At 37.5% G+C, this 288,358-nt stretch overlaps 3 protein-coding genes and 1 long non-coding RNA gene across 7 annotated transcripts; 2 read left to right on the top strand and 2 right to left on the bottom strand.

Annotated features, from left to right (window-relative positions):
- Window positions 1–58,139: 58,139 nt before the first annotated feature.
- Window positions 58,140–64,488, top strand: LOC131698906 (uncharacterized). Its single transcript, XR_009307900.1, has 2 exons — window positions 58,140–58,386; window positions 62,062–64,488. It is a non-coding gene; the product is annotated as an uncharacterized LOC131698906 (long non-coding RNA).
- A 17,403-nt stretch (window positions 64,489–81,891) lies between these two features.
- On the bottom strand, window positions 81,892–84,321 carry LOC117425372 (CCAAT/enhancer-binding protein alpha-like). The gene has a single exon (XM_034042255.3). The coding sequence runs from the start codon at window positions 84,057–84,059 to the stop codon at window positions 83,154–83,156; it is 906 nt and encodes a 301-aa protein (XP_033898146.3). The 5' UTR covers window positions 84,060–84,321; the 3' UTR covers window positions 81,892–83,153.
- Window positions 84,322–89,815: 5,494 nt separating this feature from the next.
- Window positions 89,816–102,498, top strand: LOC117425020 (CCAAT/enhancer-binding protein gamma-like). Of its 4 annotated transcripts, XM_034041632.3 has the most exons (3): window positions 89,816–90,035; window positions 92,172–92,789; window positions 99,015–102,498. In XM_034041632.3, exon 2 carries the CDS (start codon window positions 92,319–92,321, stop codon window positions 92,769–92,771), a length of 453 nt encoding a protein of 150 aa, XP_033897523.2. In that variant the 5' UTR covers window positions 89,816–90,035; window positions 92,172–92,318; the 3' UTR covers window positions 92,772–92,789; window positions 99,015–102,498. The 4 variants fall into 4 exon arrangements, with proteins under 4 accessions (XP_033897523.2, XP_033897524.2, XP_034760583.2 ...); XM_034041633.3 differs by lacking the exon at window positions 99,015–102,498 and having other exon boundaries at window positions 89,817–90,035; window positions 92,175–94,318; XM_034904692.2 differs by lacking the exon at window positions 99,015–102,498 and having other exon boundaries at window positions 89,817–90,035; window positions 92,172–94,318.
- Window positions 102,499–105,514: 3,016 nt separating this feature from the next.
- On the bottom strand, window positions 105,515–234,613 carry pepd (peptidase D). The gene is made up of 15 exons (XM_034904669.2): window positions 234,460–234,613; window positions 232,729–232,912; window positions 228,789–228,916; window positions 222,292–222,355; window positions 214,594–214,641; window positions 213,841–213,902; window positions 210,485–210,529; window positions 200,194–200,269; window positions 189,150–189,196; window positions 155,705–155,773; window positions 152,742–152,819; window positions 134,810–134,958; window positions 112,922–113,106; window positions 108,606–108,797; window positions 105,515–106,082 (listed from the first exon to the last, which is right to left on the bottom strand). Exons 1-15 carry the CDS (start codon window positions 234,519–234,521, stop codon window positions 105,933–105,935), a joined length of 1,539 nt encoding a protein of 512 aa, XP_034760560.2. The 5' UTR covers window positions 234,522–234,613; the 3' UTR covers window positions 105,515–105,932.
- Between the last annotated feature and the right edge of the window lie 53,745 nt (window positions 234,614–288,358).

The raw sequence follows: 288,358 nt of genomic DNA, 5'->3' as shown, positions 1-288,358 counted from the left end.
ACTGCTATATTCAGAAAAGAATGAATGAATTAACAGCACTTTATTGAATTATACAACAGTGCAATTGACTGCCCCACTTACTTCCTATGATACAGAGACTCAGTACAGAATATATCCTGCAGTAAACCAAGGCTTTATTTTTTAAACCTCAGCATAGCCTCTTGTCACTGAATTTTGATTAAACTGACCTACTGCTGCACCTTTAACATAGCTCTCTATATAAGTTTCAAATAATAATATTAATAATAATAAAAGATTTGACATTTATCTACGCTTGCTGGGGGAAAGAAAACAATCCTTGGTGTCTTACATTGACATAAATCACATCAACAAAATGGACTTTTTATATTGAAAGCACTTGTTGCATAATTGCTATATCTCTTTAATGCTGGTTTTTGTGTAACACTAGTATAGTATAAGCATGTGGTTTACTATATATTGTATTCTACAAAAGCAACAGTATGAATATTATTGTATGTGCCTTTCGGTTCTGTTTTATTTTTAAGTGTATTTTTAACTGTTAGACATTCCAAGAACCCTTTTATACGTCTTCCAAGAATGTATAAATAGTCAACAGGCCTGGTTCTAGGCATCTATATTCTACAATCTACAAAGACACTGACCAGGATCCAAAGAGTTAACAATAAAGTTTTGTATTTTTTTCCCCACAACTGTACTAGAAATGCACTTATCTGAATGCGTGTCAATGCATATTATTAATGTTGCATTTTGTAAATGCTAGTAAACATTAAGTCCTGTATTTTCCACTATGCGCAACTTGCAGGCAAATTACCCATTCTATACAAATGTATAAAATGGGCAATTTGCCCACAGTGAAAGATCTGGCCCCAGGGCTCCAAAATGTTATTATTATTAGAAATTCTTCTTCTTGGCATCCTGACAGAATCTCCCTCAAACCTTCTAACCGTGGTATAACATTGTAATAGCATAGCAATGTTTAGTACAGCACAGACAAAGTATGGTATAGCAGGTGCAATCATTCCTGAGAAAAACCAGCCCTGGTTAATAGAACTGTTGATCAGGGCTATTGAAGTGATGTGGACTGTCCCAGCAGCAATCTGAGCAATCAGTCTTGTTGAATCTCCTCTAGATTGACTATGGTTGTCACAGGAGTTAAACCAGCAACAATGCCCATGCTAAACCCCTCCCTGGTTACCTCAATGTTCTTGCATCAGGGTTTAGGGTTCTCCAGACAAGCTCAAAGCCAGGTACAGGCAGATTTAGAGAGAAATTATAGTAACTCAATATTGGAGCAATATAACCCAGAACCACTGAGAATGATTGAACGCACCATAAAATAGTAATAGTAAAAAAAAAAAAAAAAAAAAAGCTTCTTGCTGTCCAAGACATTTCACATATTTGGAAATGGTACCTATGAGTCTGTAGCAATAATTGTGTAAAAACTACAGGCCTTTCTGTTTAATCCATCTTTTTTTTTTTTTTTGCACTGTATATTATTTTGCAATAGTCAGTCCTGTCCTCATTTTAATTTTCAACCATTATGTGCGTTTTACAGAACAGGAAAGACACCACCAATGAGACTGTATACAGTAATGTATCTGATCTTTAGATTTTTTAGGACTGGCTAAAACATTACAAAATAAACATCAAAAAACGCTGGCAGAATTTACTCTGAGAGCAAGAGCCTTGTTCCCAAATGTTGTTATTTTGGTCATCAAATCGAAACCGCTGTTGCTACCACTTCTGCTATGTGGGACAGAGAGCGTTGATTTGTCAGGGCCAAACACTGACTATCTCTCAACACCCTGACATCCGGCTGACCACAGGGACGGATGCTGCTGCCGAACAGGTGCAGCTGATCCCAGTGTGCGATTATCAGTCACAGGCCCTGTTAGAGTCCTGCTTCCAGAGACACGCTTCAGATCGAGGAGATAAGAGCCCGCCACTTCTCTTATTATCTTCTTCATTTATCTGTGCCAAGTGTGCAATAAAAAAAACTAAAAAAGAAAAGAAATGGTGTTGGATCATTTGTTGTGTTGTGACACACATTTTGTATTTTGTTTGTCTTGGATAAAAGAAGTAAATACATTTTTCGACAAGTTGTCTTTTTGTGTGTTGGTTTTGAAGACTTTTTGAAAATTGATCGGTCCGTTCCACTGTTGTATAACATAGTTCTACTTCTGAATGTATAGTATGGTTCAGTGTTTAAAGTTAAGGATGTTTCTGGTTATCCTCCAATGAGACTTGTGTTTGAATGAGGGTTTTTTTTTTACATTTATTTACAGTGTGGCAATTTGCAAAATGTCATAATTGTATCATAATATTATAGGTATCAGTACACTGACAACAGGTTTAATTTATTTTCTGTAATAACTAGAGCACTTAGAAAAACATTATTGTTACACAACCTTACTGGTCTGCATCTGTTCCTGTATACCAGGTTTCTCAACATACCAATCCATAATCTAGAAGCACAGAACAGTCTTACTTGTGTTACCTGCTCTCTGTATACACAATACTGAAGGCTACTTTTCCAATTATAAGGCTATAGTTGGTCCCCATTTCAACCAATATCTATTCTTCTCACAGCAGTACCTCAGTATAAACACACCTCTCAAGAATGTGCAATGGTTGGCTCAGACTGAATTTGGTTCAAATCACAAGAGAAAGGGAGTCTCAGATTGGAGCACAGTATACATCACAAAACCAGCAGACACTTTGGCACAGTCAGAAGTCTCTAATTGGGGGGTGAATGGCAGGAGTTCCTCGGGTCATTGAGGTGCATGCGGATCGGGGAGCCGATGTTACAAAATACAAATTATTTATGATATTTCCCCTTAAAAAAATTCCCCTCCCACATTAAATATTTATTTCCCCCTAAATAAACCATCCCCCTTCCTAACGTGTGTTTTTATAAAACATGTTTTTTTTTATTTTTATTTTTTTTTATATTTGATGATACATTTTAATAGGATCAGGTGGATGTGCAATAACAACTTGATATTAAATGTTTTTTTTTTCTTTTTCTTTTTAATAAATATTAGGTTGTCGGAATATTTTTTTGGGGGGGGGGGAGTATTTTGTTGGAACTTACAAAACGTAGTTTCCAACGGTAGATTTATTTAAAATACATGTCAGTATTTTGTAGATGGAGTACAGGGGAGACAGGTTTTTTTTTTTTTTTTTTATAACAATTTACTGTAGCCAGTGACCTTGTCCTTACTTTTCATGCGTGCTAAATTCACATGCAAAAAAAAAAAAAAAATTGTAAATTAACCAAACTAATAGAAATGGTTAGCTCCCAAGAGAGACAGCGTTGTATGTGAAAAATAAACTCTGCTAATGGTGTTTATTTGAATTGTTTCAATCTGATATGACAGATTGTGAAACCTGAATTAACCAGTCACCAGAGGGACTGGGCATTTGTTTAACTAAGGCTTCAAAAGATTTTCTTTATCTTTTGCGAAGATATTTCAGTTTAAACTTGTTCTGTTTTTTGTGTGTTTTTTGTATGTCACATGCTCAGATTGCAGGTGGATCACTGGCATAGGACTGCCCAACTAGCACAGGAATTGATGAGGTACCAGATTTTTACCCTATAAATCTGCATACACTCAAACTTTTTTAATATCGGGTCAAAGGGACTGACCAAAAACTATGACAATAAGCAGAGTTGATTTATCAAAAGGTCACCAATAACCTGCCAAAATAAGAAGTGATGATAGACTGGCTTTGATGTGGAACTAGAAATATAGCTAGTCCATTGATCACAATAGTATTCATTAAAATGGTTTAGTTTGTAGTCTTCTATACTGCAACACAATGTTATAATTAAATACATAAAAGCTGTACATACACAGCTCTGGATGTTATATTATGCTACTTATTTGTTGGGACATTTGGAATAAAGGGCAGCAGTGTGGAGTAGTGGTTAGGGCTCTGGACTCTTGACTGGAGTGTCATGGGTTCAATCCCAGGTGGGGGACACTGCTGCTGTACCCTTGAGCAAGGTACTTTACCTCAATTACTCCAGTAAAAACCCAACTGTATAATGTGTAATTGTATGTAAAAATAATGTGATATCTTGTAAGAATTGTAAGTCACCCTAGATAAGGGCATCTGCTAAGAAATAAATAATAATAATATAGAAACTTAAATGCATGTAAATATAATATCTTATAACCTGCTGCTTTTTTGGGGAGGAAATCCATTTGATAAATGTGAGTCATATTAGTGTGATGAAATAAGGGATTATTTTCAGGTAATAAGCAGAGGGTAAAATGTATAGAAGTTCAGACAGGGAACTCATGCGATAATATTTAAATATTTATTACAGATTAGACATGATAACACATTTATGCATATTATATGTTCTTAGATAACACGAGGCCTTTGGCCTTGCCTCAGGGAACCGCTACCCATACATTTTTCCACTGATATGTGGAGAGGCTGACTGTAGGAAAGCCATGGGCTGGGGTCAGAATAGCTGCCCTCCCCTAAGACAAAGCCAAAAAACATGTGGAGGCTGGCGAGGAGGATGCAAACTCTAACTTGCAGCAGGGAGGTAATGGATCAGGTAAGATTTAAATCCTTTCCTTGACAATCATTGGACAAGTAATTACATTGTTAGCAATAAGATACTGCTATTTCGATTGACAATTGCCTGGTTATTGACAGTTAATAAGCTTGATTTGATTGACTGATTAAAAGTGAGTTCCCTGCTTGAACCACTGCTTTGCTTCATTTCTATTAAGCATGTTTGACTTTATTTGTATTTATGTCAAAGAAAGGAAAGATATTACATATCTTAAGCACAAGAACCAGGGGAGGGTAGAGATAATATTGCTTTGTAAATAAGATAGCACTCCTTTTTGTTCAGGCTTACCTCTAGATGCCATTAAAAAAGTAAAATAAAATAAAGTAAGTCATTTTGCAACTAGATCGAGAATATTGGAAAGGAGATTACTTCAGTTGGGTTTCACAAAAGAGTGTCAAAGTGCAGGTCCGTTATTAATCGGATTGCACAAAGTAACAGCCTTGCAAAGTGAGCAAAGAATACAAGCCGAGCTTGGGGTCAGACAGATTAAGCACTTAAAAGTATATGGCCTTAGTTACTAAAGATATAAACAAACACACAAAAGGGACACAGATATTCCCTTTGGAATGGTCAGACTTGCCAAACCCCTCCACAGAGCCAAATTCATGGCATGAAAAATGTGACACGTCAAACCAATTCACAGCTAGGATAATGGATCCATTGGGTCGAATGTTACTGTGGACCAGATGCTCTCTTAGATTTTTGTCTCTTCTGTATGACATTAGAGGAGGGTTATTGAAAATAGGAGCTGTAGATGGATCATCTTGAAGAATAAGAGTAATATTCGACCCAATCTGGACAGTCTTAAGGGTACGTTTCCATGCAATATGTCACGTTGTGCAATTTGTAAATACATTCACAGCAACACAGTAGTTAAGGGAGCAAAATCCTCATTTACTATCCATGATACTTTTACTTGCATTAGTAAAGGAATAGTATATTGCATTGGCTGCATCAAATGTAACAAGCTATATATTGGTGAAACAAAACGATGCTTGGCTGATCGCTTTGTGGAACATCTGAGAAGTATACGAATTAACACCTCTACCTTTCCTGTCGCCAGACATTTTAACAGAAATAACCACACTATAGAAGACATCACAATTTGTGGGATGGTTCAATGCTATGGAACTAATGCTGTCAGGAAACAAAAGGAATGTTAACTTATTTTCAAACTAGGCACTTTGGAGCCATTTGGAATGAACATTCTATTCTGAGGTCATCATCATCATCATCGTCGTCATCATCGTCATCATCATCATCATCATCAACATTCTGGAATTTTGTTCAAAGACTACTTGTTTGTTTTTTATCAGCTTCTTAAAGCACTGTTTTTTTGTATTCAGCCGATGAAGGACTTGTAGTCTGAAACGTCCTGATAATTGATTTGTAATCAATTATTCTATCTTTTTAAGTACCTGAAATATCCTTTTCTTTTTTTTTTTCTTATTGATCATTTTAGTACACAGCAGTTTTCCTTTTTTTCAAACTTTTTATATATATATATATATATATATATATATATATACAGTATATATATACAGACGTGCTCAAATTTGTTGGTACCCTTACAGCTCATTGAAATAATGCTTCATTCCTCCTGAAAAGTGATGAAATTAAAAGCTATTTTATCATGTATACTTGCATACCTTTGGTATGTCATAGAATAAAGCAAAGAAGCTGTGCAAAGAGATGAATTATTGCTTATTCTACAAATATATTCTAAAATGGCCTGGACACATTTGTTGGTACCCCTTAGAAAAGATAATAAATAATTGGATTATAGTGATATTTCAAACTAACTAGTTTCTTTAATTAGTATCACACATGTCTCCAATCTTGTAATCAGTCATTCAGCCTATTTAAATGGAGAAAAGTAGTCACTGTGCTGTTTGGTATCATTGTGTGCACCACACTGAACATGGACCAGAGAAAGCAAAGGAGAGAGTTGTCTGAGGAGATCAGAAAGAAAATAATAGACAAGCATGGTAAAGGTAAAGGCTACAAGACCATCTCCAAGCAGCTTGATGTTCCTGTGACAACAGTTGCAAATATTATTAAGAAGTTTAAGGTCCATGGAACTGTAGCCAGCCTCCCTGGGCGCGGCCGCAAGAAGAAAATCGACCCCAGATTGAACAGAAGGATAGTGCGAATGGTAGTAAAAGAACCAAGGATAACTGCCAAAGAGATACAAGCTGAACTCCAAGGTGAAGGTACGTCAGTTTCTGATCGCACCATCTGTCGCTTTTTGAGGGAAAGTGGGCTCCATGGAAGAAGACCCAGGAGGACTCCACTTTTGAAAGAAAAACATAAAAAAGCCAGACTGGAATTTGCTAAAATGCATATTGACAAGCCACAATCCTTCTGGGAGAATGTCCTTTGGACAGATGAGTCAAAACTGGAGCTTTTTGGCAAGTCACATCAGCTCTATGTTCACAGACGAAAAAATGAAGCTTTCAAAGAAAAGAACACCATACCTACAGTGAAACATGGAGGAGGCTCGGTTATGTTTTGGGGCTGCTTTGCTGCGCCTGGCACAGGGTGCCTTGAATCTGTGCAGGGCACAATGAAATCTCAAGACTATCAAGGCATTCTGGAGCGAAACGTACTGCCCAGTGTCAGAAAGCTCTGTCTCAGTCGCTGGTCATGGGTCCTCCAACAGAATAATGACCCAAAACACACAGCTAAAAGCACCCAAGAATGGAAAAGAACAAAACATTGGACTATTCTGAAGTGGCCTTCTATGAGTCCTGATCTGAATCCTATCGAACATCTATGGAAAGAGCTGAAACTTGCAGTCTGGAGAATGCACCCATCAAACCTGAGACAGCTGGAGCAGTTTGCTCAGGAAGAGTGGGCCAAACTACCTGTTAACAGGTGCAGAAGTCTCATTGAGAGCTACAGAAAACGTTTGATTGCAGTGATTGCCTCTAAAGGTTGTGCAACAAAATATTAGGTTTGCGGTCCCATCATTTTTGTCCATACCATTTTCATTTGTTTTCTTATTTACAATATTATGTTGAATAAAAAATCAAAAGCAAAGTCTGATTTCTATTAAATATGGAATAAACAATGGTGGATGCCAATTACTTTTGTCAGTTTCAAGTTATTTCAGAGAAAATTGTGCATTCTTCGTTTTCTGTGGAGGGGTACCAACAAATTTGAGCACGTCTGTATATATATATATATATATATATATATATATATATATATATATATATATATATATATGTGGCTGAATGCAGATATGTAAAACTTTACATGTTTTCATATATCTGGAAAACCGCTTATTAAACGATATTAAACTTGATATTAGCATTATTTAGCATGTGAATATGATACTGTGGAATATATGGAGGTGTCTCTCTGTACATCCATCTGCAGGTCACTCATATCTATTAAACACTCAGTAGTGCTACATTTAGAAAATACTCAAAGAAACGTAATAAATTCAATCGCAAACATTTATACTAAAAGTCTTTCTCAATGTCTTCAATTGAATTAAGTATGTTTCTATTAGTACATTTTTATTAGGAGGCAGGAATCAAAAAACAGAAAATAGTACTTGATGGAGTCCTGATCCATCAGTTGACCATAAAAACAGATCACTTGTTTGTACTTCAAGTTAAAGTAAACTACCATATAAATGACTGCCTCTTAAAAAGATGCTCCCCTTTTTATTCCTGTTGACATTTTTTCTAATATTTGCAATGAGTCTATTCGTTATTCACAGATTGAGCATAGCCTTGATTCAAGATGCAGGCATACATTTAGTAACACATGTCAACAAGGTCATTCAAAAATAGATTTTTGCATCCCTAAAAGTAATTCATTCTAACAATCAATTATATGTAGAGATATGAGACAAGTTCGGTATGTTTTAGAATTTAGACTTCATGCATAATGTTTTAAAAGAGATAACTTGATAGACAAGCACCAAAATATTTCATTTTACAGTCAACATGGATTCATTAGCAAGAAGCATTCTTTGGCAAAATAAATTTTATATTTGAAGGAGATTCTTTTACCATTATATTTCACCAGTCATTTTGTATTATAAATACATTCAATTACTGTTCAGTCTTTCATGCAATCATTTTGCATGTTAAAATAACTCTTTGGCACCCATTTCCAATCTGATTTTAATACACAAAATTAAGTCTGACAGAGTGCTTTATATGATGTAATAGCAATTTACTGTTAACCTCGAAGAAGCCAAGTGACTGAAAAACAATATGAATCAGCAGCTAGACTATTGCGGGCTACTGGAAACTTCCACGAGATTGTGAACCTTGATATGTACAGTGGCTATTCAATCAAACCCAGCATCTTTCTAATCTAGCACGTACAGTAATACAGATAAGATGCCTTCTGTCATGTCATGCTATTGTCAACACTCTATCTTTGTGATCTCATTTTTTTAATGACCTTTAAAAGAACATGTCCAATTATAATCTTATTTATCAGCAGCTCTAACAAAACAAGTGACAAACAAGCATTATAGATGACTGTGGCACTGTAGTGAAATTGCTGAGGAGAGAGATAACCTTTTAGTGCCTTTTGAGTAAATGGAAAGATGTGTCACAGTAAGAGTCGAATTGCTACATTGTTCTATTAAGGGCTCATTCACAGCATAGTTATCTAACAGTACATGAATTCACATGGATAATTATGCACTTTTTTTCTGTCTTGGCACACCCCTATTTTTTCAGTTTATGTAAATGTATGTACACAAAAGAGTCCTTGCTTGTTGTCATGAGTAAACTTGCTTTCTAGAATCCTGCTGGAAAATGACATTGTAGTGTGTTCGAGATTGTATAATACAATCTTTTTTTTACCCCAAACCGGGACCGAACACAGGCTGAATCCGAGACAAAACAAGGGAATAAAAATCCCCTTTAAAGGCATTTTTACAATCAAACAATGTTCAAATATTAATCTAAATCTAATCTATCAAAATGTCAATTAGACAAACATTTTCAGCTAACACATGGATGAAGGCATAATACAAAATGTTTGTCTACTTAGTTTCTTACAAGTTTTACCTCACATTGCAAGAACATTGTCTTTTTCTGGTCATGTAGGATCCTGTTTTGATCTTGTTAGTACAATAACTATAATCTTGTTAGACATCAGTGGTTCTCACTAAAAAGCAACAAAACCGTTGAGCACAGGAGAACACTACTAAATTCCACAAATATTTGAAAAGCAAGTAGCTTCAAATTACATTATTAACATTGTTCCCCTCCCCCCGCCTTTTTACTATATTTGCAATCGTTTTGCGTTGTATCTGATTGTTGTTTCTAAAATATGTATGGGAAAGTGCTTTGAACTGTTTTCAGAAGCCCAGCAACGTATTGAAGTTGCCTGAACTCCTATTTTCTCTTGCACCTCCCCACGTTCTAGTGTATTTCCTTGGCTACCTGTAGTGCCCCATGACCTCTCAGTGAGGTTGCTCTAAAAATCCCAAACAAGCATATTCTGATCAACAAATACAACCTGGACTGGAAAGTACATTTTATTGTATGAACGTAGTGTTATGATAAGACTAATTCAACTGAAATAAACCTGCAGTTAAAAACTGCAGAAGTACAACTTGACGTTAACATATTACAGAAATGATCTTTTCTACAATATCGTTTATTTTATAGTTATCTGTAAGCGAAAACAAGTACAATTTATGAAATACACTCCATTTGAGACATCCTGTCATAAATCTATGTTATATATTTGTTGAATCATAAGACTTTGTGGTACAATTATGGTATGTCATTTTATTGGCTTCCTTAATTTTTTTGTCGAAGGAAAATTAACTGTTATCTTAAACTACTAACAAAGTTGTATTTTCCATTCACAAAAAAACATTGTAAAGACCTTTTGGGAAAGGAAACACACAGGCAATTTTATAATAACTGGTTACATTTTGTAACAGAGGCGTTTTTCTTCTATATGAACGGCACCTGATAACATTTGACATTTTAACATCGTAATTGCAATCGTAAAGTGAAAAGCATGGCATTTCAATACAGCGTGCAGTAATTCTCACATCTCAGCTGTGGCGTTGCATGGATTTGCTGGTGTGGGGTGCAAGACCCCATAACTTTTGCACAAGTGGGTTTTGTAACGTGGTTACTCCTTTTCCATACAACTCAATCCAAGTACATTCATGATGTCTGTGATGGTTGTGCAACCGTCAAATGCCCAAAGTTGTGCAAAAATGCCCCATAAGACAAATGTGCAATTACAGCTTTAACAATTGATCAGAACTAGAGAACACAGTCTCCATTTTAAAACAAAGTCACCATTTTAAAACTGCTATGCATATTAGGAATAACATCAAGCTTTTTAAGGAGGCATGATAGCAATTACACACACAATTTTAATTTGGTTTAATAAGGAACCTTGCACCACCTTAAGTCTATACTGTGCAATTGTGAAGCAAATGTGCAGATGTCATCCTAATAGCAGTTAATGTTGCTCTTTTTAAAGCAATTTGGTTTACTGTAATCTTTCCTTGTTTTATTGTATTGACCCTCAACCAGCTTCCATGAATTCAACACATTGATTCATTTATGTCCCTCATATGTTTCAGGTACTGTATTTTTAAATTTGAATTTGTATTATTAGTAAGGGGCTTTGTGATAGGCATGCAATGGGGTGGCAAGATGGCGGCAGATGTTTAAAAGATTAGTTAAAAGACCTAGCAGCTGAAGCAATCAACTCAGATAAGATTACCATTTGCAGACAGTGAAGAAATCAGTTACGGTATCATTAACAATTTACAGAAAACACAGGTAGTAGACAATCTGAACAACAATAACAGTGTGCAATGCTGTGCATTAGCCTACAAAAATGATTGAAATTATTTATTTGTAATATTTGAAGGGGGGGGGGGGCACACAAACCCACACAGTTTAAAAAAAATTAACCAGAAAGAATGTATCTACAATTAAATACAAACACAAAGGCGTCATGGGTTGCAAAAGCATGTTGGCCCATGTTTGTTTTCAATACACCTAATATAATAATACTACAGTATATAAAGAAGCCCAATGCTAACACAGGGAGTTCAAAACAAACACTGAAACGTGTATTACTGTTGTGTAACAGTATGTAGTGATTGCTGTAACACAGATTTGCCGGTGAGTGCCAGCTAAAGGGAACCTTCACTCCAGGCACATACTGAAAGGATGTGAATGTTATACAACAAACAGCAATGCAGAAGTTAAAGCTAGTTGGCTTTTTTTGAGCAGAAAAAGAGTTAGGAAATATCACCCGTCTCATCTTTCCTGTTATGCTAAGTAACTGATGCTTTGCTCAGGAGCGCTCTCAGAGTTTGTAACCTGCCCAGAAAGCTTCAGGACCAAACCACTTTGCCACCACCGCGCTGTAGCTGCAGGAGCGTTATGTAAGATGGGAAGACTATTTTCCTACAATGTGCTGCTGGAAGGTGATTTCACAAAAAAAGAGGAAGTCGTGTCTGTTTATCTCGCTCGATCCCCAAGCCCTAAGTTTCCTGTGGCCAGATCTGCAGTGGAAGCAAATGATTAGCCGCGTCTCTGTGGTCGTTTTGTACCTATCAGCAAAACAAAACACAAGCCTGTGACAAGAGGAAACAAAAATGACAATTTATTATGAAACCCACTCCTGTCGCCCCTTATCTCGTTACTTAATTAGAAGTAGCCGGGGTTAAATAACAGAACCCACCACCGTGTCCACCTGGTTATCTCGCTTCACATCTGCTAATCTTATCCTTAAAGAATAGGAATCTCCAGCAGCTTTTTTTGTGTGATGTATGCTCTACCACCACTATTTAGCAGTATTACCCAGATATAAACTGCAGCTGGTTTTCCATACATGACTTTCTGAACTGGGTAGAGAGTTTAACCCATCGGTCTGTCACCTGATAGAAAGAAAGTCAATGACAGTCCGGGTAAAAATAATAGAATAAACTTTTACATACTCTGTGCTCTCAGAGTCTCTCTTATGTCAATTGATAACTCTGAATTGTAATGTAATTTTACATTTTGTAATAAGTAGTTAGTTGAATGTCACAAGAGGAAATGTGCTCGTGTCCAAAAAAAACCCTGCAATACAGGTTTCATATTAATGATGACATGATTACATGCTTGTCCAGGGGTTTAATTGATCCATTTTATTAATTCAGGACATAGTCAGAACAAAGACTTGACTGGAAGTAACAACTTTGCCTACATCTAATATAACCAGTGGCAAATCCAAATACAGCTGCCATAAAATGTATGAAACTGCTCTTTCACAAACCGTCCTTTTACTTTGTTTGCTGGATCATTGCAATGTATGCCAACTTTATACTGTAGGCAAATACATTAAGAGCAAATGATCTTCTAACAATAAATTATACATCACGTTTAATCACAACTAGTCACAATATGGATTCAAATTTCAATACAGTACCTCTGTATACACACCCCGTACATAGAATGCTCTCGCACACAAGTTAAATAGCAAGTTCCTCTTTGATAATGAGTTAATACATTGTGTGTAGGGTTTATTTTACCGTTTAACATATGTCATTTCGCACAGTCTGAATTTCCAAAACATTGCATGTTTACAATAATATACACCCTTTACCAAAATGCATTTTGACGTATTAAAATGAAGGTAAACTTGCAATGTTTTCTAACGTTTTCCATGCATTTACTGTGAGTTGTTACTATGCTCACCAAGTGCTCAGTGATTGCATAAGTGTTACAGTGCTTCACTATGCTTTGCCATGGTTTTACTGTGGTGCACCGCAATGTATTATTTTAAGGGATGCAACTGTTAACAACAGTTATTTCTTAAGGTTTGCTTTTTTTTGGTTTGTCTTTTGTGCTTCATGCTTTGAAACTGAAACAAATAATAGGCTTCACCCGAGTAGGAGTGCAGATATAAAAGACGAGGCACAGTGTGATGATGATGTGAAGTAGGGACTTTTTCTTTCACCCTTTCATGCATGCAAGACCTCATATGGAGACGGATAAAAAAAACAACTCTTCTAGTCTTTATATGGAGACAGTATGGAAGACGCAAATGCATGATGACCTCATATGAGGATGCCAATTTTCCCCATAAATAAAATTGAAAAAAAAATCAATGCCAATACTTAACTATTGAAAGATTTATTTTTTAATATTTCATGCATGAAAGGGTTAAGCACTATTACCCCATAAAATTCAGTGCAGAGCCAACGGTTTGGAGAACAAAACAAAACACGACAGACTGTTTCTTTCTGTAAATAACTGAAAAGCGGATCTGATTCTGTCAAGAATTGTCCTACAGTATTTGTGTTACTGTTTGAATGACCTCTGTTACACAAAAATGCCACTACAAGAACAGACATAAATAGCAAAGACATTTAAGGGAGAAGCTACCAAACCTTTTTTAATTTTTGAGAGGCATACAGATGACCAGGGAGTACATAAAGAACCATACAAAAAATATATTCACGTTATATTACTAATGAAAGAAGACAATGTCTGCAACATGAAATGAGTTCAGTTAATAAAACTACATAAAACAGCTGTATATACCACATAGTAGCAAATACATTTAAAAATACATTTAAGAAAAGAGAGAGAGAAAACCATATCAGGTTTAACCAGAATGAAAAAGACACAGCTTTAGTATGTTTGTGCTCCATAAACATGTGACATGTTCAAACACATTTATTTATTTTCATTTTGAATGAACTTGAAGACTATCAATTGCACTTCATATATATATATATATATATATATATATATATATATATATATATATATATATATATATATATATAATTCAATCTGTTAACATAACATTATTCAGCAGGTTTCATTTGACTTTATGAAACAAAATTAGTTAAATCTATAGGGTGATGCAAAACTGTTGGCCAGAGCTGTACACATTCTGCAATAGGCTCCCAATGGCTCTAGATTCTTCCCTTAATGCCAGTCTTTCAGAAGTTTATCCAAAGGGGTTACAAGGATCCTAATTCAACTGATGATCTATGTTGTTATGAGATGGTTACTGGACTTCTCCACAGCAGACCATTAAATATTGTGTTTATACCACAATAACATAAAACCCTGTAATTATTGCATTATTGGCCTAATGTATAATCCTCATATTACGACTAGAAGTTTGTGTATGCTTTTGCAGCAAGCCGCAGCATGTTTGACGACATCTCTGTGGTGTTCTGGAATACTGTATTTACAACTGAGTTCCAAGAACCAAATATGCTCCCCTACAACATGTATTGGAACAGATGTACAATGCTTGAATCACTAGGGGAGGATGGGGCATTTGTCTTCTTTTACATATGGGCTTGGTCACACTATTTGGGCTACATGGGTCCAAATATGTAAGTGTTCAGAAAGCCTTTGTTCTAAATGATGCTATTTGAAATTCCCATCAGTCCAATGTTGTAATCCAAAGTAGAAAAATAGTTTAACCAAAACACACTTGTCTGTTATTTATCAGTCATGTTTTATATTTAAGTTGGCTTCATTGAAGACATCCAGTATATGAGTTTTCTTGAAATGGTAGGGGAAAAAAAAAAAAAAACCTATAAAAAGATTAGAGCAATAATTTGTTTGTTTAGATATTATAGTTAAGAAATTGATTTGAACGTAAAGTTGCAATTATATTAGGTTTGCAAACACATACGCTGATTTTGAAAAAAGGAATCCAACTAAAACAGACATTCAACTGAACTCTGCAGAACATGTCTGTTATTTCATATTTCAGTATAAGACACTAAAACTATGCCATTTATCATAGGGTATTCTTTCTGTCAAGTCAGTTCGTACTGAAATGGCTGGTTTCAAAGACCCTGGTTAGCCATAATCATGGACTAACTTACTTAAGTTAGCATTAGGCAGCACAAGATTAGTGCTTATCAGGGTCTGCGAAACCATCCAAAAAGTTATTCTTTTGTAAACAATGATTTAAGGTGGATTTGCTGTTAAATTACACTTTTCTTCTGTTAACATTATGGTCTGAGGAAGAAATATTATAATGCCCTTGACCTTATGAGAAATTCACCCCAACACTAGGGAAACACTAAATTAAAAGCAATGCTGCCACAACGGTATGACTGGTGGTGCCCCTCGTGACCAAATGTGACACTGACAGGATTTAACTTTCCACGTTGACCTTCTTATAACCTGCACGTTGTAAAGATACAGTATGTTTTTCACATACAGTAATATATATTTCATATATAGCAGACTATATCGTTTGCGGTTTATTTCAGAAATATTTATTTTTCAATATGGTATATGCACTGCTTAAAATAGGTGCAAAATTACCGAACTAAAGCAGAACTGAAAAGCTTTTCAGGCTCATTGACTGAAACAGTTTAACCTCATAAACTACCCTATGTGTTTACTTAATTATAATATCAAGAACAAAAGTTCAGAGTTTGTCACTGCAATCAAGGTTTTCCAGGTCCAGTTACTTGAGATGGTAACAGTAATTACATCCTAGAAAGTGGAAATATTTAGCATTCAAAGGGAACCATATAAATTTCACAGTGCTGTCAAAGAAACGAGGAAGTGGAGAGCACACAAAATGAAGCAGGGACAGTTTGCACTGAAACATTCTAAAAATAAAGACTTGAGGGTTCTTGAAGCAGCTTTGTAAATTGATTTTGGAAAGACTTGTTAGCAGGCAAGGTACATTAATCTTAGCCTTGTGTAAGTGTAATGATGGACACGTTTGTTAAAGGTGAATTAACCAAGGCACCAAAAACATTACCTTAGCACTGATGACAAATAAGTGACAGTAATTCATAACAACTTACTTATTTCAGGATATAATCTTAGTTACTCATATTATATTAGTGATATTTTGAACTATATGGCTATTTGAACTATCATTGTATTTATCTTGCTCTTATTGTATTATTACTTGTACTGTAACACTTAAAATGTATTTGCTTACGTTTGTAAGTCGCCCTGGATAAGGGCGTCTGCTAAGAAATAAATAATAATAATAATAATAATACTCTTTATAGATTAGTGGTAGTGTTAAGGTTAGGTACAATATGAATTATTGTATTTTTCATTTGCATTTGATAGTAAACCATGTGATTTTTCATACAGTCCCTTATTTCAATCAGGAAATAAAAATATAATTGTTTTTCTTTTTTTTTCTGTTACAATACGTTAATTTAATTTGTGTAAATAACCCCTTTGAGAGATAAAACCTCCTGTGAGATAAAGAAAGGGGAGGTGGCAGGAGAGACTAAGTGAGACAACAGGGGGGGTGGCAGGCAAGAACAAATAGAGTGTGTTGTTATGTGGTTGTAACGTAATATAGTTTCTTTTTGAAAAATAGCAATATACATTTTTTTTCTGCTTTTTTAATAGTGGGGTATATTAAATTGATCTACCGTAAATGCCAGCAGTTTCTAAAAACCTCCATCACTTTGATCATTAAATTAGGACCCTCCCCGATTTCGTACATATACATTGAAGACACTTGCATGAAGCATAATATTTGATTTTTAAAAAAAGATCCAAAATACAACACAAGAAGGGGGAGGGAGGGTTTGTAAATATTGATACATTGATATTGTTGATAACATGTATTTTACAACCTTGGGTACCGTATCTTTTAACACATACTGTACCGTATCTAGATTACTTTTAGTAAAACGTTTCATTGGTAAATCTTACTATGAGATGTTACATATTGTATATGTTTCATTTATTTTCTTTATATGCAAAATGTTGAAATACTTAGCAAACAGTATTGATCTGTAATAACACAAGTATAATCGAAATAAATTGAAAGTTAAGACTCTTTTACACATTCTTACTGTCAGGCAGAAATCTTGGCAAACGACAGAGAAATATATCAAGATAGATAACTAATTCCAGCTAGAATGAATGCTGCCAGGCTTCCTTTAGAAGTTAAATCCTGTACTTAAAAATATTCTATTCGGTTCTTATATCCTGCTTGTTGTCAGCTGCCAACATCTAATCCTATCCACAATTAAACAATAGTGTTAAGTGTTTTCTCAAATTGTGCCGGTACTCTGATCCCTAAATTATTCCCTTTACAATAGACTCTATCTTGTATTACCTAGTGTGAAGACGTCAGATTTAATAAACTAGGTTCCAGCAAAAAATACAACTGTGTCTATTCAGTCGATCTAAAATTTGTTCCATCCCCTCACCACTGTGTTGATAATTGAACAGGGATTCGTGTGTACCAAGATTATGTCAATCAAACTTCTTACAGTACAGTGTATTTGTAAAAAAAAAAAAAAGTGCCAGGAAGGGTATTACTTTAATGGTTTAAATGCCAGTGGTATTTATATCTGTCACTGTTGATAGATAAATGGATTAGACTGCAATAAGTGCATGTTGTGGAAAACTATTTAAAAATGGTGATGGTGCAGCTATTAATTTAGAAAGTCATGTCTGTCTGCTTCACAAATGCAGCCCGTCTTTTGAGGCAAGGCAACATCATGTTGGTTCAATCATCAGTCACAGCAGTACCTTTGAAACTGTATTAAAGACACTGTACCTCTCCAGCAGTTCCTTACACAGTGGACACACTATCTCCGGTGTGCATGAAGAGATGCCACACAACAAAGTGAACCAACCATGTCAAAATACTACGATTTTACTCACTTTTGTTTTTTAATTATTTATTTTATGAGTTAAAGAATCGATAACCAGTGCTTTAAAATACACATGGCTAGATTCTGAAAGATATTTAGTCAAAACCAATTACTTTCTGAGAGGAAAAAACACAAATTACAATTGTGAAATGAATAAGAGACAATCATTTAGGGACCTAGTCTTACACTGACTCTTGTTCGTTTTAGAATTTTATTTGGTGTTTTGGGTGTTTTAAAAAGATTAAGAGACAATGTCAGATTACATCCCTAAATAATATGTTTAGATTGTGCATTTCTGGTTCTGCACCTTTATTGGGAGTGTTTTACCTTTCTGAAACAATTGTGCTGATGATGATTTGGAGTAAATAGCTTTGAGACTCGAACCCATTCTTTTACTTTTCTTACTTATTATCTATCCACTGCTGGAGATGTATACCGGCATTCACAGCAACACAGTTTTGCAGATATCTACAGTACCGCTTGTCCTGTAATGAAACTTGATATGATCAAACCTTTTTAAAAATATACACCATTAACGGCCTACAGTATATCAGCTTTTAAAACTACCCTTCCCAGTTATCAGAAACTAGTTAGGGATTTTCACATGCCTACAATGGGTGAGTAACCTGAACACTCAGTGATGATGGAACTTTTCTTCTTACTTTTAAAGAACCACCACCAACCCCCAGACCTCACCTACTGTGCCTGTCTATCAGCTCTGAGAAACTTACTCAGGTCTGAAATGTTGGCCTAATTTTTATGTGTTGTTATATAATGAAGGACCTGAAATATTTCCATTAAACAGTACCGGTAGTTCCAGAGATCTTTAAAATATGTATTTCAAATGTATAATATTATATCAGGTCTGATTTCAAACTACAAAGGTTGCCTTCATTTTTCTCTCTGAAAGGAAACACTATTATGTATGAAAAGGACAAGGGTGTATAACATGGGAGAAGTTTGCCTGGAGGTGACTTCCAAAAGTTGTTTCACCTTTAATGGAACAGCCATCAGGGTATATTTGCAGAAATTAATACATTTAAACAATATCCTGTTTTAATATTTATCATGTCTCATAATGCTTTATAAGATACTGAAGACTAAAGTTGTTTAAAGATGGGCGTGTTACCTACACAGGACTCAATACACATGGACAAAAATAATAATGAGATACTAGACAAGTTAATTTCTGCAAATGGTAGTTCCATTAAAGGTGAAATACCTTCCATAGTAAATGTTTCTGGGTTGTTATTCCATAAAAAATAACACGAGAGGAAAGGCCTTTTCCTTGTAAAGCTCCTAAATTATGGAATGTTCTGACAGGGAAGCTGGGGCTCTACTGTTTTTAAATCATGATTGGAAAAGTTTTTTTAATCTTAGTTTTCTAATCAAAACTGCATTTTCTTTTTGTCTTTTTTTAATTCCAATTTTATTAATGTTTTTATATTAGACTGTTTTTACTTGTTATATTTTTACAAAGTAGCTTTTTATTTTAGTTTTTCTAATTGTGAAGGCAGATGATGCTGAAAACGAATAGCCAAGTACTATAGCTGAGGGGGAGAATGAGATTTGTTTGGGAGAAGGGATGCACATTAGAAAATTAGATAACAGAAATATTTGGATGGGGTATTGTCTCAGTGCCCTTTCCAAGGCTTAAAGATAATGTAATAAATATTGTTCTCCCACAGCTAGACTGACATTCCACACATAACGATAGACAGATGTAGTCTCACACTCAAGATGCAATATAAATATCACTCTGTTTTGTGTGAACTCAGGTTAGTCCAATGCTGGCACTTAAGAAATCAAATAAAAGAACAGAAACTGTACATGACAGTTTCCTAACGGCAGGGTATTCAGTTGTGTTATTGACTTTGCAAGATAGCAAAGATAAACAGTGATTGTGTAAAGCTTGTCCCATTTAGGAGAAACACTCCAAACAATGTGTATGTGAGTTGGCTTGCTATTAAATGACTGTTTACAGTTGTGTTCTGAGAAACCTATTCACTTGTATTGTTTCCCATTCTTAACAATGTGCTCATGGCATTACAAAGGTTGTGCCCCTTTGTGACAAAGTGGCTGAGTGGGAACAGGTGCAGAAGTGATGCAGTGCGGTAATTAATCAGACAGAGCCTTGTAATCCAGTTTGGAAAGTGCACTTTCTTTTTATCCAGGTCTGGTGACCAATAAACAATAATCCCCCGGCAATACACAGCAATGTGTACTGCACGGGGTAGACAATAATGGGCTTCTGGATCCTAAACAATAAACAATACGTAACTGCCCCACAATAATACCGACACGGTCACCAGTCCTGGGTGTGTGCAGTAGTGCTCGTGGTGGGTGATACAGTTTATTTTGTGATAGTAGTGCAGTGTTGTTCCGGCTAGTGCTGGCCCTCAGCAACAGCTCTGGAATTGTGTTAGCTGTCTAGTGATTTACAAACAAAGACAAACAAACAAAACACTCACAATACTGAAACAGTGGTTACAGTGTCTCTCACAGTCCTTCTCGGTTCACAAACCAAAACAAAAGAACAGATTACGATTCTCCGTCCCCTTTTGTGCTGTCACACATGACCCCTTGGTAAACGAGTGCAACCGCCTCTCCAATCTGCGGCTACCACATCGTTTCCCTTCCGGGTCAATGCATTATTGCAACAGAGTCTCGCCCCCTTCCTGGCCAAGGAACTCTGTTCTCGCTGCTTAGCGCCCTCACAGGTCGGGAGGGAGATTTACAACAAAAAATCATTGTATTTCTGTCACAACCTTTCACACAGCGTTAACTCTTGAGCTTAGGCTGTTATGAAAAAGGTTTGGTATCCGTGAATGATATATTCTAAGTTGTTATAAAACAAACCAACAGCAGTCTTTAAACCATCAGAAGAGACATTAAAAAAGCTTTAAATAACTCCTGAGTTTGGTAAAAGGCTTGTTCATTTATTCAGTCCAGATACTCATTTTATGGCTTAAAAAAAACAAAAACAGAGTTGCTATGGGATTTTGTAGATGTTGTTATTGGCAACATGAATGAGTCAATATATCCATTACACTATAGATTCACTTCCTGTGCAGCAGGTATCTGGACCCCAACGGGGCTTTACACTCATTTACTGTACCAATTCATGCTGCACATGAACTGAATTGATAGTGTGGTACATGGATAAATATACATTACCTGACTACAAAAATATGATACAGGATCTGGGATAAGTTCTTATGCAAGTGAATAAAAAGTTTTACTTGTAAGGGCTTTATGTCAACCTTCAAACCGTGTTCATTGCCAATCATAATCAAGCCAAGAACATGTAAAGCTAGCTCTCTTTCCAGTCAGCGGTGTGCTTTGTTTACCTGCTCTTCCCCAAACCTCAACCTCATTTCTGACTGAGTCAAAATGCTTGCTGTTGTGATATCCATCAAAATTTCAAGGGAGGAACATTTTCCCCGAAAGGAAAGGCAGAGTGCCAAGACCAAGTCATGATACTGTGATACATTCTCCTGTCAACTGTTTTTATTCTCTTATCAAAATGTTGTTTTAAATTGTAAGAGTTGTCTTGACTGAATAAGCATTTCTGGCAGCCAGCAATACAATAAAACAAAAGAAGCATTTATAAGAAGCTGCAAACAAACCCATTTCAGGGTTGGACCATTGTACAACTTATGCCTATTAGAGATAGAGTTAGTGCTGTATTATTTCCCACAATTTCACTGGTTCCTCCGAGATATAAGTTAAAGTTTGAGTAACTGAGCTATATATATAGACTTATTGTATTTTGCGATGGGTACTTCTTAGTGTTTCAGGATAATTGCCCCTATTTAAAAAGTCTTTGCAGTAGTGGTAGAAGTACACCCTAGGTGGGAGGCTGTATTGTATTATTGATGACACATACATTCACATTCACAGATATTTCCCAGGTTGGGCCCGTGCCTCAAGAGTTTGATAGCTTTGGAACATTCATTGGTTAGCTTTGACAAGTCAAAAAAGCTTTCTGTTACAATCCATCCCGGTTTATAAATTCAGTAAATATAAAGAGACAACTGGCTAGCAGAGCATTTTTAGGACTTCAGTCCTACTTTGAATTGGGCAAATTTTAAATAAATAAATAAAAACAACGGGCTCTAATACCCTGTGTTATGTATAGATTATAATTAAAAAGTCATTATTCTTTGTGGCATTTCTTACTGATGTGTTTCTTACATCCACTAGGGGCAGTGTTTCAGGGGGTGTACCAGTTACTTGGTGAAATGTTTCAGAGCCCTTTTAAAGACATTGAGAAAGACTTCCAGTGCAAATGTTTGTCATTAAATGCATTAAGTTTCTTTTATTATTTCTAAATGTAGCACTAATGCGTGTTTAATAGCGATGGATGACAAATTGAAGCTAAACACGGAGAGAAAGAAATTGCTTAAGATAACTGCGATATTTTAAACCCCTATCAAGTTGCTAATTCTCTCAAATCCCTAATTAAAACGGTGGGAACTAATTGATAAGCACTTGCTGTTTTCAACACAGAGACAAATCCTTCAGTGAGGTGAACAATGATCCTGTATTTACAAGGATAAGACACTGTCTGTCTAGCTATGATACATGCCTTAAACACTCTTTGGTCCTTTATTGATGATTCTACAGGGACACATTCTGATTTACTTAGAAAACAGGTTTCTAATGCTCCTACAATCTATTTCAGGTTATTTATTATTGAACTCTGATCAGGTATTGTTTTATAAAATGGGATTGTCCTTAATTTCTTAGAAATATGAAAAGACATCTTATCCTATAGACAAAGCTGAAAGAATCACAATTTTATTGAGCAATGAGCATCATTCTTGTAAAGACATTGTAAATAATATAAAACATTGACCAGGTATGCTGTCTGTCCCATGGATGCGTTTTAACGTGGATGCATTTGTGATTCTGATTAGTTTCTAACTGCAATAAATGAGACTGAATCATCATGCCAGAAAATTGCATTTGTGTGTGTGTGCGTGTGTGTGTGCGTGCGTGCGTGCGCGTGTGTGCGTGTGCGTGTTTGTGTGTATTTTTTAATATATGTGGGGTTTTTTGATTTTTTTTGCTGGGTGGGTCTTAATCTTCTCATTACATTGAGAGTGGGTCTGTTTCTACCCTGATGGCTAGACAAACGCACATATTTATACAACAGAGACACTCCTTCCACAGATTTTGACATAACAATTACTACAGGTAGTTACACAAGCAAGCAATCTACACACATGTGGACACCAACCTTGTTACAGTGCTTCCATAAGCACTTAAGACCATGGTCCAGTGCTTTAAAATAACAGGCCAAAAAAGTGTCTATAAAAGAGAAAGGATTAAACACAAAAGGAACAGTTTGTGACCTGGAAACGTTGAGTGAGTTAAATATTACCTCTAAATGGGACACTCGCCAGCACCAATAGCATTGGGAGGCTCATACCTGCAGACCAACATGCTGACAATGGTTGCTCTAAAGCATGTTTACTCAATGACTGACCCATGGGAGCCAGTTAGTGGATCCATGTGATTACACTGACACAGAATAGTATTGTGTATGTGGTAATGCTGTCTATTTTAGCTGTATTTTCTGAAAGGAGAAAATTCAATAATAAAAAACTTACTTGCACTGAAATTAACCTTCTGTGATTGTTATTTCTAGTATTGACAGAATGAACGTATGGTTTTTGATAACTTTGATAAATACCTTAAAAATGCCCAATCTGCCTGTGACAGAAATACAATGAGTCCAGGGCTCTGGACTCTTGACCGAAGGGTCGTGGGTTCAATCCCAGGTGGGTGACACTGCTGCTGTACCCTTGAGCAAGGTACTTTACCTAGATTGCTCCAGTAAAAACCCAACTGTATAAATGGGTAACTGTATGTAAAAATAATGTGATATCTTGTAACAATTGTAAGTCGCCCTGGATAAGGGCATCTGCTAAGAAATAAATAATAATAATAATAATAATAATGAAGTATTAGTGAATGGCCACTCTTGTACCACATGACTACAGGTAAGAAACATTTTGAAAGGGTTGGCTAATTGCCTAGAAACACACTGTGTAACTGTTGTTTGCTGATGCCATATTAAAAAAAAGGTAGAAAATAAGTAGCGTGATGTCTCACTATACCTGACACCTGACAGGGTGTGTTTTTCGCTTGGTATGTATGACATTAGTCAAGAATACAGCCAACCTACATCTCTGAACATTGGAGAAATGTATCATGGACACCCAACCGGCTCTCTATAAATGTTGTATTATTAGTCTAAATTGGCCAAAGATACTCGCTGTGCATATATATAAATGAGTTTAAACAAAAAATATACTACCCCTTTCATTTGTATTAAAAAAATGCACTTCTTATTTACTTTGTGGGTTCTCCGACACAAACCCACAGTGACAAAGAAAATTGCCAGTTTGTGTGGGTTTTAGTTGCACAATAAATCTGCCAAAAATAATTCTCTGTGTATTGCACGGTTGAGGACGGTAGATTGACACACAGCTAAATATCAAAAGCTCTACAGAGTTTGAAATGTGCCTGACCAAGATTAGAAACATTTAGCTATTTTTTAAATAGCTTTAATTGTTAGAATAGGTTTAATTGTGGGTTTTAGGTTATGAGCCATATGCACCAGCAAAAGGTGTTACAGAAGGAGAAATATATCATCGCCTACAAACTCTTATACAAGTTATTATTATTTATTTCTTAACAGACGCCCTTATCCAGGCCGACTTACAATTGTTACAAGATATCACATTAATTTTACATACAATTACCCATTTACACAGTTGGGTTTTTACTGGAACAATCTAGGTAAAGTACCTTGCTCAAGGGTACAACAGCAGTGTCGCCAGCAGGGATTGAACCCACAATCCTCCAGTCAAGAGTCCAGAGCCCCAACCACTACTCCACTCTGCTGCCTGTACAAGTGTACTATGGTAACATCTTTCACAAGCCTTTCCCAGTCATTTACCCTGTGCCTTGCTGCATTTGCTTTATCACACTTTGCTCTGCTTCTACTACGCTAAACTTTACTAAAGAAACTGCCTTTGCAGATCAAACTGACATTCCTCTGTGGCAGTCAGTGCTAAGGCCTGTCAAACCATTACAGATGATCTCCCAGAAACACCCAAACGTGACCACTCTGGAGCTGCAATCAGGCCAGAGGACCACAGAAAGTGATTCGATACCAGGAAGAAATGGAAGAAACAGTCTTGCACTTGAAAAATCTTTATATAGTAAGTATAACGACTGCACAAGGTTGATAGTAGTGATACCTAGGCTTAAAAAGGCCCAAGGCTCATGAATGAACCCACTACACCACCTCTCATTATGCGTATCTGATATGCAGGAGTAGTACCTTAAGCCTATTGTTATTTCACTTTGCTTAATAATACAGTACAAGTCTGCTGTACCTGTCCTTCCTCCCTATGCACACCTCCAGTTCAAGACACTGATTTACACGATGATTGGCTTAAGAATCCAAAACTGCGCAATTAAAGGCTTTCCACTATGTCATCTTGAAAAGAAATGAAAGATTTTAGGCTCATTGTCATTACGGCTTGCACTGTCTTTCTTTTGTACTCTGTGTTTATGTTGGGTCTTGTTGTGCAGGGTTTTTCATCTTTCATCTGACAGATGCAACACAAAGTGTCTTTGGGATTAGGGCCCTGCACATTAATATTCCAGAGGAGGGGGGGAAATATGTCACGCGTTATCTAGAGAACAGCTCATCCAACTGTGATACTACAGCTAGAATTTTAGGATTGAGACATCATTTTAAAAAAAAAACTATATGAAGAAAATGTAGATCTTTTATTTAACATCATGTAATCAAAAAAATTACTAAATGATATTGCAAAAAGTGCACCGGATGCTATAATAGTATTACACTAGTATTTCATGTTGGATTTTGAAATGTCACATTTTTAATTTTTTGTCATTTTTTTTTTACGTTAAGTATAGGGAAAACTACAAAGCGGTATATAATTCAATATGTTAACGTAACATTATTCATCTGTGTTTCATTCGACTTTATGAAGCAAAATGAGTTAATTTTATAGGGTGATGCAAAACAGGCGAGAATTAGAAACGGTGAACTATATTTAAATGCATATCAACATTATTTCTATAGCACTGGAAACAAATAAGCTCAGTAAAGGGATTCAATGTTTAAATAACTTTCAATGACATTTCCACAAGTCCACAATAATATATATATATATATATATATATATATATATATATATATATATATATATATATATATATATATATATATATATATATATACAGTGCCTTGCGAAAGTATTCGGCCCCCTTGAACTTTGCGACCTTTTGCCACATTTCAGGCTTCAAACATAAAGATATGAAACTGTAATTTTTTGTGAAGAATCAACAACAAGTGGGACACAATCATGAAGTGGAACGAAATTTATTGGATATTTCAAACTTTTTTAACAAATAAAAAACTGAAAAATTGGGCGTGCAAAATTATTCAGCCCCTTTACTTTCAGTGCAGCAAACTCTCTCCAGAAGTTCAGTGAGGATCTCTGAATGATCCAATGTTGACCTAAATGACTAATGATGATAAATAGAATCCACCTGTGTGTAATCAAGTCTCCGTATAAATGCACCTGCACTGTGATAGTCTCAGAGGTCCGTTTAAAGCGCAGAGAGCATCATGAAGAACAAGGAACACACCAGGCAGGTCCGAGATACTGTTGTGGAGAAGTTTAAAGCCGGATTTGGATACAAAAAGATTTCCCAAGCTTTAAACATCCCAAGGAGCACTGTGCAAGCGATAATATTGAAATGGAAGGAGTATCAGACCACTGCAAATCTACCAAGACCTGGCCGTCCCTCTAAACTTTCAGCTCATACAAGGAGAAGACTGATCAGAGATGCAGCCAAGAGGCCCATGATCACTCTGGATGAACTGCAGAGATCTACAGCTGAGGTGGGAGACTCTGTCCATAGGACAACAATCAGTCGTATACTGCACAAATCTGGCCTTTATGGAAGAGTGGCAAGAAGAAAGCCATTTCTTAAAGATATCCATAAAAAGTGTAGTTTACAGTTTGCCACAAGCCACCAAACATGTGGAAGAAGGTGCTCTGGTCAGATGAAACCAAATCGAACTTTTTGGCAACAATGCAAAACGTTATGTTTGGCGTAAAAGCAACACAGCTCATCACCCTGAACACACCATCCCCACTGTCAAACATGGTGGTGGCAGCATCATGGTTTGGGCCTGCTTTTCTTCAGCAGGGACAGGGAAGATGGTTAAAATTGATGGGAAGATGGATGGAGCCAAATACAGGACCATTCTGGAAGAAAACCTGCAAAAGACCTGAGACTGGGACGGAGATTTGTCTTCCAACAAGACAATGATCCAAAACATAAAGCAAAATCTACAATGGAATGGTTCACAAATAAACATATCCAGGTGTTAGAATGGCCAAGTCAAAGTCCAGACCTGAATCCAATCGAGAATCTGTGGAAAGAACTGAAAACTGCTGTTCACAAATGCTCTCCATCCAACCTCACTGAGCTCGAGCTGTTTTGCAAGGAGGAATGGGCAAAAATTTCAGTCTCTCGATGTGCAAAACTGATAGAGACATACCCCAAGCGACTTACAGCTGTAATCGCAGCAAAAGGTGGCGCTACAAAGTATTAACTTAAGGGGGCTGAATAATTTTGCACGCCCAATTTTTCAGTTTTTTATTTGTTAAAAAAGTTTGAAATATCCAATAAATTTCGTTCCACTTCATGATTGTGTCCCACTTGTTGTTGATTCTTCACAAAAAATTACAGTTTCATATCTTTATGTTTGAAGCCTGAAATGTGGCAAAAGGTCGCAAAGTTCAAGGGGGCCGAATACTTTCGCAAGGCACTATATATATATATTTTTTTTCCTAAAGAAAATTCTTACGTGTATCTTTATTAACATTTGTGCGTGGCGGAATATCAGCTTGAGTAGAAGTGAACAGACTGAGGCTGTGAAGCAGTGGTCTGCTTAAGTGCTATGGGCGTCGATATAATTGTGATGTCACTGTTTTCAATGGTCTTGTATGGAATTCTGAGGTGCCTTAGGTATTTTTTTTTTAAAGCAAAGCAAGTGACGTCAGCCTTGCTAATATGGAGTATACAGCATGGTAAAAACTAAAAGTGGCATGCTTGATGTCATGAATAGGGTTTCTCTGTGATGTGTCGTGGAATACATAAGGTGATGTCTACGCTCTGTTTGTATGAAAGATTCTGAGCATTCTGTCATGTATATTATTGCAGCAGTGTCAACTGCTCTGCTTCTTTGGTTAGTTAAGATTATGTCATATTATTGTATTTGTAACATACATGCTTATTTACAGTGAACACGAATATCTTAAGCAGCATTTCTTCATTGCTGAAAGTGAGTAATATTAATGTATGTGAGCATAATGATATTGAGTTACACAATGCTGGACCCAATACAACATTAATAGGAAGCAGAGATAGAGTGTTTGCCAGCATGTGTGGGTGATCTTGAGGTCATGCCCTGGCTTTGTGAGATGGGGGGGGGGAAAGGCAGGCTACTGCAGTTAGCTAAAAGACTATTTTTAATGTTGAATTGTTTAAATGTATAAAGGGAGTTAATCTACTATAGTATATGTCTGCAAAATAATAATAATAATAATAATAATAATAATAATAATAATAATAATAATAATAATACACATTTGCAAAAACAAGTTGGTAACTGTTTATGTGAGATCGTAATAATAAAAGCATTGCTGTGTATACAGTATTAGCCCTTAAATATTGAAAGGTTTAGTGCTATGTTTGAGTGGTAAAGCAGTCTAAGCAACTGCATTCAGCATTCGGGCAGTCCAGACTCACTTTCACCTTCTCCTTCTGCATTTATGTAAAACTTCTGCACTGAGACATGAATCAGGTGTAAATGCTAATATACAGAGACATGTCAAAGCTTGCATTCCTGTATTATGATTTTGTAATTTTTTTTTTTTTTTTTAAATTATTATTATTGATAGGATTAATGGGCTATCTGGAATTATCAAAATCACTGTGCAACCCAATGGTGTAATGAATCAATGTTATAGTGTGGAGTCTGTTGAGTATTCCCTTCTAACAAGATTTGTAATGGGTTTGAAAAGACTGTAATGATAATGTGCAGTCCTTGCTAAAAGCAAGTAATGTGCAAAAGCAGAATATTGATATTTAAACTAAAGAGCACAAAACTACTGTTGCAGTATCTCAGTGTAGTTGCTACTATGTAGTCAGCTTTTCAGTAAACTAAAGTTTTATTTATTTTTATTATTATTTGTGATTATTTTTGTTGTTGTTGTTGGTAATCATTAATCACACATCCCAAATAATGTGTTGGTCTGATTATCTAACCCTCAACACTAACTGTTATACAGCAATATAGGCATTTCTGATTTTATTTAGTGTGAAAACGAGTGGTATAGTGCAGTATTGCCAGAGCAACAGTAACGATTCCCCTAACGAGTTACTTGTGCATTGTGGGGTTTACTGTGCTTGTCTTGAAGATGCTGTGTTGTTCTCCTCCTCTCCACTTCAGCCTGCCATCCCGCCCCTTCTGCCTTTCTTACAGTCTACTTCCTGTTTTTAGGACAGCTGTGGCAGAATGATAGCATCTTCAGGCTGCTGGACTTCCTCCTCTTATCTTTCATCTTGTATGGTTACAAGATGCAACCAGTCTTACAGTTAATGACCACACCAGCCAGATACAGGCAGCTGGTGTGCAGCTACTGTATTTATACTGAACTTAATACACCCACTGGAAAAAAAAAACATAATATATGATAATAGGAATAAATGCCTTAAAAGAATATATATCAATAATCAATAATATTTGACATGAATATATATTGAATTATTATATATAACACAAAAATGAAGATTATTCTTGCTACTGAAAAATACACGTTTTTTTTTTTAACACAGATGCTGTTTGACATAAAGATTATATATAAAATATACATATTAAAAAGTTTCTTGTTTACTACAACAGACTTACCTTTGAAATGAGCGGTTCCATTAAACATATATCACCTAATTACAATCGTCTGTGATTAAGTTTGCCATTTGTTGCTTAATTGGAGCAGGTGTTTGCACCCACTTTCATAATCTGTTTGCTGTCAAAAACATATTATAATTATACAATATGTACAGACTTGAAACTAAAATAATGATTTTTGGTCTGAAATGGCAGCCCTTTTGGATCATGTTTGTGCGTGTGTGTTTTGTTATTACTTTTTATATTTTAAATCATATTATTAGCTGAAATCTGTTCACAATTCTGTTGGAATTGTTTTGGCATATTGAACAACAGTTCAAGTTCAATAAAACTTATGAACTGTCACTTTTTAGAACAAAACAGTTCTTTTGTTTTCAGAATTTAAACTGATTACCATGCATGCTATATAAAAAGCAGCATTGTTTTTGTTTGAATCTGGTTAATTTTTAAGTGAAATAAACTCTGTTGTCTGTAGCAAATAGTTTTTTTTAATGTTTTGTATTGAGTAGCCTTTATACTTCTTAACCAATCAAAGATGTTATGACCAACTATAACTTTATTTTTCTCAGAATGATTCCAGAACCATGTAGTGAAAATTAAAAAATTAAAAAAATCCAACTGCAAAAACATTTATTGAACCACATCTTCGCACGTGCTGCCTTTTAGCTGCACTATAATTTGTATATTGATTTACTTAAAAAAAATGTACTTAATGTATTTTGTATTTAATTGTTTTTTAGAATATTTTATTGCATATTCCAAAATATCTGTAATAGTGTGATGAAAACCAACTACAGGTTGGGATACCAAGCTTTGATGTAGTTTTCACCATTTTGAAGAACTAGAGGCACTTTTAAAATCCTTAAATTAACTATTCTGAACTACTTTTGTAACTTAAATGTATCTCTTTCGGAAAGAAAATGTGGAAAATAAACTTTTTTTCTGTAAAAAGTTGCTGCCTTGGTATGTCATCAAATCCCACAATGCAAAACTAATCCTTGACTGAAACAGAGAATGTTTTTGCTTGCCCGTCAGTTTTCTTTCTTTTTTTTTAAATCTTAATTGCCCCCCGTTTGAGGTTTGTTCCTGATTGTGGTTGATTTCACAAGTATTATCCTTTGTGCACTTAGTTCTTCTTTACACTACTACTGCAAAGCTGTCCATAACCTTTGGCTAAACAGTAAATACTAGCTTTAGACATTGCTCCAATATTTTTGTTTCTTTTAAGACTTTTACAAGTTTAGTACTAAATCTATTTCATGGACTGTTATTAACTGTTAGCAGCTGTTAAAACATGGGTAACACTTTAGTTTAGGTGTCTGTTACAAGTGACTGTCCCACTGGTGATGTGTCTGCATTGTTTGCTCAACTTGATTTGCTCTGGTGTAGGCACAAAGCACTGTGGGAAAAGTGAGTATATGATTGAACCTTAAAGAGAACAAACAAGTTACTTAATGATGATTTTATTTTCAAACTATTGTAGCTTTTGCAGGAAAATGAAGGAGGCTCACACAGGATTTGCAGGTTCTCGAATTCACGATTTATTAAGCCGGGACTCTACACTGGGAAGGTAAAAGCATGCTGCTTTACCAGCCAGTGGTACACTTACAGCTGAGCTGAGTAGTGCTACTCCGACTGTGACAAATAAGAAAAGAAAAGAAAAGAAAGTCCAAAAACACACTGTTTCGGCCTTGTGCTACAGCCACTAAGTGCAGTCTCCAGTTCCTTGTTTCTGTAGTCCCGCTTCTCTTCTGCTCTCCTTGGCTGTTTCTATTGTGCTCTTTCTCTTACTCCAGCTTGTCTCTCCATTTCAGCAGCAGCAGCAGCAGCAGCAGCAGCAGCAGCAGCAGCCTGCTACATATCCCCGTGTCCAGGGCATGCCCACGGTGCACCAGCCACCAATCCCAAGCAGACACTGCTTCCCGCTCTCAATCCCCTGATGGTTGCAACATCTCATCTCTTGATTTTGCCAACAATGTTGCAACTTGGTACCACTGGCACAGCAAGCCGAGCCCCTGATTGGTGGCGATTCTCCCGTCTCTGACGTACCCGAACACCTGCTGCATTGCACTGGATTTTGTACAGTTAGGCCTTGTCCATGTGCAGAAAGGCATTAGTGCTGTGGTTGCTAGGCGATTGTGGTAGTGTTTCTAGTTGAGGGATATCATGCCTATTTGCTTTGGGAGCAGTGTAGGTCAATTTCTGATAGAAAAATCATTCAAATATAATTTAATTGAAAATGTCAGTGTTCTCCTGTTGTGCCATAAGGATTGATTGTTTGTGGTCCACATGGATTAAATCTAAATTATGACGGCATCATAGCCATTATAAAGTATAGCTATGGTGCTGCCATTATCTTTCATTTAATCCAGGTCATTATCATTATTGGCTTGACTGGAGTAAAATGGTGTATAGAAAAGGAAGTTATAGCAGGACTATGCATACTACCGATCAGATGCAGTATCTGGGAAATTCCATTTACTATTCTTTATGCAACTAAAACAATAACATTCACTAGTGCACAATGCTACGATTGAGAATGAATGTTATAAGCCTGCATTTTGGGTTTACAGCTAGAGAGCATTTCGGTGCATTCTTTGGCATGATAAGCATTCATTAATCACAGTGTACTAGGAATGTCTGCTGTCAGTGGCATTCTCGTTTACAGTAAAAACACTGGATTATCACGGCAGCACAGCTGGATAGTCGGGACAGGCCTGGTTTTGATTTGTCAATAAACTTACGAAAATTAATTTTACTCTCTTCTTTGTGTCTGCTTCTTTCATTTGCTGGGGTAGCTATTAAAATGTACTTGGGGGTTTTCCATATTTCCCCACCCTTTGGACAAGACGGTCTAACAAAGGTATTTCTAAAATGGGTTCAGCAAAAGCTGTAAAGCTGCAAACCTAATTAACATTTAAACTGCACACTACAGGAGTGGTTCTTCTGGTGGACTTTGTATTATTGAGAATTGGTTTGAGATCATTTTGATCAGAATTTAACCAACTCTTCAAGGCTGCATTTAAAAAATATTTACTGTCAGCACAGTTTGAAAATATATTGCATTGTGGATCTTTAAAAGTTGATCAGTAACCCGACTGTAAAAGAATCCTGGCGCAAACATGCTATTATACACTTTGTTTAAAGCTTGCTTGGATAAATACTACTTGAAGAGAGTTCATGTTTAGACTTTGGCCTGCCTTGGACGGCTGCTAATGAATGCATTTGTTACATAAATGGGGCATAAACTATGTACAGTATAAATAGAGGCTTTGTATTGAAATCAGCTTTTATATTGTTACATAATTCTTGCAGCTGGGAAAAAAAGACCAGGATTATAGGCAAGGCGTAGAATTTTAATATTATATATGATAGGGCAACTAACTACTATGCCACTGCCCCATTCTAGAACAGCAGAATTGAAACCTAACTTGCCTTGTTTGTATCAAATATGGTTGAGGTGTTCTAGGATGTTGTTGGCTTAGTCTGTGCTGTGGATTAATGGGCGCCTTTGTGATGTTTGTTTATTGAAACTGTACTGTGTCCTGTTATTGGTCATCACTAGTCCCTACCCCATGCAGTATATAATGTAAAGGACTGTGTTCCTGCACTGTGATGATCTGATAAATAAAATAAAAGTAAATTACTGTCATACTTTATTTTAAGGGACACTTTTTTTAGTTTATTAACTGCTTACAACTAGCTTACTAACATGTTCACAAATGTAGTTTTGTTACTGGTTAAACTATAAAAAAGGCAACTGTTCAGCAAACATCATATCCCTACACGATTATATAATTGAAAGAGAGTTACATATGTCTGAAGGTACGTTGAAAGAGGTTACTGTAGTAACATTTAGCAAATGAGACCAGGTGTTATTTTATTATATATATATATTTGTATTACTTTATAAATAGGTTAATGAATTTAAAAATGAACAGCATTTTGAGTGTGTTGGCAAGCTGGCTGTTAACAGTTAATAAACTTTAAAAGAACATTAAAATAAAGCAAGACCCCAGTTTGTCCTGCCATAGCAATAGAAGTTACTGGTAATGTAATCTGCGGCTATACTATGGAGAGCCCTGAAAATGTGTTCTAAGGACGTTTTACATACCGGTAAACAGTGATTCCAACAGCATCTACAACTGCCTGCCCACACTGCCAACAAAGGCTGGGCCAGTCATGTGACAATTTAGTCAGTATAATATTGTTTGCCTTGTAGGTAAACCCTGCAGTAAACCATTGAAGCATTATGTTAAGTGTCCTGCAAATACACAGTTTAACACCTGTCAGGTGAAGTATTCTGCTTAATGAGTGATCCTTTTTTATTATATAGACACCTTTGTATTTGAATAACAAAAAATTGAAATTTAAAAATGATGTTTTTTTTTTTTTTTTTGAGCATCATATTGCTTGTAGAGATATTGCAAATCAAACCCCAAATCCAAACAGCCACTTTCATATTTCACTCTAAAATAAACTGAGGCATTGTACACTACAATGCCCTGGTGAACAGTGTTGGAGAGTAACGCTTTACATGTAACACATTACTGTAATCTGATTACAATTTTTAGTAACTTGTAACTGTAATGATTCCTTTTTTCAGACAGATAACAAAATGTGGTAACGGATTACATTGTATCTGAAACAATTAGTTACTTTTAGATGCAAAAAAGGACTATAGCTAATGCATAACTTGGCAATCAAAAAGTGCTACATTTGTGTTAAAGTAATGTTACTGTAACTAGTTAGTTTTATTCATGGACCTGATACCTGAACTAGAAATGGCCATTGCAGGAGAGAGTTCAGGTAAGAGCAGCAGTGTGGAGTAGTGGTTAGGGCTCTGGCTCTGGGTTGTGGGTTCAATCCCAGGTGGGGGACACTGCTGCTGTACCCTTGAGCAAGGTACTTTACCTAGATTGCTCCAGTAAAAACCCAACTGTATAAATGGGTAATTGTATGTAAAAATAATGTGATATCTTGTAACAGTTGTAAGTCGCCCTGGATAAGAGCATCTGCTACGAAATAAATAATAATAATAAGAGCACCAACCCACATGGAAGTGAAATATATTGTATTATATTGCATCCTTTCAAAATATGTATGTATTCCTTCAAGCATACAATATATTTACAAAATATATTTCTGAATGTTATCACAATATATTAAAATAATTAGAATGCATATTTTAAAATATTTTTTAATATTATTATTAAAATGTATGTCAAAATATTTCTCATTTATTTAGAAATATATTTTGCATTACATAAATAACACATGTCCTGTGATAGCAGAAACATAGAAGGGCTGTGTTCAGTCTTTTACATTTAGACAGCTTTCAGCATCATACACGTACTACCTTCCATATAGAGCAGATATACTGAATTGTACCTTCCTCTCTTAAAAGTGAGCATTTTAATGATTGCTTTTGGCCCTCTAAAGCAACAAGGGCAGGAGTACCAGTACGACTGGTATAAAATATGGCTTGTGCAAACAAGCCTGGTTCTTTTGTGCAATGGTTAAGATACTGGACTGGGAAGAATTAGGATTGTAAAACAATACCTGTGAAAAGTCTCATGTCTGAGTTTGTAGTGAATAAAGCAAAATATAAAATATGTGCGTTTCATATACTGCAGACCACATGTTCTGCATTCCTGGGCCTTGCATTTTTAGGGCCTGGGGCTAAAGTTATTTTTACAGCCTACACATTACACTAGATCATAAAAAATGAAGGCGTGGCGACATTCAGCCTTGCTAATTGATGAATATGAAGAAGAACATATTGCTCCGACAACAGGCACCCACTGCTCTGAAAAAGATGCACTTGACTGAACTGTTTAAAAGCTCTTTAGTGTGGTTATGAAAAAAAAAACAATGTCTTCCCCTTTACTGAGAAGTATTTGGCAGGTAAGTGCCCAAATCTTTGTCAGAACGTATAGATTTTAAAAGATTAAGTACAGGACTCTGTCGCGTATCCGACTGCAGTGGGACACATAAGGGTGGATATGTTAAAAGTCAGATAAATGAATCCTGTTTTAAATACAATTATACACAGCTGTAACAATTACTATATTCACACAATTATTGTTTTGAGATTGAGCTTTTATTAGGGAGCTCCCCTAAAGCTCTTGTTTAGAAAGATACAGGGTATTAATGCTTATGACAGAGTAGCCGTGTGGGTGTGTGCATTCGCTGCCGAGTGACAGGCAGGAGATCGAGACGGAGGTTGAAGCTGATGCGCCCTGCAGGTGAACAGGATTTATTTACATATCAAGTCAACACACTGAACAGCTCACATGACACTACCAGCAATGGCAGCGCACAGAGTTCATACAACACAGTGTACAAAAACTTGGGTGGGATCTACAATCTCTATCTAGAATCTCTGAACTAATCTTCTCTGTTCAATAATAAACTAACATTGCTGAAGAGCTTGATTATGGCAGATAAACAGTTAGGCCGGATACGTGTTGGATTTTTGTAGCTTAAAATGTATTTATTTCATTTTGTACTACCCTTTTTATAATGTTGCAGCCATTCTCAGTGGTTTTATAATCAAATGTTGTTTTTTTGTCTGTTTTAAGATGCTTCCACCTGAATTCAGAAACTGCTTTTCAGTTATAATGGCCTGCTACAAATAGCCAAAGTGCCTTTATTGACGTAAGAGCCAATACCGCCTAGTGATCTTCCACATTTTTTTTTCGTTTTATTACTAGTTCTTATTCCACATTAACCCACCAAAATAATTGATTTGTTTATGTATTGCCATTATATGGGCCTGCATATTCATAAACCTCTGAACCTGTGCCAGAGCAAGTAGGTAGGATCCTGGCAAAGATGATGGACAGATGAATCAAAATGCTGAGCTTTGTGATAGGAGCCAGTGACTAATAAAATATTTCTGGCTGAACAAGTTGGATTCAAACAGCCGATGTTGTGAATTCAGAAGTCATTTTGACAGGAAGACCCAATGCAAAACCGATATAAAACGACAATAACAACTAAAAACTGATTTATAACCAGGGATATGTTAATGAAAATATCAAAACAATCGTGTTTATGTTGAAAAAGATATTGCAGGAATATGTACAACAAAGCAGAAAGTTGGGGAAAGTAATGAGTTGGGTTTTAAACCTGACAGCCTGTTCAGTAACTCTTTAAGATTGGGATGCAGGTAGCTGGGTATTGTTCAGAACAAGCATCTGCTTTCATTGGGATGGTTGCTAGCTGCACCTTATTGACCAGTAAAACCTCCTCTGAGGTCATCTAAAGTAAAGAGGGGAGTGGTGATAGACCAGCTGGTCAATTCCCATTTGAGATACTTGATTCTGCTGCTATAAATATATAGCCTTATCAATAGAAAGAGGTATTAATCATTGAAGACTGTAGGTCTGTGGGATCACACTGCATTAATAGCGCAGAATGTTTTTCTTATAGACTTACCTGCAAATGTACAGTTTGATAGCAGGTCTAAAGTTTTGGATTCATTAACAACAAGCAAGCTGCATGTGCTATGTGGTTTGCTCTGGGCAAGAATACGTGCCATTTTTAAAAGCCATTGACAGTTTAAAGTTTTTCTGTTAAGTAAATGTTTCAAGACTTTTTTGATTTTGTAATATTAGTAAAATGGACTTGCCAAACTCCTGACAGGCACAATATACTTAGTCTGTAAAGAGAATGGCCACAAAACAAGAATAATACCACGCCTGGACCTTTTCAGTGCTTGCAATTACTAATTTGAATAGCTGAGGTAAAAATGTCACCACTTTAAAAAATGTTTTAATAAAGATGACAGCTTTGTCTTATATATTCCCACTTACAACACATGTAAATGCAAATGCACAGAAACAAATCTAAATCAAAAGTGACAAAAAAAAAATATATGGTCTTAGCACACATTAAACACAAAGCACATGAGCAAATTAGAGGAACCTGACTGGAACTAGCAGTTAGAAAAACAGCTTCCAGTTGAGGAAGGGTTGAGGTAATAGACTGAAACATCCTGAAAGAAATGTCCAGATGAGCAATGAAGAAACAGAAAGAATACTCAAGAGCCAGTCATACAGCTACGGCGATTGATAGATAGATAGATAGATAGATAGATAGATAGATAGATAGATAGATAGATAGATAGATAATATACAATGGTACCCACAAACACTGGCACGCAATTAATTATTGTACATGTTTATTTCATGAAAAACTTTATTCATACAAAAAAACAATACTAATTCTATGCAGTGTTTGTAATGATTTAATCATGTATCTGCAATACAAGAACAATATGTAAATTACGTGGACATTTAACACAGTGTTTTTGTTTTGTTGACTTTACTTCTGATCTTGGTTACAGAGATATGCCTAAGATGCATGGTGTGAGTCATCTAAAGGTCATTATCCTTTTGGAGACTGGACAAATAGATAAATTACTAATACTGCAACATACACTACCTTCTAACATTGGAACAGATGTCAGACCCCTTGGTATCCCTGAATAGATAATGGGCTCCTCTTGAAGTGAATGAAATAGCTTTTAATGAGCAAGTCATATAACCCCCCCCAAAGATACCCCTTTTCTAGGAATGCAGAATGATTAGGACATTTGTTGCACATTTCACCCCTTTCTTATTAAATAATTTGATACTCCAGAAAAGATAACTGTCAATTTCATGCAAAGATTATAATGAGCAATTTATCATAATAGTACCCCAAATAAAGAATAACATGGACATGCTGGGCAATCATTTAATTCATTCAGACATTGTTATTTCAGAACAATTATTCAAAATTCGTGAGGTGTGCTTGAATGCTGGCCATCTTATTGTATGTGTTACAGGCAGTGTTCATGTATTGTAATGCAGTGAGATGAGGCTAAAGAGACCCCTATTTAGTCATTTTTTGACAACATTTTTTAGGGGGTTTGCTGTGTTGGTTTTCAGAAATGCAACAGTGGGTTATAAATACAGTAATATCATCTGATTAAATGTCGAATGCAATGCTTTATACAGTACTGTGGGGTTAAACTCTTTCTGACTCTGCACTCTGTGAGTTACTGCCGCTTGCTGAGGGTGTTCAGAATTGCTCCACAAGGAACAGAAAAGAGGACTTTGCTTGGACACAGGCTTATAATTTGGAAAATGTTATCTTGTATGCTATTTCAACTCTGTCGTTCTGTGCTCTTTGTGGGGTAATGTGGGACTGTGTCTTTAACAACTTTCTCAGCAGACAAGGAGTGGTATGTGTGGAGAACTCGTCAAACCTGTGTTTCTTTATGAGTGTAAAAGAATGCCTCATTGTTTAATATGCTCTATAACATGTGGCCACTTGCCAAGTAAATAGTACACTACATAGATACCACAAGTTAGCATTCGTAATAGGACAGAAACACACCTTTCATTATGAATCACTGTTGAAGAGAGAAAAAGATTAGTGTTTTGAATCACACAGCTACAGTAATACCTTCCATGGCAAGTCCCATTCTGGGTTGCAAATATTATCAGAGAGCACATTTTTAAAAGTACTGAATTGTTATACAGTTCGTCTTAAACAATACACATTAGACATTTACAGTACCGTGGTAAATAAATACAGTCATTTTGTAGTTTGTTGTACTTATAATATGCTTTCACCAAACTTTTCTGTGTATTATTACTAACAGAAAATGGTGTATTACCTTGTTTGTCTGGGTTTTCCTGCAGGAAAACTTTTATAACATGAACATTTATAGTACAGTGTTATCTTAAAGAAAAAGTAGCTTCAAATGTAAGTGTATTCGTTTGTTCACCTGCATCCTGTCTTTAATTGGAGAAATCTGCACAGACTTCCTTTGCATTCAATTGCATTCATTGCATTCAAATCATATGACAAAGTGGCTTTCCAGTTTGGCTGGTCCCACCTACTCATCCTCTATGTGTATAGGTTGGGTCAGCAGAGCTGCAATGTGAATGGAATGGGTGAGTCTGTTCAGTGCAGAATTCTCTAGATAAGCTCAAAGCATGTTCAAAACCAGGTAAAGAAGGGTGAGCAGAAAAAGCAAAACAACTGTGTATCGAAGCATCAACACGCTGAAACACATCATTGCAAACACCACAAAGGTGAAGGGTGACCCATCTAAATAAAAGCTATATGATCTTTAATTATCCAGAATTTAACTTTACGAGTGCCTCTGTTATCTGAACATCCGCCTGATACTCTGCCCTGTTGGGTGGGATGATCGCTTGCCCCGTTGCAACAGAGAGGCTATTTCTGATATTGACAGCGCAGTTAAATTCTACACATAGTGGTTGTATTGTAGATATTAGGAAAGTGATTAACGTTTTTGCAGTAATAATATGGTTGGTTCAGATCCTCCCCAATGTTAGTAACATATCCATTTGGTATCCCCAATTTACTCATTTTAGAACAAAACATAATTGTTGCTTTATGGATAGATGCTAGGTGTGACAAATTAACTAACTTAAAATAAAAAAAACACCACTTTCCAATTATATAGTGCATGAAATAACATGATCTGAATGTGTCAACCAAGTAAGATGGCTAAAAACTTGTATTTTTGCAATTAAAATTTAGTGAAATAAAATGTTTGTATGATCCATTGGTTGTTTACTATAAATGAGTACAGTCCATTACATTCCTAGAATTTTTACTATTATCCCATCTGACACTGGAAAGCAATGACTTAATGACACACCAATAATCAACTTTGAAGGTACATTCCTGGTTACCATTCAATTACAAATGTTTATATCCATCCCATAACAAGCAACACAACAATACCTTGGAACTTCAGAGCGGTGAACAGCTTTTTTAAATGTGTGTCAATGTAAAGACTGCTAATTGTGATGAATTATGTGGTGGTTTAGCGTTGTGGACTACGCTTCATTTGGGGCTAATCTGTGATGCAGGTTGGCGATTCAGCAAGTACTAAATGCCCCAGAACATTCACACTCTGAATTGCACCTGTTGCATAGGGAATATTATGTCAGTTGTCCTGCTTGGTGACGGAATAGCAATTTAGCAATGTGATAGTGACTTTAAAGTGTTACAGCACACACTGCAGTGTTTACATGAAATGCAGTATGTTATATTTGTAAACATAATGCCGACTCTTTTGAGGTTTTTAATCACACTTCATGGGTCATAAATCAGGTAGGTAATACACTGTCACTCGGGGGCGTTCGCCAATAGAAAGAGAACTTCTCTTATAGGAATCGCCGATCATCCAGATCATGCTCCATCCTCCAGCAATGCTGGTTTTCTGTTCCCACAATACACCGATCGTTTCAACCAGAGCACCAGCATTGTTGCAGGAGGGAGCATTACAGTGTAAAAGTTGAAAATAGTAAAGGAATTCCCTAGTTGATTTACCTATGATGTGTGAATAAAAATATCAGAAAACATATTTTGCTGCAAAGGTAAAGTAATGTGTTTCTTGTAAATACTACAGGAGGTTTTGTAACACTATACAATATGATAGGAAGATTTTGGGGGGAAATTGGGATATAAGGATAGGATTTGGTTTATGTGTAGATGGAGCATGTGTCTCTGGAAGAAGCGACGATCTGCTGTTGAGATCCGCAAACTTCAATTTGACCCGAGCCGTTTCATTCAAGTTCACCCAAAGTTCAAATGATTGATTTAAACCATTTTTTCCCCACTAATCAGATGATCTAATATGACGTAGCTCTACCATGCACAGGCCAACACGATCTAACTCATACACACAGTAATAATATTCGGAACAAGAGCTGGTGGGGGAGGGGTGTAATACATCTTCATTGCCTCCCATTTGAGTTTAAAAGGACATGCTATAATACAAACAAACTGGATATATGTTATTATATATTACAATAGAGCACATAGGGTTTTAACTCACTTCTAATTTAAAATCCTGTTGAAAACTAAACCACAGGATTGTAAATGATTCCCTGCGGAGAGCATTGTTCTACTTAGCATTTAATTCTTTTTGGAAAGCTCAACATCTCCTTGGCTAACTTTGAAAGAAAATGTTAACAAACCAGATTAGGGATGTTTGGACTGCTCAAAAGGGGCAGCGTGGGCGACCAGCAGAGCATAGCTCCCCTGTCACAAGGCGTCAGATACTCAGGAGCAAGCAGTGCTGAGCTGCAAGTTTGTAATCTCAAGACATAATACTATTAAAAGTTATTTGCTGAGGTGCTTTCTGCCAGTTCTGTAGTTCTGTAGAGTGAGGGTAATGTTTTTCAAGTTTCAATAAGCTTCTTAGCCTCTACAGTGTACTAGCCCTTATAAAAGTGTATTTTAGTATATCAAGGCATATTACAAACCTCATGCCTCAAGGTGTGCTGTGATCTATGAGGCGAAATCAAGTGCCTTCAACTGCTTGTGAAGTGTCATATCCCACTGTGACACACCCTGGAGTGCCATATTAAGATTATACAATGGCTCTGACAACTAACACATATGGATTTAAAGAGTACTGTGGCAATGTCCTGAGATATTGTCAAGGTTATGACATCACACAGCCCATTGAAATGAATAGGAGGACAATCTATGCCATTGTTATTATTATTATTATTATTATTATTATTATTATTATTATTATTATTATTATTATTATTATTATTGTTTAATTTGCCTTTCGGTTTGGGACACCTTACTGTAGTTGCGGTCAGTTGCATAGCAGGTAATGACTCATTTGACAACGAATGCAGGTTAAGCCCAGGCAACCTTTGTATTTAAATGTAAATGAAAGTTTTGACATGTTAGTTACAGAGAATAGTAAGAGCGTAAGAGCACATTGGATCTAAAATGTACAGATTTGTAGTTTTCACAACATACTACCAAATTTAAAATGCCCATATGTACTAAAGAGTATCATCCATAATTCCACATATAAAGTTCCACTTGCATTACCATAAAGTCATATCATAAGTGTGTATTGTAAAAAATAAATAACTAAATAAATCAACAAATAAAGGCTAAATGGCAAGTTTATGCATGTTGATGGTGAGATATTCTCCTATCCAGCGTAGCAAGTTTCCTATCTTCTTGGTTGCGTGTATATAGCTCTCAATTACTGCTATTGTATTATAAATATATGTTTAGTGTTCTTTGTTCTAAATGTATGTTAACAGAAAAAAAACACATACAAATATTTAGCAACCCATTTTTTTGCAGCACAAACTAATGACCTGCTTTGTAGGCAATAGCACTATTTCAGCCAGTTGGACTGCAAGTTGCAATCTAATGATTTAATAATAAATTACAGTACTTTGTCCATTACCATAGAATACTATAGCATTTTAACCCCATTTAATTAAAACATTATATATATATATAACCTGTGTCCCAAAAATGTCCCAATACTGTATTGGAGTTTGTCTTATTATACAGGCTGAATTTCAATGGAGCTGTATTGCTGGTGGTACTTGTCTTTTCAGTAGCAGGATCTATGAGTCTTTGGTCTAACATGCCACTTTCACCAAGTTAACCAGGCTGATGTCAGAGTGACTCAGCCTAGAGATGAACCCATGACCTTCTGAAGTGGTGCCAGTGCTAACCATGGACTGTGCTTAGGTTGGTGACTCTTAAACAATAATTTCTGGCTCACATCAATTGAGGAAGCTTGGCAGCTGAGGGAAGGGTGGCAGGGTGGAGCCCAATACAGGGTGTTTTCTCAATACTGCTGAATACATTGCAGGGAACAACAAGTGCTCTAGGGTTGTCTTTTTTAAAATTAATTTTAATGATTCGGTTTAATTTAGCACTAGGATGGATATGTGTTTTTTTCCTTTGACTACGTCCTTTGTTACAGGCAATAGGACCCTCCCTGAGCTGCATTATATAGTACAATTTAATATGTCTTGTGTGGAGTGCCTCGTATTGTTTTAAGAGATTTTGTGTAGTTTGGGCAAGAGGACCACGAAACGAAGCCGAGCTGCTCAAACTGAGATTTTATAATAAGGGACACCCTACACACAACATATTAACCTATTATAAATAACAAAAAAGGGATATTGTATTCAGGATTTCCATTACATGAGAGTAGATGTTAAAACTTCATGCTGATTTGAACTCAGCTCTAGCCAAGATAAGCACCAACTAAGATGTAGCTTTACAGTAAACTAATGTGATCCATCTGCCTCTCCATCCATTTGCGTTTCTTTCCATCTGATTATGTAGATATCCTTCTGCCTGGTGTTGATAGCTGAAGTGTAATCCTGGCTCCGAGGATCAGCTTATTTTAACTCCCCAGCGCATCAGCACACACAACTGTTGCAATGCTGGCTCCGGGGATCAACCAGTGCGGTCTACCCAGCGCATCAGCCTGACAATTGTCTGGATTGAGCTAAGAAGGGTACATCTGGGATCGACTAGCCCACAACACCTCAAGAGGGCTCGACAGTGATTCTGGCGTCCCAGCATCACCCCGCACTCAAATCAGCCCAGCCTACTTACCCGTACATCAGCGTTGCTTTCTTTCTATTGTGCTTGAGATCCCCAGCCAGAATCTTTCCGTCTCAACCACAGCCAGTTGCTGCTCCTTTCTGCTGCTTCAGATAAGTTCTTCACTGTGTGACGCAACTCTTGGCCACTGAACCCGACATCTCTGAGAAACCGGGTTGTAGAGTGTGCCACAAATCCTCGACAACCCACCTCCACTGGGTAAACCCAGACTCTCCATCTTCGCTGTTCCGCATCAGCAGCTAGTTGAGTTTCTTCCTCTCATACGCCTCATCCGCAACATCCTCCCATGGCACTGTTAACTCTACCAGATGAACAAAGCGTGCTGATCGAGACCACAAGGCAATGTCTGGTCAAAGGTTAGTGGTGGCAATCTCAGGTGGAAAAATAAGCCATTGACCAACATCTGCCAGCATTTTCCAGTCTCTAGCAGCTTCCAGTTGTCCTGGGCAAGGCTTGATTTTAACACCTTTTCTTGGTGGCTGCTCTCCTGGGTGGAGGAATGTTGTCTTTTGTGTGTAATGTTTTGATGGAACAGGTGACAACTTATTGGTCATGTTACGCTTGTCTTCCAATGCTAAGGCCAAACATCGCAGTACCTGGTCATGGCGCCAAGTAAACCGTCCTTGGCTAAGAGCCACCTTACGTCCTGTCAAAATGTGCCTTAATGTTGCAGGTGATGAACACAAAGGACATGAGGGATCCTCTCCTACCCAGAGGTTTAGGTTCTGTGGTGATGGGAGAACATCATATGTTGACCTGATGAGGAAACTGATCCTGCTCTGTTCCATTGACCATAGGTCTTGCCAGCCAATCTTGCGTTGTTCCACACTCTCCCATCTCATCCATTCTCCCTGCTTGGCCTGGGAAATGGCCTTTATACACCTCATCCTCTCCTCCTGCTTTTGCACCTTGTTGACAACCAGCTTCCTCCTTTGAGCTGGGGCTGCCTTGTGCCATGTAGGAGGAGCTGAACTGAAACCAAGACCCCCTCTTCCATGCTGAACTTGCCCCATGATATCACCAATTCGAAGGGCAGCCTTTGCATCTTCCACAGCTTTTTTTGCTGCCCACTTTCAGTTTTGCTTCCCTTACGCATTTGTCACGTGAATCTACTAATGTCATTTCCAGTCTGACCTTGGCGCACTTAAACTCCTCGGTTAGAGCAGAGACTGGTAGCTGCAGTATTCCTTTACCATAAAGTCTGACTCTACTGAGGCAGCGTGGAACTCCCAAACATTTCCGGACATATGAACTGATTAAAGCTTCCAGCTTCTCAACTGTTGTCAAAGAAACCTTGTACACAGTCAGTGACCACAGCAGCCTTGGCAGTAGACCAAACTGAAAGCACCAGAGTTTCAGTTTGCCCGGTAAAGCGTTGCTGTCTATGCTCTTCAACTGCGTGTTGCCTAACTTCTCCCACATGAACTGTGTCCTTTAGATCCCCGTCGTACCATCTCCCAAGACTTTTCACTGGCTTCTCAGACACTGTTGGTATTGCCTCACCATTAATGTAGAGCCTTTTATCTACTACTTTACCTTTAATAATAGAGATGCTCCTTGATTTAGTGGGCTTGAATTGCATTCGTGCCCATTCGATGTTATTGATTAATTTGCCCAATAACTGATTAGTGCAGGCTACTGTTGTAGTCATGGTTGTCATGTCATCCATGTATGGTCGAATTGGTGGCAGACACATTCCAGAAGCCAAGCGTTTTCCTTCCACTAGCCATTTTGATGCCCTAATGATTACTTCCATTGCCATGGTAAAAGCCAGTGGAGAAATGGTGCATCCTGCCATTATTCCAACTTCTAGGCACTGCCATGGAGTCCTGAATTCTGAAGTTGAAAAACAAAATTGCAAATCTCCAAAGTAGGCTTTCACTAAATTTGTTATTGTCATTGATACACTGAGAAAATCAAATGCTGCCCAAAGAGGTTCATGTGGAACTGAACCATATGCATTAACCAAATCCAGGAATGTCACATGGAGCTCCTTCCTCTCCTTTTTAGCTGATTGAATTTGTTGCCAGATCACGCTGATGTGTTCTAAGCATCCTGGGAAACCTGGAATGCCTGCTTTTTGTACTGAAGTGTCAACGAAGCAATTATTTAATAGGTAAGTTGACAATCTCTGAGCAACAATACTGAAGAAAATATTGCCTTCTACGTTTAATAGGGAAATAGAGTGAAACTGACTGATGCTTGTAGAATATTTTTCTTTTGGTATAAAGACTCCACTTGCACGACGCCATGCTCTTGGTACAACCTATTTTTCCCATGCTACTTTCATCAATTTCCACAGGATTCATCGAACTCCAGAAGCACTCTTGTATACTCTGTACGGAACTCCATTAGTCCCTGGAGATGATGACGCCCTTGCTTTTTTCACAGCTTCCTCTACTTCTTTCTACTAGGTGCACAGTCCTCCATTTGGTATTCTAGTGGATTGATAGGTGGTCTGAAGGAATTGACATAGGCTCTTGCCTTTTTGAATCTGTATGTGTTTCCTCCAAATATCTCTCCAGCTCAAGCTTAGATGATTTTAGTCTGCCATTTTTCTCACTGGTGAATAACTTCTTTACAAATTTGAATGGATCTTTATAAAACTTAGTTCTTACACCCAACTTCTTTTTGTAGCATTTCCATAGGTGCTCAGCTCTGCACAATTTTGCAAGCTTATCTTTTATGACCCTTTGTAACAGATTGAGTCCTCCTTCTGACTTTCTTCTGCTTTTCTCCATTGCTTCCTCAGCTGCCTTCTTTTTCTAACTAAGCGTTCAATCTCCTGCTGCCGTCTAGACTTTCCAGGAATAGTTTGTACTTTTTCCTTCCTTTTTTCAACCCAAACATCTTGCTTCCATATGCATAGATGATGTCCCCAAATTTATTCAGCTTATTTCCAACTGTTCCACTTAACCTTTCCTACGCAAAACAGAAATCTGTGTTTACTGTGTCCCACGCAGTTTTCTCACAAGCTCTTGGCCATTTAACTCCAGGCTTGTGCCCGTTGGGGTTCTTTTCTCTCTTAGGCTGGTTTGTCTGACCAGGTTCGCAAGGATCATTAGGTTCATGACTAGTTGTATCCATGCAAGTCCCCCTCTCGCTTATGACAGTGGTGCTGAAATCCTTTGAACTGTGGTTTGCTTCCTGTCGCTGGATTTAATTTGACTGATTTGACTGACTTTGTAAGAAGTACTGATCAATGCAAGGCCCTTGTCCCTTCTCCCTCAAGCAATTCAATCTCCCTTGATGAATCTTCAAACCCCTGACCGTTGTCGTCTTGCTCCAGCTTGGGCGGGTGTCTCCAGCATCCTGTTTACCTTTGAAAACACAGAGCTGGATACTGCCGACAAGGGTAGCCAAAGCTTGCCAGCCCCAATGGGGTCTCTTTCCTCCTGTCAGCTGTCTCTCCATGCTGTCACAAGGTCTTTCCCTTGTTGCCAGCTGCACTATTCACATCAGTCACTGGACCTATCCAGGAATTACTATTAAAAAAAAAAAATCCTCAATGGTGCTTGATTCCTCATACGTGATTTAATAATTGCTTTTTATGCAGCACATATGAAAATGGTTTAGGATCAGATGGGGGAAGTGAATGAGGCAGAATAAAGAGGCTTCACCTGAGTCAAAAACTAAAGTCTGGAAAACAAAAAGAGCAACAGTAAAACAGTGTGATAGGAATGTTTTATTACTAAGAGGCAATATACCTATAAGGTACTCCTGTTCAAATGGGAAACATTGTTTTATGTACATACCTTATCATTTAAAAGTGCTCTCTGTTGTTATTTATTGTATTGCTTACAGACAATAAAATGCCTGAGTATTTTTTTGTTTAACACCACCATGGTGCTCTATGGGGGAAAGGCTCCTCTGCACACTATCATTATACGCAATTAGAGGCTGATTTGGAGCACATTGTGTTCTACCACCAAACTGTAACTATTGTTTCAACAAAACTACTATTGCATCAGTCTGTTTTCATTAACATCTCATTGCATGAACACAGGCACTGCGGACAGACTGCTCACGTTTGTTGCCTAATTAAATGCAGTGGTAGGTTGTTCTTTATATAATGTATAATTGACCGCACATTTGATGATTTAGAAATAACACATCTCTATGTAAGGAGCCCTGCAGGATCTTTGACATGAAAGGTTTATAGAAATTATTCTGTGTACAAATTTCATCTTGTGTGCAGATACATGTGTACTTACACATAATTACAGTGTTATTCTGAATAGTTACAATGTACTTAATGTGTAACTCTTTTTGCACAATATAACCCTAACCCTATCCCTAACACTTTTGATACAATTGTGTAATTACATATATATTGCAAAGAGATTTACACATTAATTAACTTCACATGTATCTACTAACTACTAGTAATTAGAGAAGCTTAATGTCATGTTGTGAGATGTCGTAGCCAATCAAGTTAAATGGAGGTTTAAAATACAGCTGTCCAACATAACTACATTGACTCATCTAAAGATTATTTTCCAGCAAACAGTACCTAAACCATATATAGAGTCTAAACATGTATAAATCCATTCGTATAAACCATACATTAGAATCTACCTTTCTTTAAATTAAATTAGTGTTAAACAGTAAGTGTTGAGATATCTAGAATCAACTTTTTCATATTCGGTGGTCTGGAGTGAATATTTTTCTTACTGGATCTCAGAATGCTCCATGAACGTTCATGGAGTGCTGTGGTTATTTCACTCATGAGGATAGCTGTAAACAATGCCCTCAACTCCTTCGGGGGCTTGTGGTCTATTTGGCTTTCCTCACTATGGTTTCTGAAACTGATTCAGCTTTCTCATTTGCCATCCTAATATATGTTATACTGCAATGGAGTATTTTCTTTAAAAGCAAATTCACAATTACATGTTGTGTGTTTGTAATAAAATATTGTAAAAGTGCCATTTGTTTTTCCCATGGCACTGCAGGGACACACACATTCTATTGGCATGGCAGTCAAAAGGTTAAATAACATTTGTTATAATATAATACGTATATATTTTCTGAAACAAACCAACCAAAGCCAGTCTTATTTAACTGCTACTCATGAATTGGAGAAAGCCTCAGACTAGTATGTTGTATGATATTGAAGGATTTGCTATGAAACTTCATTATTACACAAAGAGCTGTTCTCATTGATAGAATGATTATTGGTTGCATACATATCCCCAAGCACTGCAGACAGTGTGACAGCAGAAGGACAATAAATCACGATAGTGCTAAGAGGCACCTAACCCAGCTCCAGGAGTAAACAACTATGCAGGGAGCAATATATCTGGCACGCTAAACATGAATTGTCAGATTAAAAAAGGTTTTGGGCCTCATCCAGTTTGAACATTTAAACATACTCAAATCTTATAATGTTTGACCCTCCCAATTATATTAAATGTTCAGCAATACCAGCTTATGTACACAGAGATTTTTGTTTTTTTTATGCAACAAGGCTACAGATATTATACCAGTATTATACCAGTGTTATACACACACTATCCATCCCCTTTCGTTTGTATAGTGTACACATTTTCAAGGTTTATTTCCAGGACACACTCTGACATACTTAAGATGTTTAAAGGCCATGGGGCATTGTTAGTCTGTTACATATGTGGTGATGTCAACATCACATATCAAAACAGTACATGGCTTAAAGGACTTTCAAAGCATGCACTATAATTTTATGCACCATTTTTTGTAAAAAGGATAAACAAATTACTGTGACAGAACTAGCAAACTAAGGTGCATGTAACATAGTAGCTCTTAAATAACCCTGAGTTTTTAGAAGAAAAAGTATGTTTTTATTTAAATATTTCAGAACAAGATAGCCCCTATGAGATTCAAGACCTTGTTTCCAAGGGGTTCCTTAGGTTATTTCAGCAGTTGCTGTACTTACACATACCTTGCAGTAATTCAACAGATCATGCAGGCAACACTGTCATCAACCATGCACCTCCACATAGTTACAAAAGGTACAATATGAACAAAGAAAGGTCTTGAACTCTGCTCCAAGTTAGCCAGGACTGTACCTTTTTCCAACTTATAGGTGGTGAATGCCCTTCTGAGAATGTCCTTTTATTAAATGGTACTAGTAGGTTGTTTCATAAGAACATAAGAAAGTTTACAAACGAGAGGAGGCCATTCGGCCCATCTTGCTCGTTTGGTTGTTAGTAGGTTATTGATCTCAGAATCTCATCAAGCAGCTTCTTGAAGGATGCCAGGATGTCAGCTTGTGGTATTATCTCATAGTTGTAAACAGCGTCTTGGATCTTTATAGGGAGATAGGGTGGAAGGTTAGCTCTTATACATATATAGAAAAGGAGAGGCCATAAATTATCATCTATGTGTCAAGATGATAGTTAAAACTGAATTTGTGATACATCATCCAGTCAGTCGAGAAGACAACTGTTTTGACCAGCGTTTCGGTTTCCTATAAGTTTTACCTTGTGTGTATGGATGTAAAGTATTTATTATTAACACAGTGTTTGCTTGAGTCAATAGCACTCAAATAAACATGATTTATTTCCTTTTTATGGACAGCACAATGCTAATGGCATGAGTCAGAGACTTTTTGGCGGCTCTGGTTTACTTGAGTCATCAGTCACTGGCAGACAGGAATGGCAGAGACCTGAAAAACACCACGTGCATGCTTAGGCACGAAGTAAAGGTGCCGTGGTGACCTAACTCTGGGATGCTCCCTCTGACACTCCTTAGTCCTGTGCGATTTCATACTGGTGTGCAATGATTCATATTCTTGTAAGACTAAGGGTTCAAGGAAGTGCAGTCCATCCGTGGGTGTTGTGGAATTTCACAGTCATTGTTGAGCAGAATGCTAGTTGTTTGTGTTTCCATTCGACATCACGCATTGCTGAAACTGATCATCTTTTGAATGTTTAATACGCTGTCAAAATATATTGAAACATATGGGTTTTTAAACAACTAATCAAATCAATGATTTATCGATGAATCACAGATCTTTAAAACCCCACATAAAACTGTAGTAATGTTAACCTTATATAAAGTCAAGTAAACAAATGTTTCTCCCCAGTTAAATTCCCCAGATTGTGCAGATAAGTTTGTTTTATATGTTAATTAAAATATGTTTTGTGTGCACACATTAATTGTGTGCCAAACCATTTTTATATATATATATATATGTGTGTGTGTGTGTGTGAATTATTTTCAAAGTGAATCCAGTCTTGTAGCTTTGTACTATGTGTGACAGGGAGTAGGCTGAGCATGAATCAGCGACTTTGCACTCTGCAAGTGAGTGTCTTTGCAAAAGAACAGGGTATAGCACAGTGGAATGAATCTACACATACTATAAAGACAATATTATTATTATTTATTTCTCAGCAGACACCCTTATCCAGGGCGACTTACAATTGTTATAAGATATCACATTATACATTATTTCACATTATACAGATATCACATTATTTTTACATACAATTACCCATTTATACAGTTGGGTTTTTACTGGAGCAATCTAGGTAAAGTACCTTGCTCAAGGGTACAACAGCAGTGTCCCCCACTGGGGATTGAACCCACAACCCTCTGGTCAAGAGTCCAGAGCCCTAACCACTACTCCACACTGCTGCTTGTTGCTGATGTAACTACATTAGCTGCTTCAAGGAATTCATTTTCTAAAGTGTTCAGAGCTGTGGTTGATTGAAGTGAATTTGGATAGCGTGTAAACTGGACCAGCTCTAGACATGCAGTCAGTTCTAAGTTGAGCCGTCCAAGGGCCACACGTCCAAGGGCAGTCTGAGCTGTGGCAGTCCGAACGAGGACAGGTAGAGCGAGGACCTTTTCCAAATCTCTCCCAGTGGAGGCCTCATTGCAACTTTTCATATTAGCTGTGTTGTTTTAATTAGGTGATCTACTGTTTGTGATTAGTACCAGGTGAGTGTGGTTAAATTGAATAGAGGTTGATTTGCAATTTGATTGGTTTCCACTCAGTGTTTTGTAGTTGTGTGATCCCATTGAAGTGCATCGAAACTACTGTATTGCTTAAGTATTGTCTTTAGCGCAGTTTAGTATAATAGACAGCTAGCCTATTTGTGCGGCAGCCAACCGAACAGCCTCTCTACCAAAGAGCTGGGAGTCTAGCTGTGGGAGTCCAGCGAGGAGAGACCTGTGAGGAGAGGCTGTTGGAGAAAATCCGAACCTAGCAGCGCTCTGGAAGATGCCAACTACTAGACAGGTCTGTACCCTCCCCCCACCGCTCCTGCTCCCACTACTACTGTACCTATCTGTCTCACCTGTCCTGCTATGACTGTCTCTCACATCCCTGTTATTCTGTTCTCTCACTCCTGTCCTGTATTTTGTTTCTTGCTCTTAATTGTACTGTAATTCTTGTTATGTATTTTTTGCATACGACTGTAAGTTGCCCTGGTTAAGGGCGTCTGCCAAGAAATAAATAATAATAATAATATCAGAACCACTGTGCAGTATTGTCCCCACAAACTTCTCCAGTCATGCGCCTCACCCCTGCCCTGGGGGAACCCTCCTCTCTGAGGAGGAAATTACACACTGCAGCCACCATGCCCTTCAATCACGAGCTGCTTTGAGAGACAAACTGCCAGCGAAGGTGCCTATTAGTGGCCATTGTGAAGTTCCTTTTAATTGTGATGCAGACGCCTGTCCTCTGGAAACATGACTGCATTAAATCATTACAACTCATTTAAACCCTGTTGTACAACAACAAACCTTATAAGAAAACGTTTTTATTGACTAGGGATGAGATAGTGACAGCAATATACAAGGGGGATTGCATCATACCCCACAGCATTACATTTCACTACTGTGTTCATCTGGATCATGAAAGCTTTTTCAGTAGCGTCAGTGTGACACAAACACTTTCTCACGGTTTGATCTGAACATGAACTCCGTCCCCAAACTCATATGCCAAACCCTCTTCTCCTAAGCATGCCTACCCCCCCCCCCTCTTCTCAGACCTATTATTATTGTCCTTGCAACACAGACATTTGCTCCAGCCAATTAAATTTACTGTCAACTAACTAACTTAGATTCAGTACATTCACAAAATACTGTTTAAATCCATTTTGCTTACTTTTTTAGACCATCTGCATAGTTTTAGATGGCCATAAAGTTAATAGTTGATAATTTGTCGTGGAGTAAATAATATTAAATATTTTCATTGTATTCTGAAAATTGTTATAAATAAACAGAGGCTTGAAAAAGTAGGATTCATTTTGAATGTAGAGTACTGGAGATTAGCAGATCCTCCATTCTCGCTGTCAAAGGTTTCTTTTCACCTCAGCCTGTTACTGAACTCTGGAGGTGAGGCCTGGCCTGGCTAGTCTCCGGAGTGCCTAACCAGTTGCGTGACAGATACGTGAAACAACAAACTACAATATACGCAGACAATATTCCCTCCCCTGTGACAGGGAGGACCTTGTCGCTGTTTTGTTTTCTTTATTAAATCCGACGATAGGATTAACATCGCTGGTACCCAAGCGTCGGGTCCTGTTTTGTTATGTAAGTTCTCAGCCAAGATCAGCAACTCACCCTGCACTCTGAGCAACAGTGCCTTTACTCAGAAAGCTGTGGGCCCAAGCCTAAGAATTTTAGATACAGAGCTGTAATTTGAACAAGCATATCTTATTTTAGTAACAAAACAAATCAGTAAGCAGTAAGTGACTCTATTTTACTGTTATTCACCGCAAAAAGAAATGTTGAGGAATACCTCTAAGGAGGCAGTGTGGTCCAGTGGTTAAAGTCCAGGGCTTGTAACCAGAAGGTCACCTGTTCAAAAATCCCACCCCTGCCACTGACTGACTCACTGTGTGACCCTGAGCAAGTCACTTAACCTCCTTGTGCTTCATCCCTCGGATGAGATGTTAAATCAATGTCCTATTGTAAGTGACTCTGCATATAATGCACAATTCACAGCCTACCTCTGTAAAGTGCTTTGCGATGGTTGGTCCACTATGAAAGGCGCTATATAAAATAAAGATATTATTATCTCTCAGTTATGTTGACGTCACTTGATTTTTTATACAAACCTTTCTGTTTATCATGTTTTGCTCTTTCATGACACTCATTATTTTTAGGCTAGTAGTTTTGGTTCCAGTAATAGCAACCTTTTAAGTAAACACACAAAACCACTTCTTCTGTGCCAGAAGTAATGTGCCCCAAGACAACTTGGCTTTAGGCCACATTTAAGACTGAAGAGTTGGTTTAAAGCTTAAATATGGTTGGTCAGTTGTAGCAATGTTAGCCTGGCTTGTGCTACTGTATGCATGTGGCTAAGTGTACAGTTCTGAAACTCAGGAAAGGGCAGTAATAAATTCTGCTCCCAGAATGTACTATAGATGACACTGATATCATGTATTTTTATATGTGTTTGGTGACTACCGCTAATCAAGTTGAGAGTGCATTTCTCACTCACAGTTTGCTGTGTCTGTCATACAAAGTGTGCAAAAGAAAATACACTCAACCAAAACAAACAAAAAAAAAACGCTCAAGCATTTTGGAAAGTAACCAAAAACACTAATTTCATACAGTATATCAAAAACGAAAGCCCCGAAAAAAAACCAATTTACATAAAACTCGAAAATAGCTAAAAATAAACACCGAAAAATACAATTAATAAAACCTGAAAAACAGAAGCCCTAAGTATAAGTCATCAAATCTAAACACAAAGCAGACAAAAAACTGATATTAATGTATCTAATCTGTTTATGTAAATTCTGTTGTGGTTTAAACGTGAGCGGTCATTGTCCCACAGGTAGACACCCTCTAAAAGCTAATGGGACTTTGGAATCTTGAAACAGGTCAGACTGTTGAAAGACATTAACTGTTGTGTCAATTGGGTATTAAATAATTATATTTTGATAGAGTTTAGTTTAGTGCATGGTACATTATGCTTCACCATGCTTTCAAAATAAACCATTCCTAGCTACCTCCAATGTCCTGAAGTTTGTAATGGAAGTGTAGCATACTACCTACAAACACAGTTTTGACCTTAAGTGCGGCGTGCATTCAAAACAACTCACTTCCTGGCTCTCTGTGGCTTGCAAAGGCTGGGAATGACCAAAATCATGTGAAGTAGATGCTCTGTCAGCCTTCCAATAAAGGGTTATGTATCATTCCTGTAGCTAAGTATCATACGATCAGACCACACGCTGAGGTCTGCTGTTTGCTCCCATATGGTTGCTGCTGTTTCCTCTTACTGTGTTTTAGCTAAAAAGAGTAACAACATATTTTCAGTACATTCTCAAAACTATATTGAATTGCAGTCATTTTTCTTTTTTGTAAATTTCCCCTCTGCATAAATAACTGCTTTTTTTATTTTAATAAACCAATCCAACTGAACAGAATTTATTTCTTTGAATACATAAGCATACACAAAAGGAAATGCATATTAACATAAATTATTTTTAAAACAGACACTTTTAAACAGTATCTGAAGTGTTTTAATGGCAGTGTTCCTGAACCCCCTGCAGTGTTTACAAGAAACAACATTACCATTTCTATATTCGGTATTGTCCATATTGCAGCAATTTTTTTCAACATACATTTTTTACTTAATTTTTTTAATTCATATTTTTTTATGCACACATCATAGGTAAATCAATTAGGGAATATTTTTTTTCAACTTTTACTCGGGAACATATTTTTTTTCAACTTTTACTCAGGAACATTCGCCAGGATAAAGATATATTTTTGTTTTCCTCAGCATTGTAGTGTGTCCAATTCATGCTCCCTCCTGCAACAATGCTGGTGCTCTTATTGGAATGAGTGGTGCATTGTGGGGACAGAAAACCAGCATTGTTGCAGGAGGGAACGTGATCTGGATGCACTGTGATCCACTTTATAGCAAATTACAGTAACATGGAATCCCTACCTTTGAAAAAATAGGAGTTAATTAAAGACTAGAGTATACCCTATCAAAATGTGTCCCTAAAATGTTTCTGCAATATGGGCAGAGTAAACCATGAAACTTACAGTGATCTGTTTTAATGATCTAAACAGCTCTAGATCTTAATGAAGCCACTCTAACATTAAAAAAAACACTGTGTTTTTATTGTATGTAGTAATGTTATTAACTGGTTCTATAAATTAACCCCAGTGGAAAATCCCAACTGCATTAACATAGAAGTAGGTCAAAAAACCAAAAGATCAGCAGCAATCAACGAATGAACTGCTGTTATGCTGCATTCTAAAGCCTTGTTTTTTTCACAACCTTCAACTATTAGTAACCAAGTGCCTCTCATTGTTTGTTTAGCCTGTATCTTGCAATAGGATAATCACCCCTAAATCTAATCCACCACAACCTAGAAGCAGGCTTACAGAAAAAACCTTTTCGAGCAATTTATTTACCTTGGTATTAACCTTATCTGCTCCCTCACCTTTTCAAACTGCTCCCACACAAGTGTCTTACAGCCACTTGCTCAAGTTGCTTCATTGCAAGTAGCCACTGAAAGGGCTTATATTGTGGGCTGCTTTCTGTGTAAATGCATTAGAATAATACTGAAATTGTTGAAAGCCGTCCTCATTGTAGTCAAAGGTAGGGTAAATGAGGAAAAGAAGGGGATACAATACAGTGTTCATATGTAAACCAACTGCAAGGGCCAAAATTGATGTAGAAATAAATATGTATTAAAATGCTATAGTTTCCTTCCTATATTATTTAAGAGTTACTGCAGGAGTTTACTCTCAAATAACTGTTTATAAACATTCTCTTAGGCCAAACAGTCATTTTTAAAAAACTCCTTAAAGTTCTGTGAAGAGAACCCTTTTGTTTTTTGGACCACTGTGCAGTATTTTTTAATATGGGTCTGACTTGATGCTGTATATCAGAAACAACTTTATAATTTAAGAATAATAAAACATTTCATAGGATTTATGCACAAATGAAGTCTGATATTTTGTTGTTTCTTTTCGTATCTGGTAGTATGAGATAATCAGAGGTTACTTCTGGCCAAACAATACAGCTTGTAAATGAATAACAATTACAATAGATTATTTCTGTATCGCAGTGTGCTGACTGGATTACCAGAGATGTTGATGTGCTGACTTTGGTCTTTGCTAAATAAACACAGACACAGATATTGACATTTTTGACTTGCATGAATATTTTGATTTGCTTAAGAAACCATGTATAGTACAGTGATAATTCCTAACTAAAGCCGCTTTCACACTGGCATGCTCTACCCGGGTCAGGCCCTACCTGGGCCATGACCTGGTGCCATGCGGGTTAGCTACGCGATTTCACACTGATTTTTGAAGAAGCAGGGTCAACCTGGGTGCAGAAGCAAATACACAACACGCGTAGCAATGCCCTGGAAGCAGCGTGTTATGAACACGCCCATCCAAGCTTCTCTGGATTGAACCATCGACCCATGTTGATTAGAGCAAATGTTTCTTCATCCCTGCTGCAAGCTGGCTCATGGTGTGTCTCAATCACCAAACATATGGCTAATCAGAATAAACAGAAATGTTCCTTGCGGAAGTGAAACCTTCACGCAGGCGTGCCTGTTTGTTACTTCGTCGGCTTACGAACGGTCATCATGCATTTTGTCTCACTTGATCGGTCAAAGCGTGTCGACCCACATCCTGAGGTCAACCGAAGTATGTGGTTTAACACTACATGTGATTGTGACCTTGGTAGCCACAACCCGGGTCGGGACTCAGGTAGGAGCACCAGTGTGAAAGGGGCTTAAGATATACAGGCGGGGTGGGTGGGGTTGTGCAGGGTTTTTTTTTATTATTTTAAAACAATAGATAGTACTACAGAAGGTAAAAGAAAGTTCTCAGTTTGTTTTTCTTGCTTTCTGTTACACTTGCACTTCTTACCTCAGCAGTGTCTTCGGGGTCAAGCAGTATAGTACAAGAGAAACATAGTGAGCTCACGTACACACATGGAAACAGGCAAGTCTTTAATTGTCTAAATGCGTTTACTCATATAAAGGTTTACTGCGGCCTACCATGATAAATGCTTGACCAAGTGTAGTAAAGCAGAGTAAAAGCATAGTGAATAAATGGTAATACATTGTAAATGCATAAGCATGGACACCTGTTCAATAGTAAAAAAAATATATATATATATATGAAGGACAGGCCATTCATTCTAGTACTTGTTCAGGACAGCACCTGTCTAGATGTTGTAGTATATAAAGTAGCCCTGCAAAGAGGTCGTTATCAGTTTTGGCTGAGTCAGGCTTCTACAGTACATATCAGACAAGTCAACATTGCACCAGTGCTTTTATGTACACTATTCACCACTGAAGGTATTATATAATAAACAGAGGCTGAAGTGGGAGCCTGGGAAATGAACATATATGCCAGACTTCAACAAGTAGAGCAACTGGAGGTGTTTTACCCACTCAGACTCTTGTTACACTTTACTACTATTATGATGATGTTATTATGATGAATTATTGTATTATTTTATTGCAATTGGAGTTGCTTGTATCGCATGTTGTGCAGTTGATAATTGTTATTATTGCTTGATGTGGAGTTGTGGAGTTGAGCATAGTAAATAATAGCACTGTTATTTTCCTTATGCGTGTGTACTTTTAAAGGTTCAGCCTCAAAAACAAAGTAGATTTCCAAAAACACATGTACAAGTGCTGGCCTGTTATTGAAACCAGCGTTGATCTGAACTGCAATGTACACTAATCCCGAAACATCTTATTGGAATCTCATAGCATCACTTCTAACCACTGTGGGTTTCTGCAAACCTCTAATAACCATTTCTTTTAAAAAAGGATTAATATCTATACATGTTGTATAGTAGCGTTCTTGGTGTTCACAAGTAACCTCTTTCTCTGTCTAATCTCTACGGGCTGCAGGTGGTTCGATCCGTCAAGTTAGTCCACTTCGCTCTGTACAGCTTAGTAATCACACCCCAAGGGAATTCCCCCGGCGCACTGTAAAGAGTATGCCCCCTACTGGGCAGCAGTGTGGAGTAGTGTGGGCAGCAGTGTGGAGTAGTGGTTAGGGCTCTGGACTCTTGACCAGAGGGTTGTGGGTTCAATCCCCAGTGGGGGACACTGCTGTTGTACCCTTGAGCAAGGTACTTTACCTAGATTGCTCCAGTAAAAACCCAACTGTATAAATGGGTAATTGTATGTAAAAATAAATAAATAATGTGATATCTGTATAATGTGAAATAATGTATAATGTGATATCTTGTAACAATTGTAAGTCGCCCTGGATAAGGGCGTCTGCTAAGAAATAAATAATAATAATAATACTGGAGGTGTAGATATTCAGATTGCTGTAACACTGGGGGTTGCTTTGGGAAACTGATTATTTTCTGCACCAAAAAAAAAAATCTGAAGATCAAAAAATACAAACAGCATTCCTGTGTCGCCAAGTACTGCTATTAACTTTATTGAGAGGTTTGCAGATGGTCCACAAGTTTGCAGATGGTCCAGAAAAGTATAAGCCTGTTTTACTAGGCTTGCAGAACATACACTTAATAGTGCTACCTTTAGAAATACTAAAAAACCTAAAGTGTCCAAACAAACATTTCAGCTTGAAGTTTGTTTAAATGTCTTCAGTGTTGAAAAAAATGGGAAAGGTATATGCTGCTAGTTCTTTATCAAGTTGGACACTTCACAAATAAATTGCCTACTACCCTTTTGGTCAGTGTTCCACATTCCAGTGCGTTGTAAAAGTACACTATGTTGCGTTAAGGAATTCTCTTGGGTTGCAAGGCTTGCTGGTAATTGTAATGCACACCTCTGGTCAAAGTTAGTAATTGACTGGATCAGAGGCTGTGTGAATATTCCACCCATATTTCCATGAATCACAAATGCTAAATAAGCCTAGATTTTCACTAATTATCAGTTATGCATTATTTAGTGCATGTATCACCAAATAGGGATTTGGGGTCTTTTAAATGAGGTGTGATTTGCCCCATTAGGTGTACAGGAGATCCCAGCGCCATAGTAACAGCTTGTTTATGTATAGTTGTACATAAGATAATGTACAATATAGAAGAATAAAGGAAATCCATGGATGAATAGACTCAATATCATGAGCCTGAAGGTTTAAATAGAAAGAAATAGTAGATTGTTACATCATGTGATAAATGACATCACAAGCACAATAGATTTAAATAGAATTAAAAGCCTATAAGTACCTCCACTGTTTGTTTTCAACACACTTTCCCTTGACAAAAGCATATATATATATATATATATATATATATATATATATATATATATATACACTTTTATGTCTAAAAGTTTTTTGCTCAAAAGAGTCAACTTCCCAATCTTTCGGTATATATTACAGTTAGGCAATTATACAGATGTTCCTAGGAGCTAGAGAAAAATCTATTTGCCATTTAAAATGCCTTTTGTTTGCTTGTCCTTGATCTTCTAATAAGGTTGGGTCGCTCCCACCAAACTGTGATTTGAGTGCATTTAATGGGGATGTAGCGAGCAAAATACTTCCATAAATATTGCTTGTCGAGCACTTCCATTCACTATATAGGTCTCAAATAAGCAGTTATGAGAGAAAAAAAAACATTTTCAGTGTAAATAATTATATCTGGTATACTAGGTTAAATTCTGTTTGCAAGACTTCCTGAAAGAGTGCACATTTGCACCATAAAGTAGATTTCCTGGATTTTTTTGTCAGCTAGAACCACTTTGCTAAGAGAATTAAGTCTAGCCCAGGTATTTCTGGCTGGATTGTTGTTCTGTTGTCTTCCTTCCACACCAGACTCTCTGACTTTAGCACCTTTTACAACTGCTTTGATATATATATTTATAATTAAGAGCATTTCGAGACATTGAGCAATGCCCTCCCCACAATTGAGTATTGAATAAATTAAATACAGCACAACTTGGATCGGACGTATGGTCTCAGCAGTCACTAATGCAGAATTTTTTTTTTATTGGGTAAAATGAACATATGCCCCACCAGTCTTTCTGCATTCATTTACTGATAATACATTAACATAGTTTGAGATAGCACTGCACTGGAGAGAGGGATTGCTCATTAAAGTATTTTCCATGTATTGGAAGAGGGGGTTATTAATCTATTCCTGAAAACCTACACATTTTGTGAAAAGGAGTTTGGAAATACAGGGTGATATTTTACTGAGGTTTTTAATGGGCCATATTTATCCATGAGGTTAATAAAAAGCACAAACAATGAATGTCTATGTGAAGCAGAGTGCACTATAGGCTAAATATTAGAAGAGTGTAGTAAACCAGACATGACTGTGGGGCAATGCAGCATTAGGATAAATTAAATAAACAGCACCTTTATTAAAGTCAGATGAGTCAGTGTATTTATTGAATCACATGCTACATTTTTAACCTTTCTCTTTTGTTTTTGTACCTGCAGCTAATCTTTCAGGATTGACCTGCTGATATTGAAATTTGCAAAGACAATGGCTCACCTGTAGGTCTGGTCACATTTCTGAACCTGCTCACAGTAGATATGCACAATCCATTGTCTAAGCTTTTGTGTTTCAATGTATTCATTGCAGAACATTAACCCTCTGTGTTTGCCAGTGCTGTGTTTAGTCTGTGTGAGTTTAGAATGCATTTTTCACATGTTAAGCAAGCAAGTAGTTTCAAATGACATTTGAACAGAGTTATGCCTTATCTTTTTATGATATTTGCAACCGTTGCTCAAATAACTGAGTTTCATTGATTTTTAAAAAAATAAAATATAACCTGGGAAATGGTTCTGAAGGGTTTGTGCTTTCCAACATGAACTAATAAATCAGATTAACAAATACACCTATTAAATGTCCTATTCAGAGATTCAATGTAAAAATAACAATTGGGAATTGCTTATACAGTGGTGGCCATAAGCACTGGCACCCTCAACTCTATTGAGAAGTTTTAAAAAAATTTGAGAAGAGTGACAAAAGATGTCTCCCAGAATTGTGCAAGAGCTATAGGCTATGACAAGCTGTGATGAATCCATATACAGTAATCTGTCACATATAGGACTGCGGTGGGACCAGAGTAAGGGTAGATATGTAAAAAGTCGGATGAATGAATCCTGTTTTAAATACCATTATACACAGCTGTAACAATTACTATATTCACACAATTATTGTTTTGAGATTGAGCTTTTATTAGGGAGCTCCCCTAAAGCTCTTGTTTAGAAAGAAACAGGATATTAATGCTTGTGACAGGGTAGCCGTCTGCCGTGTGGGTGCGTGCATTCGCTGCTGAGTGACAGGCAGGAGATCGAGACGGGTGTGGAAGTTGATACGCCCTGAACAGCTCACGTGACACTACCAGCAATGGCAGTGCACTGATCACATAAAACATAGTGTAAGAAAATTTTGGTAGGATCTAAAATATTTGAACTAATCTTCTCTGTTCAATAATAAACTAACGTTGCTGAGAGGTTGATCATGGCGGATAAGTGGCTAGGGTGTATATGTGACGGGCGGATACGCGACGGATTACTGTAGGTCGTATCAAATAAAGATACACCGAATAGGCCAGTATTATTTATCAAGATTTATCCTGACTAATAAATTATTTAATTAACTAGTAAAAGCACAATAAGACTTCTAAATATAAATCGGAATCACTGCATATCATGGGAGCTAATTGTTTTTTTGGAGCATAGGGTGAAACTGAACCAACAAAGAAGAGAATGCAAGTGACTGTAAATATCCTGAGAATTGGGTCCCTGAGTGGTGTGCAGGGAGAGTCGTACAATCAAGGGAGCCCAGGTTCATTTGTCGATCTTCGCTGAGGATTTCACATGGAGCGTTAGATTGACTCTGGCGCGTTAGGGAGTCAGCATCTTCAAGGACTGAGTCACCTCACCGCTCTACAGCACACCCTACTGGCCAGACACCCGGTGAGCTCAAGAAGACACCTGTTGGGTTGTACTTTGTTCTTCAGAGGCTGGCAGCTCCTTGGCATCTGCTCTTTGAGCTCCTGGGTGTGAAGAGATAAGTGGCTTGGCTGTGGATTGGAGGACCTCTGACCCTGCATTCTCCTGAGCTGTGTTTGTAGAATTGCAGTGCTAAGATAATTGGGCAATAGATGCTATTTATAGTACAGGTTAGTGCGTTATAGAGGCGTACATGTTTATACTGCACTCTTTATTTGTTTCCCCCAGGCATAAATGATAAGTTCATTCACAGCTTGTGATATGCGGAGTCAAACTAAATATTGAACTTTATAAAATGTACTATGTGAAGTATGCTTTTGCATTATAGAGATATACAATCAATAGACAAAGTATGCTTATACTATTTAGTACCATTATAAAAGGAACAGCTGTCTGAAAGTCTTTTAACTCAGACTAATGACTTCCCATGATTTTAAAAAAAAATTACGCTGTCCCACTATCATGTTTGATTTTACTCTAATGTATGATTCCTGTGTTAATTTTTATTTAAAAATATTGTTGCCCTGTTGTGATCCTTGTTGGGCATTTGAACATAGTAGACTCTATTAATCAGAAGTATCTGCTGATCTTGTCTGTCATTTAAGGATTAAAGGATTCGCTACCCATGTTCTTGGGTGTGAAGCTGGGATTTAAAAACATTATTGAAAATAACCATGTACTGTATAATGTTCTAAGCCATAAAATCTGAGAATGTTTACAATGTAATTAACATGGCTAATATCCAATGTTTAACCCTGGATCTCTCAGACAGACAATGACTAATTGGACATACTGTAGGAAGCACGGCTAACAATATTACAGGTAACTATGTTATCATAATAGCTGGGAGTAAATCCCCATCTTTTTCAATCCATAATTATAAAATAATTATTGACTCACAAAGATGTGTACTGTATTATGTATCTTAAAATAGTTACATACATTTTCTCTGCCATGAACATCCATTCATTATATAGGTCTCAAATGTCCAGTTTTGAAAGAAATACATGTTTTAGCAAACATGTATTTTCACCTGGAGGGTAAATTGTCCCCCTTCACTGACTTCTTTCCTGTCAATAACCAATCAGCTGCTTCCCCTATTGACTGACACACTTTCAGCCAGTAATATGCTTCGACCCAGAAGACACTGCTGGGGTGAAATTAACAAGGAAGTAAAGCAGTAATATACTTCCTGGAAGGCCAGGCAAGCAAACTGTGCACTTCCTTTAACATCGTGTAGTACTATTTTAAAATGAAAATGCATATTTGCTAAAACGTGTTTCTTTAAAAACTGAACATATGAGACCAATGTAGCCAATGGAAATGCAGCATAAGCACGATTCGTGGAATTATTTTGTTAGCTCTAATTACTTTAAATCCTGTTTTATTTTATATTGCGTTATTTTATAATTGCCAGGAACACTGCTGGGAAGGTATGTCATTGCCTTTTAAAAAAAAGAAACATGAGGATTAAACCAAAGTCGTTTATTTGCAGAGCCACATTACCTCAGGCAGATTGAACTGTTTTTAACAATGGAAATATCGTGGTTTAAAACTATACCTTGTAGGCCTGTCTGACTGCTTTATTTGGGACCACTTCCTCCTAATGTTAGGTTGGCCTGCCTTTTTTCAGAATGGTGGCCAGTGGTTGTCGTGTGGGATTGTAACCTGTTTCTCCAGGAGTGTGGGGGGCAGCAGGCTAAAACAGTAGTAGGCAGAGGATGACACAAATGACTGTTTTCCCGTATACCGCAGTGAATGTCAACAATCCAACAAACTGGATCCCTGACCATACAACTCAGCATTATGCAAAAATGATAGATGTCTACATTGATTCTGTAGACATCCAGCAATCTTTCTCCTGTCTTCAGTGGAAGACTTCTAGTTGAAACGTTTGTCATGACATTTTTTAAGTTTCTTTCAGTATTTCTAAATTATAGTTATGGGTGACATTCACCAGTGCTTTCAAGTTCATCCTATTGATGATCTTTAGGATTGAGATGCAGGGACTGTGCTGATCAAGGAAGATGATTGAAGTCTGCATCATCCTCAACCCATTCATGGACAATACTAGCTCAGTGCCTTGTACTGTTGTCAGCTCAGTAGCCAGTAATCTAAGAAACTACAAAATGGTAAGGTGATGCAAAACCTTTGGCCATATCCATGAACCAAATGATTTTGCTTCTGAAAACAATTAGAAGACCTTGTGTTCCCCCCTCCTGTATATGGAAGACAATCACAGAGAATAACAGAGAGTCGCAGAGAGCCAACATAAGAGTTGAGTGGAGACCCAAAACAATGATCCTAGAGTTGAAAGTTAGGTTAACAGTAACATTTGGCAGGGGTAGTTGGGCGGGGGATCCTCATAACTGTGGCTGGCTTTGTGCAAATTCCTCTTTAAACTCAGAGGCCTTCTAAAGGGTCCATTTCTACAGAGGATAGCTTTTTTCATGTTTAACACTCAATATTTATGTTCTCGAGTGAGGAAACTGGGAAGGAGCCCAAAACATTGAAAATTGGACACTGTCAATCAACCACAGAATGTTTTCCAACCAGGGAATTTGTGGCATAAAAGAAGTCACCCATCCCTAGCCAGGGTTTAAATATTTAATAATTCCTTTCTTAATTGTCGTATAAAAATAAACAGCACAGTGGTGGGGTCATATGTTTTATATCTGTTGTTTCCATTTAATTACACAAAGGAGATTCAGTATTACTATGTACACTGGTGAAGTGAGAGAATCCCTTTGCTAAAAGCTTGAAAGAAATGCTTCAGTGAAGATTTGTCAAGCGCTAAAACATTTGCAACATGGCGTGGGGAATCAATTAAAAACAAAATATGATTTCTCAATTGTGTACTCAATTTGATTTACCATAAATATGGTATGTAGTCTCTCGCTAATTCAAACCTTGTCATAATGAAATGCATGAAGATGACAGTTGCAGAAATCAAACTTCAATGACAGTATAAAAACATGTACAGCTGTCCCAGTATGTTTATTACTGAAACAAAGAATACAACAAAGGCTGTACAAGGCATTTTTAGTATGGCAGAGATTACAAACAGTCACTAATCTGAATAACAAATCACTAATCTTAACAGTACTGTACCTTACAAATGGATGACGTATCAGGAGTGTGTTTAATGTGTCCTCCTATTGAAATGACAGGGTTCTATAAGATGGGAATTTTGCCTCAAAGTCACAGCCAAAAAATAAACATTTACTGTGGAAGTTGTTTCAACTTTAATGGAACTACCATAGGGTACATTTGCAGAACTATGAACTACATTTTTTAACATGTGTACTATTAGCAAAATTGCACATGTGGGTCTACGTAAGATTTGCTACACAAGGGAAAAATAAGTTTATTTCTGCAAATATACCCAATAGTCGTTCCATTAAAGACAACTTCCATAGTAAATATTGAATTTCACTTGAATGGCAAAATTCCCCTCTTTAGACCCATGCCCTATGATCAAATCGTGCCATTTCAAAGGGAAATATGGCTCAGCTGAATTTTTTGATTGAATCCATTCTTAAAATTAGCTTGTCCATTGTGACCTACTGCAAGTATTATATTATGACCACCGACGCTGTGAGAGTTATTTGGTGAACAAAATCCTTGTTTGAACAAATAAATATTGAAAATAAATGTGGTTCTTTTAACCAAGTATGACCACAAGTTGAATTATCATATATATATATATATATATATATATATATATATATATATATATATATATATATATATATATATACAGTATATACAGTACTGTGAAAAAGTTTTAGGCAGGTGTGAAAAAATGCTGTAAAGTAAGAATGCTTTCAAAAATAGACATGTTAATAGATTATATTTATCAATTAACTAAATGCAAAGTGAGTGAACAGAAGAAAAATCTAAATCAAATCCATATTTGGTGTGACCACCCTTTGCCTTCAAAACAGCATCAATTCTTCTAGGTACACTTGCACAAAGTCAGGGATTTTGTAGGCATATAGTCAGGTGTATGATTAAACAATTATACCAAACAGGTGCTAATGATCATCAATTCAATATGTAAGTTGAAACACAATCATTAACTGAAACAGAAACAGCTGTGTAGGAGGAATAAAACTGGGTGAGGAACAGCCAAACTCAGCTAACAAGGTGAGGTTGCTGAAGACAGTTTACTGTCATAGACCATGGCAAGACTGAGCACAGCAACAAGACACAAGGTAGTTATACTGCATCAGCAAGGTCTCTCCCAGGCAGAAATTTCAAGGCAGACAGGGGTTTCCAGATGTGCTGTCCAAGCTCTTTTGAGAAGCACAAAGAAACGGGCAACGTTGAGGACTGTAGATGCAGTGGTCGGCCAAGGAAACTTACTGCAGCAGATGAAAGACACATCATGCTTACTTCCCTTCGCAATCGGAAGATGTCCAGCAGTGCCATCAGCTCAGAATTGGCAGAAAACAGTGGGACCCTGGTACACCCATCTACTGTCCGGAGAAGTCTGGTCAGAAGTGGCCTTCATGGAAGACTCGCGGCCAAAAAGCCATACCTCCGATGTTTGGGCCAATCTACCTGCCGAGTTCCTTCAAAAACTGTGTGCAAGTGTACCTAGAAGAATTGATGCTGTTTTGAAGGCAAAGGGTGGTCACACCAAATATTGATTTGATGTAGATTTTTCTTCTGTTCACTCACTTTGCATTTTGTTATGATAAATATAAACTATTAACATGTCTATTTTTGAAAGTATTCTTACTTTACAGCATTTTTTCACACCTGCCTAAAACTTTTGCACAGTACTGTGTATATATATATATATATATATATATATATATATATATATATATATATATATATATACACATACATACATATATATATATTCTGCCATGGCTCGTTTGTGTATGGAAAAATCCTTGGATCACACACTGTAACTGTGGTAGGTTAAGCCAAGCCCATAACTTCTCTATGGGAACCAGGCCCTCTGTGTTTAACTGTTGTTTGGAATACTCACAGAAAGAGAGTGAACTAAGCTTTGGCTCACAATTTATTTGGAAGTCATTCAAGCACCCCCTTAATACAGAGTTTTCAAATATTTTACATGTCAACAATAGAATAATACTGATTAAGCAACATTTGCGAAGGACATTTACAAATATTTTAACATGTTTAATGATAACTGCAAAGAAAACATTCATAGTCATAAGCATGCTGTCTCTTGAGATGCCTTCGATTTCTTAATTTTTTTTTTCCTTGATAGTGCTTGCCAGGAGCTAAAACACACTTGGGCTCTTCCTGTCCTAAAGCAACACCATCAATCATATCTAATGGACATGCTAAAATATATATTTTTTATCCCAAAAAACACAATACTAGCATTTTTGAAAACCTTTAAATACTTCCTCAAGTAATCATGCTAGTAGGACCATGATAGAATAATGGTACAGTAAAATGTATGAAATGTTTTGGCTACAGCTGGTTTCCAAGGCTGCCTGACAGTATCATACCAGCCATCAAGGAAACGGTAGTAAACTCTCCGAAAGCTGAATGAGTTGAGTAATATAAAGTGTGTTCTACAAATGGAGCCTGGCTCTTTTGACACAGCGCGCTGGTTGCTGAACCTCAGTCATGTTATTTACCCTAACGTTCCAGTGGTTCCGGCTTGTTACTTTGGGGCCTTTCCTGCTGGAAGAGTCCATATATAGTATAGACCAGAGGTGGGCAAAGTTTCAGTCCAAGCCATTGCTCAAACCATGTTCTAAATGGTTTAATTGGTTCAATTGTAACAACCATGATTGGTCCCCCCAATTCTGTACCACATTTCTACCGCCTGGGAAGGTTATTTCCTTTCCTAATGTTATATATGTAACTCCTAGCTGGGGGGTTGCTGAGAATAAGCCTGTACAGGGTCTGTTGTGTTATTACCTGTTGTGTATATAGAATATTCATTTTGCTTGTCTCTCATCTGCTTGCTTTAAGGAGTGAAGCCGGCTGTATATCCTAGAGCAGCATTGAAAAGAATGACCTTTAAATGTTCAAGCTTGTCTCTTACAACAGAACAACATCTTCCATTTCTGTGATAGCTGTTACCAGCTTTCTTTTTAATATGCCTTGTGCTAAGATAGTTTAAGTGATGTATAAGGTCATGGTGTGAGATAAGGTATGTATATTAGAGGATCTTGAAGGTGTAGGAACAAAAGCTTTGAAATCCATTTCCCCACCCTTTGCTACAGTAGCCTTTCACCTCCCTTCTTATAATTGGGTACCAACAGATCAGAGCTTTTATTATCATGGCCTACAGTCAGGGGCGAAATTCTGTCAGTACTCACCCAGTAGCAGGACTTATTTTAATGTTGGAAATGGGTATCGGGACTTATTTAATCTGCTTTCCATCCAACTCGCATGCAGTTTGTTCACTCACACAGTCCACTAGTGCAACATTTCTCAAACACACTTTCATTCAGCACAGTTCATGCTGCTTGCATTCTGTTTCCTCATACTGCTACTGCGTCTGTTAGCTGCTATTGGCCACCATTAACATCAGTATAATCACTGCATGGTGACTGGCCAAGCTTTCATTCTGATGAGATTACATTTTGGCATGTGTCACAAATCTCTGACCATTTCGCTTTGTGTCAGTGATCATTGGTTGATCAATGAGAGAAGACTTTAGCAGTGTGACATGAAAACAGCGGCATTGAGTAATTATTATTTTCTTTGAGTGCAGAAAAACTATCTGAATATTTGAACGAACATTGTTGCACGTGAATTTGAAGGCAAAAATCCACATCAGTGTCTGCCACAAATTACATAGTTGATAAATATAATAAATAATCACAGCGCGTTTTGCCTTGCAACGATTTCCTTGCCAGAGTTTGCGTAAAAATTTCTAAAATGGAAAGTGATGTGTGGGACAGTAGGGATTAACATAAAAAAACAGGAGCAACAAAGCGCTGCTTTAGATTTGGCAAGTGAGACAGAATCGTAATACAGATGTAGGTGTGGATTATGTTTTCTAAACACTTGCAAGGTAAAAGTTTATTTAAGTGAAATGTGAGTTTTCACTTGCATGTACATCTAAAAAAAACGTCATATGTAAACCACAGTAAGGAATTACTTTATGAAAATGTGTCTTTTGCCACTTTAATTATATGTAGGTAACCACAATGCCAGGGATTTTAAAAAGAAATGTGCCTGAAATACACTCATCTTTTTCTGGAATAGATCGTGGTAATTAATCTACACATTAACACAACAGAGAAGCACATAGAATATATTATTGTAGGGTAAGTAATAAATAAAAAAAAGAAATGGCCAAATCAAGTACATACTTGTTTTAAGAGTAGTGTCTGGTACATAAAAATGTGAGGTGTATTTTAACCCCTATGTGCATTGTTTAACTTTTTGTATCATTTTTTCATAGCACAGTTGTTATTTTTTATACAACCATCCCTTTTAGTTTTGAAACAAAACTCCCTCTCTGCAACAGTTACTGCATAGTGTAATATTTCCTAATACTTATTATTTAAGATATTACAGGCAGTTTTTACTAGGTTGTTAAGCTCAGCCACTGTAAAGAAATTATTCAGGGTAGATCTCCAGGCATGGGACTCTACACAAGGTGGATAGAGCACCAGCAATGTTAGAATTGTATTATGTAAAAAAAAAAAAAAAAAATGTGTTTGTTGTTGGTAAAAATCTGATTTGTGTAACATACCAACCTAATTACCATTGTTGGTATCGCAGATACTTTGTGATATGTAATTATACCGTGCTAGGCCTCCCAGTGGTTTAGTGTATTACAGTTTGTAATTGTATAAATAAATGCAAAGTGCCACCAGCGTTTTAAGTACAACCTGCTGTTTCTGTGGACACTTTTACAATCCCGTTCATTTCTGTATGAAGAAAAAAAAAAAACTACATCAGCAACATGACATACACAATGTCCTTAATACCTACTGTAAAAGCAATGTTCACAGGGTGATAGTTGCCTAATTAACGGATCACATTTTTTTTTTCAAGACATCTCGCACAATCATTAATGAAAATGTGGAATGTAAATATTTCCTTTTGAGAAACTCACTGAGCTGCCCAATCTATGTGGGAAAGAACAAAACCAAGTCATACCTAGAGGCATGTGCAGCCATTGTATTCAGCTTTCCTCCACCAGGTATTAGTTATGCAGACATCATGCCCCTCATTCCAGTACTCATATTATGAAAACCACCAGCTTCCTCATAGATATGGGATTTCTTGACTATTTTCTCAATAATGGGAGCTATAGTATAGATTTTTGTTTGGGCTTTTTGTGTGTGTGACAGAGCACAAACAAAGCTCTCAATTTAGATTCCAAAATTATATATTTATATATATATATATATATTTATATATATATATATATATATATATATATATATATATATATATATATATATATAGTGTATTTTATTGAAAATTTCTCTCGAGAGTTACTTATGTTTGTATTTTTTAATTAAAAGCGGACACACATTCTTCATTTGGTATGGATCAAATATTTGATTTTAACTTTTTACTACTTATGCTTAATAAATACCTCCCCCTTTCTCTTTTGGCTGCAATAACACATATTCAGCTGCTTTTAAACACTAAAAGCTGTATTTGTGTTAAAAGACAACACGGTTTGTAATACAACGATAAACAAGGAATAAAACAAATCTAACGTTAGCAAATTACAAGGAAAGCTGCCTGTGGTCGCAAGAAGTACAAGTTAAATTGTCAGATTTGTTAAAATAATTGTATTTCCATTGTTAAAATAATTGTATTTCCATTGTTATACTATGCATTTACCATAATTTATTGTGGTTTGCCATGTTTTTAATATACTTTACCTTTCCCCTATGTGCTTTACAAGTATTTAAAAAAGTAGATGTGGGGTTAAAGATACTTTCACAGTAAAACAAGTAAATGCTTTCTTTCTTTTTGTTGGCATCTCATTCTCTGCAAACACCAGAATTATACAGTTGTAAATTTGAATGATAATATAATAAACATTTGCAGCATTTAAATTACATGAAGTGAAGTTTACAAACAGTGTTTATACTGATTTTAAGTGCCCATTACATAACAAAAAGACCAGCAGTTTATTTTTTTTCTGAAGGGCTTAACATTGAAACTTTTTTTATGTTTGTATTGATCTGCCAATGTTTTACAAATATTATATAGAATTCTAACATGGGGTTGTGAGCCTTAATAAAACCCTAACCTCTATTTAAAGCTGCAGTATTCTATAAGCAATATTACACCCCCCCCCCCCCCCCCCAAAATACAACATTATTCCTTAGCCTTCTGTGAACTATGTTTCATCAGAAACAAAACATTGGCTTTCCAGTTTGTTTACATTGCCTAAAGTAGAAGAAAAACATCATATTTGACAGGAACCAGCTATAAAGCTAATATAAGTTAATATGTACAGTTGACCATGTCTCTTTTATCAGTTAATATGTACAGTTGACTGTGTCTCTTATATCAGTTAATATGTACAGTTGACCCTGTCCCTTATGGTATAATAGTGTCTTCTTGTGAGAACTGTGGGTGGGCAAGAGGACAGCAAAGAGGACTGTAAAGACTGGAAATGACAAGACACTTTTATACCATAAAAGACAGGGTCAACTGTACATATTAACTTATTATAGATTGTGTTTTAATTACAAAAATAAGACATAGTACATAGTTAATGTAACTTGAGACAACACTTATAATAAAATAAGTTGCACTGAATTGTGGCATTTTGATTGGCTGAAAATGGCTTAATGATTTAAAATATAGGAACATACCTGGAATCAATGAAGATATGGCGTATAGCGGGGGGGGGGTTTTTAAATCTATGTTAGGCTTAATGCTCTTCCCCTGATGGAGATTCTTATTTAAAAAATTAATAATTAAAAATAAAAAAATAGAATATTACTCTATATGGTAGTGATATTGTTTTTAACTTCTGTTTTGTAGACACCTTGCCAGTTTTAGAACCATTTACTAGACGTATTCTCTGGACTGCGACATCCCCAAAATCACCACATTTATGATGGTCTTTACAGTCTGCAGGTTTTCTGACTTGCTGAGTGCGCTCTCTTCCACTTTCAAACTAATAATTGAAGACACCTATCAGCATGGACTATGATCTGGACCATCCACGGCACTCTTATCTCCCTGCAGATATGCAGTCAATAGCCTCTGCTGTGATAACAAGGGATAACATGAGAGATACAGACCCCAGACTAACTCTTTGAAACTAGAACTGGCAGCATAGTTCAGGCGAAGCATAGCACAGATCACTGTAGGTAGATATTATCTACACCAGGGTTAACAATTGTCTTCTTTGTACACTAGAGACAAGATCCTTAGTACTTACTGTAGCTAGTAAAAAGAGCTAACAAAACCACTTATCAGATTGTTCCTTTATGAAAGACACACCCATTATTTTAATTTTAGACCAATTTATAAACCTTCCTTGGTTACCCTTTTAAAAGTTTACCACAGTAAATTTGCAAGGTCATTTTGCAGTTTCCCCACGCTTTTCCCATGGTCATACTATACATTTAGCAGCATAGCTTGCTTTCTTTGAGCTTTGCTTTCACTATGTTTTATTACACTTTGCTATGCTTTTACTATGAAACATTTTTATATGGGTACACAGATGGTTACCCCCCCCCCCCCACTTATTTTCTAATCACCCCATTAACCCCTTTGAATGCTGAGTGAAATAAATTAATACTTTTGCAAATGTTAATGAGATACCTCCTATACAAACTGCAGTTTTGTAATCAAAGTTGTTTACCTATGAGTTTGGTGCTATAATATCATAATTTGGAAATTGTGTGTGAATGCTAAGCCAGATATTAGTCTAATAGTCCAAGACTTGGGATACCTGTAATAACCTTAACATTAGCCCTGCTGTATTGGTAACGCAAACTCTAGAAGACTACAGAGTTTAAGTACATGGTCTGTGCTTCCAACCTCAAAGCATCTCTTAGGATGATGTGTTGTTCTTATTTACTTTACCACAAACTAGGCATGGTTCTCAAAATTAAAACAAAAAAACACAGTAATAATGACTGCCACTTGTGGTCCTACCCTCTGCGAAGAAGACTAATCTGAGAGTTAAGTGTTAGGCTTGTGAAATAAATCGTGAATCACTTGTTATTAACTTGAATGGTGTATATTGTGGGGGTGTGATGTTCTGTTAGATAATTAAGGCTTAATAATTATCCTCCCACAAAGACAAAATAATTGCCAATTTGCTTTTTAATACTATTTTCACTTCAGACATCTGCAAACACAGACCTTTCCAGTATCAGTGGTTAGCAAGGCAACCAACATAAAATTAGTCTTGTCTACCGATCCTCAGAAAAGAAGGTGTCTGGAAATACTGCACACATGTTAGCCAGTGTGTGGCAAAGGTTACAGGCTTGTCAGGAAGTCTTTCTGTTTGGGATCATGAGTGGTATCCATGGTGATGATGCTAGCTTTGGCCTTTAGTGCCTAAGCTAATCCTGGTATCAACAGTGCAAAGCACCAGTCCTTGTCTGTGATAACTCTTTAGTGCAAGCTGTTAAGAACTACAGTACATAGAGTCTAAATTCTACAATAACTCATTTCAGTGTCAACCAGTGTCTAGATATAAGAGACATACACATAAGGCATTGGCCCATTCTCCATTGTTTACAAGATACTTTATGCTGTACTTGATTCTGAGATGACCACTGTTTTAGGGCCTGGATTTGGCATTTCCCTGGCGTGGGGCATGTTCTCCTGGTATATCCTGGGTCCCTTGATTATTCTGGAAGGCTGAATGAATGCTGTAGTTCACTTTAGCATTGCTGCCGATCAAGTCTACCCAACAATGTCGCACTTGTACCCTGATGTCAATGCCACTTTCAAGACGATAATGCAACCATATGGTCAGAATAACGTGTGAGTGGTTTGAGGCGCATGACAGAGATTTCAGTCATCTTCCATGGCCGCCACAGTCTGTGGATCTCAATCCAATTGAGAATGTTTGGAATGAACTTGAACGACCCGTTCATCATCACGATTCTCTGACTAGATCCGGAAATGTAATTTAATATTCTCATGGAAAAGGAAAATGTCGTATTTAAATGTATTAAATTCTGTGTGTTCATTTTTTTTTTAAATTTCTGCAGACAAAGGTATTTCTGCAGCCGCACATTCTGTCTGGATTTACTTAGTTATAAGTTATGAAGTCATGAAACCCAAGACCCTTGGCGTTGGGTTCAAAAGTTTTGTAACCCCAAGATAAATACCAATTGTGGTGCTTTTTTGAAGGGTGGGGGGGAAAAGAGTGTTGAACAATATTTCTCTTGGCTGCTTTATGTTAGTTTTCCACCGTCATGTCACACTGTTTGCTTAATAGTGTACCTGTTTGCTATTATTTAGTTTCTCATTTGACTTGCACTTCAGTGCTTTTATACAGATTTCATTACCAAGGCTTGTAACCACACTTAATGTTCTCTGCTGCTGGTCTCCAATAATGTCAAACACTCTTCAGGATAATCATATCTAATGAGGGAAATCAAAAACGGTTGTTTAGACACACTAGGCCTGTCCGTCCCCATGGAGTTTTGCATAGGCCCAAGTAAATTCCATGTTTTTCTCTAAGCCCTGGGTGGTATCGTTCTTTGACTAGAGCAGCCCACAATTGTTGAACTGTGTTTCTTGGCCCACCCCTTTCCCCTTTTGGACTTTTTGCTCTCAGTAATTTTAACACCAGGTGGTACAGTAAAGACAAGGTTACACACTGTTGAGTTCTTGTTCTTTGGGCAACATGTATAATATAAATGGCAGTTTCATTATTATATATCCAGCGTTTGGGAGTAACGTCTCAAACAATTCTGCTAAACACTCGCCTTTGTCTGTGAATTGACTGATCTCCTTTTCTCAGATGACCGTTACAAAATACAAATACAAGGAAATAAGAGAACCAAGGTGCAATGTGTGGTTTAGGACAACCATAGGCGACTACACTTTACCAAGGTACCACAAACAAATATATACTTTAACAGTACCTTTCCGTGGTCTAGTGTACTCCTACTGTGGTTTCTCACACACTGACATAGGGACAGTGGCACTGGCTACAGTCAGGCACAGCGCTGGCTTCCCCTCACAGCTCTCAGAGCCAGCCAGCACGCCTCAATCCTGACCTGAAGATGCCCTCTGCCATTCAGTCTCAATACAGGCAGAGACCGCCAACTGTGCCAAATTGAGTTGTTGTTTGACTAGTTTGAGACACCAACTTTATTGCAAAACCAGATATTAAAATCAGCAGCATTTTCACATATGCCCAAAACAACTGTCTAGTGCCCAGGGAACACTTGTCACATCATGTGATCAACCTAATTTTGTGTCTCTAATTCAGGGCGATGCTGAATCTAATCGGTTAGACAGGACCTCATAACGTGGCCAGGCAGTGGAACCACTCTATTTCCATGTAATGGTCTATTTCGGCAAACCAATCTTTCCTCTAATTTCTAGTGACTCAAATCAAACCAAACACCACAAGACCTCTGTTCAGTTTTTCTTTTAGTTTCCTTTTTTTTAAACCAATATAATCCCTCTAGATGAAAGGGTCACAATGCTCTTTAAAGTCATGCGTCTTGTTAAAAAACAGACATCTGATGCTACAAATATACAGTGACATGTATCATTAAAATATCATGATCTGCAAAATAGGGGTAATTAACCTTAAATCTAAAATTTTACATGATTGCAAATTAGTAGTCCTTTAATATCGTATTAAATGTTTAATTAGCAATATTGTTGTGGGATTAATGAAAGTCTATAGCAGGGTATTCATTCAGATTGCAACTGTTAATTACATTTGAATTCCAAAGACTTTTTCAGAAACCCACAAGGAAGTAATAACTTTTTTTATGTGATCATAATTGTTTGCTGTTCGTTGATACTACTGTAGTTTTAAAGCTGAACACATCTAAATGCTTTGGCTGATGGTGCCTTTTTTCAGAGGCAATGTTTATTCAAAAATATATATTTTGAAGCAGCATAAATGATCAGTTATTTCATCAAATACAATGTATATAAATAGTAATGACCAAGAATAAGTTGTGGCATGTTCCAATAGAATGGGCGAGATAAAGTGCTGGAATATAACTATGCTAAAATATAGCCACCTGTTAATAAATCTCCTGAGCGTAGTGCATCACCTGAATTCCATTGATAAAAATACATGTGGCGATATTTAAAGTTACCACATGTGTCCTGTAATTGTTTTAATCTCCAAATCCTGTAATGTGTTGAATTTTTGCATAAGTTTGTGTTTGCTACCAAATATTATGGTAGCTGCTGCTAACTGCAGTTTTAAAGAGGAAATGTATTGGAGTCACAGAGTTGATATACTGTGTAGAGATTCACAAGATATGGTACAAAACAAATCCCATTGGCATATCATTATAATACCGCAGTGGTCATTACCTGTAGATAATTAACTTTATCTTTCACTAAGTTCTCTCGCTGTGTCACAATTATTGAGCAGTTAATGACCACAGCGTCAGGCAATAATGCTTAAATATATTGGGATTCATGCAGAATCCATTTCTGGTAATCAGTGTACTCGGAATGCATGCTTTAAATTTCATGTAGGAGCGAAAGGAACACAGTAGCGTTTTAGCATTCATTTTTGACCTAACTAAATAAAACAGGCTGTACTTTATCATTACAGCCCAGTGGAAAAAAGGGTCTATTGTCATCATAATGTTGCCTGTGTCCCCGAGCAGTGTGAAGAGTCTTATAGTTTTACAACATACAGTACTTGATTTAGCAAAATGTGGGCCTTGTTTTTATAACCTCTTACTGACTGTTTTTATGACTCTCAAATTGCAGGCCCTCGTAGTTTACAAACATGTATTTGCTGTTTTATTGTTTTGAATATACAGTCAAACTCTTTTTTCGCCATTGTGTAAATCAGCACGTTGTAATTACCATCAGGGCTGTAAATGCTAATCAATGTCTTAATTGCGTTTCATCTTGATGCATTGATTTCCCTGGAACCATGGCAGAAATTATTTTGTCTGCTAAGCAGGCAACCTAGACAAAGTGAATGAAATATGAAATACTTGTTGTTGGATAATGTATATACATTAATTTCATCAGTCTTGTTTATTTTGCATAAACGGCTAAATGCTTTTCTCATTGGTTACAAACATTATCAATATGTTAAAGTCTGAGCATTTAAACATGCTTAATCCTACATTTTAAACATCTAGATAATTAAACAGAGACAACCATAGTGGACAATGTACTCAGTCCTATGCGGATGCGGACGCTTGTTTTTTAGAATAAGACTGTTTGATGTCATAAAGCATCTAAAAAAAACAAAACTCTTTTGTACTTCCAAGGTGATGTGGTCACAGGTCATCCCACCTCCCATGTTTCCTCCCTGCACCAGGCTTGTGGATCAACCACCTGCCCTGCCCTGCCCTGCCTGTTGGCATAAATGTATGTCATAATGTGACACTTTGACCTTTCAATGTTGGCCCCTGGTAGAAGGAGGCGGGACACAACAGAGTAGAAAGGTCAGAGGGTCTCATGCAGAAAGACACATTTCATTCTCAGATACAATATAGATGTACTTTATCCAGCACCTTTCACAGAAACCAAGCCAGATCAGTGAACAATGAACATTACAATCCTTGGAATTGCCAACATTTTTTGGGGGGTGATTAAGTTGTGCATTTGTTGTAAATGGATAATATTTGTGGTACTACTGCACCTGTGCAATAGATTTTTATTAAAAGTTTTTGCATGTTTTTGATGGAAAGATCTATTCAAGGATACCAAGATATGTAGTATTATTTAGCCTCATACCCAGTCATTCTGCAAAGATGAATCTGTATAAGAGGGCAGTGTACTTCTTTCTTTATTTGGCAAGTCTGTCTCACACTATTGAGGGTACTAACTAAATTGTTTGACTTAGTTAATTATATATTTTACACTGCCTTCTAATTTAAACTTGCTCCGCAAAGCTTTAAAAAGCTGGATTTGCAGACAACCAACCATAATAACTCTTTATGTGACTTTTTGTTTCACATGAAAAACATGCAAAATTGATATGAATTATATTTTCCAGGTATTTAATGACTAAGCAGCTTTACTCAGCAAATCTCTTGTTCCAAGAATATTAAATTGCGATAAGAGACAAGATTCAGTAATCAGTAGGTTGCCAAAATCCAAATGAAACATAATTACCTAATAAAAAGCTAACCAAGGCACCAAAATAATTCTGATCCTATATATTTATCAAGGCGGTAGCCAGCTATGAGGGACCGAGGCACGGGCCTCAATTAAAATCATACTAATAATTATTCATTTAGGCTCTTTTACACATTGCTTTGCTGCAAAATAAAATGCATTTCATCCCTCATTATAGCATACATTAAAAGTCAATGCATACTCTATCCAAGGCATTTGAATGGGGGGGGGGGATACTTAACAGGAGTTATATTAAACAGGTTTGATTATTGAATAGAAGGTAAATACCAGATGCTTTAGAAAGGTGAACTCTCTACATGGGATTCAACATAAAACACAATAGCAAACACGAATGTCAAACGCAGATAAGAAGCTGACAAAGGTAAATATGTGCAACACGAAAATGTGAATTCTGTAAAAAGTTGAATGTTAAATCTCTATAAAATGATAGTGCATTGTTGAAATGGCAGTTACCTGCTGACATTCCCACAATATAACCTCACTCAATATAGACGTAATGCTGATTCAACATGACTGGATCCACAGGGATGGAAAGGTCTAGTTACATTTGATCAAAGTCAAATATAAAAAAGAATGATATTTCAACAGTGCAAACATTAAAATGGACAGTGCTCTGTGGAAATTGCTACTATTCCTACCATACTCTGCGTTTGACCGCAAACATCAGGGGCCCCATTTATAAAATAAGACTTTGAGGAAGTTGTACATCGCTATTGTTATTCCCCTGAGCAGCTTGCAATCAATGTTGGTGAAAGGTTTAAACATTGGGTTGAAAACATCCAGGTTCTTGGTCCATAGCCCAGGTCAGAATTCAATCAAGCTCTGCTGGTTTGAGTGGAAAAGGTTAGTATAGGAAATGAGGTTGACTAGGAATTAAATGTTCAATTATTGAATATCAAATAAAAACTGTATGAACAATCTTAAATCCTGTTTTAACTGTCTCACTAGTTTGTAGTGCTTCCTTCAGTATCTCACAAGTTTCTTCTTTTTTTCGGTCTGCTTTTCACTTGTTGGCTTTTTAAAACAAAGCCATACTGTTGTTCTCTCTCATAATAGAGAAGACTGATTCAGTTCCAATGAAACGTCTAAATATGTTTTTGGTGGTGGCACTTAACACACACCCTTTTAGCTTTTGATGACTGTCAGATTGTCTGAGATTGTACAATGAATAATAAAGACTAAACAAATTATCTATAATATCCCAGTTACCAATCATTGCTCCAACCCCAATAGATGATCTTTCTTTTGTGTAGTTGGTACAAGCTATGACAAGCTGTCTAGATTAGGCTGTGATAAAACTAACGGAAGGCCAACTTTAATACAGAAACGCTAAACTGGTGCTAGTATGAACCGTATGATGAAAAGTTATGTGATTGCTAGTAACAGTAAATTCAGGCAGCTAAATTATGTATTGAAAATTATGTATTTTATTTCACATAGCCAGTGGTGTAGGAACAAACAGGGATCAAGAGGGGGAAGCTTGCACACACAGCCAATATTGGCATTTGAGTAAAGTGGTTCATTATAGATATTTATAAGCAAAACCATCATGTTAAAATAATTCTGTCTGGTAGAATGTTGTTGTTCAAATTCTAATTGAATGTAGAACTGGATTAATGATGCCTTTTTACTGAAAAAAAAAACGTAATTTAATTGGCTTACAGAACGTGGTAGGTTCATACTGATTACTGCTGTACAAGCGCCCCCTACCTATTCAAATGTGCATTGCATATTGTATATGTGTCACAATATCTTAGAAAGATATGTGATGTTGCATATTTAATTTTTTTTATACAAAAGCTTAGTATAAAAAGCTTAGTGTGTGTATATATAGATATATACTTGTAGCCAATTTATTTTCCATAAAGTTATGCAAATCCATCTCCTTGCATAATTTATATTATTTTAAACTAATTTTAAACATATATGCTATATATAAAATGATAACCCATAGAAAGTTAAATTGTGCATTAGAATTTAGCATTCTACAAAATTATGAAATATGAATATGCAAAAGGAAACATGACAACAATATTTACCATAAGATTTACATTTATTAACTTTCAATAATTTTTTGTTATATATCAAGAACTTTCGTTTACAAATTAAACGTATTTGAGACATATTTCGTACATTGGCAAAACGGCATTAATAAAAGTGCTTGCGTTTATTTATTTTCTTGTTTTTTAATGTCAAACATCCTGTAAAATGTAATGAATACAAACGTCTGCAAGAGTTTAAATACAGTGTATACAACTTACAAACGCAGACAGCAGGCTGTTCCAAATAAGTATCCAACCACTGACAAAAACAAAATAACAAACACTTTTATATGGAACCATATTTGAGATATCGGTCGACATATATTTTATAAAATGTACGCTTCACGTTACGAAATGTACTGTACATCATATATATATATATATATATATATATATATATATATATATATATATATATATATATATATATATATATATATATATATATAATTTGGATAAATGCACTGAGATAGCTGTATAGGGTAATACCCGCATCTTTGTGTGTTTAAAAAAATACAATGTGCTGTATTTGTCGTATTTTTAGACATATAGTGCATATATAGTTATTATTAACTGTCTATTTTAAGCAGATTACCACAGTATTGCAGCTACGTTTCTGCCCTGTACTTGGGCACATTATTAAACCCTATATTTCTGACCAGGACAAATTGCTTCTACAAAAAACAACAGTAAATTCAGTGAAAGAATCTCAAACTGTCCAGCTTTAAAAATATACTTCCTAAGACGGGACGTCTGTAAAAATGAAAGGATCGCGTCTTTTAAGCATGGCGAGGAATCATTATCGTCTTTTATAAAAAAAAAATATATATATACATTTTATTGCTGTTAACAAAAGACAACAGCACAAGTTGAAGTCGGTGGACATCAATATGTTAATAAAAAAAGTAACATACAGACTTGCAATGTTTAAAATGCACAGCGCATATTTTTTTTGTGATGGTACGTTTAAATGCAAAACAAACACAATATAACTATGCTGCACAAGCTAAGAACACACATTGCGCGTTTTTACATTTGTATAAGGCACGCAGCATTTATACCTCCAATTCAACACTTACGTGTTAAAAATAAGCTTATTTTTGTACAAAAGGCACAGATATTTATACCTCAGCTGCCTGGCTCTTTCTTTTAAATAAAGATTCTGTCAGAGCTTTAGTTTAGTACTAAGACCCAGCAGAAAACATTGTACCAGCTAATTCTGAGTCCCAGAGTTGTTGTTTTTTAGTCCTTTTTTTACGCACAGTTCCCCATGGCTTTGACCAAGGAACTGTCAGGAAGCTGCCTGAAGATCCCCCTCAATGTATCCAGTTCTCTGGTGAGGTGTTCTACCCTCTTGCGCAGTCTTTCGTTATCAGTTGCGAGCTCCATTACTTTGTGCTGGGTTTCCACGTTCCTTATCTTCGCCTTGTCCCGGCTCTTCCTCACAGCAATGTTGTTTCGCTCTCTCCTAAGGCGATACTCGCCGCTGCTCTTGTCAACGTGTTTTTTGCCTTTGCCCCTGTCTCCACCGCCCATCATCTTTATCGACCCCCCAGGCAGGTGATTCTGTTGGTGTTGAGGACTCGGCACAGGGGTCGGTGGAGGCGTCGGGTGGCCAGGTTGAAGATGCATAGTGGTCTGTGCGCAATGCGCTACCTGGTATTGGAGATGCGGTAGATGCTGTTGGTTGTGAGGGTGGTGGTGGTGGTGATGGTGTGGGTATGAAGGCGGCATTGAAGCTTGGCTGGCATCTTCATCTTCCCCGGGCTCCCGTTTGATTGCCACAGGTCGCATTCTGGAAGGGTGGTCATAGATGGGCTCCAGCTTAGAGGAGTCCATGTAGCTAGCCATGCAGCCAAACGCTTGCTGATGACCGCCTGGGGCACTGGTATTGGCCCCGTTGGGGTACTCAAACTCTCCGCTCGCCAGCTTGGATTTGTCTTGCTTGGAGCTGTTGTGGAATAAGTCAGCCAAAAACTCGTCGTTAAAGGCTGCAGGGTCAATGTAGGCGCTAATGTCTATCGAACTTTCGTTCTCGCAGATTTCGTTGAGATCTCCAGCTGCAGGATTCTCTTTGTAGCCGTAAGTACTTTGCTGGTTATGGGTTAGGCTTGTCATCAGGGGCCTCGGGTCGACCTCGTAGAAATTGGGTTGCTCCATGGAGTATCTAAAACCCGCCACACATGGTGAAGAGCTCCGGGAATCCAGCTTGTTAAAACTACCGGAGAATGCCGTGTTGGCTGAAGAAACAGGCTCAGTCTAAGCTTATTTGCTTAAAAGTGCTACTCTTCAAGACAGTTCAAATGTGGACTGTCGCAGGAGAGATGTAGTCCTTTAAGGCAATGAAACGCTTCCCAGTCCCTAATCTGTATTGCCTTGATTAAGCTCTCCTAGAAGCTCAAATAGCGCAACTGATTTACTCTCCAAACTGTGATAGCATTTATACTTACTGGAGAGGGTTGGCTTTGACTATCTGGGTCCTAGTGCGCATAAGTTCCGGACTGTAGCGCAGTACGAATTACACGATTGGTACATGCATGATTGTACTATACAATCATGCATGTACCACGATCGCTTAAAAAAAAAAAAAAAAAAAAAAAAACATAATGGAAAAATGTTAAATTCTTAATTATATTTATACACTCTAAACAAATAAGTGTTTAAATAAAACAAGTGTTGCTCATTTGAAGTTCAAAGGGAATTCTAGATGGGATACAATTATTTTAACAAATCTAACAATTTAACCGCTACTCCTTGCGACCACAGGCAGCTTTCCTTGTAATTTGCTAACGTTAAATTTGTTTTATTCCTTGTTTGTCGTCGTATTACAAACCGTGTTGTCTTTCAACACAAATACAGCTTTTAGTGTACAAAAGCAGCCGAATGTATGTTGTTGCAGCCAAAAGAGAAAGGGGGAGGTATTTATTCAGTGGCACAAAGTTAAAATCAAATATTTTTCCATACCAAATGAGGAAAGTGTGTCTGCTTTTAATTAAAAAAATAATAAACATATGTAAATCTCGAGATAAATTTAATAAAATACACACTATATATGTATTTTTATTATTTAATTGTCTTTTTTTGTCTTTTTTATTTTATTACATTTATTTCTGAATATATATATATATATATATATATATATATATATATATAGTTTTCTCGAAAACTATGTGTGTGTGTGTGTAAAACCATTAAACTAAACCAATTACTGTTTATTTTAACTGCCTATGTTTGTATTTATTTTTCTTGCATGCACCCATATAAAAACAATGTGTCTTACAAATCTATAATTTATTTGGTTATATTTCTCATTAAATTACTTTACTTTGTCCCTGCATGATTCAACGAATATATTCCTCAATCATATTTTCCATATATATCAATATGTATTTATTAAAAATCAATATTGAAAAAATGTCAATATATAGCATATGTAAACACAATCAAAATATCCGACCATTTACTTGATTATATTATTAATGAATTTTCCTTTTGCCGTAATATAAAGTATGGAAATGCCAGTTTTAGCACTGCCAAAGCATACAGGGTATTAGGACCTGACATCTTACTTGTCGGCAAGTTGCCAGGAAGCCTAAAGGGGTGGAGTTACGCTGCAGAATCTCACCTACAGCTGCCCTTACAAAAAGTACCTGCCAAAAAGTATTGGCACACCTACAAGTCGAATAGTCTCGAAAACGACATAATTACATATACCAGTTTTTTTTTACTATGCTGAACTCAAGTGAAAACTGGAATTACAGAATTTAAAAATCAGAATATATTGCATTTTAAGGATTGCATTTTAAGGACGTTTATCGTTGACTGAAATAAATCCTATATATAAATAAAAAGGGGTATTGTTTTTATTTTGTTTGTGCCTGTGGGGGGTTGCATTAAACGCTGGGTTTAAATTACATTAATACAATCCAACAGAAGTCGTTGAATTCATAACGTTCATGTTTTGTAAAATATAAAAGTGATATAAGAAGTAAACAACCAGTAAACAACCAAAAGACCGTCTATTCTTATAAATAGCGTATTTGTTGCAACGCGCCGTAACTCGTGAGTGTGAGCGCGGGATAAAGACAGGAAGTGATAAATTTCATCGACTCGCGTTATTTCAGGTGTTTGCCTTTCCCCGTTGGTACATTTCCCCTTTCTTCGCATGCAGCTGGTCTTACCTGAGATATCTTCTCACGCTGAGACCAGCAGAGGCGAGCTCCTCACGACTTAAACGTGACTTCTGAGGTGTACTTGGTGTTCCATTTCAGCTCTGAATTACTTCTGATTAGATAAGCGACTGCTGGCAGCATTCAATAGTGTACCTGCGGTTCTTTATCTGACACGGAACAAACCTAAAATAAAATTGCGACATAAAAAATGATAATACAAAAAACATAATGTTATATGTTCCAGTATAGTAAATGATACAATTAGCATTATGACCTACAGCTATGACCAAAAGTTTTGCATCACCTAGAATTTTAGGATTGAGACACAATATATATATATATATATATATATATATATATATATATATATATATATATATATATATATATATAAACATATAGAACATCATTTAGATATGTTATATAACATGTAATCAAACAAACTATGAAATGATATTGCAAAAGTCACAGTATCTTTTAACGCAGGTTCATTGGCTTGTAGGAAGACAAGTAAAAAAAAAAACAAAAAAAAAAACCTGTAGGGTTTAGTACAATTTCATGTATATTTCTCCTTTTATATTTAGCTAAACACTAGTAATATATTATTTATAGAACAGGGTTCTGTACACTACAAGCTGATGTTCTCTCCGAGAGAGGTCAGAGAGGGCTGAGTTTGGAATCAGCTTGATTTTATGATATATAGTTAAAGACTCACACCAATACCAATACTAATACTCTCACAGCATCCTAAAGTATATTTTGTATAATATATAATTTAAATAAGAATAATTTAAAAAATATAGCTTGGGTGTGTTTAGATTATTTGTAAAATCCGTAAAATATATAATTGTGGCAAGATGTTTTAGATAAATTAAAGTGTTAGGAACATATAGCCAAATATATGGCATCATTGAAGTAAGACCAGCTCAATCTGGATCCGTGAGAGAACGTCTTATCTTTGTAATACAGCGACTAGCCTACACAATGCGCAGTGGGGTGCATGGGTCTATTTGGAATGCAGTAAGTGGGAAGGTGTGTTGAAATGCAGCCTGAGCCCTGCCACAGCCTCCTGTCTAATCCTGCCCTATCACTGATCTCTAAGGAACTGGATGGAAAGGTGAAATCCTGGAAACCACAGGCTTGAGCGCTTGGTGCAATACCTGCAGGAAGCCTGGCATGAATGTGAAGTGGACTGATTGGATTAGTCTTTGTCTCTTATCTCAGAGGGCACTAAGCTGTTCTTCCTTCATTTTACATACGGTCCCCAAAAGTAACAGCGAGCAAAGAATTAGCCAAAACGATGGTCTACTTGAGTAAGGGGAATATATAACCAGTTTTAATTCACTTTTTTAAAAAGCGACATGTACCTGTTCATTTTCCAAAGTAATAACTAAGTATTAGAATACAGGCTCACTATAGCAGTTAATTCAAGAATGGTATACATGCTTTGCAAATGTGCCTAATAGTTTCTTATATAAAGTTTTAACTCAGAATGTATGACTGAATGTTTTAAAATAATGGATTCATTCCCTCAGTTTCTTCTTTTATAGGGGCTGAAGTATACTTGTTTATTACATCTTCAAGGCAGTTTAGCATATTATGTACTAATCTTTTGCACTAAGGGTCCAATTTGGTCGTTTATCTATTTCAATTGCTCAGTACTTGACATATGTATTGAAAAACTAACTGATGTTTCCACCCAGTACAAACCTTGTACCCATATTAAGGCATCCACGTTTATTGATATGAGTAAACACGTTGCATAACTTAATTAAATAGCTTTGAGTGAAGATTATTATTTTTGTTTCCATTCATCTTTTCATCAATTGTTTCTGAGAAGTGCATTTTTTTAAAGACTAAAAATGTAGCAAAACAAACCACAAAAAACATCAACAACAAAACCTGCCTACCACGAAAGCAACAACTCGTTGGCACAAGCCCTTTTAGCTAAATATTTCTGTGTTGTGATGACATTTTGCTCAATTGGTTCAGATTGGGAGTCTCTGTTGTTTTACAAGGCATTTTATAGAGCTTAAGGAAGTTATTTCTTCACTTATGAATGAGCTGGAGTCTAACTTAATTAACTTTGCAGATGGAGGGACTGTCAGAGGAAATGATGCAGTCCTGCAATAAACACAGTAACAAGGAGCCATATTGTTGGCATTCAATTATCAAACTGATGAAAACAGTAGGTACAGAGCCATGCTCCACCTTTCAAATGCCAGGCAACGTGAATCGGAGCATGTGGTTGTTTACTGAAGGAACATTGTACATGCTTCATTTAAACAGCAACTTGATCTGTGTTTGGGAATATCAGAGTTATATTCTTCTTTATCCTTTTCTGTTTCAGTCATCGCATCTAAGTGATTTTTTAAAACTCTCTACAGAGCTTTCAGAATCACGTCAGGTCTCCAAGTACAGCTGGTACACCATTAAACTCCTGCAACACTGTGGAACTCTTATTAATTCCTAATTTATTTTTTTTAATTTATAATTTAGAAATCTTCTTATGAAAATGGCTTTGTGAATTCCCCCAACCCTGTGGTGGTTTTTTAAAAAAAAAAAAAAATATATATAAGAAACAACAAAAAAAACAAATGTGTTTTTTTTTTCACATCTCTTGACTGCATAGTGTTGCAGGGGTACAGGTTTATGGTTACACTTTGGTAAACCGGTTTTATTTATAGGTTAGACATGAGTCTGAGAGCTCTGTTGAGGCCACAGAATCTCAGATGAAAAGTTCCTCCTAGCCCCATAGTTCAGCACATTTGACAGCCCCTGATTGAGTGACAGTTTGTCTAATTTCATGTAGTGCTTTTTTTTATTTAGTAGTCACCAATTATTTTTATCATTTTCTCCCAACTTAGAATATCTAATTATTTTTAGGCTCAGATCACCACTACCACCACCCGCATACTGGCTCGGGAGGGTGAAGACGAACACACGCTGTCCTCCGATGAAGCTACAGCGTCGGAGGACAATGCAGCTCTGGGCAGCTTACAGGCAAGCCCGCAGGCGCCTGGCCAGACTACAGAGGTCGCTGTGCGATGTGAGCCGAGGACACCCTGGCCGACCCTGGAATCCACATTGGAGTTTTTTTTTTTCTTCCTATTGCAACATTTGTTCATAAAAGGCTGAAGGTATTTCTTTCAGATTTTGTGAGCGATGACCCATTCATTTAAAGGTGTGCTGATCACCCAACTGTATGTTCAACTGATTTCTGGAATAATAAAGTGCTGTTCTTTTAAATACTTTGTGATTTTATATTTACATATTTATTCAAAATTAGGAAAACATACATTACAACAAAAACTGCTGTTGGGGAATGTAAACAATGTGTCCTGTCAACAAGGTGTGCTGATAATAAAAGCTGAGTGCAAACAAACAAAAAAAAAAGGCCAAATACAAATTAATTAGAATTATGTGTAAAACTGAACCCGGATCAGAAGACGCGGGCGCCAACGACAACATTAACAAGTATAACGTTATTAATCTTGAACCAGTGAATACAGTGTTGCACTAGATATGGAAATATTGGGACGGTAAAAGATTCCCCACACCGCAATACCGGTGTGGAAGCCGTTTAAATTAAACGGAGCATTGGTAATTAATGTAAAGTGCAGTAAACAAGAGTGGTATCGATTAAACAAACCTGCCCTGTACCATTCCCAGCACTTCCGCACGTACTGTTGATACTGTGGTTGAATTATATTTGTGTGCTGGATCATTCTCTCAGTTGGTTTCAGCTGTGCTGTAGGATTGGCTGCCTCAGCTGCTACTCACACACTGCATTGCATCATCCGGATTGACACGCTCTGCTCATTGGTCCAACTGGTAGAGTTCCCCTATGTTGAGATTTCGCAATACTTAGTGCTCCACTACCAAACAACAGAAACTGGCATTTAAAGAAAATACAATTGTTTCAGCTTCGATTTAAATTGAATTCCATTGACTAATTTATCAGGTAAGGAGTGTAATTATCATTTTTATAAATGGTTCCTTCTGTTGTTGTATATAATACGGCGGTGGTAGAAATGGGAAGTCTGGTTTAGTCACACAGTACAGTTTTCTCGGAATTTAGGAGACTGCGTAAGTGATGTATATTTATATTTAAGTATAGTTAGATGATTAGGATACTATTGTTTATAAATCGGCAAATATCTTTGTTATTTCATTTTCATTTTATATGACATTTTGAATAAAGTTTAGCGAAGGCCGGACGAATCCTACCAGTGGGCGTATCCAAAACAAAGTGGCATTCACTGCTATTCACAAAGTAATTCCTTTTTTAACAGTAAAAAAAAAAAAAAAACACGTATATTTTACTTTTAAAAAAGTACTCTAGAAGTGTATAAGTATGGCCATTCATACTGTGAGAGACTTTCTGCATGTTCACCTATTAATATTTGTTTAAAACATACGGTAGTTTCTCGTTTACTCTACCGCTGTGAAAATGGTGCGGTGTGCAGGGAAAAATGCATGATGCAATCACAAGCAACAGATTAAAAATAGCACACAAGCAGACTGTCTAATGTCCGTGTCACACAATACCCGTGGGCTAGGAACACGCTTCAACTCACGTGGGGTGGGGGCTATATATTATGTGTGGGTGTTTTTTTAAACATTTTTAAATGTTTTATATTTTTATTTTTGGCGTTACGTGTAGTACTAGGTTTCTTGTAATTAAAAAAAAAAAAAAACAACATAAAACGTCACTGTTACACAATGACAAGAACTAGTGCCATTAAGAAGCGGTTGTTGATAGTTCAGACCCATTTCAATTTAGTGTTGGACTGCATTTTGCAAGGGAGAGAAACCGTATTTTAAAAGTACAAGTCAAATATTTCAACTAAAACAGAGAATCTGCTGCCAAAATGACTCCCATTTTTATTTTTTTTATTTATTTTAGCGGGTGTGTAATAAAATTATATTTCTGTTAAGTGTAATGATCTGAAGTAAATCGATCGTTTAGGGCAGTACTGTGATACGAAATATAAAACCCATAAACAACAGGGCGTAGGTTATCAACTCGCAGAGGATAGTGTGGTTCATTTTGCAAGCATACTTGGCGCACCTGGGACCTGATTGCATGAACAGAGTAGCTTTCCAGGTAACGAGTTGCCTCATGATTGAGACCAACTGAATGAGATTTAATAATGACTGTAAAGGAACATTATAATCCATTAGGCCTAATTTAGCAGGATATTATCATACTTGATTTTTGCATATAGATCTAAGAACATATTTCTTCCCTCCCATGTGAAATAGACAAGTGCAGTACAGAATTCAGAATGTCCTAGTTTACTGTACCAGTAATAGGTCAGCCTTTGTAATTGATTAAAGGCTTCAACAGCTTCAAAGTGGTTTCTGAAACCTTTTCTAGTTTGGATTTTCTTTAGTTGGACTTGACACCAACTATTGAAAATACATATAAATAGGGAATTGGTCTTAGGAATAATAAAGAAAAAACACATATAGCAAGCAGCCTTTGATCTGACAGAGTTTCAAAATGCAATGTCTACTTGCTATAAAAACGCCCTAGCCATTATGAAGAATAGGTCTGGTTGTGACGTGGTAGTTTTGGGACCATAATACTTAACTGCAGATTAGGCTACTTCATGGGTTAGTTTCACAGTAAAGCAATCCGGGATCATTGCTAATCAGGGTCTGTCAAACTAGCCTTACAGTATATGTTTAGGCTATATGTTTTCATAAAATCACATTTATTCTGACATTTGTCTTTGATACATTTAACATCCAATTTCCCCATAACTTTCTATGTGAGTAATATGTTGCTTGAAAGTCAAGTTCTTTGCATGGAAGCCAACAATTATTGAAACCAGTTTGACCGGTCATTCTTATCCCTGCCACAAATTTGTATGCACTGCTTAGAGTATACTTTTTTCATCTCATGTTTTTATTATGATCACAAAATGGAAAGCAAATATATACCTACCAGCAATGCTTTACAAAAGGTTCAGTTGTAGTTTCAGTTTTATGAAACAGAGTCTAGTAAACTTGCAGCAAATCAATCATTAAAGGCTGGCCTTGTCTATTCAATTCAATAAAACTTTTTTTATTTTTGTTTGGACTTTCTCAGCAGGTATAACACAATATCTATATGTTGAAAGGAAGCATTGCCAAAAGGTTCTTGGATTCATCAACAAATATATTCAGCATCTTCAGTCCTTCCAAAATAAAGTAAGATAGATAACAACTAGGTGGTGGAAGCAGACATTTAGCCCAAATGAGCAAGCCGTCACAGCAGAAAACTACTAAAGACCAAAACGGAGTGAGCGTCATCCAGACCCAGGCTCATACAAGTGGTTTGCAGCAAGTCCCCCAGCTGGTGCCAGTCAGTCCTGGTGGAGGTGGCAAAGCCATGGCCCCCAGCAAGTCGAAAAAGTCTGCGGATAAGGAAAGCGATGAATACCGCCAGCGTCGGGAGCGCAACAACCTTGCTGTGAAGAAGAGCCGCATGAGAAGCAAGCAGAAAGCTCAGGATACCCAAGCGAGGGTAAACGAACTGAAGGAAGAAAACGAGCGTTTGGAATCTAAGATTAAGCTCCTCAGCAAAGAGCTCAGTGTCCTGAAGGATTTGTTTCTTGAGCATGCTCACAACCTTGCAGATAATGTACAGCCGCAAAGCAACGATGGCACCAAGACAGGGCAGAACAACAACAGCAACACTGGACAGTAGTCAACAAGAAAGTTCACGGTATTCATCAAAGTCTTTTGAGAATATTTTATTCTATAATCTTTATTTTTAAGATATCTTTAAGTGGATTTGGCTAAGGGGAGTGTTATTTTTATGTTTTTCTACTAAATCGTGCCTCAGTCGATTGACCAGCTGTATGTTTAGGCTACTGTATATAATAATTTCTGACTTTCCCAATAATGCATACAAATGTTTCTAATGTATACTTGCATTTATAAACACAATATGCATAAACTGCTCGCTGTTTTAATTGGAAAGCATGTCCATTGTATATACTGCACTTTCAGTGATGTTGCTGTGATTAACTGTCTGGGTAAAGTAAAGACCAAGTAAATACAAATTTTCCCTTGAGTTACCTCTAGGTTCGATGCCAGTGTCATTCAAACATTTGAATCAATTAAAGCATCTGAGTCTAAGTAACCAACTACATACATTTAAGGACGATGGGTGCAGAAATCACACAATTTGCCAGGACAGTTCCATCTGTTTGTTTTTACTTGTACATTCATTTGTATTATTTTTTGTTCTAGAATATTTCATGCATAGATTGAACCTTCAGGACTGACATGTTGATGCTCCAGTCAGCCCTGTCACGTTTACATTTGCACCTTTATCTTGAGTGTGGACTCAAGTTGTTACGTGACCAAAAAAAAAAAGCTTTAGAGTCACAGTTCATGGAGGTCAGATGTGACTCAGACTTCAGAATGAATTCAGAACGAGTGCCAACATCATAAATGCTTTGGTCAGATTAAAATAATTAAATATTTTAACATATATAAAAACATTTCTTTATCACTATGTGACTGATTTTTGGGGCTTTGAAACTAGTCACACAATATTACATTAATATTTAATACTTTTGGCAGAAGGCAGAAATGTAAACCTTGATTTGAAAACGATTACCAATGTATTCACTTGCCGACTGCATAATTATGAAGTTCAAGTTGGAAGTGATGAGTCACATGTCAATATTGCAGATCTGGGATTCCATTGAAATTCAGATAGGCGAGACTGTTGGGTCTTCCTGTTGATCAGATATGAGATTTCATATGTTTCATTCTGTGAAATGTTTCATATGTGAGCTTTTATCAAAAGTTAATTGTTACAAAAGCAAAGGTTTCCTTGAAGTATTGGGACAATATTGGTTCACAGTGGGTGGTTAATCTAAATAGTTACGGATTAAATGCTGCCATTGTTTAAATCATTAAAATAGGTTCTACATAGTTTAACAGACAGAAATACACTAAAGAGACTTGCATGTACTGTTAGATATTTGATTTCCTTTACCTAGACAACTGTATAATTTATATAAAGTTTCTGAACAGTGGTGGCATTTTAATCCTCCACTGTTTAGACTACCGTAATTGAGTAGAGACCAGAGTGTGTTTGTATATACTAGATTTTACAAGCAATCTACTCCATTATCAAAAAACGGAATAAAACCCCACCAATTCTAAAACAAAAAAAGAAACAACGTAAGACTACTTACAAGCCACTAAATTAAATAAAAGTTACATATGGTTTGTAAACTTTATTGTGTATGATTGTTGTTGTCTCTTTCTAATGACAGTTAAAATAATAGCTTTCAAAATCTAGTACCTCAATGGGTAGTGTAATATCTGTGAGCCATTGATCACTTATTATATGTATATTTTTCATACATAATGCAAGCACTGTTCCTAATTTTTACAAAGGTGAGACACTGTCCAATGGAATAAATGTGAGACACATTCTTCATTGCTCCAGCTGATTCCAGTGCATACATTTAACATTTAGTTTACTAAACCGTCATTGATGTTTTGTACTATTAAAGCACACTGGTGAAGCATACATTTTGTATTTACAGTTTTGGCTGGGGCTGTATTGCGACCAACAGGCTTGTTAAATATACGTGTATATATTTTTTAATGTATTTAACTTTTAACCTAATGTCTAGTCCCGTCCTTGAGTTTTGCATGCCTCATATTTACTGTGGACGACCCTACACACACTATAGTATAAATGAAGCCATGTGCAGTGTGATTACACATACTGTAAAGTGTTTCCCATGCCCAGGGGCAATGTATGTGTATTCTTGACATTTCTGTTTTGGGATTTAATTTGCTTATCTAATTGACATTTTTTAAAGGCTTGGACTAGGTTACACAAAGTATTTTTTTGATCCACATAATTAGCATTATGTTTGATTAGTATTTTTCTTTTCTATCCCTGGAAAAATCCCTTTTTGTGTTTTTTTGTTTTGAAACTTCATGTTCGTTTACAGCATATAGGTTTTGAAATTACAATTTGGAAGCACCATCTTGATTTCTTAGTTGTAAGAAATGTTTAACCCAGATGGCATCATATACCAGTAACATATAAAATTAATTATTTGTTAATTGGCCAATTTCTTTAGTTTTTCTGTAAAAGGTGTTGATTATCCAAATCCATTTACTCATACATTTGTATTTTCCTATCAATGTTGCTGGGCAGCATTTGTGTGTAAGTCTGCTTTTTCTTACTAGAAAAGTAGGTTAAGGTGCACTGTAAATTAAAAAGTTTTTTGATTGAAGAACCGGTTTTGGTTTGTCTTGACTAGTCGGTTCTTTTAAAACCTGTTTACCATCTTTCAACCCCCACCCCCTCCTTACTAGGCCTTAAGACTGACAGAACAGTCTGCCAAATTTTATTTATTTATTTAAGTGTGTGTCCAATCGAAACCAAAAAACTCAATTTACAATTGTGTATATCTATCTATCTATCTATCTATCTGTCTATCTATCTGTCTATATATATATCACACACTACCGGTCAAAAGTTTTAGAACACCTCCATTTTTCCAGTTTTTATTGAAATTTACGCAGTTTAATGTCTCAATGTACTCTGAAATTAAAGCATAGAACAAATAAACAATTGGAGATAAAAAAGAAATCATGGAATTGTGTTGTTTAACAGAATTTTTGACTCATCAAAGTAGCCACCTTTTGCAGATATAACAGCCGAACACACTCGTGGCATTCTTTCTACAATGGAAATCAAATATTGTTCGGAAAGTTCTTCCCAACACTGTTGCAGAAGTTCCCACAAATGTGTTGTACTTGTAGGTTGCTTTGCTTTCACCCTTCTGTCCAGTTCATCCCGAACCAGCTCGATGGGGTTTAAGTCTGGAGACTGTGCTGGCCATTCCATGATTTGAAGCCTACCGTCTTGTTCTTTTCTTCTAAGGTAGTTCTGACATAGCCTGGAGGTATGTTTTGGGTCATTATCTTGCTGTAGGATGAACCCCTGACCAACTAGGCGTATACCAGAGGGTATTGCATGGCGCTGCAAAATGCTGTGGTAGCAGTTTTGGTTCAGGGTGCCACTCACTCTGTGCAAGTCGCCAACTCTGGATCCAGCAAAAGAGCCCCAGACCATCACGCTTCCTCCTCCATGTTTGACAGTTGGTGTCACACACCGAGGAACCATCCTTTCGCCTACTCAACGGCGTACAAAAACCCTGCGTGATGAACCGAAGATTTCAAATTTTGATTCATTGGTCCATAAGACCTTCTTCCAGTCTTCAGTAGTCCACTGGCGGTGCTTCATGGCCCAGGCAAGCCTTTTTCTTATTTTGCCATCTTAGCAATGGCTTTCTTACTGCCACTCGACCTGTCAAACCTGCAGCTCGAAGTCTTCTCTTCACAGTTGAAACTGAGACTTGCTTACTTCGACCAGTGTTAAGCTGTGCTTGAAGCTGTTGTCCTGTGAGCCGCCTATCACGCAAGCTGTTGACTCTCAGAAACTTGTCTTCTGATTCTGTTGTGGCTTTGGGTCTGCCAGACCTCTTCCTGTCAGAGTTTCCTCCAGTTTCCAAGTGCCTTTTGATGGTGTTGGAAACTGTACTCACTGACACCATGGCTTTCTTTGCAATTTCTCTAAAGGAAAGACTTACACTTTTAAGGGTTGTAATGGTCTGTCTGTCTTTCTTTGTTAATTGCCTTTTTCTCGCCATTATGAGAGCAATATACTACTTCCTGCAGTACAATACTGTCCAAATAATGCTTAAGAGGGTGTAGTAACACAGTCTGTTCCAACACTGCTTTTATACAGACAGAGGGTTTGTAAGTAATCAACAAAAGTTTGGACACCTGTAGGAATTGTTAGCATCAACTTTCAAGGCTTAATTTACTTCCATTGCTGCAGAACAGTGGTAAGTTGTTAACCCATTACTTGTTTCCTGAAAAAGGCCTTTTTGTATAACTCTGAAATGTACATTATTTTTCAGTTTTTGGTAACCTAAACTTATTTTTTTTAACCTCTGGCAGTTTACCGCTTACCTTTGTACCATTTCAGGTTATTCACTGGACTTGAACTGCTTAAATTTCAATAAAAACTGGAAAAATGGGGGTGTTCTAAAACTTTTGACCAGTAGTGTATATATATATATATCAATTTAATAATACTGGCTTTTTTAGCATGTCTCTCTGGCTGGGTTTACATGATTACAAAATCAACTCTACAGTCATGACTGTGTGACGTCGTCACGCGAATACATCGTGAAACAGCAAAAGGACGTCCTTTTGGCATCGTGATTTTAAGAGCAGGGTCAATCGCTTTCTCACGATAAAAATAGCTGTAAAACCCCATGTAAACCGGAGCAGGAATCGTGCTTGTGGCTCATGAGATTTCAGCAGTCAAGATCCAGTTCTTCTGACTTAATCTCATGTAATCTCCAGCAGAAAGGCCGTACAAAACACACACACAATGTACATTTATGGACTACTTTAACACTAGAAACGCCGCGGTTATACTCATACCTACAACCACCGATGGCAGTCATTATCACGGTACAGTTTAAACATCGTCAATATTAAAATGAAAAACAAACTATCGGATACAACTCAAAAGTTTTATTGAAGTACATCATATCAAACATCTGCACAGCCAAAACACCGTATTTAAATGAACAATTAAACATAAAGGGGTTTATTTTCTAATTTACCACATATAAAGCACTACTTCAAAAAATGAGAAACTATAATATAATGAACATTTCAAAAGAAACTAGTGTATAAACAGGTTTATGAATTTACAAAACTGTAAAAACAAAAGTAGTTTTTAATCTAAAACAAAAGTAACATGATTTATCCTGCGTGTGTGTCACTCACAGCATGGAATCCAGGTTGAGCTGCTGCACCCTGCAGCATTGCAGTTTTCGGATCAAAATTTTTCTGCTGAAGCGCTGTGGCTAACTTCAAGATGAAATTTCTCCTGCTGATATTTTCCCTGGTGCATTCCTTGTACAAACGAAGGAATTGATGGCTGCCAGGTCCAGTAGAGATAACGACAGGCTTGTATATTAAAAAAAATAGAATATTTTCGGCAGAATTCAGGGGGGGCGGGGGGGCGTGCCGGTACCCTTAATTGCTGCCTGTCATTACCAATCTCCTATTTAAACCCTAATAACACACACCTTCCCTGTCTAGCATTTTTTGTTTTGTAGCAAACGCTCAGACTCCATCATTCATGCTTCAGCTTAACGTTTTCTCCTTTCACTGCAGGTCACTTCTCCGCACAGCGCTACTAAGATATTATCAACTATTTTCCTACCTACTCAGGTGATGTTTATCATTCAGTTTCTCTATTCTGCTGCAGGAGCTCCAATGTTAGTCTTTCCTGCTCTACCCAGTATCCAGACCAGCAACAGTGTCGTTCAAAGCGCAGCTCCATTAACTTTATCCACGTCTTCATTAGTCATGGCTCATCAGAAAATCGTTAGCATGCCCGGAGTAGGGGCTACCTGACCGCCGGGGCTACTAGAGGTTTTTCCCCTTCTAGAAGGGGTCGTTTTCCTCTCCACTGAGCGGCAGCTGAACACATAAACCATTACACTCTAACCCTTCTAACCCCTCTCTGTTTGTCTTATATGTCTTTTCATCCTCGAATTTATGTTATGCATTGGCACGTGCTCTGTTGTATCTCACTGTGAGGTTCTGCGGGGAGCCGGGGGTCCATTCTTTGGGGGGGAATGTGAGCCTCACTTCCCTGACCTTAGGCAAGCTGCGCTTCCTCAACCTTATTTAAGGGAGGTTCTCACCGCGTGAGTCAGGGGACCCCCAGCTACACTATCCTTTCGCAGCTCATGCGCTTTTCTTGCCTCATCGCAGTGAGGCGCTATCCTATATTTAACATTTCGGGACGTGGCCCGCTTTAAACTCTCAGTGCTCGAGTCCCAACTAACCCACCTATTCTTGTTCTTTACAGGTTCCCTGCGGGACGCTCTGCTCTTGGCTTCGGAGACCGCAGTCTCACCTCATCCAAGGGCAGCACCACATCGGTCAGGGAACCCCTTTTACTATTACTTCCTTTCAGGTCTCCGCGAGACCTATCCTCGCCCCGTAAGGCAGCTCTGCCACCACACGGAGCCTGAGTAATCTGGTTTTAAGGTGTTTTGCTACAATCAAAATGCTTAATTTTTAGTATTTTATTTTAAATAACTACTGCTGTATTTAACTCAGTCATCACACAATCATTCATCCCAGGAGTGCTGCAATGCAAGCCTAGTATGCTTCCCTAATATATACATATTTCTTACAAAAACAAACCCAACACAAGTTCCTTGAATGAATATCGTTAATGTAATTAGTTATTACAATACTATAAATGTGTGAAAAATTAAGGCTACATGTTCACATATTGAAAGCTGGAATTAACTAGCCTTAGATTTGGAGCTATTGATTTACCTTCATTAGGGCAGCAGTGTGTAGTAGTGGTTAGGGCTCTGGACTCTTGACCGGAGGGTTGTGGGTTCAATCCTAGGTGGGGGACACTGCTGCTGTACCCTTGAGCAAGGTACTTTACCTAGAGTGCTCCAGTAAAAACCCAACTGTATAAATGGGTAATTGTATGTAAAAATAATGGGATATCTTGTAACAATTGTAAGTTGCCCTGGAAAAGGGCGTCTGCTGAAAAATAAATAAATAAAAATAATGACATCACTGGCATAAGAATCCAATCACATTCTATTTTTAAATCTACTAGCTGACAGTGCACTGTAAATTAATGTAGCATATTTAAACATGTTGAGCAAACAGTACTTTATGAAAAAGGTAAGGTAATTTGTAAGTGGTAAAGGGCTTTAAAACCAGGCGACAGGAAAGTAAACAAGTGCCTCTTAACTAGTTGATAAAGCCCTGCAACCTTAACATAATACATTTTGCAGTTTAAACATAATGGGGGGCGGATTAAAGTGATAAGTGTGGTATTAAAACTGTCAAATACTTTATACTGTGGTATAAAAACACATTCATTCAAATGTAATTTGTTAGCTACAGTAAGGCAGGTTTAAATAACAAACTTCAAGTAACATGTTTAAAAACAGTAGCAAAACATAGAAATTATATATATATAATTGCCATATTATATAATTAGCTAGAGCGCAAGATACCAAACCCAACTACATAATGTACTGAATAATTATATATATACAGACGTGCTCAAATTTGTTGGTACCCTTACAGCTCATTGAAATAATGCTTCATTCCTCCTGAAAAGTGATGAAATTAAAAGCTATTTTATCATGTATACTTGCATGCCTTTGGTATGTCATAGAATAAAGCAAAGAAGCTGTGAAAAGATATGAATTATTGCTTATTCTACAAAGATATTCTAAAATGGCCTGGACACATTTGTTGGTACCCCTTAGAAAAGATAATAAATAATTGGATTATAGTGATATTTCAAACTAATTAGTTTCTTTAATTAGTATCACACATGTCTCCAATCTTGTAATCAGTCATTCAGCCTATTTAAATGGAGAAAAGTAGTCACTGTGCTGTTTGGTATCATTGTGTGCACCACACTGAACATGGACCAGAGAAAGCAAAGGAGATCAGAAAGAAAATAATAGACAAGCATGGTAAAGGTAAAGGCTACAGACCATCTCCAAGCAGCTTGATGTTCCTGTGACAACAGTTGCAAATATTATTAAGAAGTTTAAGGTCCATGGAACTGTAGCCAACCTCCCTGGGCGCGGCCGCAAGAGGAAAATCGACCCCAGAGTGAACAGAAGGATAGTGCGAATGGTAGAAAAAGAACCAAGGATAACTGCCAAAGAGATACAAGCTGAACTCCAAGGTGAAGGTACGTCAGTTTCTGATTGCGCCATCCGTCGCTTTTTGAGCGAAAGTGGGCTCCATGGAAGAAGACCCAGGAGGACTCCACTTTTGAAAGAAAAACATAAAAAAGCCAGACTGGAATTTGCTAAAATGCATATTGATAAGCCACAATCCTTCTGGGAGAATGTCCTTTGGACAGATGAGTCAAAACTGGAGCTTTTTGGCAAGTCACATCAGCTCTATGTTCACGGACGAAAAAATGAAGCTTTCAAAGAAAAGAACACCATACCTACAGTGAAACATGGAGGAGGCTCGGTTATGTTTTGGGGCTGCTTTGCTGCGCCTGGCACAGGGTGCCTTGAATCTGTGCAGGGCACAATGAAATCTCAAGACTATCAAGGCATTCTGGAGCGAAACATACTGCCCAGTGTCAGAAAGCTCTGTCTCAGTCGCAGGTCATGGGTCCTCCAACAGGATAATGACCCAAAACACACAGCTAAAAGCACCCAAGAATGGAAAAGAACAAAACATTGGACTATTCTGAAGTGGCCTTCTATGAGCCCTGATCTGAATCCTATCGAACATCTATGGAAAGAGCTGAAACTTGCAGTCTGGAGAAGGCACCCATCAAACCTGAGACAGCTGGAGCAGTTTGCTCAGGAAGAGTGGGCCAAACTACCTGTTAACAGGTGCAGAAGTCTCATTGAGAGCTACAGAAAACGTTTGATTGCAGTGATTGCCTCTAAAGGTTGTGCAACAAAATATTAGGTTAGCGGTCCCATCATTTTTGTCCATGCCATTTTCATTTGTTTTCTTATTTACAATATTATGTTGAATAAAAAATCAAAAGCAAAGTCTGATTTCTATTAAATATGGAATAAACTATGGTGGATGCCAATTACTTTTGTCAGTTTCAAGTCATTTCAGAGAAAATGGTGCATTCTTCGTTTTTTGTGAAGGGGTACCAACAAATTTGAGCACGTCTGTATATATATATATATATATATATATATATATATATATAATTGTGAATTTGAATTAATACAGGTGAATAATTGCCTTCTATTGGGCCTTGTAACAGGGCGAGGTGCCCTGTACATTGTCTTGTTTATTTATTTTTAGATCGGGGTCTCCCCCTCCACCCCTGTGCAGATTGTTTTGTGTTTGTTTATTTTTATGTCGGCGCCGTATGTTTTGTTATTGTTTTGTTTAAATTACGGTGTAGCCGATTGTTTATTTTATCTGTTTAGTAACGTGGATGGGAAGCCCCATCCACATGGTATTTAAAAAAAAACTTGTGCAGAAGGTGGCCATCTCCCGAATTAATTAGGTGATTTAATTTGTTGCTAATCGGGAGATGGTCACCTGTTATAAAAGCCTGCAGCTCTCGGCACTCGGGGTGGGTGTTTTAGGAGCGGAGAGAGCGAGAGTGGAGAGAACTGAGAGAGAGAAACTTAAATAACATAGGAACAGTGAAGGCAATCTGCCCAGCCTGACCTGTGTTTTATTTATTTTGTGTTCGTGATTTGTTTTATTTACCCTTTTAGTTTGCTCTGTGAGCACAGTGTGTTTTTGTTGAAATATTTTATTTATTTTTGTTTTGCTTAATAAAAACGACGGCACAGCCTTTACCTGCAGTACTCCCTGGTGTCAGTGTTTTCCCGTCCCTGCTTCTGCCCTGACGTCACCACCCAGTCACCCTGTCACAGGCCTTAACACAGGAACTTTTAATACTTGAATATTCAATAAAGAAATACGAATCAGAAAAATACACCCTTTCTTCTAGTTAAATAAAATGTTGTCTGAGGGATGGAAATTGCAACTTCACTTCACTTCCCACCCACCCATCTGTAGTGCATCTCCCCTCCCATTTTGCAGTGCCCTAATTGTCTGGAATCTTTTTTTTTTGATACTGTGTATTAGATAGCACAAACAGAAAATCTGCCTTTTTCTCACAGCTTCTCAGATCACACATGTTGCCTAACATTTAGATTTAACTTGCTCCTGAGTTCTGGTTAATCCTTCTTATAATTTTTTTTTTTTTTATATATATATATATAGTTCAATAATTATATTTTCTTCCAAGCCAGCCTAAAAAGCCATATTATTATTACAGCCAAGCTGGATCTGTTAATATTTTATAGCTATGTACCAAGTTTTGAAAAAAATCACACACAGTTATTGCTGGTTTCTTGCAATGGCTGCTGGGACTTCTTTCCCAGTCGCTATGTCTCCTGTGAGTCAGCTGATTATGGGACATTCGAAGGATTCCAGCAACCAGTAATTAATGCTGGAACAGAATGGATACACTTATTGATTTCAACAACTGACCAAGGTAAGATTTACTACTGAATTAATGTAAAAGCTTTGTCCGTCACAGTAGTTTGTAGTGATTCTGTTTTTCAGTATTACACCTGCAATGCAATATTCAATATTCTTTAAAGCCCACAGTTGGAAATATAACACCAAGCCTGACTAACAAATTGCAATTTTAGTTATCTGTTGTGGGTTGTTTTTTCTACCATAAAGCAGAAGAAAATCCTTTTTCCTGTGTCGTGTTAAAATGTATTTTAATTGTACTGTCAGTTACAAATATGTCCCACTTCCTTCCACATAAAGATTGGTTTATAAAGTACCACATAAATGACTTTGTTCAATGGCAGTATTGTGTCTTACGGCACTACAAGTTGGCAGTGTAGAGAAATGTTTTTCAATTCAATTTTATTATTTTTTTTATTTTTTTGTATCTATCAAACAATTGCACACTTTGGTCATTTTGCTAGGACAAGGGTTTTTAAGATAGGAATTTTGCTTACATGTAACAGACAAAAATGTAACTTTCATAGGGTATATTTTCAGAAATGAACTGGTATATTGCCCCATTGTTTATTTCCAGGTGTATTAAATCCTATCTAGGCTCACCTGTGCAGTTTTGCTTGTTTTAAGGTATGCTTTTTGTCCTTTCAGTTTTCATTATGTTACGTTTAGCATTTTGATATGTGATTAATATTAAACCATCACTCTATTTAAAACAATTATCTTTATTAGCAAAGTTCTACAACCGGGCCTACATAGGATTTGATACTCATTACTTCAACCAGTTTGTTTCTTTAAATATACTATACCTTATGGCAGTTCCATTAAAGGTGAAACAACTTCCATAGTAAATATTTCGTTTTTAGATGTAGGCAAAATTCCCATCTTACAGACCCTTGTTTAATTTGGCTATCGTGAGGAATACCCAAGACAGGTGCCATGAGCGCTCCTTCTCAGAGGTCTGCAAGCAAGCGCACACCCAACTATCCCAGCAAAGGACAGACCACCTGTGTGGGTGTTTTGTGTATGATGTGGACTAATGTCAACTCGGGGTTAAGCGAGACCACCAGTCTGATTTCACTTTTGATCTGAGTGGAACCCAGGTCTTCAGAAGGGCACGGCAGGATAAGGTGTGCCACCCAACCCCTCATTGTGTAGTCATTTTAAACTATTGCCATTGTGACCATTTGTCACAGATATTACATTGACACATGCTTTAGATAAAGGATGTCAATAAAAAAATTAAAAAAACCTGTGTAAATAAAAGAAAAAGTAGGACAAAATGTTATAAATGGGCCAGCACATTCCACAGAATCACCTGGTTTACGGTTCATTACGGAAGCACTAAAGCACTGCGAATGATTGAACCTGCCGTGGCTCGGGTTTCAAAGGGTTTGCCAAGCCCTTAGTAACAGACATTGAACCTGTGGGCGTGTTCCCAGCCCGGTGTAAATGTGCAATGGACTTTGGACTGAGAACGGAGTGCAGACTGATAAGCATCTGCGAGGTGACGTGTGCACAGCACAGCATATGCTGCTTAGAGACAGTGGAATATACTAGACCAGAGCTGCTGATACCAGTTTTAGTATTAAAACTAACCACTGTCCTTGAGTCACGTTCCCCTAGAAATTATATACTGTATATTACGATTAAAAAGTCACATGTGCAAGTTCTTTTTGGGGATACCTTTTAATAGGGTCAGGTAAACATGGTGAAGGTAATTGTCAAGGTCAGTTATAATGTCATGGGAAATATGTCCAGTTAGGTGGTACCTGTCAAATGTGTACTGCAGGAATGGGCCACCCCTCAATCTGTTATTTTAACTTCATAAGGTAACCTTTTAAAATATTGCCTGCAAATTTTCTTGCAGGAGTTGGACCAAAAAAACAAACAGGCTACATCTTCCCGAAAGATTACCACCACACAATTCCTTCTGACAGAGAAGCACACATCTCCAGCAGGAAGATAGAGTACAGTTAAGGGATTTAATATATATATATGATGTCATTTCATATTATTTAACCAAGGTTATCCTGTAAGGTGTGGTGTGATAGAACATTTTAGATCTATTGCTACACCATGTATTATTTTATTTAATAATGCCACACTTAGGGGATATTACAGAATTCTTAAAGAAATAAATACTATTATCGCAAAGATCAGACTTCTATTTTGCATTTTTGTTTCTTTTTAAGGGGGAGGTTTTTACTTTTGGAGACCTGAATGGGGGATTTATTTCACAACTGAGAATGATTGTGAGCATCAGAATTTTAAAACCAGGTTTAATAACGCAACACAAATGTGGTGGCATAAACACAAGCAAACATCAACTTATTGTTCAAAGAGTTTATTAGTCAATACTGTGAAATGCAGCAAGAATTGTATGATTTAAAAAAGATTCTTCAATACATCTGTAAACACCATTTTACATGGTTGCAATTAACATTCAATTTATTAAATAACTGCAATAAAAATGACATAATAAATTGCACGATATTGTACTTTACTTGTGGCTAAAACAAATCAGTTGTACTCAAAGACATTTAGTTAAGCTGAATTTGTAAAATGATGCATTAGTGTAATATTTTGCAATGTAATCTGTATGCAGCAATCACCATTCTTGAAGAAGGCTATGCATCCAATAATCTGGATTTCTATTCTATTTTCTACTCCAGCATGATGCAGAATGAATCTAGTTAATTATGCAATGCAAGGCAGTAGAAATCAGCTGATTAAGGCACTTCAGGTTTTAGAGCTTTTGGCTGGCCTGATGGTCGAAAGCCTTGCAGGAATTGTGCGCCTCGGCCATGAAGGTCTCGATTTGGTCTGCGGTGCGCGGGACACAGGTGAGCAACTCCATCCCGCTGGCTGTCACAGCGATGTCATCCTCGATACGCACCTGAAAGACAGCAAACACTAGGTAAGGAAGTATCGCTCTTTGATTGCCAATATAACAAACGCAGTGACATGGAATGCCTAATATGGTAATGAATGAAGGAATATTAGAAGTTACATAATATCAATTAAAAACTTGTACCAAATTCAAATCCTGTTTGCATTCATTGTTATTTCTGGATTTATTCTTACAACCACATTTCGGCATCCATTTCATTTCCAGATTGAATTCTTAAATTGAAGTAATTTAGAATGAATGCGATAAAATGTCTCGATTTCACCCATGCACTACTGTTACTATACTTTACAGAGCGATCTTGACTTTTAGAACTAAAAATAAATCTAGCTACATCATCAGGTTCCAGTTGACCTGAGGTATGCTTTGTCATTGAATCCCCTGATGATTCATGTATTTGTATTAAGAAAAGTGGTTTGTTTTTGGCTTATCAAAGTTCTTACAACTTCGATAAGTCTGTGTAAACGGTAACATTAATAGCCCTGCTGATAGTGCAAGACAGATAGAGCATGGAGTAAGATTGTATTCATTTTTTTTCTTGATCAGTTAATCTGTTCTTTTTCATTTATAAACTATAACACAGGAAAGAACAGCATTAAGCATATTACTTATTTTTGTATTTACAATAACTGGACTTGGATAATACTAGAGTACAACAAGCTTATAGGCCAGAAATCACTTAACAATAACCAGGTATCGGCTTCTATTTTAATGATCTAGATAGCGACGGTCCCTTAACCCTTCTGTTATGCTTCGGTCTACCTAACACGTACCATATATTTTACAATTATCACCACATGTTAGAACATTTCATTACTTTGGTTATGACACAATGTATAAATATAACTGAGTCATGTTTGGTATTTTCTTGGATTATGTATACAAATATTTATACTATAGGTTATCTAAAGAAAATCTAAGGGTGGTTGTGGCAGAGCAGGGCTCTGCCCTTGTAAATATTGGCAGGGATGGAGTTAAATTCACCTCCCTGCCCAGGTTTATTGTGTCAAGTGGGAATAATTAGCAATCAATTAACACCCAGTCACCTGACATAAAAGGAGGCCTCAGCTCCTCAGTAGAAAATAGGTAGCTGAGGAAGCAAAGGTGTTTTTTTCTTTGTGTGCTGTTTTTGTTAATTTTGCAATCCAGTGAAGGCAAAGCTCAGCCTGGAAGCCTTATTTCTGTAAGTTTTTCCTTTGTGTTTATTGTTTGTGTTTAAGAACCTTTTTGTTTGGCCCTCGTGCCTGTTTATTTTGTGTTTTTTATTTAATAAAAGTATTTTGTTTGAACTGCAGTCTGTCTCTGGGCCTCATCCCTTGTGCCATCCTGTCACAGTGGGTTTCTCCAAAGACAGCTGAAATGACAAAATGCACTTACACATTTTTTTAAACTATGTTTGAATATAAAAAAATAGGCAATGTTAACCCTTTGCGGTCCTATGTCGGACCAGGTCCGACATTACAAATTTTCCCTTTCCGGTCCAATCATCAAAAAGATGTAAAACACAGGTCTCTAGTCGTTTTTTCTCCGGAAAAAGCTGGGAAAACCATTCAATGGCCGAGTGAGACCGATAAGAGCTGAGAAAAGCAGGGGAAAAAAAAGGGGCGGATCTGAGCAATACACATATCCCCGGCACCACAGAGATAACACAGCCATAAACAAACAAGATAGCTGCTTCTGCATCCAGCGCTCAAAGAATATCACAGACATTTGCAGAGCTTTTTGAGATGTTACAGTAATAAAATAATGACTTGGATCGCATTGTTGAGGAGTTTGGTGATAAAACGAGTGATCAGGAGATGATTTATCAGTATTAACACCCTGACAACTTTTTACACTTATAACTTAAGTCTGTTTCAAAGCTCTAGTGCACTGGGGTTTGAGATGTGTCCTCTGAATCACTGCAAGAGGGATTAAAAAACAAACAAACAACCTAACAAATGATCTGGCTTTTCTGTTCCGTACCACATCATGGATCGTTATTGCTGTGTTACCTGTTTGACAATGTGCGCCATAATCCGTACACTAGAGTGGCCATTTTGAAAAGAGTTTTGAAACAGACTTTAAAGTTCTAAGTGTAAAAAGTTGTCAGGATGTTAACAATGAAAAGATAAAATTACAGGTACGTTATTTAAACAGTTGCAGCAACACCTGGGGAGGTGCAACATTATATTTTTCGGAACTCTGCTACTTATTCTTTAAGGTGAGGCTTGTGTTCATTTACTTAACTTAGGAATTCTAGCTATGCAACTTCACAACATCCTACATTTACACAAATATCTAATTCAGGTAAATTAAACTCATCTCAAGTTCTACAGTAACTATAATCTTTCACTTGTGTATGCGGCGTGTGTGTGTGGGGGGGGATCACAGAAATGTTTTTCCACTAAAATAGACATCACATGGATTATTACTGGTAATAAGGGGAGAGAAAAGCAGACATGTTGACTCCCACTTGTGAGTGCAAGTCTGCAGACAGCCCCGAGGGGAGGTTCAGCCCTGATGACTTACTCCTCCGAAGCCTCTGAAACGCTGCAGAGTCTCGTTGTTAATGAAGCAGCGCTGAGCAGGGTCTGCCAGCGCCTGGTCCAGGAGGTGATCGATGAAGTAAATGCCAGGCTCAATCGTCAGCACCATCCGCTCCTGCAGCAAACGGGCGGTCCGCAGACTTTTCAGACCCGGTGCGTCGATCCTATCGACTCCCTGAAACAGGAAAACACAGCTTTCCAAACACATGCATTCACTGAAAACTGTTAAAGTCTAATAATTGATTTACATTATTATTTTTAATTGAAGTAAACTGTTTTTGTATCATATATATTTTGAAACTTGAGTCTCAGAGGTCAATATCTTTTATTATCAATATGGTCAGAATATTTGGATACAGCACATTGTGTGGGGTTTGTATAAATATCTTTTGCAGTTTGTGCTGTGATCAAATTTACCAGGCTTACTAAAACAAAAGAAATCCCAGTTTATGTTACACAGGATATGAGGAGGTGCCAAGCAGGGGTGTGCAGATACTCATATTGTCCAAGTAATTCCCTTCAAGTTTTTTTGTTGCCAGCTAATAAGTAAAGCCAAACAAGTCTATTAATTATTGTGTTCATTTCACAACAATCAAGTCAATCAATCAATGACAATTCACTTTTGCATTGAGTGATTTAAAGCCCATTGGAAGCAATTTTATCTTCTCTTTCATTATTAACATCAATAGGGAAGTACTTTATTATGTGTTTAATTATTTAAATCAAATGCAATAACCCATTTAATAAGCATGCAATAGATATCCAATAGGCGTGCATGTGCGTATCCACTATTAGACTGCCATTACAATGTTGAATTGACTTTCCATATATGCTAGGATTGGTAGTTTCCTGCTGCAACATATGTAAGACAGCTATGTAAACTACTTAGGTCTCTCTTTGTATTAGTGCTGGACTATTGATATGTACCTTTGCTGGCCCTGTGGGCACAAAATGAATGAACTACACCGAACTGATATGTAGACATTTTCAGATGGTTGCATTTTCTCATTGCAGTTCTATTGTTTATTATCATATAACCAAACTTCATTAAAACGCATAATTGCATAGCTATTAAATTCTTAATCATGTCACGCAAAGTGTTACCAAGCTAAACTTTTTTTTATTTTTTTTTATTTTTTTTTATTTTTTAAAGAAGACGGGCCTTTTTGAAATGTTTGTAAAGTACAAACTCAAAGCCAAGCTACATTTGTTTAAAGTAAACCTCCTCAAAAGTTTTGGCTAACAATTTCGTAGAGCAGCACATCTGGAAAACATGTTTAATCCTTTTTATTACTGTTATTCTTTTCAAATAGAAATCCCCTAATGGCATTGATAATTGAGCCTACAGTTTGAAACTTCAATAATCTTTCATTCATGTAGCCTTGCTCTTAAAGCGCATTTGTGCATTGCTGTCAGTGGTGACAGAGTATCCTTACCTTACATGCCAAGAACATTGAGTTTCAATTAAGCGGTTCAGATAAGGCAACACACAGAGGTGTACTTTGGAAGCCATTGCCTTCCAAGGACCAGAGCACTATCTATCGTTCCAAAAAAATACTGTTAATGCATTACTTTCTGGAAGGAAGACATACTTCTTTCAATATCATAAACAACTTCAAAGTCTATAGAACAAGGTTGTCCTTTCATATTTCATAGATGAGAACGTATACCTCAGCGATCCCACCAAACTCATTTAACTTGGGCCCGGATTTTAACCCACGGATCCACAGGTGAAAGGAATTAAGGACTAGTGAATTCGCCTGCTCTGTCCACTAGCTCCCTAAACATTTTAAACATAAGATCGCAATCCATATTCTTCGTTTAATACGGTAAAGACTTTAGCCATTGCAATTAAATACTGTATGTTAAAATAAATACAATGTTTACAGATGTTAAACCCAGAGCCAAGGCTAACTCTCCAACAGGACTGAGCTGTCACTTCCACTAAAAGCACTCACGCATGGTTCATTTAGAAGATTATCTTTGCTGACTGCCAACAATTTGAAGTTTGTGTGAACAAAGCTCTGGCTATTAGATAAACTAAACTGCCACATTTTGAGATAGCAGTTACTCATCTCAATCCTCCCTCATCTTTGTGCTGCAATGTTATAGCTGAAAATACAGCACGACTTTGGTATTTTCACCAGTTAGTCCAACAGGTAACAAAACAAAAGCCTCCGGTAAAACAACATTCCACAACTGTTTTATAGCATATTAGGATTAACTATATACTGCTAGACCATCTCACCTAATTAAAGGCAACATTTAAGGTATAACCCTACAATAACCACAGATTAGTCTTACCTTAAACCAATTTTTGCACATACAACATTAAAGAAGTTGATGCAATTCTTTAAAATACTTTGAATTAAAAATAAATAATTCTGTATGACATTTTAATTGAAGACTAAATTGGTTATTTAATTTGATATCTACAGATATCTGCGAAGCACTACCAATGCACAGTCCAGAAGCATATTTCTAACCCATCAACTGCCCAAATCTACATAAGTCAAGAATATTGCTTTTGGGTATTCTATTTCATTTTTCTTTAGTAAAAAACTAAATAAATAGCTGTTTTTTAAGACTTGTTTAGGCATTGTTCCAAAAATACAACACAAAACAGCATTTTATTGCTTCTTGGAGTAAAACGATATACAGAGACTCATATTTTTGGCTAGCATGAGCCTACATTTACATGAAAAATGACTGCACTGGGTATTTGTCATCCGAAATAATTGCGCACGTCCAAAGATTGTTACCCAGGAGTGAAATACGGAAATATATAAATAGAATGGTGCCAATTGAAAAATCTTTTGTTTTGTAGCATTTTGGACACCGGACAATAGCTAATCAAAGAGTGCTACCCAGGCCTGGAAACAATTGTATTTTAACCCCAAGACTGCTAAAAGCCTGTAACTTAAAACTTCAATCTGCAATGTCACACAATCACTTTCAATTTCACTTGTTATAAAAAAGGTCTTCATTAACAACAGCGTTTATATAGTGTCTTTCACGACACTGAAATTATATTTTAGTAGTAGTATATTTTTTAAAAAGATACTACACTTTTGGTCAAACGTTTAGAATGTTAGGATTAAAAAAAACAACAAAAAAACTATATAGATGTAACATCAAAGTATGTCGTGTTGGATTTTGAAATGTCACATTTTTCAGTTGTTGTCAGTTTTTCATTATGTATATGGAAAACTACATAGCGGTATGTAATTCAATATGTTAACATAACATTATTCAGCAGGTTTCACTCGACTTTATGAAGCTAATTCTATAGGGTGATTAGCTGTACATCAGAGCCCCTCACAGAGTGTCGTTAACAGTTCCAGTACGCCCTGTGTTGCATGTATCTCAGTGATAGGTTCAACATAATCATGTTTGTTTGATATTTTATTTTGTATTTATTTTTAGTTTTGTTGCAAGAGGGAGCATTGAAACCTCTCCATAGACAATGCTTTTTTTGTACCGTCATTAACAGCTGGTATCTTTTATTTAGCTGAATAAAGTCGATCTGGGCCAACAAAAAGTACAACAAATGGTGGAGTCCTTCTAAAACATATTACTTAAATTCATCAGCTTGACATTTATTTGTGAACTGCATTCCAAACACATTCCTTTATTAACAGTATTTCATAGAAGCTAAACATTCTGACCCAAAGACAAAAGGGAATTAAAAATGGCCACTGGTCTTAAAAATAGGCTAACTTTTGTCATCCAAAGTATTGTTCCCATAATGCAGTCTAAAAAAAAAATAAAAACATCAGACCCACTACCTCTCAGTAATAAAGGAAGTACAGTAATATGAAATACTGAAATAAGAACAAACGAAGCAGCAATTTGTAAAAGATGGCTTGTAGTTTACAACACAAATGCAGATTCATTATTAAAGACAAATTATTGGCATTATAACTGGTCCCCCTTTTGTTGTACTGAAGATATTTTGGCTTGCTTATTTTATTTGGATATGTGCAGATTTTTTCAGTAGTCTAGCTGCAATTAGACCACGTGACCTACTGCACAGAAAGTGATTCAGCACCAGGGAGCAGCAGTATTATTTATTTTAAATCTATAGCGTTGTACATACAAAATCTGTATGTCCCAAATCCAGATTTTTAGTGTGGAATAAACCTTCCTTTACTATTTACAAGGAATGCAGTAATTGAACTCCACAGGTAGCAGCAGTAAAGGGAAAGCAAACACAAATCTGTTCAAATTGGCACCTGAAGCTTTGCTGCTATCCTAAGGGTTAATGTACAATATTAGCAAAGCTGTCCTGGCACTGACCTCTGGGTATCCTCCAACGTCGTGCACGTCGATTCCAAGAAGATGTCCCAGGCCATGCGGCATGAACACTGCCCCCAAGTGAACCTTCACCATGTCGTCCACACTGCCTTGCAGGATGCCAATTCTCGTCAGCTCCTCCAGATGGACTCTATCAGCCAGACGGTGCATGTCCGGCCAAGCGACCCCTTGGAGTGCAAACAACAAGCAGCCACATCAGAAACCGACAATGAAACTAAACAACGCTTTACAAGGGACCCGACGAGTGCGCTGAACTATCAACCACATATATTTACACAGATCTGATTGGGGAGTAGGGGGGGAGAAACAAAAACGCAGGTCCTTTGTGTCCTAGTATTTCTAAATGTGCACAAAAGCATACAGTTTGAACAGAGAACAGGCCAATACTTTTCTTTAAAGTGTATTTCATCATCTTCTGTATCTTCCAGGGCATATTCCCTTAAGTTGTTGTCTCTTTAGCACTTTACAGCTGTCCTTTGAGTCTTTGAAGTTACGGATTAACTGCCAAATCTTCTAATACTAGCCACTACTACCCGAGCAGAGATTTTTAAATATTGTATGGTAGGGATGGAAATTTTAAACATATAAGCTCTAAAGAAGTGTTAAAATGTTTAATAATATGCTAGATGTATAACCGGTCACTTTACAAATGTCACCAAACGCATTTTTTTTTATGTATTAATTTTAGCAATTTATCATCAGTAATCTGTCGCGTATGAGACTGCTCTAGTGCCACAGTAAGGGCGGATATTATAAAAATGATGGGGTTTCTAATTGGTGCAACAGAAAGATTGACACTGGGGCAGGTTTTATTCTCAGTCGATCTGGCGTTTCATTGGTGCACTGTGTGTGTTTATGCCTGTAGTAGGTGTGGTATGACATCAATTCCACGGCGGGGTTAAATAACATTAATGACCAGTGTTTTTTTTTTTTTATTTGGTTCTATAATTAAAATGGCATCTCTAAACAAAAAAGCCAAGCGTTTTTTTTCTGAGTTTGTTCTATATTTAAAGTGGCATCTCTAAACAAAGGAAGCCACGTTTGGAAGTATTTTGAGGAACCGGATGAGAAAACCGTGGTATGTAAATAATTATGCCAAACAAATTGCTGTACCACAAAAACACAAGTTCAGTGCTTCACAGTATGAAATTAAAACATTCATAATTATTGTGGATGGAGTTACTGATGGCAATAAAAAGCAAACATCCACAACAACATTTGCTATAAATTTGGCCGAACATTGGGCGTGATCACGTTATCCCCTATGAGGACAGTGTGTGTGAATTGTGAATGCAGCAGTTTTGAAATCGATGTAAGATTATCCAAATACTGTGCCGACCCTAAAACAATAACAGCGTGGCTGGAAAAACTTAAAGAAGACCGTGTTGCAGCTGTTCATACAAAACTTTCAAAGGGAGAAAAAAGTTGCGATTACCAGAGACTCGTGGACCCCATTCCCCAATCTTCCCATAGGTGGAAGGCTTTTTTCACTTGAAATTGTTCTGTAAGCTTTTGGACCAAACGGCCGTTTATGTTTAGTAGAGTTTTTATTTCCATATTGGAACTACTGCACTAAAGTGGATTCGTGAATTTGAATACTTTACATTATTTAGTAATACTTGACCATATACAATTAACTGCACAAGAAGGCAAACATTATATTAAGTACTTAATATATTATTTGATTGTGTGTTAATTTAGCATTTAAAAAAGGACTTGTGGCAATGTTTGAGAGGTTTATGTACACTAGTACAGTATGTAGAGGAGAGTTGCGATTGATTTGAGTATTTGGAAATTGTAATGCTCAAGTACTCGTCTCGAGCAAATGGATTTCAAAAGTACCACCGCTACTATCAAAGACCGCAAACTTTTAAATCTCTGAGGCAGACTTTTTAATATCAGTCACAGTGCTCTTTAAAATTCCCTTTCACGCTGTACAGTGGGTGATATTCGTCTCTTTTTAATTTTTTTTTAAAACCATATAATTTGGGGCAAAGCTACTTATAACAACAAAAAAAAACAACTACAAAAAACCGTAATAGGTTCCTGTTTTGTTGTTGTTAAACGAACCTTTAAGAAACACACTATTTTAAAAACATTATATTATCTGTAAATGTGTTCAATATGTACAGTATATACACCATAAAGTTATATCTTCACTAGCAACTTTAATTACAAGCCTAAATATAAACATTTCAATATTATTATTATTATTATTTATTTCTTCGCAGACACCCTTATCCAGGGCGACTTACAATTGTTACAAGATGTCACGTTATGTTTTACATACAATTACCCATTTATACAGTTGGGTTTTTACTGGAGCAATCTAGGTAAAGTACCTTGCTCAAGGGTACAGCAGCAGTGTCCTCCACCTGGGATTGAACCCACGACCCTCCGGTCAAAAGTCCAAAGCCCTAACCACTACTCCACACTGCTGCCCAATATATACTTTGATGTGTACGTGTTTACTTATTTATTTATTTTAATTTGAAGTTAAGTCTTTGCAATTTTAAAATGTTATTTGCTTAATTATGGTTTATTTGCTTAGAAAATACTAACCAGAGCTGTCAGTATCAGAATGTCATATAAAGAGTTTGTGTGTGTGTAGATATGGTTTAAACGCTGACATTGCAAAGAGTTTAAATGTTCATAAAAACCTACCAAAAGCACATCCCTGCTGTATAGATTATCAATGCCTAATGTTGTTCTTAAGAGATCTGTTTTTAGACTTTTTACAGTGAAACCTGAATTAACTGTTCATCAAAGGGAGTGAACTTCTGGCTGCTTGTCTCCTTACGCTTGTTAATTTCATATTGGTATGCCCCTCACATATTCAGTTTGTTAAAACATATGTACAGCTCCTAATGCCTTGGTTTGCTTCCATGAATATGAGCCGTTTGCCTCTTTCTCAAATTCTACTAGAAAACAACGAAAGTTCACCTCTAACTATGTGCATAACACATTTGAGAGAGAGGGGTGCTAATCTAGATAAAAACAAGATGGTATTAACTCTATTTAAGGGAATTAAATGAGATGAAACGAGTTGGTGTGATCACGTCATTTGGCAAACATTGTGAGAGCTCAAGGTCACAGATATTAGATACCTGCAATACTGAAATCAGAACATGTCAATGGCTGAAACAATTACAGGCAAGCACAGATTTCACCTATTTTATTTGCAGTCTGAAATGTTATGCACTTTGAATTATATTAAATAAATTATATTAATAATATTAATTTGAAAAGCCCAATGTATTAATGTGTACTTTGTGCCAAACCTATGGGAAGAAAGCATATGTTATCCTTAGAAAAAAAAAGATTTATAGCACCCACTTTGGTGCAATCAGGGTTTCCTACACATGACTCGTTAATCTGTTATCCAAGAGACTGCACCCATTACTCACATCTCCGTCCTAGCTGACAGGATGTACTAATATATTACAACGACAGTATATTAAAATATAATACAGTATCCGCCATTTCAGGCAGCTGTTTATATACACTAATGTAGCCTGCCTGTACTGTGCATTTCTTCACTTTCATTACTTTTTTTGCACTTTTTATTACATTTATAGGTTTTAATAAAAACATTTCTTAGTGTAATGTGTGTCTTAATAAAGATTTTTAACCACATACACGCTGTGGCAAACCTAAGGGCTGCCTATGCCTCCAAGGGTTTATTGTTTACGTTGCACCCTTGTTTTAAAAACGCAGGGTGTAGGCATAGTTGTCCGTCATTTGTTGGCTAACACAGTGGAGACCACTGAATTCAAACCAAAAGCCAAGAACAAACTGAAAAAGTTACCTGTCTGGAGTCTGAACAAATACAAAGAAAGAGGAGCACTTTAATGCAAACAAGACAGCCTTAATTAATTGTTTTGTTTCATCTGGTCGACGCTGCAACTTAATATTTTGTTTTGTTTAATTAGAACTCTGTGGAGCTAGCTTGTTTGCGTTTGGTGATTTTAAGAATTATATCGGTTTTGAAATTATTATTATTATTTGAAGTAAATTAAAAATAAAAGAAATGAGGTGCTATGATGACCTATGTTTAACTAACTATTAACAAAATTAGTTCTCATTTGGGGTACTGATCAGCACCCACTTTCGATAAGATGGGATATATCTATTTTGTTTTGTTTGCTTGTTTTTTTCTGTGTATGTGTGCATGGGGCTGGCGTGGCTACTTTCCAGTGTCTGGGATTAGGGTACTGTTCTGTAGGAACCGCCCAACCATCAAAACGCTTGTTTGTTTTAATTGTACTGGGGACATTTTGAATGTCAGGCTATTGTGTGGGAGTTTATATCGTCCATCGCTTACTGCGGGTGAACCAAGTTAACACAAATGCGCCTGTATTAAGTGGTGGCGACAGTACCTCTAATTTAAAAAAATATATATATATAATCAAATAGCTGCATTTGCAATGAATACTCATTGCAAATGCAGCTATGGGATTTAGTTTGTTTTAGACAAGCTGTCTACTTTTTTGGACTTCAAGAAATACATTTACAGCAGAGTAAAATTCAACCAGATTTCAACCATAGTACTGGGATACACTAGGGACTGATTCCAGGTAATCTTCTGCAGATCGAAGCACAGGTATGGGTTCACCTAAGGACAGCTCTTTATTCCTAATTACCTCATAGAGGAAATTGTTAACTGCTCTCCTACAGTCCTGAGTTCAAGCTACAAGGGAAAGCACATGATTTGGAACAGGCACAATTAAGCTTCTGACACAAACATTTCACAATTTTCACCAGGGAGTGGCCTTTGACTGCTGAAGCTTAACATGCCTTCTCTAGATCCCCCGACTGCCTCGTATTCCAATAACCATTAAACACAGTCTGCATGGAACCGCAAGGCAGTAAGGAGAGTGTCCACCTGGCATACCTACAGTACAACCCATTGCTTTGTGCATGCCTTTGTGTATGTGTTTCTTGGTTTGCTTGTGCAAATGCTTTCCACACAGACATGTCATGGTTTTTCATTACTCCTCTTTGTTCCACAGTTGGCTGCACTTTCTGTGCATGTTCTCAATGGTCCTGTTTAGATTTGTTTCCGTAAATAGTCAGAAGCGAGAATGTCATTCCAATTCGATTTTATATAAGCAGTACACATTTTTGTATTCTCTACTCAAAACTAGTAAACATGTTAGTAAAATACATCTCCCGTTACGGCTGTAAAAAGCAATTGAGAGGTATTAGTATCAAGTAAATCCCCATGTCAAAATTTAAGTATGTATACTGTTGGTTCCACCATATAGCCTCAGATTCTAGTACAAATACTGACGTTACTACACCTCCACTATATCACTTTCATTGGAAATATGCATCCCCAGATTCCGATTCTCTCCATAACCTGTGCTAACGAATGTCCTAAATAAATTTAAAATATATTGTTATTTTAGTCATGAGGTTTTTACTTCTCTTAAATGCCTATTTGTTGTTGTTTTATGCACTTGTATAATAACTACCAACCACTTACCAAACATATTAAATATATATATATATATATATATATATATATATATATATATATATATATATATATATATATATATATATATATATATATATATATAAAAACAATGTTTTATATATTGTGCAATATAATGAACAATATATTGGCATGTATTGTAGAATACATTTTGTAACCTTCAATATATTGAAATACATTAATCAATATATGACATTATATTTCTCAATATATGTAAAGATATTTTTTCTGTAAGGGCCATCATTCCCATGGGTGGATTCAAAGCCCAACTTCACCTCATTTCTTCAGCATACCTAAAAACACATGCACACGTAGCACAAAAGCACAATGTATGGGGAAATGTCCTAATCTCGTATATTTGAGATTTATGGTCTGTTTTCTGGATATCTTTGGTATAGAAATTACAGTAATGGGATAAAGGGACTTGCCCTTCACCTTGTACTGAAATCATTCCAGACAGAGTTACACATCGACAATCTATGTATTCAAATATAATACATGGATCAGACTGTTACAACTTGCTGACAAGTTTACAGTTTGTTACTAAAATACAAACTTCATCAAAAAATGATAAAGCTCTGCAATTCACTGCAGCATATCCATATGTATATACTTCCTTTGCACTCAGGTGTATATACTATAGGAAGAGGTAGACCTAAAGCCAAACAGAGATATCCAAAAATATATAAATATACAAGTCGGGCAAAAAGAGTTTGGTGGTCTCAACATACACCCAATTGGACATTATTCAAAATCACAAAGCCAACATGAAATTCTGGACCATTTGTTACAACTGACCCTGTCTGTCTGATCAGGATTGAGGTACACTGACAAGATTACACAACTGTGAGGGGAGGCTCTTGTGGCCAGTGCATTTGTTCCTCATATTTCATGAGCACTAAATCCAGATTAAAGATATGTTTTAATTAATTACAGCACTGTGTTGATGACTACAGGGCATTAACTGAAGCTAACGTTAACACTGTCCATCTGGATGATATCTGAAACTGTCCATGAGGAAATGTTTAAAATACGTTACAAGTCAGGCTCCACTACTTTTCCATCTAGTGAAAGATCTACTCTAGTTGCCAATACATGTTTTTTTTATGTAAAGAAAGGTCACACCATTCATGTTCAAGGGACCAGTGTATAAACTGGTTCCACAATGGTGACAGCCCCAGTATAGAAGGCTACACTGCAGTGTCCTTGGACTTTGGACACCAGTCCTTCGGAAAGTCTGTGCCCAGGAAAATCTGCTGATGAGGTGTCTGTTTCATTCTCACAGCCCTGCCAAGTGAGAGACTGAGCATGAGAGGCCAGGCAGCCAATCAGAACACAAGCCAAGAGAGCATAGTAACTGAGCACTACTCGTCTGTCATTGGTCAGCTGATGCAGAGAGTGGGCCAGCCAGTGTGAAACAAGGCAACCATGAAAGATAAGCATCTATGACTGCAGTAGAAGCAGGTAAAACCATGTTTGCTGAGAAGCACAGATGTTCACAGAAACAGGTCAATTATCTCAGGTCGCCAACTATGCAATATTCCTGTTTGTGAGATTTTCACAAAGCAGACATACAGTTATCTCCTCAAATGCTTGTTCATCTTTTTCTAGAAGATTTGATTCAGGAGCACAGGTTCGGGTTGGAATCACAATTTCCTAAAAGATTTTAGCTGCTCAAGTAGTGAAAGTGGTGGCTTAAAAACATGAACAATGCTTATATTGGATGCTGCATACAACACTAAGGTGCGGATTCAATCAAAAAATACTGTGCCACACTGCGACCTATGTTTTTTCCCTGCCTTAAAGTGCTGTTCAATTAAACTTCAAGACTGAAGTGACTATCCCCCAAACCACCGCCAAACTGCTGAAGTTGTATGCTTACTTTAAATTCATTAATACTGTGCCACTGAAAAGTCTGAATGAATCCCAGGATAGAACAATGACATAACAAGGACACAGTATTTCCACAGACCTATTTTATTATGCACTGTTACCTTAATAACCTGGGTCAGAATATTTCATAATTCAGCAAAATCATTGTATAAATGCATAAGGACTGGCAGGATTGCAGCCTGGCACTCGAGCAATCCTCCAGCGCCAGGCAGAGGCATTTATATGTACAGTAGAGCCTATTGTATCCGATCCTGTAAGATACGCTACCCTCTATTAAAATGGCATATCAACAATAATACCCTCAAAATCACAACATAACATAATTATCTATCTCAATATAAAGTGTGGTCAGTCAAATTACTAAGTCAAGTTGGCACAGATTCTTTATCAGTGTGTTACAATAATCACATTTACTACTATTACTTAATCATTGTACAGTATGATACGGCTGTATATGCTAGGACCTTTTCATTATTTTCACTCCCATTTTATCCTTTCAGTTCCTAGGTGATGTCACTATATCAGCAAGAATTCCACATCAAGAACAACAGGACTGGCAGCTTTTTCAATGACAGTACAGAAATGCTGGCTGTCATTTACAACTTCCTTTTGACCCAGCTTCAATTCCAGCACCACTGTACTGTATGTATTTTTCTAGCATATGTGTAGTATTATTATTACATCCTGCCTTGTTTTAATTTATGTTTAGTTTCAATAGATGATACCGGTATGTGGCTAATACAACTTCTATTGAAATGAAGCAAAGAATTCGGAAAGGAGACATTTCGCATATACTGCATAAATCTGTTTGATCTTAAAGCCTTTTAAGACTAGTAATTCAGTAAGCTTTTCAGTTAGGAGACCATTTTCATTTGATGAAAGTCCACCGTTTTCTTTTATAATCAATAGATATAATAACGCTTTGATACTTATTTAACAGACATCTGCACATTTCATATTTTGTTAAACCCTCCCCCTCCCCATGAGTGCAGATGGATTCACCATTCTTCTAGAAAGTAGGGTTTTGTCTTTTATACGAGTCAGGTCATCGAGTTTTAAAAGAGCATTCAAACCCACTGAACCCATGCTACTGATAGACCTTGACTCAGGAATAAAGATACTAAGGTTATGTTGTGCTTGAAAACCCAAAGTTTACAGGTACAGCTCAGAGGCCCATATTCCCCAAACATTGCCACTGAGTGCACAGACTTTAACAGTTTTAATCACACATGCAGATACTGCAGAACACAAGGACAGCACATTCAATACACAAACCAAACAGACCCCGATAACACATGCTGCACATTAACAGCTGGGACGCAAAGACTTTATATGCATTGTATTGTACTGTTCTGCAAAGGCAGTTTCATTATTATTTATTTTTTAGCAGACTCCCTTTTCTCAAAAAGTTAATTCTACAGGCTGGTGCCATATCTGTAGAATAGCTTCCTTTCCATGCATTTGTGAATTATATCAGTTTTTGTTTTAAAAAAAGAAGAAGAAAAAAAATGCAGTATAATTTACATTAATTTGTATTGATAGTGTCATTGCAGTGAAAATATGTCCCTTAGACTTTGGACAGAGGCTAATTGCTGGAAAAAACATATAATATATAAATATTATTCTCAAACACAATACCTCTGTATTACCACTTAGCTGTCACAAGTTCCCAAGGCCATAGAGTACACTGAATTCTTGGTCAAAATTTGGAAGGAGGTTATGCTGTGACTATAAGGAGGGTTATCTAGGTGGCACAGTTCACTAGCTACACATTTCATGAGTTTGAGGGTCACCTTGACCCTAATTGACTACAAAGTTAGACCAAATGGGAGGTGGATAGCTTGGTAAGTTTTAGAAGAATTATAAAGAATAACAATCGTCACCAGGTTCTTGGTATTCAGAGTTTTTCCTTGTCATAGCAGACTGTGTTTGGAAGGAAGAAGGGGGTTGCTAAGCAGCATCGCAAAAAGTCTTGTCATGTGATCACTAGCAGATTGGCGTGGGTGAAGTGATGGCCTGGCACATTTCTCATATAGCTGTAACATTGGTTTATATATTTGATTAAAAAAAATGTTACTGTTGAAAAAGCAGAGAATTACCATTAGGGAGCATCGTTTGACTGCAAATGCAAAAACTGCATTTGAAGTTTTTAATGCTTCAATACAGTGAAAATGACCTCCAATTTTCCAAACGGGGGAAAAATAAAAAGACAGCATTAATGCAAATAATACAAGATGTTCTCCTTGTTCAATGCTGGGTATTTTTTCTAAAGCATCCATCTGTTCTATCCCCACTGCTTATGGGAACTGCATATTTCAAAAGGCACTAGAAATCTCTCTGGTTAATATAAAAATAAAAATAAGATATGTAGAAGTCAGTAGAGGAAAAATAAAAAGATGAAATAAGCAAACATGTCCTAATTCACATTTTAAAATGTGGTTCAGCTCTCTTCCTTTCCCCATCCAAGGGATTCGACCAAGTAATATGTATAGAGAATCCACCAACACCACATTCATCTGGGACACTGAAATCTGGATCGCTGTATCCAAGCTTGCTTAAAGGTAGAATTACCCAATGTATGTCAGGAAAACTCAGCAATTTAGTTTAGTAAAGAATAAAGTCAGTTGACATAAGTATGTATTGCAGCTTTTTGACTTGTTTGGTTTTGGTGCACACTCTTACCTTTCGGGGGTGCAAGGGCTGAGATAAGCAGGGAGGCAGTTAGACAACCCAAGAAGGTAAAGCTGAAAAAGTTTGGGGAAGAAAACTCAAAGTACTGCACAAACTTCAAAAAGAGGGAGGTTTAAATGTACCTGGCTTGAATACTATTGGTAGCTGCCACTGAATGATGGCAATGAAACATCCATTTTTTTCAGGTGTATTTAGAGTTTCCTGCCTTTGTATGGCTTAACATTGGCTTGGTTTACATGCATTTGAAAAGTGACTCTACAGTCATGACTGAGTGACGACGTCACACGAATACATTGTGAAACAGCAAAAGCCTCCTTTTGACAGCACGTCTTTAAGGGAAGGGTCAATCGCTTTCTCACGATAAAAATAGCTGTAAAACCCCATGTAAACCGGAGGAGGAATCGTGCTTGTGGCTCATGAGATTTCAGCAGTCAAGATCCAGTTCTTCTGACTTAATCTCACGTAATCTCCAGCAGAAAGGCCGTACAAAACATAGACCCCCCCCGCAGTTATACTCATACCTACAACCTACAATTGTAGGTTATATTCAAAATAAAAACATGTATTGTAAAAGGTGGTTCTAGTATTAATGAAATGTAACTTTTAGATGTTCCGTAAATGCAAATTCTAAGTAGGAAAACCTGTAGAAATTATATTTTATATAATTTTGTGTGTGCGTGTGTGTGTGTGTTGGAAAGGTAACCAGACAAACAAGTAGCTAATGCGCGGCAAATGTGCGCGACAACACGTGAATTCATTTCTCTTGTTACATGTTATTATCTTCATGGCAACGCATGAAGCGCTCCTCATGATATTCAGAGTCATTCATTTCCTACTTAGTAAGCAGACACGGACATTTAAACATCCCCTCCTCGAAATGACTATGAATTGAGGTCGTGAGGAAAACTGTCATGACTTGTGCATGTAAACACCACCATTGTTAACACCTCGTTTGACGATAAGAATCATAAATCCTTTACCAGGCAAATTATGTTTTAGGAAAAGTCCAGCAAAATTGCATCAACAGTGAAAGGGGTCACTACTTTGTAAAACATATTTATAGTACAATAAAAAAAGATGTGAATAAAAAAAGGTATTGTCACAACTTTAGCATAGTACAACAAAACTTGTTTTTATTATTGTTTTGCCATAAGGGAATCTTAAGGGAAACATATAACAAAAAATGCCATTTAACCAAAAGCTATGATGACAAGCAGCACACTTCAGTTACATGGATTTTAAAGCCAGGTGGCCACAATTAGGTAAGCAAAAGGAAGTGAATTTAGAGTACAATGGCAGCTAACTGTCTTCGCCTGAGTCGAAATGAAAATAAATATGGATGTATTAATACTGTACAACTCAGGGACTGACAGCCAGGATAGATTTTTGGAGTTAGCTACCGTATTTTGCAACCAGAATTACTTTCCATCTCCCCAGGAGATGCAGCTTTGGAAATCTGAATAACTTTTAATTTAAAAATCAGCAATGTGTTCTATAGACTTCTGAAATGCTTTCATTTTTCACGAACTGAAAACATACAGACGTGCTCAAATTTGTTGGTACCCTTACAGCTCATTGAAATAATGCTTCATTCCTCCTGAAAAGTGATGAAATTAAAAGCTATTTTATCATGTATACTTGCATGCCTTTGGTATGTCATAGAATAAAGCAAAGAAACTGTGAAAAGAGATGAATTATTGCTTATTCTACAAAGATATTCTAAAATGGCCTGGACACATTTGTTGGTACCCCTTAGAAAAGATAATAAATAATTGGATTATAGTGATATTTCAAACTAATTAGTTTCTTTAATTAGTATCACACATGTCTCCAATCTTGTAATCAGTTATTCAGCCTATTTAAATGGAGAAAAGTAGTCACTGTGCTGTTTGGTGTCATTGTGTGCACCACACTGAACATGGACAAGAGAAAGCAAAAGAGAGAGTTGTCTGAGGAGATCAGAAAGAAAATAATAGACAAGCATGGTAAAGGTAAAGGCTACAAGACCATCTCCAAGCAGCTTGATGTACCTGTGACAACAGTTGCAAATATTATTAAGAAGTTTAAGGTCCATGGAACTGTAGCCAACCTCCCTGGGCGCGGCCGCAAGAGGAAAATCGACCCCAGATTGAACAGAAGGATAGTGCAAATGGTAGAAAAAGAACCAAGGATAACTGCCAAAGAGATACAAGCTGAACTCCAAGGTGAAGGTACGTCAGTTTCTGATTGCACCATCCGTCGCTTTTTGAGCGAAAGTGGGCTCCATGGAAGAAGACCCAGGAGGACTCCACTTTTGAAAGAAAAACATAAAAAAGCCAGACTAGAATTTGCTAAAATGCATATTGACAAGCCACAATCCTTCTGAGAGAATGTCCTTTGGACAGATGAGTCAAAACTGGAGCTTTTTGGCAAGTCACATCAGCTCTATGTTCACGGATGAAAAAATGAAGCTTTCAAAGAAAAGAACACCATACCTACAGTGAAACATGGAGGAGGCTCGGTTATGTTTTGGGGCTGCTTCGCTGCGCCTGGCACAGGGTGCCTTGAATCTGTGCAGGGCACAATGAAATCTCAAGACTATCAAGGCATTCTGGAGCGAAACGTACTGCCCAGTGTCAGAAAGCTCTGTCTCAGTCGCAGGTCATGGGTCCTCCAACAGGATAATGACCCAAAACACACAGCTAAAAGCACCCAAGAATGGATAAGAACAAAACATTGGACTATTCTGAAGTGGCCTTCTATGAGTCCTGATCTGAATCCTATCGAACATCTATGGAAAGTGCTGAAACTTGCAGTCTGGAGAAGGCACCCATCAAACCTGAGACAGCTGGAGCAGTTTGCTCAGGAAGAGTGGGCCAAACTACCTGTTAACAGGTGCAGAAGTCTCATTGAGAGCTACAGAAAACGTTTGATTGCAGTGATTGTCTCTAAAGGTTGTGCAACAAAATATTAGGTTAGCGGTCCCATCATTTTTGTCCATACCATTTTCATTTGTTTTCTTATTTACAATATTATGTTGAATAAAAAATCAAAAGCAAAGTCTGATTTCCATTAAATATGGAATAAACAATGGTGGATGCCAATTACTTTTGTCAGTTTCAAGTTATTTCAGAGAAAATTGTGCATTCTTTGTTTTTTGTGGAGGGGTACCAACAAATTTGAGCACGTCTGTATATGAATGTCTCAGTATATTAAACCTTATACTCACCAAATGACTGTAAGGAACATAGGAGAGAAACACTCAATGGTATTTCAGCCATCAATAAATACATTTCAGATTAAATTACATGTTAGAGAGGCTTCATTGAGTTTAAGAGTTATTATTCCTCCGCCAAGGATGCAGTGGAAGTGGGTTTAGGTACGTATGTCACACCTGACACTACAGAACCACTTGTCCAATTGTCATGTAACGAAGATTCTTCAGAATAAGCAATATAGGGTGTGTGGAGACTATTTGTCTGTCTGTCTCAAGTGATTTTCCAGTTTTGCATATAGCTATAGAATTGCTTGTCTGATTGTGATGAAATCTTGGGGTATATGCTGTAAGTCCAAATGTACTTCCTAGTTTGTCTGTCTGTCTGTATGTCACACTTAAATTTTAATGTATGTCTAATGACCCTCATATCCAATCATGAAGAAACTTGAAAATGACATTCTTAAACACAAACTGTTAAAAGTATCAGATCCTGGGTGCATATGAGGGCATCCTGTTGGTCTGCGTCTCTACATTAATCTCATACAGTAATCGAATTGGAATTTATAACCGTCATGTTTGTAATACTTTTTGGAATACCAATGTATGTAAATGACCTTTGCAACTACATGCAAATTTGAACATGGTCATTTGTGCCACATTTCAAGAAATTATTGTATTAAACTATTGATCCATGGCACTACGAAGCAGGCTCCCCAAGAACGACCCTTGACAACTGTTCAGTGCAGCTGTGCACAGCTGTGTACTACAGGGAGAGTGTTTGCGTGCTGTAGCAGCTTCACTGAGGGACAAGGTTAAGAGAGCTCTATCTACAGGAAATATGGGAGCCCCAGTCTACATAAGAGATAACACTGACACATTCATGCTTGAAAAATACGAGCCAAAGAATCCTTTCCTCTAAATCACTCTATTCCTGCAACAATTACAAAAAAAAAAAAAAGCAGGCCAACAATTTCAACAAATGGGAAAACAAATGTTTGTAAAAGAAAAAAAACAAAACTGATTTGTGATTCTCTGGCAACCATCTCTAAAGAGAGGCAACATCACACCCCCCTGGCTCTCCAGCTATGTCTGAGTCTAATGCCAATCGGGTCTGTTTCGAACGATAAGCATTTCAGCCAGGTCAGACACTGAAACACATTAAGAATGAGTGCAAATGTCTGCCAGTCTGGCCAACTGAGGCTGTATCCAGGGAGCTCTCCTATAAACTGGTGGAGAGGTTACTAGAATAAGGCAAACGCAGATTTCTGGAATAAAGTCCAATGGCTTTTCTAGCAAGCTTCATCTGAATTGCTTAAGAGTTATATTTTTAATTGTAAGGTTGTTTCAGATTTGGGGATCTCTTTTGCAATGTCTATACGTAGTCCATCATTCATCGTACTAATGTGCCACCTGGGTGCTGAATCTGTCAGGCTACAATACTGACTAAGACTGTGGAGGGCAGTGGTCTAGTCCATTTGTTTTTAAATTGGAATTTCATACTGGGCCTCTCTCAAGCAAAGACTGTCAACTGGGTGGTGTTTTTGTGATGTGGCTCACTATTGCCTACAGGGGGTTAAGTTGAGAACACCAAACTCAAGCCGAAATTTGAACACAGACATATAGCGCCTTTCATAGCTCTTATTATTATATTAAGTATAATGTAAAAGTAGATCACTCTGACCTATTATGTCAATTGACTATCTTTCCACAGTATTACACGTCTCTTAAACGATCTCCATGGAATGTGCTTTCATATCTGAACCACCATGTTTCAGAAAGCTTAAGATATTTTAGTTCTATCATCTGTTACATTTTGGAGAGATTACAAATGCTGCTAAGCCTGTGTATTTATACTGCTTACAATCTTGTAAACTGCCATTGATAAAATAAAGCCAGATTACAATAGGTTTTAGATGAGAGTATCCAACTGTGCAGGAAGTGATATTTGTTTTTACCAGTGATGCGGGAGCCATAAGGAATGTTCCTGAAGTACTGTGTGGCAACTCAAATAGCTAGCCTATTAGTTACCAGGATTGTGAAAAAAATAGGTCTCATTGAAGTATATTGAAATGTATACTGAGCATCAAAAGAAACGTATCACTTATATTTGAGCATCAAAAGAAATGTATCACTTATATTTGGATAAAATTCACTAGATGTGATCGAAAAATGACAAACTCTGTTTTAGAGCAGGTGCAGTGACTTCTTATTGTGCTGATTAACAATTGACATCACGAAGATGCTGCAAAATGATCTGTCGATCTTGGGGAGGTGTTGTGACTCTTGGTCTCCCAGTTCGTGGCCTGTCATTGACAGAGTGTGTCTGGTTATACCGTCTCGCCAGGTTTGAAATTGCTGGCTGTGAGCATCCAAGATGGCGAGCCACAGTACGCTGCCCTAGTCCAGCCTCCAACATGCCGACTGCACGAAGATGCTGCTCTCTTGACAGACGTGGCATATTGTTTTTTTTCTGTGATTTTCTTTGTTTTTATTCAAGCTTGCAATTCAACAGCTGAAATCACTCCATATCCAGTGTCCAATCAACTGTCTCACTAATTAGGTGATTAAGTGCATATGCTTTAGTCATAGTCACTCAAGCGTGTCATGGTCAAGGATGAATGATCGAGTGATTAAAAAGAAACCAAAAACATTTTGTCAATGTCCATCATTTATATACCTTATTTTTTTCAAAAATAAATGTGTTATAATAGTGATAAGTTTCTTTTGATGCTCGGTAGAGAGTAATTTCTTGCATGGAAGCTGTTCACCTAATCAGGCAGTAATGCCCATATTTCTTCTCCACAATTCACCAGGGATCCCTTATGAGGGATTATAAGTATAACAAAGGGAAAACAATACAATAGAAGTGGAAAAGACAAGGAGTTTAATATCCCATGAAAGAAAAGCCAGGAGAAAACATTACTTTTGTCAAGAAAGCCAGAAAATTACAGGGAACATAAAATGTTACTGAAAAACTGGTGAAGCATAATTGGAGAGATGGGGATAGTGAGAGGTACAGTGAAAGAAGGCCAAATTTCAGTGTTATTTTAACAGAAAATTTAACTGGGACTGAAACTAGCTCAATTATTGCTATTCATAAATCAAATTCATAAAGTTCCACCAATTCCCTGACAGTATAATATACTCACAGCCTTCATTTTCAGCCTATGTATTTTTCTTCTAAAAGTCAACTAAAACACCCACCTATTGTGTCCTTCGTATTGGATAACTTCCATCATCAGCGCGAGTTGGGGATCAAGTTCTGCCAGCTGGGGCTGATAGAATCCCAACTGAAAACGATTTTATATTAATCTGCTGCTGATGGAAATGAACAAGTCTGATTTCAAATCACTTTCAAGTCAATCGCAGTGACAGATAAACGTGGCTTTAGAAAACCCGAAAAATAAACAATTTTACTGTTTACATGCAAAATACTTGCATGTTCATTCTGATTCAAACCCTGCATTAGAAGGAGGAAGATACTGAATGCAGTGCAGCACTCCCTGTCATCCACATAGCATTAACGCTGGTGGAACAGAGCAACTAGGAATGCACTGCAGTCATTCCAACAGGCTCATAAAGGGCACACACACAAAATAAAAAAAACACCTTTCTGGCTTTGTCTGTTTTTTCTATTTAAAACAAATCAAAAACAAGACACACTGTGCAATCACTCACACCCAGTTTCTTGTGCTCTCTGACTTATTTTTTGTGCAAACTAAATTAAATTAATTTTCTCTAAAGTGGACCAGGAAAACCCTAAAAACACTTAAAAGTACTGAGGCTATAACGAAGGTAGAGGTTTACTTTGGTTTAGGCTTTCCACTATGTTTAAAATGCCTCATTCACTTAAATGAAATATCCCAGTCTAAGGGACATGCAACATTTAAATAAATGTTATTTATGAGTAAAGGAAATACAATAAAGAACCCATCCACCAAATCACAATTGAGCGCAAATATACTGTAGTTTTAGGCGCATTAATGAGACCAGATATCTTCCATGGCCACCACAAGCCTGATTAAATACACTTTTTAAAATAAAAATAAAATGTTTAACGCCAATAAAGTAAGAAATAAAACCTCAAAATCAGATCCCTGCTTAAGATGCCAAAAACATTTTGCGATTCAATTATCACTTCCCCTCTGACTTGTACCGAAACGCATTATTAAAACCTCTTTTACTGTAGGATATTCTGCTGGGAGCACACACATTAACTTTTGCATGGAAAACTTTGAGAAACTTGATCTGCTCAAAGTTCAGCAATCACGGTCAGTTTAACGCTCAGTATAACTCCTTGGTGTCTGTTCAGTGTATTCTCTTATTGTTTTTTATTCTGTGCTCTCCACTGTGTCAGGCATGAAGCGCTTGTTGACAGACCACATTGTTTACCTTCTCCAAAAAATGCATTTATTTGTATTATTATTATTATTATAATTTAATGTGCCAAATTATTTTGCCTCCAATTTTCTCCCCAGTTTGGAATGTCAAATGTTTTTTTCACCTCCCCGCTGCAATTCCATACACAGCTCAGGAGAACTGATGGCTCAGTGTGCGTCCTCCGATCCCACGACCGAGCCAGCTTCCTCTTTTACACCCAATAACTCGAGAGCGGATGTCAGCGAGCTCCTGACCTCTGGAGGACAAAGGCCAGCCCTGCAGGTGTCCGTCTGAGCTCTCTAGGTGCCTGGACAGCAGGGTTCGCTGTAGCACCATGAGGAGAAACATTCCCTGTCGCTTTTGCCTCCCTAACTCACGGGAGCGCCAGAGCTAATGTGACGCAGCAGCAGGGTGTTATAAATGTCATGCTCTTTGTAGCTCGGGAAGTGAAAGACATTGTTTATTGATTGAGCTAATGGAAAAGTATAGAGCTAGTTTCTCCTGGCTTGTTTCGCTCTGAGGCAAAAGCACTGTCTGAATTTTTGGCCAAAGTGCTTTTTCTATCTCAGCATGTAGCTATTGTCAGGGTGGGGAGGCCCAGCAGCAGCTGAGTGTTCAAGGCAGGTTGGGGGGAGTTACAGAAGCCAGAGGGAAGACACTGTTACAGAGGAGAAGGCAATAGGCAAGGCTCTTCCAAGAGTTTAACACTCTGCACAATGGACCCCCATGAATGTTTGACACCATATTTAAATTTGAAGTCAATCTTGTTACAGATTGTTAAATTTCCTTACGTTGAGCAACAAATGTGGTAATGCAATGAAGAAGAATCTATAAGGACAAAATTAAATATTTACTGTGGAAATTGTTGGATGTTCAATGGACGCACCATAGGGTATATTTGCAGAAATGTACTTTTATATTTGCAGAATTTAACCACATTCTTATTTTTTCCATATTGAATCCTGTGCAATATTGTTTAAAATTGCACAGGTGGGCCTACATTGGATTTGATACACATGGTGGAAAAAAAGAATGTGCCAATAGACATGTTAATTTCTGCAATAAAGCAGAAGTAATGTGATGTCTAATAAAAAGTATTAGACATCACATCCCTTATCAAAGTTTGCCGTGGTATTTATGCACAGCATTTATGCAGTTTTTCCCATGGTTATGCTATGTATTTATCATAGTTTACCCTGGTTTGCCTTGTTTATCAATATGCTTTACCATACTGTGCTAGTCTTAACAATGCTTACATATGCTTTCACTGTGCTTTATTACACTTTGCTATGCTTTTACAATTAGAAACCTTTGTAAGGGTTGTAGGCAAAATTCCCTTGTACTTTGGCAACGCAATTATTTTTCATTTTATCATTATATTATTCCACTTGGGGGTAAAAGCAATGAAAGCTAGCGCATACTAGATCAGGACTGCATACAGTCGTGCTCAAATTTGTTGGTACCCCTCCACAAAAAACGAAGAATGCACAATTTACTCTGAAATAACTTGAAACTGACAAAAGTAATTGGCATCCACCATTGTTTATTCCATATTTAATAGAAATCAGACTTTGCTTTTGATTTTTTATCCAACATAATACTGTAAATAATAAAACAAATGAAAATGGCATGGACAAAAATGATGGGACCGCTAACCTAATATTTTGTTGCACAACCTTTAGAGGCAATCACTGCACTCAAATGTTTTCTGTAGCTCTCAATGAGACTTCTGCACCTGTCAACAGGTAGTTTGGCCCACTCTTCCTGAGCAAACTGCTCCAGCTGCCTCAGGTTTGATGGGTGCCTTCTCCAGACTGCAAGTTTCAGCTCTTTCCATAGATGTTCGATAGGATTCAGATCAGGACTCATAGAAGGCCACTTCAGAATAGTCCAATGTTTTGTTCTTATCCATTCTCGGGTGCTTTTAGCTGTGTGTTTTGGGTCATTATCCTGTTGGAGGACCCATGACCTGCGACTGAGACAGAGCTTTCTGACACTGGGCAGTACGTTTCGCTCCAGAATGCCTTGATAGTCTTGAGATTTCATTGTGCCCTGCACAGATTCAAGGCACCCTGTGCCAGGCGCAGCAAAGCAGCCCCAAAACATAACCGAGCCTCCTCCATGTTTCACTGTAGGTATGGTGTTCTTTTCTTTGAAAGCTTCATTTTTTCGTCTGTGAACATAGAGCTGATGTGACTTGCCAAAAAGCTCCAGTTTTGACTCATCTGTCCAAAGGACATTCTCCCAGAAGGATTGTCAATATGCATTTTAGCAAATTCCAGTCTGGTTTTTTTATGTTTTTCTTTCAAAAGTGGAGTCCTCCTGGGTCTTCTTCCATGGAGCCCACTTTCGCTCAAAAAGCGACGGATGGTGCGATCAGAAACTGACGTACCTTCACCTTGGAGTTCAGCTTGTATCTCTTTGGCAGTTATCCTTGGTTCTTTTTCTACCATTCGCACTATCCTTCTGTTCAATCTGGGGTCGATTTTCCTCTTGCGGCCGCGCCCAGGGAGGTTGGCTACAGTTCCATGGACCTTAAACTTCTTAATAATATTTGCAACTGTTGTCACAGGAACATCAAGCTGCTTGGAGATGGTCTTGTAGCCTTTACCTTTACCATGCTTGTCTATTATTTTCTTTCTGATCTCCTCAGACAACTCTCTCCTTTGCTTTCTCTGGTCCATGTTCAGTGTGGTGCACACAATGATAGCAAACAGCACAGTGACTACTTTTCTCCATTTAAATAGGCTGAATGACTGATTACAAGATTGGAGACATGTGTGATACTAATCAAAGAAACTAATTAGTTTGAAATATCACTATAATCCAATTATTTATTATCTTTTCTAAGGGGTACCAACAAATGTGTCCAGGCCATTTTAGAATATCTTTGTAGAATAAGCAATAATTCATCTCTTTTCACAGCTTCTTTGCTTTATTCTATGACATACCAAAGGCATGCAAGTATACATGATAAAATAGCTTTTAATTTCATCACTTTTCAGGAGGAATGAAGCATTATTTCAATGAGCTGTAAGGGTACCAACAAATTTGAGCACGTCTGTATGTCAGATTATACAAGATTCTTGGAGAGGAAACTGTCCCCCCAGAACACTGCCAATCTTTCAATAAAAAACAAAAGTGATGAACTTCATTACACACTGGCAAGTACAATTGCATCAGGAAATCAAGTGAACTGATGCTGTGACATAGCTGAGAAATTTAAGGAATTTCAGGTTATCAGAAACCAACTGGGAGGGTAGAACAAAAGTAAGCCGACCAAAATCATTACAATCAAACCAGTGACACAACACCATGCTGGTTAAGGATAGTCCGTGATGTTTTAATACAACATGCAACGAAAAAAACAAAAGATCGTCCTGCTTCTTCAAAACTTTGGAGCAACTCAAGATGGCAACAGTCAAAGCAACAGTAAGTGTTTTAAATGGAAATAGATGGGCTTGAAAGAATCATTTTCGGCATGGCTAAGGTCATTCAGTTCATTTTCCTGTACGGTGCATAACCCCCAGCCCATAGTATAACTTAGATAAAAGCTTATCTATATGAATACTGAATAGCAAATACCAAAATTCAATGACTTTATCCCACAATTGACCTTTCAACCCAAAATAATCATTCACAGCTGTTACTGTAGTGTACACACCAAACAGGGTCAATACTGCTTTTGCATTCAAAATGAATTTTGTAATTTATGGATTCATTCATTATAATTTCATTTTTTGGTCTTTAAATCAGTGATATAGAAACAATAGGCACTTGTGTGAAAATGTTAAACCACTTAATGCTTTAATTATGCATCTTAAACAACTTCTAAAAAGTCTCATGCATTTTACCATTTGTGGCTTTGTGTTTCGTTTCTCTAGCTATTTTAAATGAATTGCATGTGTGGCCTATTAGTCATCCATTAAATTAGACACTAATTTGCCTATTTTGACAATTTTCCAAGATTTTCAGTTACAGTGGTTTTATTTCATATGCACAACCAATCAAAACTACAAAAACAATGGGGTGTTCGAATACATGTGCACACAACTACCTCCGAGCATATTTGTTTTAGCATGCTTTTACTGTATGCCAGAATCGGTGAGTTATCATTAGAAGTGCATTTATTAAACAATCACTTATTCTTATGAAGGCTTTACGTTCTTTGGCTTGCCTATTCAATGTAAAAAAGGAAAAGGCTTGTTACCTGGTTTGACTGCAGCCATGACTGCGCGGGATGATTTCAGCACAGCGTCATAGATGGCCCGCTGGTCAGCAGTGAACTTGCCATTAGCAGGGAAGGAGCAGGTAATGTCGGATGAATAGCAGTAATACTCTCCGCCCATATCAAAGAGGCTACAAATAAAAACAACACTTTGTTAGTTATACATTTGGCAAAGTTTACCTAGGCTAGTTAACTGTCGTTTGCTATTCTTGTTCAATAAATTATATACACAAATAAAAAATGCCAATGGTCTGTCAAGGATATGTTAGCAGTTGGCTATGTAGTTTATCTTTTAGGGGCCCACAAACTTGTAATAAAATGAGTCCAAAGTGATTTTCAATGAATAGAGGGAAAAGGTGGCTCCAGAGAATACTATGTCTAAGGTAGTTGCCTGTTTGTGATGTCACCATTTTTCTGAGAGGTGTGTCAGGTATGATTTTTTAAAGCAGGTGACATCAACAGCACCGGTATTGAGACTAAAGTACACTAAAAACCCAATATGGTATGGCTGATGTCATGAATTGGCGAAACATGCGTTCTGATTGGCTGAAAGATACTCAGCAGTCTATAAGATAGCAATGGATAAAATATTGTTTTTATCATTCCATTAGGAACTGAAAAAAACAGAAAAAGTCATACAATATGTCAGGTCCCACAGACCTTAATATAGTGGTGCTCAAAGCTGTCCCCCCAGGGCAAATTTGTGCCCACAAGACCAGTGCTGTGCCCATAACGGCATCTGACATAATCTGCAATGGTGTAGCAGTAATACAGTAGTATCAGAGGAACTACAATTATTACAATGTACTACCCTGTGCTCTTAATCATGCCATTTGATAAGCATGCATTTTTTCATCATCATATTTTGCATTTTGGAATAAAGTACTGTATTTAAATGTCAAGTGAGAGAAATGATCATGCCCTCATCAACCTTATGAGAAAAACAAATGTGCCCATGGCCAAAATACTTTTTTGGACCAGAGCCCTAATACCATTAAGCATGGTAAAATAATAGAATAATATTTCTGTAACATGTAATATGAAGATACTTGTCTGCTAACAGTTTAAACATTATGCAAACAATATATATATTTCAAATTGTGTCTAAACATTATCAGAATTATGCAAGTAAAACAGATGTTGGCCTTATACAGTAGTAACTATACAGTGGTTATTTAATACCCAATATTTATTTACTGTACACATATAGTCCTATACATATTATTATTGTAGTCACTTATTTTATATGTGTTTAATCTTAATGTTTTAACAGTGAGGAAATACATGGAATCTAACACTCCTAGTGACAACTACAATACAATAAAGTTGCATTAACTGCTTTATTTGTCTGGAGACAATATTCTGGTACTTTCAGATATTACCTTACACAGACAATGCTACTGTAGTACCTTCATTGTGTGCAAAGGAACTATTTAAAATCAATAGGAACCAAGTTCAAAATTGTATCTAAATCAGATTTTCAGTTCTACTTTGCAAAAGGCAAAGAGCGAGGTATTTAATGTCTGTCATAGGAACCAAGCTTGTAACCATATTGGAGCATCTGTTTTGCTACTATCATAAAAGACTGAAATCTGAGGATTGGCCTCGTACTGAATTGTCAAAGGTTTCTCATCAGCCCTGCGCATCACCTTTCAAGCCTGTGTGACAATGGCCTCCACGACCTATTGTGACAGACAGACAGAAAGCATTACACTACACGTTTCCGCCAGCCTTCTAGAGGCTGCAGTAATGGGGTCCATTCAGCAGGGGTGGATCTAAATACCTCCATCAGAGCTCACCAACCTTTTCTGGACAATTCAGCATGTTAGCTCTCATTAAAATATGTGTCATGTTTGAACACAGCATCAGTTGATTTGCATTTTGATTGTACTTGCTTCTACCAAAGACTACCGAATGACCTTCTCAAACCCATTAAGAGCCTTGAATGGGACACTCCACTTCTAAACCAGAAAGAGTCATATTGGGGAGCTCAGTGAGCCATATATGACTCCAGAGCTATCGATTGGACAGGCCCGATTAAAATCAGAACAATATTTGTCAGACATAAATTTCCAAGAGACACACATGAACTATTAGATGTTTGGTAACCTACAGTAGGCACAAAAAGCCCAATATTGTACTGTATTTCCCTTAACCATGTGATCAGGAGATAGGGCTGCAACGAAGGGTACATTTTGACCTTCCAAGGTTCCGAACACATTACCGAAGGAAGGTTCGAACCTTCAACGGTACTCATTTGCATAATTTATTGGTGACGTCACCATAGCTACTTGTTTATATTTGATTGAAAATCCTATTATTTTACAGGTAATCCATATAAATGGAATAAAACACACATGTATTTTAAAAATAAGTTATATAGAACAGTAATCATGTTTTTATAATTTAAATACAAATAAAAATACACAATGTTTATTTACACATAACTGAGCCTTTCCAACCATTCACACATTGTCAAACAGTTTCTGTTAACAGGAAAAAAAAATAAATAACAGTGCGTGAACCCGTCTGACGAACCTTTGAAGGTTTAAAACAATCTTCGAATCCCTGGCTAGCGAACAAACCTTTCGAATCTTCGGTCACAGCCCTAGATATTTCAAATAGGAATACTGGTATTCTGTTCATTGCCATGTTGTATTTGATCAAGATAGCCACCATTCTTTTATTTTAATTATCCTTCTGTGACAATTGTATCTTATTCCAACACTGAGTACAGACATTATGAAATCCGATAACTTGCTATATACAGACGTACTCAAATTTGTTGGTACCCTTACAGCTCATTGAAATAATGCTTAATTCCTCCTGAAAAGTGATGAAATTAAAAGCTATTTTATCATGTATACTTGCATGCCTTTGGTATGTCATAGAATAAAGCAAAGAAGCTGTGAAAAGAGATGAATTATTGCTTATTCTACAAAGATATTCTAAAATGGCCTGGACACATTTGTTGGTACCCCTTAGAAAAGATCATAAATAATTGGATTATAGTGATATTTCAAACTAATTAGTTTCTTTAATTAGTATCACACATGTCTCCAATCTTGTAATCAGTCATTCAGCCTATTTAAATGGAGAAAAGTAGTCACTGTGCTGTTTGGTATCATTGTGTGCACCACACTGAACATGGACCAGAGAAAGCAAAGGAGAGAGTTGTCTGAGGAGATCAGAAAGAAAATAATAGACAAGCATGGTAAAGGTAAAGGCTACAAGACCATCTCCAAGCAGCTTGATGTTCCTGTGACAACAGTTGCAAATATTATTAAGAAGTTTAAGGTCCATGGAACTGTAGCCAACCTCCCTGGGCGCGGCCGCAAGAGGAAAATCGACCCCAGAGTGAACAGAAGGATAGTGCGAATGGTAGAAAAAGAACCAAGGATAACTGCCAAAGAGATACAAGCTGAACTCCAAGGTGAAGGTATGTTAGTTTCTGATCTCACCATCCGTCGCTTTTTGAGCGAAAGTGGGCTCCATGGAAGAAGACCCAGGAGGACTCCACTTTTGAAAGAAAAACATAAAAAAGCCAGACTGGAATTTGCTAAAATGCATATTGACAAGCCACAATCCTTCTGGGAGAACGTCCTTTGGACAGATGAGTCACAAACTGGAGCTTTTTGGCAAGTCACATCAGCTCTATGTTCACAGACGAAAAAATGAAGCTTTCAAAGAAAAGAACACCATACCTACAGTGAAACATGGAGGAGGCTCGGTTATGTTTTGGGGCTGCTTTGCTGCGCCTGGCACAGGGTGCCTTGAATCTGTGCAGAGCACAATGAAATCTCAAGACTATCAGGAGCGAAACATACTGCCCAGTGTCAGAAAGCTCTGTCTCAGTCGCAGGTCATGGGTCCTCCAACAGGATAATGACCCAAAACACACAGCTAAAAGCACCCAAGAATGGATAAGAACAAAACATTGGACTATTCTGAAGTGGCCTTTTATGAGTCCTGATCTGAATCCTATCGAACATCTATGGAAAGAGCTGAAACTTGCAGTCTGGAGAAGGCACCCATCAAACCTGAGACAGCTGGAGCAGTTTGCTCATGAAGAGTGGGCTAAACTACCTGTTAACAGGTGCAGAAGTCTCATTGAGAGCTACAGAAAACGTTTGATTGCAGTGATTGTCTCTAAAGGTTGTGCAACAAAATATTAGGTTAGCGGTCCCATCATTTTTGTCCATGCCATTTTCATTTGTTTTATTATTTACAATATTATGTTGAACAAAAAATCAAAAGCAAAGTCTGATTTCTATTAAATATGGAATAAACAATGGTGGATGGCAATTACTTTTGTCAGTTTCAAGTTATTTCAGAGAAAATTGTGCATTCTTCGTTTTTTGTGGGGGGGTACCAACAAATTTGAGCACGTCTGTATTTTGTAAGCTAACAGAACGTACATTGCGTCCTATCTTTTTTCTTTTGTACAACAAAAAAATGCTGGTTGGCAATATCGCAATGCATTTTGCACATGTCTAGCTTCCAAAGGGGTCAGTGAGTGCATCCCTTATTCAGTGGGGCCTTGGAGCAGCAGGGTTGACATCACAATGTAAAGTTACTAGGTAAATAAAATCAGGGCAAAGTCTACAACCAGCAAGGCATATGGCTGATGTCAATATCTTGTACTGTGTTTGAATCATGTGAACAAACCTTTTAGGTTTGCTGCTAAAAATAGTTTATGAATACCTTCAATGATCAATATAACAGACTTGTATATGTACATTAAAAGGGAATTTAGACCAAAGTTCATCACTGCACTGCTCTGTCTATCATTCAAGTATTAAGTAACAAGTATTGCAGAATTGCACAGTGTGTAATTATGGATTCTGCATTGACAATTAACAAGACTGGTACTACATTTAATGTAGTCTTTGCAGAAACACCTTTTCTGGGGGTAAACTGAAGGACAAATATGTTCAGCATTCGTTAGTAAATGGTCAACATTTGGGGTGTTACTGCACATGTGGGGAAACTAGTTAGTTACATTGTTTTTCCTATAAATTAGGCCCATCTATTCAGGGATACAGAGATATTTAGTAAACAAGCGGCCGTTCATCATTACTAGAAAATGGATAACATTTTGGAGTACCACTGCTCGTTAAAATCATTTGCATATATTTGAAGAATGACCAATATTTTATTCAGGGATACCAAGATTTTTTTTTTTATAAAGAAAGACTTGAGAGAGATTCCCAGGACTGAATCATGCAAGCCAAATGAGCATTTAGAGATATCTCACATTCATTTTTAGCTATCTCTAAATATTTAAAGCTCCAAATCATTTTAAGATATAAAAAATAGAAATATATTGACTTGTTTTCCAGATATCTTAAAATAGATGGATAAAGAAGGTATCTCTAATTAATTTTCAGATATCTAAAAATGAAACAGATATTTCAAATTGATTTACAGCTATCTTTAAACCAATCTGTGCCAGCAAAATCCACCTGGTTTACAGATACCAACATATTATTTAATTCAAAGATATCTATAATTCAATTTGAGATATCTTAAAATGTTTTACAAATATCTTTAAGATTTTAAGATATCTTAAATTGCATTTTAAGATATCTCTAAATGATAATTTGGCTTGCCATACGGAATGGCAGGCTGGGAGGTTCAGGTTAGGATTGAGGCACACTATCGCTTGAAGCGCCCTATTGTCATTTCATTAGAACTAAATTAACGAGCATCATTTTTGTCTCTGGTCCTTAAAATGTTTTATCTTATAATTTGTTTTCTTACCTATATCAAAGCATTTACATAGCAATAAAGTAACCTTGGCAAGCCTTTTTTATAATATTTGTTTCCACTTTTCAGTAACTTAATTACATGCCATCTTTATTAACAGGTACCATGCTGCAATTTAACACGCAGTACTGCAATTGCTGTCATCTGGAAAGGAATGTATTCCTTTATAAAAAGGGACTCCTAAGGTTAATTTAATTATTATTATTATTATTATTATTATTATTATTATTACTATTATTTATTAGCAGACACCCTTAATGTATCTAGTATTAAAGATTAAACTGTATTTATCAGCTAGTCCGTGTGTGCATATGTACACAGAACAAACACAGCCGATGACCAAAGTAGGTGAAAGGTCACTCAGACGTATTCCTTACTGTGCATTTACACAGTGCCAGTAACCCTCAGTATCGCAAAGGTTAACATGACTCAGGGTCAGAAGGGATCACGGTCCTCCATTAGCTCAAACCTCAGATGATCTTTAGGGCACACTTTAAACTACACAGCTGGTAAGAGTTATGCTATTTGAACAAAAGTAAGCATTCCTTTGTAATTAGTTATCTTTGGTGTGTACACACATCCTACATTTAGGTACGTGTTTTATATTGCAGTAGGCTATATTTGTGGCATTCATAAACTTAAATCATAAATGGAAAAGCACTGATTAGACAAGACAGTGGGGAGCTCACATATATTTCAGAATCAGAGCTATAAGTATGACGAACAAGTTGATGACTATAACGTATGCCAACAGTATTTACAGAACAGTGTAGCACAGGAAATGGCAATGAATTGTTTAATTCAAATTGGATAAGGGGTATTTTAGACCTAGATGTCTTTAGGTAAGCAAATGTTAGTATCTTGGTAAAGTATATAAAAATGATTTACAGTATGGAATAACTCTTTAGGGTCCGCCTAATGTTAAAAATCCCGCCGGCGACCTGGCCCTTTAAATCTTTTTACTCAGGCACTGTAAGAGACAGCCTTGCTGGAAGAGCACTGTTCGACAGAGCAGCCAGAGCTTAAAAACGAGGTCCTATTCGTGTATTTCCAGCATTGGACTATGTCAGGAGAGAGCCATGAATGAGAGTGTTTGCAATAAATATATATTTGTTTTTTGTGTTTGTGGATCAGATGCACGAGACATGTAATCTGTTAGGGTTAGGTTGCCATGGTTGCCACTGCGCAGGGCTTTAAGCCACAGTAAATAGCTCTATCTTGCACCACACGATCAGGGTCCCTGGGACGAACAATTTGAATGCATGTTTTTTTTTTTCTTTTGCACATTTTTCAGTTCAGTTTTTTGTCGTCCCTTTTTAAATATAGCCATAATTCCTTTATTTATTATCCAATTTGTTCAAAACATGTTTTCCATGTTCCCTACACATTGAAGTTTCACTGCACACTGAGCTGGCCATGCTAAAAGAAAATTTATAAACAATAATGTTTTTTTTCTAAAAAGTGTCTTTTTCTGTGTTTTTTTGTTTTTTTAACTGTACTAAACAAAGCAAGAGTCTCAGTCTATTTTACTTTTTTTTATGGAAGCTTAGTGTGTGCACATTCATTTCAGTATGACATGTACTTGTAACCTTGTGACAGGGTAGCGTCGTGGGCCCAGATGGTATTCGGCAGGCAGAGAGACTCAGAGACAAGGAACTGCAGTTAACGCACTTCTGCGCAGTTTAATAAACAAAAAGAAATCAAAAAGTTGCACAAAACACTGCTCACCGAGCAAAAATAAAACAGTTAAACAAAACAGAACTTTCACAGTAAAACAATCACAAAATAACTGGCGCAAGGGCCAAAACAAAAGGTTTAAACAAAATACAAAAAAGGTAGGCTGGGCATTAGCCTTCACTACACTTCTTTTTTTTTCCAAAAATATACACAGAGACCAAACAAACACTCACCCAAAACACCTCTCCCAAACAAAGGATTTTCCCCTTTTTTTATAGCATGTGGCTGGAGCCTAATTATCAATGATTCAATTAGCTCCAGCCACATTCTCACATGTATTTTGGCAGGCATAGGAAATTAACCCCATCCCTGCCAACCACCACCAAATCACCACACATCAACAATATTTACAGGCAGGGCCCTGCCCTGCTACATTTCCCCCCCCTTGTGCGCAGCACACATGGCCCCACGGCCACCTCCCCCCCCCCTTTGAAAGCCATCCACCCTCCCTCAAGTCCCCTATTGTCTTTCCTCTCCCATCCTTGAGGGAGGGTTAGTCCATAGTCCGGCGCCTTCCTGGCGGGACCGAGACCCGGCGACAGGGGACCCAGGCGTAGTGGATGGGGCGTCAGGAGCGCAGGCAGGCGAGCAGTCGGCTGCAGCCCCAGGCAGAGGTGTGAGCCCAGGCGACTGTGGAGCGACGTCTGGGCAACCAGGGGGAGAGGAGCAGGAGACCAGGCGACCTCCTGTGCCTGGTGGTGCTGCGACCTGGGAGTCAGGCCCAGCGACCAGAGGTCCAGACATGCAGCCTGGGTGTCTGGGAGCCCAGGTTGAGGGAACCAACCCCCAGGCGCCGGGCTATGGCACAGGGGTGGTGGTCGGGGCTGTGGTGGAGGTGGTCTCCTCACCTCCCCCCCCTTCTTCGTAGCCGGTAGCTCCTCTTTGTGCGGTTCCGGCCACAGTATTCCCTGCTGCCATGAAGGGCTGGCAGCGACCCCAAGCAAAGCTAAGCCTGTAGTGACCACAGGCAACGGTGGCAGCGGACCCTCGGGAGGCAACAGCGGCGGCAGCGGACCCTCGGGAGGCGGCGGCAGCGGACCCTCGGGAGGCGACAGCAGCGGACCCTCGGGAGGCGGCGGCAGCGGACCCTCGGGAGGCGGCGGCGGGAGGGGAGCCCCTGGCCATGAAGGCGGCCGCAGGAGCTCCACTTCTCCCTCGTCCCCTGTATCCTGTGGGAAACAAAAGGCAGCCCCAGGCGATGCAGAACAGCCCTCCCCAGGCAAGGGCGACGGTGGGAGGGGAGCCCCTGGCCATGAAGGCGACAGCAGGAGCTCCACTTCTCCCAATGGTGGTGGTGGTGGAGGTAGAGGTAGCTCCTGCTCCTCTCCTCCTGACAGCCAAGGCGGCAGGGGCTCCTCCTCTTTTAGCGGCCAAGGCGGCAGGGGCTCCTCCCCTTCTGGCGGCAAAGGCGGCTCCTCCCCTTCTGGCTGCACAGGCGGCTCCTCCCCTTCTGGCTGCACAGGCGGCTCCTCCCCTTCTGGCTGCACAGGCGGCTCCTCCCCTTCTGGCTGCGAAGGCGGCAGGGGCTCCTCCCCTTCTGGCTGCGAAGGCGGCAGGGGCTCCTCCCCTTCTGGCTGCGAAGGCGGCAGGGGCTCCTCCCCTTCTGGCTGCGAAGGCGGCAGGGGCTCCTCCCCTTCTGGCTGCGAAGGCGGCAGGGGCTCCTCCCCTTCTGGCTGCGAAGGCGGCAGGGGCTCCTCCCCTTCAGGCGGCAGAGCTTCCTCCCCTTCAGGCTGCGAAGGCGGCAGGGCTTCCTCCCCTTCCGGCTGCGAAGGCGGCAGGGCTTCCTCCCCTTCAGGCTGCGAAGGCGGCAGGGCTTCCTCCCCTTCTGGCTGCGAAGGCGGCAGGGGCTCCTCCTCTTCTGGCTGCGAAGGCGGCAGGGCTTCCTCCCCTTCTGGCTGCGAAGGCGGCAGGGCTTCCTCCCCTTCTGGCTGCGAAGGTGGCAGGGGCTCCTCCCCTTCTGGCTGCAGCAGTGGGACCAGCAGGCATCCTCCCTCTGCTGGCGGAGGCGGGACCAGCGGGCTCTCTCCCTCTGCTGGTGGCAGTGGTGGATGCAGAGGCAGCAGGCATTCTTCTGGTGGGAGGGGGCAGTTAGCTGGGAAATGGCCCCACTCCCCACAGATGCAGCAACAATATTGTACGCCCATGCTGTGGAGGAGGGCTTCCCAGCCATCCTCCTCCTGTGGCTGTGGCTCTGGTTCCACCTCTTCTTCCTGAGGTGGGGAGTGGTAGTAGTCGGGCGACACGTGCCCAACCTCGCCAACTTCAAAACACCACTCCTCCCCCCTCAAGCAGGTCATGCAGACGTCCACCTTGCCAGATGCGCTGTGGGGCTTGCGACCAGCCCCGTGCTGCTGCTTCTGCCGCTGCTTCTTTCCCATTTTTTTTTTTTTTTTTTTTTTTAAAACTACAGTCCCGCTCCGAGTCTCTAGGGGGCGCTATCCCACTCTGACACCATATGTGACAGGGTAGCGTCGTGGGCCCAGATGGTATTCGGCAGGCAGAGAGACTCAGAGACAAGGAACTGCAGTTAACGCACTTCTGCGCAGTTTAATAAACAAAAAGAAATCAAAAAGTTGCACAAAACACTGCTCACCGAGCAAAAATAAAACAGTTAAACAAAACAGAACTTTCACAGTAAAACAATCACAAAATAACTGGCGCAAGGGCCAAAACAAAAGGTTTAAACAAAATACAAAAAAGGTAGGCTGGGCATTAGCCTTCACTACACTTCTTTTTTTTTCCAAAAATATACACAGAGACCAAACAAACACTCACCCAAAACACCTCTCCCAAACAAAGGATTTTCCCCTTTTTTTATAGCATGTGGCTGGAGCCTAATTATCAATTATTCAATTAGCTCCAGCCACATTCTCACATGTATTTTGGCAGGGATAGGAAATTAACCCCATCCCTGCCAACCACCACCAAATCACCACACATCAACAATATTTACAGGCAGGGTCCTGCCCTGCTACAAACCTTTATAGTTAAAACAGCCAAAAATAGCTTGGGCCTTTAAGGGATAACTACTTGTGTTCTCAAGAACTGTAAGTGTGACATACAAACAGACACCTCCATTTATCCACAGAATATAATATTCTCAATAATGTATGTGTGGCAGGGCAGAAGCTCTGCACGGGTAAATAAATGTATATGTGTAAATATTATATGAAAAAGTTTTTGTTGGATATGGCAGGGCTGGAAGTTAAGATTCCAGCCCTGGTTGTTTTGGGTGTATTTGTGGTGGTGGTTGGCAGGGATAGGGTTAATTGCTACCCCTGCCAGATACATGTGAAAATGGGGTGTTGATTGAATGATTAATTGTCAATCAACCCTGGCCACATGGTATATAAGGGAGCTACACAGCTCCATGAGAGGAAATTGCCTGGGAGAGGGGAGACCACATTTGTTTTCTTAAGATAGTGAAGGCGAATGGTTTTTGTATTTTGTTTAAACCTTTTGTTTTGGCCCTTGAGCTGGTTATTTTGTTTCTGTTTATTGTGTTCGTGACTTGTTTTGTTAAACCTTTTTATTTTGTGTTTATTAAAAATGTGCAGCAGTGCTTAAACTGCAGTTTTACTGTCTCCGAGTCTCTGTCCACCCAGCCATCCTGTCACAGTATGATAAATCACAACTGGATAAGAGGCTTTCCATACATATGGAAAAACATAAAGTTTATCATATGCATCTGTATGACCGACCCCACTATATCCCCTTTGCCAGGGATTTTATCCCCTGCAGGGGATAAATTAGGGATATGAAGACATGCAGTATCTTTAATGAGTTTAAACTGATCAGAATATCACTTCCTATATCAGACTCGCTCTAATCGTCCACCAGACTGTAAAGGTTAATTGGCGACAGGCCAGGCCATAAAGCTGCCCTTTGGAACAGGAAGTAGCAGTTGTACTTGTATTACATTATAGCACTTCTGATAAAGGTTGGTAATGCAAATAAGAGGTTTGAAAATGTAATTTAAAGCCTCGGTTATCACTTATTTGACCTATTCTGTAGCTACAACTCAACACTGAAACTAGATGAGTGGTCATCATAACTGAAGAAAAAAAAAAAAAGAAAGAAAATTCAAATCCACAATTACCTGAAGAACTGGTTGGGAGAATGTAGAATGGGGGGGGGGGTTCTTCTGGCCTGTCACAGCATGTGATCAATCATTTGGAAGACCCCCCTACTCAGAGCACAACAAATACAGGTATTACTAGTTGTCTTTTTTTAAGTTGGTGGTGTTGAACAAGCAAGCGATTCACAAAGTTTTATTTTGACATCACTGTGTCACCACCCCTCACCCGCTGTGCTGTCATATAATATGAAATAGTTTAACTATTATTAACAACACATGAAAAATTAGACAGAACAGCAATATTTATTCATGTACTTCTCTCTACTTCCTAAGCAGTCATAAACATTTTGCTTGCACCACATAGAGTTCAGCAAAAAAAAAAAAAACCTTTTGTTACAGATTATTGACACTCTCAATATGTCGTGGCTACTGTGAGTCTCAGCACAGTACAGGAGAAAGGCGAGTTTACATAGAAGTAATTACTTCAACTTTTCCATCCTCACTTTAAGAATAAAGTGATACTGACATATTTAATATTGTTGTACTGCTGAAATCGACACCGTCTCTAAAGCTTTGTCCAAAAGCATATTGCTTTATTCCATCCAGATAGGTATGTAGCCAGCAGCCAGGCTGCAGGAGGTCTCGGTTGTAATGGCTCTTGTTTGTGTTTCTGTGGTTGCTTTTTGACGCAATAACGCCCCCATGTGGCCAGAAAACAGACCAGTATGCACTGCAGTTCACAGTCAGAACAATGCTGCAATCACCAGACCAGATGCTCCGATCCAAGCCATGAAGTGGCTCACATTAAAAGATAATATACTGAAAGCACCACAGCCAATTAGATAAGTCAACGAAGATGTTTGCGATAATAAATCTATCACGGCAAGCTCCCCAGGATGTTATTTTGCGCGCTCTGTGTTTACAAAACAAAACTGAATAGAGTTTGCAGTTATTGTTGACTCAAGTTTCCAAATGCAACCTTTAAACCAGGAACACATTTATTATGATAATTTTAAATGTACACATACCAACTTTATCTAGGAAAAAAAGGGTTTTAGGAAAATGTACATCATGCAATATATGCAATATAAAGCACATTTTTTATTTGGATTCAACATCAATGATGTGGTAATTCAAATCAAAATAGAAATTGCTCCATATTTGTGTTGTATGCATTTATTCAAGCTGTTAAACCCTACATCCACGCTATGAAGACATAACCAACTTGGGTAACCAACTGGTATCCCTGAAAAGATAATCATGTGTTCTTCTAATTTATTGAATTGTAATGAGCAATACAGTGAATGGGTATCTTGCTCACTAAGTATCTCAGTAGCCTTAAATACTGTAGATAAATCCTGCATGTGCAAATGTGTTTTAAATACCAATCTGCCTCACAAGGGGCGTATAACCCCACATATTATCAATTTACTAGGAATGCAAAATGATAGGGTAGCTAGATCCATTTTCATGGTTTGGCCAAAGTGTCTCCATGAGAGCGTGAGACCAAAAGTAAGCAAGTCAGGATTGGTATAGGAAAGGGGGTGCTATGCGTTAGTATCTGAAACCATCTGGGATACAGACTTCATATTTGTAGTTTATGGAAACTCCTCAGACAGGGAGACTTTATCAGTTCCTCCAAGGAATTGACAAAGTTAACCACAGATCAGGACCAGAGGACACAGCTGGAAAGTGGGAGGAGACACTGAGGTCAAAGGGTAGAACACACTGTATAAAAAGTGGCGAGTGTATAGAATAGGTTACCAAACCATGTTGTTGCTATCGAGTCTACTAAGTACCAGGGGCATTGTTGGCATACTGAACAACTTGTTACAAAAATAAAATAAAAAGATAAAAACATCTCCTAAAGGTCTTCTTAAAGAAATCCTTCTTATTTCCCCTTTTGAAAACCTTACTATTACAATATCAACACAAGCCATCTTATCACTGCTCCTTCTAATTGTGATCAAAATGGCAGCTTCCTAATCATGGTGTTGTATATCACCTGGTCTGATTACAGCTAAACCTCAGGATTTCCTACAGCACAGAAAGTGATTAGGTACAGGAAGCAGTTGTAACATTTAATGTATAGCATTGTATTCCTGCAGATCAAGAAAGAAAGAAAAGAAAAATGCCACTTGATTTCCAACATAGAAAAAGAGTGATAATGTTACTAGTGCTAAAATTGATTTTAAAGCCTTGGTTAACACTCATTTAATACTTTCATAAAACAATTAAAATAGGCTTTTTGCATTTATTTTGAATTCAAACATTTGGTCTAAATGTAAAAAGGATAAGCTTGTCTCATCTGAGATGCAGGATAAAGTTTGGTCATTTTGCTTTTGTCGGCATTTAACCACAAAAACCAAAGCATATTAAACTATTCATATGCATAAAACTCAATGTATTCTCCCATACATCTGTCATGTTTTAATCAGTGCAAACCATAAAAACTATGATCATCTGAATTTTAAGATCCATTAGTTACAAACAAAATTTTTAAGCGCTTACCTTATATAACAGAAAAAGAAAATTAGTCAACATTATGGAATGCATTTTAAAAGATGTGGTTTTATTTTAATTTGGAAACCACTGTCGGTTGTTTGGTGTCATGTCTTACCGATGCTGGTTTGAAAACCTTGCTTGTCAAATGCAAATTGCACTGTGGAACAGTATGTGCAGTTTTCAAACAGTTTGATGTACTGTATGGTTAAAATCAGTATGTAGTCGGTTAAAAAAAAAAAAAAAACAATGCACTTCCAAGGACTAGGATACGTCAAAGGCAAGACTCCAGAATCCGGAGATCAATTGTCACCAGGTGGGTGGAAAAGTATATAAACAATTCAAGACTCGTTCATCAGTCTAATGCTAGTCTTCTTGTTTCAACATGCTTAAGTTTTCAATGAACAAAACAATATTAAAATAAATGAGCTGGATAAGGCAGATATAACCACTGCAAGAGAAAGATTTCTACTGAAAAGAGTAGAAAACTGATGATAAAAATCAAGAAAAACATGCTCTTCCACAAAACACCACTAGATAGGTATCCATTACAAGGGTTAATTATACCGTAACGTGGGGTCACAAGTAACACAGCTTTCTTTAGTGAGCTTAGTTTATAACTTCCTACAGTCATTATCGTTACAACTAGGCAAGCAGGTTTACTGTTTCCTGCTCCCTGTCTGTGTCCTGGGCACTGTTGCACATTTACTTTTAAACGCACTATAATATTTCATAATCCGTGTCCTATGCCATGTGAAGAAAGTCTTTTCACTCCCCACCACTTGTATATGTGCGAAGAACGTCTTTGGACATCACATAATATGGCAAAGGACTGACTGCCAGTGGCTGGTATGGTCAGGACTGAGCTGTGTGCTGTTGCCAGTTATCTGTTGTGACAGAACTACATTCACAAATTAAAAGACATCTGCCACAGCTCAACTTAAAAGGGATGCATGAAACTGTGCGAAAATCTTCCAAACTATAACTGAAGACACTTGGAGACAGTGACCTTGTGACTGAAGTTATATTTGAATAATAAAACTGGAAATAATGACTAAGAATCATAACTTCCAGCCAGAGGTGACTCCTTTTAAGCTGACCCAATTAGTTTTGATCCCAAATGCTACGCTTGCCAAGACTGTATATGTTTTGTATTACCATTAAAGTAGAAAACTGCAAACACAAGATCAAATAAAATCTACTACATTGCCATAGCACATTAGCCTCAAAATTAAAGCTCTATCAAGTATGTGCATACATTAAATTGATGCATTGATTGCAATTAAAATTCACATCAAGACAGTAGATAACCATGACTTGAATCCACTGCATATACATTAGTATGTATAACATATGTATCGTACATATGAATGGAAGGACAGATGGACAAGAAAGATTCCTCCATTTCTCACCAACAGGTATTCCCCTCGCTCCCATGGGCCCAGCTCTACAAAAACAAGGTCTGTCTTCCAGGATTCAATTCCAAGGTCTGATGAGACTAAAATAAACATGTTCAGTGGCTCCAATGGGAAGGTTTATTGGGTTGCCTCAAACAACAGTTGCACCACTTCCATCTTTATAACAAAGAACTCATAACCAAGGTACAAGAGGTCTGGCAAATTCTATCCCCACCAGTGACAACTAGCTTAAGCTGGTTCATTCCATGCCTCATCATTTACAAGCTGTCAAAAAGGCCCAGCCAAGTACTAAGGAGACATTAAATGCTGATGATTCTCTAGGGTGTGAATACTTCTTGAGCATCAAAAAGGACAAGAAAACATTTAGAGCAGAATAGATTTTTTTTTTGTTTTTAATTTACGTGTTGTTTTACTGAAAAGAAAAATAAATAAACTTGTAATGACCAGTAAACATATATAAAAAGATTTGAACCCTAACCAGTCATACTTTCACTCCAACTACATAACCGCTACACTACACAGATTCACATCTTAACCCTTTCAACAGACTAGGCTACTATTTACATTTACCCTATCCAAATGGCAATACATTGCCTCAATATAGGCTGAACAATTTTGCTATTCCCGTAATATGTGTGTGTGTGTGTGTGTGTGTGTTATAAGTGTAAAAAGAAGTGATATCTAAAACAAAAACACATTGGAAATGTGAAAAAATGCCAGGTTATCAAAAGTGCCCGGCCATTTAAAGTGGAGATATCAAAAACACAGCGAAGTTTCAAGAAACCATTGGGGCAGCCTTGCACAGCACAAAGCAAATAGGCACAAATGTAAAAGCGGTGGGGGTCAAGGTTGCCCCAATTGTTTCTACTAACTTGGCTTGTGTTTTTCAGGCACAATAAAAGTGGATCGAACTTGCATGTAAAACACAAGCCAAATGTGTCCTGTAAATAATTCATCAGCAGTACCACAAAGTGGCCACTAGATGGTGACACCATGCAAGTGAAGTAATCCTGCATTGAGTTTAAATACTAGAAGGGATTGATAGACAGGTAACTGAAATACGTAAACCAAAGCATAACCTACAAACAATGAGGCACTTCATTCTACACTAGTGCAAAATATCAATATTTCATTAGTAACAGAACGTGGTCACATTAAATATGATGATGATGTCTCAGAGGCTGTGAGTGATATTTAATGTGCATGGCTATCAGGAATACTAGTCACTAATATTTACAGACAGTATCCCATATGGACTGGTCCTCCACTGGCTAAAAAAAAAAAAAAGTCTGAAAATGAGGTATTAATAAATATATCTAAATTGCTGCCGCTTCCCAGTATGACATCACTTCCTGTGCTGCAGCTCAGTTTCGCCCCAATGGTCCAGTTGCATTCAGGCAGGTGACTTATCACACTGCAAGTGATATGGTTTTAAAACCTTTACACCTGTGACAGCATACAATTAAAAAAAAAAAAGGATATATTTAAAACTTCTTTAAGGGGTTTGCAAGTTCAGGTTGCAGAATGTAATTGAGATTTCTAATTGGCTCACACACTTGCCTTTCTTACCGTTTTTGTATATTGTTATATAGAAGGCATTGATAAAAAGGAAGATACCTCTACCACAACAGTATATTTGTCTTGCAACAACATTTTAAAAAGGCATTTCCAACAAGAATACAAAAAAAGTGATTTCCACTTTAAATGTTGCTTTTTCTTGAGAAATATTTATGTGTTAATGTTACAATTGTTTTTTGATGGGCCTTACTGACAGATCGCTATTTTATAAGCTAATTACCTGTCTTCATAAAATACCTGCAGTCTGCTCTAATGAGGCAATTTTGTTTAATTCCTGTCTCCAAATCAAAGACGAACAATTAACAACATTAATCAGAGTTGTAAGTGCGCACTCTGTTATCTGAACACCTCTTACGACACACAGTTTGTTCTGATAGCCAGATGTTTAATCAAGGTCTAATACTTAGAATGTATCCAGAAGCTGATAGAAACCTGAATTGTTAATGCATTGACTCCAGTAGATGGTTAGATATCCTGGCTAACGTCATTATTTGGTTAGCATTAATAGCATCTCACACAATTTGTTCACTTTTCCCGGCTGATCTATTAGCAGTTGGTTGTTTTATTTTTCTTACTGTTATAGTATCTACAGTATCTGATATTGACATTTTTATAATGATTTTAGGTAACTTAATTAACAATATTTTCTTCTAAAGAAATGCAGGGTTTCAGATACAGATGTAAAATGACCACCACAGCATGTCTAGGATATGAATCTAGTCCTTGTTGTACTTGAGCACTTTCCACCCCAGGTTAAACCTTTCATTGAGAGTTAGAACTCATTGATAACTTCTCAATTCACTTTCATCAACTGTAGTTAATAGCATACTCACCACATGTCACCATCTTCAATAGTCTTATCATTGGGAGCCGCAGCATGACCGTAATGCAGAACGGATGAGTTGTTCCCACTAAAAACGAACAGACAATACAATTAGTATCAAGGATCCTCTGTCTTTATGTGCTGTATGTACACGGGGTGTGTGATTTCACTTAGAAAGACCCGATGGATCAAATAAATAACGAATAAATACATTGTGTAGTTATTTTGTAAAGATTAGGAATAGCATCCAAGGTGTTGGAATTCATAGGCCATTATTTTAAAAGTGTTATCAAATTGTCTCTAGCAAAGCTTAAACATAATTCAAGATGCACATGTGTCCACCGCTTGTTAGATATGTCTGAAAGTCACTGACTGACACAAACAATGCCAGGGAAAAATCTTTACTTGTTTGTGCAAAGCTGAGAGGCCTGAAGTCTGAATATATAATAGGATAAAAAAAGATTTCATTCTCACTGTGCTGCAAATGGAAGAACAGCGAGAAAACTTAACAAGGTCGAGGAAAACAAGCAGCCGTCCACACAATGCTCAATTCAAAGAGACAGAGCTGCTGCCTGCTGAACAGCTTAACAACTGTGAAGTTTTATCATCTCAAGGCTGGGTACACAAGCGCATGCACAGTCAACCGATGTTTACAGTGTATTCCACCAAAACAAGCTGCCCGGCTGACAGGCCAGCTTCACTCTGTTGTCAGTGCCCAGAAAAAACTAGAGTCTTGTGAGGATAGAACACAAAGAGCAGGCCTGGACTAACAATACTGTGTCTCACAGTCAAGCCAGACTCACCCCTCATTCATATGACACCTACTTTCTGCACAGTTAGGTTGCTGCTGAGTGGAACTTGGTTGTACAAATTTACAAGTGAACACTGGAGAGGTTAGATTCCATTTCATTTCCTAAACATTTAAACTTTGGGATTAAACTTGTATAAACCTTAACGTTGTGGGATGCTTGCAAAAAAACATCATGATAAGCCTTCCTTTAGAGTGCTGTTACTTTTTTTTTTTTTACACACTACAACATGTGGACAAGACCTTCTATATGCGCACAGCATTTCTATATACCTTATACTGTACACGTCCTACTTCGACATGCGTATCTTTGACAGCTGTTAAACACCTGATACACTTTAAATGTTTAAAACTATTACCATCCCTAGTAATGACTCAATTGGCTGCAATGAAGGTGACATAACTGCCTCTAAATTTGTGATGACTTCCCAAAACTCACTACAACAACACTTGCAAGCAACGTTTTCTTTATTTAGGTAAACACAGTAGAGCAGAGTTGCATACAATTCAGTGAACTGACTGAAATAGTTCTGTCATTACAGTGTAGAAGGTTGGGTTAGGTTTGAGTCTGTACCGAGCTGGAGTCCAGACAAGCTCATACTTACCTCTCGCCCCTAGCTATGAAGTCTGGAACCCTGGGCAAGGGATCAACCGCTACAACCAGAGGGGCTGAGCACCCTCTATTATTAAAGAGATGTTTACACGATCATTGCAAAATGACAAGATGCCACTAGAACCACCCGGGCCTCTCCCCCTCCCTTGCTGTCACACTATCGGCTCTATATCAGTGGTTCCCAACCTTTTTCAATGTAGGGATCACCTTGGTGTTTGGATTTTTCCCAAGGACCATTTACCATGCATTTTTTCACATCTGCAAATTTTTATGTGCATATGTATAGTACATGTAGAAGGTAAAGTATTTATATAATGCACTGTGGCAGAGTGTCCCGCACCTATATATATGTGCGCGGTTTCCATTATTATCTGTATTATTATTGTTTGTGGCACTGACAAAAAGCCGGCGCCATTATTTGTTATTGTTTTATATTTTTGATTTTAAAACCCTGTGAGGATGCGTGACTGATCAGCTACTGATTATTTAACTAGCTGACAGTCACGCATCCTTATTAAACTTGTGCAGACTATGGCCGAGGGGTAATAAGATAATTAACAGCTAGTTAACCCCTCGGCCAGAATATAAAAGCCTGCAGCTTTCCTCGTTCGAAGAAGGGGGTTCCGAGTGGAGAACGAGTGTGGAGAGGAGGTAATAAAGTAAACATAGAAATATAAATATTTGTTATTGTCTATTGTTTGTTTGTTTGGCCAACGTGCCCTTTTGTTTTGTGTTTGTTTAAATCTTTGTTTTATTATTTAAATAAAAAGTGCTGAAAGTCGTAGCGTTTCAGTTTTGCCCCTCTACTTCCTGGAGTTGAGTCTGTGTTTCTGGTCTGACGTCACCCCTGCAAAGCCATCCTGTTCACACGTGCGATTGTGTACAAATGGGTTTTTGGGAGTTGTTTGCGGACCACCTGGAGTTTACTCACGGACCACTTGCTGGGAACCACTGCTCTATATAATAGAATCAAATGTCATCCCAGTGTTTTAGATGTTACTACTTCATCTGGTAATGCTGTGCATAACCAAGCAGAAATAGTGCTTCCTACCTCCTGCTGAAACATACTTCTACTCAGCTTCCACTTGTGCCCTCTCAGCCTACGCTCTATGCTAAGTTTGAAGCAGTGACTTGTGTTAAACTTACCTGTACCATTTAGGGTTTTATGAACTTCAAATAGATCCCAATGGTGGCGGTGCATTACCCCAAGTCCTGAAATAAAATTAGTTATGCAAAACTGAGTTTTGCATAACTAATGCCACTCAACGTTAGGGGAATTATCAAAGGTATAGGTATTTCAATACACCTTGCAATTGAAAAAAATTGTACTTTCTTCACTTGTCGCCTTTAACTGTAGTGGTAGCAACTTTATAAGTGCAAGACACTGCTCTGAGCTGGCTGTCTCCCAGGACATGGATATGAACGCTTTTGTAAGCCTCTTGAAGATGTGATACATTTACGGCGTCAGACAAGTCTAAATCTGACTAACACACTGTATTTCCAGCCCTTCACTCAAGGGACCTGTGACGTTGGATGAAATGGATTGTCTTACCTTCCACAGATGCAGGTGTAGGAGGTATGACGCATTCCCCCATGAGTGTAGCAGTAGTGCTGGAAAAGGCTGAAACACAACACAACACATCAGGGTTACAATCTGCTGCAGATAAAATGAAACATTGTTTGGTTTTTAAAGATAAAATAACCTTAATTTCAAATAAAAATACATAGCTTCTTATTCATGTTGAAACCTCTGTCTTGCTTGCACATATTTCATTGAAACATGCTGGGAGTTGTTTGTTTACAACAGTATTCATAACCTCTGCAACTGTCATTACCTTTAGATAATTGACCTTAAGCCAAATTCAGAATCAACAGTGTTAATGCTCACTTAAGTGTGCTCTCTCAGTGAGAAAAAAAAACACAAGTCAAGGAAGAACTTGAGTGTTGTTTCGGAATCACAAACCTCACTGCAGTCGAATATCTAGCCAGTAATCCTTAAAATCAAGATGCATTCTGCATTTTTTGTCTTGAAATTAGGGGTGCAACTTAGATTCTGAGAAAATCAAGTACATCCAGTATAGTGGCAGAGGTTCCTTTAAAAATGCTCTTTTGTAATTTCTATACTGGGGATAATGTTTCTATAGCGGGTGTAATCTATAGAGGAATGTGCAGCCCTGAAACAAAGGGGCAGTAAAAAGGTTTATTCACAATGTATTCATAGATATAACAAAATAGAATGAAAGGGATCCGTTACCATTATTTAGTTTTTTCACATACTGTAACACATTTCAATGACATCTTTGAGAACTGTGAGATATTTCCCCCAGAGCCCAGATTCATAACGCAGTTAAACTGCCTTGGGTTTTAATACCCCCATCGAATCAAATACCTACTATTGCATACTGAAGCACTTTGCCTTAAAATGAAAAAGAATTATTTAGTGAGCGATTTTGAATCAAATTTAGGCCGAAAGGTTCCGACTAAAGTAATATTTAAAACTTTAATATTATATGGGTTATAAAATTACTTGGGGCAGAAACAAAAACAGTGACGAAAAGCAATGAGCGATAGAGGACCTGGTTTATACAGTAGTGTTTCCACTTTATGTCCCTAGGGGGCACTGTTTCCTATCATGTATCTTAGTAAATTAAAAACACACAGCGCACCCTAACACAGTGGAAGTTTTTGCTCCAAGGGCATACTTTTTCTTCCTCTTGAAACCTATATTGCACATGTTAATGAAAAGAGCCGCAATATACTAATTTAAATGTTATTTGCGTTCTCTTAGCCAGAGTTCTAGCGAAAGTTGTGCGACATTATTTCAAATAAAATAGCGGCAGTTGAGTTGGCGTTTGCTGCAGCAGAGGGTGCCCGAAGGATAACGTCTATGCATGCAAGGGTGCAAAAATCAAAATAACATTGTTTTTGTTAAACGTAAACGTCATCTGTACAATGCATTCCGTTACGTCTTCATTTTGCCTATTTTAATACTGTTATATATATATATATATAAAAAATGAAAGGCTGTTTAATCCCATCAGATTCTACAGTGGGGGGGGACCAACCTTCACCCCCAAAAAGCTTTTCATAATCATACAGTAGTCCCTCGCTAAACCGCACATGTTTGTTCGACACAAGGAGGTGTCGGGTTTAAAAACAATACAATAAAATCGTACACACATACATTTTACAGTTCTCGATGTATTTTAAATATAAATCATTGCGCTGAAATAACATTAATGTGTTTTGGGTAGGGTACACATTATGTAAAAATATAAATATGTACAGTAGGCCTATACAGTATACAGTACAGTAGTAAAATCAAATGAATACCTAGCGCACTTTTTTTGTACTTTAGCTACTGGTAACACAAAATAAATCATGCTGCCGCACTGTACACATTGGTGTACAATGCAAATAAAAGATTATTTTAAATTTAAACTAAATGATTTTAGGTTTTTTATTATTTATTTTAAATATTATTATTTTTAACTTGGTCTAATAGCCTAGACAATTAACACTCAATAGATCATGGTCCTATACAGATGCTCAGAATGAGCTGGAGGGGTTAGTGGCACATGTGTGCAGTCTATTGCTCCCAACACGCTGGGGAAACCAGAAAAGTCATAGAAATTTGTTTTCAAGGCTTGTACTTTGGTGAAAATTAGGTACTTGGGTGTTCCTCTCAAAAAAACATTGAGCACAACTGGCAACACACGAGAAAAAGCAGACTGGGAAATGCCAGCAACAATTGCGACTGTTTAAAACGTGCTTTCAAAAGTTCTTAACAAATTGATGCAATATCGCAATTACCCGCAACTTTAGTACATCTCATTACAATATTTTTTATCCCTCATTTGCACTCTCTCCACCCTGTTTTTGCTCATTTCTGCAGGAACGCCCAGAATTACATATTCATTTAAGGCTAAAGCGCAAATAAGAACTGCGACTGCAAAGCATCCGTTAAAATGATGCGAACAGCATTGCATTTGTTTTGTACATTTCACGCTACACTTCCGACTGGTTTGCATGTGGTTTGCAACTTTAGTGCATCTACCCCTGAATTTAAAAACTCAGGTAGCAGATGTGTTAACCACAAGTACTGTAAAAAAAGAACATTTTGCGAGCAAGAAATGTTTGCTAATTTTGCGTTTATTAAAAATCTGCAAAATTAATGTGCTGTGAAATATATTAGTCATACATGTGCTGTACATTACAAGAAAAAGAAGCGCAAACATTTATTGCAGCAAAAAATTAGCGAAACAAAAAAATCCTGTTTTACAGTAATACAAATGATTATATTTCAAAACAGCCCCTACCTTTGCTCTAGGGTGTTCTTAATGAAACTATTCCTGTAATTCTAAACCATTCTTCCTTTAAATAAAAGGCAGCGACGGAAGTAGAAGCTACAGGAACATTTGAATTATTTCCTTTACTACCTCATGAGAGATTTGCGTCACTCTGGCTTTACATATTTATTGCAAGCTGGGGCTACTTTTCAGCATTAAAAACAAGCAGCAGGGTTTCTGGAGTGACAGTCAGAGGACACGTCTGCCTTAAATCAACAGTAACCATCTGAGCAGGGAGCCTTTTTCATTTCTTAATACACCCCTTCCTTTACTTGAAGAATTTCTTCTCAAGCAGTGCAGACAAAATTAACAAAGAAACGAAAGGCGAAAGATACAAAACCAAAGGTCTTCATTGGTGCACTGTTAGCAAAAATGTGTGGATCCTCACAGCTCACCTTCATGTTACATTACTAGCACAAGCATGCTTTCAGTTCTATCTGAAGGCCTGAAATGTCTTTTTTCTTGCTTTTTAACAATAAAGGTTTTCTCAACGCAAATATGATGTTATTATGTATAATAATATGCACATGCAAGGTTTCAGTTGTATTTGAAGGCTTTCGTGAAGATTATAGACATTTTGGTTTGTTTCTTGCTTTTGAATAATAGTGTTCTCAATGCATTGATTATTATCAATTATTAACAGTTTGATTATGAAATTGGTTGCACCTCTAGTTTTAATAAAATTACCCTTTTCAACCGTGTTTCTGTTTTCTCCATTTCACTTTTAAGCCTTCTTTTCTGGTGCCTGAGAAACATAGCTAGGTTGAGGTGACGGTCAATGTTGTCTAAAGCGGACGCCCGCACTCTGTTTCACGCTATTGTAACCTCGAGGGTTGATTTTTGCAATTCCTTCTTCCAGACATCTCATTGCTCCAGTTGCAGATAATACAAAAAGCGGTAGCCTATACCTACTTAAATGTATAAATCTGTGTATACTTCTGGCCCTGCCTATTTGAGTGACCTAATTACCCCTGTGTTCCAGCATGGCACTCTGGTCTCCTAGTAACCACAAAACCCGATTGAAAAGCTGCAGTACTGTGTGGGGCCAGGGTGTTTAGCTCTTGTGCTCCCTTCCTATGGGATTCCAGGTTCTACCAGGAGTACAATGCACATTGAAACTTTTAATTAACAAGCAAATACAACATATCAAAACACAGCACACTGAAAATGTCTGACTCCAGTCTGTTATTGAAATGGTGGCCATATTAAACTCCTGTTGGGACTACCTTGACATACACATTGTTCTGTGTTTTGTGTTCCTATTTTGTCATTTTAGATTCAATTTACCATTTGATATGCACATATATGCTTCAACAGCACCCCGTAAAAGCAATTCTTTTCACCATGGTTTCTTCTTTATCACCACTAAATTTCAGCTCTCTACAGAAGCTCTCATACATCTGGTGAATCGCTAATCAGTCTCTGATCAAACATCTCATTGCTAATTCTCTTTCTATACTCTTCTGTACATACTGTTGATATGTCAAGGTCATCAAGTCTTTCATCATACTAATCATACTAATAATTTCGAATGTACAGCTGTGACAGGTGATGTGTGTTACTGTCATACTTATTCTTACAATTAAACAGAATGACGGTAAACAGAGAGATGAAATGACCAAGTGCATTGTTTTAGAGATGGAAATTAATTTTGTTCTTCAATTGGTAGCAAAGTCGTTTTCTTCTTACGTTTGAAATAGAAATTGTATACACACACTGTATGATTCAAAACACATATAAACAGAACACCCAACATGCATGTGCCCCTGATTACGTTCCCCAAGACCAAAGCCGACTGTAAAGACAACTCTTAGAACAATGTTGGTTTTGTTCTCCAATTAGTAATAAATAACCATCAGTCTGGCTGTGTCCGAAATGAAGAGGGTGACTTCTGCTATACAGCAGAAAGACAATGATATACAGCTTCATCCTGTATGGTTAACCAACAATACAAGGAATGTCTTAACACATCCTAGCTATCTCTGTTCAACACTCACTACAAAAGTATATGTCTACTGCACTTCCAGAGTCACTGCTGGGTCATTCGTTCTCAGATAATAAAATAACGCTGTGAAACTATAGTCTTCCATAAATCAACCCTTCCTTAAACAAATGCATTTCGAAAATGACTAAATTGAGATAGCACTGTATAACTTTAATATGCAGCTTACATGTGGGCTACAATGCTCCAAATTTCCAGAACTGAAAACTGATCAAAATAAACAAAATAGACTTCATGGTTATATTAGACAACAATTTAATGTAAATGTCAACTTAATAAAACTAGAAATGGGCAGAGACTAAAAAAATGTGCCACTGAAGTGGTTAAAGTTTACTGGACAGGGCCTTTAATGGAACTTCTTACTGTGTATGATATACAGTAACCCCTCTAAATATGAAGTAACTACCTCAAAGGGTTTCAGAGAGACATGGCTCTGACACTGTGGTGGCGGCATATTTGCAAAAAAATTGTCATGAAAGGGTTCAGTTTCATTGCACAACACCCAAGATCAAATCCGACCTCTGGAATCAAAGAATACAGATGTGTACCAAGTATGAAGGGAATATCTCAAAGTGTTAGGTCTTTATCATCCAAAAAGTCAAACCCATTCGGGCGGCCATATTAGATCACAAGGAGTTTCGATTAACACTGAAAATATGAAGTTGCCTGCTATGATGGTTTATGAGATATTAGGAGTGGTACGTGCGGCGGTAAGTTAGCAAACTCAACAACTCCACTCATGGGTTTGGATAAATACAGTAGTATGTGTTTGTTTTACTGCTTAGGATATACAACCCAAAAACATTTCCCTTACAAAATATTCTAATTTAAAATCTCAGTGATATAGTGTATAACTGAGTTGAGATGTTCTGATTTCCGCAGCACTTTGAAGTCAAAAATAGCAAATGTCCTCTCGCAGTATCTTAAAAAAAACAACAGGGTTGATCAAAAAGAATATCTGCTGCTGTTGCATAGGGGAGTTTGTTCAGAATTGCTAGCTAGAAAGTATGACCACCCCACCCATCTCATCTCATCTCATCTTCTCTGCTATCTCTCGCTGCTTTAAAAGTCATCTTACATTCTTTTAATCAACATAAAAGAAGCACATCAAAAGGCTCAGCATTTTTAATGATTCTATAATGAGATGATTCTGAAAGTAAGGCAGGTTTTAAACAGCCAGTAAAAAAAATAAATGAGAGATATTTCTAATGAAGCCTTGCATTCTCACACGATTACCTTTACATTAGGGGCCCACTTAAAGGGAGAGAGGACCAAAATAAACTTAATATTTTATAAGCATGTGGCACCATTAGATGAATGAACAATTAATAGCTAGAGAGATTTGACCTTTTAAGCCCCAAATTATATTGCCCATAGGCATTTACTGTAGATGCACAGGAGACATCAATTATTATCCCACTCTTACTGTTTGTAATCTATATAATATCCTCATCAGAGAATGTGGAGCTGAAGTGTGTAATCAGTATGGGATTGTACTTTGACCATGAAACGACACTGTCAAATACAAAGGTCAAAGTGCATTTTCAAGTACCTGTTCTGTAAATCACAAATTAAACAGTGACCTACTGCATATAAAAAAGTCAAATGTTTCCATAGGCATACATTAATTGGGTTGTGTAGCTTATGCATGTGGGTTTATGCAACAGAGATTGCCAAGACTGGTATTAGCACAATAAACGCTAGTATTCCTAAAAAAAAAAAAAAAGTGCAAACAAAGAACATTTTGGGGTACCACTGCACTCATGGCCTGGATTGTTACATTCAAGGATGCCGATACATGTAGTGAGCATGGGGTATTAATGAGGTAAAACTGGTAGCAAATGCCCCAGTAGTTCTGTATTCATCTTACTAGTTTGTGTACACACACACACATATTATTATACTTGACCAAATAAAATGTAGGTTACGTACAGTATACAGTAATTTTTTATAATAAAATAAGAATTTGGACACTACACCTACAGTAGATACAAGAAAAGCATACAAGCCCCAAAATCAAAAGTTGTTCATTTCTAATTTGATATCTCCATTTTTCCTTTCTGAAATCGCACTAATAACCAAAGACCTTTGGGTTTGTAGCCCATAGTGATGAATTCTACATGAGCGAAACATTTTGTTTAGCTTCTTAACCAGGTCAGACAAAAATTTCAATTTTACTGTACCATGCTGAACATGTTTTCTCACTTGTAGGAATGCTAAAAATAAACTGACAAGCAGTGGAAAAATGTGAAAAGGGATAAATATGCAACCAGCAGGTGATTCATAAACAGTTCAAGGTATGGCAGCACAATTAAGAATACATAATGCAATACCAATGTAATTACAGGAATCATCAAGTAGCTTGCAACTCTGATTTTAATGAATATGTTTTGGTAGCCAAGGCAGAGAAAGTGTAAAATGATTAACTTTCAAATCACGTCTATCACAAACTCTCATTAATAACATAAGGTGTATTAAATGCCTGTGCAGAATAGTGCTTGTGGATTTTTTTCCATTTGTTAACCTGTATCAATCAATAAATTCCATTGGTCATAGCAGGCATGCACTTGTACTTTAGCGTTACATAAAACAGTACGGATTGGATGGTTGGAGAGAGATCCTTTATTTTAGGTCTCAGAACAAATTTCTTTCTCCCAGAGTAACTACTGTCACCTGCCCCATTCCCCCACCCACTTTCATCAATACAAAATGTCAATTCCAATCCGTCTCATGAGATGCAAAAGCTAGAGATGGATTTTCAGGCAGCAGTCATTGGGGAACCTTTCGAAAGGACGTTAGACAACTTTGAGAGAAGACAAGATCAACTAAATAGCAAAGGTAGGATGAAGACCTTCAAAACACTGTAAATGACTTTAAAACTTGAGTTGACCTTGCTGCTGTCATTTTAACTAACATCAAGTTAAACACTGAAACTTGGCTACTTGTTAATGTATTTGGCAGAGCAGCCAACAGTCGCATACAGACAGCACAGATTAAGATGCAAAACTGCCTGAAGCATCGTTTGTAGCTTGTTGGACTTTTTTTTGACAAAGCTGCACAATTTTCATGTGCACCGTTCAGAGCTGTGTAAGGATATCTTTAAAAAGATTCAGATTTAGCCAAGAGTAGAGTCTTTTGTGTATAATCTGTTTATTGTTGAAAACAGCAATGTGCATACTTATATTCCTTATAGATTGTGCTTTGAGGTCAGATTAAAAGACTTCATGAAAATGAAATAAAACAAAAAGTTGCTAATATTAAAAAAAAAAAACCTGCAAGAGATTATTTTTAATACAACGGCAATATTTGAATCTCGGTTTGCAAGCAGTGCTTTCTGTTGGTGTTTCACTTGCTTGGTCATTTCACCTGAAGGGTAAAATTATCTCCACCTCTTCATTGACTTCTTGGCGGTTATTAACGAACCAACTGCTTCCCCTAATAGACTGACATGCTTTTAGCCAGTAACATGTTTTGACCTAGAAGATGCTGCTGAGATGAAATGACCCAGGAGGTGCAAGTGTAACAGATATCCTGAGAATAAGCCACAGAAACTGGGACCTTTCTAATCTAAAGTAGTACCAAAATGAAAATACATGTTTGCTCTAAAATGTGTTTCTTTCAAAAGCATGGACTCATTGTTTGCCACAATTTCTTAAGTCTGCCCTGAACTGGAGGTGGAGGGATATTCTTATAGGGGATGAGGGAGCAGTTCAGCCTCCTTGCCTCAAGCCTGGTGATTTTGTGGTGCTGACAGCAGTACTATTCACCATCAAACTAAGTTTACTTGTGACACAGGGGTAAAAGGATAGTGCATTAACCCATTGAACCTCACATATTTTTATCCAAACCAAAACCAGACTAATCAAGCAAATGATGAACAACTCCTGTCAAGCAAAAATTAAAATAAATAAAGATTGGAAACCATGTTGAAAATAAGCCCAGTTACCTCTGCTATGTGAATCAGAAAGGAAATAGTACTGCCATCAAAGACAAAAAAAAGATGTGCAATATGAAAAGGATTCAATACGAAAGATTTTATAATCCTTCATATTTCACTAGGATTTGTTCTATAAGATTCAAGTTGATTAGAAAAGTCGGATTTTGTTTGATGAATCAATGCAAAGCATGTAAGAAACTGATTAGAGCAAAAGCCATTTAATAAACATTGAAGCTCATACAAAAATAGAATGGTGCAGATACACAGAGTTCAGCTGTTAGAGATGTCATGCAACTGGCTTAGCTAGTAATTCACAGAAATGATACCAAAGGCATGCCCCTCTAGACCACTGCACTATTCTGAAGCCATTTAGTAAGGTACATGTGTCTGAACTGAAGATCATTCTTCTTCATTCACTTTTGCTCATCCACAACTTTAGATACTATGGGACATTCCCATAGCCGGTTCTGTCATTAGTCATCATGTTAGCATATCTTGGTGTATTAATTTGACCTAAACCGCGGCAGATCTAATAAGCATGTTTAAATCAAATCAAACACTGCATTCACAAAACAGAGGGGTTTTTTTTTTTGTAAGGGCCCAATTATGTTCCCTCCCCGCAAAAATTCCCCTCACAACTCAGGAGAACTGAAGGTTCGGTGGGCATCCTCCGATCCCACAAGCAAGCCAATTTACTCTTTTACACCCAGGAACTCAAACGGATGTCATCGAGCTACCAGCCTCTACAGGACTAAAGGTCATCCCTGCAGGTGTCCATCTGGCTAATAGGGTCCGCTGTAGCGCAAGAAAGAGAAACAGTCCCTGCCAGTTTTGCCTCCATAACCCCTGATAGCACCATAGCCAATGTGACAATGTGTCAGGAATGCCCAGTGAAAAGTGCCAACTTCGCACAGCCAGGACACAAATCTGCACTCCCTTGACTGTATGACATCCTGCACACCACACATCCGTGCTTCTACCTGGTGAGCCACTCGGGGACCCCACAGACCAAATACATTTAACAAGAAACTTTTTGACAATACATTTTGTTTCTTTTAGTTTCTCAATTTAGCACTATTGAGTGTTTTATTATTATGAAAAAACTGTTTATGAGATTATACCCAACTGCAATCTAAAGCACCTATAGAAGGCTAGAAGGGTTTTATAAAAGTGTGGTGAGAATTTAAGGCAGTTATTGTGTTTATCATGTAAAATGTGTCGGACAGATGGACTGACGTAACGATCAGCGCATAAGGGTCCACATTTTAAACAAGGACCCAGACCAATCCTGGCATTTTACAAACATGTAAAGACAAAATAGACTCATAGGGAATGTTAGAAATGTTGCTTTTCAAACTACAACTATGTTTGGATTTGCCACTGCAGACCAATTGAACAGAGCCCCTTGCGACAATGGCTTATTCACAAAGTCCCAACATTAATACCTGCAAACATTTGGGAAAAAGCCGGAATACAAGTGATATTACATGGTGAAATGGCAAGGATGAGCGGCCTTTTCACAAAACAGCTCGGTTTCTAATTACTAGAAGCAACTCCAGGAGCGCCAGGCTTTAAATCACACGGTAGATGTAAATGAACCTTGACACACAAGCCAAACACAGTGTAGATTTACACTTCCATTATGCAGGAGTCATAAATCTCTGGCATAGGACAAAGCATAACTAACATTTTCTCGTAGGAGTGGTTCCCATACCATTTAACATAAGTGCCTTTTGATTTCTATGTATAGTATCTTTTCAACTGGTAAGACTCAAGTTTGTTTTTTTGTTTGTTTGTTTTTTTACAGCAACTGACAGATACAGAAATAAAGAAAACATACAACTTAAGTATGAGATACAGAGTCAATGACCATGGATGCGACATGACTTATATTCGCAATATGCATGAATAAGTAGGTCACCCTGACCCTAAGATCTCCTAATGAATGTCTATTTCAAGTTTCTTAACCATGGTATGATCAATTCTCCAGGGATATGCATCTAGTATAAATGATATGGGATGTGTGATCTGCATGACAATATGTAGACAATATGTTATATTCTTGGCTAGATCTCCCCGGTCAAAGTCATTTTAACTGGTTTTCCTGGTTAAAAGGTCAATTAATAAATTGCTATCATGCCAACGTAATAAAGAAACTACAAGAACTAAACTAATGAAAACGACAAGAAACTAAGGCAAGTTGACAATTGGGTGCCCTCAAACAGTACTTGGTACACTGAAGAAGGCACAAGCCCAAATGGTTATCTACTTGACTTTGTTTCTAATAGTTTCACCTTAGAATGCTGAAGTTATGAATCTATTAAATAAATGAATGGATTCTTCAATATGCAGAGCACTATAAATCACTACAGATATAACTTCATATAAAAAGGTCAGCTATTGGGAAATTAGAAGCATTCTGTAGCAAGGTGGTGCGTAAGGAACCTTTTTAATGTCTCAGATTTGTATTTATTTTTTGGGGAACAGTTTTTTTTTTTTCTCATGGATTGAACCGCTTGTTATTCACATTAAGCATTTAACTGCTTTCTGTGTTAGTTGAGCTGCAGTAGTTGACAGCACTGGCAATGCAGATGTAGAAGACATTTTGAACTCACTAGTCATAGGCTATAAAACAATGAACCATCTTGCTAACCTTGAGCTTTGACGGGAAATACAAATAAATGAGGGAAGAACTGGTCTACAGCCAACAGGCTACTTGATATCACAGGATCTTCAGATAAATACAGTATATTATATCCAGTACTCTCTCTCTATCTCAGAGCACAGACAAAAAGCAAATTAAAACAGGGAGTCAAGACTTACAACTTCCACCTCTGGTTATACTTAAAAATAAGGTTCATTATACAGCAGGACTGTTACGTGGTCATCATTAATGCTTAGTCTACCTCTTGTATACTGGACTCGTATCACTACCATTGATGCAAACAGGGTTAGTCGTTGGCTATGTGATACTGTGCATTATTCACAAAGCATTTACCACCATGATAAGCTTGCACAAGTTTTTGTAAAATGAAAAAAAAGAAGCTACACATCAAGTAGATCTTTTTAGCAGCAAGATTCTTTTTGAAAACAAAATGTGGGTTAAATTAGCACCTAGTGGTAAAGGCTTTGTGAATATTTCAGTTTGTATATCTGCTTTTAAAAGGGTTTATTTTTTTTTCAAATGATGCATTTCACTTCTAATGGTACTAATTAAAGGTGAGGGGAAAAAAAAATACAACAGGCTAGTATCAAATTATCAAGAACAAAAGCAGGGAACCAGAGGAAAAGCCAGAAATAATACAGTTTTCACATTGTGTTTCATCTCTACATTATAACCTTTAGAATATACTGTAACATCATCATACTTCCTAACTTGCTCAAAATCCTAGCAATTACTGCCACTGGTTTATCCTGGTTCATTAGTTGGTTTTCAAATGATAGTGCTGGTTCCAGAAGAAATTATTCATTGAAATCATTGTACTGTGAATTCTCAAAGTCAAGTCATTATTCTTATACTCTTAAATGGATTAACATTGGTCATAAACCCAGCTCTTTTTCCCAGCAGCAGTTGATGGAATATTCTGCTGGGAAATCCTGTTGTAGATTTGTTAGCTATAGGGCTCAATGAATCTCTGTAGACCAGCTCCCTGGGAAGTCAAATATAATTTAACAGTGTCCTGCTGGGAAAGGCGGTTCATAGGTTTTTTTTTTTGATACTGAACTAAAAGACACTCACAATGAGTGATAATAATAATAATAATGTTTATTTAGCAGACGCCTTCATCCAAGGCGACTTACAGGGTGAGACTAGGGTGTGTGAACTATGCATCAGCTGCAGAGTCATTTACAACTACGTCTCACCCGAAAGACGGAGCACAAGGAGGTTAAGTGACTTGCTCAGGGTCACACACAATGAGTCAGTGTCTGAGGTGGGATTTGAACTGGGGACCTCCTGGTTACAAGCCCTTTTCTTTAACAACTGGACCACAAGAGGTTTTAAATACCATTTTCTTTTGCATTGGCATTATTACTGTGACCTTTAGCTAAGGAATAACCAATAATAAGAAGTGAATCAATGAAAATAACCCCACTGTTGAGTGCCGTTTTACTGAACACACCAATACACTGCTTTGAATTGTTTATCCCATTCAAAACATTTCTAATTCAACTGATAACCATTCAAAATGCCATTGCTCAATATCACCGATAATATACCATTTAATACATCTCGAGAATGATAATAAAAGTGTTGACAGTTTCTAGTCACACAAATGCAATCAAAACGCAGAATTTTTTATTCCAGTGCTGTGTATGAAGTTGACTTTTAGAGAGGAAACTTAGCAATTGCTGTTTGATTCAGGGATTGACAAATCCACTGTTTTCTGAGGAATCCACTAGTCTCTGTGTTCTCTTTCACAAATTCAGTTTTCATGTGAATTGGAAAATTATTCAATTAAAAGCACAAAGAGCAGCATCATAGAAATGTTTAGATAGTTTTTTTAGGGACAGCGCTGTAACTTTAGATAAAAATATATATTTAGAAAAAACAAAAACAAAAAAAAACAGGAGGTGATTCTGCCACAGGAAATAGTCTGCAACATTTACTTCTATAGCTTTTGAGAGCGACAATGCTAATAATGCTTATACATGGTAAGAAAATAGATTGTAAAACCTGCGTTTGCACTCCTTATCTTTAATCAAACAAAGATTGCACATGGCAAACCGTTTCTTTCTCAAATACAACAAAACATGTATGAACGGGTCACCAAAGTGACTGCTTGTTCCACTACTTCATCAAAGACAATTACATTTATTTCTAGCTATCCATCACTGTGATCCTTGCCAGCATTGTGTTCCTATAAACAAGACAAACTATATGAGCCATTCCCCTTCTGTAAAAAAAAGTGGAAGACTGAAAGCTGGCAACACTGCATGCTTCTGGTGCCAAATGGTTTTATTACAAATACAGGCACAATTTTTGCTAAAGGCTAGGTGTCCTGAACCCGCTGTGTAGAAAAAAAATAAATAAATAAGAATCACCAAGAATGAATCCTCACTGGCCAGTCAGCAAGGTGGAATTTTAATTGCTTTCATTGGGGAATGCGGAGTGCTGTAATTAGTTTTACCTGAACAAACTTGTTAAAAAAGAGCTTTAAAATAGTTTGGACCCCGATTAGAAGCAATGAAACTAGCTAGTAACAACTTAGTTGTGAAAAAGAAAAGTTAAACTATTGTTCAAAGACATTTTTGCTAACTATCCCCTGTAGCAAAATCCAAGGGATATGTCAGATCAAAGAGTTTGTAAAAGAACAATGGAAATATGAAAAACAATCTGCATCACGGATAAGTCCAGAGGTTAAAAACAACGTGGCAAGAAAAACAGTTCACCTGGACACCGCACCTGTTTCATATCATTAATATGGTCATAGGTGAAAAGAATGATGCACTCAAATGAATATACGCCAGCTGCCAGTTTCAATGAGATATTCACAACAGAAGGTGAGGAGGTGGATTATTAAACTCATACAAGCTTTTCTCATGGGGATGCTGAACTATAAGAAACTAATTCCCATAGCCAAATGTTCAAAAACTGGTCTATTTTAATGGTGGCCCCTTTCCCCCGAATAAGGGGAGGCTGTGTGGTCCAGTGGTTAAAGAAAAGGGCTTGTAACCAGGAGGTCCCCGGTTCAAATCCCACCTCAGACACTGACTCATTGTGTGACCCTAAGCAAGTCACTTCACCTCCTTGTGCTCCGTCTTTTGGGTGAGACGTAGTTGTAAGTGACTCTGCAGCTGATGCATAGTTCACACACCCTAGTCTCTGTAAGTCGCCTTGGATAAAGGTGTCTGCTAAATAAACAAATAATAATAATAATAATAATAATAAAATATTCCCCCCATAAGTTTATTTTTAGCTTTATTTAACTCTTCGTCAAACACTCAATGCCAATTTAGAATTGCTGAATTGTAAACTATTATAAATTATATTCATAAAAAGATCTGAATAAACGGGCGACTGTCGCAAAGCACTTTATGAATGGGTATACAGTTGTCCTAGAATCCGCCTCATTTTGATGACATCATCAGCATTATTAATATTCCCTGGGTGGCGTCCGTAGCGGTTGCAAAAAGAAAAACGGAATCCACCGACAGTAGCCTACTACCGAAAGCCAGTCGTGGGCAGTTTGCAAAACCGGATTCCGATGCCCCTATCACATCTGCCAAATTTTCAGGACATGTCATAATTTTAAATAAATACTCTGTATTTTTGTTTTGTTTGGCAACGCTGGTAAACACATTTCCATACGCACACATAAGATTTCCATTCTAAACTGCAGGACCAAAAAAATAAATAAATAAATAAATAAATAAATAAACAAAAAGCACTGTAGGAGGACAATAATACTGTAATAATAATAATAATAATAATAATAATAATAATAATAATAAACCCTGCTTAAAGCTGGGAATCAATCAGGGGCAAGTTTATGTTGATGAATCAGTGAAAGTTTCATGTCGTATTGCACACTACACAAAATTGATCGTTTTGTGGTGTACAAAAAAAAAACTCCCTTTCAAACAGCGATCAGTGTTTTTTGCAATACCAAGCAAGCCCAAATTTCCCACCGACTACATCTGCAGCAATGGTATACTGTATAATGTAACGCTCCATGAAAGTAAACAGGTTCACACAGGCAGTTGTGAACACAGATAAAAGAAATATAAAGAGAAGGACCGCTGTCAGCCGCGGATCACGCCAAATAAATAATAATAATTTAACTGTCTATTGTCAGTCTCTCACTTGCTCTCTGCTTCACAGCAATGATAATGCCAGAGAATATGTTCTTGTGCGAGTATATATTTATATTAAACATGTTCCTTCGTATAAAGCTACAGATTTTTATTTTTTTCAAAATAGGAAACAGCAAGTATAGTAATAAAATAGGTCTTTAAAAAAGAAATAGTCTGCCGAGGCTGTCGTTAGTTAATAGACTTTAGACTCCTAGTTATCGACTGCATTTTGCTGTCGTTCACTCGTATGAATAGCAGGTTGACGCTCAGGTCTGCTGACAACTTTATGATAATGAGGTAATCGTTAACCGTTCTCTCAATTCGTTAAAAACATGCCTTCATAGACTAAAATCGTTGGGGCTCAACAACGCATCTCAATGCTCTCTTATGAATAGCAACTGCCGTTAAATAGGCGGCTATGGACGAAATCCGATCATGTACTCCTGTTTTCTCATTTCGACAGGCGTTAACCCTTTATGAATAGACCCCTATAGCCCCAGTAATAAACCCCCAGCACTGACAATGATCCAAGCTTAAGGCAAGATCTTTCCAATTCATGCATAACATCCATCCTCCAAACCTAAGCTACTTACCTGCTGACCCTACACGACAGGATTGAACTAATCATACAGCACACTTAAAAAGAAAAAAAAGATTAGGCGGCTGGATCACAAAGCAGCTTAACTGTGATACTTCAATAAAAAAAATAAAGCATCAGGCTGGGGAATCGAGACACGCACACACACAAAAATAATCAAAAAAAAGTTATTGCATCTTTCACATCTCTGCTACTCAGACCCAAGTCTCAAACACAAAGCCTCCACACCAGCACTTGCTGGAGGCATTACTGTAGACCCTTGTATGTATGCAATACACATTCTTTTTTTTTTTTTTATTGTCCGCTTACTGTTCACTAGAGCCGAGGAGCTGCTCTTTAGTTCCAGTTGCCTGCCTCAGATGTTAGTAATACATGCTAGATCAGTCAGTGTATCTTTATAAAAGTAAAAGCCATCACCATCTATTGATTTGCCACTTTGGATCAAGTTTCCTCTTATTTTTCTGGCAATACACTGCCGTGCACTTAATGGTGCTGGGGCTTACTAATATAAAGAACTAGCCTACACTGCATGTCTATAGCAGGCATCTGTAGCAGCTGCTGCTTCACTACTCATAGGCTCCTTAAGACAGGCTTATCAAAAACATAATTAACTGGTCAACATTTTGGGAGCCACAATGGGGTATCTTTTTTATTACATTATTTTTGACTATTCAGGGATACCAATGTATTTATTAGTCTGAGTGGGGTTAATGGGCAATAAATATTCCCGCTCCAGTCCGGTAACATTTTAGGGTATTGTTATGAGATGGCTTGCTCATTAAAACCATTTGCTATGTATCTGAATAGCAGCCAGTTTTTATTCAGGGATATCAAGTTTTTCATTAAGCAAGCTGCCCGAGTGTTTTTTTTTTTTTTTTTTTTAGTTTTTTTCTGGCAGCATTTGATTATCAACATCCATCACAGCTCTTTTTTTTCAAATTTGAATGAATAAGCAAGATTCAGCCTTGCTTCACTTTGTCATCTGCCTATATTCATTACACCTTTTTCTGTGTCAGAGACCTCAAACACACTATAGGATTTTAATATCTAACAGCACAACCGTTCCTATGCCCTTAATGGTCTTTTTCTCTTCAAAGCCATAGATTGAGTGCCCTAGCATGCAGTAAATCAAAAGAAAGCCACTACTTGTTATCTACTTAGAGCCTGCCATGCTCTCATCGGGCTGCTTTTTGAAGTCAGAGCCACTGGCAATGTCTCCAGTGAATCTGCCACTGAGACAGCCAGCGGATTGTCAGCAAATCATCTAGCTGCTTCTAATTACAAGCAGTGCCTTTCCTCTGAGAAAAGGTTTAAGGAATAATATGCAGGACACAATTATGCAACACTAAGATGGGGGAGAGGGGGTAAAAAAAGAACTGTAAGCAATAAATTGTTTGGCTTCAAAAGACACAATCAAGCTTATCTGTTCTATAAAGGGCAGAGGAGTGTGAACCAGAGTTGCATTTTTTAAGATGCAATCCAACTGCAGAGATTTTGAAGGCTAATTACACTTGAACGTCAAGATAAGACTGTGGTTAAAGGCTATTGTTAATATCAGTGTCAATAAGGACTTTGGAACAAATACTATGAGAAAGCCATGAGGAGAATTGTATTTTTTTTGCTCGTTTGAGCACAGTCATGCTATTAACAGTCAATTCAAAAGGCACATTCAACTTAATGAAATTATTCTATAAATCATACCTGTCCTGTACTTCTATCTGCTATGTAGGTCTCAAGTGTGCAATTTTGAAAGAAACCAATGTTATAAAAAATTTGATTGGGAAAATGATTATGATTAAAGAAAGGTCACTGTTTATATGTTGTGTTTTCTTGGTCATTTCACCTACAGAGTGAAATTGTACCTACCCCTTTAGTGCCTTCTTTCCTGTTATTAACCAACCAACTGTTATATACTTTGACAATTCAGTGCTATTATTTGAGCATTTCTCATGATGTCTGAACACATCAAAACGCCACATGGGTACTTTGGGCAATACCAGACAGAAAGAGGAGACGGCCTATTCACAGTTTGCAAGAAATGTAAAAATTAAAACACTGACAAGAAAAAAAAGGAAGAAAAAAGGAAAAAAAGGATTGCATAAAAAATAAAGGACATAGAGACAATTCAGTAAATAAAACTATTTAATGGCACAGGCAAATTCTAAATATAGAAATACTTGGATTTATATGCCTTCTATCTTGAACCTCACATGTAAATTAATAATTAGATTGCTTTAAGCTCTGTCTTTGATCCTTAAAGTTCTAGACTGTCTGTCACCTGCACAGCTAGCTGGCCTATTTATAACTGATCCCCAGAACAGCCACTGAATATACTAATCTGACAGCAAATTACTGTCACTGTTCTTTGGAGAATAAGAACAGCCAACAACTCTTTGTACAATTAGAAAGACGCACGTAGCACATACTTTTGTCTCAATGGCCTGTCCATCACATTAAGGAATATTTTGTTATGCAAATCCCCAACATGTATTCTGAAATGAGACATTACATTGGCTTCTGGTACGATTTAGAGCCGAATTTAAGATCCTACTCCTTACCTATTAGGCGTTACATGGTTTTGCTCTGTTATATCTCACATAATTTGTATCTCCATACATCCCTTGGTAATTCTGTACACTATGTTCACAGGATGCCTGTTTGTTGCGACTTCCAAAGTTAAAAATGTTCTTACTTCATCCCTAGCCTTTGGAATTCGCCAACACGAGAAACAGACTCTGCCCCAATTATTAAATCTTATTTAAAAACATATCTCTTTGAAAAGGTACTTAATGTTTTGTTATTCATTTTAAACTATTGTTTGTAATCATATTTGCTCTGCTAAAATGTGTTCAGCGCTTTGAGAGGACCTGGTCTTGGAAGGCGCTACAGAAGTGCAATGTTGTTGTTGTTGTTGTAACTATTTAAATGCATCCTCTAATACTTCTGATTTTTCAAGTCCTTTCTTTCAAAGAGTAAGTAATTTCATTTATTTGGTCACCTTTCCCTTGCAATCAAGTTGTTCCGTTGTTCATGGATCTCTAGATCTGTCTTTAGCTGGCTTTGAGATTGCCTGGAGAATTCTAACACCCTTGCACTTGAACAGAATTCCTCATAACCTAGGTACTGTATATACAGCAGGTGAAACAGGTGGATCCAGCTAAGTTGAAAGCCCATTTTTTCACATGATTTGAATGGAATGAGTAAGTATTTTCAGTCCTAGGCAGTTTTTTCTTAGAATTTTTGGAGACATGCTCACAGATATAGATACAACTTTTTAAATGGTAACATTGGTTTAACAGAACCCAGAACCACTCAGAATAACTGCAAGCATCATAAAAAGACAAGGGTAAGGTGAAAACATAAATAAAATAACATTTGAACTGACTTAATTTTTAATGGTGTAAAACTACAAAAAGGATACAAATGCCCCAGCCCCAAGCACAAGCTTTTAAACATTTTATTAAAACATACCCTGATCTAATCAGTCAAATGACAGCTTCTTGAGAAAGTTCAGTCTAGGAGCGTTACAGTATATATGAAAGAAAAAAAAAAAACAGAAGAAAAATGGTGAAAAAGTTCAACAGTAATTCAATTTACTAATAGGCCATGAACCTTTTCTTTCATAGGTCAAGACACCACTGACAAGACAACAGGTAATAATAATTCTACCTGCCATTGCGGCGGGTAACGACTGTAGAAATATTGTTTCTTTTACCAATGTATGTATCTACGGAAGGTGGACAGGTAATTATTTAAAACCCTGCTATTATATGCTTGCTGGTAGGTGGGGGAGGTATTCTCTTAGTATTAGAGTGGGTTAAGCCACAGCTTGACATTTACAGCATTCAGTGCAGAAAAAATTTGCCTGCGAGAAGTAATTGCTCCCATAGGGACCAATCCACAGGTCACACCTTCTTGCACTCAACTACAATGCAAGCTTGAAAAAGATATTGCAGGCCCTCTTTATCAACGCCGAGCCTAATCACAATGTTCTGCCTGCCTCTCAGTGTTTCAGTGAAGCGCCACTTCACTGATTTAATTATTCAGCAGATGAGGTTAAGAACCAGACCCCAATTTTAATATTCTGAAGATAGTATTTCACTGCAAACGTTTACAGGTTTTCAAGCCATAAAAAACATTAAGCAATGTGAAGAAAATGTTTTTGCCATTGTTTCCTGAAATAAAAACACATTTTTAAGTGTGTGTGCACTGCAACTGAAGTTAAAAGCCTCCTTCTCTCAGAAGCATCATTCATCTACCTCAAAGCTAAATGTGGTTCTCTGTTTTTTCTGCGTTTTATTTTTTCGGAGTGCACAAAATATAGTAATAAATCATTCACCTTCAGGAGTAAAATATTTGTTTTGAGCTGACTCAGATTTTTCATTGAAACACTGTGAACTGTGTTCATTGTTAGGTGTCATCACTTAATGCAATAATAGCCAGGCATTTCCATGTGAACAATCAAGTAAGTTAGATGGAAAACACTGAACTTTCAAAACACTTGTGTAATCTTTGAATGTATTTATTCAGTTATATGTGTATACTGTAGAATATTAAAATGTCCATAGGTACAGTATTACAAACACAGTTGTGTTTTAATTTTCTTACATGTCTAATAGGTTTCTTACATGGCTAACCCGTTGTGTGTTAAGCACATACCAACTGTAAACTTGTACTTGTATGGCAAGTATTTAAAGAAAAATACATGTGCAGGCAATCTTTGAGTAAAACCAGGTTAGTTTGTTAAATAATAGACCAGAACGCCAGGAGTCAGAATACCATTACAGATTTGTCAGCTGCTCAATGTTAGTTTATAGATTTTGTAAAACTTTATCAGTACTAAACTAAAACACAGAGGAGTTTACAATCTATATATAGACATACAGGGTTATTTGAAGGGTGCATGCTAGCTAATGTGAATATATAAGAAACCAAGTCAAGCAGACAAGTTCTTTGGCTAATGCCTTCATTAGTTTGTTTCTGCTCGACTAATAATTGAGAGTTTTTAGTCACAGATCATTCAATCTTATGTCAAAGACTGCCACAATAAGCAGTTAAAGTAATAACACCAATAAGTGCATGCTACAGAATCCTGTACAGTGTATCATGAAGAGCTTGAATATTGGTGCTTATCATTGTTAAAGAGCAAGCATCAAATTTCTTAGTCACCTTATATTTTTAAGACATTTGCAATTACTCAAATACGTTTTTTTTTTTTGTTTTTTTTTTTAAAAAGAAGTCTGTGTTAAGGAGCTTTCAGCCGAGTTCAAGAGCTGTTCTTCACTTCTTATTGCCTATTATAGATGTACTATATGTAACACGGGCTAGATCAGCCAATGGGAGGAGCCAGTGTCCTCTATAGCAGTGGCTCTCAACTCTGGTCCTGGGTCAAATTAAGCAAATTGTCAGTTCAATTGAGGGTCTAGTTAAGTAACTGAGCGCTCAGTTGGAATGAAAACCAGCAGACATAGTGGGTCTCTAGGACCAGGGTTGGGAACCACTGCTCTACAGTATATTGCTAGATTAAGTGCATTGCCACTAGGTGGCGCTGGCTCCTACTTCCTTAAAGACACTTGACTGACGTAATCTGCATTACTATGGCAGGCATAAAGAACTGAAGAGTAGTTCCTGAACTCCTACTCAAAGCACCTTGAAAACAAAACAATATTTGAATAATAACAATAAAACCCACACAGAACATTATATAAAGGAAAGGAGACAGGAAAGAGAAAATGTAATTTGAAGCTATTTAATCTTTAGTTTCTGCTGTATTTTTTACAGCAGTTTCTTCCACTGTAGTTCTGTAACCTTGTTATAAATGTTTTGTGAATATGGCCCATAGCATGGGTTAATCTTCGATACTTTTCAATTCTTTAAAAATAACACTTGGATATGCTTTCGCACGCCAGCACTATGCGGCACTGTTATAAGCCTTTTACTGTGATGGTAACATTGTTTGGCATCACAAGAAGTTTTTTGTCTAGCGTAGGACTGCGTGCTTTGTAAATTCTCATTATGGCTCCACAGGCCTCTCTTTCATGTGTGTCCACCCCCCCCCCTCCCCTCCCCAGTGACTTCCTGAACAGCTCAGGGAAACCACTGAAGCAGGTAGCCGTCAGAAAAAGGATTTTGTCACATTATGAGCTTTTTCATTGCATGGACTGCAACTAGTCCCTTCATCCCAGAGATGAGACGAATCTCTTCTGTAGCACTCCAGATATTTGAATCTAACAAGAGCGATCTGCACCGGATGGATATTTTAAACGTGACATCTTGATACAAAGAACCAGCGTATTAGCAAGTTTGACAGATTTCTGTCTCTAAAGGATTTTTTTAATCTTGCGGTTAATATCACTCAGCACGTTCAATAACATATCTGATACAATGAATCATAAGGTTATGGCGTTTAAAATCCAGTCAAACAATCAAGAGGGTGTACCATAATGCAACATTAGTATTTCTTGTGCCTAAAAAACGAGCACCCCTGTGGTGCGTATGTATACAAAATTCACGTTACACACACACAGGTGTGGTTTCCATTATCTGGATACAAAAAAGTCACATGGCCAAAACTAATATGATGTGGCAGTAAAACCTTCGACCTCTCTGCTGCCTTTGACACTGTTGATCACTCTATTCTACTATCATCTCTTGCTGACCTGGGGATCTCTGGCACTGCTCTGGCCTGGTTCTCCTCCTACCTCTCCAACCGCACTTACCAGGTAACCTGGCGTGGAGCAACCTCCACACCTCACCCTCTCTTAACTGGAGTCCCCCAAGGGTCAGTCTTGGGTCCTCTCCTGTTCTCTCTCTACACCTGCTCCCTGGGCCCCCTCATCGCATCCTATGGTTTCTCATACCATTTCTATGCTGATGATGCTCAGATTTTCCTCTCCTTCCCCACCTCTGACTCCACCATCTCCTCCCGTATCTCTACCTGTCTGTCTGCTATTTTCTCCTGGATGCACTCGCATCACCTCAAACTCAACCTCTCTAAATCTGACCTCCTTTTCTTTCCCTCCTCCTCCCCCTCCTCTGATCTCTCCATCTCTGTTCCTCTGGAATCTACCACACTCTCTCCCTCTTCCTCAGCTAAGAACCTTGGAGTCACCCTGGACCCCTGCCTCTCTTATTCCCAGCACATCTCCACTCTGGCACGCACTTGCCGATTCTTCCTGAGCAACATCCGAAGAATCCGACCCTTCCTCACCAACTATGCTACCCAGCTCCTGGTCCAGGCCCTGGTACTCTCCCGCCTAGACTACTGCAACTCCCTCCTGGCTGGCCTCCCTGCGTCCGCCACCCGTCCGCTCCAGCTCATCCAGAACTCTGCTGCCCGCCTAGTGTTCTCTCTGCCTCGCTTCGCCCACGCTACTCCACTACTCCGCTCGCTCCACTGGCTCCCGATCACCGCTCGCATCCAGTTCAAGACTCTTGTACTAGCCTACAGATGCCTTGACCAGTCTGCACCCAGCTACCTCCAGACCCTCATCTCTCCCTACACCCCCACTCGACCTCTCCGCTCCGCCTGCACTAGAAGACTAGCTCTACCACCGCTATGCTCCCCTGCCTCCAAAGCCCGCTCCTTCTCCACCCTTGCTCCGCAGTGGTGGAATGACCTTCCTACAGATGTCAGGACTGCCCAGTCCCTGACCACATTCCGGCGCCTCCTTAAGACTCACCTCTTCAAAGAGCACCTGTAGAACTCCTCTGTTTGTATCCTGGGACACTATCACCCTTCATGTAAATGTGCTTTATTTTGCTCTTATCAGCCCCTATTTTACTGCATTTAATCCTGTACTTCAGAATACTGTAATCTGCCAAGTGTTTAACCTGTAGTACTTTGTATTTAATCACATCCTGATGTAACTATCACTATTTAATCATATCCTGATGTAACTATCACTATTACCTGCTGTATTATTGAATTGTGGTTTGTCAAACATTTACTTTACTTGAACAAAAGTTATTGTATTTCTTGCTCTTATTGTATTACTTGTATTGTAACGCTTGAAATGTTTTTGCTTACGATTGTAAGTCGCCCTGGATAAGGGCGTCTGCTAAGAAATAAATAAAAAATAATAATAATAATAAAACAGTTCAAGTTTATTAAAAAGTGCAAATAAATCAAACTTGACCTAGAAAATCCTAGAATACAGGCAAATACAGTAAGTGTGTGGTCCTAATCCACTGGAATTGAAAGTCACGTGACTGCAAATAGGTCAGAAAGTCAAGGTTAAGGTCATCGGTTCATTACTTGTGAGCAGTTTTTATAAACACAGCTAATACAGTACCAAGTCTCCCTCAAATCGTTTAATTTAAAACATAAAATAGCCCCTTTACAAGAGTGGAATAGGTTTGGTTTACGCAGATAGAAAAAATAAAAACGTTTTTTTTTTTTTTTTAAATACACAACGAAAGTGAGTATCCGTATTTCATCAGAAGCACTTAAACTGCAGTAGAAATCAATTTAAATACATGCTGTTTTAGCCAACTATGAAGACATTGGTTCCCATTTTGAGAGCCAATATGTCTAAACAGTATAGCTGTGTTAGCTCCTAGAATCCTTCTGTATGGATTGAACAGTATGTTTGTGTGTAATTTCAGAAATCCTTTATTCTCATGGGTGTCTCCTTAAACCTCCAGGGTCTTATGCTAAGGTTTGCCTCAAGGAGAAAATCTGGCCAAACATCCTTTTCTAACACAAAATGCCTCTTTCTGTCTAATTCTGTGCACTAGAATGGATTTACAACTCAAAGCAGCCGAAAAGTCATTACTTTCCCCAGGCTGGGAATATTCAACAACAAACTTCATATAATGTAATGCTGCTGCAAACTATTTATACCAAAACCTAAATGCTGGATCTATTCAAATGTCAAAAATCTTTTTTTTTTTTTTTACAATAAAACAGTAAAATCTAATTCTTACCTCGGATTTGCCTTATAGATGCATGAAGATGATGTTTTGTTTTTTAAACTTAGAATTAGGGGTATTCAGGTTTGTCATGTATGAGAACTTTAGTGTGTTCAATTATTTTACCCCCATTTACACTGCAGAAATCCCCACAACAGTTCAGGAGAACTGAAGGTCACTGGGTGTCCTCCAATCACACTGCCAAGCCAATTTCCACTTCACACCCATGAGCTCTACAAAGCATTTCAACTGAAGGACAAAAGCCAGCCCTGCAGGTGTCTGCTTTGAGTTCACCGGGCACCTGGCCAGTAGAGTCCGTTGTAGTGGGGCGAAATGAAACAGCTCTGCTGATTTTGTCTCCCAAATCCACAGGAGTGCCAGAGTGTACTCATCTAAGATTGGTAACTTAAAGCCAGGACGCAAACCTGAGCTTAAGAAAGTTTAAATTTCCACTTACTGGTAACCGTAGTTTTTTTTTTTTTTTTTTAGCAATATCTGGTTCATGTATTGAGCATTGCAAAATTACTGCGAGAAACCGCATTCATTATTTTTCTACCAAAGCCCAAGAGAGCACAATAAACTCTGATATATATATTATATACATATATATACAGTATATATTTTAAATTTAGCTGGCTATCCAGGTTCAGTTTTGAGGTTTTAATTGTATGTGAATTTTTTACTTCAATTGCCAGACTAGTAAAATAATCTACTAACTACAAGACCTTTGACCACAACTCCTTCAACTGCCAATTATTTTAATTAAATACAAAAATACAAAAAAAAATATATGTATAATTTGCCACCCACGGATCCTGTCCTCCGTGAACTCAGCTGTGATAATCGAGTTAAAGATCAATTTTCTTACCTCCTATGAGCACTAGAAATATTATTCCCTTTTTCTTCTGAAGAGAATTTATTTCCTTGCTTGTATTTTACACTTCAATTTGGAATATGCAGATAGTTTAGTGTAGTGTAGTTGCTGCTGCTCTCTGGTCCCTAATCACTTCAATGTACTTAAAATTCATTTCAGTGTTGAAGCTGCAATCTGACCATGTGACCTCACAACAGCTTCAGCATGCAGTACTTACAACACTGTATTTAAAATACAATACAATACAGCACTTCTAGCATTGTATTTGAAACATTTGAATTGAAATAAAAAAATTATAATCAAGTGAACACCAAAATATTCTCAGTACAGTTAAAGGGGGACCAGTAACGATATTAAAATAAGAAGCAAGAAGGATTGTGATTGTAGCTGACAAAATAATTACAATGTTTCAATAAGAAGCAATAAGGATTGTGATCGTAGCTAACAAAATAATTACATTGTTTCAATAAGAAGCAATAAGGATTGTGATTGTAGCTAACAAAATAATTACAATGTTTCAATAAGAAGCCATAAGGAATGTGATTGTAGCTAACAAAATAATTACAATGTTTCAATAAGAAGCCATAAGGAATGTAATTGTAGCTAACAAAATAATGACATTGTTTCCTGTTGTGCAATTCCATTTGTTAAGTTTCAAACACACATGCTACTGTGTTTTTTTATTTAACATGATATCTGGTACTGGGTTACAGAAATATGTTTACAAACCACACTTCAGGGAGTGTTGCATTTGTGCTGTTAGGTGAAATGATCCCAAACTGCTTCTTGGCATTCATCAACCCGTTGTTTTCCTATTGACCCGAAACACACTGCTGGAGGGGAAGGCATTAGCACCAGACACATTTGCTATTACATGTGTGTCTTTCAAAACTGCACAACTGAGGCCTATGCAGCTAACAGAAGTACACAACAGGTCACTTTTAAGGAATTATTTTGTTAGCCACAATCATTTGAAGTGCCACTGTGAACTCCAGACCCCTCCTCCAGCCAGGGGCTGTACCGGCCAGACCCTTCATGTTCTTCTCTGCTTGACTGCCCGCTTCACTGCTCCAGTTCCAGCTCGGTTCACCTTCACCTCCATCATCTCTCTGCTTGGCTCTCAACATGCCTCACTTCACCTGGCTGACAGGAGCGCCCCTAGCTACCCATTCAGCTGCTTCTCCAAACAGACTCTCTGTCTCCTTGCTCTTACATTCCTTTGTTTGCGATTTTCAGCACCCAATCTCACTTTATTCCCACTGTATATTACTTTACTCCTATATTAATACTTTAGGATTGAGCAGTACACTGTTGGGAGTGCTTTATATTAACTCAACAGAAACAAATGAATGTATTAGAGCAAAGGTGCGCAACCAAGCTTTTATCACGGGCCGCATATTCAAAAAACTAGTTTAACCTAATGTGTGTGATATATATATATATATATATATATATATATATATATATATATATATATATATATATATATTAGCTCAAAGAGCCAGATATATATATATAGATATATATATATAGATATAGATATATTATATATATATATATATATATATATATATATATATATATATTATATATATATATATATATACATATTATATATATATATATATACATACACACACATACATACACACAGTACTGTGCAAAACTTTTAGGCAGGTGTGAAAAAATGCTGTAAAGTAAGAATGCTTTCAAAAATAGACATGTTAATAGTTTATATTTATCAATTAACTAAATGCAAAGTGAGTGAACAGAAGAAAAATCTAAATCAAATCTATATTTGGTGTGACCACCCTTTGCCTTCAAAACAGCATCAGTTCTTCTAGGTACATTTGCACAAAGTCAGGGATTTTGTAGGCATATAGTCAGGTGTATGATTAAACAATTATACCAAACAGGTGCCAGTGATCATCAATTCAATATGTAGGTTGAAACACAATCATTAACTGAAAAAGAAACAGCTGTGCAGGAGGAATAAAACTGGGTGAGGAACAGCCAAACTCAGCTAACAAGGTGAGGTTGCTGAAGACAGTTTACTGTCAAAAGTCATAGACCATGGCAAGACTGAGCACAGCAACAAGACACAAGGTAGTTATACTGCATCAGCAAGGTCTCTCCCAGGCAGAAATTTCAAGGCAGACAGGGGTTTCCAGATGTGCTGTCCAAACCCTTTGAAGAAGCACAAAGAAACAGGCAACGTTGAGGACCGTAGACGCAGTGGTCGGCCAAGGAAACTTACTGCAGCAGATGAAAGACACATCATGCTTACTTCCCTTCGCAATCGGAAGATGTCCAGCAGTGCCATCAGCTCAGAATTGGCAGAAAACAGTGGGACCCTGGTACACCCATCTACTGTCCGGAGAAGTCTGGTCAGAAGTGGCCTTCATGGAAGACTCGCGGCCAAAAAGCCATACCTCCGACGTGGAAACAAGGCCAAGCGACTCAACTATGCACGAAAACACAGGAACTGGGGTGCAGAAAAATGGCAGCAGGTGCTCTGGACTGATGAGTCAAAATTTGAAAAATTTGGCTGTAGCAGAAGGCAGTTTGTTCGCCGAAGGGCTGGACAGCGCTACACGAATGAGTGTCTGCAGGCAACAGTGAAGCATGGTGGAGGTTCCTTGCAAGTTTGGGGCTGCATTTCTGCAAATGGAGTTGGGGATTTGGTCAGAATTAATGGTCTCCTCAATGCTGAGAAGTACAGGCAGATACTTATCCATCATGCAATACCATCAGGGAGGCATCTGATTGGCCCCAAATTTATTCTGCAGCATGACAACGACCCCAAACATACAGCGAAAGTCATTAAGAACTATCTTCAGCATAAAGAAGAACAAGGAGTCCTGGAAGTGATGGTATGGCCCCCACAGAGCCCTGATCACTTCCCTGTCACTTCCCTAGCAACAAGCCTCCTATGTTGGGAATGGGTTCCTAAGCCTCCTATGCATTTGAGAAAGGAGAGGAAGACTCGTGAAATTAGTTGGAGACAAGCTGATGAGAAGCAATTACCCTCCGCAGGACGAATTAAAATGGTGTGCTGCTTTTTATGCGAAAAATTTGAAAAAGCAAGTCAACAAAGTTTAAAAAATATTTACGATATATTCATAAGTGAAATGGAATTAATACACTGGGCCACAGTCAGACAATAAATGGGACGTGGGTTGCATGTCCCTGTATTAGAGTAAGGATTTCATTATTCATTTTTTATGGGTGCCCAGTGGCTCACCAAGTAAAAATCAATCAATCAAATCAATCTTTATTTTATACAGCGCCTTTCATAGTGGACCACCATCACAAAGCGCATTAAGTAAAAGCATGCTCTTTCGAATTTCAGTTGCACAAGTTGACGACCCTGCATAGGAGGATACTTCAACTCACCATGCTAGACCGACCCCTACTGGTGAGCGCCTGACACATCTAGGTGGAGAACTTCAAGGCTGGGCCTCGCTTGTTTGTCTCTTTATGAGGTTGCACTTATTTCTGGTGGGACACTAGAAGTAATTACAAAACTGTGTAGATTGCAAGGGGGCTGCATGTGGGTTAGGAGGACCACTGGTCTTCTAGAATGACCATGTGTCAGCACTGAACTTCTGTTGAAGTATTGTACAGCTATGGCCAAACATTTTGCATCACTCTATAGAATTAACTAATTTTGCTCATAAAGTCTAATGGAACCTGCTGAATAATGTTACGTTAGCATATAAAAAGGTCACCTGCTATTGTAAAAGGATCATTTACTACATTCACTGAACAATGCAAAAAAAGTTCCAGCAGGCGTTTCCCAAGTTATAGCCGTCATTATCTATCAGACTAGAGGGTGGGTTCCCATGACCTCTCATGCTAAAAATAAAACAAAATTACTGTATTCTACTACTGCTGTCAATCATAATTATACTTTCTCTATCTTGTACTTGATTTTACTCTTAAAGGTAACCTACGATACACTAACTCATCAACCCGGAAGGGAATTGATGTGGCAGCCGGGGACTGGAGGAGCGGTTGCACTAGTTAACCAAGGGGTCATGATTGACGGTACAAAAGTGGGCGTAGCGAAGTGCTCTGTTCCTTTGTATGGTTAAAGCTCAACCGGAAGAAGACTGTGTATTGTTATCGTTTTGTTTGGTTTGTTGTGTCTAAAGAATCACTTGTTTATTAGACGGCTGAACACGATCTGGAGCTGTCGCCAAAGGCCAGCACATACCCAGACATCACTGCACACTGTTTCACGAATAACTGTATTTACACCACAAGCACTTTAGCACGCACTGTGGACTTGTGTTCGTGTTTTGTGTTAAGTGTGGGTGCAGTACTATTATTATTACGGGACCAACCCGGGGATTAACAACAATGCAACACACGCCGCTGTATTGCCTGTTCTCATTGTTATTGTGTACTGCCCTTTGTCATCAGACTTTGGATTGTACAAATAAAACACCACTGCACCTGGATTATCGTTGTCTGCTTGTTTATTGATCACTGCTGCATTCCTGCAACTGCACACTGTTAACCACTTAGCCACCCTCCATTATTGGGATTAAATGACGGGAACAAATTAGTCGGACAACTTGAGCCCCTGAATTTGGTTGCTTTTGTTTAAACTGGTATTATCTGTTAATAATTGAATGGCTTACAAAAGTTAACTGGTATAATCGTTACATTAAAAGAAAATGTAATTCAGAAAAAATTAACACTACCTTGAATGATGTTGCCATATTATAACAAACACAAATAAAAAATAAAAAAAACACACATCTCTCTTTGAAATTGCATCACAAGGTAGAACACATTCTATTGCCTTAAACATCGATTGCTTGTTCTGTGTGATGTATTTATTGATTTTTCTTTTAAAACTGAAACAGATTTCTAATTTTGTTTCCCCATTACTCCACATGCCAAGAGGTTGTGGATTTCCTATTCTTGCATTCCAATGCTGCTTGTTAAGTAAACACGTCCTTAGCATGCAACACACAGCTAGTACTTTTCCTTGCTGGCTAATGGGAGGAGACGAGGGATGAATTAGAAATGCATGCCTATTTCTGTTTAAGAACTTTGACTCTAATTATGAATGACAAAATTCTAACGTTTTCTTTCCCACTCCTTGCATCTGTGTCTATGTCTGAACTATGTCTGGGCTTGTGGCAGAACTAGTATAAAACAGACACTGTAACAAGGAGTTTTGACAAGCACGATTTACAGCCAGCTCACAAATACAATTTTTGGATCTGTCACCTGTGCTTTATTAGATGCATATTACAACATACAAACCACAGAGGCTGAAAAATATATGAACTTTCCAATAGAGGTGACCTGTACCATAAAAAATCATAGACAGATGGCAAGTAAGATGTAAGATGGGGATTATAAGGGTGTCCTACTTCAGGGTTAAATCCTGATAAAGATTTATATTTTCAGCTATGGCCAAAAGCTTTGCATCACCTATAATGAGACATAATTTAAAAAAACAAACACACTATATGATTATTTAGATCTTTTTCAAAATTATATTGCAAATGTCTACCAGAAGCCATAATAGTAGTACAGTATTTTATGTTAGATTTAAAAATGTCAAATTTTTCAATTTGTTTGTTTTTCGTTAATTATATTGAAAACTATAAAGCAGTATCTAATTAAATATGTTAACATAACAATATTCAGCAGGTCCATTTAACTTCATTTGAATTAGTTCATTTTATAGGGTGATGCAAAACTTTTGGCCATAGCTGTAGATGTATATTAATTTATTTATATATTTTTTTTAAAATTAGGGTTAAACTCGATTTCCCCCCAAAATTGAGAGAAATAACGTATTTAAATGGAAGTATACGCTTGATTAAATGTATTAACCTGAAAACCAGAGGGAAAAAACAGAAAATAAGAAGCCCTAGTCATAATGGAAATTATAAACTGCAGTTACTATAAAATTTATTAAAATACTCTACTTTAGCTTTAATAAAGAAGCTTTAATAAACACCCATTTACTACTAATAAATATATTTCTACAACGTCAAACCCAAAAAGGGACCCATAGGCTGGTATTTATAAAGGGGAGATGGGAGGTCTTTGGTTCACTGCCTGAAGATTAGATGATTCATGAAGGTATATGGTAATACAACATTTTTCAGGTGCCCAGCTAAACCAAGGGGCGTAGACATTCTACATTGACAAACAATACGATTTCTCTGTCATGAAATGCTCATTATACTAATTCAACAACTGCTCAGGACCAGGCGTTCCACCCTTGCAATTTCAAATCAAGGTCTGCATTTGCTTTTGGCCCCATTTCACCTTATGAACTGTCACTCCAATTTGCATCGAAGCAACAGGAGCTTCATACAATAATTTCATTTAGGAGTTCCAATCTTCACTTAATCCTTTGTGCACCTGCCCAGCAATCTAGTTCTGCATCCGCAATTAGCAACATCAAGAGGCACTGCAGTCAGTGGTCATATGAAAAGCCATTACGTTAACGAGATGAATTATTGAGGCTTTATTAAAACATCCCAGTTCCAATCCAACATTTGATCCTCTGACATGGTAATACAGTCAAATAAATGAGCATGCTTCAGGGGTAATTGGGATCACAGCCTCACAAGCAAATCCTTTAAATAAAACAGTTTAAATGCTGATGACATTACTTGCACACAAATGCAAATTGGCCAAAGCTAGACAAAGAGGCGGTAAGCTGTCTTCTGTTCTCTAAATTGAAAATGAACATTGCAGAAACGAGTTTCAAATTGTGTTTTTCTGTGCTTTGTTTTCGACATGGTGTCCTCTGCACTTAAAGTGGTCGATTACAGACCATTTATAGAGCAACAGTTTGTATTGGGAGATTTCAATGTAGTTTTCCTGGTCTCCAAAATCCGGATGCCCCCCATTTTAATATGTGCTGGCTAATGGGTAAATACCTCCAAATTAATCATTTATTTTTCCTCTTTTTTCTCCCTTTTTTTGATGGTTACAATCATTTCAATTTTTATTTTTCCTGATAAGGCTGTGGAAATGTGCAGTGAATATGAAATGTAGACTAGTGTAGATCAGAAAAGGCGCCAGCACCATCTAGTGGGTAGCTGTGTATTGCCAGCAGTAGAAAAGGAAACTTAATCCAAAAAGGTGCTCACTAGGTGATATTGGTGTCTGCTGTCTATGGCAGGCAAAGGAACTGCAGTCTGGCTCTTGAACTCACATAAAAGCAGCTGAATGCACTTTTCAAACGATACAAAAAATGAATGACTGCAAACATTATAATATGGTGGACAGCAAAAAGTAAAATCTAGCATCAGCTAGTAGCACAGACTGGATAATTCCAGCATCAGCCAATTTTGGTCTGGATAACTTTAGAATGGATCAACAATGCACTAAGGCACTCATTTGTTTAATAGGAAGACAAAAAAACAATTTTTATATATATATATATATATATATATATATATATATATAGATAGATAGATAGATAGATAGATAGATAGATAGATAGATAGATAGATAGATATATGCAGATGCATTAACTTTACCTTTCCATTTCATATTCCTTCTTTCCAGGCTTTACATGTTTCATTATCTGAAAAAAAAAGAAAAAAATGTTTATGAATATTAAAACAAACAACAAGTGCTTTAAATTTTTTCAGCAATAAGTATTTAGGATGACTACCCTAGCATTACTAAATAAATAGTTTTAGAATATTTTAACTGGGCTGAATATACATTGAAATAGGCACAGATATAAATAACAGTAAACTGTACATTTAAGATTGGTTTACTATTCTGCTGTTTTTCAGTGAACCAATCTTTCCTATACTCCTAAGTCAGTCTGCTTTTTTGAGTGATCGGTAGTGTTAAAGAGTTAACTGTGATTTAATCTAAATGAATAATAACCAAAGCTTATTAAATCATTATCATCATTGGACCCTTTTCTTAGGCTGAATATTGCTTGGTTGTCTGCATGTTTAATTTAATGCAGACAAAATACAGGCCAATATATTAAATTTCTTCCTAGCCTCATTAACATTACCAGTCGATCTCTTTATTGTGCCGAGAATCGTGTTTGCTTTGTATTCAAGACATGCAGCTACTTCAAACAATGCTCTACTGTAGATAAACAGCTGCATCCTGATACCATTGCTGTAGATCAGAGGTTCCCAAACTGTGGTACGCGTACCCCCAGGGGTACGCGAGACGTGTTTAGGGGGTACGCGTGACAAATTGTGTAATGGCGAACATTTTTTTTTTTTTTTTTTTTTTTTTTTTTGCATTTTCATAAGACTTGTCATATTCACACAAAACTTTAAAACGCATTGGAAATTCATTTTAATTTCTGCCATGAAATGGAGAAACAAACAGAGCCGTGCAAGACAATCTCGCAGCAGCGGGACACTTGGGATCAACGCTGTGGTGTGCTCGTTTATTGCAAACCTCCAAGAGGTAACAATGAGAACAAGGATACACAGGGACAGTGACGTACAGAACTCTCACCACCAATAACTGTACAACGCGAATTAAATGTATTATATTTATGACGTATGTTTTTAGTTTTTTATTAATTACATTTTTTTGGTGCTTATTGTGTGCTATTTTCGATTTTTATGTAAATCATTTTTTTCAGAGCTTTCGATTTTTATGTACTGTATAAAATTATTGTTTTCTGTAACTGTACTTTACAAAATGCTTGTTTTTTTCTGTCACAAAGTAGTAACTGTACAGTACCACACTTTGTACCTTCTTTCCTTTGTTGTCTTCCACAACGAAATCCTTGTGGTCACGGACACATTCTTCTGGGTTTTTTGTGTTTAGGAACTAAACGGAACTGGTGGGCTTAAGGCCCCTGTATTTATACTACTATTTATATTACTGGAAAGTTCTAGAAAGTTCTAAAAGTTACTCCAAGTTTACTCAGCACTGAATCTATCTGGAATGTTCTGGAAAATAGCTAAATTTCAAAGTATCACTGTCCTGGTCACAAAAGCAAAGTTTGTGGGGAATAATAGCCATTTTCTATACTTTTGAGGCATAAGCAATTAGGAAATAACACTTACTACCCAGGAACCAAAAAAAAATAAATAATTGTTACACAGTGTTATTATAGTCATTTATATTGCAAGTATATTATTGTGTATAAATCTGTGTATTAAGAAAGCATATATTAAAAACAACATGAAAATATAAATCTGTATGGTAGTGGTACGCAGACAGTTGATAGGTCTGGAAGGGGGTACGCGGCAATCAAAAGTTTGGGAACCTCTGCTGTAGATGATGCAGGGGTCTATTTTAAAAGTGATGAATCTAAACCTAATTATTCATGGACCTTATTTAATTGTAGGAGGAGTGGGTGTTAGCATTACTAAAGTGATTGTAGCTAACAAAATAATTCCACACATCTTACGTGTTGTAGACTTCCATTTCTTACTGTATGTCTCAAATGCCCACTTTTGAAACAAGCACATGTTTTTGGAAGTGCACAATTGTTAAGATTTATGGAATTATTTTGTTAGCTACAATGACATGATGTGGTCTAATTGCAGCTAGACCACTGGAGGGAGTTTGAACTGCAGCACAGGGAGAGATAACCAGGAAGCAGCAGCAACATGCTGTAGCATTCCACTGAAAAAATCTGCATATATGTATTCAAGAAAAATCTACAAACCAAAAGATGAGGCCAGCAATAATATTACCAGTGCATAATGTGGGAGGAAAGACAGAACAGTCTACAGAATCCAGGGATCATGGCAGGATCGAGATGCAGTGAAAGAGGTCAGCTGAGATGCAGGCAGAAAGTATTTAATTATGTCCCAGGAGAGGGCAGTGCTAAGGTGAGCAATCTCTTTCAAGCTAAATTGTGATGTGCTGCCATTTGAGAAAATCCACTTAACAAAACTGTATGCTCAATTCCACGCAAACTTTGTGATTTATCAAATTTCAACTTGACGTGGAAAAGTGCGTACCTCTACGCAAACTTCTGACCATCCGTACGCTACTTCCAGTGGCTGAAAAGTGATATTGCACGCTTGAAACATGTTTTGTTCAGTAAAATAAGATATTGGGCGTTTGTACAATAGTTATTCAAGGGCTATTGTTTTATTGCTGTTAACGTCCGAATCAATATATTAGCATATAAATGCATCAGCACAAGTGGATAACCAGACTGTGATAATAGCATATGGTTAATATAATTACGACGATGCACATCCAAAGAATAACATGATGAACACATTTAATGACTTGTTGAAATTCCCTCTACAGCGCTTTTGTCAATGGTGGACGAGAGGCGTTGGTCACGGGTGGAGGGGTCTGGTTCTCTGGTCCCCCCTCCTGTATTTCGCACATTAGTTTTTGTAGCCACAAGGCGCCTTTTACCCTCAACCTTCATGTTAGGACCATTTCCTTTTTATTTCGGTCATGGTCCGGCTCTCAGAACTCACTGAGTTTACAGGAGCGGTGACCTCCTGCCAAGCTACATATTTTTGTTTATTTGACAGGCCACTACTTAAGCTGCTGAAAAGGGAGGACTTTTTAGCCTCCACCTCGCTTAACAGAGCCTCAATCTCACTCTCTGTAAAACTGTGTTTCTTGGTTTTCCTTAGCTGTGCACCTGCCATTGCTGCTTTAGAATTTTTTCTTCTTTCTCTTTTAGAATGTTCATTGTCACTTTGAAATATGCCGCTATTCATGCACCATATAAGGCTTATTGATGGCGGGGAATTGAAGCGTGCGCACGTGCGCACATTTATAGGATGAGTGTGATTTATCAACAAAACCGTGCGTAGGTGTGGTGTACGCCAATTTGATAAATCCCATTTTTTTCTTGCCTATGCAAATTTATGGGTTTGAGCGTACGCTCAAAATTATAATAAAATTTACGCCAAGTTTAATAAATGTGGCCCCTGGAGAGTAAAATAGTGCCCCATCCCTCTAATGCTATTTTTCCTGTCATGAACTATTGACTGACATTATTATTATTATTATTATTATTATTATTTATTTCTTAGCAGACGCCCTTATCCAGGGCGACTTACAATCGTAAGCAAATACGCCTGAAGAGGTGAAATGACCTAGGAAGTGAAACAGTTACACACGGATCATGTTCTCAACCTTGCTTAGTACCAGGTTTGAAATTTTACAACCGATATAGAGAAAGAAGTGACCGAGTTGTGAGATATATAGAATTATTTTATAAGCTACATTTGCAGTAATTCAATTACCCATTAAAAAGGGAAGCTTCAAAATACTATATATTTTGTGTTCAAGACTTAGAAGCTCTCCAGTCCAAACAGAATTTTTCCCTCCTTAAATACCATGTGGCTGGAGCCTAATTAACCATTAATCATGCAATTAAGGCTCCAGCCACATTCTCACATGTATTTGACAGGGATAGGAAATTAGCCCCATCCCTGCCAACCCCCACCAACAAACAAACCACACAATGCATTTTAAACAACAATACATTTTAAATAATAGTACAATATTTACAAGCAGGACCCTTCCCTGTCACACTGCCATTGCTGCATCGCTTGACTTCAAATGTTATAAAGCAGGAGTCCTCTGCAGACTCAACGTTTCTGCTTCACTAGCTCTCATATGACAGTCACTGCACTGTTGATGACATTATAACAAGAACTGCTGTTTTACATTGCGCTGTATGAAAGGTGCTGGTTCTTTACTCGTTTTAAAGGTGCTGAAAGAATAGCAGTCTAGTGAAGCTGGTTATGATAATGGAATCAATTACCCATAAGATCCACGGTGGCAAACAGAGTATAGCTGTTGTAATGCTGATGCACTCACTGATCATGCAGGTTTATGTCTTTCATGATGCCAAAATACTGATCATTTTACTTACGGACCACTGACACTTGGTTCCTTTAGGCAGTTTAATTTGATTCTTTTCTTTTACAGTTCATTTGAAATATATAAGAATACTCAAGATGAAACCCTTCACAGTTTGTTTTAAACTGTTCCTCCAGCATTGGTCTCTGTTGGTTTGGGGTTACTGACTGTATTTGGTTTGTTTGTTTTAGTGCAATGTGAAAGCAAAATGAGTTCAGAAAAACGTGGAAGATTTTGCTAATATATGAGACGACATAATCAGATATAAAACTGGGTAACTCATAATAAACTCCATTTAAAAACCAACCATAAGTCATATTGTATCTGAACTTACAAAAGTGTGACATACTGAAGGACGGTCAACATGTCTTTATAACCTCAGACCCTGATCTTCTCAATACCGTCTGCTAAAGAATGTCCTTACCAAGTTTCATCACAATAGGATAAGCAGAGGATAAGTAGTTAAGTCCAAATGTAGGGTCCCTACTTTTTATGAATTTACAAAAAATCACCCATTTGCTCACTAACACTGAAATCATCTTACATTTCACCCTTACATAAAGAAAATCCAAGATTCAAATGACTGCACATTTCTACTTAGTTAGCGCAGATATATTACACCATTGAGTCCTTGGGCACAGTGCTTATGATTTAATTTCTCAGCTGACAACAGAATGAGTCTGTTTGAATTTATTTTCTGCTCCTAGCTATGTCTACAGAAAGAGAATCAAGGAAAGGATGTCAAGAAAAAAAGAAAAAAAAAAAAGTAGGCCGTGTTTTCATGCCAAGAGTTCTATTTTATTTTCACATTTCACATTCAGTTAGCAAGACAAACACATTTAGGTTGGTGAATGTACTTTGCTGAAAAAACAGGGTTGTCTCATTAATAAATATGATTCAGGGAGAGGTTTAGTTGGGATTTGTAATACTTTTTGGATAATTAGAATACAGGCTTTAGACCACAGAATGTATGTTCTAGGGCTGGTTGATGCATACTACAAGTGGTAAATCCTTTTTATTTCCTTCCTTTTCCACTGCACTCATCCTTCCTTCTGTACTCTTCTCCTGAACAACCCCATTAACAAACTAATCACATTGATGGGTTCCATTTACAACTAGCTCTTCTTGGGAGAGTCCACCCCTTCCTAACTGATATAATACTAACACCACATACTGTTCAAACCAGTGCATTGTGGAACTAGCAACAAATGTGTCTACTTGACTTGAGTTATGACCTTATAACTGAATGTTTCGAACTGACAGATGATCCACAGTTCACGTAGTACGCAACAAGCACTACCCTGTAGTTAGCTGCACGGTCTGTCTTGTTGGATAATACCTGTAGTATACTACAAAGTCGGGTGAATGGAGTACGCTGTATTCCAGCCACAGAAGGTTGTATCTGGAAGTAGTAATAATCAAAAAGACCCACGTTTCTTGTTTTCGCAAACATGGAAGTAAAATAGGAGGGTGTTTACTGTAATTGACTATAGATTTTTACTTACTGCTTCAATCTATATTCTGTTCTATTTTTGGCTTCCATTCAGTGCAAAGGCAGCATCCATTCCTGACTTATCTGCTGTTCCAAAGTCACTATGCAGTTGTGCATACATTTAACGAAAAATCCTGAATAGGTTTTGCAAACATAATTAATATGAGGGGAGAATGAGCAGAACCATCAGGTCCAAGAAAAGTGACAGAACAAAAGCTAATATTAAGGAAGAATGATTAAATCAGCTCTTTTAATAAAGTTTTAGTGATTCATAATTGCAATGCTTATCATAAAGACAAATATTGAATTTATCATTCAGGAGCTTTTCAAAGTACACTGAGATTAAAGATTAATGTGTGCTATTACAAATTAATATATTCTAGAGATTGTTTTACTTCTTATAAAGTGCATTTGCTTTAAATATAAAACCCTTAAATAATCGTGTCACAATTTAATCACGTGTAACCTAAAAATGCATTATAAATCAGTGATTTTTAAGTATCTTTTTAAAAACAAAAATTACAACAAGCACTGAGATGTCCAACATTGAAATTTTTTTTTATATTCGGTGGTCCTCAGAGAACATTTTTCTTACTTTAGCTCAATTTGGAATCTATCTTGCATTAATTCCTATCCAACAACAGGACATCCAGGTGAATCGCACTCTTCGAAATCACGACACGTTTCTAAACAGAAGCGGAACTTGATCCAAGGAAAGTAATTCTCCTGTATCAGCTGTTTAAGCATACTTTCTTTCTCACACATTGTACTTGTTATATAAAAACAGAATACTCCATGAATGTTCACGGAGTGCTGTGGTTCTTTTACTTCTGACCCAAAAGCCCCTGAATGGGATATGGAATAACTACAGTACTCTATGAACATTCCCAGTGTAGCCTTTATCTACTGCACTAATATAGTACCATAATCATGCAACGATTCAAAGGTGCTAGCTTTATTAAAGTATTGAGGAACCTCCTTAAAAGCCTTACAACATCCTGACCAGGGTTTGAATCTAGCGGGTGGTCTCAGTCCCCTCTGAACATTAGTCCACATCACAGATGTGGAATAATTTGACACAATTTGGTACAACTGGCAGTCTCTTCTTGAGAGAGACCCAAAACTGAATGACAGAGGGTGTTCAGGTCATCAAATTGTGAAGGGAAGCTCTTGTAACCCCTCTAACACGTTTCCTGACAGTCAGTTCAAAACATCTGCTTATGATGCAATCATTGGTAAGTTAAGATCCACAGCAAGGTTTGCAAGGCAATTTAATGGCTGCTTTACATGCAATCTATCCTTATTTTAAACCTAAAAAGTATAAAAACATATGCATTTAATTTAACAGCTTTCACCTCTTTACCATTATTGGTAGGGAAGATTTTAGGAATGAGAGGGTTGTGCTAGGCAGCAACAGGGAGCTCACAAAGTCTACTCGTGATCACTGTTAGGTACCTTACTGGTATTGTACTGATTTTTTACTTAATGAATGTTTACCTAAATGATCTGATGCAAATCAACAGCACAAACAAGCTCAAGTCCTGGAATATAAACACTTGAAATATACTGCAAAGGATTAAAAACGTATTGAATCATTTGCATAAAATATTTGCTCATTCAAATTGCTAGTTGTTATGGAAAAAAATTATATTACATTTTTTCATGATATTACTGCCATAAACAACTGGCAACTGCCAGCATCTGTAAAATCTGAACTAGAAACCTGAATTATTATTGCCACATGAAATTAAAAAGAAAGTAGATTTTGACAAGTCAGCAAAAAATATGAACAGCAGTGCACTGATTCATATACGAGTGCAATGGGACCAGAGCAAGGGCAGATATGTAAAAAGTCAGATGAATGAATCCTGTTTTAAATACCATTATACACAGCTGTAACAATTACTATATTCACACAATTATTGTTTTGAGATTCAGCTTTTATTCAGGAGCTCCCCTAAATCCTTTGTTTAGAAAGCTACGGGGTATTAATGCGTGTGACAGGGTAGCCGTCTCCTGTATGGGTGCATGCATTTGCTGCACATCAAGACGGAGGTTGAAGTTGATACACCCCCCCGCAGGCGAACAGGATTTATTTACATATCCACACACTGAACAGCTCACGTGACACAACCAGCAATGGCAACGCACGGAGCACATACAACTCAGTGTACGAAAATTTTGGTAGGATCTACAATATGTGAACTAATCTTCTCTGTTCAGTTATAAACTAACGTTGCTGAAGAGGTTGATCATGGTGGACAAACAGGTAGGGCAGATACGTGACAGATTACTGTATTTTAACAGTGTACTGTAAGGATCTTGCTAACAGTGGATATAAATATCTGCCCTAACAATTGTAACCCTATCGCAGATCTCTCTTCATTGTATGTTTATTGTAGCAGTGGGAAAACACCAGCGGGATTATTACAGAGTTAAAGAGCGACTACAGCACTTGGATACACTGTTGTTTTGATCTTTAAATTTGGCTGCATACAGTGAAGCAGAATAGAAAAGGAAACCTACTGAGCATGCAATGATTCCACAAAGAAAAACAGTTAAGCCTTTGTATTCCAATTTTTTTTTACAACATGCCACACGCTTTAAGAATCCTCCAGATCTCGCTGCTATAGATAAATGCTTTGGTATCAGATCACATGATGTGTATGGTCCATGAAGCTAAATCTAATAAAAGACCTTCCATGACACTTAGAAATACATGCTTTCAATCGGAACAGTAAAGTCTTATGATTTCCATTTTTATATCTCTGAAAAAGGAGCCCAATGTGTATCCAAAAGATCAAAACACAAACAGTAGCCCACTTAGGGTCAACTGAGATTACGGACAGTAATTTGTTCTGGCAATTCTCTTCGGCATGCAAGAAATAACAATGTGCAAGGAATTGCTTTCTTTAAATGGACCAAAACACCAGGTTATTAACAGATAATGGCAGACCAATGTGGTTCACTCAGGGCTCAAAAATGGATTTCAAGTTACCCACAGGAAGGACACAGAGGAGCATCTGCTCTCTGTTCCCATGCCAGTGGCTCGTTGCCAGGGTTGCCAGGCTCTCGCAGTGGCTGTAGGCAATACAGAGTCCTGGAGGAGTGTGTGAGTCAAATGACTGCTGCTGTAGAGTGGTGGTGCCTTGGTTTATGAAATGTATCCAGTGCCAAAGAATGTGCACTTCATGCTGCCAAGAGATTTTCTTCAAAGGCAACACAGTGCTTGATGCATGATGGTAATGCAGTTTAAACAGTATGCAACTTCAAATTACAATTATTACCTTTTATGATGTGTGCTGTTATTCTGGGGGGTTCTTGACATTACTCAAATATTGTATGTTTTTTATTTATATTTTGTGTTAATGTGCTTGAGCTCATCTTCAGTTCTAGTTGGCTGCCAGGTATATGTGATGTTGGCTAGATCAGTCAAAGTGTCTTTATATTCGTAAGCACCAGCACCATCTGCAGCACGCTAGTGTAGTGCTAGCAAAGTTGCAGACGGACCTGGCTCTTGTTTCTATGTCACCTGCATGACGTACATCTATGGTAAGCAAATATAACTGAAGAGAAGCTCCTGAACTCATTCAAAGCATTCAAAGCACAATCTTAGCAAAAATAAAAACACATATTAGTTAATATTATTAGGTATTTAAATGATTGCAATAAGAACACCCCTGAATACCTGCAAGTTACGTTGAAAATATACAAAAAAAACAACAATATCTAATATTTCTAGTTATTCAGTTTCCCATGATGTTGGCCAGTGAGATATTGAATTACATTTCTTGTTGGTGTACCTAGTGTACAGATACTAGAAATGTGTGCATCATGATTGCTTACTACATCCAATTGATAAAGCATCTGTATTCAGAGATGCATTACTATTATTTCAGGATGCAATGCAAGCCTCCCCCAAAAAACATACAAACACTATTACACTAGTGACCTTTAGAAGCTTTCAGCACAGACAGATTTAAGATCAATGCCATCTCAGCAGCACTTCAAACTAGGATATATTGGTATACAAAAACAGCTGTTCTAAGGAAAAGCAGAGCTGAGTGGATTACACATCGTGACTGAGTGAATATCATTCAGACACCCTGCAGTGGGCCTCTGTGTTTAATTTTTATCCTGTCCTTTTACTTGTTTTGTATGTATGTATGTTTTTTTTTTTCATAAATACCTTCTGAATGTGCAGCTTTCCTTGTGGATCCAAGATTGTCAAGGGCTCAAACCACAAAAAAGTTTTTTTTTTCTTCATATTTTGACCCTATCACATACAAGTGACCTAACTGTTAAACATTTTTAGGGTCCTAAAACAATTGGGAAATGTATGCACTGATCGTGTCTGTCAAACTCTACATGGTGAGCAACATAGCTTCCTTTGCACCAGTCCTCATCAAACTGTTATATACACTCCTAGCCTCCTGAAGACGTTTCTGATTGCATTTGGCTAGAAACCCTCGGTTTTATACAAATATTTTTACTGAGCAATGATGTAATTATGAGGGTCTGTATGTTTTTTTTTTCTTGTTTTTTCAATTTTTCTACGACATGTCTGAAATATGTACACATGGACATGAACCTCCATTTATCCAGAGATTGTGATATTCTATAACTTGTGGTAAAATAGCCTTAAGTAGTTCTATCACAATTATATAAGCAGCTAGATATATGCCCTTAAGTGTGACACACAGACAGACCCCCTCCATGTGCATTATTCCCTGTCTTCAGCCATAATAGATAAAACTACCACCAATGACTGTTTGGAGAGCATACACATGGCACCAAACAAATAAGCGTGCTGGTTTTAACCCAGCACGATAATCAGCTGTTTATTTATTTTCCTCGCTCTCTCCGCTCCCCGTACTCTCCTCTGTACACCCTCCTCGCAGCACGGACAGCTGCAGGTTCTTATACTCTGGCCACAGTCTGCACGAGTTTAGTAAGGATGCGTGACTGTCAGCTAGTTAAATAATCAGTAGCTGATCAGCCACGCATCCTCACAAGGTTTTTAAAATATACAAAAACAATAACAAAAGATGCAGCGCTTTTATCTGCGCCGCAAACAAAAACACAAATTATAATAAATAAATATATAGGGGCGGGACACTCCGCCACACACCTTCATTCCTTACTCAATAAATATCTCATTCCTAGTTATAAAGTAATCAGAACAGCATGTTAAAGAAAGTATAGTATTAGGAGTTCCAACCAAAACCAGATTCTGAAGACTGCCTCACCTCTTTATGGGCCTCGCTTGAGATCCTGTTGGTGTATCGCAGAACCTCCAGCTCCATGTCAGTCTTAAGGAGGCGGCTGGAAGAGACCGTTTAAGAAATTACCAATACATACCACACAGAACATATAAAGAGAGAAACAGTTTAGAATCTTTATCATATCCATAAAAAAGCAGCTTATCAGGACCATCACATGTGTCATGATAAGAATTGTATTGTGATACACACAGATTTAAACGCTGGATGTATTTAATGTCTTTCTTTTTTCTGGTAGTAATGAACATTTATTAAATATATTTACCTAAAATACAACACGTTTAGTTAACAAAACTAAATAGCTGACTGAATAGTAGAAAACAAATTGTAAAAAAGAGAGGTTTAACCAGACTGTAAAAAAAAAAGACAGCTTCAGTAAGTTTGTGGTCATTAAACATGCTGTACATTTAACACTAAATTAATTTATTTTGCATTTTGACTGTACTTGCTTCTAAGAAAGACTACCGATTGTCCTTGTAGTCATTTCAACCCCAGCAAGAGCCTTGAATGTGATAGTCCAGTTCTAAACCAAGAGAGTCATATTGGGGAGCTCACTGAGCCCTATATGACTCAAGTCATCTGTTCTACTTACACAGACCCTGGTTTCACAGACCCCAACGAGCATCGTGAGTCTGTAAATCAGCCGTTAAGAGTTCAATATTACTGTATTTCTTTTTAACTTTCATTTTCCAATTTTGAAAGTGTCAGTTTCATCAGAAAGGAATAATTTGTCTGCCTCTCTGGTGATAAATTACAGAAAAAAAAAAACACACACAATTAAAGTTTGCAGTGGAGTGAAGTGTAACCGTAATCAGACAGATTCCCACCAGGTACTAAAGGTCTGGGCTTTATACCTTGGGCAGCCAAGCAGGCACGCAGGCCATTAGAGCTGAACAGCCCAGCTTATTGCTCTGCCTCAGAACCATGACTTAAACATGACAAAAAAAATTTCCTCTCATTTGTTCCATCTTTCAGTTGCAAGAAAAACACATAAAAAAACAACTTGGGATATTTTGTTTTCCAATCTGGGTTATTCAACTCTGACAAGCGAGGGATTTATAAATAATATACTTTACTACAGACGAGATCGGATTCAATAAACTAGCACTAGTACATGCTTGGAATCTTGCCACTTATGCAGCATTTTGAATTGAGTGGCCCCACTGCTGCTTTTAGTAGGATGAAAATGAAGAACTTTATCATTTTGTTGGATTTTATATTTTGCACAGAAGATATTCTGAATTGCAAAATATGAATTACTGCAGAAGTTTGTTTTTTCTAGCGCCACTGAAATCTTAAGTTCATACTTTGTATTTAGTAGGCAAAATAATCACCCAAGACTCAAGTTTTACTGTGGGCTTAATAAGACATTGAAATAGAGGTGCAATCAGAAACCAGATTTACTAACCAATTATCAGAGGTAATATAATCAACAATAAATCAATATATTGAGAACACTGTATTATTATTACTTTATTATTAAAAAGCAAGAAGCAAGGTGGTGTAATATATACATGAGACTCCAAATGGGGCACACAGCGATTAAAAATCAAAGATTTATGGTTTCATTGAGGCTCAAAGTCATGATGCTCAATAATCTATTAAACGGATTCCCTGGCGCATCTCTATCCATCTGCAAAATGTTTTTTTTTTTTGTCACCAATTATTTTAAATCTATTTAGGGTGGATGTATCCCACCCCAATTATTTTAGTTCTTTATTGAATTAAGATCCATCCTGAATTTTTTTGCCAGCCTAATTAAACCTGCATGAGCTATCTATGGGTCGCCTCATTATTCTCACAGTAAAGCTTTGAATGGCTCAAAATTATTATTATTATTATTATTTATTTATTAGCAGACGCCCTTATCCAGGGCGACTTACAATTGTTAAAAGATATCACATTATTTTTACATACAATTACATTATTTTTTTACACATTATTTTTACATACAATTACCCATTTATACAGTTGGGTTTTTTACTGGAGCAATCTAGGTAAAGTACCTTGCTCAAGGGTACAGCAGCAGTGTCCCCCACCTGGGATTGAACCCACAACCCTCCAGTCAGGGGTCCAGAGCCCTAACCACTACTCCACACTGCTGCCCTACTATGCAATGGGAGCATGATCTCCATTTCTGCAATGACAAGCTTCAATGCAAAATGCACGAAGCAGTTTTATAGAGCAATCAGTAAATACTTGTGAAGCCTCCTTGTTATGCATCTGTACACAAGGGCCAGGTCATTAAATCTGTCAAATCTCAAATAAACACAGTTTCATTACAATGCTTACACCATCTAACGGCATTTGCACTCACAGATGTTCTCACAGGGCCTGTAGTGAAGGGAGCACATCGTTCCTATTGCACAGCATTGCTGAAGTCTGGTCTAGCTGTCCTGGCTATTGTGATGAAGTCAAATAACTGGCCCAATTCTGTGACATTTGTGTCTTCAGCTCAGAGAAGAAACCGCAGGCGAGTAGACCGAGTAGATAAAATGTACTCAGAAAGAACATTTGTGAATACTGTCTATTTGCTAAACACAGTATATGGATATACTGCTGGCAATGGGGTAACCACAGAGACTCAGGCGGTCCAATCTTTCTAATAAGTGGCTGTATCATAATCATCAGACCTCCAGCCCTAGGTGTGAAATTCTGCGAATACTGTCTTTGTCTGCACTGAACTACCCATTTCATAAATTCTACATTGCCAGTGAGAAACCACTATCCCTCCAGCCGAGTACATTTATCAAGTAGTGAAGGCATGGTGCTCTGCAATTAAATGATCAATACTTTTCTATTACAAAAATCGTGCAAAGTGAAGGGTGATCTCAGCATGCCCATTATCCCACATAGAGCTGTCTTACATCTTAATCCCGATGGGATCATTAACATGTATGTGTCAACAAATAACACTAGTACTCTTTAGTTCTATTCGCTATACATGTTAGGACTGAGTGTTTACCGGTATGGGTCAAGGACTAGCAGAAAAGGAAAAAGATGGGGATTATAAAGTAAATTCAAGAACAAAGAAAAAAGTACCAGAAACTACATTTAATTAATAAATAAATAAATAAATAAATAAATAAATAAATAAATAAATCATTTAAATAAAAGCAACCTCCATATTTATTTATTTTTTTCTGCGATCAAAGAATCACAGTTTTCTTGAAGGGTATACAATAACTTAATGTACTGGTAAATAAAATAAAATAAATCTATTTTATGCTTTGTAACTTGTTTTAAAAGGCTAATTTATCATCAAAAACCTAGTAATTTTACACTCCAGTCAAAATATAATATTAATCACTACAGTTCTGGTGGGCTACTTTGGGCTATGAAATCAAATGATCATTAATGACAGACTATTCTAACCTAAATGATATCGGGGGGGGGGGAGCACCTATTCCTACAAACTATAAAATCACAATAATTCATAATTATTACGATACAATGAAATGCGTAAAGGAAGTATCACAATTCATTAATACACAGAGAATCGTTATACATTTTGTGTACTCTACTGCATGTTTAAAATCTGAACAAAACTAAAGAAGCATCTTATTCCGGTTGACAAACTGGAATAATTAACAAGCGGTTGTAATAAAAAATAATAATAATTAGATCTATCAGTAACATAAAAAGTAGATCACCATGGACTACATGCATTGTATGTACAAGTAAAAATGTGCAACTCCCACTCCCAGATTCTGACACTCTCAAATAACTTATTCTTAAGAATGTCCTCAGCAAGTTTCATCACAATTGGATAAGTGTTTCTATGAATATATATATGCAGCATGGCCATCATAATACAAGAAAAAAAAAAAGTTAGCTTTATTAAAAGTTAACACGTAGAGCTCAATTACTTATAAAAATGATACTGAGTTATTGTAGCCTGTAATACTTCCAAGGTCATAGTACTAGTACTTGTGAAGAATCACATCAGGATACAATTTGAAGTTTTGAACGATGATACTTATGGCACAGGTTTCTTTTAATATTTTATTTCAACAGTGTTTATGACATATCCCCAAGCTAACAGGAACCATAACATTGAACCCCATGATTTTATTGATGTATTCCACACATAATGTTAGATTGTACTTTAGAATAGAGCAGTAGAGCCGCAGGACGAATAATAAAAAAAACACATAATCTTCATCACCTCTCAAGAGGTTTTAAGCTCTTATCAATCATGACTATCCTTCTAAGCTTTACATGTACCCTATCCATATTAAAGATGGATCTGCTTTTCATGTAGGGCATCATATCTATGGATACCAGGTGCTGGAGAACATAATTCACCAATGGGGCTGTCTTGGTTGAAATATTAATGCGGATGTGGCAGACGTGAAGCAGAGGGGATGCATGCCATAGTAGCAGGTACCTCAATATATTTCTTCTTCTGGACGTTTATGGTTTGGTCACACTGCATTATTGCAAACCAAAAAGGGAGGGTCCAGCAACTGTCTAGGAGTGTAAGGATGCTGTGATAAAGGAAAATGTAGTTCTGGAAGTTTAAAATGGATAGCAGGACTACATCCCCCAGAATACCACGGGGCTTGGAATTGGAGCCAGGAATGAGAATCACCTGGCACTAATATATTGAGGGACACCACCTGCCTGAAATCAAGCAGGCAGGTATATGAAGAGCTCTAGTAACATGTACGGGGTTGTCTGTGCGAAGGCTGGGACCTGAATATAGACTGCCGATGACAACCTGTATAAGGTACAGAGTGTGAGAAGCGCTTTTGACTTGTGTTGAAAAACTTTTGTTGAATCGGCAAACACCTTAGCCGTCCGATTGATATTATTATTATTATTATTATTATTTGTTTATTTAGCAGACGCCTTTATCCAAGGCGACTTACAGAGACTCGGGTGTGTGAACTATGCATCAGCTGCAGAGTCACTTACAATTACGTCTCACCCGGAAGACGGAGCACAAGGAGGTTAAGTGACTTGCTCAGGGTCACACAATGAGTCAGTGGCTGAGCCGGGATTTGAACCGGGGACCTTCTGGTTACAAGCCCTTTTTCTTTAACCACTGGACCACACAGCCTCCCCGCAGTATTGCCTCAAAGTTTAGTCAGCGCTCCTATGTGGAGTTAGGTTTTTGTTTTTGCTTGTTTTGTTTCTTTTTGTGTTGTGTGGAGTACTTCTTTTACACTAAAAGACAGTGATAAAGACCCCGAAATAAGCGACAAAGTCACAGACAAGAACATGCTTTGTCACAATACACTAACATCATGACATGATACGTACTGGGATATGCAGGTCGCGATACAATATATATCACAATACATGTGATGGTCTTCTTCTATGATGCATAAGATCAAATGATTATTTAATTTTGTTAAAATATAAAAAATAAATTAGATAGAGAGAGTATGTATTCATACCAACTATGAAACACACTTATTCTTCACTCAAGAACCATGTGGTGAACTACAATGAGCTATGCTGTGCATTTGGTCTTGCAGCACAATACAAACTATACATACTCTGTACCTCTTTTATGATAGGATGTATCATGTTAAGAAAGCATCACCTAACACACATTCAAAGTTATTTTAAAGTAAATTCCTAATTAATTGCATGCAAGAAGTTCATGAAATTGAATTCATTAGTTTATTGCATTTTAGTTAACTTATTGTATGTATGTTGAACATTTTAATAAAACTGAATACACTTTTTGCCATATTCCAGTTGACAAACACTCCTATAAAGCAGCTTTAAACTTTGCCTGTCATTTATTTGAATGTATAAACTGCAATAAAACAAATCCTAAAAAATAGGTAGATAGATATTGGTGCCTCCACTATATCACCTTGGCCAGGGACATGCATCTCCAGCAGTGAATTATAATGACCAACATTATTATTATTATACATTATTATATATACAGTCAGCACTCACATATCCGACCCTATACAACTGTGACTTCAGTTACGGTTAAACGCGTGTGATGCATATCTGATTATTTCATTTTAGCCCGTTCCAACCCTTGTATCTTTTTTGTGTTCCCTGAAAAATGGACAATATCAAAAATACATATCTGAAAGGACTGTGTTTTAAAATAAGCAGGCTTCTATTTAGATGTACTGTATTGGTTTTGTTGATACAGTACTAACAGAAGTAGTATTTTAATTCAGAATGATATGACTCTGAAAATATCACTTGCCAAAACTAGAGAGACGACACATTAACTGTAATACAGTACATACTTTTAAATCCGGTATGTATTGTAGCAGTATGTAAAATTCCCCAAATGACCTAATGACCCAATTTAGCAAAACCAAAAGATTAAAAACAACAACACGTTTCCAGAATTAAAACAGTATCCAAAGTCAGTAATGTCATAGTTCACTTGCAAATGAAAATGCACAAAAGCAACACAAAAAAAATACATCACAGTATCTAAAATTGTTTAATGATTAACTGTTACAGTACCCTAGCTTGTCTCGTTCACTTTTATTTTGGCTGCATTTTTGTCAGGTGAAACTGGAGGAAGCGCTGTGTAACTGCACAATACAAGACAGACTGATTTGGCATTAGAGAGAATTATTATTATTATTATTATTTTTTAAATGTGGGCTGTGACGGATATTCAGATAAATTGTAACATTGAAGAGATGAGCTTTGTATCAGAAAACTGGTGATACACATATATATATATTATATATATAATGGGGATTGATTTTATTCTTAATACAAGGGCGGTAAAGCGACTGACATGTAACTGGGTAACGGAGTGCTGACTGTATATATATTTTTTGGAAAGGATCATTCATTCTTTACACACATTCACGGCTCTTATGTATATGTAAGGGCTTCATCAATTCTTTAGCAGAATTATGCAAAGAAGATCAAGTCCTCTATGGATCCGTCATATATTCTTTTTTTTTTTTTTTTTTTTTTTTTATAAAATGTACTCGTTGCCAATTATTTTATTATTTTCTCCCAATTTAGAATGGCCAATTATTTTTTAAGCTCAGCTCACCGCTACCACCCCTGCGCTGACTCGGGAGGGCGAAGACGAACACACACTGTCCTCCGAAGCGTGTGCCGTCAGCCGACCACGTTTTTTCACACTGCGGACTCACCATGCAGCCGCCTCAGAGCTACAGCGTCAGAGGACAACGCAGCTCTGGGGCAGCTTACAGGCAAGCCCGCAGGCGCCCGGCCAGACTACAGGGGTCAATGGTGCGCGGTGAGCCGAGGACACCCTGGCCGACCTAACCCTCCCTCCCCCTGGGCGACGCTCGACCAATTGTGCGCCGCCCCCTGGGAGCTCCCATCCACGGTCGACTGTGGAATAACCTGGACTCGATCTCACGACGTCCAGACTATAGAGCGCATCCTTCACTCCACGTGGAGCGCCTTTACTGGATGCGCCACTCGGGAGCCCCTCACCGTCATATGTTCTTACACACACGGGATTATCATGTCATTCCTTTCTGAGAAACGATGGGATTCCAGTACATCGCTTTTCTTTTACATTCAGGGAATTTATGGGCAGCATAATGTGGTATTAAAAGAACACACAATCTTACAGTATATACACTGCTGCCTTTCTAATGCTATAATCCGGAAACATAGTTACAAGACCATGCTATTTGAGTTCCACCTTAGAACAAGAATGAAAGTGCTGGTGTAATGGCATTATGGGGCAAATGTGAACTACAACCATGCTGCATTACAGCTGGTTCTGCCATATACAGGGGAGCCCTGTAACAGCTTAAAAGAGCAAGAACTGTAGTTTCATTGTTAGTTTTATTTTTTTACTGTCCCAGTACCATTTTACAATGTTTGCATCACCCTATAGAATTAGGGTTAAAATTTTGAATCATAAAGTTGAATGAAACCTGCTGAATAACGTTACGTTAACATATTGAATGCAGCTTTGTAGTTTTCCATATACTTAATGAAAAAATTTATGAATGGCTCAATCCTAATATTATAGGTGATGCAAAACTTTTGGCCATAGCTGTACAATATGTTGTGTTTTTTTTTTTGTTTTGTTTTGGTCTGTATTAAGGAGGATTAATTTGTCTTAGTCGCCTGTCACTGACATATGTAACTGCACATTGTTAGAATAATTGTAATAAGAGTCATTTACATTGATTGCAGACATCATTAAATTGTAAGGGAAAAGTAAACAAAATATTAAAATATATTTGATACTACCTGCTGTTTAAAATATATAAAAGCCCAGCAATATGTTTTTCAACATAATCCTGATTGTTTAGATATTTTCAATGAAACATCACTGCCAGTAGCACAGCTGTACAAGCTTAAATCATGGTACCAAAATCACTTCACAGGGCAAAGTCTGACTGCACATATGTACTGTCGATGTAGCACCGCATAATTAGGACGTAAATCAAAATTGTGCCCCATAAGTCATAATTTACACAAAATAAAAACGCACATTCCTCAACTTTTATTCAGGAGCATTTGGCAGGAGAAATTAGTCGTATGAGCACCATGGTGTATCCAGATCATACTCCCTTCTGCAAAGTTGCAATGGTCATTAATTTCAATTTGAGCATCAGCATAGTCGGAAAAGGGAGCCAGTTCTGGATACATTACTATGCGGAGAAGACAAATTCTCTTTCTCCTGGAGATCACTCCTGGGGTGAAAGTTGATAAATGTATTCCTGCCGCGATACTGACAACACAGGACGCAGCAAAGGTTTAGTAAACTCAGCAGGGTTTCCTTAGGTTTAATTGTTTAAATGGTGGACGAAATTTACATCCAATTGACACTTACATATTTTACTGCATTGGTTTGAAGGGGGCACACACATAAACAGACAGGAGGCATATAATTATTTTGATCTGATTTTTGTATGTCTAGTAATGGATCACAAGTAAAATGATTAAGAGGTCCCAGGTTCAATCTTTAGCTCTACAGTATAGCAAATGAAATATGTCGCTTGACTAAATTTTCCCTGTCAGAAGAATCCTCTGGAAGAGTGCCATTGGCCCCAGATAGCTATTTAGTCCTGCAGCTCTCTGCTTGCGAGAGTAGGTAGGCCTCCATGAGGATCAGCTTATTGGCACTCAGCTTGCAGTTTCGCCAAGAGCTAGAAATTTAGCCGAGCCTCTACTATGAGAGGCACGGGGCACAGGTTTCAGTATTCATTAATAGTGTTAAGAGTTTTTTGTTAAATCTGTAACTGGATGAAAGCATTGTAATACCTTGAAATAGGATTAACTCTACTACAGCTCTGATAAACACCATTTTGAGAGCGAGTCAAATAAAAACCCTTCAATTGCGCTAAGTAGGTGCTTTGATCAGATGGTAGAGATAAAACAAATACATGCAACAGGTTTTCAACCTTATCAGGAGAAGCATAACTCTGAAGATCTGAGTTTAAATCGTGAGATTTATTTTTAAGATGCTTTTTCTTTTTTTACATGACAAGCCTTATCCCATGTTTTAGGAACAATATTTTGTACATATGACTGTACAAATCCTTTTCAATTGAAACTGTGTACTCTAATCCTTTTTTCTATTTGAAACCTAACATTTAACAACTGGATTTTAATCTTTCATTAATGAGAACATAAAAACATTTACGAACGACAAGCTTGGTCCACCTAAGCTTGTCCGGTTCTTAGTAGTTGATTGATCTCATAACTTTGTCAAGTTGGGTCTTAAAGCCTCCAAGTTATTCTGCCGCAGCAACATTATGAGGTAGCCCATTCCATACTCTCACCACTTTCTGTGTGAAGAAGTGTCTCCTTCCCTATGTCTATCTCCACTTAATTTCCAAGTGTGTGCACTCTGGTCCTGGTTTCTGTGCTATGCTTAAAGTATTGGTTTGTCATTTCTTCTGTGCTATGCTTAAAGTATTGGTTTGTCTCCTTCATTTTACATGTTCACAATATTTACTGTGTTACCTGTTTCATATTCTAGTTCGTTTATTCTCCAGCCAAAAATGAAGCATATTTGTGATGTGCTGAAGCCCATAAGTGAAGCATTGTGTATTGAAGCCTATGCAATGCTGAAATGCTTCCCTGCCTCATTTCACAAATCAGTCTTGAGGAATAGTTAGTAAGCTTGGAAAATAAGAATTCTGAACATAGAATCATAAAGGATATAATGGGATACTAAAACAGGTAAGAAATTAAATCATAGAAAATTGTAGATGATATATGACTTTAAACATAAGCTTCTTCATGCCTGACAAAGACCAAGATGAAGATGACAACCCCCTCCCACAAAAAGAAGAAATCTACTTACCATTCGACAATTTCTGGATGGAGAAGGGTGTTATTCACTTGAAATCTAAAAAGATTCAATGCATAGTCATTAGCATTTTTAAGTTGCTTTAAAAAAGAGCTAACCTGTGCTAACCAATTCTGTCCCTCGTTTTACCTTTATTGCGGAGAAACTTTTGTTTATTCACGTGTGTGTCTGTTTTTTTACTGTAATTCGCAATATACATATATGTAAAATGCAAAGCTTCAAATAAACTGCTGCAACTTTTGTTGCAAGCCTGACTGCAGCTTGACTGTTGGAGCGAGTCTGAGCCACAACTTATGAAGTGATTAGGAACCTGGAAGCAGCAGCAACTGAAATTACAAAGCCTTGGTTTACACTCCCCAGTAGGTGTCATGACTTATTCGGTATTAAAAATATGTTATTCAATAAAAAAGCGTCTTACCTTATAACACTATAAGCCTTTGTTGGTGTTCAATTTACAGATGTAAGTGTTCTTTAAAGCTTACAGCGCAAGTAGGTTCAAATTACATACGTTTTTCTTATGTTTAGTTCTGAGTGTCGTTGCGCAAAAATTTACTTTTTTTTTTCTTTTTTCGTATGACCGGGGAAAGTGTTTAACTGTTATCAAAAGCCCAGCAACTTATTTCTGTTTTCACCTTCCCCATTCCGGATAGTGGATTTCCATGGCTTCCCTTAGGGTCCCTTGACAATCACATTCTGATCTAACAAATACAACCTGGACAGACAGTAAATTAGATTGTATGAACATAGTGTTATGAAAAAAAAAATGCTATTTGAATAAATCTGCAGTAAATAAATTATTTTCAAAAATAATAATAACAGTAATCTTTAAAAGTCAGTGTTTGAGAATCAGAACTCAAGACTGCTCAGAACCATTTTAATAAAAGTAAAAGGTAAAAAAAAAAAAATGGAAACTGTCATTTGAAGCTACTTTCTCTTTAAAAACATAAGTACAATACATATTAGGATATCATTTCCCAGTGTTAAAAGCGAGATCATACATTATTCTGTACAAGATTACAATTTGTATTACCGTAGGTGCAATACAAACATTTCAATAACTGTATTAAAAAGATCTACTTGCAAATTGAATCCTGGTGTTGAAGCAGAACGCAGAAATTGAGTAATTCGCTGTAGACATAATATATTGGTGCTAGATAATGGACTGAGGGGAGTGATGTGTTATTATGGTAATTGGTTTGCATTAGGTAGACTGTGATTAAGCTTTGAAGAGGAGTGCGCATGGAGTAGTTTGTACTTTTATCCCACATGTGAAAGTTTTAATGAACCTGTAAATACTACTTGTAGAGGAATGAATAATAGCTCTGGTCAAAGTGATTTCTTGACCTGTTATTCTTGGTCATTGTGCTGGAAGTTTTTCAGGCATTTTTAAACCATTGTTTAATAATATACTGAAAATTGTATTTACAAACAAAAACTTAATTATTACTGCATTGGTGCTTGTGTATTTGATGCTCAAAACAGGTAAAGGGGGAAACAGCTTTGGCCATTTACAGGTGGCATGGTGCCAGCAAGGACCATTACAGCTTCATCTCACAGCTCTGCAAGTGAGTGCTCCTCAATCCTGAGGCAGTGACAGCTTTATAAAATTTTTGCCACAGAACGGTTCATAGAATATAAACAATCACAGAATACAGCTGAATATTGTGTTTAAAACTAAGATCTTTATCATCAGGAATCCAAACGGTCACTTGACCCCAATACAGCAGTCCGTAGTAGTTGCAGCAACAGAGGGTTTTCAAACTCATACTATCTCCAATCACTGGGATGCTTAATGATGGGAAGTGACGAATGGTCGAATAGGATTTGCGCTTTGCTTTAGAAAGGGTAGTACAGGAGGCATGGCACCCAAACCCATCAGGAACATGCAAGATTCCAGTCCAGCAGCAGCCCAGCATCTCAACAAGCAGTGTCACCTCAATAGACACAGGACAGATTACCCAGTTTGCCTGGTAGGGTTGATCAGGTTAGAGTGTGCTCTGTCCAACATCCTTTTATCTTTTTGTCAAAAGTGGTCAAAATCTTAATGCTAGTCCTATAGAGGCCTGGCTAGAAATCCACTTACAAGTACACAAGTACAATCAATTAGGTGGCCTTAACTTAATTAGGTGGTGTCACTGGACACGTGTAATCCAATCGCACAACTCAACAGCATCGGATTATATATCATAGTGTGTTTCGGTCAGGATTTAGAAGCAATCACCTACTTGTAGAAACACAAGAGGGAGCTCCCATTGCACATCTCTAATGGCACCTGACTTTTAAACTTTGTCAGCCAGTACCACTGTTCTTAACCTTTACTGAGTGTTAAATTCACAAGAACCTTTTTTTTTTTTTTAAACGTAGCGATTATCTTATAAATTCACAGTTGTTTTATTTAGTTCATAATATTAATGTGCATGTAGTCTATATGGGAATTGATGACAGCCAATTAGAGGGGGGGATTTTCTTTAAAACCGGATATAAATAAATTCATATTATTCCATTTCAATAATTTTCTACGCAGCCTTCTGGGTTTCTATCACAACATAATTTTGCGTGCACCGTGAGCGCTTAGGGGCACAGCATGCCGGGAATCTGCAGCACAGCAGTCAGAACATGCAGAGAGCTATTAAGAGTAAAGGCAACCACACATTTCACATATTTTATTTGCGATTAGAGCTGGATATGTTGTACTCTGATAATTGATCAGAAAAAGCAAAATTACTTTACCATCATTTGGTCCCCCTTAAAAATATGTGTTTGCTGTAACCCAAAAGTTTAAACCACAAACTTTTAGTATTAGCTTACTGGTACAGTGCTCTGCTTTATAGCACAGATGGGAGCCAAGTAGTTGTGCAATTTGTGTTCTGCCTTATAACAAGAATCCAAGCGTTATTGGAATGGCATATGGGACTTATGACCACACAGACTTGTAAGAGCCACTGTAAAATGCCTTCTTATAATGTGGGAGAATGGCATGAAAATAATGTTTTCTGCTTTCTGTTTCAGGTTTATGCATCTAAAACTGTATTTGGAGAAGCCAGTGGTACATGTTGAAAAAGAAAAAGCACACAGGGTATGGTGGCTTTCAGCAAATCAATTTTACTGTGGCAAACAAAACATTTGTATTACTGATATGCGTTTTTCCTCAGACACTGGTACTGCGTGTTCTCCTAAAACATGTAACACTTTATTGCAGGTATGTTTAGCAGCCAGACATAAGAACATCGCAAATACATGTCATACCTGTGATCCCAAACCGTACTGATATTTGTGATTTTAATAATAGTCTGTTATGTTTCGAAAGAGGAATGCAATTAAATGAATTGTTAGAATTAATTGAAACTCACTGGCTGATTCCTTCAAATGAGGCTTCACGGCAGGTGCTTCCACTATCAGTATTCAGCCCACGCTGTAAGAGAGATGCACATATTATTTCACAATAAAAAAACATTTCTGATACCCTGAAGCAAAGTAAAGTCATCTGATCCTATAACAAAAACTTACAAATAAAAGCTGGTGCTGTTTGTAAACTAAAGCAGATCACTTTAAAATAAATAGATCTGTAGTACTTTGTGCCTGTAAGTAATCCCTCCATTGAACTGACTGAACAAGCATGCCAATTCAAGACTCTCCTAGGGACAATTTTTAGGGTTCATTTCAATTTAAGCAGATGCTTTAATTTAAAATGCAATGAACTGTGCTGTGCATGAGTGTGAATTGCTTAGAAAAAAAAAATATTTGTAGAATTGAGCAATCATTCTGTCAGCATACTAACATTTCTGGAAACAGGGTAATTCCTCACTGAAAGAAAATACTAATATCCGAGCATGAACAGCATCTTAAGGAAAGGTAATGAAGGAGAGAGATCTTGGAAGCGCACAGTACAGTACATTACATTAGACCTGAGATAATGAATATGAAGAACATGAAGTCTCCAATTGCCCACTGCCAATTTTTTTTTTTTTTAAGCAGTCAAGAGTAATTAAGAAACTAGCCATCTGTGCACTTCAGAAATCAGGTCAATAATGGGGATTGTAAGATTTGCATCTTATCTTTAGCAGCTTTATAATGTTTTAAAATGTAATTTCACACAATCTTACCAGGGTGAGAAGGGTAGATGGTCTCATATTGGACAAGACATCTGCAATCTGAACAAAAAAAAAAAAAAGATGCATTCAAAAAATTATATGTATTACCCTTGCATGAACTGTTGGATAAAATAAAACCTTCCTGGTTTACAAGTTACTTATTTTTAAAACAATAATTTAAAAGAAATGTCATACAATTCCCAACATCAATTTCACCCAAAGTAGGCCTAAATTCACGTTGCTTTTACGTTTGCTTTTTTAAATCAGTTTTACATAACTAAGCTACATAACTGACTATTGTCATAACATATAAGGCCTATATTTTAAATTACATTAATTCTCACACTATTAAAGTACAGATGGGTACAATTTCAAGATAATGTGAGGAAGTACATTTACAAATCAATGCAACTTCTTAATACCAAACATTTTCAGTTCAAGAAGCTCCCAGTTGCTGTTATCAGTGTGGCAAGACTTTCTTCAATGGATGCTTGTTTACAATATTCTCAGCCATGCAACACAACGATGAGTGGGTGGGGGGCAAAATTGAGTTTTTCATTCGGTAAATATATTGAGGAATGCATGCGATTCAATACAAAAATGCAGGACTGCTTTATGACCAGTGTTACTTCCCTGTTTTATGGTGATCCGTGTAACAAATTATTATTTTTTTTTTTGGTTCCTGGGTAGTAAGTGTTATTTCCTAATTGCTTATGCCTCAAAAGTATAGAACATGGCTATTATTCCCCACAAACTTTGCTTTTGTGACCAGGACAGTGATATTTTGAAATTTACCTATTTTCCAGAACATTCCAGACAGATTCAGTGCTGAGTAAACTTGGAGTAACTCAGACAGCTCATCCAGGAGCCTCAAAGCCGTGCTGCTCCATAATGGTAACAAGTACCCGTCTCTTCCCCTGGCTCACTCGGTGCACCTCAAAGAGGATTACAACAGCATCAAGACCTTGCTGGACACCTTGAAGTATGATGAGTACGGCTGGGAGGTCATAGGAGACTTCAAAATGGTGGCATTCCTGATGGGTCTCCAAGGCGGTTTTACCAAGTTTCCCTGCTATCTTTGCCTTTGGGACAGCAGGGACACCAAGGCGCACTACCACAGGCGGGACTGGCCACAGCGGACCGAGTTCTCTGTGGGGAGGAACAACGTCAAGTGGGAGCCACTGGTGGACCCCCGGAAGGTGCTGATGCCACCACTGCACATCAAATTGGGCCTTATGAAACAATTTGTCAGAGCTCTAGATAAGGAGGCGGCAGCCTTCAAGTACCTTCAAGACTTCTTCCCTAAGCTGTCTGAGGCAAAGGTCAAAGCCGGTGTCTTCGTCGGACCCCAGATAAAGAAGATCCTGGAGTGCAATGAATTCCCCAAGAAGCTCACTAGTAAGGAGAAAGCGGCTTGGAACAGCTTTGTCGCAGTGGTTCGGGGCTTCCTGGGCAATCACAAGGCCGAAAACTATGTGGAGCTGGTTGAGACTCTGGTGAAGAACTACGGCACAATGGGCTGTAGGATGTCCCTCAAAGTCCATATCCTTGAAGCTCATCTTGATAAATTCAAGGAGAACATGGGAGCGTACTCGGAGGAGCAAGGCGAGCGCTTCCACCAGGATATACTGGACTTTGAACGCCGCTACCAAGGACAGTATAACGAGAACATGATGGGAGACTACATTTGGGGGCTGATTCGTGAAAGTGATTTACAGTATAATCGTAAATCTCGAAAAACTACTCACGTCTAAATCTTTTGTAGTCATTTTTGTATTACTTTAGTATAAATACATGTTAATTTGGATTCATATGTTGTTTTTTTCTGACTATGTGAACAAAAAGACACAAATTCGCCTGTTTTCTCATTGGAAATAGGTAAATTTCAAAATATCACTGTCCTGGTCACAAAAGCAAAGTTTGTGAGGAATAATAGCCATTTTCTATACTTTTGAGGCATAAGCAATTAGGAAATAACACTTACTACCCAGGAACAAAAATTGTGTTACATAGCGTAATCATTCATTTTATTGGAGGATTTAGCTGAATCTCTCCCTACAAGGCACAGCTGGTATGTAATAATATATACAGCTCCAAACATTCAGAGGATATTTGCATATTAATCATGTACATACAGGCACCGAACCTGTAAAGAGCACCTAAAGAAATATCATTTGTATCCTAAAGCAGAAAATAAGAAAACAAATGAAAATAAAGAAAATATCAGCAGTGCTTTGTGCTTGGAAATAATCCCTCAATAGAACTGAATACAAAGCTATTTCAAGATGGTATTACTATCCCAGGGGAACATTTTGGGGTTCTTTCAAATTAAGCAGTGTAAGACAGCAGGGAGGGGGTTAAAGCCTCCCTGAAGAAAAAAACATGTGCGGAATGCACATTTGTTTAGTTTAATTGTTTTGCTTTATTGTTTAATTTAGTTTGTTAATTGTTTTATTATTAATTATCCCCTGCACCCGGTAGCTATTGTTAAATTAAAACCAGGTGCAGGGTATTAAAGGAGGGCAGTCATTTTGCTAGAGGCTGCTGAGGAGAAGGAGGCAGAAGAGGTGCTCTGTCTCCGAGTAGCCAAAGGGAATAAAAAGTAAGTGTGGTATTAAACCTGTGTTTTGTGTAAGGACGGGGAAACAGCTTAGCTGTCCCGTGTTAGACAGGGTGTTCCTGGAAGTTTTAGTTAGCGCTCCAAAAGAGCTAGGTGTTTATTTTGTGTTGTTTTGTTTTGTGTTCATTAAAAAAATAGTGCACAAGCACCGTAAAAATCCATTCCGGTGTGTTGGGTCGTGTTTTTAAAGGGGCAACGGACGACAATAAGTGACGGCCTGTTTACATTAGATACAGTGTTGCAAGATATCAAGATGAAAATAAATATCAGGGGGTAGGGGGATCAATGGTTTTTAACACAGTACGTTTTCAGAACAAGAAACGTAAAACTTATATTGATAAATGATTGAAATTATGAAATTGATGTGTTTTTGTATTACAGTGTATATATATATATATATATATATATATATACACACACACACATACACACACACACTCCATTACTGCAAGTGGACTGTCAAAAAGAACTGTAGAATGCATTGGAAGGCCAAACTCTGGAATAATGTGGTTAACAGAGACAAAGGAATAATATTTCAGTTTGAATATCAAAAAAAAAAAAAAAAAAAACTTAAAAAAATTACAAAATAAGTCAAATTATAAAGAAAAGCAAGAAACCAGATGTTGTAGGTCATGCCTAGCAACCAAAATCAAGGATGGATGGAGAGAGAGAGAGAGAGAGAGAGAGAGAGAGAGAGAGAGAGAGAGAGAGAGAGAGAGAGAGAGACAGAGAGAATGTAAATTGAGGTCTGTACAGAAAACAACATGGTAATTAACTTCATTATATATTAGAACACTCCAGACATACAATTATCTAAATATTCAGCGCCGTGTGGAAAGCAATAAGAACGAAGAATGGCATTCACCTCACCTTGATAACTATGCATTCCAAAGGCTTAGGAAGTTGTTTTGCATGCAGGAAAAACACAGAGTCCATCCACCCCACACTGGCTACAGTTTGTACACCAAGCCTTCAATCTTACTTTAAAAGTCTAGACAACTCTTGATCCCACAGGGAACAATGGAGTGCTCATTTTGCTGATTTTAAATGACAGCTTTCTCTTAAGTGGTAGACACATTCTCTGTGGATTTTAAGAGATATTACAAATCACACTCTTTAGGGTTTACTTTGTCATGTATATGGTACAGTATAGTTTAACTAGTAAAAACATAATGTATATCCTAAAGTTACAAAAGTGAGCTCAAAACGTCAAGAAAAATAACAATTTAATAAAACAAAACAGCACGAAGGTCCAACAATAATGTCCCTGTGTGAAGCAAAGGACTGAAATAGTGTTATAAAAGAATGAGGTTAATTCTTTTGGTTTCTTAATTATTTATTACCTGACATGAGCTTAAAATGCCCTTAAATTACATACTGTACTTTCTCCTGTCACATCCTTAATTTTGCCTGCAGATCATGACCTACAATTTCTGATTCCTTGATTTTATTAACAAGTTGGCTTCCTATACGTTTCATATATAGTCAAATTAAACTTACAATGAAATGTTATGTCTGTATAACACATGTCTCCCTGGTTTGGCCTTTCTGTGCATTCTGCTTTTTTTCATAAAGTTTAGACCTTGCTGACAGCCCATGTTTCCATTCCCACAAAATGTCAGAACACTATAAAATATGTAAAAAAAAATAAAATAAATAATAATAAAAAAACACTACACTTCTTAGAGACCTGTACACTAGTTATTTCAAGAATATTACCATTCTAATAAAAACAAAGCCCAAAGCCTCTACTGTGTCTGTGCTAGGCCAAGGTTGTATTGTATTGAATTGTCTTTGCTTGATAGGGAACTTTGCCAAACACCAGAAGCCTGTCCAGAGACAATCAAAAAGATTTTGTCACTGGCTGTTCCCATTTGAAAAATAAACCCATAAAACACTGATAAGAAACAAACAACTTGAGAGTGTGCCTAACCTTTTAACTGCCACACTAATACTAATAGTACTACTGCTAATAATAATAATAATAATAATAATAATAATAATAATAATAATAATAATAATAATAATAATAATCCACTGTGCCACAGTAAAAAGGCCACTTTGTTCTATTACATTTTTGTTAAAGCATTTTACAAACAGATAACATCAAATAATTAATTTAATCTAACAGAAAGCACTGCACTATTTTTTTTATATATATACATTTATAAGGGTTATGCTTGCGGTTTTAGGTATTTTCTAAGTGGATCACTTTAACCATTGCCATTACCTCGTGCCACCTAATTGATTACAACATCTCACAAGAGATCAACTACTTAAAATATATATGAAGAGATCTCTCGTCTTTGGAACAATATCAGAAACAGTGAACATGATGTTCCCACAAGTCAAAGCACTGAAAAGGTTAAAAGTCTGGTAGCCAAGATAGTACTGCTATCCTAAGATAATTATTATCCAGAGTGGGGTAAATTGGGCAACAAACACCCCATCCCCCAGCACCACAAACTAGCACAATGTCCAGGACAATAGTGGCATTTCTCTGCTGAGTGAATTGTAACATGCTACGATCTGGTTATTTGTCTGCAGTCAGCTGAAAGATAATCTGAAACCTTGGTCACAAAACATACTGCAGGAGGACAAGGATGCACATAAAGTACTGTGTATGAGATCCCTGATATCTGAAATGAAGCATGCCACCACACACACACAGACACACAAAAGAGAGACAGCAACATTTCGATTAAAGTCAGAAAAAGAATGAGAGGCAATGCAAGTCAGGGCCTTTGAGGTCATTAAACAGCAGCACGGATTTGTATCTGAGCTAGATGAGCTGCAGCAAGCCATTGGAAACAAATCTATAAAGTGAGATACAATATCGCAAACCTGGAGGGCCAGAGAAAAAAGAAATATGCAGGATGCTGTTGTTTTTCTATATGTTATACAATGTTTAGCCTGGATATTAAATTTCAAAAGGTTATCAGGCCAAAGTATGCTTTGCATTTATATTTGTATATATGTATATGTAATAAGTGGACTTATTATTTAAAGAGTTTCTGAAGCTAGTTTGGATATACTAAATAAAGTCCTAATATTCATTTGATGAGAACTGAGAACTGTGTAAGGCAGCATATGACAGCAGGATCCAGGGAAGGGAACCAGGTTGTTAAAAATAAGCCCTATATTTAGGTGAAGGTACATGTATTCTGATTTAAAAGTGCAGATGCATTTTATTGAAATGAAAACCGCAGTGTTTTTGAAACAAGATTTTGTGTTTTGTTTTTTCAAGGCCCTTGTTGGAAGTGAATGCTTTACCAATCTTTACTCATTACAACATAGAAAAAAAGTCTGCAAGGAAACACAAATCACAATGCATATATGTTTTTGCAAGATAAAGAGACAATGAAAAGCAGTAAGTTACTTTTCCTTTGCTCAGTAGATTACCTTCGAATCATTACTACTGAGAAAAAAGAAAAAAATGACATACTTCTGGCATTCTGATTATATTATAATTCCAGTTAATTAGAGGACTAATAACAAATTAAAAAGGAGATGTGTTCATTTTGACAACCTGCTTGGGCTCACTGTGATGCAAATTATTATACAGGGTGATAGAAAATACCACCCATTTTTAGCAGAGGTGATTAGGGAATGGTGCTGAGAAAGAATAGCCTTACACCAACAACAGTGGGATTCTAATCATACCAGCTGTGTGTATTTGACCAGGACAGATTTGGGAGTTATGCCACAGAGCACTTACATTGCTCCGAGCTGGAAAGAAACATAAAAGCAGCAGCAATCCACTCTGAAGGTTTGCCAATAGCAGCAGCAGGACTGCAGTGTAAGTCTTAAGCCCCATCCTATTCTCCCCCAGGCACTGAACAATAGCTAGTCATATAAACAGATCGCCACAAGCAATCTGCTATATTAATTTCGTACTAATGATTGTAGTTTCCCTTTGCATGCGATTCTATTTAATCCCCAGGGCTGCTTTATAAAAAAACGACAGCAGGTGTTGTTTCCGAAATAGACTATGAATATTAAAAAAACGCTGTATGTTGGTACTTCTTTTTTAGTGTATGTGTGTACTCCAAACATCAATTTGTATGTACAGACACGTCATATTTCTCTCGATACGAAAGATAGTCCAATCTGTTCCTTATCTATTTCCAGCTTTCACAGTTATGGCTCAAGGTTGTTTGATTTTCTTTTGACCTTTTTTGTAAGATACATACCTTTCGAAATTGGTTATTTGAAACAAGTAGGAGATAGACAACCTTCTTTTTTTTGAATATCAGAACAGAACAGGAAGATCAATGCCAAGTATAAAGCCAGTCAGAAAAGTGAAAATGATCATTTCAGCCAAAGGATCATCTACAGTCTCTCAGCATTGCCTCACCATGTTCATACTTTATTCCCCAGGCTGAAACACTCTGTATTACGCACAATTAGACAGTCTTTATAACACAGAGCGTACTACTATATAGTGTGTCGCAGACACAGCAAATAAGAAAATAAGAACAAGTCACCCCCAATAAAAGTACAAATCTTCAAAATAAGAGGTCCACTGATAAGGTTACTTATGCTAATAAGAGGAAATTGATTCTAAAGCCTTGATTATCACACATTTAACCACTATCATTCTTTTAGACGTTCTACCACCAGCCAACATGGGCTTCCCATGGAAACAGCAGATGTTTACAGCTGTGCACAGCCCTGAAGTGCCTTTGTGAGCGATGACTGCTGGGTTCAGAGCACTCGCAATCTTTATTCTTTGCGTAGACATGTAGAGGTTGTCAATGACCCCATTATAGGTAGATAATAGGCAAACATCACTTAGTATTTATTTAAATTAAATAATCTCTTTGTAGACAAAGTATTCAACAATAAAAGGAAGGAAGCAGCACAAACTGCGGCTGAAAGTATCACAGTGGGATGACACAAACACTGTGTGAACTTTCCACACCACTGATCTCATTGGTTCCATTTGGCATGCAAAATTGAAAATTATAGTTATGCATCCTAGTGAATCAAGCTGCTGTCATCACACTGTTTAATAAGCTCGTTAAGGTGTCTTTTAAGGAAACGAGAAGAAATTGAGAAGAAAAAGGACAAAAAACAGTTTCACTTACATCACAAGTGTAATGAACTTCATTAACTGCATATTTTTCTTTGAAGTGCTCCCGGGAATGAATCCTGTTAAAATAAAATAAAAAACACAAACATATTAGAGGCTAGATGTCTCAGTCTTGCACCTCTGGAGGACTGAGTTTAAATCAAGCTCTGATCCAAGTGACACACTTAATTCTTGAGGCTCAGGACTGAGTAGCAGGAAGGGGGTGTTCAGGTCAGGATTAAGGTGTGCTCTCTCTTGCAGAGCTGTGAAGGGAAGCACTCATGGTGCCTGCCTGCTGGCACGGTGTCTAAATGTAGTCTGTGCCACTGTCCTTAGCCCTTCATAAGCACTAATTATAAGCAGCACCAACATTAAAAAAAAATGTACTAGAAGAACATTGTGACTTTTGCCTGCTTGCTGTACGATCTCTCTGACTCTCTCTGAAAACATAGACACATACTGCAGAGGAAAAAAATGTCCTTAAATTATACATCAATAACTTGAAGAAACACTCAATCAAATATTAGAAAGTAAGACTTGAAAGTCAAACAGCCAAGTTTTCACCTTGTGTCTTCATCAGTTTCTCTTGTAAGCTTTACTAAAGTTTTTACCACAGATAACACTGAATGCATTTTAAGAAAACCATATGGTAAAGTGTACATTTTTATGCCACTGTTGAATGACCATTTATAACTCCCCTCAATGCTGTGTGTTTGGGGAAGCTATTACGCCATTCCTAATGATCTGTGACAATCAACTGTTAGAACACATAATTTCAGACAGTAACCTTTATTAATAAACCTTTGCATGGGGCTAAAGACACACATTGATTTCATGGTGCTCAGAAAGGTCAGGACGGGATTGTACATTTATGCCATTCATCATCAATATAGAGCGGCACAATACATTCCAATCAATAGGGGGCACTGTGGTGCAGATGCTAGCAGGTACAAAGTATAGAGAATATCTCTGTATCAACTGTTGTGAGTATAGGGGATATCAACCATGCAACTTAAGGAAACTCCCAAAAAAAAGGATAGTTTTTGTTTTATACAAATATGTTTTCTTGAGTTTTACTGAATCCGAGTCAGAAATAATAAATGATAAAAACAAGATTTTATTTATTGCAAATGTTGAGATTTAAAATGACATTGGTACTGTTAAAACTGTGGCGAGTTACTATCTCATGAGTGTTCAACCCCTGAGAACATATTTTAAATATAATTTGGTTTCTGCAAGTTCTCTTTTTACAGATTCACTTCCCAAAATCTTTCAGTAAACTGCTTCTCCTTTGGAGAGAAAAATAAGAAGCTATTTACCAGAGGTGCAACAATTAATTAATGCATCGATTATGGCTCATCTCACGCACAAGTACTTTGTATTTCTTTTTTAATAATCAGAAGTGTTCTAATTTGAATAGAAGTTGTGCCTTTTTGTTTAATTATTATGCACAACTGTGTCTTTAGTTATTGGATCGTCTGTTAAAAAAAACAAATGTTTGTTCTTTATTTTGAAAAATAAAACATCAATGCATCGATTATCGTTGCAATTTTTTTTTCTTACAACAAAATATTATACAACTGTACTCTGATTAAATAAAAAAGTATATTATATGTATGCACTATTTACCAGTTATGAATTTACTGTTCATCAATATTACAAAATCAGCTCGGCTCATCAGGCACCTATATTTTTTTTAGCCATGTTTATCACATGGAAATGTCTGATAAACAATGACATTATTAGTTGTGCAGAAATCCACTGAGCACCAAGTGCAGTTGTAATACACACACACAGTTAGTGCGCATTAACTAACCAAACTAAATTAATAACCGCACTCGATACTTGCTCTGAAAAGGATTAACTAGTGCGGTTGTCACTGCCCTTTGTAACTGAACTGTGTGTGTATACAAACCATATTAAGAGCAAAAGGTGAAAAAAAAACACATTTAGCCTGTGTGTGTACGTTTAAGTACTTTTTTTTTTTTTCAATTGGCATAACGGCCAGTCCTGAGAGACGTGATTGATATATATAAAAAAAAAAAAAAAAAACGTGCAATGTCAAGGTTGTTAACGTCGAACTAGTACACTGGCATGCTATTCTCACGCAGCATGACTTGGGCTGTATTATCTGTGCGTTGCTGTGACGTCACTCCAGTGAGCAGTTCCTATTCAAAGTGATAAACGAGTCATGCAGAGCGAAAGCAGCATGACCTGGGGCTGGACCGCGGCTCCGACATCACTACAGAGAGCAGGATATTGGGACCCCAGTCATCCGATCCGATGTAGAGCTAGCGCAGAATGACATGAGAATAATAGCACAAAGTACACACAATTAATACATATATATATATATATTGTATATTGTGAAGGGTTTTTGTCCTTCGGGTTCTTTTCCAGCACTTAAAATGACCCAGCCACACACGAAACTTGATTTTTAAAAGCGCAGTTGCGCTATTTTTTTAATAGTCACACAAAAAAACAAAATAAACAAAACAAACACTTAGCTCTTTTACGAGCACTAACTCACACACAGGTACACCCTGACTACCACGGGACAGCTAAGCTGTTTCCCCGTACTTACACAAAACACAGGTTTAACACCGCACTTACTTTTTAACTCTGGCTACTCGGAGACAGAGCACCTCTTCTGCCTCCTTCTACTCAGCAGCCTAGAACAGACTGGCTGCTCTCTTTAAATACCCTGCACCTGGCTCTAATTTACAATGATCACCAGGTGCAGGGGATAATTAACAATAAAACAATTAACAGAATAACAATTAAACAATAAGCAAATTAACCAAAATGTGCATACGCACATGTTTTCTGCAGGGAGGATATTAACCCCCTCCCTGCTGTGTTACACATCCTCCCCCTCAAGTGTGCAACACTGATCGGCCATTCCAAGGCCACCCCCTCCCCTAAAACACAACCACCCACCCTCGAGTCCACAAATGTCAATTTTCGCCCTCTTCCACGGGCGGACTTGAGGGTGGATCGGTCCACGTCCTGGCCCAGCCAGGTAAGGACCGCGCACCGGCGACGAGGGACCCCAACAGGCCGACAGGGGCGACCGGAGTGTAGGCCGGAGCACTGGAGGATGCAGCAGTGGACAGAGGTCTTCCCCTGGGAACCGGTGCAGTGATGTCCGATCACCCAGGGGAAGCGAAGCAGCTAACAGGGGGAGCAACAGCGACGTCTGGCAGCAGCCCAGCGACGTCTGGGTGCTCGGGGAGAGCGGAGCAGGGAACCAGGGGCAGAGCTGTGGCCAGTGTTGCAGACTCCTGGGCTCTAGGTCCAGCACAGGGAGGTCCAGGAAGGCCGGCAGGGTGTCCAGGAGCAAGGGGCGAGGGACCGGACGCAGCGACGCCGGACTGGACCGTAGGGGTGGTGGTCGGGGCTGTGGTGGAGGTATGCTTTTCGCCTCCCCTCTGGGCTCCGGAAGCGGCGGCTCCTCCCCTCTGGGCTCCGGAAGCGGCGGCTCCTCCCCTCTGGGCTCCGGAAGCGGCGGCTCCTCCCCTCTGGGCTCCGGAAGCGGCGGCTCCTCCCCTCTGGGCTCCGGAAGCGGCGGCTCCTCCCCTCTGGGCTCCGGAAACGGCGGCTCCTTCCCTCTGGGCTCTGGAAGCGACGGCTCCTCCCCTCTGGGCTCCGGAAGCGGCTCTGGTTCCACTACCGGTGTTTCCTCACCCAGCTCTTGCTCTGTTGTAGACGGTTCTGGTTGTGCCGCAGGCCACTCCCATTTCAGCGCAGCCCAGTCCGTCTTCTGGATCAGCAGTTCCAACTCTGTCGGTTCTGTTGGTTTTTGTGGGGGGAACCCTCGCTCTAGCCTTCGCCTTTCATTCTCTTCTCGTTGCCTGCGGTTGGCCTCTTCTTGTTCCGCAACCATCTGTTTAAGTATTGTCATCACCTCCAAACAGTCTCCAGTCTCCATTTTTATTTTCCTCGGGTCAGTAGTGCTGTTTACCGCTGCCACCATATGTGAAGGGTTTTTGTCCTTCGGGTTCTTTTCCAGCACTTAAAATGACCCAGCCACACACGAAACTTGATTTTTAAAAGCGCAGTTGCGCTATTTTTTTAATAGTCACACAAAAAAACAAAATAAACAAAACAAACACTTAGCTCTTTTACGAGCACTAACTCACACACAGGTACACCCTGACTACCACGGGACAGCTAAGCTGTTTCCCCGTACTTACACAAAACACAGGTTTAACACCGCACTTACTTTTTAACTCTGGCTACTCGGAGACAGAGCACCTCTTCTGCCTCCTTCTACTCAGCAGCCTAGAACAGACTGGCTGCTCTCTTTAAATACCCTGCACCTGGCTCTAATTTACAATGATCACCAGGTGCAGGGGATAATTAACAATAAAACAATTAACAGAATAACAATTAAACAATAAGCAAATTAACCAAAATGTGCATACGCACATGTTTTCTGCAGGGAGGATATTAACCCCCTCCCTGCTGTGTTACAATATATATATATATATATATATAGGAACTAGGAAGATGCATTTTGATCATATTTTATAGTATTATCGCAACCTTTTTTTTTTTACTTTTCCCCCGATGCCTTGCTTGCCCTGACCGCACGCCGCTGGTGTGTACTTATACAAAGAGAAACAAACACTTCTGTTTTTACAAGTCACTGCACGATGTGCAATTATTAACATATTTATTGGTTAGCATTATAATTTGTAAAAATAAAAAATAAAAAAAGGCCAGGTATTGTGTTAAGTAGTCTTAAGGAAGACACCCAGAGATGTCAGCAAATTTCCTTTCCAAACCAATACAGAAATTAACAGACCATGCCTCATGTACTGTAACTGCCAGTGTTCTCCTTTTATATTTTGACAGCTGAGTGTAACACATATCATCTTGGTTATGCTCCATACACAAGCAGATTGATATGTTACCGAACAAGTGGGAGTCTTTACTGCACAGTTATATATGAACAAACGACAGAGATCAGAATTTTACACCTCTTCTTTGAGCGTCCCATTTTCTGTCCAAGATGCTGGGTCACTGCTCACTGCAGTACCGCAGGTGCCATTGTGTCTGTAATATTGAAAATCAATTGCTTAACTGCTCAGCTGTTCCCCAGGGAGATTACAATCAAAATCGATAGAGCACCATACCGTCTACCCACACGCAAAAACACACTGCATACTATAAAAGGCATTTGTGGTTGATATCACGGGGCTCTATCTTAATGATCTCAACATCAGCAGTTATGAAAACCACTAGCATAAATAAATCCACCTTTTACCAGTTGAAAATAAAGTGGTCACATTCCTGAGTAACTCCCTATTTTCAAGGAAGGAAGACTGTTATTTTAAAAGTCAACACACCCAACCCTCTGCAGAGAGGTTAAAAATGGATATACCAACACAAGCTTTCGCTGTGGGGGTATACAAGGGCTGTAATGAATCTGTCCATTGAGAAGTGCAGAATCAATCCAGAATTGATGATTGCTTCAGTGGAATTCAACAGGAAACTAGAAATTAAGAGTTTTTGTGACCAAAGCATCCCCAGGGTTGGAATGTAATGGAGATGGTACATCTGATTGAACAGTTTACAAACATGCAGTAAAATGTATATGTAAAAAAAGACCTGCATAATGTATGGAACTTATAATACAGCGCCAAAAGAAAAGAAATCTTAAATTGTGTGGTCACTATTTACCGCTATGGTTGAGATTTTAAAACATGGCAGTGAAATGGTTAATTTTTACCGGATCCCATCTGTACTGGAACTTAACTGAGAGAATTACAGAATACAGCTATGTACCAAGTAGGAAACGATTTTCTCTTAGCGTTGGGTCTTTACTGTCTGGAAACAATGACCCCAGCCACTTTACTGTAGATCACAGATCAAAGTGAGGAGTTAATGTTAGTCAACAACTTTTTTTTGAAGTGATCAAAGCGAAATAGCAGTGTCTGAGAAAGATATATACTGTAAAAAATGGTGTATAAATCACACCGGTGTATAAATCGTGGGCCCCCCCCCCCCCCCCCCCCCAACTATTTGAGACAACAATTTTAGGAAAAAGCGTATAGGTCACACCGGTGTATAAGTCGCGTCCCCCTTTTTAGCACCCTCTCAAAATACCTAGAAACTAGACTTATACAAAGGATTTTACAGTAAACTGCGATGCTTAATAATATATTACAGTAGATTACATGTAATTCAAATGTACAAGCCTGGCAGACAAACAATTTGACGAGTGTCATTTTCAATTATAAATAACAGTATCGGGGTCTGATGGACCAAAGCTCTCAGATTTTTAATGCCCCGATGATTATGACGCAATATTCTTTTTTACTCTCATTCTGAATATAGAATGATACACGTTATCCTCTACAAAATGTTATTTGGAATGACGACAAGAGTAATCTCTCTGGCAGAGATTGAAATCTACTTGCTCTTAAAATAAACAAGACACACAGGGGGCTGACTTCATAAAAGACACAAGAGGAAGTGTAGTAGTACAAAAGTGCTGCGGCTTACTTTCCCATCCAGGTTGCATAACTGTCCGGCAGCTTGGGGACAAAGATGATGGCTTTCCCGGTGTCTACATCAATAGCTCCATAGCAGCCAGCCTCAGTCACTCCAAAAGACCAGTGGAAGAAAGATTCCTATACAACAGAAGTCAGTTTTTCAGTCAATTTTGATAAGCAAGCTAGTATTTCATTAACATCGACAGTAATGTACACTTTCCAATGTTGTGTTGTTATCAAATATCATCCTCATACTGTATAACAAAGCCCAGTATTATCCAGCTACACTATGAGTTCTTAAACCCATATATAGCTCTAACTATTACGGACCAATCACGTATATTATACCTTCCTTTTTGAAGTGTTTTTTTTTCCCCCTGACATGCCCACAAGCCAGGATGATGGATCATAAAGACTGGGCTGGTACTCTCCAAAGGCTGTAAATAACAGAATGAGGGCAGGCGGGCTTGTTGAGAAGGCGCTAAATACCCTCCTTTACAAACCTCCTGTCACATTACATTTAAACAACAGCAGAAAAGAATATATACATTTCTTCCAATACAAGTCTGGGGAGGGGTAGTTTGCTATTGGCATCTTGCTGCTCATTCCTAAAAGGCACACCGTTTCAGACTACTTTACTGAACAGTTGTATTGTTTATTCAGGATTTCTCAGTTGCTCATAATTCTGGTGTAACTACTGTGGGGGAAAAAAAAAACCCAACAAAATAAGGAACCTGACTCAAAAACTGTTATTGCTCTGAAACAAACACAGGAAACATTGTTATGGCATAAATTAATTCAACGGCAAATCCAAACAAGACCTTTTATTTTCAGATGACATCATGGTCAGGGTTAAAACTGGCAAATTGCACACTCGTGTCTCCCTCAATAGTTCATGCAGTTTTAACAACAGGGAACAAAACTAATCTTCAGCTGATTTTGATTTCACAGGTAGGGCATTACAGACAACTGCAAAACATGCTACAGTATGCTGTATGATCTGGTATTTGAGGAAGCAGCACTTTCAAAAATCTACAGTGTGGTACTTGAAACGTACCCGAATTGAATACATTAAAAAAAAAAAAAAAACCTCAAGCACAGAAGAGCTTAAGCACAGCAATAAGGGGACCAGCCATAATACTGATTACGCTTATAATCCTCCCCAATTCTCTAATCTCACTTTTCTATTTTCCTTCAAAAAAACATTTCTTATCTTAATTTTCCAAGTCTGACTTGGCTACTGCACGTGATCTGCTGTAACTAGTGCCACTCACACCTATGCAAGGTTACTGTCTGCTCCACGCAACATTAACATATACACATTCCTCTACATGGGGCCATTAAAGAGATCCTTCCCACCTTACCAGTTTGCGGTGGAGTCCACATCATCCAGTGAATCAAAACTCGTTTCAGCATTCAGAAACACTTCCACCCAAAATGTTTGCCATTTCATTTATTATGTTTTCTTTACTATTTCTAAAAATGATATGTACACCTCTTTAGAGGGTAGAGATATACCGAATTCACAATAGTATCAAAGGTAAACAGTAACAGCTTAGCCAAAATATGATCCGCTCCAGTAAAGGTTTTCCACTCCGATCCAGTCATTTCTCCACCTTGTGTCCTCATATCAAAAACATGCTCACACTTCTTTTACAGACAGTCAGGTCAAAAGCACATAGACTTCTGCTGAACAGTAAAATGATTTGGCAATTAAAAATGCTAAAATTTCAGTCAACACAAATGATAAATATATGATAAACAATCTATGCATCACAGCTGTCTAATCTTTTTTTTTCTTTTACACTAATAAGGAGATATTTCCTCGATTGGATTTCCATAATTAAACACTTGAGCAAAAAGCTGCTTACCGAAAAAAAGAATAACACACACACACGCCAACTAACTATAGAAGACAAGAAGGCACACAAAAACATGATTCATTGAAGAGCCATGGTTAACCTCTTTAGTGCCAATGATGAAGGCCTTATGTCTTACGATACTGATGAAAAATAAGGTCTCAAAGTGATTGTAGTTTGAAAAATACATGTACTTCCCTCAGTTACTAGCCAGCTGCTTCCCCCGTGACTAAAATGCTTTTCAGCCAGTAAGATGCTTGACCCCTGGAGGCTGCTGCAGAGAAATAACCTAGGAAGTGCAAGTGCAACATATTTCCTGGAAAGAAAGGCAAGCAAACTGGAAACGTTGTTTTGATTTCTATAGCGCCACTTTTAAAATGAAAATATACTGTACATTTGCTAAATCATTTGTTTGGTTATTTTTGGTTTTTTTCGGTTTGGGGGGGGCAGCATTTTATAAGCTGCAAGATGATACTTTTTATTCTATATAGATTTTTAGAATATTCAATTTCTGATATCCTATCATGTGTGAATTTCTGAAGTGAGGTGTTTTTTTTTTTAATGATCACAAAAGGTATAATCACTTTCAATTCTGCCCCCTCTGTGACTGTTGCACTTGTGAATTAGTAAATGCAAAACCTCTAGACTAAAATCAGATGCAGGGGGAGCAGAAATTACAGGATCATTGGGACTTCAATAAAGACGGTCTATAAATCTTTCCAGAACACAGGGCAGTGTTTAGAAGAAACACTTCTTACTGCACCTCTGCCTATCTCTTTTCCTGCGTGATTGTGTCTCTATTATTCATACAGTATCCTGGTCATGAATCAACTGTGAAGTGAATCCTAACAGATACTTCTGTATAAGTTTGCAGGAACAGCCCTTCCGTTGAAAAGTCGCACAGCTGTGTAGATATATTTTTTGCCTTTATTGCCAATTTGTATAGGTTTGTGAACATGCAAATTGACAAGTTTCTTATATTTGCTTTGTTGGTCGGTATGTGTTTAGCTGTAACATGCATATTTTAAGTTCATGTTAAGTTCCACCAACACCCATGTTTTAAGGAATAATTATATTAATAATAATTATAAGTGATGTTTTTTAATGCTGCTTCAGTCTTTAAGTCACTTTTAAGTATAAAGAAAACCAGGCAGCAGGGTTGACAGTTGTTGCTTCACTTATAATTCAGGCTTGTAACTCCACTTATTATGGTTAAGAAGTGTATTATGGTTAAGAAGTGAAACATTTACAGCTACTAATCTACTGCTGTTAATAATCTGCAGAAAGTACTTTCACCTTGTTTTTCTAGATTGATACTGGTACCAAAGGCTTCTGTAGAACAGGTGCAGTTTCTTCCAGATTTCAAACTCAATTCAGGTAAGCAGTCAACTATCTCGTAAAGTTGTACAACCCTGTACTGTTTAAAAACAGTTTTTATATATCAAACCCTTAGGTCAGTAGAACACCCCCCCCCCCTCCCCCCATGGTTGTAACATAATCAGAAACATCAGAATCATAAAGTCCTAAATACCTGTATCCACATTGCAAAAATGTAACTGTGATCTACGAACACACAAGTGTCTCCATATAACCCTAAGATTCTGATAGTCTCAATAATAGCTAAAATGGGTTACAACTGGGTTAGCGGTTCTCTACATATGGAAAAAATGTAAGCATGAACTATTTGCATGCTAAAATACAGGACCAATGGGTGCTTCTAACTGTATCACTTTCTGATACTCACAATAACTTGTGGTAAAGTTTCAGCGCAATATAAGCGCTGAATATAAAACTGTATGTGTTTGTTTTTTCTATCGGAGTTAAAAGACCAAGTTAAATTATTCTCTGGATATAACTAGTGTAGCAACATCAGTCAAGAACAGCTATCTAAAAGAGATAAGGGCAAGCTGTAGATCTTAATCAATAACAATTATAGTAAAAAGAATGCAGGAGTCAGCATTCTTGAAACAATAAGAGGTAGCCCTGCTACGCTTATTAAAATATAAACATGTGACAAAGATGTATGTAGGTACGGGAGTCGGGAAATGGATTTTAAAACTAACCCTTTGGTATTATCCCTAGTGAACTTACCTGGCGAAAGAGCTGGTCAGTGTCTGTGCAGTATCTCTGGGTTTGCTCCCCTCCCTGCAGCACCACAATGGAGTTCCTGGCCAACTTGGAATTAGCTCTCAGGCGTTCACAAAGCCTGCGCCGGTTCTCTGCAAAGAGGCTCATAGACACGCTCAGCGTGTCGTTCCCCAGCCAATACACGGGTCTAGTGGAGAAAGAGAGCAAGAAATACATGTTAGCTTTTAAGCTAGTAATAAGATCATATGTACCACAATACATGTGTTGGTCCTGATGTGCTATTTTGTGTGATATGTTATAAGACAAATGAGAGGGAAGGCATGTATTCGTAGTATATTCATCATTCGAAAACCATATGGTGGAAGTAGCTATGTAATGCTTTTGGTTACCTATCACGATACACACGTCTACTGTATGAAACCAAATATATGGAAGTATCACAAGGCTTTAATGTTTTCACAAATCCCTCATTGTGGAGAAAAAAATACAATCTACAGTAACATGTGAGAAAGTGGTTATGCTACAGATAAGTAAGTTTTTTTTAAGCCTGGTTAATTACCCATTTGTGACCCTTAGAACAGCCTAACATAATCTATCTCTAAATTGCAAGCTTAGTAGAAAACAAAGCCGATAAGATAATTCACAGCTAAGCCTTTTAAAAGACCAAAGTTTAAGATATTGCAGTGAACCATGCACTTGGCTGGTTAGTTAAAACTTAATTTATTACCCCCCCCCCCCCCCTACAAAATATGTGTGTACACATTATAAAACTGTACAGCCAAGTTACAAATCGAACATAGCACGAACAAGATAAAAAAACTTCAACTGGCATTTTGCTATCTCAGACTACAGTATGTATTAATGACTGGAAATTGCAACACAAGTAATTTAAGAAACTGTCAGCTTTTTATTATCATTTCCATCTAATGCTGTCTCTGTTTCTTATGTCTATACTGTACATCATATTTTGCACAGCCAGATGATTTAAAGAAACCCAATGTTTTATTTAGACATATATTCATCTTTTTTTTAAATGTATGACTCCAATTGAATAGACGTTAAAGCTATTCCAGGTTTGTCTGGTATGCATAGTGTTAATGAACTGTACAAAAGATGCACACTTTTATTATTATTATTTTTATTATTATTATTATTAATAATAATAATAATAATAATAATAATAATAATAATAATAATAATAATAATAATATTTCATTATTTAGCAGACGCTTTTATGCAAAGCGACATCAGAAATTAAACAAAATATAAAAATACTAAATACATTTTTTATGTTTCCTATAAGGAAAATAGAAGAAATAAGGACACAGAGAGAAGTGGCAGCTGGAAAGACATATAAAGCAAATGTAAACATTTTAAATACATACATACAAACTAACTAACTAATAAAATAACACATGCCCCATGTATCAACTATGCCTTGAGAAGTACTGTGGAAAAAGTTTAATCCTAGTATGAGAAACTTTAAAAACTAAACTGTTAAGATCTTAAGAGTCTGCCTGTGCTGTTAGATTTTGACTGACGCTGCTAACAGTTCACTGTTGATTCATAGAACCTCAGCGATGGAAAAAAAAAAAAAAGTGTGTGTTTTTTTCTATTTCAAGCTCAATCAAAACATTAATATCCAACAACGAACCATACATTGTACATACAGAACATTTATTATTATTTAAATACCGTTATTAAAGCGGTGATAAGTACAAATCTGAAACTTACTGTTGTCTCGCAGCCATGTTCACAGTCAGACTTTGGCTATCACGTGATCTGTCATATGACATCCTCGGGTAGGTCAGGTGATTCTATATGATACTATGGACATGATTTGTTGCAATTTCAGATGCGGCTTTTAGTTCTGTATGCAATATTGAAATTGCAAACGTAAGCTAAGGTCACGGCTTTTACGCCCAGCTTTACGTAGCTTATCTTGGCTTTGCCTACTGCAGTCAGAAACTATTGTGCTTATTGAATAATTTTATCATATTTAGAAACTTAATTAGAAACTTTTTTTAGTCATTTTGACGAGTGCCTTTATAAAAAAAAAAGTTAAACCTTAATAACTAAAAAAAACATGTTCAAATACAAATGCACGTGTATTAAATCATCAGAATGCACTGCAGTATACCATAGGAAAAGCAAAGTACTAGTGGTGCGTGGCAATGCATTGATCTGTACAACGTAGTTTTATAAGGGTTTAAATAATGGCATCTATGAATGGCATCTGTTGTGGCTTTTGCCATTAGAAATCCTTATTTAGCTTTGAAATACAAACTATGCGTAAAAAGTAATTTGTGCGTCTCAAAGAATTAACAGGTGGCGTACCACAGCTTGAGGAAGAATTATGCATATACAAATGTTTATTAAGCCATGATGCTTCAGCATGTATTACTTGTTTTCAGCAGTCATCAATAATAAGACTGGGAACATCTGTTTATTTTACTGTAAGAATTGTTATGGGAAATGTTTGGGGTATTGGTTCAGCGATTGTTTGACTTGCCATGCCTGTGTGATTGACGCAGGGATTGTTTAGCTAAGACTGGAGAGAGAGAGAGAGTGGGAGTAAAGAAATGATGACTGTTCTTGTTGTTCAGTGATGTGTACAGATCTGATTTAAATAAACCAGCTAAGTGTTTCAAGTACCAAACAGCCTCATCTGATTCTCTGTTAAGCCCCCACGTACAACGCTATTACAGTTCAGTCTCCTTACCCATGTAACTGATGGCCATTTTGTTGAATTGTGTGCTTTTGGGATTCAGGCCTCTGTTTACCAGAGGCTTCATTAGTATGTCTTGTGACCAAATCAAACTTAGGCCTCCAGGAATAAAGCAGTATAAGAACATTTCTTGTCAGATTGTCTGTATAGTATTGACTGTATGTATGTCAGACTGCAATACAAATGAATAAAAAAAGAAATAACCTGGTATAGTAATGCTTTTTTGTAAATGGTGTTCATGAGATAGTTCAAGATGGAGCCTTGTTATTCGAACCCTTTCTGACAGTCACAACAACTATGATTTGTTTTTAAGAGACGGTCTATTGCAGCATTTGCATGTTATGTAAGCAAGAATTAATTGTCAGAACCATCACTCCCCGAGATTAGAACAGTAATTACTGCTTCCATGAAGAGATTAATTGCAGTGAGGTGCCTCATCTACGGACAGAGAACGAGGCTCAGATCTCTAGGTTACCTTAATCCTCATTTTACCTCCTCAGATACTTTGTGATCATGAAAATGTTTGACTTCAGACGCTAATTATGTTTAAATTTGTGATTTTACATTACAGACAGGCACCACAAATGCTTGCTACACCTGAATCAGTATTTGAACTGAGCAATGAAACCAGTATTTTGCGGTACTGTATATGAAGTATTCATTTCAAATGTATATGCCCTTTTATTTTTTTAATTTTTAATTTTTTACGTTATATTATTTCATTGTGTTTGCAATCATTCTGAGGGGTCGCTACAATATTAAATTATCATCATTTAACGGTAGTTACTCCTGCTGAGTTATGTACAAAACAATATTTTAGCATCACTGGATAGTGAGATACACAGTGAAAAAACAGAAATAAACTTCTTGTTCTCCTTGTTTGTTTAGAAATATGTTGTAAATGAAGACGGATCGTCACAAAACTCTGCATACTTGTAGGGATTGAAGTGAACCAGGGAATGTTTGAACTCTGCAGTACAGTAATACTCAACTCTGTCCCTCGAGATCTAATCCAGTCCAGGTTTTTACTCTAAGCAGGTTCTAGTGTAGTTAATTGTGCTATGAGGCAAAACTAATTTAGGATCTGGTTGGAATCAAGACCAGGAATGGAATTAATCTTGTGGGCCAGAGTTGAGTACCAGTGCTGTAGTACTTGTATTTTTTAAAATACATTTCCCATGTTTTTTTTGTTTGTTTGTTTTTTAATTTTTTATTTATATTTATTAATTTTTATTTATTTTGCATTTACATATCTAACTACCTCTCATGTTCACTGGGGGCTGTATGATGAAATATGTGATGTCAGCATGATGTAGCAAGTCTCCAACACTGAATACATGGGTATTAATCCCAGTGGTGAAACAATTTGCATGTGCCTGAAATATATAACACACTTGAGGTTTCAAATAGGCCACCGGGAGGATTAATCGAATAATGAATGTTTAATTGAGGAAAAAAATGTAATAGAGATGTCATTTTAAATATTTCATGTTTAACAATAAAACCAGGGATGGAAATAAGACTCCCATTGCAAAGCAGTTTAATCCATGTCTGGTTTTACTTTGAGTTTAATAAAACACACCTGATCTTGTTACTTATACACTGGGGCTAATCAAGCTCGTAAAAAAAAAAAAAACCTGGAATGGGTGAAACTGCTATGCAATAGGAGTCTTATTTCCATCCCTGATAAAACCATTGTGTATGTGTTTAATTGTAGAGTTATGTATACCTTTTTATTAATTATTTAAATTAAGAAAGGACTATAAACTATTCTGGAAATTTGAAGTATGATAAAGAAGGTATGTTACAGTACCTCACTGAAGTATAATATGTTCTACAATATAGTGACAGTTATAAACATGTACACAATTTATTTTTAAACATGAAATATTTAAAATGACATCTCTATTTCTTTATCTTCAGATTTTTCTTTCCTGTTTTTAACCTAAATGTCTCGTTGAATGATCCAAGGTCATTCTGAGGTTTCTAATCTGGGATAATTAATTGATAACTACAGGGCACGCAAGGGAGACTTGTTTCCTAGTACTCTAGTTGTAGCTATTACTTCATATGACTTGTACTTCAGTCTTTCTGTGTTTCAAAGTAAGTGTTGCGAAAAAATAGTTCCATAAATATGACCTATTTGCACATTTTAGCTACATAGAAATGTGCAGTTTTTAAAGAAACACATTTTACTGTAAAAATGAAGAAAGTGGACAACGCTTTCATCAGAGTATATGGCAGTTTGCTAGTGTTTTTACTAGTTTTGTCAAGAGTTCATGACTGAGTGATTAAAATTGTAGATAGACATTATTTTTAGTTAATAAAGCCATAATTGATATATGGGTTTACAGTAATTTAGTACAGTATACATATTTCCAGTATATAGATCTGTCACTGTTTTGATCACTACGATAGACCCCAGTATGATATATTTTCTCAAATTTTAGTGCCAGCTCATTCAGGTACAGGAATGCGCAATGGCCTTTCTTTTTACCTGTAAATAAATTGTGTGGTTTTGCATCGTGGGCCACTGCAGCATGACAACAGTAATAAGCCAGTCAATGCAATTTAGGTACCCGCAGTGCACCCTATGCACACAGAAGGCTCCACTGATGGAGAATGTAGAGCAGTAAACAGATTAGACACCTAGAGATTCTATTTTAGTGAAAAGCAGAACATGATTGGGAGACTCTCACTGTCCTTTGAACACAAGGTACTACTGCTTTAGGGTTAGCAGTTCCATATGGAGCTGTATCCAGCGAAGTGTAAGGTTTACCATTTCATTCTCTGGCTGGTCTGAAACATGCACAGATCTAATACATAGATAAGCAAATGGATAGATAGTGAATTATAGCATTTGATATATCATTTATATTAAACAAAAAGAAAAGACTATAAATTATTCTGTGAGTTTTGAGTCTGATAAAGCAGGTATGTTACATTTGTTTTACAGTACCTCGCCGAATTGTAACCTGTTCTGCAATATAATCTTAGATCTAATTATATCAAGTTGGTAACAGCCCTTATGTGTTATTGCCAGGGCAATTTAAATAAACTGTGAAAAGTCAACATTGATCAGTATTAATCTCAATGCCATTATGTTTGTCAGTAATGTCAATCCACAAAAGTATACAGCTGTGTGATTTAAAATAAAAAGTGTGATAAATGAATACATCTCGGAACCCTAATTACAGGGCATTGCTGTCTGGAAGATATCAGGTAGACTAGCTTAGTCCACTCAGCCTCCCCTGCCCAGTGACTGTGTACTGCGAGTTAATCTTATCGATAAATCGAATGCTGAAGAGCAAAAGCAGACTTTGTCGGTCAGTACAATAAAGTAGTCGCTTATAACAGGGCTCAATAAATACACTGTCTAGTGAGGTCAACTATCAAAGTAAAATCAGGGTTACTATGATTATAAACCTGTTATTTAATTGTTAAAATTGTTAGATTTCTTTACCTTCCATGGTTTTCTTTTCTTTTTTAAAACCTAAATGTTATTTTTGATGCAATGTCATTCTGAGGTTTCAAATCTGGGATAATTAAGTGATAAATGTGGAAGGTGGAAAAAAAGTAGACAAAATGGAAGAGTGTTGTCTGTAAGTACTCTAGTTATAGGTACTATATGACTTGTACTTCGGCCTTTACTTGTTTTAAAGTAATTGTAGCTAACAAAATAATTACATATTGCATTTCCATTAGCTACATAGGTCTCAAATGTGCAGCTTTTAAAGAAACACATAGCAAAAATGTATTTTCATTTTAAAGCACATATCTGGTACTACAGTACAGTAGGTTAAAGACAATTCTGAGTTTGCTTGCCTTGCCTTTCAGGAAGTCTATCACTGCTTTACTTCCTTGTTCAGTTCACCCCAGCAGTGCCTTCTGGGTCAAAGCATGTTACTGGCTGAAAGCATGTCAGTCAATAGCTGTGGTTATTGACAGGAAGGAAGCCAGGGAAATTACCCAGGAAGTGCAAGAATAAGCTTGGCTTGCAAGCAAAGATTTATTTTCTTAGTGTGGCACCTGATACCATGTTTTATAATGAAAATGCTTTCAAAACTGCACATTAGAGACATATAATGAATGGATGTGCATGGCACGGAAAAATAATGGCACTGTTTTGTAATCTACATTAAGGTCCTATTTTTAATTAAAAAAAAAAAAAAAAGTTTCTGCTCTAAGTTGGACTTCAACTCGGGACGGTAACAGACTGCTGTGGCTGTGCTGTCAATGGCCTCTTTATGACTTTTATTTATCCAAACTATCATTTTATTGTAGGATAACAAGTATTTCAACTAGTGGTATGTGCTGTTCTGTTTTTAAGATTGTACCTATATCTTCTACACCTAATGCCATACACATGAAAGACATTTTGCATTGAAGTATTGTAATAATGTTCAGTTCAGTTCTGTTTAGTAAACAAGTAGAGTGCTAATGTATTCTGTAAACGTGACTGCTATACAGTGTAAGGATAGGACGCTGGTTTGAAATATCCTTCTGAATTATAAGATTAGCTGATGAATGTTCATTTTCTGTGTTATAATGGAAATTGCTTTAATGAGAAACATAATCTCACACTTAATAGATTTTTTTCCCTGATGAATTATTTATCGGTGATTGGTATTTTCTTCCCTTGAAGCACCAACATTAATATTTCAACTGAGTCTATAAATCTTTTTTTTTTTTCTTCACCGGCTTCTGGCTCATAGATACAGCGCCCTGATTTTTAATGACTCAGTTAGCTATAGTGGAGATTTTCAAAAGGCATTGTTCAGTTCAAAACCTGACCAGACCCTCACCGTGTGAAAATGTATTATAATATACAGGGTGGCTTAATGAATGGAACTAAACAGCTATGGTTAATAAAAGGTACAGTCTAACTTCACTATAACGAACCCTTCTTATAACGAACCAGCTTTCTGAACGATCAAGCAGCAAGAACCGTTTTTTTTTCAATGGAAATTAGGCCTATTAGAACTATCACTTTTTTCCATCGTGAATGTGTTATTCTCTCAGAGAAAACAAAGACATTGGTAGGCTAATTCAAAGATAAAGCTGATTCAAAGGTAACCTATTGTAGTGCGAATCATGTGTGACGTATGCAACCGTTGCCATCTTTACACAAACTGCAACCATGGCAACAGGCGTGAGCAGGTAACAAGATTGAAGCAGCGTGCATTGAGAAAAGCATGAAAAATATGAAGCAATCTATGCTGGATATGTTTTTCAAGAGAAAGGGCATGCAATTAGATGCAATTCAGCATTTTCATTTTCATTTCATTTCATTTTCTTTTTTCATTTCTTTACTGTTTTCTTTTAAATATACAGTTTAAATGTTGATCAATGTGAAGTTCCACACTTCCACTGTGGCCTCAATGTAGTGTCTGCATTGACCACTGTGGTGGGTTAACCTAACTTACCCTTTGCACATACAGTAGTTGTGTTCTGTGAGGCACATTTTAAAAGCTGTATGAAAGTTCTGAATGGGAAGTATCCCAAGATGATAGATCTCCAGAGAGCTGAGTATTGTTCCTCCTGAGTCTTCTGCTGACATCTGTGTGTTCTTATAATCGGATGAAATTCAGAGCTAGCTGAAGACCATTCTGGTGTGATGTAGTAACAGGAAACTAATTGAAAGAGATTTACATATCTTGTTTGAGGGCATATAGCGTAGAGTTCTCGATGAGCCTAATGAGTGTTGTCTGTACAGAACTTTAAAGAGGTAATTAATATTTCATGGCATGTACACTTTCATTGTACTTAATGTTAGAAGACTAGTGTACTGACATAGAATTAGTATACAATTATGTAAAGATCAAGGGAATGGCAATCGCGGTATCAAAGTGCATTTATCACGCATGATATCAGTATTTGCAGAAAGTGATCTTTTAATTTCAGAAATTATAAACTGAAATGTACTCCACTGAAGTTATTAGGCGGTCCTCCATTGAGGTTTTGAAATGCAAAGTGTCAGGGTGAAATATGAGTTAAAAAGCTTCTTCCTGTAAATATTCTGACTGAAAATCTTTAAAATGATAAGCTGACACATGTATAGCAAAGGGCATTGCTAGAGAAATGCAGGCACATCAGTCGCCTTCCGAGTGACATTTTTTAATAACAGGGTAGAGCTTCTCCTTATGTAATCACATAAAATGGGTTGAAAAATTGAAAACAAATGGGATACCATTATTCTGTTCTCTGCAGTAAGTCCCCTGAATGTGAAAAAATGCAATAAAAAAAGAGGTATTAAAGGCTACCCACAAATATTTCAACTTTCTGTATGAATTAAATCAGCTAAGCAGGCTCAGCAACGGGAGAGGGTTTTCTAAGAAACGTTATTCAATTTGCAGATATTTTATTCCAAGCTCTCTGTATTATATCTATATTAGCAGCTGTTTTAAATTTCTAGTATCTTAATATATTATGTTTGGGAAAGGTTTTGAAAGGAAAGTCAGCAGGTTACATTTTTCTGAGCCACAGAGTTGAAAAGTGCCTACAGTATTTATTAGCTTTGGCAGATGTGCTGCAGTCTTGGAGGAAAAGTGAGAAAAAGAGACTGGTTAAAAAAAAAAGTCCAGACATTGGCTTTATTTGTTAGATGGTTTCTTTACTAAATAGTAATTCTTAGTAAATATTTAACTTATGTTTTTCTCTTTAGAATGGCCAATTATGTTCCCTTACTCCAGCAACTCCACACAACAGCTCAAGAAAACTGAAGGTCAGTGGGTCTCCTCCGATCCCACCGCCAAGCCAATTGCGCCTTTACACCCGGGAGCTTCAGAGTGACCAGACCTGCTTCAGATCACCAGGTGCCTGGCCATTAGGGACCACTGTAGTTTGATGAGGTGCTGATTTTGCCTCCCTTACCCGCAGGAGCACCAGAGCCAATGCTCCCAGTGGAATTCCCAGTAAAGAGTTGCAACTTTGCATAGCCAGGATGCAACCCTGCACTCCCCTGACTATATGACACACCCAGCACACATTCTTTTCAAGGACTCATAATAAAACTATTACCTGCAATTACAACATTTTCCAATTGCGACATGCGCAATCGACTAAAGATATAGACGTGTTTTATGATATGCGTTGATGTGATGTACCATAGCTTTAATAGTCTGACTGTGTTAAACAAAAGGGCCCCTTGTTAAGTAATTAGACTGGGAGACAACTATTTAGCTCCAGTGGACGCAGATCATAGAAGTGGCATAAATCCGCTATTAAGTGGTACTAAATGGCTGGCAAACAGTCTCACAACCATTTTGGACTACTTGCACTACTTTCATGATCAATTCCCCTCAGTTCCTTGATTAGTGATGCTGTTATACATTTACCAGTAGTGCCCACTTTTATATATCCTGTCATCTAAAAATACAGAACAAAATGCTGTACAGGCAATGGCAATGGCAATGCAAGTTCTTTACTAGCAGGCCTTTGAAGCACAAGAGCAACTACAGTGTTCTGAGTGCCACTGGTAGACCGATACTGCAGTGGGAACAGTTTCATATTTAGACATACCCACGGTATCACAGTGATATTAACCAAAACACAATGCTGCAGGACATTTGCACAACATCTGGAATAGCAAACATTATCAAGACCATTTGTTCCAAATCTAGTGGATTTCAATTGCTGAAACGACTGTGGTCAGATAATGGTTCTACCAGCTCGGGTTTCTTAGTGAACCCAAACATAGCTACAGTATACAGTTCCAGATTTTATTCTCTGTGTTTTGCTGCTCAGTAATGTGAGCTGTATTAACACTGAGGGAATTCCACCAATTGCAGCCTCATAAATATAAAAAGTGCAATTTCGACACTGGTGACAGAAAATTACATAATCCACCTACAATAAATCTGTTTTTTAAAGCAAACTGCTAACTGAGCTAAATGGCATCATAATCGTAATGAAGAAGCATGGGCTGTTTTATGTTTTGATATTAAAACTTTAAATTCTCATATCTCAAAAGTATCATTTTTTGTTAGTTACGATGCCCTAGCTCTCAGCCAGCAAAATGTTTTCTGTGTCTTTTCCAGCTATTGACATGCTGCTAGGTGGACCTATCTTGACGTGAGAAAATGGAACGTTTAATCTTACTGTATACATCAATATTAAGATATACAAGGTGCTTATAACTATGGAATTTTTATGTGAACGCTTGATAGCTTACAAACAAATGGCTTTCAATGCAATGATACTGTTAAGTTAAAACTGCAGTTGCCTACTCTCAAACTCAAAATTAAACAGCACGCATACATGCAACCATATAAATTAGCAACTTAGTCATAAAATTACTATTATTCAGGGGCCACTGTGGACTATTCTATGGACATAAAAGAACCTTCTTTATTATTTTGTATTTATTAATTTTTTTGTTTAAAAATCATTAGTGATTAATGATTTGTTGAACCCTTAATTTTATCCCAAATTTAAAATGTCCAAATGCTCCCTCAGCATTTCCTCACCGCGGCTCAGGAGAACAGTGGACGTCCTCTGGTCTCACGACAAAGCCAGCTGCCTCCTTACGCCCAGGAGCTTGAGAGCAGATGTCTGCTGGAGCTCACTGGGTGCCTGGCCAGCAGGTTCCACTGTAGAAGGATGAGGTAAAACAATTCCTGGTGATTTTACACTCCCTGTAGAACCACCCGTGCTCCTGTGACTGTATGACCCCAGCTACACATTAACCAGCTATTTCTCATTGCTTCAATTTCCCATTCTAAAGAAACAGGTAGGGCATCACAAGGAATGGAGTATTGCATCACAATATGGATCTGTCCTACTTAAATATCTTCTATTAATAACATCAGAAATACAGCTGCACTGAGACATTAGACTCTTCCTGGAGGCAAGGTGTATTCTTGCAAGGAAATAGCCTTGATGGGCAGAACAGCTTTCTGTTTCCAGTATTTCTTATTACAACAGACCTGGTTGACCGATTTATTAAAGGTGTGTTTGTTTATGCCCAAAAGGTAAGTAGAAGCTTCAAACCTGCTTTCTCCTATAGTCTGGCTCCTGTAGGTTATTTGTTATATCTCCAAGCTCTTGTAAAGAAAACAAAACTGAAATGTTGTTTCCTTTACTAGAACCAACAATTTGGGAACCACTTTTTTATTAAAGTAAGGCCTTCAGCAGGGATGTAAAGTAGCTAGTTGAAATATTGTCATGTAAGTGATTAAAAACATTAAAAAATGGGTTTTGGGTTCAGTGCAAACATGCAAATATAGAGTATTTTGTTAGTTATTTGACTACGGCATTTTTAACACCGGTCAGATCGAAATTATTTCAATTCCAAAAATAACTCTTTGTGAGAATTACAGACATTAATGTGCAAGGTACAATGAGGAATTATATTCATTGAACATTTCATTTGGATAAAGGTGGGCTTTAGATGGAAATCTACCCCAGATGGAATATTATGACAATAGGTTATCAAAATTCGCTTTGGTCACACCTAGGTCTTCCACAGCTTTTAACAAATGATCTTCAATGGTATTGCAGACAGTGGCACTAGAACAGCAATCGTTCTGTACTAAGAAGCATTGGTAACACAAAGAAGCTACAATATGAACTACTGAAAAGAATGGTACCACAGTGGGAAACATTATTTTACATACCAATGGCATCACCATGGTATGAACAGTCAACAAACACTGATGGTAATGCATTGCAGTATCTTGTTACCATTTACAGACCACTGTGCAGTATTGTGCTGCCATTGCCGGCAATGATGTGTTCTGGTTATGTTTTGCTAGGGTTTCTTTAGGGTTACATACTTTACACTGCAATTGTTGAAACATTTCTTGAAGGGATTGTATTACTGTGAACTACAGTCTTAAATGACCTCACTCTCTCGCCAATCCACGAATGAAGAAACAGAGGCTGAGTTTGCAGGAACACACACGTTCTAGCTGCGAGACATTCAAAAGGTTGAAATGTCTTTTTCCAAAATGGCCCTGGCAATATGCCTTGTAAAAAAATACAATAACACAATTCACCAGAGGGACAGAGGATTCATTTGTACTTTCAATTATATGGTTATATACTAAGAGGCAATGGTATTAAAATGGTAGAATGGTACCATGTATTTATTATAATCCAATTATATTACAATGGCATGAACCAATACAAATGGTCTGGTAATTGATTGCAATACCCTGGTTCCACATTGGTACCATTGTTTTTATGTCTCTGTGCAATATTTGTTTCAAATCCATTGTGTTGGCAGAAATGGCCAGGTTGTGTTTTGCTAATCTTGCTGCTATGGTCTGTTCCATGTAATACACTTGTGTTCTTACCCATAATTGTAAGGGACTTGTCTGTTAGGGAAGCAACACTGATTTATCCAAGCTGATCATAAACATATGGTATAAGGTATCAACTTATCTTACTAAAACTGACATTTATTAATAACCCATGTTACTGTGTTCATGTGTACACCGTATTAGTATTAACTCCACATTGCTATGAACTATAATGTAGTAAAGGGCTGACCAATATGAAATGAACTTGGTGTAATATTTACATTCATTTACAGTCTTTGGTCTTCACACAGACAGCCCCAACAAATATTTGTGACCTTCTTTTATACTTGCCTGCTTAATCACAGGCAGGTGTCCCTCGTTAAGTTTGAGCCAGGTGATTACACTTCTGGCGCAACTCCATCCCTATGGCATTCTGGGGGATGTAGTCTTATATCAAACCTCAAGACTATATTCTGCCCCCCCCCCCCCCCCTTACTCTGCGCATATATATATACACATATATATATATATATATATATATATATATATATATATATATATATATATATATATATATATATATAAAATGAAGACAGTTTGAGTGGTCTGGTTTATTTTATATATAACTTATTTTTTTGTTGTTTTCTTTACCATTATTGGAGAAACAAAAAGAGAAACAAATTAGACATATTTCAGAAACTGGAGCAGTAAAAGAGGTATTTGAGACAAAAAAGAGAAATACTAAAAAGTCTTTACCTACTTTATGAAATGTTGAATGAATTATCCTAGGGCTGTCAAGCAATTAATGTATTATTATTATTATTATTATTATTATTATTATTATTATTATTATTATTATTATTATTATTATTATTGTTGTTGTTATCATTTTGTGTATTTATTTGCATTATGCATTATTGTTATGATTTGTGTATGTGTTTTGTTTATATAGACAAAGACATCTGTTATTGTAATTGCTGGGTTTTGTTTTGTGTTTATAAATGCTTATCGGCAGGGAGTGAGTTAGATTTATTCCTCCCTGACAAAATATGTGGGAATGTGGCTGGAGCCGTAATGAGGTAATGGTTTAATTAATGGTTAATTAGGGCTGCAGTCACATAAGAGATTTCAGACTCACCTATGAGAGAGGGTTAGAGGAGAGAGAGAGAAAGAAAGCAAAGAGACGATTGCTACCGGTGTCAGTATTGCTGAAGGTATTCGTCTGTCCAGTTTATTTGTATCTTGGTTTTGTTTGGCCCACCTGCCTTTTCATTTTGTGTTTAAGAATCTGTTTTATTTGTTTTATGTGGATTATTCTACACTGCTACAGCAGTTTAAGCCCTGCATTTTCCTGTGTGTTCACACTGCTTCCTGGCCCATGACGTCACTACTACAGCCATCGTTGTCACATGTTGTTATTATTATGCTAAACTGTAAATAAACTAGTTTAAAATGTATTTATTTAACCAGGAAATGTACCCATTGAGACCATCACCAAAGTTTACTAGGGACAATAATTTAGAAATTACAAATACAACCAACACAATAAAACGTGTGATTCAAGCTTGATCAGCAACATACAGAGATCAGAAAACAGAATAAATAAGATATCTATTATTAGGCTTTACATACTAACATACTATGCACACAAAAAAAAGCAGCAACAGCCTACTCTTTGCATGGACTTCCAGCAATCCTGAATTTCTGTTGATAACTGGTGGGTTTCATTTGTTGTTGTATTGTTAATGTCTGTAGCAGAAGAGCTGCTAGTGTATTTTGAGAAGTGATGCCTAGTTACAGAAATCATCAACTGCTACGCCAATGGGATCAGCCTACACTGGCTTTCAGATGGTTAGGATTGCCAGTGTTGGAAAAGAAATCTGATCATCAGTCTACATGGGGAAACGCTTGTATACAGTCGATTTAAATGATTAATGAAGGGCCATGATGAAATGTGTAAGTCCTAGGGGCATAATGTTATTTACAAGATACACTAATAGAGTACTGTCTACATGCACAGTGTAAAAACATGAAGGTTGTTAGGGAAACCTGCATTTGTTTGGCCATATTGTCATTATTTATTACCTGGTTCTGTGTTAAAAAAATTAATTTGAAAACATCTATGAAAAAACAAATTAGATTTAAACTATGGCAACACTGCCATTTTCAATAATCTGTAACTTCAAAAACTCAATCACAAATTAAAAAGTTATTACAAATTAAGCCAAGCAGAAAAGTGACTCTATGATCAGAACTGAAGGATATAAATCAAAACTTTTGTCAACGTGACACAGGAGGCGTGGACACATGGCTAAATTGAAATAAAAAAAGCTTAATACTTAATAAATCAGCTTTTTTGTGGTGGATGTATGCATGACAAAATGCTATTATTGTACTATCCAATACAATCATTTCTAATGTTGGATGCCCACATCATTTTAGAATTGATATTTTGGCAAAATCTAATTTTCCAATGTACATACACAGCTTTCCTAAATCAGATACCTTTGTACAACAAGTCTAAACACACAAATCTAAAAGCATGTACAGTGCAAAAGAAATGGCTGTTCTCCTGGGCTGCACATCTTAGAAACTTTTACCATCTTTCACCAGCCAGCGTGTCCATGGCAACCACAGAATCAAAGATGTACTACATTTAAAGCCACAGAGCTCAATCCCATAGTTCAACATTGTTACCAAGTGAATGGATCCCCAGTGGAAAAGCTCATTAATCCACTAATGCAGGCTGCACACGCATACACACGCAGCACAAAGGATGGGAGCAAACTGCCGACCATGCACACTGCAAACAAGCATCTTATGGAGCATCTTATTACGGATCTGAAATATCAGTTATCTGAATTAATGTATTCTTCTTGTAATTTAGAATCACTTTGTATATGATTATATGTTCCAGACATCACATCCTGTGATTTTGAAAACTCATGTTTGAAGCACCCCCGAGGCCTCAAATAGTCTCTCAAGGGGTACACTAGAGTCTAATCATTAACCTGTCTCATTGCAATACTCATGTCTTGTGGACCTAATAACACAATAACTGTTTCATAGCCATACCAAGTTACTCTAAATCAGTGCACAAACTATTATGAAGCCTTAAACCTCACCTCACCTGCATTGGTGATTATTGTATCCACATAACTGAAGATGGTTTCAGTTCCATTAATTGTGCATGGCCTTCGTTCACAGAAGTGAGTGTTAAACAGTGTAAATCTGTATGTAAAAGTCATGTGGGACGAATACAAATACAGATAAATGTTAGGTTTCTGTTTTCTTTATACTTGTTCCCAAAGAAAGAAAATAATTGCTGTTCTGAGTCAACTAGAATCTCCATTTAGAAAATGGCTTTCTGAATGGCGTTGGATTGTTTGTTAAAAAATGTCCTTGAGCTATGAAAAGAATCTATTAAAAACACCATTCCAATCCATATCATAACTGATTTTAAGTGGCAAGGTCTACTAGCTTCCTACTATAAAGCAGCATGTGAAATAATTTTTTGTGCAAACCACAAATACACTTCAGCTATGGCCAGAAGTTTTAGGGTTCTAAGTTGAATTTTAGGATTGAGACATCATTTGAAAAAAATAAACTATATCAGCATAGTTTTGATATTTTATTTAACCTCATGTAATCAAAATGATATTGCAAAAGTCAACCGGAAGCCATAATAGTAGTACAGTATTTCATGTTAGATTTCGAAATGTCACATTTGTGTCTGTTTTTCATTATGTAGAAAACTACAAAGCAGTATGTAAATTAAATATATTAACTTACACATTTTCAACAGATTTTATTTGACTTTATGCAGCAAAATTTGTTAATTATGTAGGGTGATGCCAACCTTTTGGCCAGAGTTGTACATTTACCTTGAAAAGTGTATTGTCCTGAGACCTTAATTTCTATTTTTCAATTTGTTATCCTGTTTTATTTAGTGTCAAAAGGGCTGTCTTGTGAAGTCAAAGGTCTGAAGCATTGGCACCTCGAATTACCCCACTGAAACATTTTCCCATGGATGCTTAGAAATCTTTCAGATGTCTGAAAATGATGTGTAATATTTTATTCTGATCATAGGGAGTTGCTATAGGGACATGTTATTTAGGGACACTAGTGCTACTATAGCTGTGCTAAAATCAAATCACAATGGGGAGAAATCCTGCATTGTGATTGGAGGATATTTTTAAATGGTGAACTAATGTTGGGCGAATCAAAGCTGCTTCTGGAATTCTGAGCAGTGACAATTTCAGCTTATCGGAACTCTGTTTAACTGATCAGCTTTTTATGATGTTTACTCAGATATTTTGTCTGTATTAAAGTGCTTTCACCTGAGATGCCTGCCATAGACATATGTAAAGTAGGCTAGTGTAGTCTTCTTATAAGCACCAGTGGGGCCTGGTGGATACCATTACAAAAGAAAACTCAATCCACTGCCTCTTACTTCCATAAAAACACTGGCTAATCCATGGTACTCTATGACAGTCAACTCGAACTGAAGAACAGCTCCTACACTCGGCTAAAAGCTCCCTAACTTGACTTGTAATCAATAAACAAACCAATAAAAACAATGAAGTAATTGTAATAAGAATTATTCCAAATGGTAAAGTTCATAAAAATGTAAGGGACAGTAAAAACAATACTTTCCAATAAGTGAGCAGCAGAGAGACTCACTCTGTAATTTTTCTGTTTTCTATTATCCCTGTTATTCTACCCATTCTGAAACTCCCAATTTGAAAGTCACCTCACTGCTGCAATCAATTTACCAGTCTGGAGTACTGAAGATCTACTGGGGACCTCCATTCCCGCTGTCAAGCTAATCTCCTGTTTTCACTCACTGAGCCTGAGCAACGTTGGAGCTGGACCAGTAGGGGTCACTGAAGTGTGATCATCCACAATAACTCAAAAGCTATTGCGAATAAGATTTGAACTATACTAGCATGACTCATTCTGCTTTCCTGTGGAAAATGGTAAAAATTGCAACCAGGTGTAACCATGGTAACCATTCTTTGAATTCAGTTTTGTCATGAACCAGGCGCTGTACTGAGTTAATTTATTGATGTCTCTTTGTAAAACACTAATCACACATTTTTTTTTACATGTGAGATTAGCTTTGACCAGTATGTGAGCTATTCCAGGTTGTATATCACTTTGATATACCCCAGCCCTTATCAGTCACTATAATGGTAAGTAATGGTTATTCTCTTTGATTGAGTATCTTCCAACCTCTTTAAAGTATACTTGAGTTTTGCAGCAATCCGCAGGGTATTTCCCTGCAGTTCTTTTGCTATAAAACAGATGATGTCACCAGACATCATTTTGTAACACTGTAGGAGAAATGGTAATCTACTTTTTGCAAAAATACAGTCTAGAAATAGCAGTCTAAATCTGACATATATCATGATACCTTTAAGAACACATGTAATGGAATTATAAACACATACAAAATTAAATTAAAGTTACTATAAATTATATTTTCTTAGTTTTCCCCTTGCCTTTTTTAAGATGCCTGCAATGATTCCTATTGCAATTACTCAAATACAAGCCTGTGTCCAGGTAAAGGCATGGTAACTAAAACTAAGAAAATGTAATTTCAAGCTGCTTTATATATATATATATATATATATATATATATATATATATATATAATGCGGTTTCAGAGGGTATAAAGCATCCCTGTAATACCCAGCTGGTCACAAGATACAGGACATAAGAATGTACCACAGCATGTTGGCAGAAATTAGGTGAAGGTTGGGGAGCAAGGAGGTATGCTCAAAGCACGGCACAGACAGTAAATAGAGGTGGGTTTAAATGTACATGGCTTGCTAATATTGCTCGCTGCCACTGAAGGTTAACATAGCTGCGGGAGTTCCATTCTTCGTCCAAGGTCAGCTTGACTTTTGATGATAGATTTATGAAATGATCATATTTGCAGGTGTATCTCCTGCCTTGAAACCTCTAATAGCTTTACATTCCCTGGAACAAAAAAGAAATTAAAGAGAACAAAGGATTTGGAGTTGTTAACCAGAGTAATTGAAGGAATCAGAGCCCAGGAGCACACGAGAGAGCACACATGACCCTTTTAAATCTTACCACAGTCATTTTGCATATTTCTTTGCATGCTTTTTAATATGCTTTACCTTTCTTCTTTTGGCTTTACAGTGATTAGCTATGCCTTACCATGCTTTGTTATGCATGCTTTTACTATGGTAAACTCTTGTAAAAGGATACTGGTCTAAGGCTCAGAGCTCAGATTTGGAAGGGGTGCAGGTGTGACTGTTAGTGCTGTGGAGGTGGATTTCCACAAGCGAAACTGGAACTGCACCTGGGTCTCCAGCTCTTCCTTTAGAAACGCAATGAAAAGTGGTAAGGCTGAAACTAATCAAAACTAGCATGCTGGGACAAATGTGACACGGCAATTCTTGGGTGTGATTTCATAGTGTTGAGAGATGTGAGAAATTCTGGTGTAAATTCATTTGGCAGTCACTAGTAACCAAACACTGTTGGTAAGCTCCCAGCTGTAGACTTTTAATTACAGCAAAAGTTTTGCATCACCCTACAGAATTAACAAATTTTGCTTCATAAAGTTGAATGAAACCTGCTGAATAATGTTACGTTACCATATTGAGAAAAACTGACACGCATTTTAAAATGTGACATTTTGAAATCTAACACAAAATACTGTACTACTATTATGGCTTCCGGTAGACTTTTACAATATCATTTTGTAGTTTCTCTCATTACATGATATAAATAAATACATAAATAAAATATCTAAATTATCTTCAACTAAAATTCAGTGACAAACATTTCGACCGGAAGTCTTTTTCAGTATCTTCACAATATCTGTAATTTGCCTGTGAAATCATGCACCATAATTTTCTGCAATAACATGCAAGGTGCTAGAAAAAAAAAAAAAACATGACTGTATAAACAGCATTAAGATGGATGTCAGCATTTACCATCCGTTTCAGGCACCAGTTTTCTGATTATCAAAATAATCTCCTTGGTATAAATAAAAACTCCCCTATTACCCTGGCCACCAAAACACATTCCCATCACTCTGCAGTGAATGAATCCCCCACCTCAACATATCTCTGGGGCATCCAACCAGAGGATTGAGTAAAATCACTCTGTGAAACTTGTCACCCAAGCAGGAAAATTTGGATTGTGAATCCAGACTGGATCCTATGAACTTAGCATCACCAAGTAGATAGGCTTCTTTCGACTATTTTCTGTTTCTTATTGCTTTAGATGTTCTGGCTTTCCAAGTGTTTGCCTATAGCTTCAAGCCTGTAGATGATTTGACAAAAGACTTACTTTGTTTTTGTTTTTTTTTTAGGTGAGAAAGAATGGAACCCAAGCTTTGAATGTTAGAAGAAAAGGGATCTATTTTAACTTACTGGCATATCACACTGCACAGTTGATAAGGTCATGTCACATGGTTCAGATACCTAGCTTATTATCTGATAATAAACCTACAGTAAGGTGTTGCTATTAGTATCTAATTAGAACATAAGAAAATGTATGAATGAGACCTTCTGACCCATCTAAGCTCGCCCAATTCCTAGTACTGTAGCTGACAGATTTCTTGCCAAGTTGGGTCTTAAAAGATCCAAGTGATTCTGACTCAGCATGACTTGGTAGCCCATTCCATACCCTCGCCACACTCTGTGTGAGGAAGTGTCTCCGTCCTTCGGTCCTAAGTTTCTCAGTTCCTAAAGTTCGTACAAAATTTGGAAAAAAAAGCATTCAATTTTATTGCTTGGAAGAAACATCAATCAACTGAAACAAACGGTCTTAATACATTTAAAGGAGTTTAAACAAAAATTGACATCTACGTAACAGAGACATGTTTTTGCTTTGGTCAGTGCTCCTAAGTTGATTAACTTGTTTGTATTGGTTGGGCACATTTGAATTTGTGTGTTTTTGGTATTATATGCCTGCTTCTTGACCAGGTCTCCCTTGAATACATTTAAACAATGGTGGTATTTAGGCCCTCCAGCATTTCATTTACAGTTGCAAGAGTGTACTGAAAGCTTTGAGGAGGGAGGAAGCTTGTGTACCTGCAGCTAAAGCTACCTTAATAGTAAGCCCTATGAAGCAGGGGGTAGAAGGCTGTGGAAGAGGAATATTGTAGTGTAACATTTAGCATAATTGTGAAGCTTGTATATTAAACTGATAGAACCACAAAAATCCTTCTACCATTTCACACATTTTCAAAACAGTTTAGATAAAGGCTCAATCACTTGTTTTTATTTTCATAACCTTAAAGCACAAAGGGTCCAAAGTTAATAATCGGCAGTGTTCAGATTTGCCACTGAATATAGCAAAGTGTGACACTGTTTATTAAGTCTGCTGTTTACTGGGAAAATCAACAAGCTCTGTCTTTGAGTATCTAGCATGGCACTATGAATCCAAAATAGCACTCTATTCATGGTAATCTCCCTGTGATGTCCCCCAGAAAAACCTGAATTAGTCTTGTTCCCAGTACACAGAACATTGCTTGAATAGAGTTCCTTCAGGGGAAATGCAACACTTTAAATATAATCTCATTCCCTTTCTAAACATAGCACTGTTCATTATTTAAAATACCTCAATGCAGAAACAGGCTACAGAGGTTAACAGTAACAGTAATTTATTTATGCACATGTAAAAAAGTAGAGTGCCAGTCAAAAATGCAAGCTAGTTTCAACTATAAATCAAGATCATATCTGTAACAGACCCTATATCAATTATTTTATTGCATGTTTAATGTCTGTAACTTTCTAAACAAGATACACAGAGCAAGTTATTTATTTTATTTTTTTTTACTTTACAGATTGTGTGACCTCAATGGGAATGCCTTGGTTTGAATGAATAAATGTCTAAAAAGACATTTTAATTATTATTTACTGTAACCGTATGGCTGATACCAGATTTGTTTTTTAAATCTGTCATCTACAAGCATTGAGGCATGCTCTCTTCTTATGAAACCAAAGCCCATACATTCCTTAATTCTGAGAAACAGAGGACACAATGAATTTTCATGGAGTACTGTAGTTATTTCAGGAATGAGGACGGACAGATAACCATGAGTAAAATAACCACAGCACTCAAGGAACGATCATGGATTATTAAGTGTAGCCGTAGTTGTGTCGGAGATCACAAAGCAAATTAGAAGTAATAGAAAAACCTGTACACTGCATTTTGCAAAATCTCACTTTATTGTTTAAAATAAATAAAACAGAAAAAAAGCTAACGTTTTGGTCGTCAGAGCATAATCATCTTGGAAATGTCAACCCATTTGAAAAGAGAGCACACTTTTCACCAATTAGTAATCACAGTGCAATTGAATAATCTTCAGCCGGATATCAATTATCTAAGAGACATCAAATTCTATACTATTAAATAGAATTACACCTGTTAAAAGGTATCTCTAGACTATAAGTCGTAACATTATACGTAATATATCATATGATATTAAATATAACATATTTAGATGTCACAAAAGCTTAACAATTTAACCAATGCAACACTTCCTGAATTAATTACTAATATATAAAGAAAACTAAGTACAGGCATTATAAATACTCCTTGAAACCCTCCTAAATAGGCAATTCATTTTATCAAAAAGTCGTTATGTACAATCAAATGTCCGCAATACAATCAAAATGATACCGGCAAGTCCAATCACATTACTTGTATCAAAAAATTTGTTATAGCATAGATCGCAGATCAAAATCCTCATTAAGGCCTTTCGGTTTTAAAGTTTGTAAGGTGTAGAGCCAATAAACTTCTCTCCTCTTCACTAATTCATCTACATGTCCTCCTCTTATTGGGGTTTTCATCCATAAAATCTCAACGTAGAAATGTTCTGGCTGTGATTGTTAAAGTGGACGGCTACGGGGTAATAACAAGTACAAAATTTATGTAAAAGAAATAACCTGTATATTTAAACCTAAACAGAACAGCTAAATTCTGAGAATCACTTAGATCAAGCTCTTCATCTGCTTACGAGCGTGGTGTAATTTGTAAACGTGCAACACAATACTAACTAAGCCTATAAATGTATTGGGCATGACAACCCAGTAAGATCTACCTATCATTGCTTATGCAATAGAGAAAGAGATTTAATGACGCTCAGCCAATACAAGTTGACCCTTTTTCCACTGGTATATCCCAGCCACTGGTTTTCTACTAGCTAATTATGAGCTGAGCAAGAATCAAACTACAGTGCACTCCATTTATAAGAATCACATCTGTCCCGGATGATTTGATTCTTATAAGCGGTTGATTCTTAAAAGCGGACCAATATGATTACTGTGGTTGAGAATAAAAGCGTTGTTCCCTGCAGTGTAATGGGTTGACCACTAGACGTCATGAGTTCCCGCATATATGCACAGGGGCCACACAAAGTATTGTTAAGTTAGTTCTCCAACTGAAAGAAAGGTTTATTTTGTTTGTTTTTATTAGCGGCTGTTTCCCCAACACACTGTAAGAAAAATAAAACCAATACTGGTTTTAAACTGTAAATCAAGACTCCAGCCTGATCATTTACACTGCCCTTGGCCACGTCACATTGCAATTAGCAGTTTAAATACAGTATACAAGTCAATGGTGCTCAGTCACTGATGACAATACATCAAAACAAGTCCTTGTGGGTAAGCAACTTGTTATATGATCACGATTATGTTTACTCAAGGCTGCAGAATCCTATTTTACTACAGTATACTTGAGAAGCAATCGTCTCGTGAGGGTGCCTAGTTTAATTGCCCTGCGGTGTTACGTGTAATGGCCTTTGAATTAAAATGACATTACAGTACAGTATTTTACTGTCAGGACTACCACTGCATTTTAAGCATCTGTGGCTTACTTATAGTTCTTCACTAAGCAGAGATGCAAAGCTCAGCAAACCCCCCCCCCCATCCCCTCCTCATCCCCTCCTCTTCTTTCTCCTCCTCCTCCTCTCCTCACCACGCTGCACCACAATCCCATTCCTGCTACATGCATATCACACAATAACACTGCTGTACTCAGTATCTATTCAATGAATGTGTATTCACTTTATTGAAACAAATTTTCACTAACAGAGGACAAAAAAATCATACCTGCACAATGCAGTGGCGCAGTCATGTTTGATGACAAACAATGCAGTGTTTCCTGCATCACTGCATGATCCATGCTGCGTACGTGCCTAATCACGCGAGATGTGATCAAATTCAAATTCAAAAGCATCTTTATTGGCTGTACACGTCATTGCACTTGATCAAGTACTGCATTACATCTAGTCAGTTTGCCCCAAAATTGGATTGCTTGATTCTTATAAGCGGATTATTTTACATTGGATAGTATAGGAATGATTTGGTCCCAGTGGTTTTGATCACTACGTGCGGTTGATTCTCATATCAGTGATTCTTATAAACAGAGTGCACTGCATTAAACTGCATCACAACACATTTGAATCTGCCTTGGAGTGCACCATTTCTACAATACGATTCATATTACTGCTCTCTCTCTGAGAAGCATTCTGAAAACGAGGAAAAACACAACCACAATCTCTCGATCCGCCATTCTCAACTCAATTAAAACGCCTCTTAATACCTCTACATGTGATTCGACGCTTTCATTGTGTGTGACGTCAGCAGCAGTATTGATTCAAAAGGCCGCTCAGTTTCTTCGCGCAAACCCAACCTGGTTATGATTACCATTTTTTTCTTCAATAGTGTGCAGAGTTCTAGGACTGCTCAGCTTCTACAAGCTCATTGAACCTGCCACTGAACAATTTGTTTTCTTTAGCTTGGTTTACACAGGCAAGTTTCAAAGCCCCCTGGCTTCTACCAGCTTCCTGATAAATATTTGAGCTTTGTCACAGATTCCTATTTATACACAATCAGTTATTTAATTTAACATTCATTCTGCCAGGCTGCGTTAACAAGCTATGTGCGAATTGAAGAATCAAACTGCATTCCATGAATTATCAAGTAGTTTGTTAGCCTCATCTCCATCAGAGAACGTTCAAAGCGGATTCAAAACACCCGTGTGAGTCAGCTCCTTCCCTCCCAGCCACAGGGCTACTGAACAAAGTTATTGCAAAAAATCACAACAGAGAAATGAATCCAATATGGCTTGACATGTTTAAAAAATAATAATTAGAATATGCATCTTGAATCTGAACAACTGTATAATTAGGACTGTGTTTCAAATTATTTAGAACAAAAACAAAATAATTAAAAAATCTGAAATTAAATTTATTTTAGTTTTGCCTACATTCAAACTATTAAACAAAGACCCTGTAGGCTTTTCATTAATGCAAGTCAAGTTACATCTTCAGGGACTTGAATATAAAACCTAGTCGTGATAATGCAAAGCATGCTACATTATAACAAATGGTGATTTTTTAAAGATAAAACTTTGTTTTACATAACTGAGAAATGTGGAGGCTGCTACATAATTCAATTTCTATGTTTTAAAAAAAAAAAAACTATTCATTGGCATTTTTATTTTATTTATTCCAAATTGGGAGCATGCTGTACAGCTATGGCCAAAAGTTTTGCATCACCTAGAATTTTAGGATTGAGCCATAGTAGATATTTTATTTAACATCATTTAATCAGAGAAACTACAAAATGCTATTGCAAAAGTCGACTGGATTTTATAATAATAGTGCAGTATTTCATGTTAGATTTCGAAATGTCACATTTTTCCATTTTTGATATTTTGTTAAGTATATGGAAAACCACAAAGTGGTATGTAATTCAATATGTTAACGTAATAGTATTCAGCAGGTTTCAAATTCATTAATTCTGTAGGGTGATGCAAAACTTTTGGCCATCACTGTACATATTTACATACATACATATTTTCTTTGGTTTGGTCAGGCTGTGTAACAGGGCAGAGGCTGAGCGTGAACTGGCGACCCTGCGACCCGCAAGCAAGCGTCTAAACATCAATGCAAAAGAGGCCGGGTTTTAGATCTTTTAACCTCATCTGACCGACAGGCAGGGTCGGCATCAGCACCTGGGCAAGGCGAGCGCCAGGGGCCCCGACGCCAGAGGGGGGCCCACCCACATACAGAAATGAAATTGCAAATATTAGTAAATGTACTATTTGTGTGCCTTCTATCCTACTCAAGCAGCCTTTAGGGCTAGAAGCGTTTAGGAAACTGCAGTAATCAATAGTCAATACATAGTAGTTTATTTTAAAATAGGTCCATTTTAGTACTAAAACTGAACTCACAAGGCAAAAAATAAAAGACTGAAATACCACTGGTAGTAACAACAAACAACACCGAACTTGCGCTCACTGGAAATTGCTATACCGGTATAGCTTAATGCGGAAGTACAACATGCAAGTAACGTATTGGCTGATCTCGACATACAATTACACAATTATACAAATGTTTGGGCATGTTGTTGTATTGACCGTTTGCTATTCCTACACATACTTGGCATGCATCCATTAAATTATGCAATATATATATATATATATATATATATATATATATATATATATATATATATATATATATATATACAGTATATATATCCAAAGATGAGGGGCATTACAACTAAATGCCCTGGTTCCAACAGAGTTCAAACTAATTTTAGGGACTGTCAGAAGATTAGCATTTTCCGATCTCAGGGAACGACCAGGTACATATGGGGTAAGCAGATCTTGAAGATAAGAAGGTCCAAGACCATGTAAGGTCTTATAGGTAATATAATAATAATAATAATAATAATAATAATAATAATAATAATAATAATAATAATAATAATAAAACAAATAAGATGGATGCAGCAATTGTATCAATTAAATATGTGATTAAAACCAAAATTAACTAAGATTAAAATGTTTAATTGCTTGACAGCCCTATATCTACACATAAAGGTTTGTGCAATGGATACATTTTGTCCCAAAAAAAAAGAATAAAAAATCACCAATGTATATTCAGCCTAATTAGACTTAATCAAGGTTTTTTTTTTTTTTTTTGCATTGGAAAAATACGCAATCAATAAGACCCGACAGGTTGGGCGGTATTGGGCAATACCGGACCACCCAGGGTGGAGTAATGAGGTCCAACAGCGCAGGCGGAGGGACTTACAGTTTTGTGGTTTAAAACTTGAACATTAGGTGGCTCGAGGATATCTGTCCAGGTGAAAAGGCACTTATGCTGGTACTTTTTATATCCTGATCATCTATTGAAAGTGAATGTACCCCCCTGCCACGAGTATTAGCCAATGAGATGCCAGGAAATAAAAAGCCCATTTTCTAAGTCTTAATAATTGCACTAAAATTCCATTAATGCCGATAAAAATCTTATGGGCTTATTGATTGGCATCCCTCTTACCCCCCTCCCCCCTCCCTCCACTTAGTGCTAGAGTTTGATCTCCCTCATAAAGATAATTGTATAGAAAGCACTATGGAATATTTCTGAGTATCCTGGACAGAGCTCTATGATATGATACAGAACTCAAATTATATCATTGTCCTTAGTACACTGAATATATCTCATACATCCATTCCACTGTTATGGGGTTTCCAGTCAATTTAAATCTATTTATCTTAAGTACTATTTGCTGAATCATACTGAAGTCATGGTCCCCTTAAAATGGATTACAGTCAATATGCAATCAATTGATTCAACCTTTATCGTCTGTACCGAAGACTGGGATTTATTTAAATAGGTTCCTTGCCCTTCTGTATGCATTTGATCTCTTTTCATTTTGGGATTATCCATTACAAATCATTGTTTCTTATTAATTATGCGCAGCTAGTTTGCTAAATCCCAAATAAACATTTTGTAAATGTTTTTTTTTTTTTTTTTTAACATTGATATTTACCTCTGTAATACCCAAATATGATACAACTGCCACCTTCTGTAGCAACTGGTATAGTTTAATGGTCTAAACAAATCTTAATACCAATGTTAATGCTTAGTTTATAACCTTATATATTTTTATAGACATACGAATAGGAAACTTGTAGTGCAACACTACTTAGATCTGTCTGTAGATCATTAAAATAGACCCATTCCATCCAGCCTGACAGATTTTAAATGTTGTGTTTGGTACAGAGAAGAGTCTAGTTACATTAATATATCGTTTTTTCCATGCAAAAATTCTAGGTCATATAATGTTTTTTTTTTCCTAATTAATGAATCTCTTTCCTTACTAAATAATTAAGCGGGTTGTATCTTAGAACTTAAATCTGCGTAGCTAAAGCAAAGAAACAAGGAATGGACTCCCAAGTCCCAACATTAAAATCAAGGTAATGTAGTGATCAAGCAAAAAATATGCTAATGTACTGTATATATTTGTTTATCATTTAGATATACAAACTATTTGGCATGTGTTCATTGAACCACAATGGTTAGCCTGTTAATCTCTGGAGCATTTGTATCATGACCTGACCATGTTCCACACTGGATGCCTATCTGTCACTGACAGGGTAAAGAATTACAGAATAGCCTGAATACTGTAGGACCATGTGTGTCTTGTAGTGTTAAGATTTCTCTGATGAGGCCACTGTAACACTTTTGTTGCTTGTTACAATATCCACCATGGAGCACTGCAGCCACTCTATTTGCCTCAAACAAACCTTTATATCTAATAAATACAAAGTATGCTTTTTTATTAGAAAATAGAAATTCAATGTTCAAACTCTTTTATAAACTGGGGCAAAGCTTACTGGGTTTCACAAAGGGCTATCGTATACAATATACTGCACTCTCATTGCTTACTAACACAGCCCTGTCAATATCAATCAATTACAATATTATTCCCTTGAGTTAAATTGAGGTTAGTAATAGAAACTCACAAAGATAGGCTGTCAATAATTGAAGAGTTCTAATAATTTGAAAAAATGATCTTTTTTGAAGGCAATAAAAATGTATTTATTCAAAAGTGTATCAAGCACTAACAGTAGGAGCCAAACAGACTCCTACTGTTAGTTTTCTGTAAATGTGGCAGTATTTATTTATTTATTTATTTTTGTAAATGTACAAACATTTACTGCATGTTAGGATTACACTGCTGCATTTTCTCCAAATTTTACACCATTTTAACAGGATAATTCATCCAATGGCATTCTTTTTTACACATCTGTTTGGCAAAAACAGCAGATCTGACAGACTTTTCATAGCAGGTCCTCTGTTGGTAATCAATTTCTCCATACATTTATGGTGAAATATTTAATGAGCAAACCAGACCACACACGCAGCAGCACTCCAAAATGTAACCAATTATAACCACTAAAGAAAGCATGGGGATATGCCATGTGTTGCCCCATTACCCACTTCGACGCCTTGCTCACAAAATATCTCGCTGCTTTCTGATAGATACTCGTTTCCTCTATAAATGTAGAGCAGAGATGATTATATCACAGAAGATATAAGCGAATAAGGAACAGTGAATTAGTAACATTGCAGGTGTGGACTTCCATGTCCATGCATGACTGCGCAAATTACTGATTTTTCATAAGGAACTCAAAAGACTCTTTGGGCTACTCTTGTTTTCCACACTCATAATCTTTTACGAATGACAAACATCCCTCCAGACCATTTAAAGCAGGGGTCTCCTGCCCTGGTACTGGACAGCTACTGTGGCTGCTGGTTTTCATTTCAACCAATCTCTCAGTTACTTAACTGAACCAATTATTGTCTTAATTAGTCAAGATTAACAGGTGTTCCAGATCTTTAGCCACTGATGATGCAAAGACACCTATAAAACCTGCTGGATAGGGGCTCTCCAGGACCAGGGTTGGAGACCCCTGCTTTAAAGCATATAACATGTGGCAGGATACTGATAGGCAATAAACTAATCCCCCGGCTGTACTGCTGTTACCATTTAACACACAGTACCAGGAGTTCACCTTGCATGCAACATGTTGATGTTGTAATGTCAACCCCATTTTTTGTCCAGACCAGTCAGTAATAAGCTTAAGCTACATCATATCCTAAAAAGTTGTTGGCGGTGACATCTCTCTGACCCTCCCCGGATAAAGGTATGCGCTGAACAGTCCACTGTGAGCTGTTAACCCCCTTTGCTATGTTAATATTGAGTTGGCCTCTTAATCAACAGTCAAATTAGCAGCAGTGGACGCTGGGAGTGGGGAATAGTTGGGGGAAAATGTTGATTATTGTTGTATGTTTTGTTGTTGATTGTTACAAAGTGCATTTAGTGTTGTGTGATACAATCCTGTAATGTTGAACCCTTCCTGTGTTGCCTTTGTTTGTTGCATGATGAATGTCAGAGTGTGTGTGATCCAGTGTGTGGATGGTGCTAACTTCTATTAGTTGCTTATTAAACCGCATTGTACCTGAAAGCCTTGGAGTGTGTCTCCTTGATTCCTGTGCTCACTACAATATCATACAGCTACATACACACTATGCGAGAAAGGATCCCTGAAAGGACTCCAAATAGACAATATGCTTGTAATATGTGCGATAGACTCAGACAGCACAAAGCACGGTGAGATTTCTCGTTTCAGAGCGTCATTTAATCTCAGATGTAATATTGCACCGGTTTTAAACAAAATTCGCAATATTCCAGCTAACGTGGTGCAATATATGGACAGTCTTATCAGTAGCAGCTAAATGGAGTTATGAATATACATGCAATGCCGAAGACACTCATCATTTCCACATCATGTTGACGAATGTGTACCAGTCTTGATCATAGTTTTGTCAAATACAGTTTTGCACTGGTGTTAGACACTGGTGTATCTTTTGGTAAATAGATGTCAGTTAAGGTCTTCACACACCAGACGCGGTGCGATTTTTAAATTGGCTACAAGACACTTTCGCAGCGACATGACAATACACACCAGAAGCAACACAGAGGCGATGCAACAGTTTTGAAAACTGACAGATCTATACAACAGTTCAAAACTGCTATTGACAAAACTATGATCAAGACTGGTACACATTCGTCAACATGATGTGGAAATGATAAGTGTCTTCCCTGACAGTATTTCAACATGGTAATATGGTAATAAATCATACACACCAGGCCAGTTCGTTCAAAATTGACTCCTATATATTATCTTTCAAATCTGTATCTTTATAATTGTGATGCCCTTTGTCATAAAGCTCTGAGTATTTATTTTTTCAACGACAAGTATTATTGTTTTCAATGTCATTTTGGGTACTGCTTCACCCTGCTGGACCACGTGCATTGAAGCTGTTCTCTTATTGCTCAATGCCGCCCTAGTTGCGAGTCAAATCGCAAAAAATAGGATCCAATCCTATTTATTTTGCGCCGCTCACCGCCACGGTGCCGATCCTGCGTCGCCTGTCGCGTCGCGTCACCTGTGATGTGAAAGATACTTATCAAAAGTATAGGTTCTGTTCACTTATCGCTGGTTGCACCGCTTGCCGCACAGCGTCTGGTGGGTAGCAGCCTATACGCAGGCATGCAACATTCGTTTTTAATCGTCATACCTTAGGTTGATTCAGACTTTCACAATAAAGCATACTAAACCATCAATTACACATCACGTTATAACTGATATAATCCTACACCTTCGGGACTGTTCACGTGCATCGAGTTACAGTACATAACTAATACGAATAGAACAAAGTTGCATTTAAATCACTTTATTCTGCAGCCTACTATCAAACTGGTGGCAGTTGTATACAACAGCACAGTAGCAATTTAAGTAATTACTGTAACCAGTTGATTACATGTTATAGCCTTTATAGAAGACGGTGTATTATTATATGTTTGCTATGTAATTATTATTATTATTATTATTATTATTATTATTATTATTATTATTATTATTATTATTATTATTATTATTTTGCCGAATCTGGGACTTCAAGCAATAATCATTTATAACTAAAACATTTTCCCTTTTTAAAACAACCTTGCACCTGCTTCCACCCCCCTCGTGGGATTTGTGTATTTCACTTCATCAGAAGATTTGCATTATTAAACCCGAGCAATCGCTCACCAGTTCAGACATCACAGCGCTTTCAACCCATTACAAACCGGAATGTAGTAATGCCTTGGCATTGATTAGATTAGATATACAGCCTAGCTCGCAAGACATTGCGAGGTTCCGTTTCCCTATTACAGAGTGTGTAATTATGGGCGCAGCCGCCAACGTTTGGTTAAAAACACAGCGGTACTTCGTTTGCATGTTGTGTTCAAATGGAAGGGATGTGTCCTGTTAAAAACGTGCATCCTCAGCTGTCAGTTTTGTGTACAGTTATTAGGTCGAACCCACAGGGACAGTTGTTTTAGCGGTTGCCTGGAGGCATCAGCATCACTTTCCTTGGAGAATTCCGAGGAAGTAAATAGCAAAGCCAAGCCGTGGAGAAGCACGACACTGATTGTTACCTTGTGGCAGACTGTCATACTTTCCCCAGCTCTGTGCAGTTTCAGATATCCCTTTTCTCTGATTTGAGTGGAAGAATCAGTCAGGGAACGTACCTAAAAAGAACCGTCACAGCCAACCAGGCTTTATTGATTGCGAACCATGCAGAAGAGCCGCATTGAACCTTGTTTAAGCTATTTTTATTCCAGGACCAGTTTTACTTTATGAATGTGGCTGGTGTTTTTTTTTTTTTTTCCCTCTTGCTGAGTCAATAAGCCTGCACTCCAAACAAGAAATTCAAACAGAAGTGAGGAGATAAATCGGACCTGCTCGTGGCTCGTATCTTCTGTAGGGTAACTCTTAACACAGGTCAGTACTACACACTTGAAATTCTGATTTAGACACTAGTGTAATTAATATAATGAAAGCTGTTGTTAAAAACCATAGTACCCACGCTGTGCAGCAAAGCTGGTGTTAAATAATGCCACCCCAATGTATAACAAATAATGATAGGGTTTTAATTTAGTAATAGTATCTTGTTTTTGTAATAATTGCACGAATAAATAAAAGTTGTCAAGGTATGTTTGTTTACGCTTGTAAAAAAAAAATCAATAATAGTGTATTTTGATTCAGATAGAGATGTGAATTGTATTAATTTTTTTTTTTTTTATGTAAGTCATACTAAGTAACTGAGAAGTTAAGAGTATTAAAAATGCCGCTTTGAAGTTTCCTCTGAATTTTAAAAACAACCCGTAGAAGTAGTAAACATCAACGGAATATATTCTTTACTGTCAAAAAACTCTATCTAGTGAATATATAGTTTATAAACAGAAACATGTATCCGAAGCTTGTATTAAAAATCAAAAGCATGTGTTTGATATTACAACTAATTGAATTAATTAAATGTAGTTAAGAATGTATAACTGTTTAATTATGCATATTTCGTATCCCTGTAGGCATATATTTCTTTGAAATTTAGCTGTAGTTTTTTATGTAAATACCAACTAATAATATGCCATTAGATGTCAGTTATAATGCATCTTGTTATTAAATGTTCTTTTGGCACTTTAATATTTCATTTTCCTTGGTTTAAGTCAATCTCAGAATATCCTCAATATGTTCATGTCGTTTTCTAAATAGAAATTATTGCTATTGTTATTGTTATTATAAATATCTTATTTACAATTTTTCTGGTGGAAGACACAATGCTGTTTGTCCCACAAATAGTGTATGTAACCTCCCACTGCTGCAAATTGTTTCTGTGGCATACATAGTAAAATCATCACAGTGTTGAAAGCATATGCAGTAAATCACAGAAATATATGGTAAAGCACTGTAAAAACGTACAGCACAGTAAATTCATTGTGTATGCATGGGGTACCTTACTAAACTGCATCTACTAGAAGTCTGTAAGTGTACAATGTGCCCCTTGAATTGATAAAAACTCTACAAGATATTTACATTTTGGCAAAAATTAGTAATCTGACCCCAACTGATATCTATTTCATAGCCATAATAGCTCTTTACCTTAAAGTGAAAGTTTGATTTGTACCAATCATTTCAGGGGAGCAACATCCTAACTTATAGAAACCAAGTCCTTTAGGTAAACTTTTATGAGGGAAAGTGTGTAGTTTCTTTGTGACATACTGTATTGCATCGCTGAGGTAGCCAATGAAGGTGTTAGTCGAAACACTTGTCTTATTTGACTAGTTTCTTAAAGTATTACTTCAAAGCTTGTGTCAATACAGTAACAACTGTATTTGCAAAATGCAAACAAACTGGACTGTTAACAAGGTTTTCAGCCTGAAAAAGTATATGCAGAGGTGGCTGGAATAAAGTATGAAACAGCTGGCAGCATCTTAGTGTAAAACGTGATTGTCGAACATCTTGTATTTGTCAGTTGTGTACGTGCTGAATTGTAGATGGGTCTGTGATTTTTGTGCTAAACTCCACTTGTCACGCAAACGTTATTTGAACCAGACTCCACCTAGTATCCCACCTGCTGTTTGTGAATTGAGACAAGCATGTTCTAGTGTTTGTTTTGCTGAATTTAAATACAATTTAAAGGGCCATGATTGGACACTGAACTACGGCAGTAACAACTGCTTAGATTTTATTGCTGTTCGTGCCACCTGGGACTGGCATAGAGCTGCAGCTTAATCCCTGCTGTGTGTTGGCATCAGCTGCTGTGAATGTGATTAACATAGCAGACTTACTGAGTACTGAGGTAGGCATAGAAACACACCCAGCCCTACATCCAGACCTTGATTTCAGGACTCTCCTTGGTTACATATAGTATTGAAATGACAGGCGCCAGCATTTAGACAATGGCTAAATCTGCTCTGAACTTAACACGGCATGAATGAGCCTCCCTTGAGTTTGTAGGTTCGCTATAAGGAGTTCTTCTTGCAGCTGTATGGAGGGAAGTTGTTTAACAGGAATCTGATTGCACAAACCTTATGATTTAAGTACAGCTTATGAGGGTAGTTCTAAAACCCAGGGCTGGGTGCTCGACTAGAGTTTCTTACCCTGTCAAATTGATCTGACACGAGCACAGAGAGTAAAATGAATGTATATAAAATAGCATAGGTAGCTTTTAGCTACTTGTACTATATACAGTATGTCAAGGGGATTTGCCATTTTTGAAAGCATGTTAGGAAAGAAGTATTGGGATTATTCTTTACACAGCAGATGTGCATGCAACAGTGTGCAGTCCGTTCAAAATGTTTTTTCTTTTTAATTGCATAAACTGACAAATACAGGAAGGTATTGTTGTTCACACTTTTGAGCACAGATTTTCTTGTCATTTCAGTGCAGGCATTTTTCTTCTCATTTACATGTGGCGCCTTCAGAGAGTGAAGAGAATGAACAGTATTAGAGAACAGATATAGTATTTAAAATCGGTCTATAAACAGTATGTTTCAAGCTAAAGCAATCAGTAAGTAGTGTTTTCAGATGCATCCATTGATAGTATCCAAAGGCCCCACTCCTGGCAATGAAGCAAATCTCAGGTAGAGAAATCTAGATGACCTGCTAGTTAGTGTCGGCTGGCACCTCAGAATTGGTAGGTCGAGCGTTCTGTCCCCAGCCTGTGTCTGTGCGTGTCAAGTGAAAGGTTTCTCTGGCTATGACAAGCGAGCCACCTGTCTGTAGTGGGTGGCAGCAAAGATCAGGCAAGTGTACATTAAAAACGCCACTGCTGCTAGCTGCTTGTGCCAGTTTGCAGCAAGCCCATTCATATCATAGGAGTTGTTATGTTTGTTGGCTGATCCTGTAATCCTGATGATGGAAATGTATAGTCATGTTTTTAACCAGTTCGTCGAGTCATTCTTTTGACTGCCACTCAGATCACATTGTTGTGAGTCTGCTGTGCCATGGTAAAAATTAGTCTTTGTTAAGGCATTTTACAAGCATGTAACCTTAAATTACTGATGTGTGATGATAATAAATAGATTTTGGTTGGGATTTCAGGAACTGCTGGAGAGTTTTTTCAAGATAAGATGATTTATGAAATCATTTTCCTATATTCATAAAGATTATGTTTACTGTGATCAGTATAAACCAAACTGAGTCATTTGATCCTGGTCTGTTTAACTTGATTTGCTAGGACAACTCACAAGATTGCAACTTCTCAACAAGCTGGGTGACCAAATAAGCTATTCACTGATTAAAAAAAAAAACTGCCATTTTACTTTCTTTTAAAGATAAAACTACACTGAGAGACTTACACACATACGGTTGGAGATATTGGATTCATCCTTTCTTTTAATGATTTAAGCGACAACCGTAATGAGATCCACCACAATTAAATCAATTAGTTTTTTTGTAAATTATACACTACTCTAATTTATAAAGACCACCTCAAAATTAGGGCCACTTATTTACAATCCCAATTTGCTTCTATTGACTGCACTGTAGAGCCACCCTCAATATTAAATCCACCCCATGCAGTCCCTAACATATCAAGCCTCTCTTAAATTCCATCTCTAATAAGACAAACATGCTGTAAACTACCAATTATTTTTTAAACTTTTGCATAAAAGAGAACTAAAATAAATAACATTTGGAATGGTTAAACTGTGCAGTAAAGTGGCATGGTTTTCATTTGTTACAATAAGTTCTATATACCTGCAGTAAAAAGGCTACCCCCTATTCAGGCCAAATTTTGTTGGTCTTAATAGAGATTCACTGTATATTCATGACGAAACCTCATGAGCCATTGCCAAAAGCATTGAAAACGTTACTGTTGATTTGTTCCGTGCTTACGTAATGAAATCTGTTACGGTTGCTTCCGTTTTACAATTCCACAAAAAAAAGGTAAACTGGGCAAACGTGTTTTGTTAATGCAATTATTTAGTAACTGAAGCAGTAGCAAAGTTTCCGGTAGCTAGGTTTCTCCCTGCTGCAACCTGGTAATCTGTCCAGCCTTGGCCTAAAATAATATGATCTTCTTGGTTTCTTTGTTTCTTCTCTCTCCCATCAGTTCAGATCATTTGCAGGCTTTGCTCTAGGCAGATCTGAAGTTCTGAGTCTGTGGTAGCATCCAGTAAATTTCAATGTGAGAGTTCAGTTCAGCTCTGAATGGCTGTGACTCATGTCTTGTTTTGCTTGGTGCAGCCAATCACATTAGCCAATTCTATCAGTATAACCAAGGAATCCATTTCACATGCTTTTATGAAAAAAACTGAAGATCCACTGGAAAGTAAATAAGAGGGATCAGACAATACAGCATTGTGGAGACACCTAGAGCATATCTGGATATAGACATCAACTTTGATTAATAATACCTCACATGCACGTATGTTTGTTTAGAGCTAATTAAGTTTGAGCTAACATGATATTGCCATAATGTGCTCGACCAATGTATTTTATAACACTGAAGGTGTTATTTTAATAGAAAAAATACGAGTGCCTGTATACTGATAACATTTTGTTTTACAAAGTTTTGAAAAACGTAGCATTTTAGTAGAAGCAATGAAAACATGCATGCGTGTTTAAAGGTTTATGCAGGAGTTAAAATATTCACAGATTTATTCTTATTTCAGTATTACTTTCACAAAAAAAAGTAGCAGTCAGTCCATTTTCCGAAGTGTCCTTGTTTAGCATTTCAGATTTGTTGTCCTTCTATTTAACTTGGAGAGGGTGGAATGCAGCCTACAGTACTTGGCAATCAAATCAATGCATCCACACAAGACACAGCCTGAGCTTTACAATATAGAACCTATCAGATAGATTGCAACATTAAAGGGATCTGGATCCGGAATCCCTCGACATCATGTGCGGCACCCCGTTGTAATATTTCAAGGGCTACTGCTGTATAAACTTATAGTATTGCACTGGAACAGACACATTTTAGAAAGCATATTTATTACAATATAATTTGCCATTTTATTTGTTCAGCATTGTTTCTAGAACAGATATATAAAAGTATAAAAAAATACTTAACTGATACCATTTCCAGTACAGTATGTCAAATATCTGGAAGCCTGTTAACCAGATTATCAATTAACTACTAGAGCACTACATATTCTCATTAAAATATGTATTTATTATATATATATATATATATAGAGAGAGAGAGAGAGAGAGAGAGAGAGAGAGAGAGAGAGAGAGAGAGAGAGAGAGAGAGAGAGAGAGAGAGAGAGTGAGAGTAAGTAGGTGGGAGAGAGTAGGTGGGATTGGCAGTGCTGAAAGTTAGGTCATATTGTCATATGATTTGAATGGAATGAGGAGGACTGTTCAGTGCAGGTTCTTAGGATCTCCAGCCCAGCTCACAGCCAGCTCCAAGTCAGGTGAAGGGAGATTTAATAACAACAAATTATAATAACTCAATGTTGGAGCAACATAGTAAGGGATTTCTAAAAATAAAATCTATTAAAATTATATTTTAATGTACAACTCCCTTTTGTCCGGTTACTTGAAATTGTACTGTAAATGTTTTACCCTTTCCTGCATGACATATTGAAAATAGTTTTGGACACATAATATATATATTTTTCTTTGGAACATTTTTCCATTCCTTTTATATGGGGAAAAAATGTCATCCTCATATGAGGTCATCATGCATTTGAAGACTAGAAGAGAGGTTGTTTTTTTTATCTGTCCCCATACGAGGTCGCCATGCTTGAAAGAGTTCATTAAGAACGTACAGTATCAAAACATTTTGCTGTATACTGTGGGGTGAGGTGACATTGGTCCTATTATTTGTGTAAAGATTTGTGTTACAGTCATCAAGATCCTCAAATCCTTGTTTTATTCAACACAGTCAAACCACATTTCAAGAAAGTTTGGTCTTTCTGAGATCTCAAGCTGCTGGAGAGGAGACATCTGCAGCACCGCTATTTATAGTTTACAGAGAAAAAAAAAATCTGCATGATTAGAGTGCACATCACACAGACTTTACTTGGTGAAGCAGAAGTCTGGGTATCAAAGGAAGAGAAAGCATTCTTTTCTCTCGCTGGCTGACTAAGGGAGGGGGGAGAGGGGAGCTAGGTTATTTCTCATACAAGAGCTGCTGCTGCTGCTTTGAAGTTGGAATACTTGTTGTGATATGCTCAGGACTTTTTCAATTTGATCACTGTGCAGGAAAGAAATTGCTATTGTTCTACAGGCATAAGACTCGCACCCTGCTCTGGACTCATATTTGCCTTCAGTCTCTGAAGGCCAGGGATGACTATCATGATGCATTTTAAAGAACCCTTCAAAACTATCTTCCTGACTTTTTTTGTCTACTTTTCTGACTGATCTCGCTATAGGGGCCAAAAAAAAAACCAGGCTTGATCAGAAATACACAGTTGTGCATGGGCTGCCCCTCAAGTGACAGATAGATTTGTCATGAAATCCTTAGCATGTACACATTTTCAGGACCATCTCAAACTCAATGGGTTCTTGTCCTGGTTAAATAATAAAGAATTGGATTGCGTTGTATGTCCCTGGTGAAATTTAGTTCCAGTTGTGATGAGCAAGATTTTTTAGACACTTGGTTGACAGGTGCTGCTTCACTATACAAGACTGAGTAAATGATTGATGCTTCATGAGAAACTGGCTCAAAGTCATGACTTGCTGGGCCATTCTGGTGGACAGACTACAGATTTCCACTGCCGTCTTCCCTGAGGAAACCAAGGCAGCAATGCCTGAAGAATAGTCATGTATCCCTCTAGAACAAGGTATAGGCTACATCTTGCAGACTTGTCACATACTCCAAGTTGGCCTCACTAGCCCTACAACCTTTGACAGTGTTCAAGCAAGTCTTTCAATTATTTTCTATGATACCTGTAAGATAGCCAGGAGAGGGTCAAAAGATCACCCCAATATTATGAAGTAATTTGTGTTTATTGTTATTATCAGTATAAATATAAATGCTATCTGACTGACAAAGATGTAAATTGCTATTCTGTTATGTAAGTTTTATTGAGGCAAATGGTTTGATTTCACTTTGTAGGAAAAAAGTCCACATTATTATTTTTTTATTTCAGAAAAAGACTCTTCTTACTCTGTACTGTTGGTACTACCGTGCCCTGCAGGTCATACTGCAGCAGAGCCCTCTTACAAATAACAAATTAGCTCCCTTATATCAAAAGAGTAAGCAATCACAGGTCAAAACTACTAATGAACAAAAGGTCACCTCTTAATTATTTATCTGGAGAGCCAAACAATCTTCAAAGTTAGTTATTTAAAGGGTTGATAAATAATTTATGAAGCAGATCCCCTTACCTGTAAAGTGGAACACTTAGTTTTTTTTATTGTCATAAAAGGTTATACAGGTGTCAGGAGGGTGACCTTTTCTAGTTCTCTTTCTTTCTTCAGAATACAGTGTGGCTTGGATGGTTATTGCTAGATTGCAGATGTTTCTGAAAACACCTCCCTAATCTTAGAAGAAATATGTCCCTTGGGGAATGTCATACATTTTTAGTGGCAAACTAATGGATGTTTAATGTTTGCTTGGAGCCAGGTGAGCCGTAACATAATAAAACAGCAATTTACTGTACTCTTCTGCTTTTGATCATCACTCAGAGAAGAGATTGTTCTTGAGGTAGTAAGTTTACTATGATGGCACATCATCAAATATTATTAAAATACTGTACAATACACAGGAGTTTTGTGAACAAAACTAAAGCATCCGTCTTAGCATAATCTAAGGGATATGTCATATCAGACTGAATTTGTAAACTGAAGTAATATGGCAATGTTAAAAAGATCTATATCATATATATATATATATATATATCGTGTTTGTGGCTGTAGGTCGAAATAATCAAGTTTGAAGGTCGTTGTACGTCATGGCCGGAGCAGGGGAGAAGGGAAGGGAATGCAAGCCAGTTGCCCTCACGCATTTCTGTGTGTTCTGCTTTCACATTTTTTAAATAGTCGGTTTTAGTACAAAGCTCACGCTACATACTGTTTTACATAATGGTAAAATGGCTCTTAAATTACTGTGGCTGATTCTTTGGCTGAAGAGATATTATCAGCTCACCATCTAACGATGGAATCTTGTGCAATTAAATCACTTAAACTCCTGACGGTAAACAATGTAACAAAATCTAAACAATGTAACAAAATCTATGCAAGACGCAAGAGACGAAAAAAATCAGTTCGTGTTGACTCAAAACTTTATATAGGCACTCTACGATTTGACTGGCTTTTTTCAGCTTGGTACGGTAATCTTTTCACGTCCTCGTTTGTTTAATTCTTGCTCGTTTTGCTGCATTACAGCCCTTCATTAATTACATTAAGTTTCCAGGGCATTTTGTTAATGGCACGTGTGCAAAAGACACAAACCTTAAGTGTATTTTTATTTGTTGCTGTTCTTGTTCTACATTTCCTAAATAACTGTTCATTTTAAGCTACTTTTTTTACACCACTACTCACACGTTTGGTCACCATCTCAACTGTTGCAAGAAACTGGGGTTCATGTATTCTGCTGGTGTTAATGTATCTGATGAAGACACGTTAGTGTCGAAACGCGTTGTTTGTTTTACAACTATGTCCTTTTTTTAAATCAATAAAGAGATGTTGATGAAGAATATATAGGTATTTAAACCTCCTTGAAGCAAAATGATGAATTTTGTTTGGTAAACCATTCAAATATAGTTTGGCTGAAAGACATCTGAATGCATGTATAACGCATTCATAAATATTGACACTTGCTTTTAAAGGGAGATGCAGCACTTTTGTGCCTAACCCCTGAAAAAGTTGTCAAAGTGTATTTTTTTTTGTTTTGCATTTCTAACCATTTTAATCGCAGTCTGGAGCTCTGCATTATAATTTCTCATTTGTCTTTGCTTCAGTAGTACAAACAGATGGTGCGATTGACAGAGCATTGTGTTTTGAGGAATCATATCATCATAAAGAACTGTTGGCACATACCAGTGGCAAGCCTGTCACATACCAGTAAAGGTACGCATACCACAGGTTGAAAACCACTGGTCTAGCTGATCAAATTGAGTGGCTCCGCTACAACTGGTCGGTATATATAATGGATAAGCAAATGGTCTGAGTGGGGTAAAATGGGCAAGAAGTACAATAATACTTTGTCTTTGCATTTTTGGTCACTATTTCCTGTAATTAAAGAGTAACTAATATGGTAATTTCATGTAATATAGAGGGTTGTGTGGTCCAGTGGTTAAAGAAAAGGGCTTGTAACCAGGAGGTCCCCGGTTCAAATCCCACCTAAAACACTGACCCATTGTGTGACCCTGAGCAAGTCAAGAGATGTAGTTGTAAGTGACTCTGCAGCTGATGCATAGTTCACACACCCTAGTCTCTGTAAGTTGCCTTGGATAAAGGTGTCTGCTAAATAAACAAATAATGATAATGCAATTACCTCTTACACAGTAATAATGATTAGAACTGGGGTTATGTGTAATAACATGTAATTAATATGGTCATACTGTATCTTATGACAATGATAATCGCTGGTAATTTTATATATAGAGCATATTGTATCTATGTACGATACAAGATGATATCCTCTCTTCAAGAGGTTAAACTGGCTGATGCAGACACATTTTGATTTGATACAAGTACATTTCAAATGGCTCTATCACATCAATAAAGCATTGTCACACCCTAACGTCTGAGAATACTAGTCAATAATTAAGGGATCAGCTTCTCTGTACACATCAATATCATTTTTTTCCTATCCGAGTCGCTGGGGTGGAATAAAAGTGGATTGCACTTGATTACATTATGCAATTTTATAATGAAGAATTGCAGTTGGCACAAAAGTAGCAGATTGGAAACTCTGTGCTCAGCTTGTTGACTTTTCTCCTCTTTGAACAAAGTGTGATCCTCAGATGTACGTGTGTGCTGGCGACGTGCGTGTACGCAAGGTTTAAGAAATAAACTGGATCCAGGATGATGTGGGTCACCAGACTAACAAGGTCAAACCACAAGTTTTGTGTTTTAGCAACACTTCACACTATTCCTGAAACGACGATACTGTTATTAGCTCAGAAAGCAAAATAGAAATAACTGATATTTTCAGTATGGGCTTAACGCAATTCCCTAAAGATGTAAAGCCTTCTTCTAAAACGGTTTTGAGCCCTACCTTATTATCACAAATAAAAGAACATGCACCTATCCGCGAAAAGTGTCTTTTTTAAAATGTGTTTCTATTTCTGTTCGTATAGTGCAGATTAGGATATGGGCGCACCCACCATTTTTATTTGATAGAAAGTGAAATAGGTATTGTAGCCACCTTGGCTGGGTTTTCCTTGCAGAACAACGTGGTTAATTTCATGGGGATTAGCCACACTGGTCCTCATATTGTGGAGAATGACAGGAGGAGCCCTTGCTAAATTGAATCCCTATTGGTTTGCTTTTTTTGACTGGGCTGTTTTGGGTGTCACTTGGAGCAGGGCGCCCAGGGGGTTGGGTTTGAACCGTTGGCCACTGCTGGCTGGGCTGAGATGGCAGTCAAGGGGGGGAAGGGCAGTAGGAAAGGATTTATACCGGAGCCAGGTGGCTTATACTGGCGAAGGAGGCAGCAAAGATTCAGCACTCCTCATTCCAGTCTACTTGAGGGACTATTAATACCGTTTGTGAATCACTACAATAGGAATTTCAGTAGTTCGGGACAAACACCAATCACAAAATGTTTTAGTACAAATATTTATTATAGAGAATGCGGAGTATGCGATTTAACAGAAAAGTATGCTGTATATACACATTCATTTGGCATCAAACCTAACTTGGTTTGAGGGTTCGCTGCCTGGCCGACTGGACGAGGCTGAGACCCCCATTTGATAAAACAGAAAAACTGTTATTAAGAAAGGTGGAGATGGGGAGGTGGTGGGTTACGATGAAATCAAAACGCAACTGAGAGATAAGTGAAGCGGGTATTTATAGTGCTAACAATTTAAATTAGCTAATGTGTAAATTGAATGATTCAATTTGGTGATGCAGAGATTGGTGTCTGACCCTCCTCCCGAACTTTAATTATAAATTTCATTTATAAAGGATTAACTGGTGGTTTGTTCTTTTTTATATTAAAGGAGACAAAATATATTGTGCAATGGACAGGTCATGCTAATGGATTTGACAGACATTTGTGTCGAGTAGAACATGATTGTGAAAGCTCTTTTGAGGCCACAGGGGTTCTTTGTGTTATTCTTTTGTTTCAGTCATCGCATCCTGGTGACCTTTGAAAGCGAATATAAACAAGAGGGATACATTGGTTAGGATTACTTTGTCATTTTATGCTCATACTCTTTTAAATCTTCCTGCACTCTCCATTCTGCTTACTAAAGGTGGTTAGGTGCTGCAAAAGCTTCAAGTGCAGTTTCAGTTTCCAAGGAAGTTAGCACTGAACTCTATTTTTCTTTCTGTAGCTTGTAAAAAAAAAAAAAAAGAATATTTAACAAACTCCATCGCAAGAAAACAATTTTAAAGTATCCTCTCCGGTACTGTGAATTTCAATAAGCCGCAGTCAAATTAGCTTGCATAAATACAATCACAGTTAATATAACTCATACTGTGTTGTAGAGAGGGCTAGAATACATCAAATCGGCAGCTGTGATTGGTGATAAATAACAATAATACTCAAGATGCATTACAGGAAGATGTTGTATAATCAACAAAGACAAATGTGCATATAAATCTTGCAGATCCATCACTTGTATTTAGCTAGGAGAATCCCTAGTAGTGTTTAGCTCCATACATTATGTATTGAAGATTTTATTTTACCTTAAAGGTGTATACTTTTTAAAAACAGTTAAATAAATAGGAGTGGTGATCAGCGCTTAATTATATTTTCTCACTAATTGTAATTGTGCAACTCTTAATTTAAATTACAATGTAATTGTAATTGTTGCTGAACCTTGGCACACATGCGTACTTGTAATTATACCGCCTAATTGATCAATTACAGTTCAATGAGGGATTTATTTGTCATTCAATCATTATTCTTGTATTCTCAACTACTTTCGGTGACCCCATTTGTTTGATAAAAATAAGTTATGTAGTATGTTTCTATAATTTGTACCTGTGATTGTTGCTTGGTTAATAGAGTAAAGATGTTAACGTGTGTAGTTGTTTGTTATTTATAGTATAATTATAATTGTAATTACTGCAGCATAATTGTAACTGTAATTGAACAAAATATCATTGCAAGTGTAATTTCAGCAAACAATTCTGCTGTAATTGTAATTAGACATATAATTGACCCCAGGTCTGATTAGCATTATCAATATACCCTCCCTTTGTTGTATGTAAGATTTTTCAAATACAACACCATATATTAAACATGTTTGTGCTGTGTAGGGATTTTTAGGTAGAAGAAAATCTAAAGAATTAGTTCCATTTTAAGAAAATGCATCTGTCAAAATAAAAATAAAAAGTGGTAAACCTGCTATTGCTTATAATGTCTTCAGTTGTCTACATGTTTGTTTTGCTTCCCTGCTCTACAATGAAGATCGACACTGATGTGAAAGTTTGTAGCGTTCAAAAATGATTCCATTAAATCTAACCTAATATGGTATCTCTGTGTAGATATCACATTTTCTTTATAAATAAGAAAAACAACATATTTACTATAACATGTGTCTTTTTGTACAGTAAAACACAAAATTAAACAAAGAGATATTAGGGAAAGATTACCTGAATTGTTTAAAAAAAAAAAATTAATAACCCCCTGCTACTGCAGAGACATCATTCGGGTTTGCCTGTAGCTGAAATTTCCTATATGGAATGTAAACCAACTAGAAAGCCAACAAGGTCTGGTTTCAAATAGATTACAGAGTGCCCAGAAGGCTGAACTATGGAAGAATGTATTAAACAGCCTCCCTAGGAATCCTATTTTAGTATAACATTGAATATGAATGTGGGACACTGAGGCTTTGAAACTCACTCTCTCTGTGTACAATTTGAACACTATCACAGAGGTGATTGATTTTCGAGCAGAGCGCTTACGTATGTGAGGACAGCATAGGGTTCAAAACCAGCCTCACACCAGGCTCTTAGCCGTGTGCACTGGTTCAATACGACTGGTGATTTAATTTGCAGTGTCACAACAAAGACGCGCTTCTCAGTTCTGCTGACATTAAGTGAAGAGTAAACTTCAGAATGGTGACTTATCTGTCAAGTCAAATTATTGAAGTCACCATGTCCAATTGCCAAAAAAAAAAAGGGTCTTCACTTTTCAGCACCAGAGACTGTAAGAGGAAAAAAATATTAAGCTGTAACTCATATTTCAACTTGTGTCGGCTAGAATCTAATTATTATAAAAAAATAAATAAATAAAAAAAAAACCAATATGTTATTGAAGCAGTATAAGCAAGGTTGTTTGCCTTTACACTGAAATGCATCACCAGCTGAAGGGCACCGAAGAATTAACAAGGGTTCAAACAAAACGGATATCTTGGGCACATGAAACATTGTGGAATGAAATGTTGTCATGTAACTATCTGAAGAGTCTTCTCAACCTGCTAAAATAGACAAGACCTTTTCAGTGCTTTTGACAATTCAGCATTTTACCAAGAGGGCTCTTCATAAATAATCATTAAACATAAAGGTTGTGACAGTATGCAACCTACAAAAAAAAATGTGATCACTGCCTCGGTCTGGCCATGCGATGTCTTGTTTTGATCTTGTTGAGAAGCTGAAATCTTTGCAGGTTTATTTACAGATGCCCAAGGTAACTGCAATGCCCCTTTGCAGTCACCAAATTATGTAACTTGATTGATCACTTTTTCAAACCCCTTGGTAATGATTTTACTCTATAATATGAAAACTTTAGTATATCTGTTATTTAAAGTTTTAAAAACAGAAAGCGTTGCTTTAGCAACTGCCCACACCATTAGTCAGTTTATTCCATATTTGCCTTTGAGGTATTCTTGTCTTTAACTCTAGAAATACCAGTAACTTTGGTAATCTTCTTACAGTATATCCATTATATATGAATGTATTTTCCTTTTTTGGCTCAAAGGAATCATTACTGAGTACATTTTGAAAACACTTGGAAAATAACTTTGCTGTAGCATCAGAACAGCCATTAGCTAGTCCCCGCGGAAATCCACGGTCCAATTTCCTAAAATCTGCAAGGAGAAAAGAGTGTTTTCCGCAAAATTCTGTGACAATGACTTTTTAATGAATAAGAAAAAGTAAGTCACAGTTAGTTTAATCGCACTTAACAAAACTGTATTTAATAGTGTTTTCTTTTTTTGTAAGTATCTTATTTCTTCTACTCATAAAAAGAAAACGCTATTAAATACAGTTTTGTTAAGTGCGATTAGCGGGTTGTCAAAGTTTTGATTTGGTCCAGGCCTAAGTCTCACTTCTCCTGAGCTGTTGTGGGGAGTTCCTGCGGTGAGGAAACATAGTCAGACATTCTAAAGAAAAGAGGGCACTGGACACAGTATGCAAGATGATGGCCTGATTCAAATAGCACAACATGAGTTAATCAGTCCTGCGCACCGCATGTGAGCATCTAAACCACAATGCAAAAGAGGCGGGCTTGTTGACATCCATGGTTTTAGAGTTTTTAATTTCATCTCATCTCACCGACAGGGGACAGAATCCTTAACAGCAGCGTATCGCACAACACTACATAAACAAATAATGTAATCCAGCTCATGCATTCTCAATCTCAAGGCTATCTAAAAAATAATGGGTTCACAAAATATCAAGTGAGGTTTCAAGTGAAGCAATTGGAATGGGTTTCTGGTACCAGACAGACGTTGAATTGAGTTATGTACTGTTACATTATCCAAGACAGCTTTATACAAAAACCGTCAGGTCTAGACTACACCTACACCTAAGATTACTGTTTTACGGTTTCTACATTTTTGACTTTCTTTTTTTTTAGTCAACGTCGACATTCTCTTTTCACAAAATTATAGTTGCTAATGTTTCCTTGGCCCTGAAATTGATATGAGCAGTGTATCAGGGTGGTAATTTTCTGTCTGTTTTGGAGTTATATTAAGCATGGAGAGCTGACATGTTAAGACTCATGGAAATGAATTAGACTTTGTAACAGATGGGTTTGTTAAGAATCCCGATATTGAACCTGAATTATTTATTATGAAATGTCATATGCAAGTCTTGTATTCATACCTAATATCACTTTATTGGTATACGATGAACATTGCAATGACGAATGACAAAACATATGACTGTTACAATGAACTGTGAACACTGGAAGTAATTCACACTAAAACACAAAATTATGAATAATAAATAGACAGCGGCTTACTTGCAGTAAGACATACACTTCCTAACTTCACAAGGTGCTGGAAGGTGTCTCAAGGGATGTTAATCCATCCAGTCATTAATATTTCACACAATGGGTGCAGAGTGGAATGCAGAGAATCATGGTGATGAATGCATGCTCAGTTAGATTAAGATCCATAATTGTTGCTACTCAAATCTGTCTTTTATCGATACTCAAGCTATGCAGTTGGATCCCTATGTTTCCGCTACTCAGTTTTACCAGGCAGCATCTTTGTTCTTCCAGGTGAGGCTCAGTGGCAACACTAGATTGAAATTGGCTTTAAATGCAGTGCTATCAATGATGGGGCTAAGTATAGATATTAGCAGGCAATGGCCATGGGGAGAAGCTACATTTCTGGAATGGATATGAGAGAGAGAGAGAGAGAGAGAGAGAGAGAGAGAGAGAGAGAGAGAGAGAGAGAGAGAGAGAGAGAGAGAGAGAGAGAGAGAGAGAGGGAGGGAGGGAGAGAGAGAGGGAGGGAGGGAGGGAGGGAGGGAGGGAGAGAGAGAACAGCAGTAATAAAAAATACATTAAAAGCTGGGTAACCTTTTTACCGAACTCGTTGATGTGCCAATTACTACTTTCAAAAGCAAGAAAGTAATATTGTGCAACCTTTAAATATGTATGTGTTTAAGGCCGTTATAAAATAATACACCAACTTGACCCAGGACAGCCATAGATCCCATTAATCTAAATGTTTTTTTATTTTTAATTTTTTTATTATTGTTTTACTTCAACCAAGCCAGCCTTAACGTATTAAACATACACAGAAAGCAATAAAGATGTGCATGACTGGAATGACAAGAACTTTGAAGTCGTATATCATGTACATTTTACTAATGTGTCATTTCTTTCTTGTTTAATATCCTATTGTGTTTGTTCCCAATTATTATTATTATTTTTATATATATATATTTTTTTAGCATAGACCATTATTTACCATGCTTAATATGAACTATTCCAGCAAAAATCTACTATTCAAACTGGAACATGACATTATACAAAAGTAACAGATCACCCATACTGTGTGTATCATGTTTTTGTATATTTGCTATTTTATAAATTTAATTCACTAACCTCCAGCATATTCACAGCCTTTATGTTCAGCCAATACACTTGTTTCTGCACTTGGACATATAAAACCAGCTTATTTCATACATTGGATGCTCATTAAGTAACTTCCACGTCAATGTGAGTTAGAGAGATCAAGTTCTGTCAGACTGCAATTCTGACTGGGGCTGACAGAGTCCTGATTGAAATTGATATGATATCAATCTGCTGCAAATGGAAAGTCTGGTTTATTTTTAATTTCTTTAAAAAAAAAAAAATCCAAATTGCTTTCAAGCAGCATTAGAAAAATGCAGTATTAGAAGTTAAAAAAGGAGAGATACTGTCTATCTTTTAAATTGTCTGAAACAGCTGCTGCGTTTATTAAAGGGTGGGGCTCATTCCATTGCACCTTTGATTGGAAGTAGTAGGGTTTTCAAGGGTGACGTCCTTCTTTGTCCAATATGATTAATCTTCTTCCTGTTTATTTGTTTCTTATTCTATTACAAATCTGGTAATAGAGTGCATCATTCATTCAAGGGCGCTGTTAATTTGAGGATATACGGTATTTCTGTGGAATAGTTAGAAGCATGGTCAATCATAATCTACAGTTAGCAGAAACAATAGGGAATTTTAGGGAACAGAATAGGATATTAGCAGGTAAGAAATGATTTATGCTGAAATGTTGATATCATTTAAACATAATGCAACTTAATGTATTATTTCTCTGTGTTAGAGAATATAGCTGTAATACAGGTGGCACTGGGGGATAGTGATGTTATGTTGTAGGAAGCTATTTTCAGGCTCTTGGTAAGTTTTTCTTATTTCTTCTGAAGACAATCTGATGAAAGCAGCTTGTTACAGGCAAGAAAAATGTGCATCTGCGTTTCATAAATATTGCATTCAGTTCTATTATGTTCATCATCTGTAGCAGATGGATAAAAAAACAAAATCAATGCTTGTCCTGTAAATATGAGAGCGGTTCTGGTTTTTTTTTTAATGGCTCTGGAAAGCAATCGGTGACATTTCAATCGGAATGCTCTCATAGCAGATTCCATTCAAATCTCTGAAAGGGGGTCTGCAGTTTTATCCAGCTGCTTGGGGAATTAAATGCTAAATGTATCTTCTGAAGGGATTGGCTGCAGTTCAGTGATTTGTAATTTGGAGGTCTCTCTTCCTGATCTTGGAACTACAGGCATTTTTTAAGTTCATACCAACTGTATTTAAATTATACTGGAAATGCCAATGGAGTGCAGAGGCTTCCAACAACAACCCTCTGCCTGCAAAATACATACAAAGGGATCTGTAGAATACACAGACATCAATCACCAAAGAAAATAACAAAAAAGGGTAAACTACTTGTCTATAAATGTGGTGTGCCCAAACAGGAATTTTTGTATGGCTTATTTCCATATAAGACACTGAAGTGATTATGGGGTTGATTTGATAAACCATCTATTTTTAGTATAGGATACCCGTGGGTAAGTGGTTGATGCAATCCAGGTTGATTCCCTGGTTCTGTAAAATGCTCCAATAAAATCTAGCTGCATCTTATCCAGGCAGGGATGAAGCTGATCAAATCAACCTCCAAATGCTAAAAGAACTCAGTGAAAAATATGATATTAATTTAATAGAGAACCTAAAAAGATTCAATGTCATACAAACTGACCTGCACACATAGTGCCTTTTCACAAACTGCATGAGGTATTTCATATTATTTAAAAAATACAGTGTGATATTCATGAAACTGCCCTATAACTGTATTAACTTTAAAAAAACAAAACACATACAGTCTTTGAACTGGCTACAGAAACTTTGTAAAATAGGCTTTTTGGTTGAGAACAGATTTGGCCAGTGTTGAGGTCAAAGTCATGTCCAGACCAGGAAGGTAGTATCTATAAGAAGGGCTTGAACATTATTTCCAAATCTCTACCTCCCTTTAAATATTAATTAGCAGCTGTTAAGCTGTCTCTGCATCCTAATAAAGAGGAAACTATTAATTACAAACTTTGTTTTAAGATTTTTTTTTCTTCGATATTAAATGGTGGACTTGCTATCGGTGTACACTCCGTACTGGGTATTTTATGCTGAAAAGAAAATCTGTTGGGACAACTCTGTTAAACGAGATAACAAAAGCATAATGATAAACTCGGCGACTGCAAGAATGAAATGCAGTTCGGATCAGGGATGAGCAATTAACATAATGCGTCAGCTCTGTTTGAAATAAAAATAAAGCAAAACAGAATGAAGGTAAAAACAAGTGACATTGTTTTGTAATTAACAGCTTTAAAATAAGTTTAAATCATGTGATCAAAAAGAAAACCTGAAAAGTTCAAGCCCTATCTATAAGCCATGAATTAGCAGCTGGTATAGAAAGCATTACACACGTATATGATTTGTTATACACAAATACAAATACAAATATATATATATATATATATATATATATATATATATATATATATATATATATTTATTTTTTCCTGCTTCCATTTAAGAGTTGTTGTCTTAGTGATCTTATTTTTATGTGCTGAGTTTTAACTGATTGTGTTAAATCAATTGAATGCTTGTTAATTCATCCCAGAGAAACAAACGTTATTGTTCACAATGTGACTTTCCAACAGCTGGCATGTGACTCGCCAGGACCGACTGTGCTGACAAGGCACACAAGCTCCCTGATGTTGGTCAAGGCAGTTTTAAAGGCGTAACGGTTTAAAAAAAAAAAATACTGTTCCCTTAAAATCCTGTTATTTCCTGTAAAAGGTTTTCATTGGTCCATATTCACAAATGTTTGAATCATAATTGTTATTTAATGAACTAAATACAATTATTCATGGTGAGTTTAATAGCTTAGAACGGTTTCATGAATACCAAATGTAATCTAGCAAAACGACTTGGTGTATTAAAGCTTTTTGAATGTGGACAACCATTAAAAAAAAAAAAGAAGCGGCCTGGTTTTAAATGCAGTTTTCCAGAGCTATAACCAAGCTTAATATGTCATTTATAAGTGTTTTTTAGGATTTGAACCCTCCGCATTGCCGTATTTTCCTGTTTCGAGCCCTGTGTGCTCATTCGACCTTCTCTGAGAATGCTTTACTAACCAATCTCACTGAGAGCTCGGTGAACCCGCTTGCAGATGGAGGGAAGGGGAGGGGAATCATTGGAACAGTGTTCAGAAGGGGTTTGTGGCAGTGGAAACGTAGCTAAACTGGACTGTCAACAAGGTACCTGCTTTTGACCAAAGATGAGTGCCCAGAAACCTGGGAAGAACGTGTTAAACACAAAGAAAATGTGAAATTAGTGTGAAATTGAGCACTGCTGTTTTACTTTGATCTGTGGTCCTTGCTGATATTGAACCAAACAAGGTTATGAAAGAGGTGGAAATCCCACTCAAGAAGCTGCTGGCGTGATCTCTAATCATTGTGGGTTTCCCGTTACATGTCTGTATAAGGAGGGCATTCATTTCAGCATATACTATATACTGAAATGAATGCTTTCCTTTGAAATTCAACCCACCTGCAAAAAGTGCTAAACAAGGTCTGTCACAGCAGTTCTGAATAGCCCTCAGCAAGCAAGCTGTTTTAAAAAACATCATGCAAAGCTCAGTGTCTCCTTTCCAGTGCCCTCCCTATTTGTGCATGGATGTATCCCCAGAAAGGGTAATGATTTTCAAGTTGCTGGGTGTGACAGTCTGGCTAGCAGCGGTGACGTCACGGACCAGGAAGTAGAAACCAAAACAAGGGATGGGCGGGTGAAGCTGAGTGCAGTAGCACTCAGCGTATTTATTAACAAACAAAATATTTAAACAAACCAACAAAACACAAAACAAAAGGGCACGAGGGCCAAACAAATAAACAAACAAACAAGTAAGTGTCGTGCTGGACAATCCAGCACGTTTTAGCAATTGTTTTTTTTAACTGTGACTCGCTCTCTCCGCTCCCCGTACTCTCCTCTGTACACCCAACCTCAAGTGCAGAGAGCTGCAGGTTTATATACTCTGGCCGAGGGATTAACTAGTTGGTAATTATCTTATTATCCCTCGGCCAGAGTCTGCACGCGTTTGGTAAGGATGCATGACTGTCAGCTAGTTAAATAATCAGTAGCTGATCAGCCATGCATCCTCACGGGGTTTTTAAATATAAAATAATAAAAGACGCAGCGCTTTTACCCGCGCCATAAACAAAAATACAAATAATAATACATAGGGGCGGGACACTCCGCCACACATGCCCCCCCTTGTGCGCAGCACACATGGCCTTTTCGGCCACCTCCCCCCTTAGTCCCCAAAGTCCCGGTTAGCAGTCCCAGCGCAGGAACAGGGGCAGCAACGGACCAAAGGTGGCGGCCACGGTGGGATGTCCTCCTCCCACCCAAACAGCCGTAGCGTTCCAAAGGCCCGCGCACCGGCCAGCTCCTCTGGCCAAAAAATTTTTGACCAGACCTGCCCCCCCTTCTTCATGGCCGGCCGCTCCCCTCCGTGGGGCTCCGGCCACCCTTTCTCCTGCAGCAAAATTGCTGGGGGGGAAGCTGGTCTCCTGACCTCCCCCCCCTTCTTCATGACTGGTAGCTGCCCTTCACTGGGCTCCAGCCACAGTATTTCCTGCCGCGAAAGTGCGGCTGGGGGAGCTGGTCTCCTGACCTCCCCCCCCTTTTCCGTGGCCGGCAGCTCCCCTTCATGGGGCTCCCTCCACACTCTATCCTGCCGCGAAAGTGCGGCTGGGGAAGCTGGTCTCCTGACCTTCCCCCTCCTCTTCACGGCCAGCAGTTCCCCTCCGTGGGGCTCTGACCACATGATCTCCGGCTGCGAAAGTGCGGCTGGGGGAGCTGGTCTCCTGACCTCCCCCCCTTTCTTCATGGCCGGCAGCTCCCCTCCGTGGGGCTCCGACCACAGTGTAGTGACCCCAGGCGAAGCAGGATCCCTGGCGACCCCAGGCGAAGCAGGATCCCTGGCGACCCCAGTCGAAGCAGGATCCTTGGCGACCCCAGGCGATGGCAGCGGACCCTCGGGAGGTGACGGCAGCGACGGCGGACCCTCGGGAGGTGACGGCAGTGGCAGCGGACCCTCGGGAGGCGACGGCAGCGGCAGCGGACCCTCGGGAGGCGACGGCAGCGGCAGCGGACCCTCGGGAGGTGAACTCGGGAGGGGAGCCCCTGGCCATGGAGGCGGCAGCGAGAGCTCCACTTCTCCCTCGTTCCCTGTAGCTGGTGGCTCTCCAAGCGATGTGGAGCAACAGGCAGCCCCAGGCGATGCGAGGCAGGCATCCCTGGGTGGTGCGAGGCAGGGCAGGAGCAGTCCTTCCCATGACGGTGGATGTGGAACCAGCAGGTATTCACCCTCTGCTGGTGGAGGTGGGAGGGGAAAGCAGTCCTCCCACAGCGGTTGAGGCGGAACCAGCAGGCATTCACCCTCTGCTGGTGGAGGTGGGAGAAGCAAGCAGTCCTCCCACGGCGGTTGAGGCAGAACCAGCAGGTATTCCCCCTCTGCTGGTGGAGGAGGGAGGGGCAAGCAGTCCTCCCATGGCGGTGGAGGCGGAACCAGCAGGCATTCACCCTCTGCTGGTGGAGGTGGCGGAGGCAGAGGCAGCTCTTGCTGCTCTGCTCCTGGTGATGGTGGAGACAGAAGCAGCTCCTGCTGCTCTGCTCCTGGTGGTGGTGGAGACAGAGGCAGCTCCTGCTGCTCTGCTCCTGACGGTGGTGGTGGAGACAGAGGCAGCTCCTGCTGCTCTGCTCCTAGTGACGGAAGCGGTGGAGGTGGGAGCAGCGTGTAGTCTCCTGGCGATGGAGGTGGGAGCAGCGTGTAGTCTCCTGACGTTGCAGGGGACTGGTGCGGCTCTGCCTCTCTTGCAGGGGACTGATGCGGCTCTGCCTCTCTTGCAGGGGACTGTGGTGGAGGCAGTGGCGATGGGGCGGATGCTGGCCACTCAGAGGGAGGCTGTGGCGGCTGGGCTGGTGTGTGCCGTGCTCCCTTCAGCAGCAACACCAGCATCCTGCCCTTCTCCCCCCCAGAAAAATTCAGGGGGTTGAGCCTGTAACTCCTCCCTTTCTGGCTCTTGGGACTGCAGCTTGGGTCCTAGGGCTGTGGAAGCCCCGACTTCCCTCTCTTCGGGCCGTGGACGCACCGACTCCTCCCTTTTGGGCTGTGGACGCACCGACTCCTCCCTTTTGGGCTGTGGACGCACCGACTCCCCCCTCTTGGGCTTAGGACGTTCGGGCTCCTCCCACTCAGGCGTAGGACGTTCGGGCTCCTCCCACTCAGGCGCAGGACGTTCGGGCTCCTCCCACTCAGGCGCAGGACGTGCGGGCTCCTCATCCCCTGGCTCCTGCTTTGGGCAGTCCTCGTCCTCATGCCCATAGGCAATGCACATGGTGCACCACCTTGGCTCCCTCTGCTTCCTCCTCACTTTTCCCCCTCTCTGCCTCCTTCTCCTCACCTTCCTCATTTGGGCTGGTTCCTCCCCTTTGAGGCAGGTGAGGCAGGTTTCCTGATCCACCTGCGGCGATGGTATGGCCTTCAGGTGGATCCACTCCTCTGCAGTCTCCACCTCACCTCGATCAAAGGCCTGCACAAAGAGGGGGTCTTCATATGGGCAC

The sequence above is a fragment of the Acipenser ruthenus genome, chromosome 20 (genome assembly GCF_902713425.1).
Source record: "Acipenser ruthenus chromosome 20, fAciRut3.2 maternal haplotype, whole genome shotgun sequence".
Classification (NCBI taxonomy): Eukaryota; Metazoa; Chordata; class Actinopteri; order Acipenseriformes; family Acipenseridae; genus Acipenser; species Acipenser ruthenus.
Note: the sequence above shows the minus strand (reverse complement) of the source record. Positions and strands in the feature narration are given on the sequence as shown.

What these genes read in the sequence shown, in the direction of transcription:
- LOC117425372 (XM_034042255.3), bottom strand. Translation starts at nt 84,059, where the DNA reads ATGGAGCAACCCAATTTCTACGAGGTCGACCCGAGGCCCCTGATGACA.
- pepd (XM_034904669.2), bottom strand. Translation starts at nt 234,521, where the DNA reads ATGTCATATGACAGATCACGTGATAGCCAAAGTCTGACTGTGAACATG. An exon ending in CATCCAGAAATTGTCGAATG is followed by an intron (nt 200,270 to 210,484) that starts GTAAGTAGATTT and finishes GGTCTCTTCCAG; the next exon opens with CCGCCTCCTTAAGACTGACA. An exon ending in CATGGCTGCAGTCAAACCAG is followed by an intron (nt 113,107 to 134,809) that starts GTAACAAGCCTT and finishes TTGCACTCCAAG; the next exon opens with GGGTCGCTTGGCCGGACATG.
- LOC117425020 (XM_034041632.3), top strand. Translation starts at nt 92,319, where the DNA reads ATGAGCAAGCCGTCACAGCAGAAAACTACTAAAGACCAAAACGGAGTG.